The 288,358-nt window shown below is 44.1% G+C and overlaps 1 protein-coding gene, 1 non-coding gene and 1 pseudogene across 2 annotated transcripts; 1 reads left to right on the top strand and 2 right to left on the bottom strand.

Moving 5' to 3' along the window:
* Positions 1 to 59,062: 59,062 nt before the first annotated feature.
* EBF2 (EBF transcription factor 2) lies at positions 59,063 to 251,244 on the bottom strand. Its single transcript, XM_037167136.2, has 16 exons — positions 250,745 to 251,244; positions 248,173 to 248,329; positions 247,023 to 247,086; positions 246,683 to 246,738; positions 246,145 to 246,218; positions 239,920 to 239,988; positions 118,600 to 118,681; positions 104,726 to 104,843; positions 103,062 to 103,192; positions 101,796 to 101,922; positions 83,702 to 83,790; positions 76,601 to 76,666; positions 76,343 to 76,520; positions 74,396 to 74,581; positions 67,066 to 67,233; positions 59,063 to 61,901 (listed from the first exon to the last, which is right to left on the bottom strand). The coding sequence occupies exons 1-16, from the start codon at positions 250,873 to 250,875 to the stop codon at positions 61,870 to 61,872; spliced, it is 1,728 nt and encodes a 575-aa protein (XP_037023031.1). The 5' UTR covers positions 250,876 to 251,244; the 3' UTR covers positions 59,063 to 61,869.
* Positions 251,245 to 261,577: 10,333 nt separating this feature from the next.
* LOC119052099 (histone H3.3A-like) lies at positions 261,578 to 261,988 on the bottom strand (annotated as a pseudogene).
* Positions 261,989 to 262,723: 735 nt separating this feature from the next.
* Positions 262,724 to 262,830, top strand: LOC119065204 (U6 spliceosomal RNA). The gene has a single exon (XR_005085560.2). It is a non-coding gene; the product is annotated as a U6 spliceosomal RNA (small nuclear RNA).
* The last annotated feature ends 25,528 nt before the right edge of the window (positions 262,831 to 288,358 follow it).

The following is a 288,358-nucleotide window of genomic DNA, read 5'->3' as shown; positions in this document are numbered from 1 at the left end:
AGTGGTCTTGGGGGACTTGTCACATTCCTTTATGTGTTGTCAATAGCGAGTCTTCGTTCTGGCAGGTTGTGTTTGATTTGAGGGAAGAACCAAATGTCATGATGACTTCAATCTAGAATGGTAAGTGATTTGGCAGAGAATTATTATTTTTGATGAAAATAATTATAAAATCCCCTTTTCTCTCTCTAGCATCCTCTCTCTCACTGACATCATAGAGTCTAAGAATTTTAGTTTTGGAAGAATTAGAGGAACTAATGCTGGACATTCCAAAACAACTTTAGGCTGGACAGTAAACTCAGTTCTGAATTTGGAGTACCAATATCATATATTCAGGGACTATTAAAAGAGAATGGTATTTCAAGCCAATAAAATTAGTAATACTAACATTTGTGCAATGCTTTTATTGAACGTTTCAGAGGAGTTTTGGAACTCATATTCAGTGGTTACCCAGTTCCAATGAGGCAACACTTGATCGCAGTGGTTTTTAACTCCTTCAGGCACCGTTAAAGACAGGGCCTTACACTCATAGTTAAGATGCTTTTCTCGTTGCTTCAACTGGCTGAGAACTGGTAAACAACAACAACTCATGCTATTTTTATATATTATCATATTTTATGATAAAGTAGTTAAAAACTTGGACTTGGGAGCTAGCTGGCCTGTGTGCAAATGTTGTCTCCTTTGCTACTTAGCTCATTAGCCTCTTGGGACTTAAGTTTTCATATATGTAAAATGGAAATAAAAATAGTACCTACCTCATATGATTTTTTTGAGTATCAAATTAATTAAAGCATTCAATATGTAGTAAGTATTCAACGAATGTTAGTTGTAACTATTATTAGTGTTATTTTCCAAAGCACAGTATAAGATAGGGAAGGCAGCTATTCTGAATTGAAGTTTTATTTAATTGGCACAATAATTTTTTACAATAATATAACTATTTTATTAATCACGTGGATGTACTTATTTTCTACAAAACATGGTGGCACAGTAATTTTGATTGTGAGATATGGAAATGCCTAAAAGATGAAATGCAGGAGTGTGAAACTTTGTAAAATTCCCTGTACACCAGCTAGATTGTATCAATAATGTTTGTTTTTCTTTTCATTGATTTTCATAAACAGTAAGTGTATGCTTGGTTCTAGGGCACCATGATTGAATTGGAGTCTGCAGACTTCATTTATACTTGTTACTTTTCCCCTAGTAATAGCATTTGAAACAGTAGAAGGTTTACTACATATCAAATTAAAATTATCATAAAGGTAATGCAAAAAATTATATTACATGTACTTTCTCCTGCATGTTCATTTAAAACTGAAGCAGTCAGCTGTGAATTCCTTTCCCGAGAACATTGTAGAAAACTTTGTAGGATTTTTGATTATGCAGATAAGTGAAAATGTCTTCTTCTACTAGCGCTGTTATCTTGGGGTTTACATGAGAAAATGTTTAAGTATTTGCATATAAATGACTTCCTCTTTTCAGTCAAGGTATTATGATACTTAACATTTATGCCTTGTGATTTAATTTATCTGGATAATCTTTGGTCAAGTTATTCAATCACTCTAAATTTCAATTTCTTCATCAATAAAAAGGGGTTAGTCAAATACTTAACATTAGACCGGGAAAGAGGACAGCACTCCAAGGTTCTCCTACAGCTGGCGTCAGCTCCGCTGCAATGCCTCCCCGTGTGCCCAGATGCCCTGGGTGACCCTGCTCTGAGTCCTGCAGCGCCCCAAGCATTGCTTTGTCTCTGTAATGAGTCAACTAAATTCTCCCCGAGGAGAGACAAAATGGTCTTAATTTTTTTGCCACTGACTGCCCTCAAATGTTCTGTATTGAATGTTCATGCCCCTTCTCTCTGGGAACTGGGTCCTTTAATGGCATTTCATCTAAATCTCACAATAATATGAACACTTAATATGGTCCTATTTAAAACTTTAGCCTCACATATGGTACAAAGTTCTTCCTGTCCCCCCAGCCAAGAGTACTTGTGGCTTGGGGACTGAGGGTGGGAACAGGGTACACCCCTATATACTCCTCAAGGCATGTTCCCTCTGAAGTCAGGAGTAGGGAGGAGGATAGAGGGAGCAGGCCCTGGAAGCACCTATTCTTGGCTGTGGTGAAGACACGTTCCTTGCCTTGCCCTGATTTGGTCTATTCCTTTCTCCTGCTGTGGGCTTCTGCTAAAACTGTGGTCTTTGTATAGGTAGACCACAACATTTTTTTTTTCTGGGAGTGTTCACTCCAGCACCCTCCATTGCTGAGGACTTCCCTTGTGGGGCTCCCATGTTGACTCTTAGCCATGCTCACTTTGCACACCCCACCTTTTCTCTTAGCCATGCTCTCATTGCACACCCCACCAAATCAGGTGGGCATGATTCCTCTGGTTTGACCCGATAGAACCTGTCTCTTTGCTAAGTTCTAAGCTGTTTCACCTGGAGCCACAGCTACCATGAAGCCCTTTTCCTCACCCTTGGGACCCCAGGAGAACTGGGAGGAGGAAGAATTTGCTTCATGTCCTTCTTGGGCACATGATATCATGTTGTCTACAAGCCCCAGTGGCTCACACGACTGGAGGGGAGCTCCCACTTTCAGAATCTCAGCATGAGAAACAGGCAGCACTTTGTACATGTCCATATGCTGTAAGCCTTAGAGAGTCCAGATGCAGCCCTCTCTGTGCTCCACTCCTCAAGCAGCTCCAGGGAGGATCCATGGGCTCCTCCTCACAGCAAGCACCCATGCAAGAGGCAGGACTCCTTTGCTTGCAAGTGTACACACCTGATGCTCTTCAGGATTCTTCAGTTGCCTGGAGGAGGTCAAGCACCCTTTTCTGCCCTAAAGGGGAAGGAAGAACTTCTCTCCACAAACACCACACTCCTCACAAGGTTGACAACTGCTCTTCCCTCTCTCCAATAGGAAGCAGTGGGTGGCCCTGGGAGAGTGGTGTCTGGTGCCACCCACTGACATCTAATTATTCTTGTTCATATTTTTTATCTTCTTCTTCTTAAAGAAGACTCTTTCACATTTAATGTAATACCGGTTTGGTGGTGATGAAGTTCTTTATCTTTTTCTTCTCTGGGAAGATCTTTATCTGCCATTCCACTCTAAATTATATCTTTGCTGGGTAGAGTAATTGAGGTTGTAGATCCTTGCTTCTCATCACTTTGAATATTTCACACTAATCCCTTCTAGCCTGCAAAGCTTCTTTTGAGAAATCAGCTGACAGTCTTATGGGAGCTTCTTTGTGAGTAACTGACTGCTTTTCTCTTGTTGCTTTTCAGATTCTTTCTTTGTCTTTAACCTTTTGCATTTTAATTATGATGTATCTTGGTTCAGGCCTCTTTGGGTTCATCTGGTTTGAGACTCTCTGCACTTCCTGGACTTGTGTGTTTATTTCCTTCACCAAGTTAGGGAAGTTTTCTATCATTATTTTTTTCAAATAGGTTTTCAATTTCTTGCCCTCTCCCTTCTCTTTCCAGCACCCCCATGATGTGAATGTTGGTACACTTGAAGTTGTCCCAGAGGCTCCTTAACTGTCCTAATTTGAGGGGATTTTTTCCTTTTTGCAGTTCTGATGGGTGTTTTTGTTTGTTTGTTTGTTTGTTTGTTTCCTTATATTCTAAGTCACTGATTTGATTCTTGGCTTCATCTTCTGTACTGTTGATTACTGGTAAATTATTTTTTATTGCAGTTAGTGTATCCTTCATTTCTGACTGGATCTTTTTATGCTGTTGAGGTTCTCACTAATTTCCTTGAGCATCCTTATAACCAGTGTTTATAAGGGGAATAGTTCAACTTCACATCTAGTAGATTGCTTGTCTCCATTTTGTTTGGTTCTTTTTCTGGAGTTTTGTTCCGTTCCTTTATTCGTGACATGTTTCTTTGTCTCCTCATTTTGGCAGCCTCCCTGTGTTTGTTTCTAGGTATGAGGTAGAGCTACCACATTTCCCAGGTTTGGTAGAGTATTCTGATGTAGTAGGTGTCCTGTGGGGTTCAGTGGCACAGCCTCCTGATTAGCCAAACCTCTATGTTTTTTTCTTCTAGGAGTTTTAGTTTTGGGTTTCACACTGAGGTCTTTAATCTGTTTTGAGTTGATTTTGGTATATGGTGTAAAATAAACACCTGACTTCATTCATTTGCATGTGGATATCCTGTTTTGTCTGGCAGTGGCCTCCTTCCATCAGCTTTGACCGTGATTTCAGAGAGGCAACTCCATAATTCGAAGGGGTGTGCCTGATCCCCCCACCATGAACAGCCAAATTAAGCAGACTGTTGTTTTCAGATAAAGAACTGCCCCTCCAGTTGCTCAGCATGATTTCAGGTTTGTATTTTCAGCCTTTCCATTCCCACCTACCCCAACACCATGAAGAATCTTTCTTAACTGTTTGCATTAATCAACTTTTGTGCAGTCCCCACAATTAACACAGTGCCTGGCATTTAACAGGCGTTTCATAGCTGGTGGATTCTCTTTATTACTGTAGCCTTTCTAGTGCCCTAGTTAAGAGAAGATGGAGGAGAGATGTGTTCTCTGCAATGATGGTAGAGACCAGCAGGAAATTGTGCATCAATAAGTCTTTCCTCTGTTTCATTTTTCTTATTTTTATTCAACTACCCAGAGACTAGCATACTCATTTGAAGCCTTTTGAGAAGAAAGCAAACATAGCAGATGACAGGCAGCGCTAGCTAGCCTTTTTTTCCTTCAAACAGGTTAGCAGGTTCAAATAAAATACACTGAAGAGGAATTACATGAAACCCAAACAAACTGTGAAATGCAAGCTGATATTTTTAGAAGTTTGTATAATGACAGGTCAGATTCCTGAGGATTAGCCAAAGTGGCAAATCTAACACCACTTATTCAAAAAGGGAGTAAAAGATACAACAGGCAATTATAGCTTAGCAGAAGTTGTGGGAAGAAACCCACTCTTCTTGAACTTACTGAAAGAACAGCTGAAAGAAAAATATAAGTTGAATATTGATAGCCAATCAGAAGGGTTTCTACAGGAGGATGGTAGAAAGGGAAAAGGAGAGGAGGGTTGCCAGGACTTCATTATTTTCATATTTTAAAGCCCTGAATAGTTTGAAAGGATGATAGCCAGAGGGGACCAGGAAAATTAGTGGCTGTTTGATTCAGGATCAATTTTCAAATCTGCCCAGTTTATAATTGTGCAACTCTCGCTGTCATCACTCATGCGGTTCAGGCTCCAGATGTTCGGGGTTGCATGTCCCCAGGGCTCATCACCTCTCTGGTGTGCCTCCGAGCCTCTCTTCCTTCCCACACCAGTTTTTTTTTCTGGACTATTTATTGATATCCAAAGTTCCAGCATAAAAACGAAAAAGGTAGGGAAAAAACCACTTAGAACCCAGGGTTCAGGTAATATGTGCATCCCCTTTGGAAATAGATTCATGGCCCCTTTGTGTCTGAGTATGAATTTAATCCACACATTCATACTCAGACACAAAGGGGCCATGAATCTGCTCCTTTCCAAGAGCAAGTGTTTGTGAGGATGGAGTTCTGAGATTCCTGGAAATAAGGAAAACATGGACATGGTGGGGATTAGGGGAACACAAAACACAAATTTGAATAACCTGACAATTTTGATAAAAGCCCACCCCAGTTGTCTGTGTTTGGTATTTATCATGCCTGACTTTTAGAGTAATTGGGAAATTTCAGAGTTGAAAAGGATATTCAACATTATCTGGTCCTGCTTTACTCAAACTGGGTTAGCAGACTCCTGGGATCCACAGATATATTCTTAGTGTGTAAGTTCTTTATGAGCTTTTCAAATTTTGTTTTCTCATTTTAATGATGATATAAATATATTATCAGAACATTCAGGGCATCTGAATGCAGACCTGGAGCCATGTGATCCTAGGATTGTATTTATGGTTTTCTTTTTTTTTAATAGTTGTTTGTGGGGGCCACCCAAAGGGAACTTGCACTTGAGCTTGTTTGGCTGGGAGTAAGATGACAAGTCCTAAAGTCAGCTATCCACCAGGGTCCTCTCCGTACTCAGGCTAAATTCTTTACCAGTGATAAACAGAAGACTTATTTTCTAATAATACTTTACAATCAAAAGCCACTTTCATAGACTATGCTTTTTGTATCTAAAGTTTTTAAAATAATACTTTGATTTGACATCATGGAAATGACATATTATAATAGATAGCTAATGAAAAAGAACTGAATCAGGTTTGATAGATGAATTATGCATTTCATAAAGTTAAGATGAAATACTATTATGGCACACTGTATATATGAAAGTTTCTGTAATTTTAACAAAGAAAAATAATATAAGAATTTCACCACATAACATAGAAATATAGACATATGCACCTCCAAAGTAATGAGGGGTAGCCTTCAGCACTTAAATCATGTTGGAGATAGCAATGCAGTTGCAGCCAAGCAACACTACTTACTATTTTAAAGTAATGTTTTATTGCCTTTTGAGTTTTGTTTCTATTCATTTTATGAATATGACTTTATAGTTATTTAATATTTATAAAAAATTATACCTAATTTTATTTTTGTACAAAAGTCAACACTGCAGCTCTGCAAAAGTTTTTCTCATTACAGCTGGTCTGTTTATAACTGATTGACACTATTTTGTCTATTAGTTTCATTTAAAGAAATTATCTTTTATGGGAATGTCTCAGTGTTGGGACATCTACAATCTTTCCAAAGAAAACTACTTGACTTCTTTGTCCACCTATGTGTAGTTTATTCAATATTTTGCTCAGTGTAATCATACTTTCTCTATTTTTACCTTTGCTTTTTCCACCCCCCTACTTTCCTTGGTGTTCCTATAGTCAAGGAACCAACTCAGAATGGTCCTATACTGTTTAATGAGATACTGAGTTGCTGTTTAGAGACAACAGACCCAAACTGCAAGTCATGCAGGAGAAGCCAGCTCAGAAGAGAGAACTCTGGCCTCCAGCTGCACCTGGAACAAGTTTCACCTCTCACCCCCGATAAACACACAGAACCAAAGGACCAGAACAAAACTGGAACATGAATATAGGAACCCTTGCAGAGGCAAAGGGTTCATTGTCCAGGAATGTCTGGTGTTGACACCCCTTTACCATACATGGCCAAGCCCTAAGGTCCTCCAATGAAAACTTGCTCCACCAGTGTCTTTTTAAAAAATTACTTTATTGTTGTTCGATTAAAGTTGTATGCATTTTCTCCCCACCGCTCCACCCAACCCTAGCCCAACCCACCTCCCTTCCTTGCTCCCTCCCTCCCCCTTTGTTTTGTCCGTGTGTCCTTTATAGTAGTTCCTGAAAACCCTTCTCCCCACAGTCCCCTCCCCCTCCCCTCTGGCTATTGTTAGATTGTTCTTAACTTCAATATCTCTGGTTATATTTTGTTTGCTTTATTCTTTTGTTGATTAGGTTCCACTTAAAGGTGAGATCATATAGTATTTGTCCCTCACTACCTGGCTTATTTCACTTAGCACAATGCTCTCCAGTTCCATCCATGCTCTTGCAAAGGGTAGGAGCTCCTTCTTTCTCTCTGCTGCGTAGAATTCCATTGTGTAAATGTACCATAACTTTTTGATCCATTTATTTACTGATGGGCACTTAGGTTACTTCTAGCACTTGGCTATTGTAAATTGTGCTGCTATGAACATTGGTGTGCATAGGTTCTTTTGGATCGGTGTTTCAGGGTTCTCAGGATATAATTCCAGCAGTGGAATTGCTGCATCAAAAGGCAGTTTCACTTTTAGTTTTCTGAGGATCTACCAGTGCTTCTACATCACTCTTTCTCCCCTAACCCTTTAAAAACTATTAACCTAATCCAACGAACAAGATGGATTTGAGGAACCGTTAGGTCTCTCATCTTCAGTTGGCACCTTATGAATAAACCTCTCCCTACTCCAAACTCTGACACTTTGAGTTTTGGCCTTTCAAAGTGTTTCAAAGAACCTGGGTTTGGTAAGTTTCCTATATCGACCATAGCAAATTTCTGCTCCTGTTTCAATACCAGCTTTTTGAAGGTGCCTCTTCTGTGAAGCTCTGATGTGTGTTTCCCAGCAGCACCAAGCAATTCTCCAATTCTCGGTGGACACTAGCTGAGTGGCCCACAAATTTAACTCACTTCTGACGTTATCTAGCATCAGATCCCACAGATTAAGGGTTCAGTTCTATGAGACTTCTCTCACATCAGATGCTGATGGCAAGTCCAAGCTGTCACCTGTGCTTCTGATTGATAGGCTACAACTGAGGTTCCCATGGCTCTGAACCCACCTCAGTTTCAATTAATTTGCTATAGCGGCTCATAGAACTCCAGAAATCAGTTTACTTACTAGATTACTGATTTATTACAAAAGATATGAAAGGATGCTAATCAACACTCAGACTGGGAGATACATAAAGTGAAGTCTAAAGGAAACCCAACGCAGGAGCTTCTGTCCTTGTGAAGTTCGGGGTGCACCACCTTCCTGGGACATGGATGTCTTCTGGTTTTCCAGGTGGAAGCTCTCTGAACTTATACTTTTGTGTTGTTATGGGGATTTAATTAATAGGCATGACTGATTAAACCTTTGGCCAGTGGTGACTAAACTCAATCTGCAGTCCCTCTTTCTGCCTGAATTTCCCTGTGTGAAGATGAAAGTTCCAACTCTTTAATTGTGGTTTCCTTGGAAACCAACCTCCATTCTTTAGAAGCTTTCCAAAAGTTACCTCATTAACATAAACTCAAGCGTGGTTGAAAGGGGATTCTTATGACTAGCAAGACACTTTTTCCACCTTAATGGCTCTGGAACTATTTCAAGAACCAAGGACAAAAGACCAAACACTACAACCAAAAAATGCCCCTATTGCTCTTATCACTTAGTAAATTCCAAAGATTTGGGGAACTCTGAGGGGAAAAAAGGGACAAGACTAAACAGGTATTACATATTATGAATTACAATATTACAGAAATTTTCCTTCTCTCCCTGGTGCCCTGACATGGTGGGTAGCTCTCTTCTTTGCTTCCCACAGCCTGAAGTTTCTACATCTCATGCCATTCTCTTCATGGGACATTGAATATATCTATTTACTCTCCAAACTTCTGATTTGAGCTTCTGAAAGGCATGGACTCAGCCTTACTTATTCTTTATTCTAGTCTGTGGTTCATTGTCAATTCTTGATAAAAATTTATTAAGTTAAATCTCTCTATATCAAAATACATCCTAATAAAACCCAATCACCACACCATGATTTCTCAGACACAGCCTTTTATGTTATTCTTGCAAGAATTTCGAGAGACATTTATGAAGTTGTTAGAATTACTTTTACCAAATCAGAACATCAGAGGAATAAAACAAAAACAGCAGGAAAATTTGCCAGTAAGACATTATAAAAATCCTTGGAATTTATATGCAGAAGTGAGCAGGAGGCTGTCTCTTGAATTGGCTTTTGGCCTTTTCATTTATATATGAGAAAGAAGGATTGGAAGTTAATTCTCATTTGAATCTAGCCTTCTGATTGGTTGCAAATGGAAAGACTTCTCCTCTCTGCAGGAAATGATGCCATTATATTGAGAAGTTGTTTTTTGGACTGTCAAATGGAAAATGTTCTTAATGGAAACACAGAATAATCAGTCTGAGTGTGGGTGAGAACACTGGAGGAAAAAGGAGAAGGAATACATATTAAGTTGAAGTGCCTACCAGCATACTAATGAGGAGAGGGATTTAGAGGTTACTGTGGAAGAAAATACTGTTCAAGTTATTATCCAAATGCTTTTCTGTAGCTTAAAAAGTGAATTCATGGAATGTGTCACAAGTGGAAGGAAGATGCCAATCAATACGATAGAGATGTGGTGGTCTCTTTCTGGAGCTGGGAGAGAGTCCAATATTCTGGCCTGCCACCCACACCTCTACAATCACTTTTATTGGTCAGACTCTTTGTTTAAAGCTTTGCTTAGAAAATATGGTCACCAAGTTATTAGGCATATGTCACAATAACCATTGTGGCTCCCATTTTCTAAGCCCTGACATGTGTTCCAAGTACTTCATATATATTAACTCATTTAATCTTCCCTACAATATGAGGGGGACTAGTATTTCCCTCACTTTATTCAGGAAATGGAATCACTGAGCAGTTAAGAAATAAGGACAAGGCCGCATGCTTAGTGGGTCACACAAACCAACTCCAGGGCCCAGCCTCCTAGTCTATGCCCTCACAGTGGGGAAACAAGGGCTTTGGGAATCTGACCAATCCCCACGCAGATCATGACCACTGGCCCTTAGCACAAGACAAGTTATTTTAATGCTTATGAGCCTCCATTTTATCATCTGCAAAGTGGGAATAATAATATTTAAGTTACCAATTGTTTTGTGGGTTAAGTAAGATAATTGCATAAAGTTCTTGGTACAGCGCACAAAATAGGTAAACAATTCCTGCACACCTACATCATCTTTGCTTTAAGAATCTTTGTAAGCCAGAGACATAAGCATTTTGGAATAAGACAAGATGCATGAGGCTGGCTGTGTGGGCTAGTGTCACCAAGAATGTAGATTCCATCCTGTGGAGGTCCCAGTGAGATCATGGAGGGGTACATGGGATGCTCAGAGTCAGGGGCTGATGCAGACGTCTCTAGGAAGCAGGACCCTCTTGGTTCTTCTGGTATATTCTCTTCAAGGGGATTATGATATAGGAAAAAGAGACTTTAAATTAAATTGCTTCCATAAATCCTTTATACTTTCTGTAAACAATAGAACACTTTCATAACATGCACAAACGTCACTGTCATGGGATTGGTGAGTAGGTCGTGTCCTCTGCCCAAATCATAGTCTCAGTAGAGCTGCAGTTCTGACCTTCTTGGGGGAGAGGATAGAGGGACAGATGTGGAAGGGGGTAGGGAGACGAGGCAAAACTGGAAATGGTAAGTGACCTCATGTAGGAGGGGAGAGCGGGGGTGCTCACATCCTCAGCATTCTCCCAGCCCAAACTATCCATAGTGGATGATGAAACAGACTCTCACTAACAGGGGTTTTCTTGGAAATCCTTCCATTACCCTAGAAATTCCAGTCTTCAGACCCAGAACAGAAAGGATTCAAATTGCATAGCCAGACCCCAGAAATGCTTTCAGAATTTCAGTCTGGTCACAGGTGCAAAGTCCGCCTGGTCATTTTATGAACCTTGGTTTAATAAGAGACTACACTTTAAACAATTGATTTTTTTGGATGCCACTTACTGTGTTATTGTAGAGTTTCTAAAATCATGTACATTAAATATCTACTATTTGGGGACATATGAGTGTGCCAAGTGCTTGAGATTCAGAAACAAGAAATACAGTCCCCATTCCCTGAGAGCTCATGGTTCAGAGAAGGCAGTGAACTAAACAAGCAATTACAGCACAGTGTGACAAGTGCTGCCACGGCGGGAAGCAGGGAACATTTTGGACTACCAGAGAGACTTGGGGGAAACATGTGAACTATTTCCTGGGGGAAGAACAGGAGGATGGGAAGGGCATTTCAGGCAGAGGGAGCAGCTTGTCCATTGGCCTGGAAGACTCACAATTTATTCTTGCAAGCGAAGAGGAAGAATACAAGAATGAGATAGGAGACAAGACAAGGAACGGCTGAGTCATGAAGGACTCCAGATACCTCGATAAAAAGCTTGAACGTTGTGCTGTATATGGAATAATTCTTAACCTTTTCTGGGACACAGATTAAAATGGCATCTATGGTTCTTTCCTTTGGGGAAAAATGTACAGTGATTTATGGGCTCCCAGGTAACCCCACCCCCAACTAGGAGTAGTAGAGATCGGAGAAGGATTTCAGGTTGTGTACGGATGTGTCCATCAGATGGTTGGCCTGACGAGGAAGACAGGACTACAGTTAGAAGCCTGTCATAAAGGTTTAGATAAAACAATGATTTTGTTTAGCCTTCTCTATCTCCAAAACCTTCATTGGGTGACGGGCAGGATGCAAAAGCCACTCACTGGACTCCAAATATTTTCTTCCACACCCACTCCTTTCAGAGGAAGGTGCCCAAGGCCCTAAATCTAGCCATAAGAGAAAGAAAGAAGGGTGGGGGTGGGATAAGAAGAGAGTCTGTCATCTCCATGTAGGATTACTAGCTCTTCCAGGGAAGATTGTATAGGACCGCACCCTGGACCTTCATCTCTGAAAACATGTTCCCGGACCATGTCGTCTACTTCCAACAACCACAATGGTGTCTTACTAGATGAAGGGCACACCTCTAGGTAGCAGGACCCTCTTGGTTCCTCTCTGTACTGGGGTGGGGGGCAGGAGCATGAAGAGAGAAAAGAGCATTGGTGTGTCGGTGGAACAGGGGTTTAAGGATGTGAACTTAATCCAACTCTTCCCATAAGAGCCTGGGAAAGTGTCTCTGTTCTCCTCTTCCTTCATCTAAGAATTGGGGATAACAATGAAAATGCTGACATGCTCTAGAAGGAGCAATGCAGGGGAGATTACAGAGCATTTTGTGCACATGGCAGGAAGGTGATGAAGCAAGAATGGATGGCTGTGTGCCCTGAAAGAGGCAGCAGGATTACAGCCAGCACAGACTTTCAGGCCTACTTTTGATTTCTCCCCACAGACAGGGCTTTCCCAGAAACTGAGGTCCAGAGGGCTCTGCATCTCTTTCTCACTACCGTCCGCCATCATGTTCCATGGGGCAGCACTGCTGTGGAAATAGGAGACAGGAACGTGCCATGAAGCCAGAGCTGGCTAAATTGTAGCTGGTCTTCAAATGTTTGTGGTAAATTACATTTCATCAAAGCCAAAAGGGACTATGGCACTTGCTGTCCCCCATCAAGTGGGCACAAGCTACTCAGCTGGTTTTGGTTCCCAAAGTTACATTGTGGCTGATGGATACGCCCATCCATCCAATTCCACGCCTGCTGCTTTCACTCAGGGTCGTCCTTACACAAAAAGGACGTGGAAATGATGAGCCTTGCTGGAATCTAAACGAATCTGACATTTCCCTCTAGATCCCGTGTGCTTGCTCCACAGGCTGACCTTCGTTGGGCTGGGTTTTTTTTTTTCAAGAGTCGAGTTTCGGTACTATCTCTGTCAGTTGCACTGGAATCTAAGAGGAGGGTAGCGACAGGTAACAGATTATTTTTAATTATGCCTTGTTACTTGGAGCTGATTTCCCATATGTTGTTGTTGTTCAATTCCTTGCATGAATTTTCTCAAATATTTTTAACATATGTTGTATCTATGTGCAGATTTTAAATATGGATGCCTTCATCCAATCATTTTCGAAGGGGAAAAAAATCCGAGCCTGATACTCTGGAGCAGGACCCCAGTCTCCCGGGCATCAGATATCGTTCAGGTAGACACATCTGGTGAAATGCATCACATCAAATTAGTATCAGGGGCATTGAGACTCAGAGACTACAGGCAGACAACCCCTTCTAATGTACTGCTCTTTAGATTGTTGGGGAAACTCGAATCCCAATTCTCTGGTGAAATGAGTGATACTAACATGCCTGTTCAAATGCTCAAAGTGAAGATCAAAGCAGCAGTGTCCAAATTGCCTTTGCAAACAAAGCAGCCCCCTGCATCCCCCCGGGGATCCTGTGCTAATTTTATCAACTCTCCCTGGCTCTTCTGCTATTAAATAGCAATAAATAAATGTTTTTTTCCTGGGTTTGCCAGTGGCTTATTTGTCTGACAAACAAGCTCATTTCCTTTTAAGTGTGAAGTTTTAGTCCAACTAATAGAATTAATCTATTTTTAATGAAAATGCGAATGGCTTTTACTTAGAAATCTACCTTCCTCTCTCTCTCTCTCTCTCTCTCTCTCTCTCTCTGCACCTCCCTCCCCAGTGCCTTCTCTGAACACGTACATCCAGCCATGAATATTTCAATACATCTCAGGCTTTCAGATCAATATAGGCAACTCTCAAGCCCTATTGATTTTCAGAGGTTTGACTCACAAGGGTGATAAAATATTTCTCGACTTATGAAACCTGAGTTAAAGAGGCTTTGCTAGCCCTTCAACTTTGACCAGACATCTTTGTCTCCTTTTCCCTCCTCCCATATTTCTTCTGCTCGTTTTCTCTCCTTCCTTCCCTTAGCACGTCCCCCCTCCCCACTACTCCCAAAATCCACACAGCTCTGAGATGGAGATTTATGACTAAGCAATAAGTCTTGGAGAAGCAGGCATTATTCCCACTGGGTCCACTCCAGGTCAGAGGGAGATGAGGCAAGGGAGGAGTGCGGCATTGAGCACGACCGGCCCCCATCCATCTCTCCTGCAGAGACTCCGCCAGCTTTCCTCCTGTCTCTCTGATGCATTTATCAGCACAGCCGCCACCTCCTCCTGCACACCTCTGAAGATGTAGTCCCAGAAGGCAACCCTAGCAACATACGAGGAATTCCCCACTGAGGCACAGGAGTTGAGCTGCTCCATATGGGTAGGAAATAAACTAATTATATAGTCAGCCATGTCCAATGCCAGGAGGTGTCCTGTTATAAGATTATCCAGCCCAGTTATGAAGCAGTGAGCCTGGGATTCTTGGAACATTTTATGGACTCATTGGTAGCTGATCTGTTGTGATGGGCATTCGATCAGGACCTTGGGGACCGGTGTATGGATTTCCCTGGTTAGTCCTGGGATATTGGTTAAATCAAATCACTCTCCTTCTTGGACCTCTATTTCCTCATTTGTAAAATATGTGTATTTATGTATGTAGATAAGTATTTATGTAACAGTCTTTATTGAGTTCCTCCTATGTTCCAGAGACAGAGACTAGAATGGCAAACGACAGATAAAGGTCCCTGCTCTCCTGATACTTATGATCTAGTCAGGACTAGCCAGGGAACATACTAATATTTCATCTTCCTCTGGACCCCCATACTGCACACCTCTAGGTATTGCACTGCGTGTTGTATATAAACATGTCATTATGTTTATAATCTGATCCCCGGTGGAACTGTGTGCTACTTGTTGGTCAGGATTGTGCCTACAATGTCAGAGACACTTGTTCATTGGATATCAGTTGAATAAATTGACCCCTGATACTTTGTGTCCTGCTGACATCAAGTAGAACTGAGGCAGCAATCCTGGGTGTGGATCCTGCCCTGATGGTTTTTTACCCCAAGTCTTACAAAAGAAAAAACATGTAAAAGGATACACAGAAAGCAATAAATTGTCCACAAATTGTAGCTACCCTTGCAATAGAAAGTTTGAGATGAACAAAACGATCCCACGACCAAAGAGACAGATAAAAATCTCTCTTTTGGCCTGGCTGGTGTAGCTCAGTGGATTGAGCATGGGCCTGTGAAGCAAAGGGTCGCTGGTTCGATTCCCAGTCAGGGCACATGCCTGGGTTGCAGGCGAGGTTCCCCAGTAGGGGACACATGAGAGGCAACCACACATTGATGTTTCTCTCCCACTCTTTCTCCTTCCCTTCCCCTCTCTCTAAAAATAAATAAATTAAAAATATTTTTTAAATCTCTCTTTTGAAGGACAATCACATTTTCATTAAAGGTATGGCAGAATATGTAGGTGAGGATATAGCTTATTTCTTATGACAGTGTAATACATTACTACATTTAAACCTTTAAAAATTAAAAAAATATTTGACCCTGGCTGGTATAGCCCAGTGGATTGAGCACAGGCCTTCGAACCAAGGTGTCACTAGTTTGATTCCCAGTCAGGGCACATGCCTGGGTTTCAGGTCAGGTCCCCAGTAGGGAGCACTCGAGAGGCAACCATACATTGATGTTTCACTCCCCCTCTTTCATTCTCCCTTCTCCTCTCTCCGAAAACAATAAATGAAATATTTTTTAAAAATTAAAAAATATTTAAAGTATTAAAATTTTTCCAGCTTTGAGATATAATTGATTTAAATATTATATAAGTTTACAATGTAATGATTTGATATGCATATATATTGTGAAATTATTAGCACAATAGGTGTCTGTCAACAGATGAATGGATAAAGAAAAGGTGATAAAGAAAAGATATATACAAACTTCCGGCCAAGATGGAGGTATAGGTGGAAACACTACCTCCTCGCACAACCAAGTTTAAAGACAACAAAGTTTCAGTAACAAAAACGCAACCAAAACACAGAAAATTTAACTGTACAGAAGTCCAACAACAACGAACCATTCATCCAGACCGGTAAGAGGGGCGGAGTCAGTGGCTGGTGGAGAGGGGTCCTGGCAAGAAAAAGCAGTGGCTGTTGGACCGTCCCAGGCGCACAGGCAGCGGTTGGCAGATCCCAGGTGTGGGGTGGCAACAGGAGGACCTAGTGGGGGCGCAAGGTGGCTGGCTGACTGCAGCCACACATTCACACTCAGATAAACCAGGTGAAGGAGTGAGCAGTGAGACAGACCATGCAGGCTAGGGCCCCAGTAACAGGAATTAAAGCCTTAAAGCACCAATTGGAAAAAGTTTTGGGGTTGAGGTGCCAGGAGAAGATCCCAGGCTCACACTTTGTTGGAAAGACCCACAGGGTCCTGGAGGGTGCACAGGCCCACACACGTGGGAGCCAGCACCAGGGGGGCCCGGTTTGCTTGCGGGAAGCAGCAGAGGGGACTGAAATCCAAGAGAGAGTGAAACAAATGCCATTGCCCCTCTCTGACCCCGCCCCCACATACAGCTTCACAACTCAGTGACTGGGTCGCCCAGCCCTGGTGAACACCTAAGTCTCCACACCTCATATGTAACAGGTGAAAACAGACTAAAACATTATGGCTCAAGAAGAACAGCTCAAAGCCCAGACGCAATACTTTTAAGTGATCAAGAGATAGCCAACCTATCAGATGTACAATTCAAACACTGGTGATCAGGATGCTCACAGAACTAGTTGATTTTAGTCACAAATTAGATGAAAAAATGAAGGCTAAACTAATTGAAGGGAAATGAAGGGAAATGCACAGGAAACCAATAGTGATGGCAAGGAAACTGGGATTCAAATCAAGGGAGTGGACCAGAAGGAAGAAAAAAAATGACCAATTGGAAAAGAAGGAAGAAACAAGGATTCAAAAAAAATGAGGAGAGGCTTAGGAACCTCCAGGACATCTTTAAACACTCCAACATCCGAATTATAGGGGTACCAGAAGGGGAAGAGGAAGAGTAACAGGTGGAAACCTTATCTGAACAAATAATAAAGGAGAACTTCCCCAATCTGGCAAAGGAAATAGACTTCCAGGAAATCCAGGAAGCTCAGAGAATCCCAAGGAAGTTGGACCCAAGAAGGAACACACCAATGCACATCATAATTACATTAGCCAAGATACGAATGAAGGAGAGAATCCTAGAAGCAGCAAGAGATAAGGGGACTGTCACCTACAAAGGAGTTCCCACCTGACCGTCAGCTGATTTCTCAAAAGAGACCTTGCAGGCAAGAAGAGGCTGGAAAGAAATATTCCAAGTCATGAAATCCAAAGACCTACATAGAAGATTGCTCTATCCAGCAAAGCTTTCATTTAGAATGGAAGGGCAGATAAAGTACTTCTCAGATAAGGTCAATTTCAAGGAGTTCATCATCACCAAGCCCTCATTATATGAAATGTTAAAGGGACTTATCTAAGAAAAAGAAGATAAAAAAGATGAACAGTGAAAGGACAGCCAACTCACAGTTATTAACAACCACACCTAAAACAAAAGCAAACTAAGAGGACAGCTAGACCAGGAGCAGAACCATAGAAATGGAGATCACATGGAGGGTTAGCAACAGGGGAGTGGGAGGAGGAGAAGGGGGGAGAAGGTGCAGAAAATAAGTAGCATAGATGGTAGGTAGAAAATAGATAGGTGGAGGGCAAGAATAGTAGGGGAAATATAGAATCTAAAGAACTTGTGACACATGGACATAAACTAAAGGGGGGGAATGGTCGGGAAGGGGGTATGCAGGGTGGAGGGGAATGAAGGGGGTGAAATGGGAAAACTGTAATGGCATAATCAATAAAATATATTTTAAAAAAGAAACGATACATACACACATGTATATATGTGTATATATATATGTACACATATATATACACATATATTCCACTGTGTGTGTTTTGTGTGTGTATACACACACACATATACACACATAATGGAATATTATTCAGCCATAAAAAAGAGCTCTTGCTATTTGTGACAACATGAGCAAACCTAGAGGGCTAAGTATAATTAGAGAAAGACAAATACTGTATGATTTCACGTATATTGGGCTTTCAAACAGTAGAATTCATCAAAATGGAGAGCAGTTGGTAGTTACCAGGGGCAGGAGTGGTGGGGGGAGGGAAGTGGGTAGAAGTTGGTCAAAGGTTACAAATTTACATTTGAACCATTTAATGAAGTCAGGTGTGCTGCTATGTGACCTTGAGCAACACTCAGTCTAACTCAGTGGTGTGGGTTGGAAAATTCACAGAAGATTCTTTCTAGCATTGACCTTGTTTGATTCTACATGGCATTGTTTATCGCTTATGTGAGCTCAGAAACACATGTCCTCCTTTCCCTCTCTTGCTGCTCCATGAACCACACAGTGCGAACATCCCTGTCTCCAGGAAGCTGTCTCTGGGAGCTTTCTCCACTCAAGGTGGCCTGAAGTGTCTCTCCCATGCTTACCCCTGTTGCAATGATAAGTTTTCTAAATTGTTTCCTCTACTAAACTTGGAGCTCTTCAAGGGCAGAAATTATATGTTATTCTTTGTTATATTCCTAATACCTTGCTAGCACATCGCTGGCACAAAATAAGTACTAGTAAATGTTTACTTAAAATAAAATTCACATTGAATAAATCAATATTAATTGCAGGTCTGGACATGTATAGGACAGTAGGGGAATGGGGGGCGGGGGGAGCTGGTGTCATTCTGCTTGCTCTCAAGCCCTCAACCAGCATGCATGTAGGAAAAGCATCAGAACCATTTGCCTTCTATGTCCCTTTCACTGAACAGTGATGACTGTTGCAGTATCATAGAAAGATATTTGGTCTTTGTCCCAGGTCCTGTCATAGACTCCTGAAGCCTTGGAATTTTTTGAGTGATGGGGTGATGGGAGCCTCTTTTGTTCTAATGAGTCAACTCTTGGCAAGTCCATCAATAGCTTCAGAATGGGGGGCTGGTTGGCAGAAAGACCAGGCCTTGACTAGACACTTGAAACTTTCAGCTCACTTCTAACTTCTAAGGAAGGGAGAGGGGCTGGAGACTGAGTTATTAACCAATGGCCGGTGACTTCATCAATCATGCCTACATAACAAAACCTCCATAAAATCCCTGGAGTTTTCAGAACTCTGGATTCTGAAATGTTCCTGGGTTGGTGAACACACTGAGGGTCTGGGAAGGTGATTTATTTTGAAAGGACATGGAAGCTCCACACACTCTGCCCCAAGTACCTTGCCCTTTGACTCTCTCCCATACAACTGTTCCTGAGTTGGAGCCTTTATAATAAATTTGCAATAGTAAATAAAGTACTTTCCTGAGCTCTGAGTTGTTCTAGCAAATTATCAAACCTGAGTGGGGATTGTGGAAACTCCAAATTTGTCTTCAAGACAGACAAAAGGGTAAATGGCCCGGACACCCCATTTGAGACTGGTGTCTGAAGTGAGGGCAGTCTTGTGGGGTTGAACCCTTAAACCTGTGGAGTCTGATGCTAACCCTAAGTAGTTAGTGTGGGCATTGAATTATAGGATGGTTTCAGAATTGGTTGATGTCAGGAGGGAAGAAAAGCAACACATTCAGTGTCATAAGTGTGAGTGAAAACAGCTCAACCATGAAGATGGCCTTTTCCTGTTCACTTTGGAGATGAAGTCACCTCCCGCTGTGGGAGAAGATCCAGTCTACCACCGTGTCAATGTAAGTTTACAGGTGGGTACTTCCTCGTGGGACTCCTTGTGGGATTGTTCCCCAGGAGAGGGGGCAAACTGCTTTATTAACTTGCCAGTGTCATTTGTTCTCCAGCTAACACCTTCATGCTTCCCATCCAGGGGCATGCCCTCCATTGTTCCCCTGCTCCCCTGCCTCCAAACAAGGTGTGCTCTGGAAGTACAGTCAATCCAAAACAAACAAACCAAGTTGCTGTCTGACACTGTCCAAATACACCACCTGTAAAACTTTGGATGAATTTTTCACTAAATTTTGAGGGGCTATGTAGGGTGATCCACTTTGCAATATGGGGCATGTGAAGTTTGTAGAATTTACTTCGGGAGGGTCCCTCAGGAGGCACCTCAAATGGAGGAACAGTGTCCTCCAGAGCATCAAAAAGGAAGTTCACTTGAGACGTCTCTGTGACTTTTGAGCTATATATTACAACATCCAGGGGAAAAGAAAAGAATATTTCTAACATGAGTCTCAAAGGCAGAAATTTCAAAGGCAGATGCTCTGAACTGATTTCCTGTGGAGCTATTTTGTGCTTGGGCTGGGGCTTTATTTATATGATGGTTAATGAGACTTTGTGATTCTCCCAGCTGATGCTGGGAGGGGCCGGGGACAGCTGGTACCATTTCCATTTCCCCAGCAGAGCAGCCTCTCTTTTCCATCTGCCCCCTCTGCACTGAGCTGTTCTCTCACAAACAGTATTAGTTGACTCTCATTCCATCCCCCAAACAGAGCTAAACATCTACTCTGAGAGGCAATCTACTGCAGATTAGAATTTTAGGACTCAAAGGCACTTTAAACATCATCTTTTCAAAGCCTCCTACTTTGACAGTAAAGACACTGAGGCCCAGAGTTGTAAAGTGACTTCCTTGAGGTCATATAATTAGCTACTAGTAAAACCGAAAAAGGACAGATGTCTCCTGACTCCCAGCCGAGTGCTCTGTCTGTTGTTCCAAATATCATACTATTTTTTCCAGGCAACCATGATAGAATTAAAAAATATATAAAACAAAATTATTATGGTCTCTTCGGTCACTTTACCCTGAAAATGGGCAGCTCATGACTTATGATGCAAACCAAGAAGTTGAAAGTGATTACTTCCTATTGGGACATTGCTATTGAGCAAATATTCTGCCTCCTCTTCCCTGCTCCCCCCCCCCCACACACACACACAAAAGGAGTGGAGTCCTCACGCCATGCACAGGCTTGCTGTGTGACCTGTGTGGCCAGTACAATGTGAGTCAATGCAACAACACCATATCCAAGTAGAGGTGTGGTGTTGTGTGGTGGGTTCTCTGCTCCTCCCTGTACCACAAGGGGAACATGCTCCCACACTTCTGACTGCGCCTTCATCCAGGCTCCTCAAGTAGAAAGGCAGGAGACAGCCTACAACCAGCCTTGAGCAGAGCTGCTGATGTATTGACCCACACACCCAGGCCCAAGGACATAAGCTTGCTGTTGGGAACTATGGAGGTTTGGGAGGGGGATGTTTGTTACACAGTATATCCCAGCAGAAGCTGAGGCACTCAGCAGACATTTCCTTAGATACTTATATGTTACCCCCATTTTCCATACTGCAGTGCATAAGTTCAGATTGTCACCCTATTTTTCAAGTGAGAAAACTGCATCCCAGTTAAATGAAGTGTTTTTTATAAGGACGCACTGGCAAAACAGAGGGGCAGAACCTAAGTTAAAATCCACATTCCTTTCTGACTTGCAGAATTTGGTTTTCTATGGTATTTAAGCATAAGACTCTTATTATCATCACAGTTGGAAAAAAAAGAAGTAATTTCGTTTTGTCTATTTATTATCTACCTTTACCCATCTATGCAACCATGTATTTGTTTAAACTGGAAAAAGATAGTCTGAAAGTTCCATTCTGTTTACTGCTGTGCAGTTGACATTTTAGTGACTAAAAAAAAAAATCAGCCGAGTTGATAATGTCTAAGTTGATCTGCTTGCATCTGATTATGCTTGTTTCCAGATCCAAGCAGTTGTTAATGAAACAGTTGCTGTTTTGTTGACAGAACATTAATTACTTGATCTTAGGACTCAGTAATTGCACAAGCCCCCTCTGTATACATTACTAATTACATTAGCAATTATATGGCATTTTAAAGACAAAGAAATGACTGAGGCAATTGCAGTGTCACAGGTAACCTGCTGTTAGATTTCAATCACATTCCTAATGTGTCCATGATGTGCTGAAGCAAGTTCCAGTGCTTTTGTGACACCGACTTGAAGAAATGGCCTAAGACTTCTTTCCTACCACCCCACTGCCCATTGCTAAGCTCCCCGTGTAGGCAGAGATAATGTGGGTGGAGTTTCCTCACCTCTCCAAGCCTCATTTGCTTTCTCTACAAGAGAGAGAAAGGTTGGCTAAGAAAAGTTAATTTACCAACTCCACAAATATTTGTTATTTATTTATGACTATTGCTATGTCAGATGCTAAGTTAATAACCTAGTCCATGACTTTGTGAAGTTTATAATCTTGTGGAGGAGGCAAATGGTAAGCAAGAAACACTAAAATCTATAATAGGGTAAGGCTTATTAGCTGCTGTAACAAACAACCCCCAAAGTCTCAGGGACTTAATACAATAAAAGTATATTTGTCTCTCGCATCCTGGTCAGCTCTTTCCAAGTGGTGACTCAAGGGTCCAGCCTCTTCCGTGGTGTGGTCCCATCATTCTGGACTTCCTAGTTCTCAGCTGTGTGGGCAGAAGACAGAGTTGAGGACCTCGTGGGAGATTTTATAGAATGAGGCTGGAAGGGGCATACCATATGCTTCTTACATTCCACTGCCCAAAGCTGGTCACAGCTCTCCTTCCTCACTGAGAAGGAAGAAAGGAGAGCTTACCCAGTGTCTGTTGTTCTGCGCAATTACAAATGGCGACTAGGGTTGTGAAGGAAACGTATGTAGTGTAATCAAGCACATAATGGGAACATTCATCGGTTTTGCTTCCAACGTCCTTCTTTGCTTCCAGCTCCTCCTTCTTCTGCTAAGAGTGCCCTTATTTCCTAATAAGAGAACTACTCCACTATGTTTTGTCTTGTGCTCTATCGTTCAAGCTTCCCTTCTGTTGGACGCCCTCCCTATCACACTTGTGCACACAATAGGAGATAAGCCAATCAGATTCTCTCCCTGGAAGTTAACTCCAACTAGAGGGACACAAAGACAAGGAAAGGGAGGATCTGATTCCTTGACCTAAAAGCTCATGAGTAGAACAATTATCAGTCCTTGTCACTAGGATTTCTGGATTCCTGGCTCCTGTCCTTCCAGGAAGCCTATTGTTCAGCTTTCCCTTTGAATCTCTTCACGACCTCACATCATTCCAGTTAATTCCTTCTCTTCCATATTAGCCAGTTAGTTTCTATGCTTGCACCAAAGAACCCTAATTGATACAAGGAATGATTTAGATTGTGAGGTTTAGTGAAGGCCTCTCCAAGGAAGCAGCATTTTTGCTGATAAATGAAGTGCACTTTGGGGTTAACCAGAAGAAGGGTGGGGAAGATTATTTTTTTAGATGGAGGAAGCTGTGTGTGCAAAGGCCCTAAGGTATAAAAAGCTTATAGTGCTTGAGAATCATAAAGTAACCCTGTCTAGCTGGAGGTTGTGGAATGAGAAAGAGCAGGACATAAGGTGCAATTGGATGGAAAGATGGGGAAGGAACCGATTCCCAATGCTTTGGAAGCAATGGTAAGGGTTTTACCTTACGTGTAGTCACTGAAGTTTCTAAGAAGGAGGGAGATATACGAGCCAATTTACACTAAAAAAAAAAACACTAAAAAACACTACTCTCTGGGAGACAGATAGGAAGAAGTCAGAATCAAGAATTCCTAGGAGTAGATAGACAGGAGGGATAACTGTGGTTTGTCTTGGTGACTGACTGGCAAAGAAAATGAAGAGAGGAAGAAAGAGTCCAGATATGTGTTGGGATAAAACTGACACAGCTTGGTGATGAGTGGTTTTCTGGAGGCAGGGAAAGGAAGACATCAGAAATGACCTTTAGTTTCTGGAGATTATAACTACTGTGATTTAAAAAAGAAATTAGCCCTGGCTGCGATGGCTCAGTGGATTGAGCACTGGCCTGCAAACCAAAGGGTCACTCATTACATTACCAGTCAGGACACATGCCTGGGTTGCGGGCCAGCTCCCCAGTAGGGGACATACAGAGGCAACCATACATTGATGTTTCTCTCCTTCTCTCTCCTTTCCCCTCTGTCTAAAAAATAAATAAATAAAATCTTTAAAAAATAAAATAAAAATTACAGGAGAAGTAGGTGGGAGTGGAGAAACTAAGGGTTCCTTTTTGACATTTTAAGTTTGAATCGTCTTGGAGAGTTCAGGAGGTCACGTCACATGTTGTTGTGTAGGCCTGGCTTCCAGACATCCTGGTTAGAGACAGAAGTTTAGATTGCATAGACAGCCACAGCATTTGAAGCCCTGGAGAGGAGATAGGAGGTGGCCAAGGTCCTCCCAGCTCTGATAGCACCTACATCTGTCAACCTGGGAAACAGACACCAAAACCGCCCCATCTACCCACCCACCTCACCATGTTTGGACAATGCTGTGTGCATCCCTCCATGCTCTGTGCTTTGATGCGTGCCTGCCCATCCCACCCTACTCAGTTTGGGAAGCATTTGAGGGGCTCCTTCAATTCCCTAAACTTGGTCAAACCTCACTCCCAAATCATTTTCTGCCACCCTTCAAATTCCTTGCCAAGTTTCTGTGTAAGGCAGCCCCCTCTGCCTCCCAAACCTGAAGCAGAAGGCGTTCCTCTTGGCAGCTCCTGGCGTCTGCCCTCACAGGCTCGCACGAGGTCTGGTCTGCACTTACTTCTGTGTCCCTCCCTGATCCAGCCTGGCCTCACCCCTTCTTCAGTTCCAACCCTCAAGAAATACCCTCAGGCCTCTCCATGACCCCATGGCGTCCTGCCCGGGTAAAACAAAGAGAGAGCGGCAGAGGCTGGCTCCTGGGACACCAGCCTGGTGACCTGAAATGGGAGAAGCTCCCCAGCCATGGGAGGGGCACTGTCCTCCTGACCTCTCACCTCCCCATAGCCCTGGGTCATCTTCCTCTGTTTACTGAGAACATACATGTGAGAAAAGCAGGGCCCTGCTGGGCCAGCCAGTTGTGTGAGGAACTATGAATTTTATCGGCCCTGACATTTCTGTGTTGGTATGTGTGACTATTCTTACACATATGGATTGGATCAAATGAGACAATTTATGTGAAAGCACTTGAGATGTTTGGGGGGCTATCCAAAGTATCACTTGTTATTATTATTACCATTACACAGGAAAGTCTTTCCTCTTTAACGTCACTGAGCGTTCAATTAAAATTAGCTGGCAAATTGGCAAACCTGTAAAGGGCTTTCTTGTGTAGCCTGTTACTTATACCTATGGTTTCCAAGATGGCCCAGATTTCATGTAATTTTATTCTTCACAACTGAACTAATTTATTTAATACTTAACCGAGTGGCATTTCATTATGAAGATCTTTAAGACTTCTCTCAAAAATACATGTGTAAGTCAGAATATCAAAACTTCTGTCAGACCATGTGTATTAATTTTGGGAGGGTGCATGTGTTACATGATGTTGAGTCGGCTCTGACTCCTGAGGACCCTGTGAATGAGTGACGGGCACAGTGTCCTGCCCTCAGCAGCCCTGCTCGGCTCCCGCAGACTCAGGCCCACAGCTTGTTTTAGGAAATCATCCATCTCATACTTGGTCCCCGTCTTTCCTTGCTGCTTTCTCTTTTTCCAAGCATTCTTGTCTTTTCCAAAGAATCTACTTTCTCATGATGTGCCTGGCATAGAACAGCTTCAGTTTTGCCATTTTGCGTCCAGTGATGTTTCAGGCTTATGTTGCAACAAGGATCCACTGGTTCATCTTTCTGGAGGCCAACAGTCTCCGTAGCACTTTCCTGTAACACCATATTTCAAATTAATAATTTTTTTCCTATCAGCCTTTTCCACCGTCCAGCTTTCACATTTGTGCACAGTAATCAGGAATGAGAGGGTGCGGAAGGTCTTAGCTTTGGCCTCTAGTGACACATCTTTGTCCTTGGTGATCTTTCCCAATTTTCCCATCGCTGCCTTTCCAAGTCTCAGCCTTCCCTTGATTTCTTGGCTGCGGTCTCCATTTGCATTGACTGAAACAAGGTAAGCACATCTTTAACACTTTCAATATCTTCATTGTCTATGTTAAAGTTGTGAATTTCTTCTGCAGGCATGATTTTTGTCCTGATGTTCAAATGCAGTCCTGCTTTGGCACTTCCTTCCTTCACTTTCATCGGAAGTCGTTTCACATCACTGCTGTTTTTGCCAGTGGCATGGTGCCATCTGCATGTCTTAAATTACTAATATTTCTTCCACTGGTTCCCACTCCTCCTTCCTCTGAGTTTAGTCCAGTTTTCCATATATGTTCTGCATATAGATTAAGCAAGTAAGAGGATAAAATGCATCCCCCTGAGAAGGTACAGAAAATAAGTAGCATAGACAGTAGATAGAAAATAGATGGGGGGGCAAGAATAGTATGGGAAATATAGAATCTAAAGAACTTGAGACACATGGTCATAAACTAAAGGGGGGGAATGGTGGGGACGGGGGGTAGGGTGGAGGGGAATGAAGGGGGGAAATAGAACAACTGTAACAGCATAATCAATAAAAAATAAATAAAAAAAAAGAAAAAAATGCGTCCCCCTTTTTTGCAGGGTACATACCTCCATATTTATTATTGTTATCTATGTGGAATGGCCAGTACCCTGGGAACTCAGAGTGCCCCATTCCCTTGGGTGTCTCACCTGAAAGGGGCAGGACTGAGAGGATGATAAATTCTCCCCTTTTATGTGTGAGTAATGCAGGTTGGAGTAATCTGCACAGAGTTGTGTCCTTGCAGGGACAGCCCCATCCAGAGTCCAGTGAGACTTCAGTGGAAAAGAAGAAGAGGAATGGGACTGGCCACTGCACCTTTAGTCACTGCATCTCAGTGATAACCCACAGCAGTTGTCCCAAGAAATCCAGAAATAGCCTGGCATATCCGTCCAGAGCCAAAACCAATGCTAAATATATTTGTTCTGATAAAACAGAAAGGTTCTACTCCATTGTGAAAAACATTGGCACCGGAAGGGAACCAAGTACAATTTGAGGGCACAGTATTCTCAGACCTTAATATAGTTGGTCAGCAAATGAGACACAAGGCTGGAAGTATACATATAACACTATGTAATTATACATATGTATAATTACATAGTGTAATAACATCGAATAAACATCTTTCTACCTTAAAACTTAACTTTCTTTTGCAATCTCCTAAACTATGTTTTTAATGATTGTAGCTCAGGCCACAAAGAAAATATCAAAAAAACAAGACCCGTAATTAAAATGCCAAAGTTCAAAGAGAATGAGAGAATCTTAAAAGTGGCAAGGGAAAAGCAGAGTTACCTGCAAAGGAGTTCCCATAAGACTGTCAACTGGCCCTGGCTGGTGTAGCTCAGTGGATTGAGCGCGGGCCTGCGAACCAGACAATCACGGTTTGATTCCCAGTCAGGGCACATGCCTGGGTTGCAGACCAGTTCCCTGCAGGCCAGTTCCCAGCAGGGGATGCACAAAAGGCAACCATACATTGATGTTTCTCTCCCTCTCTCCTTCCCTTCCCCTCTAAAGATAAATAAATAAAATTTTTTTATTTTTATTTTTTATTTTTTTTAAATATTAAATTTTATTTAGTTACTTTTTAAGTACATTTTTTTAAAATTTTTTATTGATTATGCCATTACATTTGCTCTATTCCCCCCCTCCCCTCCCCTCCACCCTGCATACCCCTCCCCCACCATTTCCCCCTTTAGTTCATGAACATGTGTCTCAAATTCTTTAGATTCTGTATTTCCCCTACTATTCTTACCCTCCCCCCTATCTATTTTCTATCTACTGTCTGTACTACTTATTTTCTGTACCTTCTCCCCCCTTCCCCTCCTCCCACTCCCCTGTTGCTAACCCTCCATGTGATCTTCATTTCTATGGTTCTGCTCCTGATCTAGCTATCCTCTTAGTTTGCTTTTGTTTTAGGTGTGGTTGTTAATAACTGTGAGTTTGCTGTCCTTTCACTGTTCATCTTTTTTATCTTCTTTTTCTTAGGTAAGTCCCTTTAACATTTCATACAGTAAGGGCTTGGTGATGATGAACTCCTTGAATTTGGTCTTATCTGAGAAGCACTTTATCTGTCCTTCCATTCTAAATGAAAGTTTTGCTGGGTAGAGCAATCTTGGTTGTAGGTCTTTGGTTTTCATGACTTGGAATACCTCTGTCCAGCCCCTTCTTGCCTGTAAGGTCTCTTTTGAGAAATCAGCTGACAGTCTGATGGGAACTCCTTTGTAGGTGACTGTCCCCTTATCTCTTGCTGCTTCTAGGATTCTCTCCTTCATTTTAATCTTGGCTAATGTAATTATGATGTGCCTTGGTGTGTTCCTTCTTGGGTCCAACTTCTTTGGGACTCTCTGAGCTTCCTGGATTTCTCGGAAGTCTATTTCCTTTGCCATCTTGGGGAAATTCTCCTTTATTATTTGTTCAAATAATTTTTCAACTGGTGGTTGTGCCTTTCCCCCTTCTGGTACCCCTATAATTCGGATGTTGGAACGTTTAAAGATGTCCTGGAGGTTCCTAATCTTCTCCTCATTTTTCTGAATTCTTATTTCTTCATTCCTTTCTGTTTTATCATTTTTTTTCTTCTGTCTGGTCCTCTCCCTTGATGTGAGTCCCAATTTTCTTTCCAATACTATTGGTATCTTTTGTATCAGCATTCATTTCAATTAATTTAGCTTCCATATGTTTCTCTAATTTGTGACTAAAATCCACCAGTTCTGTAAGGATCTTTATAACCAGTGTTTTGAACTGCGCATCTGAAAGACTGGCTATTTCTTCATCACTTAGGTCTATCGGTTCTGGGGCTCTGAGTTGTTCTAGAGCCATTTTTGGTTTATTCGTGCTGTTAAGTGAGCGGAGCGAAGCCTTAGTTGTTTACCAGGACGGGGAGACCCAGGTCGCTGGTTTGTGACGCTGTGTGTGGGGGCGGGGTCAGAGAGGGAGCGATGGCGTTCCTCTCCGCTAGCCCAGAGCATCCAGTCACTCACACAAACGCCTCGGGCTTGCTTATCCGATCCTAATTTTGTGAGCCTGCTGCACCGCACGCGCGCGGGTTTCCCTTCTCACTGGTTTCTCCGCACGTAAATGCGTAAATGCGCGCGACCGACTGACCCACCGCGCCTCTTCCCTGTGCGCTCCGCAGCCAGCTCGCTGGCGATCAGCCCTCGGTTGCCTGCGCGCACCGCGCACCGCCCCGGGAATTTTTTCTTGCTAACCTGCTCCGCTTCTGGTCTCGCTCCTTGTACCGTTCCAGCCGAGTATCTAGTTGTCCTTTGGACTCCGTATTGTTGATTTTCCGTGTGGCTTGGTTGTGACTGCTGTTAAAAATAGTTGTTCTTAGATTTGGTTGTGCACAGAGGCGAGGTGGACCCTCCACCTACTTCTCCATCTTGGCGGAAGTCCTAAATAAAATATTTTTAAAAAAAGACTGTCAACTGATTTTTCAAAAGAAACTTTGCAGGCTCTAAGGGATTGGCAAGAAGTATTCAAAGCAATGAAAAGCAAGGACCTACAACCTAGATTACTCTACCCAGCAAAGCTGTCATTTAGAATGGAAGGGCAGATAAAGTATTTCCCAGACGAGGTAAAAGCTAAAGAAGTTCATCATCACCAAGCCATTATTATATAAAATGCTAAAGGAAACTATATAAGAAAAAGAAGATGGAAATGATGAATATCAAAATGGCAATACATTCACAAATATCAATAATTGAATCCAAATAACAAACTAAGCAAACAGGAACAGGAACAGCAAGCAGAACAGGAACAGAATCATAGATATGGAGATCATTTGGAGGATTATCCGTTGGGATGGGGGAGGGGAGGAGAATAGGGGAATATGTGCAGGGATTAAGAAGTACAAATTAGGTACAAAATAAACAAGGGACTGTAATAGAGAAGCAAAGAACTTACATGCATGACCCACGGACATGAACTAAGGGGGGATTGCTGGAGGGAAGGGGGTATCAGGTGGAGGAGGACAAAGGGAAAAATTGGGACAACTCTAATAGCACAATCAATAAAACATATTTTTTTCAAAAAGCACTCCAAATCAGAAACATTCTAAAGTAATACCAGGAAACTAGAAATGAATAACAAAATTATGAAGCAAAATTCCCCATCGTTCAGAAATTAGAAGTAGAATTAGAATTAGAAAGCATACTAAATAATACTTGGGTCAAAATGCAAAACCAAAATTAAGAATATTATATCAGTTCCATGGTTAAGCAACAAAAACTAATCACATTAAACAAAATAGAAAGATGTTTTGAAAGGATCCTGATGCAACACAGAATTGGAAGGCAAGATGAACAAATAAATCTCCACAAAGTTGTACCCAGTTTGCCAAGGATCCTCACACAGTGCGAGCTGACTGTGTCTTGCTAAGGTGAGTGGGAAGACTAGGAGAAGCAGGTTCAGTAAACAAACAAAAAAAGTGGTTATTTTGACTCCACAGATGAGGAAACTACAATTTAAAACCAGTGGGTTGGAGTCAAAACTGTTTTTCAGAGAGAAATGGAATAATATTAAATAATTTCACTTCCAATAAGTAAAAAGGTAAATAAACTTCATTTAACTTTAAAGAAACATCAGCCCTGGCCAGATGGCTCAGTTGGTTGGAGAGTCGTCCCATGTACCAAATTGTTGTGGGTTAAATTTCTAGTCAAGCACATACCTAGGTTGTGGGTTTGAGCCCTGCTCAGGGCACCGACTGGGAGGCAAACCAACTGATGTTTCCCTCTCTCGTCCTCTCACTCTAATGTCAGTAAATATATCTTCAGGTGAAGACTAAAAAAAATTAAAAATAAATAATAAATACATAAAAAGGAAACATCATCACCACATTATCCTCCAAAAGTAAAGAAATGCCCTGGGAGGGTGCGAATATGATTTTCTCTCTTCTTCCCTTCCTCTAGTAGTATATCTTTTAAAAGTAAGAAAAAGAAAAATGATTAAAAGTAAACTTTGAAATTTTAATAGAGAATTAGTAATAAAACCAAAATTTGGTTCTTTGAAAAAAATAATCAAGCATCAAAGCAGTAAGTCTAACAGCAAAAACTAGACCAAAATAAAAAAAGTAAGAATTGTGTGTAATTCTATGCCAATCAATTTGAAATTCTTAATGCAAACATCATTTACATTAAAAAAAAATTGAAGTAGTAAAATTGACACAAGATGAAATAAAAATCCTTAAGTAATTAATAATTATTTGTAAACCAGGAAAAGCTGTCAGAGAATTATCTCCAACGAAAGCTCAACACCCAAAAGTTTTTATGAGAAAGTTCTAAACTTTTTCAAGAATAATGATCTTCTGTTGTTATATAAGCTAGAAATAATGACAATATTTCAATTTACTTTATGACTTGACATATCCCTCAAGAACACATGCTTGGTATTTCTGAAATGAAAAATATAAACTAATCTTACTTTTGACTTAACTACAAATTAAATCAAGCAGCTTATTTAAATAAAAACACAACAAAATGAGAAATGCAAAAGTGGTTTGATGATAGATCAATTGATATAATTCATCATCTTTATAAATTAAAGGAGGAGTCACATGATTATCTCACTAGATGCCAAAACACATGTGATCATTTTTAGTATCATTCTTGATTTTTAACAAAATTTAAAAAAACATAATTTCTTAGCAACAAAGAATAAAAAACTTGCTTAATCAGACAAAAGAAACTTGGATCAAATTGGCCAATATCATGTTTAATGGGGAAAGCTGTCATTTAAAGTCAGACCAAAACAAGTGAGCTTGCTATCATCACCATTTTTTAAAATTTTCCTGGAACTCTGAGTCAACAGTCCATCAGCACAAAGAAAGATGAAGTATAAATATTGGAAAGGAGAGAAATATTATAATTTGCCTCAGAGATGACTAGAATAATATCATGATGGACTTGGGCTTTTGGGATCCAAATTCTCCTTATTTTCTGCTCTCTCATTTCTCTCCTGAGACCACTGGCACAGTGCTTCTATTTGCTTGACGTAGGGGCAAAGGACAAGGGAGATGTTGTGGGAAGGAAGAGAAGACAAACGGGAATATCTCAAAAATGCTACAGCACACACACAGAAAGCAAATGTGGAGAAAATGATGACATGGCTTATTCCTCAACAGCATAATTAACAATTGATTTTTTTCTTTATGCTTTTTTCAAAATTTTTCAAATTTTCTACAGTATACATTTATTACTCATGCAGTAGATGAAAGCATTATTTTTCCAAAGCAAAAGGCAAGTAAGGGGAGGAAAGACTTTTACACTGTAAGAGAGATGCAACTCGTGGGGAGGTGAGGAACAGACTGGAGGGGCCTAGGTCATTGGGATGTGCTGAAATACCATGTGTTTGCAACCAGACACCTGGATTCATTTCTTGTATTACTTACAAGCATGTTAACTCCAGGCAAATCACTAGGGGTGGGGAGCTCTTTGTGCCTCCTCATGTTCCCATGTGGAGGGACTTCCCTGGAGAAATAGGGCTTTTGTCTTGAATGAGATGGGGAAGCTCATGGCTCAAGTAACTATGCATCACATATTGCCTGGGACAATTCATGCTTTTTGCCTCATAGTATTAATTCATCTCTTCCTTCTTAACTCTCAAAAATAATAAATTTATGTGGTTACCACACTCTTGGTGGCTTTGTCCCTGGGAAATGGCTATTTTAATACAATTTAAAATAATTGTATTAAAAATTGTAATTTTTTTATCTTCACCCAAGGATATTTTTTCATTGCTTTTAGAGAGAGAGGCAAAGAGGCAGGGAGAGAAGCAGGGATTGGTTGCCTTCTTATACATCCTGACTGGAGATTGAACCCACAATCTGGATATGTGCCCCAACCAGGAATTGAATCTGCAGCCTTTTGGTCTAGGGCATGATGCTCCAACCAAGTGAGCCACATAGCCCAGAGATATGCAGTTTTAAATCAATGCAGACTTGAGCAAACTCTGGCTGCCAGAGTTTGAACAAGCAGGCTGCTGGGGGCTTAGGGAAGCCCACTTTCATGTGTGGTCTCTACAGCTTCACCTGGAACTAACCAGGCGTGGCCGGCATTGTCATGTGCTAGGCAGTGAGAGATACAACTGTGCTTATAGTTTTGGCTGTGGCTCTTAGGCAAGTCTGCCGGCCAAGCGTTGAAATGGCTGTAGTCAGCACATGACCTGCAGAGCACGGCAATGTCTGTGCCAGGCACAGGTAGAGCAGGGCTGGATCAGATGTCCCGATGCCATCTGTCTTTGCGTGGCTGTGGCTCTCGGCTGGAGCTGAGGTTGGGAACCACGGAGGGATTAAAAATCTAGTTGGATTCACATGGCTTGTTCACACATTCTAGAATTCCCCCCATTTTGGCTCGGAATTTGTTACATACATAAGCACTGACCAAGATTTTAGATTTTAGGACCCAGGTTGGCTTAACTCACAGATTTTCTCCTTTCCCCAAATATTACTGGGCCTCTGGCAACCTGAATACTACATTCTGAAAACTCACCCGGGGTCAGATAACTTCTCTGGTGGCTGGACGCTTCCTGCAGTTCTCCACTGTGTGCCGTATGGGCTGATACGATGATAATCTTCCATGTACTGTTAACTGTTTGAGCACTTTAACGAAGGGGGCTCCTGAGAGTTCAGGGAGCCACACCCGTTCCCATGGAAGACAGCCCAGTCCCAGCAGCTGGAGACGGAGCTGGACTGGAAACTGGGAGGGGAATTTTGGACCTGAATTTCTTCACATATCAAAGTCTTAGGAAAACTAAAAATTTGAATTGGACTTTAATGTCTTTGGACCTTAACCGCACAAGTTAAGGAAATTTAACTTTGGATTTTCATTCTTTTGGACTGAAATGTCTTTGGACATTCCTTCCAAGAGGATTATTTAATGTTTGGACTTGAATATCTCCCTTGGAATTTCTTAATGGGAGGGAGTTTATATTCAAATGTGGTCCCCTCTATGTTGCTGGCATTACAGAATGAAGTATCTTTATTTTGTTATTTAACCATATTTCAGAACCTCTGAAAAGCATTTTATTAGAGAATGTGGCTGAACAGTTTTGGGGAGAGGAAAACAGACTAGGGAGTGAGTTTGTACTTAGTTAAATTAGTATGTTCTTTGGATCTGCTCAGAGTCTTTTGGGGGTGAATTCTAAACTGCCCACCTGTGATCCCAGAAGACCTGTCAGAGGGAGCTGTGGATCGAGTTTCGGGGGACTGGCCTCATAGAGTGGGGGCAGCACTGCTGAGAGAAAAAAAATTCCCTCAGGAAAAATAGCCACGTCTGGGATGAGCTTGGTCACGATGGTGAAATGCAATGTGTTAGGGAGATAAAAGAGCTGGGACGCACTGGGAGAAACCACCTCCCCTCCTCTCCCACGTATCTGTGAGCCACACTGCTGGATGTCCTGCCCCTCACCCACGCATGCTCGCAAAAGGGAGAAAGGTACTTGGTCACACAATGGCAGCCTTGGGGAGATGCTGTCAGTCGGCGTTGGGGGCGGTGCTCACCTGTCCAAAATCTGTGAGCATGAGCAATGTGTACTCTCTCCTCTTGTTCTGGATGCTTGGCAAGTGAATCTGTTGTAGAGACTCAAGTTTGTCCTTGGATGGGCTGCTGCAGGCTCTGGACTGAGGTCTGCTGTGAGTGCCTGGTGGGGGGAGTGGGGGCGGACGCGAGGCTCAAGGCACATCTCAGCCTCCACGCCCAGTAACTCTGATCAGTGGGAACACCAACATTTTCTTCCTCACTTGTCTGGCTCCTGTACGTTCTGCACTCGGGAAGAACAGAGGTATTATTTGTTTATCCTATAGATCCCCCAAGCTAATCGTTCCATAACTTGGCCAAGGATCATTGCTACTTTTATTATTTCTAAGATAGCCATCACTTGTTTTCAGCAAATTCAGAAGGCCCCTGCTCACTTTTGTACTAGCAGAGTGCTTACCTACCACCACGGAGATGCCTGTTGTGTGTGTGTTGGGGGGCACACAAGGCTGTTTCCCACTCTGAGCACTTCTTGCTTTATTGGCATTACAACTTTCCTCAGAACGTGGGGAAAATACAAAGTTCCTGGGAGAATACAGCAACGTATGCCAACAGGAGGCCCTGGATGTCACTTCCTATAAATGCAGGAATGGAGTAACGCTGGTTATTGACGCTGCCGCATGCAGGAAGTGTTGTGAAGTGGCTGCCCCACAGCATCTTCTTCTTCAAGGTGAGAAGGGGGCACAGGTTACCCACTTCCTCGCTCCTAAGTTGATATCTTTGTGTGTCAACTTCCCATTAGCTCCTGTGTTGCCATCCCGTACAGCCCCAGTGGCCCGTGACCCCTATCCCCCAAGCAGAGATAATGAGACGGTGCTCCTAATACAACCTGGTCAGATTAGAGTCTCAGATCTTTGCACCTCAACAGCTGTGTGTTGTCACCGATGGAAATTTTTACCTCGTCTGCCAATTCCCTGGCCACCCGAATAAGTGGCTGAAAGAGTGGCTGCTGTTTCATCGTTTATTAGAATGGAATTTAGGTTTTGATGAACCCTAATGCTGAAAATTAGCTCTGAGGAAACTGCAGCTGTAGTTCTGGGTCTCTGGCTGATAGGAACAAGTGGAATTTATTCAGGTGGGTTTTTTTATCCTGTAGCCAGTTCAGCACACAAATTACTTCAGAGCTATTTTTAAAAACGTAATAGGACCAATACTTAGGAGAGCCAGATGCAGTGTGAGGAGGATCAGAAAGCATCTATTATGGGCCCGACATTCGCTCTCCCACAAAGCCTCAGATGATATTGAAAAATCTCTTCCTGGTCTTCCTGGTGGCTGAGCCACGTTGCTGGAATCCTCTGGGTGATGGCCAGACTTCCACGAGCAGAGAGGTTATTTTGACCAGTGGAGCATGTTGAAGTCAGCCTTTTGCTATGGGCGAAGTCAGGGGCGTCGCCGGATTTTCGGACAGTGACTTACAAGGAGCACTCACCGCCAGGGCCACAGGCCTGCCATCTCTCCCTTCCAAGCTTGGGCACTTAAACGTCTTTTTCTAGGTCTGCAAAGAAAGAGGCTCTGCATCCTTGGTGGTGAGTTCGAGTGCCTTGCACCTATTTCAGATGGAAAAAGACAGAAAATTATTTTCAAAGGCATTCCAGAACTTTCCTTCTTGTTCTGACATCATGGAACATAAACCCTCTTTTCATCACCACTCCCCTCGGACTCTATTCCACTCGGTTCTTGGAGGGTGTAATGAATTCCACTCCATCGGCTTTCCTTTTGCAGACTGAAACGATCAATAGATCAACCAGAACGTACTACGGTCCCAGCTGGGAATCTCAGAAGGAGAGGAGGAGGCAGCCGAGTAGAGCTATAAGATACTGCTCCCGGCCTCGTCGGAACTCACCAGCTAGCGAACAAATTCTTTAATTTTCCCCCGTCAGGGAACATTTCCTTGTTTACCTCCCAAGCTTTTGTTCCCTTTGGCTTGGTCTTTCCCAGACCCTTCCAACTTCTCCCAACTCTTTTTTCGTTTCCAAGGCCCAGTTTGAATCTCATACAGGAAAACAATAATCTTATTTTAAATGATTTTTCAATTCAGAAATATATAACATCTTGCTTATATTATTTTAAAATTCAAATGGGAAATCAGGGAAATTAGAGGCAGGGTGGATTCTGGCTGTGCCACTGCCTGGCTATGAGGCTGCTGGCCAGGCCCCTAGCTTTGCTCAGCCTTGTGAAGTCACCTTTAAAATGTGGACGCAACCATCGTCTACAGGCTTGGGGCAGGATTAGAGATGAGGTGTAGGAAGCATCTTCTTAAAGTAAACAGTTAAAAGTATCTGAGTCCTGCTGATTTTTATGGGTTAAAACAGGCCCATGAACTCGAAAGCAGACAGAAGCAGACCTGCCCGGCCATGGCCTGAGGGGCCCACCTCTCCCTCCTCCTTGCCCTCCTTGCAGGTCCCCTGGGAGCTGTGTGCCTGCCATCCTGACCCTTCCATGAGCACGAGACCCTCTGGGCCACATGGAGCATCTCGCCACCTGTGTCTCCCAGCTTATAAAGCCCTTCCCCTATGCTACCAGATTATCTTGTGTAACCCTTTCAACAATCCCATGAGCTAGTTACATGGGCTCATTCTACACGTGATTAAATGTACTCAGCAAAACCAAGTCATTTTCCTACAGTCAAAATGCTCATGTATGAAGTAGCTTAAATGTGAATCCCAGTATTTTGATGGTAAAATTTGTATCCTACATTTGTTTCTGTGGATTCTCTGTTCCAGGGCCTCGGTTTCCTGCTTTCAGGCTGTGCTTTCAACACACACACACACACACACACACACACACACACACACACACACACACACATGCTACCACTCTCCTCTCTGCCTGGAGGTTAGACCCAGCCCAGGCAGGCTGGAAGTTCAGGGAGTCCCTAGGTTTGGAACTCCAGAAGCGCTGCTCCAGCGGACAGCTCTTGCAGACAGGGGAATGCAGGCACAACTTGGACTGTCCCCAAGGCTCAGGCTGTCCCTGGGAGCTTGCCTAGCCTCCATGGTTGGCTGGCTCCGGGCCCCAGAAGCTTGCCTGGAATAGGTATGTTGTATCTACAAAAACAGCTCGAGTAGTTTTAAATTCCAGACACCATGTGGACAAGAAAGGTGGAGCCGAGAATGGCCAAGGCCATGCAGTCGAGCAGGCTCACAGTCAGTGAATGGTTGTAAATAGCTATGGTGGCTTTTGCTATAGTCCCGCTAAGGTCTACTGCCTTGTGACCAAAGTGCTAAGCAAGTGTGGACGGGGGATCTCTGCACTGATCCTGACCAGATTTCTTTCCCAGAGTTCTGATGTTCCCCTTTCTTCTCCCTGGTTGGTCCTGGAACACTGGGCACATTTCCAGGCCTCTGCCCACGTACTGGCTCAGGCGTCATTGGAAAGAAAGCTTGGCCTGCCCCACTTATGGGGCAAATGCTCACTGCTTTTTCCTCTTGGTGTGAGGGAAGCAGCTCTTTGTTTTCTTGACCTTGTGGTTTGGCCTCTTGGTTGATTCTGGAAGCTCTGTGTCCTCTGACCAGCTGTGCTTGTGCTGCAGCAAGGGATGGACGCTCTGCACTCCACTCCTTTGTGACCAAACATGGGCTCCAAGAGTGAGTCCCTTGAACAAAAACAAGGGCACTGGGATCCTTTTCCAACATCCGTTCTGATTACAGCCGACGGACCTTTTATAATTTTTCTATTTTATCTCTAGTCACAGGTAGGCTCACTGTGTCCGGGGGCTGACTCTGCTGGCTCCCTGAATTAAAAGACGAGTAGGTGCTTCTGGGGTACTGGACTGTGGGAGTCCGTTCCTTTATTCACCTGTGTTCTTTGTGCAGCCTAAGGACCCCAAGGCGGGGAGCATGATGAAGGGGGCAACATAGGCCCCAGCTACTCTGAGCTTAGGCATTTTTTCTCTTGGATTTATCATTTTGAGTCTATTTCTCTCTGTCTCTGTCTTTTTAGGTAAACCGCTTTACGAAGGTAGAATTGACATGCAATAAACTGCACACATGTGGAGTGTATTTTTTGATAAATCTTCACAGGTGTAAACACCCCATGAAACCACTGACACAGTCCAGTGGGTGAACACGGCCACCACCCTCCGGAGTTTCCTCGGGTACTTTTGGGGTCCTCCCCTTGGCTCTGGCAAAAACTGATGTGCTTTCTGTCACTGTAGGTTTAGTTTGCAGTTTCTAGAAATTTATAAAAATGAAACCAGACTGTATGTAGAGAGGAACAATTTATTGAGATATAATTTACTTACAATAACTTTACTTGTTTTAAGTATAAAATTCATCAGGGTTCTCCAGAGAAACTGAGCTCCATATTTAAATATGTGGAGAAAGAGAAAGAAAGATTTGGTGAAGGAGTTGGCTCATAAAAGGATGGGAACTGGCAGGTCTGAAAGCTGTAGGGCAGGCAGGCCAGCAGGCTGGCCCCTCAGGCAGAAGTTGATGTTCCAGTCCTGAGGCAAAATTTCTTTTGCTGGACACCTCAGCTTTTGCTCGTAGGCCTTCAGCTGATCCATATAGCCTGCCCACATTATCTATCAGAGGTAACTCCTTTTACTTCAAGCCAGGGACTGTAGATGTTAACCACATGTGCGAATTCCTTCACAGCAACACCTAGATTAGCATCTGATTAAACAAATGGGAGCTGTGGCCCAGCCAATGGAAATATAAAACAGACTGCCGTGGTGTATAATGCAACACTCTTAGTCTATGTGTTGACTAACATCCTGCCACCATCCCTCACCCTAACTGAGAACAGTCCCATCATCTGGCTCCGGGGCCTTATAGACATTCCTCCTGGCATTTGTCACTCCATGTCTCTTTTTGCCACCAGGTTTACCAGAGATAAAGGGACCATAGCTATCTCCAGTCTATTCGTCCAGATCCTCTAATCTAATGAAGTTTCACAAGGCTTTTCCAGAAGGCCAACTGGTTATCTATTACTTATCCATATATTAGAATTGAAAACAGTCACTGTCCAACATGGCTGTGTCCTTGGTTCACATTCGAGAGCACAGATTTCTGCTAATAAGCACGAGTTCAGCTCTGTGCCGGGTACGCTTGCAACAGTCATCCCATTTGGTTTTCATCACAACCCCACAAGCAAGTAGGAATTTTGAAGAACAGTGAATGAAGTCTCAGAGAGGCCAAGAACTGACACAGTCTATCAATAGACAAACTGACAGTTGAAAAAAGCACTTCTGATTCGAAAGCCTTCCACTGCAGCCCAGATGCCCACTTTACACATCACCTACTGTATGTTCTATCAAGACCCCAATCCAAAGGACTTCTACCAAGATGAAGGCATAGGTGGAAACACTGTGCCTTCTCACACAACCAAGTTTAAAAACAACAAAGTTTTAGTAAAAATAAGACGCAACCAAAACACAGAAAATTGAACTATACCGAAGTCCGACAATGAGCCCTTCAGCCAGACCAGTAAGAGTGGCAGAGCCAGCGGCTGGTGGAGCGGGGTTGCACAGGAAAACTCGGTCAGACTGACCCAGGTACAGGGTCAGTGGTTGGCGAATCCTTAGGTGTGGGGTTGTGATGGGCAGACCCAGTGAGGGTGAGGGGTGGCAGGCTGACTGGGGTCACACATTCATATGCAGATAAACCAGTGAAAGAGCGAGCATTGAGACAGACCGTGCAGGCCCCAGTGGCGGGAAGCAGCAGAGGGGACCACTATTGCCCCATTCAGACCCTGCCCCCACATAACAGCATCACAACCCATCGACCTGGGCGGCCCTGCCCTGGTGAACACCTAAGGCTCCGCTCCTCATACTTAATAGGCGTAAATAGACCAAACATGGCTCAAGAAGAACTCAATGTCCCAGAGCCCATAACTCTAAGCGACCAAGAGATAGCCAACCTATCAGAATGCAGAGTTCAAAACACTGGTGATCAGGATGCTCACAGGACTGGTTGATTTTAGTCACAAATTAGAGGAACATAGGAAGGGTAAACTAATGGAAATGAAGGGAAATGCACAGGAAACCAATAGTGATGGCAAGGAAACTGGGACTCAAATCAAGAGAGTGGACCAGAAGGAAGAAAAAAATGACCAAATGGAAAAGAAGGAAGTAACAAGAACTCAAAAAAATGAGGAGAGGCTTAGGAACCTCCAGGACATCTTTAAATACTCCAACATCTGAATTATAGGGGTACCAGGAGGGAAAGAGGAACAGCTATGAGTGGAAAACTTATTTGAACAAATAATAAAGGAGAACTTCCCCAATCTGGCAAAGGAAATAGAATTCCAGGAAATCCAGGAAGCTCAGAGAGTCCCAAAGAAGTTGGACCCAAGAAGGAACACACCAAGGTACATCATAATTACATTAGCCAAGATTCAAATGAAAGAGAGAATCCTAGAAGCAGCAAGAGATAAGGGGACAGTCACCTACAAAAGAGATCCCATCAGACCGTCAGCAGATTTCTCAAAAGAGACCTTACAGGCAAGAAGAGGCTGGAAAGAGATATTCCAAGTCATGAAATCCAAAGACCTACATAGAAGATCGCTCTATCCAGCAAAGTTTTCATTTAGAATGGAAGGGCAGATAAAGTGCTTCTCAGATAAGATCAAATTCAAGGAGTTCATCATCACCAAGCCCTCATTATATGAAATGTTAAAGGAACTTATCTAAGAAAAAGAAGATAAATAAGATGAACAGTGAAAGGACAGCCAACTCACAGTTATTAACAACCACACCTAAAACAAAAGCAAACTAAGAGGACAGCTAGATCAGGAGCAGAACCATAGAAATGAAGATCTCATGGAGAGTTAGCAACAGGGGAGTGGGAGAAGGAGAAGTGGGGAGAAGGTACAGAAAATAAGTAGCATAGACTGTAGGTAGAAAATAGATAGGTGGAGGCCAAGAATAGTATGGGAAATATGGAATCTAAAGAACTTGAGACATGTGGCCATAAACTAAAGGGGGGAATTGTGGGGGAGGGGGTACAGGGTGGAGGGGAATGAAGGAGAGGAAATAGAACAACTGTAATGGCATAATCAATAAAATTAATAAAAATAAAAAATAAAAAAAGACCCCAATCCAGCATCACAGGCCCAGGCTTGAGCCTTGCCAGGATGAAGCAATACCTTGTGAAGGTTGCAAATGCAGGAAACTTGGTTGGGGTGTCAGAACCAACAGGCATTTCCACGCACACTTGAGAAAGAACATCACAGAAGGGCACAGTGTATTTATGTATTGGGTTGGCCATAAAGTCTGTTTTGATTTTTTTCCCATAAAATAAAAGACATTTTTCATTTTCACCAATAACTTTATTAATTTGGATATTTTGACTATGTTGGCTATCTCCTGCTATTGGCTTCTAGAGGGTAGAGGCCAGGGGTGCTGCTGAACATCCTCCAATGCATAAGACAACCCCACAGTAAAGAAATATCTGACCAAAGTGTCAATAGTACCAAGAAATATCACAAACCTGTTTGGACATGTTTGATCAGTCACAGCAACTTATCCATGCACTGCAAAAATCTTTTTTTGCATTTCAGTTGTGTTCCACCTTTCTTGAAATAATAAAGCATAATATGCTGAAAATGTTGCATATTTTCTTCCATCTTCAATATTAGAATGGCTATACAAAAACTGACCAATTTTGATAAGTTTTTTTTTAATGTACAAAGATATGACAGCTGTCACAATACCATCTAACAAAAGTGTTTCAAAGGAAGTTAAAGACAACTAAGAACTATCAGAGCCATCTTACAAAAAACCTAAATGAACTTTTCAGCCAACTCAATAGTTTTCTTGGTTAAAACTGTCCAAGTCCTTGGTTTCTAGAAAACTAAGTTAGAACATGTTGGGGAAAGTATCCTTCCCACCTTTATACCCTCCTGGCTTTTATTGCTGACCCAGTCCCCTGCTTGCAGAAGGAGCCCAGTGCTAACTTGAGGAACCCTAAGTTTTTCGCCTAAGGCTGCGCGCCTCCTTTGCTGCTTCCCCTCCACTGGCTGCTGCCTTGCCACAGGCTCCTTCTCCTCTCCACACTGATGAATGTCAGGTGAGGTGCCACATTCTGCTGTCATTGCCCGGGAATGGATGCCATCAATCATACCTCCTGTGCTCTCACAGAGCTGCAGTCTCCTCTCCACTCCCCACACCTAAGTAAGTCCTGTAGGATAGAAGCTTGAGGTCACTTCCTAGACCTCCTTGGTGTCTCCCACCTATGTCTAAGGCCTCTGAGAATTTGCTTACCTACCTGAACTTTTCTTCTGCCTGGTACTTAGTTCCTTCCATGCCAATAGGCCACAGGTGGCAAACACAAGGCCCGCAGGCCAAATTTGGCCCTCCACCTTGTTTTATCCTGCTTAGCACCTTGTTTCTACCCAGCAGCATCAAGCTCTCACTTAACTGTTAAGGAGTCATTACATTTATACAGTGCTAAAATTACATTTGACCCTTTGAAGGCAGCCGTGAGGCTGTTGTGGCCCCCGATGAAAGTGAGTTTGACACCCCTGCAATAGGCATTGCCATGCTAAGAAAATTCTTCCGGTCTTTACTTTAAGGTCAAATGCATAGTGCATATTTGAAAGTTACTAAGAAAGTAGATCTTGAAAGATCATCACACAAAAAATGTTTGGTTACATGCATGCTGATAAATGTTACTAGCCTTATTTGTGGTGATCATTTTTGCGATATATGATACAAATAGCAAAATCATTACACCGTACACCCGAAACTAATGTAATTGTAAATGTAAATGTAATCTGTCAATTATACCTCAATTTAAAAAAAGACTAGATACATAACCTGTTCCTTCTTCATTTGATCTCTTCTACTCTCTGACATTCTCACTTAACAAAAAAATCAAAAGCAAAACAACAACAAGAAAGTCAAACAACCAAGAGGGAAAGAGAGGAATAACTAGAATAGAAACTATATATATGCCATGCAAATTCGCATCGGCTGACAAGCTGGGGCCTATGGCCAACATGATTCAACACAAAAGAACAATCCAGCCTGACGCTTGAGGAGGGCTCTGGCCCACCACGTTCTCTACCATCCATATGCTGACCCGCTAAACCTGAGGAAGGGCCAGTTTGGGGGAGGCTGGTTACACAGGAAGAGATTTCTTTTTGGTTTCCCTGAAAAGCCAGCTCTTCCCTATCCCTAAAGAGCTGCTTGGATTTCTGTTCTCATGTCTTGCACACTTAGTGAACTTGGGGAACTGATACATCTTGGGGGCCTCAGCCCACACCTACATAAGGACTGTGGAGACAAGAACCAGTTGCTTTAATTTCTCAAAGTTAGAAGATGGAGGAGTAGGTAGACACAGTGTGCCTTCTCGCACAACCAAAATAAGGACAACAATTTAGAAACAAAATAACAACCAGAACTGACAGAAAGTTGAACTGTATGGAAGTCTGACAACCAAGGAGTTAAAATAGACAAATTTATCCAGACTGATAGGCAGGGCAGAGTCGGGTGGAGAGAGGTCACAATACAAAAAGTGGTGGCACCTGGCGCACAAGGCAGCAGCTGACAAACCCCGGGGTATGAAAGATGGCAGCAGGCAGACCCTGGGTGAGCAGGCGGTGGCTGGGACACCTTGGGCATGGGGTGGCAATGGGCAGACCCAGCGAGGTGGGGAGTGGGAAGCGGTGCAGGACATGCAAGGCCACTGGCTGACCAGGCGGTCCTACATTTGCTCACAGATAAACCAGACGAAACTGGGGAGCAAGACAGACCAAACAACCCAGGGTCCCAGCACAGGGAAATAAAGCCGCAAAACAATGATTGAAAACACCTGTGGGGGTTGAGGTGCTGGGAAAGACTCCCAGCCTCATAGGAGAGTTCGTTGGAGAGACCCACAGGCTCCTATAACATACACGAGCCAACCAACCCAGGAATCAGCACCAGAAGGGCCCAGTTTGCTTGGGGCAAGGGCCTAAAATCCGACAGAGAGTGTAGCAAGCACTATTGTTCTCTCTCTGACCCCACCCCTACATACAGCATGACAACCTAGCGATCCACTGGGTTCACCAGGGTGGGTTGACCTGCCCTGGTAAACACCTAAGGCTATGCCCCTCACACTTAACCAGTGTACAAGACAAAAAAAATGGCCCAAACAGAAGAACACATCAAAGCTTCACAACAAATACAACTGAGTGAAAAAGAAATAGCCAACCTATCAGATGCGCAGTTCAAAGCACTGGTGATCAGGATGCTCACAGAATTGGTTGAATTTGCTTGCAAATTAGATGAAAAAAATGAAGGCTACGCTAAGTGAAATGAAGGAAAATGCACGGAGAAACAATAGTGATGGAAAGAAAACTGGGACTCAAATCAAGGGAGTGGACCAGAAGGAAGAAAGAAAGAAACAAACAGAAGAGAATGAAGAAACAAGAATACTAAAAATGAGGAGAGGCTTAGGAACCTCCAGGACATCTTTAAACACTCCAACATCTGAATTATAGGGGGTACCAGAAGGGGAAGAGGAACAGCAACAAGTGGAAAACTTATTTGAACAAATAATAAAGGAGAACTTCCCCAAGCTGGCAAAGGAAATAGAATTCCAGGAAGTCCAGGAAGCTCAGAGAGTCCCAAAGAAGTTGGACCCAAGGAGGAACACACCAAGGCACATCATCATTACATTAGCCAAGATTCAAATGAAAGAGAGAATCCTAGAAGCAGCAAGAGATAAGGAGACAGTAACCTACAAAGGGGTTCCCATCAGACTGTCAGCTGATTTCTCAGAAGAGACCTTACAGGCAAGAAGGGGCTGGAAAGAAATATTCCAAGTCATGAAATCCAAAGCCCTCCATCCAAGATTGCTCTATCCAGCAAAGCTTTCATTTAGAATGGAAGGGCAGATAAAGCGCTTCTCGGATAAGGTCAAGTTAAAAGAGTTCATCATCACTAAGCCCTTATTATAGGAAATGTTAGAGGGAGTTATCTAAGAAAAAGAAGATAAAAACCATGTACAATAAAATGACAGCAAATTCACAATTATTAACAACCACACCTAAAATAAAACCAAAAACAAACAAAGCAAACAACTAGAACAGGAATAGAACCACAGAAATGGAGATCACATGGAGGGTTAGCAACAGGGTTGTGGAAGGAGGAAAGTGGGGGAAAAGGTACAGAGAATAAGTAGCATAGATGTTAGGTAGACAACAGGCACGGGGAAGGCAAGAATCGTATGGGAAATGCAGAAGCTAAAGAACTTATGACACATGGACACGAACTAAAGTGGGGAATGTGGGTGGGAGAGGTGTGCAGGGTGGAGGGGAATGAAGGCGGAAAATCAATAAAATATATTTTAAAATATAAAAAAATAAAATAATGAGGCAAGCAGCACCCGCTGCTGTCTTTTTCTTTTTTAATGCTAAAAAAAAAAAAGAAATTCTCAAAGTTAAGAAAGTAAAGCCACCAGTGCATCACTTAGCAGGTGTTCTCTTTGGCTTGTGCCATAGAAATCTGCATGCCCTGGACTTTCCAGGAAAACCCCAGTCACAGATGTATTTATACTTGTCAAGTCACAGATTCTGATTTTTGGTTATAGCTGAGCCTGTACAATGTGAGGTCATTTTAGTAACTGATTCTTTTTGGATGGCATCAAAGATAGCTGTGAGTTCTACCAAACTGTATACTAAATGAGTCATATTATTGAGATGATACAGTGCCGTTTCCAGGTGGTTCTGCTAACAATTAGAGACACATTTCTATATTTCTTAGAATCAAGGGGAGGAAAACATCACCAGGAAAATGTTACATGTGGGGACAATTATTCAATAAGTTGTTGGCTGGAATTTGTGGATATGAACATAGTTCAGAGGCAAAAATGAAATTCTGGAATAATACATGGAGATTTCCTTTATTGCAGCTGAATCACTGACACAGGAATCTGTGCAGCCAGGCTGACTCCGTGGAGTGAAGTTTCAATCTGCAGGTTTCCAGGCCTCCTCCCTCTCTCATCGCCATACTCGAGTCCTTTCCAAATTTGAGTAATATATTTTGAAAAAAAAAACAAAAAACTTCAAAAGGCCACAGTGTCTTTTAAATTATTTATACTATACTTGTATTAAAAGTTGTACAGAACTAAAATGTAAAATTAAATTTTTAAGTTTTATATATGCATGTTTTAAATAAAAGTGATTCATGAAGTAAAAACAATCAAAATCACAAAATCAATCAATTGACCGCTAACATTAATTTACTGTGATAGGCGATACAGTTTTGCTGAAACAACATGGGGCAGTGCAATTTTTTAAAAAGTGTAATTTTGTTTTTAATGCTGTTAACATGAAAAATTAATCACAACTATCTTGTTTGGTTTTTAAATTTTGTATTTAAATTTATTGTGGTAACATTGGTTACCACACAACAACATAAGTTTCAGGTATTTCTTTCTTCTTTTTTTAAGATTTATCTAATTATTGTTCAAGTACAGCTTTCTGTCTTATACTCCCAACCCTACCCACCCCCCCAGTGCTCCCCACCTCCCTCCCATTTTCCCCACCCCAGCCCTAGTTTTTGTCCATGTGTCTTTTATACTTGTTCCTGTGAATCCTTCCCCTTTTCCCTTGTGATTCTCTCCCCTCTGGTCCCTGTCAGCCTGTTCTGTATTTCAGTGTCTTTGGTCATATTTTGTTTGCTTGTTTGTTTTGTTGTTTAGGTTCCTGTTAAAGGTGAGATCATATGGTATTTGTCTTTGACCACCTGGCTTATTTCACTCAGCATAATGCTTTCCAGTTCCATCCATGCTGTTGCAAAGGGTAGGAGCTCCTTCTTTCTTTCTGCTGCATAGAATTCCACTGTGTATATGTACCACAATTTTTTGACCCATTCATTTACTGATGGTCACCTAGGTTGTTTCCATCTCCTGGCTATTGTAAATTATGTTGCTATGAACATTGGTGTGCATAGGTTCTTTCAGATTGGTGTTTCAGGGTTCTTAGGATATAATCCCAGCAGTGGAATTGCTGGGTAAAAAGGCATGTTCATTTTTAGTTTTCTTAGAAAATTTCATACTGTTTTCCATAGTGGTCGTACCAGTCTGCAATCCCACCAACAGTGAACTAGTGTCCCCTTTTCCCCACAACCTCTTCAACATTTGTTGTTTGTTGCTTTGTTTATGATGGCCATTCTGACCAGTGTAAAGTGGTAGCTCATTGTGGTTTTAATTTGCATCTCTCTAATAGTAAGCCATATTGAGCATCTTTTCACGTGTCTCTGGATTCTCTGTATGTCCTCCTTGGAGAAGTGTCTGTTCGAGTTCTTTGCCCATTTTTTAATTGGGTTTCTTGTCTTCTTAGAGTGGAGTCATGTTAAGTTCTTTGTATATTTTGGAGATTAAACCTTTGTCTGAGGTATCATTGGCAAATATGTTTTCCCAAACAGTTGCTTCTCTTTTTATCCTAATATTGTTTTCTTTAGTTGTACAGAAGCTTTTAATTTTGATGAGATCCCATTTGTTTATTCTTTCCTTTATGTCCCTTGCTCTAGGGGACATATCAGTAAAAATGTTGCTGCGTGAAATAGCTGAGATTTTCCTGCCAATGTTCTCCTCTAGTACTTTAATGGTGTCACGGCTTACATTTAAGTCTTTTATCCACCTTGAATTTATTTTGGTGTATGGTGTAAGTTGGTGCTCAAGTTTCATTTTTTTGCATGTAGCTGTCCAGTTCTCCCAACACCATTTGTTGGAGAGGCTATTTTTACTCCACTTTATGTCAGTGCCCCCTTTGTTGAATATTAATTGCCCATAGAGACTTGGGTTTATTTCTGGGCTCTCTGTTCTGTTCCATTGGTCTATGTGCCTGTTTTTATGCCAGTACCAGGCTGTTTTGATTACAGTGGCCTTGTAACATAGTTTGGTATCGGGTATTGTGATCCCTCCTACCTTGTTCTTCTTTCTCAAAATTGCAGCTGCTATTCAGGGTCGTTTATGGTTTCATATAAATTTTTGAAGTGTTTGTTCTATGTCTGTGAAATATGCCATTGGTACTGTAATAGGTATTGCATTGAATCTGTACATTGCTTTGGGTAGTGTGGACATACTACCCAAATGTTTGATGATGTTAATTCTTCCAATCCATGAACATGGTATATGTTTCCATTTGTTTATGTCTTCCTTGATTTCTTTCTTCAATGTTGTGTAGTTTTCTGTATATAGATCTTTTACCTCCTTGGTTAGGTTTATTCCCAGATATTTTATTTTTCTTTTTGCTATACCAAATGGGATTTTTTTCTTGATTTCAGCTTCTGCTCTTTCATTGTTACTATACAAACATGCCTTTGATTTCTGGATATTGACTTTGTATCCCGCTGTTCTGCCAAATTCATTTATTACGTCGAGCAGTTTTTGGGTAGAGTCTATAGAATTTTCCATGTACACTATCATGTCATCTGCAAACAATGACAGTTTTGTTTTCTCCTTTCTGATTTGGAATCCTTCTATTTCCTTTTCTTGTCTGATTGCTGTGGCTATAACTTCCAATATTATATTGAATAGAAGTGGTGAAAGTGGAAAATCTTGTCTTGTTCCTGATCTTAGTGGAAAGGATTTTAGTTTTTGCCCATTGAGTATGATGTTGGCTGTAGGTCTCTCATATATGGCCTTTATTATATTGAGGAATGCCCCCTCTATTCACACTTTGCTGAGTGTTTTTATCATAAATGGGTGTTGTACCTTATCAAAAGCTTTTCCCACATCTATTGATATGATCATGTGATTTTTGTCTTTGCTTTTGTTTATGTGATGTATTACATTTACTGACTTGTGAATATTGAACCATCCTTGCGTCCCTGGGATGAATCCTGTTCGGTCATGGTGTATGATATTTTTAATGTATTGTTGGATGTGATTTGCCAATATTTTGTCAAGGATTTTAGCGTCCATGTCCATCAGTGATATTGGCCTGAAGTTTTCTTTCTTTGTTGTGTCTTTATCTGGTTTTGGTATTAAGATGATGCTGGCTTCATAAAAAGAGTTTGGGAGTATTCCATAATTTTGGATTTTTTTTGGAATACTCTGTGAAGGATAGGAGTTTCCATTTGCTTGGAAAATTTGTTTCCAGCCCTTCACTTTTAGTCTGTGATGGTCTTTTGTCCTGAGGTGAGTCTCTTGTAGGCTGCATATGTGTGGGTCATTCTTTCTTATTCATTCAGCTATTCTATGTCTTTTGATTGGAGCATTTAATCCATTTATGTTTAATGTTATTATTATTTTTAAATATATTTTATTGATTATGCCATTACAGTTGTTCTATTTCCCCCTTCATTCCCCTCCACCCTGTACACCCCTCCCCCACAATTCCTCCCCTTTAGTTTATGACCATGTGTCTCAAGTTCTTTGGATTCTATATTTCCCATACTATTCTTGCCCTCCCCCTATCTATTTTCTACCTATCGTCTGTCTATGTTACTTATTTTCTGTACCTTCTCCCCCCTTCTCCTCCTCCCACTTCCCTGTTGCTACACCTCCATGTGATCTTTATTTCTATGTTTCTGCTCCTGATCTAGCTGTCCTCTTAGTTTGCTTTTGTTTTTGGTGTGGTTGTTAATAACTGTGAGTTGGCTGTCCTTTCACTCTTCATATTTATCTTCTTTTTCTTAGGTAAGTCCCTTTAACATTTCATAAAGTAAGGGCTTGGTGGTGATGAACTCCTTGAATTTGATCTTATCTGAGGAGCACTTTATCTGCCCTTCCATTATTATTGATAGGTACTTATTCATTGCCATTTTTGTACCTGTGTTCCTCTCTGTCTCTCTCTTTTCCTTCCTTTCGTTAAAGCGGTCCTTTTAGTATTTCTTGTAGAACTGGTTTGGTGGAGGCATATTCTTTTAGACTTCTTTTGTCTTGGAAGCTCTTTATTTGGCCTTCTATCTTGATTGAGAGCCTTACTGGGTAAAGTAGCCTTGGTTGTAGGCCTCTGGTTTCCATTACTTGGAATATTTCTTGCCATTCTCTTCTTGCTTGGAGTGTTCCCATTGAGAAGTCAGTAGCTAACCTTATTGGGGCTCCCTTGTATGTTACTTCTTTTTTCTCCTTGCTGCCTTTAAGATTCTCTCTTTGTCTTGGAATTTTGCCATTTTAATGATGATGTGTCTTGACGTGGTCCTCTTTGGGTTGCTCTTGATTGGGACTCAGTGATTCCTGGATTTGTGTGATTTTTTTTTCTCATCAAATCAGGGAATTTTTCCATCATTACTTTTTCAAATAGGTTTTCTATTCCTTGTTCTTCTTCTGCTTCTGGTATCCCTATTATTTGGATATTATTATGTTTCAATATCTTGCATTTCTCTTAATCCCTCTTCATTTTTTCTGAGCCTCTTTTCCTTTTCTTGCTCTTTCTGGGAGTGTTTCCTACTTTGTCCTCCAACTCACTGATATGATCTTCTGCTTCATCAATCCTGCTTTTAATTCCTTCTACTGTGTTCTTCAGTTCAGAAATTGTATTCTTCTTTTCCTCTTGGCCTTTGCTGATAGTTTCTATTTCCTACTTCATGTTTATATAGTTTGCAGTGAATTCATTATAGCTCCCCTGTAGTTTCTGATAGCTCATTGTGACCTCTTTGAATTTCCTGATAACCAGTGCTTTGAATTCAATATCATCTAATAGTTGACTTGCCTCTATTTCATCTAACATTCTTTCTGAGGCTTCCTCCTTCTCTTTCATTTGGGTATTGTTTCTTTGTCTTCCCATTGTTTGTGAGATTATTCTTGTTTGCCTCAGCTTCTTAAATTGATCTGTTCCAACTCCCTGGGTATATGGTATGAACTTCTGTGGTAGAATACCTGTGAAATTCAGTGGTGCAGTCTCCTTCAGGTATCTTGATGTTCTCGGCTTCCATCTACTCGTGTGTGTGTGTGTGTGTGTGTGTGTGTGTGTGTGTGTGATCAGCTGTAGCTGTCTGGTCCATCCGTCACAATCTCTGGTCTCTTAGTTTCATAAATGCTGGGGAACTGTTGGCTGATTGTGCTGTTCCTCAGTAGATCTGCCTGGATTTTCTCCCCTGGGTACAGGAACTGGAATCGCTCCGTCCTACTCTGTCACCATCTTCTTTCCACAGTTTCAGGTATTTCTTTGTACTGTGACAGCTATACTCTTCTGTGTGCTCTGTACCCAAAGTCTAGTCTCTGTCCACATGACCAGAGCAGACCAGAACCAAATATCAGGGATCAGTGGGAGAGACACACCTCTCAGCTCCTTGCACAGAGCAGCATGCTTCTCCCCCAGGGATGTACAAGCCCCAGCTTGAAGAATACTGCTTTTATCCATACAGAATTGATTTTCTTTCCCCATTCCTGTATTCCAAGATCTGCTATGGCAAGGAGACCATGTGAAACAAAAATAGGTCAGATAGCCTCTTGTTGGTGAACACTGTCACCAAAGAGGCCTTGGGGTGATTTGTAAAAAAAATAAAAACACCTTTTGCCCTCCTCTCATTGGTTTCTCAGTGCCCTGTTTCTTTGAGGATTATCATTAATACGGCATTTCCAGAAACACCTGCCTGCTGTGCACAGCAGGCTCCAGCGTAGCAGACACGTGCCTTTTCCAGAATCCCACGTTGATCTCTGAATGACTGGAACACATCTATGGAGACTCCCAGACATTGTAAGTAGATCCACTTGAAGGAGCAGCCAGCTCATGTATTGTGATGTAAATGATGCTGCTCCACACCCGGCACTTTCATCTTTGCTGTGTGTTTCACAAACACGGACTAATTAATGACCCCCCTTTCAGTGCTGCAGGGGAGGAGTGGGGTGGCTTTCCAGATAAACACATCAATTTCTCCAAGGCTAAGGAGAAAGAAACAAAAATGTATAGAGCTGAACGCTTACTGGGTCTGCCACTTTTACAGCCATGATGTTATATTTAAACTTCACAACAATCTTGGCAGAAAAAGCATCTTTGCATAAAAGTCTATTATTATTTCTTTTTACAGAGAGGAAGGTTGCAGCTCTTAAAGATCATTTTCTGATAGTTATACGGGTACAGTAAAGGGTGGAGGTGGGATTTGAACTTGGGTCTTTTAATTTCCGGTGCTCACACTCTCTGTTACTCCACTGTGCATAGAATGAAAGTTTAGCATTTTCACTGTATTAGTCATCATTACTGTTGCTAATAATAATGTGTTATTAATATTTAATGGCTGTAGTATAATACATTTGGTAATATAATACATGTATGTAATAACAATCTTTGAGGCACAGAGTTCTATGTAACTTTTTTCTTGCTCAGAAATGGTTGGTCAATCATTAGATCTGATATTAGAAGTCATTCTGGTCTCATTCCTATCTTAAAAGCAATTTTCCATGGGTTCAAACTCTCAGACTTGTGAAAATCTGGAGTTGAAAACAATGCTTACTTTGTCCTCAAAAGTCATATTTGTGACACACCAGATGTTCTGGTCTATGATAAAAAAATTCTTCTTAACTTTTAAAGGAAGAAAACACAAACTGGTGATTAGACATGTCCTTTTTTCTTCTTTATTGTTCATTACAAGGAGCTGGGCTGGGGCTCTCTCAGGTGTGCTGGACAGCTGTTTCCCGGCCACGGACCCACTGTTCTCCCCTGAGTTTTACTACCACTGGTTCGAAGGGTATCCATGGCCCTGTAACGTTCCCATCGCTGCTCACTCCTTCATCCCCAACTGAACTGGAGTGAGCCTTGCTCTGACTGCTTCCCTTCTTACCATGTGTCTGAGAAGCAGCAGGACCGTGTGAGAGGACCCTGGCACTGACCACAAGGAAGGCCCCCGTGCTATAATTCTACTCTTTCAAAGATGATGAGCCAGGGAATTCTGAGTCTCAGTGCTTATTTTAGTCTTCTTCTGGCCAGTGGGAGAGCCAGGAGGCAAACCTGAGTCTGCGAGACTCGAAAGCCCATGCTGGAGCGGTTACTGCAGTTGAATTTCCTGAGCCTCTGTCACGTATAAGCACTGGATATACTCATTCAGTTGGTTTTGTATTGAGTGCTTGTGCTATACCTAGCACTATTCTAGGTGCTGAAAATAGAGCAGGGAAGTAAACAGACCCAAACCAAAAATTCAATACTCACAGAGCTGACATTCTTAAAATGTACATATGTTTTCATGTAATCATAACAATGATATATGTATATACATAAGTATGCGTATATCACTATGTGCATCCTTAATTATAGAATCTTGAATAAGCACAAAACAAGGACAACCACAACTATATATATGTATATATGATATACATGTGTATATGTGCATATACCTATATATATGTATAGTTATACTTGTTATGCATTTAAGAAGATTAAGACCTAATGCAGTAATTTATTAAACATTACATAACTAAGGATAATAGAATTTGAGTTACATTTAGATATCTGAATTCTAGCCATTTCCATTTCATTATACTGTTTTCTCTGGGTGTAACTATGGAAAGTAGAGTTTTACTGTTCAAAGTGAAATTGTCTTTAGGAGAATAACCAAAAACACTGATGGTATGACAATTAATATGACATATTTCCAAGGGTGGGGCCATGAATCCCTTTTGGGGTATTATTTATTATAACAAATTCCAGTTGGACAATCACTTTTAGTAGTAGTTTTGAAAATTACCTGTACCTTAGTGTTTGTATTTGGCAGGAGCCAATAGAGAAAGTGAAGGATGTAGCCCTTGGGCTGGGCCAAGAGCCAGTTATCAAGGGCGACCTGCTGGTAAAATGCAGATATCTGGGTTGTGAATGAAGGAGTTTGTGGCACCGCACAGCAGTCTCTTCTTGACTTACCATGTTATACAGCAGAGTATATGAAGACATAAGTTTAAAATGCTGTCATATGAACTTTTTAATGATTTTCCACCTGGAATCACTCTGAAGAAAATAGGGAAATGAAAAAAGGGAAGCATGAATTTCATCTCTGAGGAAACTAGAAAAATTGGTCAGCTCAAATCACAGTTTATAAGGAGAGGATGGCAAAGGCAGGGAAAGTCAAGCAGGATGTGTAGACCAAGAAAGGATGCTTCTGCTGCTAATATTACACAAAGCTGGTGTGATAAAGTGTGCCTCTCCAAAGGTTCAAAACCAAGTCTCTTGTTGAAACCATTGGAACGAACATACATTGTGATTATAGACACATCTCTGGACTGCATTTGGCATGGACATGAAACACAGTAGGCAAGACTGATGAGAGAATGAGCCAAACAAGCCATATATATAAGAACCAGTCATTTGGCAAGAAAGAGTAGTGTGCATTGTGAGAAGTTGCACCAATGCTGATTTAGTGTGCCCAAGAAGTCAAAGCTAAAAGACCTTTTCTCTCTCTCTCTCTCTCTCTCTCTCAGTTTCTTGTACACACACACACACACACACACACACACCTGAAATAAGAACTGCTAGCCTGGTACATGGTCCTTAACTTCCCCTCTCAAACATCTTGCTAATAGGAAAATCTCACTTCATCAAAGATGAGTATCAAAAAGTTATGGAAATATAATTTGTATCCATGTACCATGAGGGGGAAAAAAAGAACATTAAAGCAAATTATAGGCAAAGAACACTAGGAAAATAAGTTTTCATGGAGTGGATGGTAATTCTAATCAACCTCACAATAATAATATAATAAAATAATTTCTCTATAAAACAATAACTCATAGCAAAAGTGCAAGAGCTCAATGAAAATAAACAACACAATAGAAAGTGATGAGATATAACACAGCACAGCTTATGAAAGTGAAAGTGAAATTAATCCAGCCCTGGCAAGTGTGTCTCAGTTGGTTGGAGTGCTGTCCCATGGACCAAAAGTTGTGAGCTTGATTCTAAGTCAGGGCACATGCCCTGGTTGTGGATTCAATCCCTGGTCAGGGTGTATGAAAACGCAACCAATTGGTGTTTCCCTCTCACATCAATATTTCTTTCTTCCCCCACACCCTCTAAAAGCAATGAAAAAATGCCCTTGAATGAGGATAAAAAATCTAAAAGAAAAAAATAAGACATCTATGAAATGAAGGTCACATTAGAAAGAATATAAAGGACAAGAGTGAGAAGGCAAGCATACAAGTGCATTAAGTATCAAGAGTGGCTGGAGAAAATGTGACAGACATGAATGATGGACACTAGAGATCCAGTATATGATTAACTTGCATCCCTAGCAAAAAGAACCAAGATGAAGGAATAGAGAATGTATTTTAACATTGTAATTAAAGAAAGGCTCCAGAAATAAAAGAAGACTTGAATTTGTTCATTGAGAGAGAACACTGCATCCCAGCGGAAAAAATTACAGAGAGCCATCCACATGAAGCCAAATTTCTAGCCTTCAAATACAGAGAAAGACTCTAAAGCCAACAGACAGAAGTATCAAGGGTGACCAACTGCCAGTTTACATCTGTTTTCCAGACATAATTAGTTATTGTGCCCCCTTTTATTATCAAAAGTATGATGACTCAAACAACAAATTACAAGAATTCCTTGTTTACATATGAGGAATGACAGAGGGGAAGAAAAGAGGCATGACATCAGATACCAGCACCACGACCTGTAGCAGTAGAAACTAGCTAAAAGACAAAACCCTAAATCTTTCCATGAAGTCCTCAAGGAAAGAAAGTATAAGCCCAGAAATTTTATACCCAGCCAAACAGCCATTCAAATAAAATAGAGCAATCTTTTTTGATATACATGAACCAAAGAGTATAATTTTCTGAGTCTTTCTTGAATAAACTGCTGGGAACAGTCTTCAGCTAACCAAGAAAAACAGCTAACCAAAACACACACACACACACACACACACACACACACACACACACACGGAAAATAGCATTTGTGCCTCAGTTTAAAATGATTATATCCTTCCATTTGTTACAATATGGTCCCATCTTTGTTCCCTACTTTGAAGTTATCACAAAATTCAATTGTCCAACCTGCAAATCAGGAGTTACCTTAGTCACTTACCTCCCTCATTCCTCATCTTATCAGTCAATAGGTCCTGTCAAACTGCAAAGCTTTTTCTCAAATCTTTCCTCTACTTTTTCCCTCTAATGCCAATACTTAAAAAAAAAATTTTAACCTCACCCAAAGACATTTTTTCATTGCTTTGTAGAATAAGAGGAAGGGAGAGAGCAAGAGAAACATTGATGTGAGACAGATACATCAATTGGCTGCCTTCTGGTATGTGTCCCATTCAGAGATCTAATCCTCAACCCAGGTATGCGCTCTGACCAGGAATAAAACCTGCAACATTTCAGTCAATGGAACAACACTCCAACCATTTGAGCCACACTGGCCAGAACTCTACTGCCAATTCTTATTTCAGGTGCAAGTCACTCTTGCCTGGAGAATTGCAATGGTCTCCTCCTAATAGCAAGAGTAATTTTAAAATGTTTATCAACTGCCATGGCACAAGCACTGGCCAATGAGAAAGGGTCCCAGTCATAGACACAGCATACTGGTGCTTATCCTCCGTCTTTTACCCCTTGCCTAATTGGTCTCTTTGCCTCCAATATCCACTTGCTTTGTTCCATAAACCACACTGTAGCTACTGTGATTTTTGTGCAGCATAAAGGTGACTAGGTTTCTCCTTAAGTTCCTTTAGTAGTTTCCCATTACCTTCAGCATAGTCCTGTAGATGAAAGCAGCACTCTGGCATGGTGGATGGACAAGGTCCTTGAGGATCCAGTCCTCACCTAATTCTTAAAGTTTCACATCTCATCATTCTTTTGCATTCAGCACCCTACAGTCACTCTGAACTTCTTCCACTTTGGTAAATACACCATAAGCATTTTGAGATTGAAGCATGTGGCCAAAAAGTCAAGTGTCATCCTTGGAATAGGAATGGAATGGGCATTCCCTCAAAAGGTCCCAATTCTGGTTCTGGAATTACATCTGAGCATCATGAAAATCCACATGAGATAAATTCCAAGCCCAAGATGCAAAGCAACCTACCTTACAGGCCACCAGCCAGAGGTCTCTTCCTCCTCACTTCCTTCCCATTTTGAGTTTTTGTTTATTAAACAAAAAACCACTTTACACTACAGACACACTTCAACATTTTTTGACTAATTGACTAACAAGGTAGTCCCTAGGGAGTAGATCCTCAAAGCAATGCCATTTCCTATCATTTCTGACAGATCAGCTACCTCTCCATTATGACAAGGCAGAGCTCCCCTTAGGTGTCAGAATTTAGTTGCCTCTGTCGCTCATTCAACAAGTGTTTGTTGAGCACCTCAGTGCTCCACATACAGTATTGAGACTGAAAAGGTCCCTGTTCTTATGAGATGTTAGTCTAAGGGGACAACAAAAAATATAAATTATGACAAGGACACAAAAAGAGCTTGAGTAAAGAGAGTAGGTAGGAAACCTGCATGGTTGTCAGTCAGCAAAGGCCTCCCTGAGTAGATACTTCAGCTGAGGCCTGAAGGATGTGGAGGCACCAGCCATGCAAAGACCCAGGGGAAGTGCATCTAGGTAGACAGTGGTCCTCATAGAGAGAGGCGAAGCCACTATGGCGTTCTCACATGAGTGCCTAGGAACAGCATCTCACCTACTTATGCAAGAAACACAGTCTACGTGGTTTAAAGACACCTGTATCTTTGTAGAGAGAAATAAGATAATCCAATTGTAAGTACACTTGTCAACAGCCTGGTTGAATTCATGTTCACTAACATTTTCCTAAATGTGCTGTGTGACTTTCCCTTTGCACATCATTGTTCATGACGGCCTTCCCACCCGCAGTGCACACTACCAACATTTACTGTAAAATCTCTATCCTTTGAAGGCCTGGCCCAGCCCTGCCTTTCTCATGGAAGCTTCTCTGACCCCTCCAAACCTCTGGGATCACAGTCATCTCTGAGCTCCTACAGCCCTTCTATCTTTTTTTTTATCCTTACGCCAGGATATTTTTCTTCATTGCATTTAGAGAGGGAGAGAAAGAAATATTAGTGCAAAAGAGAAGCATCAATTGGTTGTTTCCTATATGCACCCGGACTGGGAATCCTATGCACCCCAACCAGGGATTGAACCTGTAACCCAGGTATGTGCCCTGACTGGGAATCAAACCCTCAACCTTTTGGTTGTGGGCAATGTTCCATCCAGCTGAGCCTCACTTGCCAGGGCAGCCCTTCTAAATTTTTGTGCAAGTTATTTTCTATGGATTATTTCCTTCCGGGAGCACGTGTCTTGCTCTCTTCCTATGATTTAAGAATAGGCATCAGGCTTTGTGGCCAGCTTCCAGTTCTTCACCCAGTGTCTGATGGATCAGTTATAACATTTGTTCAACAAACCCTTTCAAATATAAGTACACCACCCACCTACCTTAATAATTCCATATAATGGAAGCAGAACATAGAAAGTGGGACCATTTTAGTTTTTATGAAGCAATTTGACTGATGGATATATATAGATAAATACATAAGGAAAATGACCTAAAGGCATACATATTCTCTCCTCTATGTGAGCACCTCAGAACATCTGTCATGTAAGCAACAGCTGTAGCAAGATTTTCTCAGCCAGAGCTCAGGGGATAGCAGTTATAAGAAAATCTACAAACTTAAGAAAACTAATCCCAAAGTAAGTTTTTCCCACTTACAAAAAAAGGCAAACATCCAAACATTTTTACAGTACAAAAATTTTTATTTTTTGTTAGGATAATTTAAAGTTTAAAACTGAAGTAGGCATATTCATTTTACAAACAAGATATTCTTTCATAAGTAAGACCATTAAAAACAGTAAACAAAAAAGCTGTCTTTACAAAAGCTCTGTGCATAGCAACTTTATACTGTATATAACTGACAAAGCAAACAAGAAAAATGAAACTATACAGTTTGAAAATGAGATCTTACTGTACAAAAGATAGAGAAGTTAATGGTTTTTAAACCATGCATATTGAAATGTGCAAAGAAAAACTGGGAAAAAATACGATGCTATATCAAAAAAATGAGATAAATAATGAAGTAAATTGTCCCTTTAAATGAAAAATCTTACACAGTTTCTCTTACAAAGATAGGATAGAATTTGAAGTTACCTATGGAAATACTTGTCTTCCAAGTGGCACAAAAATAACCTGGGACCAGAATGATTCAACAGCAATGACTAAACAGGACAGAGTAGCTTTGTTTTAAATTTATTAGTACACTAAAAATAATCCTTACACACATTTGTACAGTTAAATAGATCTGCTGCTGCCAAGGTTCTAGCTGAATGGTCCAGGATGTCTGGTATTTAGGTACACACATGTTTTTCGGTGCAAGCTACCAACAAGTTCTACAATCATTTTGAAGACAGTACTGCACTCATCTTCATGCAAGAGCAAAATTCACAGATTCTAAAAGCAATGCTACTTAAAAAAATGTCCTTATGTTGAATTGGCTCAAATCCAGGTCTAGACATGCTTGACTTTGTTCTGCCTTCACTTTTGGATGGTAATGGGTGTGTCCACACACTTTTCCCCCTCCCATCAGATTTTTCACCAGGGAACTTTCTCTCATGTGTTTCCCTGTATTTTTGGTGCCTTAAGCCCTAACTATGAGGAACTGTCAGCAAGAGTTATAAGCATGCCAGGTTTCCAATACCTTGGATTCTCCTGTGCATGGAAGTAATATTTGGGTCACATTGGGTAATTCCAGAATAGATTAAAGCAAATAAGACCATTGGGGTTGGGAAGTTGTGGCCATGTATCACTGGCACAGAATTTACAAATTCATCTAAAATCAGCTTAGATGCACTAAAGGTGTTTTTCCATGAGAGCTGCATCAATTTCTAATGTTAGAACCCCAACCAAGAATCCCAAACTGGAGTCTGCATATAGACTATATTGTGGTGCCAGTGAGTCAACAAGGAAATCCCTGTCCTAGAAAAAAGTGACATCCTTATTGGCAACCCAAGTAAGTCTGGATACATCCCCAGGATCACACAGGCTTTTTCAAACTCAGCCACTGTTAAGAGGCTCCTACGTTTCTGCCCCTCAGAGCCACTCCCCGAACTATGGGGAGCCTGTGGCAGCAGTGGGTGACTGAGCTGCTTGGAACACAGATGTGCCCAATCTGTGACCCTGCTAAGAATCTGGGTTCCCCCCTCTTTGAACATCAGGAGAGGGGATAGCACTTTTAATATTCTTCTTCCATACCCCATCCCATTCTTGCCTGGAAACTGTGTCAAGTTGTATACATATTTTTTTTTCAAGAGAGTTTAATGCCATGAAAGGGGAAATCTACAGAGAAGAAAGGACTTGACATCCTAAGGGTCCAAGAAACACAGCCATTCTCTTCAAACCCTATTTCTGAAGTCCTGGAGGGCTTTCACCTTAGTGCTATACCAGGTAACCCAAGAGGAGGCAGTGTGTGGCTGTCAGGAATTCCAAAGGGGCAGCTGGCTTGAAAAAGTCATGGTGACTTTGGCTCTTCTGTAAGGTGAGACTCTTATTTCCCCGGGTGCAAAGCCAAAAATGCACAAAAATATGGGAATTCTCTGCACAGCTCAGGGGAGAATGTTGAAAGCTAGTATAAGGTTGTTTTTTTTTTTTTTAATTCACAAAAAGTGAATACCAAAAGGGACTTGTAGACTATTTAGAAAGCAGATGGGGATGGGAATGAATTGATGGGCTTGAGTATTTGTGTATTTGCAGGGACTTGAATCTTTGTCTCTGTGTGGGGTTATTCTGCAGGAATCTACATCAGGTACTTATTCTTGCTCATGGGTCAATAAAATGATGGAAAAAGAGGGGGATGCAAGATGGGGATAAGAGTCTAGTAAGTAACTGCAGGAATAGTCACACACCTTTAAACTTGTTACTACATGTTTGCATCAGTTTCATTTTACATTGGAAAGAGAACTTCCCCTCTCTTCCAAAAAGGTCTTAATTTCTACCTCTACTTACAATAAGTTACACATTATTTATTTAAATAATTGTAAAACATTTAAAATTTTTCCCTTTTTCTTAAAGAGATTAAACTATAAGCAAACACACATACAACAACATTTTGTCATTCAATTCAGGTTTCATTTTAAGAAAGTCTTCCATGCTGGTACCCTGTTTTGTTCGATTTTTTTTCTGCATAAACTAAATTGGTATCTGAAAGGCTTCATAGAAAATAGAAACTTTCAATTTTTTTTCCTACAAAGAAAAACAAATAGTATCCAAAATATTAAGCTTGAATTGTTTGCCAATTTTTTCTTAAATATTTTACAAACATAGGAAGGTGGTTCTTATAATGTTCATAACAAAGAATTGCATTTCTGCTTTTAGCACTGACTACGTCAATGACATCTTTTGTCCTTGTCCCCAAGGGGGTCAGTTTGTGTAGACACCATCAGAGCTACACAAGAAAGGTGAGACCAGGTAAGAAGCGGCTCCTTGTTGAGCCAAGTCTGTCCATCATGTCCATTTGGGGGGCACAACTCTCCCCAAAGAGCAGATAGTGCTTTCTTCATCACTGGTCCATCAGAGTGAGTAGTTTTGTGCTCTGAGAAAGCAGCTCTTCCTCTTCTTTACATTGGGGGCACGACGAGTCCGGTCATGGCTGTGAGGAGAGAGTGACACAGGAATGAGACTTGAAGGCTGTTTACAACAAGGCTCTAACACAGTGAGGGGGCAGGTGATGGCACTGGACGTCTGGTGCAGTCAAGGAAGGTGGTGCCTTCAGCTGACATGGGGACCCATTTTCTCCAGGTCTGGTTTATCTGAAAGCCTAGAGAGGTGCCAAAGCCTACAAATCGCTGCATAGAGCCAAAGCTTGCTGAAGATTTGCTCAGAAGGCCAACAGTCATGTTTTGTTTTGTTTTATATCAATGGGTTGTGTACACGACATAATGGACATGAACATGTAAACTAAACTGTACTATGTGTGCGATATATTTTTTCATTATTGGACTAAAATAATTTCTAGATTATACAGTTCCAAATCACTTAGCTGGAACAGGAAAGAATATTCCAGGTGCTGAGTCAATACTGAGGTACTTACTAGGCATCATTTATAACAAACAAACTTTCTATGCATCCTAGGTTCCTACCCATTCTAGCTAAGATTGATCAGCATTTTACTTTCTAACTAGCTCATCTTCCTTTGGTGCTCACTACTGCTGTGTGATACTCAGTCACCAATAAATGCTGATCCACTGGAAGAGAAGATTTAACTTAGTTCCTAATTTGGGAGTCACTCCAATCTCTTCTCTACAGCCCCTGTCCAGGTATAATGTCCAATGTCTCATCAAGAGGATGGGGACCATGCCAGTCAGGGTGGCATCAGGTCAAAGGCTGTCCCTTGATATGGGAAATAAAGCAGCATCAGCAGTATAAAAAATCACCCAAAAAATGCACCCCTCTGGTCTTGGCTTTCAGGAGAGAAACCCATAGAATTTTCACATTCTTGGAAGCCGGTTGAATAGTTTCTTGTATCAAAACTTCAAACCATATCTAGAATTGAATCCATTACTTGTACTGTCTATATTTCATCTTGGGCTTATTGATTAAAGAAGCATTTTGCTGTATGGTGCTTACTAAGCTTATAAACAAATGGCCAAAATTCTTCCTGCTTCACCCAACATGCCTCTCTCCTCTGTCTCCTCTCTCTCCTCCTCCCCATCTCTCTCTGCTTCTTATTCCCTCTCCTTCCACCCCTCCTCTCATGCCAGCTAGTCTTCTTGGGCAAAATTGTCAGCCATATATTTCCCTGCCCATACAGCTTTTATTGAATGTTTGTGAGATCTGGATTAAGGTCTTACACAGCTAGCGAAGCCTTAATTATTTTTGCCTGAATTACTATATATTGAATCGATGTAGCTTTTCAATAAACGCAGTTCAATTCTGGACACTCCCTGATGATTTGGAGATGTAGCAACCCTGGTAATTATCCTGGAGTGTAGGAGGTTTTCTTATTTTATTTTATTTTATTTTTCCTGGAGGGAGCTGGAAAATGAATCAGGTGCCTAGTGAATAATATTATCTCGACACTCTATACTCATCAACTGTAAATGCCTGAGAGATAAGGTGGCGAGTGGGACAATGACACTGCAAGTGTAGCTCTCTGGCAGGGGGACTCTGGCTCACATTTTCAACTTTAACTTGTCTATTGCATTTAAAACTCATCAGCCCCTTCCTTTTTCTGGGTCCTCAGAGAGTTACCTACAGAGCTTATTAAAAGGGCAGAGCCACTCAGAATCAGATCCACCGATGTCAGAAGAACAACACACTTTACATATTTTCCTTCCCTTCTTCTCGCACTGGGCACTGGGTGGTGGGGTCTCTGCTACAAGGTGGGCCTGACTTTTTGCTGGTGGAAACCAGGGCCAGCAGACAGAAAGCAAAAGCTAACTGGAGGAAAAATAAGCATTTGTCATGGAAGGGAAGGGAAAGGCTTAACTGCACTTGGTCCATTTTGTTTTGACCTTTGGCATTTCATGGCAAAGCAATAATCCCCCTTTGGTCCAGGTGGGAAGTATATATGGGTGAAAGGTGAGAGAGGAATTGCACTATTCTTGTCCCCAGAGAGACAGCAGACTGTCACAGCATAGGCTCTGGAGTCAAAATGTCTGAGGTCAAGTCATCAGTCACTTGCTGTGAGGCCTTGGGAAAGCTGCTTAACTAAAAATGGTGGTAACAACATGACCTTCCCCTTTGGGTCACATGGGAGACTTGAACAAGGTAATTCGTGTGCAGTGCTTGGTTCGGCACATTACATGTGCTGCTTGGAAACAGTTAGCAAGTGTTAGAGGGTATTGACTGCATTGGTCTTCTGCAGAGGAACACATACAACCTTCTCAACCCACAAGTCAGAGAAGAACCTTCCCACAAGCCCGTGATCACCAACCTCCCCCTCCCCTTGGACCCCATTTTCACTCTTGCACTGTCTATCTCTAAAGAGGAGGTGTGCACCTGCCACTCCAGGCTCCTTTGCTCGGAGACTGTAGGTTGTGCAGTCAAACGTCAGTGTGGGGTTTTCCCTGTCTACAGCAAAGGATGCCTTGCAATGCTGGGCCTTGAGTCTACTCACTGGGTCTGAAGTGAGGAAGAGTGGGAGTCAAGGTCTCTAACAGGCGTCCTTCATCAATTCCAGCCTCCTCTCTGCTGGTCTGCATGTAATGTCCTTTACTATTCCTGATGTTCACACAGATTACTTCACAACAACCTCTGCAGATATTTTACAGCTTTGCTACTTAACAGACCAGGAAAGTGAGGCTCTCAGAGGACAGTGACGTGTGCAGGTTCACCCAGCGTGGAAGGTAGATGAGCTAGAACTCCAACCCACATCTCAGGAAGTCCAGTCTAGTGTTCGCTCAAGGCCTGATGCCCTTTGAAGGTCTCCTCTGCATTCTCTTTTTGTTCTCCCCCATTACTTTCTATTTTCATAGTTGTTTGTAATTTTTTAGTCAACAATCCTAACTTAATTGCTTGCTTTCTCCTCCTTCTCCTTCTTCTAGGATTCAAATCACCAGAAAAATTTGGAGAAAATTGTAGGATCCAAAAGAGGCTCGGGACCTTGCAGTGATTCTACAGAAATGAAACAAGGCCCCAGAGTCTGTGCCTACATGTAAGTAGCTAAATCATAACTCCTACAGACACGACCAAGAATGCGCCACTTGTCCAATATACAGATGCTGTATTACAAAAGGGTACACTTGAAACCTATGTATGTTATTAACCAATGCCACTCCAATAAATCAACAAAAATATTGTTTAAAAACAGACTGTGCAGCCTAGCCATGCTCTTAGCCTAAGCACTCTGACCTTTGGTGACCTGAAGCTCACACAGGGCCTTCTGGCTGTTTTGCTGCTGTTGTCCCAGCAGGAAAAGCTCACTGGGACCGCACAGACCCTTCCAATCTCTCCGGGCCACTCAGCCCTGAGCAGGCAACGGCACAGTGGGGCTTGGGTGTACAACGACAGACAGGGCAGGAGTTCCAGGCCATAGGCACCAGAGAAAAACTCATCCGGGCTCCAGTGAGGGACAAGAGTCAAGCAGGCCACCCAGGTGGGTCTCCCTGGACAGGACAGACTAGAAGGGAGAGCTGTGACAGCCAGGACCATATCCCCAGCTCAGTGCTTTGTGAGAGAGGAGGGGGGCAGGGGTGGCAAGGGAAAGTCAGCTCGTAATTCTTTCCTCAAAGCGAAACTGAACATATGTGCAAGGGTGGCCTGGAAGGAGGGAAGGGCCATGTCCCTCCATCTGCCAGCACCTACAGTCCTCCTCAGCCTGCCTTGGGCTTCTCGCACTGTGTTTCCCCAGTGAGGCCTGTGCAGCTGCACCTGGCATAAGGGATGTGACTAAAACCAAAGAACTAGGGAAGGAGGTGCTCATGGGAAAGGAGACGATACAGTAAAGTTTCAGTAGTTGTTCCCGTGTCCCGATCTGGAGATGAAGCCATCACGGACCAAGTTCTGGGCATGTCCCCTAACAGTGAGATGGAAACCACAAGTTTGAAGGGAGACATGCAGGTGGAGACACTTAGCTACAGGCTGAGCCTGTTTCTCTATGAATTAGGCATCTGGATGAAAACCAAAGTACGTATGTGTATATAGTCCCTCCAAGTACACAGATGTTTCCAACTACTCACATGTCAGGTGGCATGTAGACCCAACAGCTTTATCTACTTAGAAGAAAAGGAATTTCCAGGGACTCTTCTGAGGGCTGGGTTTTCAGTTCTCATTTCACAGTTTCTCTGCAAGGTCACTAGATGTCGATGAGACACCACTGTCTCTGATGGTAGGATGGGACAGAAACCTCCCGGGACTCTGCTCGAACACGACTGGTGATGAACCCTCACTGGTGTCTCCAAAGGACCAGGAACCACCCCCCCCCCCCCGCTCTCAGAAAGCCACTAGGCAGATGCCATCCAGGGCATGACACAGCACCCCCAAAGCTCTGCTGACCTCAGAGGCTTAGACCCACAAGGGTTAACCGAACCTCTGCCGGTTGCAGCTTTATCCAGCACTGCTGGTGGTGAATGTTTCCATGTCGAGTCACAAGGAACAGCCTAGACATAATGTGGGTCGTCAGGACCCACAGCGTCCAGCAGTTTCCAATTTGCTCTTTTGCCGTCAGCTGCCTCCCATTCACACAGAGATGATTAGATTCTCATGTACTCATCACATTTGGGTTACGTCATGTCATATTATATTTTAAGACACTGCTCAAAAATGAATTTGATGGGTGATTAATTTCTGTTCTTAGACACAGTACGTCTTTTTTTCTTTCTTCCCTACCCCACCCAGACCAGGCACCTGCTATCAATTTGACTAGCACACAACCAGCATGCCCAGAACCTGCTGACGCCCCCAGCAGAGCCTGTGCATCTGCGCCATGGGAATGTGTATACACCGTGTGTGGCAAGCTGGCCAGGTGGGCATTCGATGTAGTGACCAGGCACCTGCTAGGGAACAGTGGCATGACCCTGTGGAAAGTAAATGTCCGGGAGGTCCAGACGCCCCTGGAGGATATGTGCGGCTCTGCCACAGTTAATCCTGTGATCCTGCAGAGCTATTCGACGTCTGCTTTCCCCCACCTTGCTCTGGGATGGAGCACCACCCCGGATGCACAAGCCACTCACGTACCAGGCTGGAAACACCAAATCATCTCTCTAGAAGCAAAGCCCCTAGAGCTGTAGGATGATGCCATGCTGTTTGCTCTTACTCTGCTGGCCCTGGAGCACATGTGTTATGCTTATACCCAAAGGAGAACCTTTGCTCACCTCTGAATCCATTTCCATTGCCACTGGAGCAGGCGGGCGAAGGGGAGCCTTGGGGCCTGATGACAGGGGCAAAGGCACTCTTCTGTTTGACAGCAGGAAACACTGAAGAGGAGAATGGGAGGATGGAAGACGAGCTGGAAGATCCAACAGTGGGACTGGAGGACATGACTGGAAAGCAAAGGCATAACCCTCTTTTAGAAAGGGACCCATCCAGAAGAGAAGTTCTTTCTTCAGGACATATAACCTGTACACAGCTATTGAGAAACTACTCATTTGTTCCAGGCATTGTTCTAGAGTCCAGGGACTTAAAAATGTTGAATGGGACAATGTCCCTGCCCGTCCACTGGGAGGCATGGACAAGGAAAACAACCGAGAGGGTCATCATTCAACTGGACAAATGTATACAAGGCTAAGCAGGTGCAGCAGGTAGATGCCCTCCTGCCCAGGAGAGTCAGGAAGACACAGGCGGGATGGGGTATCATGATAGGTCTTCACTCATGGGTAAAAGCTCGTCAAGAGAAGACCAGCATCTGAAGAATCATCTCATGTCCTTCCACCCTAAAAAGAAGCCCTGTCTGGGACTATGTACTTCCCTGGTGACTCTTGAAGCTCTGGTGTCCTGAGGGACAGGGTTAGCGTCTCCTCAGCGAGTGCCATCTCTACTGGCCATCTCCTCACTAAATGTGCACTTTTATTAACATTTAGGAGATTGTTCCCCACCCCTACTTTCTGAGCTCCTGGGAAATAAGGCTGCAAGCCAGCCTCCTCTGATGTAACGCAAAGAAAAAACACCAATGTTAATGTTAAAACTACTTAAAGGAAGCCAAAAGTTAAGTGTGGTCATTGCCAAGAAAAATAAAGGCAATTTACACAATGAAGTGCCCCACCTCTTAAAGTTGGAGACTCCAAGTTACATCACACAAAAAGATAATTTTATCTTCTGTGTTCAACTTGCTCAAGAAAGGGGTAAACCAAAGTTCATGAGGGTGAAATTGTTAGATACAGCATATTAGAGTCGAAGGTCAAGTTTCATGGGCTCACTTTAGCACCCTCTCCAGAATTCTGAACTGTCCGCATCACCTGATTTGGTAAAAGATGACCGGGGCCCATTGGCAAAGCCCACAATAAAGGCTGGCAGTGCTAACTAATGTCCGCTTCACAGCTTTGGTGGCCTAGCTTCCCCGCAATTAAATTTCAAAAGTGAGGACAGGAGTGTGACTTATGATTCAAAGACCAAGTCCAAGGTGAAGCGAAGGTCAAATGTTTTGATGTCCTGTGTATGATTCCATGCCAGTTTCCCCCTCTCATTATAGAGACACGCTTCAGGCTGTGTTCACATAATTGCATATATAACACAATCATAAAACATGTCTCCAATCAGATGTCTTTTACAAACACACTGCAAACCAAAGTCTTCACTAAAGGTACTTTATCTGAAAACTGCTTATCCTCAGGCAGTCCTGATTTAAAGAGCTATGCAGAAGGAAGGGTCCAACTACACCTCTGTCTTTCCTCAAACAATATGAATGAATCAAAAGAAAAACACTGGAAAGGAAGGTGAAGTCCTGGAAGAATCTCACGTCATATTTGAAGACGAGAGTGAAGAAGAGGATGGGCTCATTCACTGGCATTATATGCTAGGACGCAGGATTCAGCACTGGAATCGAACCTCAGTCGGAGTTCCAAGCAAAACCTCCTCTTCTCACCTTGGTTTTAACAACAATAAAATGTATGTGGGAGCAGGAAGGGAGGGGACTTCTCCTCTCTCTGTGAGGCACAGAATCAGAGGCCAGAGAAAAGCAGAGACTCATGAGGCCTGGTGCTGACCGAAGTCCAGTCTCTGCCATGGTGTCTGACCCATCCTTGCAGGCTCCAAATGGTGCCTTGGTTTTTGCGTGGGCAACAGCAGGCCCTCCCCGCAGGCACCGTGACAGAGGAGGGCATTCACAAGGTGAATCCGGCGCACACACCCACACACACAGTTACCTGTCTATTCAACACGGACTTGCTTTCACAAATACTTCTTTTCTCATAACAGAGACAACCTAAAGGGGGTTGATTAGATCAGATATGACTGCCTCTCAATGGAAGAGGGGTGACCTGAAGCTTTACTAAATGACGTAAAAAAACCGTTGAGTGTTAAATAAGTCTCAGGCTATAATGGGTCCATTTAAAAGATTTTCTTTTTACAAAATGCTCACCAAATGCCACATTTATACCCAAATTAATTTCAAATTCAATACAACTACAATAAAAATCTCAGAACGAATTTAAATTTGTGAACATCAACAAATATAATTTCTATGTTTATCTGTTTAAAGAAACAATAACACTAAAGGAAACAGAACATTTTGTTTTAAAAAGTTTAAGCAGTAAGGAGTCATTTATCTTTACATAATAAAACATAATAAATCTACATCAATGAAATCAGTGTTATACTAACATAAATGTAGGTAGATAGACAACTCCTTGGAGAAAATAGAGTCCAGAAACAGACCTGGGTGTATACAAGAATTAAAGTTTAATGAAGGCAACATTTTTAATTAGTGGGGAAATAAATGCACAGGAACAGTACACTGGCCACACAGAGACTAAATTTAGAGCGCTTCCTCGTGTTAAACACCAAAGTAAATCTAAGCGGATTAAAGGGTTATTTGTAAAAACAAAATTATAAAGGTGCTAGTAGAAAAACTAGGAAAGTTATATAATTTACATAACCCTTTCAGCCCTTGAACCTAAACAGAGCCTCATGAGATAGATTTGCCAAATGACAAAAACTATAACACACAGAGAAAAGGCAAAAGACAAACTGGGGAAAATATTTGTGATAATTATCAGCCCTGACTGGCGTGGAGCGATCTGTTGGGTGTTGTCCTGCACAACAAAATGCGGGGTGTGCCCCAGTCCGGGGCGTGCCTGGGCTGCAGGTCACGTGGGAGAGGCAGCCAATCGGCGTTCCTCTCTCACATCGAGGTTTCTCACCCTCTCTTCCTCCCTTCCTCTCTATCAAAAAAATTAGTAAATAAGCATTTTATAAAAATCTTTGTGATAGTTACCAGATGTGTACCTGTCCTCAATAGCTAATAAGTTTACATAAATTAACTAGAAAAAGGAAAACATCCCAATAAAAAATGGGCAAAAAAGTGCATGAAAAAGAAAAAATCACAAAAGGAAAATGACCAAAAGCCCTTTATAGGTCTATAAACGTTCAAATAATTAGTCATCGAATGCCAATTAAAACAGTACTGAGATGTTACTTTTCACTTACAAAATGGATAACGATGGGAAAAAGTTAACAGGCAGCGAAGCGGATACCTCTCCTAAGGGCTAGGGACCTCTCTGGTGAGGCAATAGCTACCAAGGGATTTGTGTTTTAAAATGTGCATGTTTTTTAACCCAGTAAAATAATTTCTTTGAAATTAATTCCAGGGAAATAATCATAAACACACCAAAAACAGATCCAAAGACAGAGACATGACTGGATCATCAACAAGATCAGCTACAGAAGTCCATCAAAGGGGCACCATGCAAACACTGAAACTGATGTCAGAGCAGGATACAGAGTGACCTCGGGTGATAGGCCAAGTGAACGATGCAGACTATGCAAAACCTACACTTAGGACCCACTTGCATTTTTTAAAAACATAAAAAGCAAAAGTCTAGAATGATGTGATTTATATCCAAACTCCGAGTCATATCGCTGACTGATGGGATTATGAATGTTCTTAAATTTATTCCTTCTGCTTGTCCAATATGGACAAATTTTCCATATTTCCAAATTTTCTACAATGAACATGTATTATTTTTGATGTAGCAGAAACCAGTAAAAGCGATTAAAATAGACAAATGGAAAAAATCTCTATTCCTCTGGTAAAAAATAATATAATCCTTAGCAATAGGCATAATCATTTTCTTGGATATTAATGTTTCTCTTCAATTCAAGCCTTTACCTCCTGTAAACTAGGTTTTCTGTTTACCTCTCTGTTAGAAAAAAGCAAGAGACTAATAATACATTTTAAATTCCTGGGGGGAAGCTTGTTGACTGTTGTTAACTTTGCAAAGCAAACATCACTCCTAATATCTGGCCTCCATGCCTAAGACATGGGCTGGCACCACCAACAGATTTTTCTGGAGCCTCTCTTCACACCTGAGACTTTGGTCATTTCACCACGTTTCTTCTACTCTCCCTTTCATTGGTCTTAAGACTGAATCCCTTCAGTTGTGCATCAGAACAGACATGGCAATTTTCAAAATGTGTCTGTGGTTGGAAGGCTATATGTCAAAAGTTAGCAGTTTTCTCTACATAGAAATAAAGGATGTCTTCTTTTTCCTTTTTACATATACATGCTTTCTAACTGTCTATAATGAACATGTTACTATTGTACTAGGATCATTTTTTCTTTCCTGAAGAAAAAGACAATAGAAATTTATCAAAATGTTAACAGGGATGTTTTTCATGGTGAGAGTAGGCTTTCTTTTTAAAACTATTTTCATGGGCTCTAAATTTTCTATAGTAATTATTCAGTAATCTACAATAGAAAAATGTCTTGATATTTATTTTTGAGAATATTAAAATACTGAGGCCTGGGGCACAGTTGAAGACTATGTGTGTGAAGCAGGAGTCTCTGAGGACAAGTTGGATTTCTATCTTGTGGACTTTGTTCCAAAACTTTTGGATTTGCTTGGTGGTTATTCTGCATTGGAAGAGGTGGTCCCTGGGTGTTGCGGGCTTGAATAGGCCATCTCTGGGAGCGCCAGGGTGCACCATTTGGGGAAAGTTAATCACACATACTCACATATGAGAATTTCCCTGGACATGGCTCTCCATGGATAAAGACCAAAATAAAGGCCAGCACATCTAGCCCAGACATCTCTGTGAACATGGGAGTTCAGGCAAAACCATTTCACTTCTTATAAGAATTGGTTGTCCGGCGTGGGCCCAGCTGGACCTCACCAGGTACACATCCTCCTTTGCATCGAGCCATTGCATTTGCTGGCACCCATGGGTCTGTCAGCATTTCATTATAACCCCCTATTGTCAGGGGTTCAGAATTCGGCCATAAAAACGTGCACTGAGCTGGAACTTGGCACACTGCTACCGCCAGGAAGTGAAGTTTGTATGTGAAATTGAAAAAACATCTGTTTGGCCATTTTTGAAGTGGTGTGAGAGCAAAAGCAGTAAAGACGCAGAATGATACTCTGCATTAGCCAGTATCTAACGCAAGTCAATTTGACAGAAAGGCTCAGCTATATTTAACGTTTCTGGCAAGTGACTGCTCCACTGCATGGCCTGGCCACATCTAACTTTTTAGTTCAAAAAAATAAAATGCAAAAAAAAAATCACAGAAGGGTGTTTTTAGGCAAAAGCAACTGAACAGATGAGATGAAATTCTTTCCTTGGGGCTGTTTTTTTTACTATTTGTCTTTTGTTTTGTTTTTGTATTTCCCAGAGAAGTTAAACTTAGCTGGTTAGAAATACAGGTCAGGTGCTACTGGCAAGAGCTCCACAGGGTATTCAGAACGTTGGCAGTAGAGGATTTTATTGTAACGAGTGCACTGTTTGGAATCCCACTGTGAGCGCACAGCTCCTTCAGAGCCTCCCTCAGAAAAGGAGGGTGCGAGGATCACACAAAGCCAGCAGGAGCTGAGAGGGGGCGCTCAGCAGGGTTTCCCTCCCCCTGTGCACATGGAGCTTTCCTCTTCCTATCCTGTGTCTGCTGTCTTGTTTGCTTTGAAGATTGGGGTGTTACTATGCTCCTGTGGCAGTGACATTGAGTGATCAAGATAGGGAGGTATCACTTGCTGGAGTGGGAAGGGTTCCTCCTATCTAATGAATTATTGGTAAGAAACATCAAGCAATTAATGCCCAGTGGGTATTTTCATTCATCAATTCATTGTCTGTCTGTCTGTCTACCATCTACCTATCCTCTCCCTTCTCCTCCCGTCCCCAGTATCTCCCCAGCATACTGGCTGCTCTCTCTCTTTTCCCTCTCTCCCTCCCCATCACCAAACAACACACTATATTAGTATATGACAACTTTTGATCTATAAAAATTCATATGGTTCAATCCCATATGTATATTTTATTCATAACTGTATGCTTAAGCATATGACATGACCATTTTGGAAATAAAAAATAGATCATTTTATGTTTCACTCTAATAATGTATTATAAACATACAAAATATTTCTTATATTATTGAATAATTTAAAAACATGGTATCTTGAATCTGATGGTGTGTTCTAGTTCCATTTTCACTATTTACTGGCTATGAATCCCTGAGTGATTTAATAGTAATTAATATCTTAGAGGGGAAATGATGATAATAATAATTACTATTATTATATCCACACATAGTCTCAGTGTGGTGATCACATTGTAAGGTATATAAATATTGTACACCTGAAACTAATAATATATCGTATGCCAACTACACTTAATTTTTTTTGAAAAAGGGGGTTTTGTCTCCATGTGTCACACTTTCACACACACTCCACAAGTTCCATCTCTCTTGTCCCGTGATTTGTACCTGGTGTGCCACAAGAATTTTTAACATGCAACCCCTGACTCATGCCCCTGACTCATCCTGAGTCACGGGCACAGGCCTCTTTCTCCTCAGACTGTCGAATTAAAAAAACGACAATAAGCCAACACAACAACAGCCATTTGGTGTGAATGAATCAAACTTATACCTATTTTTGTCAGATCAGCAAAAATATAATATGTTTTTGGTGTGCGACAGAACTGAGTAATTAGTTTATGTGTGCCGCAAGAGGGAAGGTTGAAAGCCGCTGCTTCAAGAGGAGGAGAGAACCACGTAGCAGAGTGAGTGGCGCCCAGAACAATGCGACCCTGCAAATTCTGGGTAGGAAGACTGCCCTGCTCTATTCTAGCTGTGTAGTCTCAGGTACGTCAGGGAACTGCCGTCGCCCTACAGCCGCGTGGTCATCATCCTGATCGCACAAAGTCCTTCTGTGGAGCGACTGGAACGTGAGGCATCTGACAGTGCCTGCTGAAGGGTATCAGTACTAAATTGGGATCTGCATTCCTCCCAGCTGCGCAAGCCACAATGGCCCTTTCTCTGTAAAAAATAGGGGGCGTTCCACCCCTTTCCTCTCCCCCCCGAAGGCTTGGAGGAGCCAGAGGCGCCCAAGTCCAACTAAGGAAGAAACAAAAGGCAGGAAGGACACCTCATCAGCAAATTGGGACCTTCCTGTGCGAGTCAATTACGATGTAGGAAGGCAACTCTCGCTGGGAAGGTCAAACAGGAAAACTCAGGGACTCAGGGACAGAGGGACAGGGAGAGGCGGGCACTGGCCGGGCACTTACTTCCGTATGGGGAGCCCGTGGGGGAGCCGTTGAGGAATCCCGGTGATCCCGGAACGCCCAGGTTAGCCATGGGGACGTTGCTGTAGCCATTCATACTGTTACTGGAGGTGCTGTAATTGGACTGCTGAGGGGTGGAGCTGGACGAGTAGCCCCGAGGAGAGATGCTGCTAGTGTTGCGGATGTATCCTGGACGACAGAGGAAACCGGGTATGTGAGCCTGCGCGCGCGCCCTGCGGAGCCAACGCCGCAGCACAAATCCGCACAGTGCCAGAGCGCAACGCACCACCAAGCCGTGCCTGGGTGAGGGGGGAAGTCTGCATTTTGCTTTTGTCCTTTTATACCTTCCCTTCCTTTTCTCCAGCCCATCCTACACAAGGCCTTGTCCTTCAGAGTCCCTCTTTCCTCTTGTTTTACATTTGCAGTCAACCTTGCTCATTTATGCGGAGGAATGAGTGAACAGTGACATCTCCCAAATCGTATTTCATAGGGCGCTAGAGCCCCATGAAAGATTAACAGGTATCACTGAGAAAAGCATCGTGCGGTCAGACTGTGGTGGATGTTGCATACTGCAACCATTCCTTGAAGATAGGCATATAAAAGGCCTAGAATAACTACGCCAGTTTAACTTTGCTAACCTAGTACTTCCCAAATGGAACACACCCTAGCATCTTTTCTGGAGCTGTGGGCAAAAGCCATTCCAGTAGCATCTCCAGGGCCACTGCTATTCTTCGGGTCACCGCTTGGGAAATGTCAATGACCACACCCTGGGTAGGGGCCAGGAACATCTTCATTCAGAAAGTGTTAAGTTCATTTAAGTGTGCTGTTCTTTGACCAGACTTGGAAGCATTAGTAATTGAGTTGGGGTGAGTCCAACCTGAAAGTCGGATGGGGAAAGGAACAATGAGTTCTCCCCATATTTCTGAACCTCCAGCACAGAGACATCTCCTAATGTATCCTGAAATAACGTTCTTTGGGTAAAATGTCTCTAAAACTATTTAGAATATAACTCCAAATTTATAAAAAGTAATATATCCCACCCACCCTTCTGTAAGAAACTGCCCTGGGCACTGTGGCCCACTGGATTGAGCACCAGGCTGCAAACGAAAAGGTCAGGGGCTGATTAGGAGTAAGGGCACATGCTTTTTTACAGGTCAGGTGCCCTGTTGGGGGTGTGTGAAAGGCAACCAATCGATGCATCTCTCCCTCTCTTTCTCCCTTCCCCTCTCTCTAAAAATAAATAAATAAATAACCATAAAAAAATTCACCCTGGGAATGAGAATGAGGAGTTTCTGTCCAATGGATGAATGAATTCAGAAATAAAACCATGTCAAGGTTAGGGACATCATTAAGAATATTTACTTCTAAAAATGATTTATGATAAATTTAGTACCTTAATATAATCAACCTCAATGACAAACATATTTATATGATATACTTTACATGTAAAAGCATAGTTAACTATATAAACTCGTTGCTATATGTTATATGTGGGGTAATACACAAAAAGAAGTTACCAAATAAAACCAAGCCATGCACCCTTGGCTATTAGGAAGAGAGAGGTGGGTATAATAAACAATAATGGCAATGGGTCAGCTTCTTTCCATTATTCAGTCTGATGATCACAACAGCAGAAGTATAAATTTTACTCAAATACTACCTGTAAATCTAGTTTCAGTATGCCTAACCCTTCTAAAATCAAAATACTCAGTCTGGTCCTTCCATATTTCTAGTTAAAGGTATTTTACCTGGTACCTTAACAACTCAAAATCCAATAACAATACACTGGCTATCATGTCGAGATAACCCAACGGTATGTGATCGCACTGCTGATCTGGGGACACACTCTTCTGATGGTGTATGAATTGAACTTTAACTCTTTCCACTCCAGCAGAGCCAACCTTTTCGATGTCTCAGCTGTTTGAGTTTTGACCCGGACAAATGTCATACCTTGATTATTTCCCTGGGTTGACTCTGAGATGCTGACCCCAAGCTGGCTACCATAAGAATTGATGCCCATCATGCCACTGTGAGCCGGAGAGCTGGAGAGAGCCGGGATCTGGCTGGGGTTCCTGGGGACACTGTAGAGGGCTTCAGCAATATCCGCGGCTCGCTTCAAAATGATGTCCTACAAAACGGCAGTGAAGTGAGCATCAGACCCAGCATGAAGAGTCAAATTCAATGGAGTCTGAGATGTGAGCACCTAACCTGGTTATTGTGTGGTGTGCCGTACAGGGCCTCCACCAGATCCGCGGCTCTTTTCAACAGCATTTCCTGGAAAAGAAAACAAAGAGCTGGGTATAAGCAAAAGTAAAGCCCCAGATGACAATCGGAAAGGAAAATTATATACAAAAATAAAATGTCCAGACATCCCCCTAAAATGTAAGTACTAGCCAAGAAGTCCTATACATGGCTCAAGAGGTAGAATATACTCATATGTATAAATCCCTTTACAAATATGTCTCCACATGGAATTCACCTAGATAAAATGGATCCATAAATGCTGATGCTGCAAAAAAAAAAAAGTAAATCAAGGGTGGAGCTGGTTAAAATGAATAATGCCGCGAGAGTTTTATTAAGACCTACTTTCAGATAATTCCATTGAATGATCTGGTACTCTAATCAACAGAGTATTGTTTTTTTTTCCTTTTAATCTTTATTGTATTTTTTAACATTACCTTTTAGTGACCTTATACTCCTCCCCTCAGCAATCACCACACTGCTGTCCATGTCTATGAGTCCTCTTTCCTTTTAGCTCAATCCCTCTACTCACTCACAACCCCCACCAAAGCTGCCATCCTGTTCTCCACTGATGAGTCTGTCCCCATTTTCCTTGTTAGTTCATTAGATTCCACAGATGAGTGAAATCATATAGTAATTTTCCTTCTCTGACTGGCTTATTTCACTTAGCATAGTGTTCTCCAGATCCATCCATCCAGTCACAAAGGGTAAAATTTCCTTTTTACGGCCAAGTAGTATTCCATTGTGTAAATGTCCCATAGTTGTTTTATCCACTCATCTGTTGATGGACACTTAGGCTGTTTCCATACCTTGCTGATTGTAAAAAATACTGCAATGAACATAGGGGTGATTATGTTCTTTCAAATTAGTGTTTTGGGTTCCTTTGAATATATTCCCAGAAGTGGGATTGCTGGGTCAAAATGCGGATCCATTTTCAATTTTTTGAGGTACTCCATACTGCTTTCCACAGTGAATGCACCAGTCTGCATTCCCACCAACAGTGAATGAGGGTTCCCTTTTCTCCACATCCTCACCAGTTCTTGTTGTCTATTGATTTATTGGTGATAGCCATTCTGACAGATGTGAGATGGTATCTCGTTGTGGTTTTTATTTACATTTCTCTGATAATTAGTGATGCTGAGCATCTTTCATGTCTGTTGGCCTTCTGTATGTCTTTTTTGGAGAAACATCTATTCAGGTCCTTTGCCCATTTTTTAATTGGGTTGTTTCTGGTGTTGAGTTTTGCAAGTACTTTGTAAATTTTGGATATTAACTCCTTATCAGATGTATCAACAAATATGTTCTCCCATTCTGTGGGTTGTCTTTTTATTTTGTTGATGGTTTCCTTTTCAGTACAAAAACTTTTTAGTGTTATATAGTCCCATGTGTTTATTTTTTCTTTTGTTTCCCTGGCATGGGCAGATATAGCTGACAAAAAATTTCTATAAGCAATGTCTGAGATATTGCTGCCTATGTTTTTTTCTAGGATTTTTATGGTTTCAGGTCTAATATGTAAGTCTTAGATCCATTTTGAATTTATTCTGGTGTGGGTGTAGGAAGGTAGTCTAATTTCATTTTCTGCATGTATCTGTCCAGTTTCCCCAACACCATTTATTGAATAAACTGCCTTTAGTTCATTGTATGTGTGCTTGCTTCCTCTGTCAAATATTAATTGACTATAAAGATGTGGGTTTATTTCTGGGCTCTATTCTGTTCTACTTTGTGTGTCTGTTTTTATGCCAGTACCATGCTGTTTTGATTGCTACCACCTAATAATATACTTTCATATTAGGTAGCTTGATTACTCCAACTTTATTCTTCTATCTCAGGATCACTGTTGCTATGTGTGGCCTGTTGTGGTTTTATATACATTTTTGAAATAGTTGTTCTAGTTCTGTGAAAGATGTCCTTGGAATCTTGATAGGAATTACATTGAAACTATAGATTGCTTTGGGTATGGACTTTTTAATGATGTTAATTCCTCCTATCCATGAACACATGTCTTCCACGTATTTGTATCTTCTTTAATTTCTTTCTTCAGTGTCTTATAATTTTCCTAATATAGATCTTTTACATCCTACTTAGATTTATTCCTAGGTATTTTATTCTTTTTGAAGCAATTGTGAATGGGATTGTTTTCTTGACTTCCCCTTCTGTTAGTTTCTTATTAGCATATAAAAATGCAACTGATTTCTGGATATTAATTTTGTATCCTGCTACTTTGCTGAATTCATTTATTAGTTTTAGTTGTTTCTTGGTAGAATCTTTGGGGTTATCTATGTACAGAATCATGTCATCTGTAAATAAAGACAGTTTTAATACTTCCTTTCCGATTTGGATGCCTTTTATTTCTTCTTATTGTCTGATTGCTGTAGCTAGGACTTCCAGTACTGTCGAATCAGAGAGGTGAAAGCGGACATCCCTGTCTTGTTTTCAATCTTAAGGGGAGCACTTATAGTTTTTGCATGTTGGGTATGATGCTGGCAGTGGGTTTGTCACATATGGCCTTTATTATGTTTAGATATGTTACCTTCATTCCCACTTTGCTGAAAGTTTTTATCATAAATAGGTGCTGGATTTTATCAAATGCTTTTTCTGCATCTATTGATATGATCATGTGGTCTTTATCCTTCATTTTGTTTATGTGGTGAATCACAAATAATGATTTGCAAATATTGTACCAAACTTGCATCCCCAGAATAAATCCCACTTGATCATGGTGTATGATCTTTTTGGTGCATTGCTGTACTCAGTTTGCTAATCTTTTGTTGAGGATTTTAGCATCTATGTTCATCAGAGATATTGGCTTATAATTTTCCTTTTTTTTGTAGTATCTTTATCTGGTTCTGGAATTAGGATACTGCTGGCCTCATAATGTGAGTTTGGGAGCCTCCCCTTCTCTTGAGTTTTACGAAATAAATTGAGAAGCAGAGGTGTTAGTTCTTCTCAGAATGTTTGGTAAAATTCCCCTGTGAAGCCATCAGGTCCAGGGCTTTTTTTCTTGGGAGTTTTTTGCTTACTACTTCAGTTTCACTAGGTGTATTCTGTTTATTCAGGTTCTTCCTGATTCTTCTTGATCTAGTTTTGGAAGATTGTATGTTTCTAGAAATTTACCTATTTCATCCAAGTTGTCCAGTTTCTTGGCATGTAGTTGCTCATAACATTTTCTTATAGTCCTTTGTACTTCTTTGGTGTCAGTTGTTATTTCTCTTCTTTCATTTTTGATTTCATTTATTTGGGTACTTTTCTTTCTTTCTTTTTTTTTTTTTGATAAGTCTGGTTGAAGGTTTGTCAATCTTGTTTATCTTTCTAAAGAACCAGCTCTTGGATTCATTGATCTTTTGTGTTGTTTTTTATACTCTATTTCATTTATTTCTGCTCTGACCTTTATTATTTCCTGTCTTCTACTTACTTTGGGCTTTGTTTGTTGTTCTTTTTTGAGTTCCTTTAGATGTTAAGATAAATTTTTTTATTTGAGCTTTTTCTTGGTTGGGTTTTTTTTTTGAGATAGGCCTGTAATGCTATGAATCTTCCTCTTAGGATTGCTTTCCCTGTGTCCCATAGATTTTGGATTGTTGTGTCCTCATTTTCATCTGTTTAAAGGTATCTTCCGAGTTCTTCCTTGATCTCACTGTTGACTCATTTATTGTTTCATAACATGTTATTTAGGTTCCATGTCTTTTGCATATTTTTCAGTGTTCTTCTCATTGATTCATAGTTTCATAGCATTGTGGTCAGAAAAGATGCTTGATATGATTTCAATCTTCTTAAATTTATTGAGATTTGTTTTGTGTCCTAACATGTGGTCTTTCCTAGAAAACATTCCATGTGCACTTGAAAAGTATGTATATTCTGCTGCTTTGGGGTGAAATGCTCTGAAGATATCAATTAAATCTATTTGATCTAGTCCGTTGTTTAAGGCCGTCTCCTTATTGATTTTCTGCCTGGAAGATCTATCCATTGAAGTTAATGGGGTGTTAAAATCCCCAACTATGACTGTATTTCTGTCACTCTTTCCCTGTATGTCCATCAAGATTTGTTTTACTTATTTGGGTGCTCCTATGTTGAATGCATAAATGTTTACTAGGGTTATATCCCCTTGTTAGATTTTTTCTTTATTACTATATAGTGTCTTTCTTTGTCTCTTACTATAGCTTTTGTTTTAAAGTCCATTTTGTCAGATATAACTGCTATTCCAGCTTTTTTTCTCATTTATATGAATCTTTTTCTATTCTTTTACTTTTAGCCTGTGTGTATCTTTCAATCCGAGATGGGTCTCTTGGAGGTGGCATATATGGATATTGTTTTCTTATCCATTCAGTTACCATCTGTCTTTTGGTTGGAGCATTTAAGCCATTTACATTTAAGGTGATTATTGATAGATACATATATACTGCCATTTTATTGTTAGACTGTTTTCTTCTGTTTTTTTTTCTTTCCCTTTTTCTTCTTATTCTTAAAGTAAGCCTTTAGCATTTGCTGCAGTATTAGTTTGGTGTTAACAAACTCCTTTAGCTTTTTCTTGTCTGGGAAGCTCCTTATTTCTCCTTCAGTTTTAAATAATAGCTTTGCTAGGTAAAGTAGCCTAGCAAGGCTAGGCTTTGCTTGGCTAGGTCCTTGCTATTTACCTACCACCTTGAGTATATCATGCCACTCTCATCCGGCCTTAAATGTTTTCATTGAGTAATCAGATGCCAGCCTAACTGGTGCTCCCTTGTAGGTAACTACCTGCTTTTCTCTTGAAGTGTTTAGGATTCTCTACTTGTCGTTAAGCCTTGTCATTTTAATTATGATGTATGGTGTCTCAGTGTAGGCCTTTTTGGGTCCAACTTATCTGGTATACTCTGAGCTTTCTGGAGTTGTATGTCTTTTTCCCTCACCAGATTAGGAAGGTTTCTGGTCATTATTTCTTCAAAAAGGTTCTCAATCCCTTGCTTTCACTCTTCTTCTGGTATTCCCATGATTTGGATTCTGCCTCATGTTGTCTAAAGTGTTTCTTAAGCTTTCCTAATTTTTAAAAATTCTTTCTTCTTTTTGCTGCTCTGACTGGGTGTTCTTTTTTCTACCTTGTTTTCCAAATCACTGATGCAATCCTCTGCATCATCCAACCTACAGTTTATTCTTTCCTGTGCATTATTTATTTCAGATATTGCATTCTTTATTTCTGACTGGTCCTTTTTGATGGTGTCTATGTCTTTTTTCATGCTTTTGAGTATCCTTACAATCATTACTTTAAACTCTCTATCTGATAAATTGCTTGCCTCCATTTCATCTAGTTTTTCTTCCTGAAAATTCTCTTGATCTTTCATTTGGGGTCTGTTTCTTTGTCTTCCCATTATGGCTGATTCTTTGTACTTTCTGCCTTAGTTAAACCAATCAGTTGTTAAACTAATCAGTCTGTAAGCAGCAGCCTGGCTTAAGTTCCATGGGGTGGGGCTGAGTAATTCCTGTGGGCATGGGTATTGTTTCCTGTCGGGCTGATGCCAGTTGGAGGGGAGTGCTCTGCTTTAGAAAGGTGGCTTCTGAGATATGGGGGATGGCTCAGCACAGGGATCCTGACAGCTGTTATTTCAGTTCTCTTCCCAGAGCCACCAGCCCCAGACTCTCCTCAAACTTCTTTAGTCTACTCTGCCCTCCCTCTGCTGGAGCACTGGATTAAGTGGCTGCAAAGGAACTTCTGTGCATTGGTCCTTTAAGAGGCTCTTTGCATCTCCAGGCACCTGTCCCTGGCAGAGAGAAACACTGCTGCTTCTCACAGCTGGATGTCTGGGTTCCTCTCTGGCTCTGGTGCTGTAGGCTAGGGAGCCTAGGTTGGGATTTAGAACCCACACTTCTCAGGGGGAAACCTCCGGCCACTGAAGTATCCCTCCAGAACTTCAGCTGCCACCCACGGGAGCCCAGCTAGCTCTTGTGTGCCTCCTCCGCACTCCCTACCAGTCACATTTGTGGTGAAGTGGTTTCTTCGGTCTCTTCATGGTTATAAGGCTTCTTTCCAGCTAGTGCTCAGCTGCTTATTCAGGATGCTTTCTCTACAATGTAGTTGCAATTCCAGATTGGTCCTGGGAGGAGGTTAGTGTAGCTTCCACTTACTACTACTTGGTTGGATCTCTCAACCAAGTATTCTTAAAATTGATTGATTGGCCTGTGTTTAGCCACTTGCCAAGGAGTTGTCCATAGTACTGAAATTAACTTGGCAATGACTTCTGCAAACTTTTATTCTCATAAAGATGAATTCTTTCAATAATATTTCCCTCTGTTCACTTTAACCAGAGAGAATTAGTATTTAGTAATCCCTTTCCTCTCATTTTGTCTTTTCCACCTCCTGTTTTTAACAGCCTTTTAAATTGCTATTAACCTACTTTCCAGATAGCATCTAATTTAATAGTGGGGCTGGGAGTTTTCCAAGTGGAAAATAAAGGTGTGATGGAGAAGCAACTGTGGTACTTAAATTTTACTCACAGTACAGAAAACAGAACATAGCTCATTATAATGTGTGTGCTTAACATGCAAATATCAATGTTAAAATTTATTAATTTCCCATTAATTGAATACCTAACAAATTGATATATTTTTTAAAAAGCTAAAATGTTAGATTTATGATATAATTTTCATAAGCAAGTTCATTTAAAAGTGATGCATTTCATAGAAATTATAGATGGAGGTGTTTTCCACTTCATTAAATGCCTGTATACATAGTAGGCCCTCAATGAATACTTGATTGTGGATTAATGTGTTCCTACAATTATGGGCAAATACAATTATATTTAAATACAAAGGAGTGAGAAATTACACTTTTAAGCAATTATACAGTTATTTATTTTCATCAACTTGGCAGTATTTTATAAGCTCATAGTGTATCTCTTTTACAGGCCTAAATTTTCAGGTTTCATAGATCCTCAAAGATTAATCATAGCATACTTCATAGTTAGTAAATATTTTATGTGCATCTTAAAGCTTAGCCAAATTTTAAGACCTAATTTAATTTTAGAGGGATTTAAGTTGCTAGATTTATCTAAATTTGCTGAAACCCTATAAGAAGGTTTCCACGTGTCAATTTAAGTGTTTTACCTTAGCTAATCTCTCAGGGTCTCCAGGATGCCTGGGGATGACTTTCTGCAGCCTCTGGAAGCCGTAGTCTATGGTGGGTTCATTTAATGCTGCAAAATAAAAGTCCTCTTTTTGAGCATGTATCCTGACCATAAAGCAAACTTCTAATTAAGTCCTCCCTAGGAAACAGGAAGGTCCTGCTATTACCCATCTAAGAACCAGTTAAAGATTTTTGCTCTTGACATTCGTTACTTCACACATAACTTTGGAGTTAATAATAATTTAATGTTTTTCCATTAGAATGATATTCCAAAATTTCAGAATTATTACGATTGTCTTTATCATTTCTGCCTTAAGTGCACACACTTGTAATTCTCTGCTCAGTCTAACATAATCAGAAATATTATACGATTAAACATTTCCCAGTTTCTCAAGACAACAAACTACCTTCACTTTATTTTTCCTCCCTCACCTCTTTTCTTTTGCAGGTAGGTATGCTTTTATCACCTACTCCTAAATATCTTCTTTTTCTTAATTATTCTCTTAAATATTTACATATATATGTGTACACACACACACACACACACACACACACACACACATAACCTCCATGGGTTAGTTCTCATTAAACCCCATTCTTATGCACAATACGCTTTCAGAATGTTCAGTTACATTTTGTTATATGCACATTTGTTTAATGTCAGGCTCCACCATGCACTGCCAATCCCATGGGATCAAATTCCATACTCGTTCCGCTTTGCCACTGCGTTCTCTCTGTTGCAGACCGTGCCTGGCCCACAGCAAGCACTTGGTGTCAGCGATGAGTGTGAGTGAATAAACAAGTGACACAGCTCAGCATTTCTGTTCTACTAAATAGAAACTTCTGGAGTGGATTTCTTTATCCTCTCTTGTTCTTCCTCTGTCCCTTTACTTTTTAAATTTGTCCTACAACAATATAATCCAACTTTCCCCGGGTCATTAAATCTTCTTTTATAATATTATTTAAAACCCCTGCATTTTTTTCCACTCTACAATCTATAATTTATTTAAATAGTTTTCTGATGTTTGGCATTTAACATGACCCCAATTTCTTGCTATTATAAATATCAGAGCAATAATTATTCTTCCCACACAATTCTAATTATTTCAATTGGAAAATTTCAAGAATTAGAATTACTTGACCAGAAACTATGATTATATTAAGGTCTTTCACACCCACTGTTAATTGCTCCTCAGAAGAATGTACAAATTTATACTCCCTTCAGCAAAGTTTGTCATCATTTTTTAAAAGATTTTACTTATTCTTAGAAGGGAAGGGAGGAAGAAAGAGAGTTAGAGAAACTCAATGGGTTACCTCTCCCACCCCCTACTGGGACCTGGCCCACAACCCAGGCATGTGCCCTGACCGGGAATCAAACCAGCAGGTTTTCAGTTGGTGGGAGGACGCCCAACCCACTAAGTCACAACAGTCAGCATGTATGTCATTATTTTAACTTACATTTATTTCTTTGTCAGTTAGGTTGAACATTTTAATTTCTTCTTTTATGAACCACCCATTAATAGTTTCTGCTCTCTTTTCTATTGGAAATTAGTCTTTTTCCCTTGTAAAAACACTTTTATATTATTTTTAACACTGCCATTATATCATATCCCAATTTGTCAGTAGGAACTACATGTAGAAAAACCATAGGCCATCCTGACTCCAAATCTGATCAGCACACATACAATATATACACATTCACACATATATGAATTCTTCTTTAGATCCACCAGTAAAATGCACTACTAATTGAATAGGTAATAAGTTTTTTTGTTGTTCATTTTTAACTTTTGTTATGTATTTCACTTTTTGTTGTTTTTATCGTGAATGTGATCACGCTCTCATCGCATTTTCTAAGTGGTTTTCTGGCCCCTAGAAATACTTTAGGTTTTTATGTGTCTGTGCAGACTGTGTGTGGCCATACATGGAATAGTCACTAAGAGAATCGGCTTTAGATCTTGGGTTTCAATTCCAGCTCCACCATAAATTTGAGAGCTCTTGTTTAAAATTCATCTCATGAGTTGGCCCTCAAAATTAAATGAAACAATTTCTATAATGCCTCAGCACAGTTCTTGGCACATAAAGATCTTAACCAATTGTAGCTACCTGCTATTTTGCAACCAAACCCCTGGCAGATGTCTCTATTTTGGGAGTCCATTCTTAAGCTTGTACATTAATAGCATCTACATGCAATAGCCATTTTGTCTCCTTCCAATGAGTATATTAATCCCATTTAACTCTCTTAATTCTACTCTTGTGTTGGCTACAACTCTCCCAACAGTGTCTAAAGTGAGAACGTTAGTGGATATTTTGCTTGCTGTTCTCTAAAAAACACTAACATTTCACCAACAGATATGGTGTTGGCTAGTTGAGACAGATATTAGTTATCAGGCTTTGTTAAGAAATTTTTATCAGAACTTGTCAGAATTTCAGAAAATTGTGATCATATGAATTTTCTCCTTTCACCAATTTATACTGTATTTTATAGTAGATTTCCCAATATTTCACAATTAAACTTGTATTTGTGGGTGTGGTATATAATTTACTTAGCATATTTCTGGATTCAGTTTGTTAATATTTTGTTAAGACTGCTGGTGTGAGGACTCAGTCCTCATTACATTCCCTAGAGTGGTACCCGGAACAGACTGTCAACAAGCGCCAGTCGCCGTCAGCTGTTGCTGGGAGCCTGTGTGTATCAATGACTGGGATGTGTGCATGGTGCTATCCTACTTCTGATTGATTTTCATTTTACACCAGCTTTGAAAAAATACATTGAAAAGCTTTCTATATTTTATCCTGCTCTCTATAAAACTTATATAACATGACTATTACCTCTTGACTGAAAGTTTGAAAGCACCCCTGTGACACTGAGCTTGCCAAGGTCACCAGTAACATTTTAGTCAAACCAAGAAGAACTTTTCCATTCTGATCTTAAACTCCAGTTAGCACTTGACACACTCTTGCTGGAAATGCAACAGCCAGTGGGCTGTCCTGAATACTCGCTGCCTGCCTCACCGAAGTTCTCCAGCCCTGCTCCTCCACCAGCCGGCAGCGTAGCACTTCCTCAAACTCCTCGCAGATGCTGAAGCTCTTCCGGTCATTGCCAAGACTGTCTTCTGTGTGGCTGTACCCTCCTGCAGCAAGCACGCCGGGGGGCCCCCTTGATTTCTGCATCAAGCCACATGCTGAAGGTCACAAACCTTGAGGTATGTGCCATACAGCTTGCCAGAGATTCAGCCTCATCTATTCCAACTATTGCCTGGAAACTCCCACCCTGATGGCCCTAGGCTCCTCCCACCCAAGATACCCCTAGCCCTGCCATTCTCGGTAAAATGTCCATCAGACTGCCAATCAAAAACCTTGGGGTCATTCTTTATATCTCAACACCACTTGTATTTTTCTGGGAAAATTGTGCATGTCCTCAAGATTTCAAATGTTTTAGCATCGAGTGTACATGATAATTTGTTTAAAATTGTCTTATTTATGGTTCTCCCCCACCTCTTTGTTCTAGCTTCCTGAATAGCCCATGTTTCTAAGTTTACCTTCCTTTTGTTTGCAAGAGAATATCCTAAAATTTCTAGATGGTTAGGTATTAAATTGTCCATTACTTATTCTAGTTAATTGCATTAGATTTTAAAACGTGGCTTGCAGAATATCTGCCTTTTGTAATTTATTAAGAATTTTGTGAATTAACACATATTTGTCTTGTCTTTGTTCCTGGGTAATGCTTTAAATGTATTATTTATCTTTTTGATCATATTATTTGACATATTTTATACATAGTTGCTACAATAAACTTATCCTTCCACATTATCCTTGTCTTTCCAATAGTTTTACATGTATATTTTCCCCTAGTGATTAGGAAGAGACTCATCTTATTTTAATTTAAAGCAATACGTTTAGAGTTCTTTAAAAATATTATATTTTTTCTAATTATTCGAGTCTGTTGAGCCCCTCCATCTATAAAAATTTTTGCTTACCTTTTGTTTCCTCATCCCATTCTCTCCACATTTACATTTTTGTTGCTGGTTTACCATCATCAGCTGATGCTACTGTTATTAAACTTTTAATGAGTGGTCTCTTTTAGGCATTAATTTTCCTATTTACATTAAGCGTCATCATCATATTAACAATAATTTAGAACTCTGTATTTAAGTGCTTTCTCTGCCACCCCAAAGTCCCGTCCATTCTTGCATACTTCATTGATTCACTTCTCCCACAGTCAGTTTATATCAGTAAAAATAAGAGTTGGAATCTGTCTGAGCCCTTGATGTAAGAGATTATCTGTCTTCCTTACACATAAATGACAACTTCTGTGAATAAGGATTGTTATGTAACCTGTTTTCCAGTGAAGATCCAATTCCTGCTTGTTCCTCCTGGTCTCACTCTGCGAGGTGGGGGCAGAGGAGCCCTGGAGGTTTTGCCAGGTCTCCTCTGTCTTTACCCGGCCCTGCTCTTGCTTTCCAGGAGGGGAAGGATGAGTCTGGTGTTCACACCCCTGCCAGCACACCTCTGTCTCGCACCCCAAACTGACCACACAAAATTCTTGGCATAGTGATGACAACAGCCAGGTTTCATATATGAATACTAGAATTCTCTTACTTTTATGTTTTCCTGGAAATATCCTCCTCTGTGTTCTGGCGGTGGGGCTTGCACTCACAGTACCATCTTACCCAGAAACTCGTGTAAGAAGACCTGGGTGTATAATCGGAATCATTCTATAAACTTGTTTTTCCCACTTAGTGTTATAATAGCAGTAATTTCTGAAGACTTCTTCCTTAAGAACAGGGTTTTTAGCAGCAGTAATATGCAATAATGAAAACCGTTATTATCATAGTTAGAATTTACCAAAGGCTCAGCCTGTTTGGGGCATTATGCTAAGTCTTTTACACACACCGGCTCATTTATCCTCGTGACAACCCCACAACGTGGGTTTTATCCCCATTGTAAATGCAGTTCCAGGCAGTGAAGGTGGACCCGGCTTCTCTAGTCCAAGGCCTGTGCTCTTAACTTTCCCTGCTGTGCAACTGGCCGTGTGGTCCCCAGCCCCAGACAGGAGTGCCAGCAGCCCCCAGGGCCAGAGACTACCCCACCTCAGTACTCAGCTACTGGCTGGGAGCTGGTGAAGAGCCAAGAAAGTGTTGAAAAGTGGTTGTGCCACCCTCTGCTTCCTGTCACCCACCCCCTGCATCCCCCACCTGTCCCAGGCTTCCTCTCCAGCCCTGCAGAGAAGCCCAGGCTGCCTGACTTCTGTGTCACTGTGGGACAAGGCCCCATTTGGTATCAATCAGCAAACACAAACAGCTGCCGGTGCTGCAGGGCAAACAGACGTGGTGACAAAATGCTCTAAATCAATCATTGCCTCGTCTTTGTTCAAATATGTACCATTTTGTTACCTGAGGTGCCAATTTTCCTATATGGAGAAAGCAGAAATTATGTTTATGGGTGCGCTCACAATGTGCTGGTAGTAAGGGACTATCCCACAGGGTAGGAAATCTAACCCCCACCAGGTCCCCTAGGCCCCCATGACTGCTCTGGCTCCTTCCTCCCCACCTGAGTGGCCGCTCCCAGGCTGGTTCCCACCCTGTCACTGGAGCTCAGGTGCCCACCACCCACAGCTCCACTCACCGCCTTCCTCATCAGTCCTTCCTCCCTGGTAGGCAAGTCCTCTAAAGCTGGGCTCAGGCCAGTGCACAGAGGTGGCATGGAGCTAAAGGGTTCCCTTTCAGAGCACTCGTCCCACATTTGTACCCACCGTTCTCTCCTATTAGATGGAGAGCCACCAGGACAAGGGGAATGTCAGGTTTATCTGCCCCTCCCCTCCCCCCACCCACCTAAGTCAGAAACGGAAAATGATCTTGGCCACACTGGGTCAGCAATTCATGTTTTAAACTGAATATGTAGTCATCTGAATATGTAGTCATCTGTTTCTTAGGTCGAGTGTTCAGTTTTGTTCGGTTTGGCTTGGTTTGATTTGATTTGGTTTGGTTTGGTTTGGTTTGGTTTGGTTTAGTTTGGTCTGGTTTGGCTTGATTTGGTTTAATTTGGTCTGGTCTGGTTTGGTTTGGTTTGGCTTGGTTTGGGTTTGGTTTTGGTCAGGTTTGTTTTGACTTGGCTTGCCTTGGTTGGTTTGGTTTTGGTTAGATTTGGTTTGGCTTGGTTTGGTTTGGCAGGCTCCAGCCAGACTTCACAGGCATCAGCTGTGGGATGGGTTATGTGAGCCCCTACTATGAGCAAGATGGCAGTAAACACAGTAAACACACTGTGATCTATATGAACAGGGACTAACCACACACATGTATACACATACACAATTTCATTTAATCAAGTGCACTTTTGAAGTAAAAATCACCAAGCCCAAACTGTTTAGTCAATACCAAACCATAAGAGGAAAACTGATTTAACCCTCCAACTTGAGGTGGGACTGAATGAATTTTACTTTGGTTCCAAACTGACTTCCCAAATGGCCAGTTGTTTTGTATCTTACTTGTAGTTTCAGCCTCATCTGGAACCCCAGCTCCTCCCCCTGCCTCCCCAGGTGTTCTATCTCTCCGGGCCTGGTAGCAGCCAAGTAAACCTCAGGTAGCGACTGAGGTGCCCAAGACCGGCACCAAGACTGTCTCTGAGGATCAACCAGGTCAGTAGCCTCCACCATCAGAGTGAATTTACAACTTCTCTACCCCACGGAGTGTCGGGGCTGAGGGGTCCTGCCAACCCCTTGGCTGACAGGGACACAGGGAAATGCTGGCAAGGCAAAAACAGAGTAAATTAAAAATACGCTTTGATCTATAGGCTCTATTTATCTATGTCTTTCTTTAGTAACATAACATTAAGGTAAAAGGTCATATCCCCACTGAAATATAATTTATATTTACCTTTTATTAAATAATTATGGCATGGCATGAAGTTAAATATTGCAGAAGATAATCAAAGGGGAATTCAATAGAGAGAACTCAGACATGAGAATTTCGTCTTTGCTATACATAGAATGTCTTAATCTTCCACTGGGAGTCATTCGGGTTTGCTTAAGGAGTTTAATAATACACATTTCAACTGCCACAGAATCTAAATCCCATTTGGATCTGCCTTGGAAACACTTTCATCAATACCTTGAGATTTCATAATATTTCTCTTGAGAGCCTGGATCTTATGTGTCATTTCTCATTTGATTGCAGGTATAAGATATGAGGTTACTTACCTATCTTGGACCTAACAAACAGATGTAAACTGGGGCCAATATGAGCAATGTGTGAAGGGTTTCTTTTATAAGTAAATAGTTTTTAACTAAAAATATCTACTGGGAACCACTTATTTAAAAATAAAAAGCTGGCTGGTACTCAATATTAATTTTCCCAAAGGGTTGGTGAGCTATATAAATTCTATATGATTTTTCTTCTTTCCTTAAAAGGAGGTACAGAGACCAGATAACGCTTACTGCAGCTTTTGTCTTCACTTCTGGTTCCCCAAACTACAGGGAACACTAGCTGACACAGAAAGGAGATTCTTTGTTAAGTTCTGATCCACCCTGATCCCAGCAGCACTGACACTGCAGGCAGAAGGTCATTCCTACCCTTGACCGATAGGAATGCTGACCATCAAGATGGCCACATGGAGGGCCAGTGGAGTTCCTTTGCAGGAGTTTAGGAGAAGACAATGAAGCTGATGGAGTGAGGGAAGATCTGAGTGCTCAACGGGTCTACCACCAGGGGTTCAGCTTTCCTCACTAGCAAGCCTTCAGCTGGAGCCTAGGACCATGGTGGGGTGTGTGGTGGCCATCAAGAGACCATAAAAGTGTAGGAAGTCTGAGCCCAGCTGTGTGTCTGCACATATGTGCACTTGCCTGCAGCAAAGGATCTTCATTTTCATCAGCAGCACACAGAGCTCACCGTCTACTAAAGCTCTGCCCACGGAACCAGAGGATCTCACCAGTCCCAACTCTAAATTAGTCTCACTAAGCACACGAAAGCAATGGGGGCTAAGCCTGCCTAAGAAAGCTAAAATCTCTGACTGCCAGACATGTGCCAAATCAGAAGATGGACTTAGACATGCAAGCAGAGGGGAGAGTGTTCATCAGGAGCACCTCTCCACGTGACACTGGTCAAAGATGGTCACTCTGTAGTCAGGGCAGGAAGGCTTAAAAATACAGCTTAACTTGGGGAGAAACTTAGAGTTCCACAGATTAGTTCCTGCCCTCATATCTCCTTAGGACTTTGCCACTCCATTTTTCCCACACGGTGTCTGTGTCTTCAAGGGACTTTGATTCTGCTTATTGATTCTGTGACATCTGCCCTCTTTGTGCTGAGTTGGTTCCTCTCTCTCTCACTCCACTTCCTCCTCCCATCTACCTTCTGCCCTATGCTTCATATGTTCAACATTCAAAGGCAACATTCAATGAACATTTTAATGTTCCCAAGTTAAATTATTTTTAATTCTCACCCAATGATATGTTTATTTTTTGAGAGAGAAGAAGGGAAAGAGAGAGAGCGGAGCATCGGTGCGATACAGCAACACTGATCAGTTGCCTCCCATATGTGCCCCCAGCAGGGATGGAACATGCAACCTGGGTATGTGCCCCAACTGGGGATCAAACCTGCAACCTTTTGGTGCTTGGCATGATGCTACGACCAACAGAGCTTCCCTGCCAGTACCCAAGTTAAATTTTTTCATAGAATTTGATGGTGTGATGGAAATAAAGCCAGCACAGCCTGGGCTCTGCCTCAGTTCCAGACCCCGACCAATGACGCCCCCTTGAAGGCCAGGGGGACTTTGGTCTATTTATTTGCAAAGACGAAAGGCTGGGCTAAGTGGCCTCTAACCTGTGTAAGCTCTTGCATTGTATGATTCTAAGACTATTATTTACTTGGTGCAGTGAAATCCTTCTTTGAGAAGTGAAGATGGGTGTAGGCTGCTGAATTAATCCTTTGATACATTAAAATCTCTCCCTACATCCATTCGTTCCCTTGTAGCAAAAATTCAGTGTCACCAATTAAAAAAATGAAAAGGAGAAAGATAATATGGGAACACATTATTAACAGGCGGTACCTGCCTTTGTGGATACAGGAATGAGAACATGAGGTGAGAACCAGCAGTGCACAAGTGAAAGATTAGACGGAAGCCTTTGATATTTAATTTTAAATGAAATATTAATTTAATATTTAATTACGCTTTGGTTTCAAGAAAAACTGCAGCAGCAAGACAGGTTGTTTGAGGAAGGGAGTAATATATATGGTTAAAGAGACAACTGTAAAAATTAAAGATAAATTTCAAGGGTAAATCTAAATGCCACAGTGGAGCAGTTATGAGTGTGCTCGTGCACGCTGTGATGTGTGTTCAGAATATTACAACTGAGAGCACCAGGCCTTTATGGGGCTGGGGAGTCGCTAGCAAACAGGACCCCCTATTCCGGGGCTGCCAGTGGAGACGTCCTTCCTCCGACTCGGCTGAAGGACAATCTGAATTTCAGACGGGGGTGGAGGCCGCGTCAGTACGACCACAGGCTGCCTACCAGGAGGGCTGTCAATGCCACCTGTATCCAGTGTGAACAGGGGCGACTACTTGGGCCAGTGTTTGATGTCTGAAATGGACATTTTTAACTTAAAATTAAATTCATATCTTAAATGGAATATTTTTTTCAGGATAATGCTGTAAGAAAAAAAAAAAAGAATGCCAAGTGGATGTGCTAGGAACATTCTGCATCCAGCTCACACATCTGTGCCGTGCGACTCCACACCGCACGCTGAGCCCTGCGGAGGAGGTGGCTCAGGGTATGGTTTGGGGGCTTGTGGAAAAACCTAGGCCTCCCATTTCTCCTCCCAGCTGCTGCCTGTTCTTGGCCATGTTCTCTTTGATGAACATTTTCCTCCAACGATGAAAAGCAGAGAGGTAATCAAATGCATTTGTTTGTGCTCAAGTAAAAGCTAAGAAGTGCTCTGGGGAGAATTACTTGACATGCACTCCTGGGCTTCTCAGTGTTTGGATCAGCCAGGGTTGTTTGCTGGCTTCTCCTCCGAGTGGCCACCCTCCTTGGGAGCAGGGCCTCCCATTTGCCCCTGGGCCAGCGGTGCCCAGCGGCCTCTTCTGCTTCCCTCCCCCCCATGAAAGCTTCCCCTCACCCTCCTGCAGACCCCACATCCTCAGGCTGCGCTGGCCTTCTCTGTCTCCCTGAAAACCCTGGTATCTAAACACAGCACAGGCAAGACAGTCAATAGTATTGTAATAACTATGTATGGTGTCAGGTGAGTACTGGATTTATTGGGGTATCACTTTCTAAGGTATAGAAAAGTCTAACCACTGTGTTGTACACCCCAAAATAATATGATTGTAAGTCAACTGTGATTTAAAAACAAATTCAAAACAAAACAAAAAACCTGTTTGCTAACATAGAGCCAGATATTAAGGGCACAACATGGCAGGGTTTTCAGAAAGAATTCACCTTTTACAGAAGAGAAGATGCAAAAAAATCCCTCCTCACTCAAATAGCAGTGTGGGGGAAGCCCCTCGGAATGCACCCCAAAACTGCGCCCCTCTGCCAAACGCTCTCACTGGCAAGGTCTGATTCTATTTTTATATTTCTAAACCTATACATTTGCATATCTGTGTAATTCCACTTTCCAGTAAAATAAATATTTTCCTATGTTTGAGGTTAGAAAACACAGGCAAAGAATGGCTAAGTGGTTTGCGGAATGCTGGGACTCAACTCCAGGTCGTTCAGGGGTGTCCCTCGCTGTCGTCTGCCCTGATGCTAAACCTCAAGGTCAATAGCAAAGTGGAGTTTGTGCTCTTCTGCCTCCTGTGACGACAGTTATTTGTGGAAAGGATATATGACTTCTAGGGAATTTAAAGCACTCCATAGGCTCTTGGCCCATCACAGCCACCGAAACACAAATCCTGCACTTTGTGCCCTCGGCCACCAGGGCCGGGGAAGCCCCCTCCGTGCACACTGGCCAGGTCCCCCTCCTTTGCATGGGCCTGTGCTAAGTAAAGCCATCAGACAAAGCCAAACACGCGGCCTCGGTGTGATTTCTTCTACTGGATGTACAGCAGTGGTAAGTAGCACAGGTTAGTGGTTAGGAGCGCAATTTTGGAACAAGACAGCTAGGATGGCACCCAGCTTGGTGACCTTAGGCAGTAAGCTTCTCATCTACAAAGTGGAGATATTGATAGAACCAATGTAATGGCAGTGATTACCTGAGCTTCTAAGACAGGGCCTGGCCCTATGCACTCACTACATGGCAGAGGTGATTACTGAATTATTAGCATAATTTTTTTCCTTGCTAGTTCTATCAGCAGTCAAATGTTTAGCCCAGATTCCACCAAGAGCCACAAGAACAATACTGAAAAACTGGGCCCATCGGCCCCCATACCCTCAGTGGCCTGTCACAGCCACGCCTCAGGACATCTCATGGGTTTCTGTGGCTGGTGCAGGTCTCACAGTTACAGGAGACAGTGATTCCACCCCCTGGTGACATGCTCAAGACATTCTCTGCCTGCACGCTCAAGACAGCCAAGAAGCCCCCGCACAGCCAATCACCATGATCCCCTTGGCTTTCTCTACCAGGGTCATTGTTCTGCGCCACCAGTTCCTCATGGATGAGCCTGGGAGAGGAGGAGAGACCCTCCCCGCTGAGCGTCCACTGGCTCAGCCTCTCAGTCTCAACCAGGGAGGGGCCACTGGGCCTCTCCCAGGGAGCCCTGCCCTCCTGCAGGCCTCTGGATTCCGCAGCAATAGGCTGCACTCTAGCAGATTGTGGTCAGAGGAAAAGAGACCTGCAAAGTCACAGGTGTGGAGACTGTTGTTTTTCAGAGCCCTGGTGTTGTTTGTTCCGTTCCTGGCAGCCCTGAGCACAGGGAGCTGATTGCTGCATTTTGGCTAATTGTACCAGGAAAAGTTGCATCTAATAGGCAGGGATTTATGGTGGTGGTTTGGTCCCTGGGTACAGGAACCATCATTTGCACCGAGGACCACAGGGTGTATGTGGCAGGGCCGAGGCTGAAGGAGAGGTTCTCAGGGGTTCCCTTCCCACTTTCTACTTTTTGAGTCTCCTTCTAGAATGTTCACCTAAGTAACACTGTTGTGTTCATGGTGCAGCGACTCAGTCGTACGAACTGCCCCATGTTGCCGAGTACTTTGCAAGCCGGGAATTCTCTGCACCAGCCTGATGAGCAGGATTCAGGTTTCCTAACCTCATTTCTGTGTTTAAAATACAGATTCGCGACCATCCCAGAAGAGTATGACTCGGTATACCTGGAACAGGGCCAGGCTTGATTCTCAGGCTGAGCTACATCAGGGAGACCCGCTCTGGGTAACAGTGTAATTAGTACCAGAGCTTTCCAGAGGAAGCAGAGGAGGCTGAGAAGGGTTGGTGACTTGATAAAAAAACCAAGTCGTCGATGACGTGGCTGGCATCTAAAAGCAGGTCTCCTGGCTGAGCCAGTGTCTCCTCTTAGACCTAGTGCTGCGTGCTCACTCTGTCCCCACTGTAGTTCTTCAGGTCTCAGGGATTTCTTTTCCTCAGGAACCAAGATCCTGTTTTCCACCTCCTCAGCGGAGCCAAGAGCTGTGTGCAAGCCCAGACTGGTCCCTGATGTACTGTCCTGCAGCCAAGCCCTGATGTGAGACAGTGGGCGTTCATCACCCACGACGCTCAGTGTGTGGCCCAGGAGGGCAGGCCAGCTAAACTTCAAGGGGCCTCTGTCCACCACCTTCCAGGAAGAAGGCTGGGCTCTCCAGACCACTGAGGCACAACAACCCGTCCAGTCCACTGGGGAGCTACCACCTTTCCAGCCACTGGAGCAAGGTTCCCAGCAGGCTGTAGGTTAGCTGTCCACGTCAGTGGCTGCTTATTGAGTGGGCAAGACCAGAGACCACCGATCCACTTCCTGTGGTGTCTGAAATGCTCAATGGGAAACATCAGCTACTTGCCTCCACCAACCTGAGTCGCATGTGACCCCAAAACCTCAAGGTGGAAGTTCATAGGCAGTGACAGCCCCCTGAGCCATCTAGGACTGTGTATTTGTTTACTTCTCTGATTGAAGGAGAACATCATGCTATGTCCCCACTGCCCCACCCCTAACTGCCCCCTCAGGTCCCTTCCTCTCAAAGCAGTCTTCCAGAACCCTCCCAGCTTCCCTGGCTGGGAACCCTTTCTTTGTACCCACAGAATCAAGTGTAACAGTATGTGCTATTTCATCATTTAAACATGGGTGACGTTAATTTTTGCATCATGTTTTCTTCATTTAACTTTTAATTAAAAATTAACTTATTAGAAAATAATAAATACAGTTGAGTCTTGAACCACACAGGTTTGAACTGCATGGGTCCCCTTACATGAAGATTTTTTTCAATAAATATACAGTCAGCCCTCCATATCCTTGGGTTTCGTATCTGCAGATTCAGACAACCATGGCTTGAAAACAGTATTTTCAGTCCCGGTTGGGAATCTGTGGATGAATGCAGAGGGCCAATTGTGCATGTTGTTCTATGTCAGTTTATTAAAAAGGGCTTGAGCGTCCTGGAATTGGAGTATCTGCTGGGCTCCTGGAACCTGCTCTCTGCAGATACTGGAGGCAACTGAAATTTTGGGGAGTCAAAAGTTGTATGCATATTTTTGACTGTGGGCCCCCAATGCCTCATATTGTTCAAGGATCAACTGTATATATAAGCAAAACAAAAAAATTAGGTAATAATGTCAATACCCAAAACCCACCACTCTTAACATCTTGGTATGCAGGCTTTCATACCTTTCTTGGGTTTTTTCAATGCAACTCTTTTTTCATATATATAAAAACCAGACCATACTATGCTTTTAAAAAAAACCTGTATCATAGACATCTATCATGTAACTAAATACCCACCCATGGCATTACTTTTAATGTCTAGAAAGTGTTTTGGTGTAAAGATGTTCTATTATTTATTTCATGAGTCCCCTCCTGAACGCTAGGATGTTTTCCATTTGTTACTACTGTAAACTGTGCTCCAAGAAACAGCCTTCAGGAGGACTCACTGATTTCCTCCATACGCATTCCTGAAAGCAGAATTGTTGGGTCCAAGGGCACAGACTTTTTAGGGCTCGCCCGTGTGCCATGAAGCTCCTCCGCCCGTAGCAATCCACTTTCCTGCTGCACTGTGAGAAAGTTTCCACTTCTAACTTTGCCAGCCTGGGTATTTTTATTTAAAAAAAAATCTTTGCCAACTTGATAGGGGAAAACTGATCATGGTGCTGCTTAATTTGCATTTATTTGATTATGAATGTGGTTGGGATTTATAAAAAAGTGTTATTGCTTAATTGTATTCCTTCCTGACATAAATCCTAAGGTTCCTTGCTAGTTTTTAATTTAGGCATTTTTCTTTTTCTCCTTTACTTGTAAGACAGCTAACATTCACCTCTTTATACACAATGCATACATAACATAGGGGTTGAAAAACAGAAGGCATAAAATAAACTTTTGCTGAACAAATGAATGAATTTTTTTATGCATAAGACCATACGTCATATATGACAAATATGTTCCTAGTTTGTCCTTTTCCTTTCGATTTAAAATTTTCTTGGCCTGGCTGGTGTGGCTCAGTGGATTGAGTGCTGGCCTGTGGACCAAAGGGTTGCTGGTTCTATTCCCAGTCCGGGACACATGCCTGGGTTGTGGGCCAGGTCCCCAGTAGGGGACGTGCTAGAGGCAACTACACATTGATGTTTTTCTCCCTCTATAACCCTCTCTAAAAATAAATATACAAATAAAATGTTTTTTTTAATTTCCTTTTATGTATTCACCTATTTGTGCTTGATGGTTTCTGTACAAGATTAGCAAGGCTCAAGTTTGTAACAATTTTTTGACCTGTTTACATTTTGAATTGAAATTATTTAATTCATCTAATATGAAATTAGATGCCTAACTTTTGTTTCAGTGCTTCCCCAGTTGGTCCAGCACCACTTGGTGAACACTCCGTCTCCCCCACGTGGACCCGAGGAGGTCCCACACCCACACGGACACTTACGTATTTACACTCTTCGTGAGCACACAAACTGTTTATTCTGAAGTGTTCTCGTCTGTTGTGTGACATTTCTGTACGTTCCTACAAGGCCCCATATTCTTTTAATTACTGAAACTTACAGTTGGTTTTCATGTCTGGTAGGGCAGGGCCCTGCCATTTTTCAAGCAGAGAGGTACTATCTTAGCACCTTAGTGAACTTTTTAAAGTTTCCCCAGTTTGTGGGTACTTTGATTGGCATCGTATTTAATGTATTCATTAATTGACATCTTTACAATATTAAATCTTCCCACCTCTCCGCCAGCTGGAAGGATTTTGTCCTTCCTCTGAACTCCCTTTAGCACTTTATACCTTTTTAAAAATCACTTTCTAAGCTACACCCACCCAATTTTTCAAACCTGAAACCTGAGAGTCTTTCCATCCCCTCCCTTCCCCAACCTTCACCCTATGCAATCAATCACCATGTCCCATCAGTGCTACCTCCTAAATCTCACCTCCTTCTGCCTGTCCCCACAACCGGCACTCTGGTCAGAGCTGCCATCATCTCTGGCCGGGACCACCTCACGGCCTCCAACTGACCCCCTGAATGCACCCTGGCTTTGAAGCCATTCTCTGCACTGCAGCCAGGATAACCTCTTAGAAGGCAAATCTGATCACAGAGTTTCCCAGCTTTAAAATACTCCAATGGCTCCCCATGTTTTCATAAGGTTGAAAGTATCCTTAGCATTCATTAGGAGGAGACCCAAGCAAGCAACTCCACCCTCTGCTTCCAGTCCGAACCCTACCTCTCTTTACCTCATTCTCTATGCCCTGTTCATAGTGGTCATAAAACACATCCCATGTTCTCCCCACCTCCAACCCCAGGACCTTTGCATGCACTGTTTTCTGTGTTTGGATTGGTCTTAGCCTTCTCTGTCATCTCAGCTTAAGAAGGTTAAATTTCCCTGGCATATATCCATAGCATCTTGTGAACAATAAGATCTAGTTGCTCTGTATCCCAAATGCTTTGCAATCAGAGGTGTTCTAAACCTGGTTTATGAGAGTAGGTTGTTAAATATTCAGAAGTTTTGTGAGCTGGTTGATGTCATATTGGTCTCAATCAGATTTGAGGAGAGTACTTGCACCATGGAAATCAGTAAATGCTACAAACCAATATTTCCCCTACCCTCAGCTCATGCCTGGAGAGCTGGTGGTTAAACCATTACCAGCACACCGCTCTTCCTAGGTATTGTATCATGTAGTTTTCACCATGACTCTGGGAGTAGGTAGCCCATTTGATAGACGGGCAACTAAGATGTTAAGTCTCCTATGCAAGATGTAAGAACTACTTAGAGGTGAGCTGAGCTGGGCATGCAGGCAGTGGGACCCCAGAGCTTGAGCCAGTTTGCCTTTTTGTCACCACACTGTAACGCTGAGGGAGCAAGAGCCCTGGGGACCTGGCTGGCCTGTGGTGCCCCAGAGCACAGCACTGGCACACTGAGCCTCGTGCCTGCACTCCAGCACTGTTTATTTCATGAGTCAGTCATTCATGGCTCATCAGGAAAAGAGAGCTCTTTGATGCCACTGCACTGCTAAAGAGGCTCAGAAGGCATGGCCTGAGACCTGAGTCTTATATCTGACTCCATGCTGAATGCCATGGACAACTGTGAGCAAGTCACTTCTCTCCAGCCTCACTTTTCTCACCTGCAAAAGGCAGAGTTAGACCAGATGATCTTCAATGTCTCCTCGTCTCTAAGATTCTTTGAGTTTACATGTAACATAACATCTATTGTCATTTTCGCAGTTACGTGGGCTCCTCTTTTGCCAGGTGCTCTGCTTCCACAAACTGTGGTCCCCAGCCTCTTCTAGTCTGGTATGTTCCTGCTTTGCTTTTGACACAAGTCACTTTCCCTTGCATGGGAACCCTCAGTTCACCTCGTATCTGGCCAATCCAAGTCCAAATGACCAATCAAAGCTTTTTCATTTTTAAAAAAATTATGGTACACATAATGACATTTACCATCTTAAACCATTTCTAAGTATATAGTTTCATAGCCTCGAGTACAATCACATTTTGCTGTGCAACCCCTCTGTGGAACTCTTCTCATCTTGCCACACTGGAACTCTGTCCCTATTAAAACACAACACCCATTCTCCCCACCTCCAACCCCGAAATACCACCATTCAACCTTCTGTCTCAATGAATTTGACAACTCCAGGCACCATACAGGGCTTTGAAGCTGTTATGTGGTTTCCTTGCTTCCCAGGCCTAGACCATCTAAGCTAAGTTCTGGTCTAAGTTCTACCCAAATACACTGCCACGGCCCGCTCTCCTCTGGTTCCCTACTCCTCACCCTCTGGGTCTCTGCATGTGTGTTTCCGTGGCCGAAACCTTCTTCCTTCCGTCTACCTAAATGCCCCCATCCTTAAATGTCCTCCTTGAAATCCTATCCTACTACTCTAGTCCACACTAAACTCTCTTCCTGGAACTCATATTCTGTTTATTAGAAATACCAGACATTTTGACTATTCTAATTCTCCAAGTGTTCTGTGCAATACACTGTTGCCTCCTCCCAAAGTTCTAAACTCCAAATAAGGACCATGTGTCACATGTCCCTGTACCGTATGCCTGGAAAAAGTTGTAACTACAAGGTAGATAGTCAGCAAATATTGAGACATATAGTAGATAATTTATACTTTCATAACATTTGAAAACAATTTGAATCATTCTGCAGCATCCATGGGCAACTTTCTTAAATCCTTTTCAAGAAGATTTACTTATACCCAGCAACTTTGTCTAATGTTTTTATCCTGTTGTTTGGATAAAGGTCTGTTCCAGCGAGGTTCCAGCAGAGTCCTTTAAATTTATAAGGATGTCCTCCGGAGATGAGTGGTCAGGACCCTCCCCCAGACTGTGCAGAAACTGCTTAAGTAAAATACAACTTTAGACTTGAGTCTGTACTTTCCTAGTCAATGTCTTTTACCCCATCCACTCTTCCCACACAAGTAGAAAGACCTAGAAAAGTTAGACGGATTAAAAAGCAGAGAGACTGGCACTTAGAGCAAAGTGGAATCAGGAGCTCGTGCCCCGGCCTGGTGTTCTCACTCACCTGTGTAAATGAACCTTCCTGGAGCTCCTTTGCAGAACTGTTTGGATTTATAAGATAAAGTCACTTCTACTACCCCCGGGATGTGCCGAGGCGGAGTCTGCACTCTGATGGCATGAGGAGTGATTAGCTGAGGAATGAACAGGCCGGGAAATAAAACACCTATTAGACAAGCTATCAGTGAACATACTGGGAACATGAGGATCTCCCACGACCACTCCCACCAGGGCACACTGGTGTACTCGTGACACCTCAATGCTCCGAACACCTTGTCCCTGTCTGTCATGTTTCTCTCTTACGCTGGAATTTCCTCTCACTCCAGCCTGTTCAGGTCCTTTCCTTCCTACCGTCCAGCTCAAGTCCCTCCCGCCTCCCGTGCCAACCCCACCCCCACCCCTCTAATTGCACCCTCCCCCCAATTCCTACACTGCTATCCTCTCATGTACTGATTTGGCAACTTTCACATCCGACTTCACATCACTAGTTATCTTTCTGCAACCTGTCTTGTGGCTTTTCTCATTATGAAAGTAGAACATATCGACTTCAGAAAATTTGGAAATTACAAAAAAAAAATAAGGAAACATATTAACATTGCCTAACCTGAGACAACCATTATTCATCTTTGGTGTGCTTCCAGTACTTTTCCATGAATGTTACATAATTCTTTTTTTTTAAGATTTTATTTATTTTTTTTTAGAGAGAAGGAAAGGGAGGGAGAAGTAGAGGGAGAGAAACATCAGTGTGTGGTTGCCTCTTGTGGGGCCCCCACCAGGGCCCTGGCCTGCAAGCCCAGGCATGTGCCCTGACTGGGAATCAAACCAGCAACCCTTTGGCTCACAGGTATGTGCTCAATCCACTGAGCTACACCAGCCAGGGCACGTAATTCTGTTTTACATCTTAAGACACTGTTGTGCTGATCTTTTTTCACTTAGCAATATAGCATAAATAAGCACCCTTCTCTTGGTCATTAAAATTTTTTCAAAACAAAATTTTTCAATGGTAGAATTGTTTATTTAACAATACCCAATATCTAGGCTACTCCTAATTTTTCACAATTATAAACAATACTGCAATGAGTATTTATCTTTTGAAGGTATCCATGCCTCCAATACATTGTGGTTCATATGTGGTTAACCTTCAGCGCTCTACTCATATAGGTACCCAATGATGTGCATTCATGCTGCTGATGGTATGGATATTACTAGTTTCTCCAGAGCAAAACAATCCTTAGGCCAAAGAAAATCAGGAAAGCATGTTGCCCCAGCCTACCTCGCTCCACACAAGCATGGTCCCAAACACCACTTGAAGTCCATCAAAGAAGTTGTCCCCAATGATGATAACCATGGCCCCTCCTGTGGTCCAGCCTTCACTTGGGCTGATGGCTTTGATGCAGGGGGTAGCTAAAAAGATAGAAAAGGAAAGTCAGATCTGCCCTTTGGTAGTTGAAGTTTGGAGCCTGGGCTACTGCCTGATCTTGAAAGCTGTTGGTCATTTCAAGAAGTTCAAGTTGAGCTTTGCTGACTTGCCATCATTTCTTAATTGGTTGTTGGTTTTCACCAGGTCATTAAAGCCTAATGAGTTGACCGCTATGTATGAAAACATGGAACACTTAGCTAATTGTGCAAAGGGTGTTTTTAGAACTCTGTTGTTTTTCCCAATATTTTTATAAGTTGACCACACTGGAAATGTGTAAATCCCTTTTCTCTCTCCACCTCCTCTGCACCAAGATGTTGAGATTTATAAGGCCTGCTAATGTGCTACAGAAAGAGGAAGCAAAATATAAGAGGTGAAGGGTTTTTTCAGCCCCATCAAGAGACAATTTCTAATCACTTTCCTAACTTTGTAGGAAGCATCTTCCACTCCCCTCCCCCTTTTTCCATATGTTCAAGGCCTCTGGACTTTACATCCCAACAGGAACCCAATATGGTTTTCAGGCCATAACTAAAGTCAATCCATCACTCCATTTCCAAAGCTGACAGGGTCAAAGGTGGAAGAGAACTTTGGCAGGACTCCAAAAACATGAGCCTCCTTTGAACAGCCAGTCAATCACATCCAATCAGTCAAGGGAAACTGGATGGGTTCCTAGTTCTGAACCCTGGGGTTTCCTTCTCCCCTTCAGTGCCCACTGTGGGAGAATTAACACCACTCCAAATTCTTTACTGATTCAATCATTTTCTTTCAGTCCATTAATTCCTGTATTAAATGATACAAGACACATTTTACAGGCTGAGTTGGGGTGGGAGCTTGTGGGCAGCATTTAGTGAAACATCACACTAACGTAGTACCCCAATTTAACTGTTTCTGCTGCAGTCCAAGACCTCCTACACCAGAGTGTTGGGGAGCGGGGGAAAGAAGAGAAGAACTCAGATGGACTTTACTTAGGTTTGTCAGTTATCTTCCTCAATATACTTTAATGTTTCGGACAAGCTGAAGCTTAACAGTTACTGGTATTTCTAATTACTTTAATGCACTTGGAAAACTACCCAGAACAGACTACGTTTTCTTCCAGTCCAAGCAAACAAAAATCAATTAGTGTCAGTTTCGTTCTGCACATTGTTTTGTTTTGCCCACAATCTGTTTAAGGGCACATCTGACACTTATTCATACATGTCTGGCACTGTAATGTTCCTGTTTAACTAAGATGTCATAGGCCTACATTTGCCTGAAATACCTGTCTAGCAAAAAGAAAGACACAGAACTGAATGGAATGGACTGAGAGGCACGGAGGCTTGAGCGTGGGGCAGGATGTGGGGGCATTGCGTTGGAACGCCTGGAGTCAGTGTTTACAACTTCACTTTTAAACTCACATGGTCTTGTGTACTTTCTCCACTCCTATTCAGAGACATTGATTTGAAATTTATGCAGAAGTCTGGGGAGAACTTCATCTGTGTGCCATCCCCCCTGGGTACACAGCAGCCCCACAGCAGCCCTACCTTCGGAGGGGTCCAGTCTCCTCGCTCTCCGCCCGTGCTTCGAGTTGTTGTGCACGAACATATTGTCAGAAACAGCCAGCACATGCCCGTCCACATTCACCGTTGTTGACAACACGACCTGCATATTTAAAGTTAAAAACAGGGGTGGAGTTATTTTCACATGAAGTAGTAAATGTACCAGAATTCTATTGGCCTTTTCCACATGGCTGAGGAGAGATGGGACAGAGCTTGGGGACAGGCCGTGCTCTGGGCATTTCCACTCCTCCTGTGATTATGGCCGAGATGCATGGGAAGAAAACGCCCTTCACCAGGTGCTGGCACATGTTTGCATTCAGACTAAGCCCAATGCTGAAATGGGGAAAGCGGCTATCTGCCTGCTGCTTCTAGAAATCCAGTTCTGTATCAGAGGGCCTGGGCAGCCATTTCCAGCTGACCCTCGAGCTGTCACTGATATGAGGAGCTGATTGTGTGTGATCAGGAAGCTGAGATCTGAATGCCAGCTGGGAGGTCATTTCTCTAAGCTCAGGAATGGGTTCCTGCACCCTGGGCATGTGCTCCTGTAATCCTGGCAGGGGGAAGCCACAAGGGAGAATGGTGGAGATGCTCAGACTTTTGGTGGGAAGGTTAGGTTGCTGGAATTCAGTGTTGAGGACATTCAGTGTATGAGCAGAGAAAAGGGACCAGATGGGTATGTATAGAGCAGTGGAAGAGCACGGATTTGGAGTCAGATAAAACTAAACCCAAATTGCACACCTGCTGCTTCCTAACTTGTGACCTTGGGCTAATTACCAACCTTTCCCAATCTCCGTTTTTCTTATCTGTAAAACATAAACAATACCTATGCCTCAAGGGCTAAAGGAGACAAAATAAGAATAAACACATGTAAAGCTTTTGGTGTAGGGCCTGGATGACTTCGCCTCACCTCTGCCTTGTCTGACCAGTCAGTAGGACAGACGATGTCACTCCTTGAGCCTCTCTGTAGCCTAAGTTCTGGGGGAGGCTCTGGAAAGTGGGACACTGGAGCTAGAGACCAAACGTTACAAGGTGCGACCTCTAAGATCAAAGAGCTTACTTGCAAGCTGGAGAAACATGGCTGACGCATAACAAGTAGCCCAAGAAACGAAGTTCAACTGAGTTTGGTGCACGAGCTGCTGATGAGGAGTGCGAAGGAAATTCAAAGAGGTAGAGATCAGCCAAGGCCAGAGCAGGAGGGAACGTGTAGCCAATCAAGTGGACTTGAATACACTGCCACTGACTTAGGAGTACTTGACCCAGGAAGATGAGCCACCCTAGATATGAGTCTGCTGGTCAGCTACTCATGGCAATGTTGTTTTTTTTTTGAGAAAAGCACACACTATACACACACACACATATATATATTCATGCATATGTATGAACTTTTTGAGGACAGGAATTGAATAGGCACATCATGAGGAGTTGTAGTTGAACTGGACTCTTCCTGATGTGCTATTTGTAATTTTTCTGCCACCCTTTAGTTTCTTATTAAGTGAAAGGCAAAGAAACCTTGACCCTGACTTGCCCCTAATAAGAAATAATGTTCATTAAACTGTACTTAAATTTTTTTACTATGAATAATTTCAAGCAAACAAACAGAATAATACAATGAATTCCCATTTTAGGTGAAATTTTATGTGCACTGAAATGCACAAATCCGAGCTGCATGATTTTGACCAATGGGTATATGCAGGGAACCCACACCGTATTACGATCTAGAATATTTCCACCTCCCCAGGAAGTTATCTTAGTAGGTCCTCCCCAAGGCAACATGCTTTCGATTTTTTTCTACCTTACATAGAGTTTTAGAATTATCTTTTAAATGGTTTAATACATATTTTAACCAACAGCTGGCAAACACAAGGCCCAGGGGCTGAATCCAGCCTTCCACATTATTTTATCCAGCCCAACACCTTGTTTCTGCCCAGCAGCAGTGCTGAGCTCTCGCTTAACTGTTAAGGAGTAGTTTACATTTATACAGTCCTAAGTTATATTCGGCCCTTTGGAAGCAACTGCGAGGCCGAATGGCCTAGTGGAAATGAGTTTGACACCCCTGTTTTAATGTAATGGGGAGTTGGGAAACCCTTACAGCCATAGGTTCACAAACGATTTCACCTGCCTGGCGCCACAGGCATGACAGTAGCAGCACATGGGAAATTACACCTGGGCACAGTGGGCTCCCATCGTTCAACTCCAAAGTTCAACCCCAAAGCACTCACTGAACTCCCACTGCGTGTAGGGTATTGTGTTGTGCCAGGTTCTGGGAATATAACCAATGATCTGACCACACCAAACTCAGGATAATATTTCTCCAGTTGTCATTCAGAAAATTATTATTGGTATAATTGTTCACAATTAAGGGATACAGCCTGTCTAGCTTGGGGTCTGTTTTCAATTGTACCCATGTTAATATGTTAAGAGTCTGAGGAAAGTCCTTCCAGGAAGTTCCTGTCATGGGGTGGCTACCATGAGACTGAGACGGAGACATCCTTTACTCTCGGTAAGTGCATGGAGGCACCAGTCCTTGTCAGGGCATCTCCGCAGAGCACAGAAGGCAGCACAGCTGCCCCTCACCAGAGTCTGAGGAGACCACTCACCCTCTACATGCAGAGAACAGGAGAAGGTAGAGCAAAAAGAGCGATCAAACCACTGTGGTAAATTGCATGTGAATGGATTTTCAAAGACACAGCAGTTGTCTCTGGGAAAAAACAAAACTAAGAGGGTGCCTCAGGCTTTGATGGCTAATAAGCCATACGTACTAGGTGCACCAAGGAAGCCTGGCCTGCCCTGGGATTGCGTGGATTGAGTGGATGCAAAGAGTGTTCTCTCTGAGACCACTTCGATTCATTCCACAGGCTCCTTGTCATATTTTATCCAATGCTCCTGGCGCATTCCTGCCACAAAATATGGGCTTTCTCCAGCCAGCTGATTTCATCATTGTCCACTTGGGTGGAGTAAGAGTCAGTTCCAAAGTGAACATTTCCCAAATGACATGCCCTGACGGTTCAGATGCACTTCATTATTTTCTATTAACAATGGAAATAAATTTTAATCTCTTGCTGGCTAGTGCAGGCCTCCCATGACAGCAAGGGAATTAACCTGAATTATTTCAGTGTCTGCAAAATTTATTACAAGATTTTAAATTATGTCCAAATGTATGTGCGTGTGTGTGTGTATATATATAGGTACAAGACAAGATCCCACTTAATATTGCAAATATCTTAGACTCTAAGGTATGTATAAGAGTCTGCCAATTAAAGTGAATTTGCAAAATGGAAAGGATTTAATTCACAAACTCCACCATGTGAAACCAGGCAAGTTTGGTTGCTGTTCTTCTCCATGGAGACACTCACAAATATGGACTTTTCACACACATTCACTGCACTTCTAGAAGAATGAACAACATTATGGAGGTAAAGATACATTTGGTACAGTCAAAGCTCCAAACTTAACTTCCTTCACTGTTTTCTGATGAACGATGACAACACTGATGTTATTCTCTTCGGAGAAGTTAAAGTTTCTGAACGTTTGAAGACTAAAGGAAGTGGAATGTGCATTCCAGCCTCGGCTCACTCCCAGACCTTCCCCTTCCACAAGCCAACTTCTTTCCCCTAGTGAGTATTTCCTGGGTCGTGAAGGCTGACCTTTTCCATCTGGAATCAATCAGTCAACCCCTGACAACTTCCTGAAACACCTCACTCCATTTCCTGTTCTCCCCCCTTCTCTCTTTCCCCCTGGTTTGCTTCACTCTTGAAAACTGCAGGCCACAGCAGCTTAATGTTAGAGGGTCAGACACAGTTAGACTCCAAAACACTACACAAGGACACCTTTGACCTTCAAAAATCTTTACATCTTAGCTAAACAAATCAAGGTCAACATTTCTTACCATTACCTTGTTAACTATTTGTAGGCATCTTTGCCAACGATCTTCTGATCATATAACCATCAATACCACTTGTTCTCCTAAGATCATAAACTGATCTGTTTTAGAAGTAGCCAGCAAATTTAGTATTGACAAGGGGTGCCATTTGGAGGCACCTGAAACTAAAAATCACCAGGACTATCACAAACAGATGGAGAGTCTTTTAAACAAAAGAACGTCCAAGCCTCATCGGTGTGTCCTACCACCTAACCAGATACCTAGCATTTTCTAAGGCTGTTGGACTCTTTTGTCACTGCCAGCCTGCTGGCAGAATCCAAAACGATGCCAATTAGGAATGCAGATGTCCATCACTGTGTGGGTGGACCCCCAGTTTTTGCTACTGACACTGGTGACAGCTTTCATTTGTTTCTCATAGTTGGTGTGCCTGTGGTTTAGCTCACAGCTCCGGTGGGAAAACCTGCGGACCTGAGAACTAAGCCATTGTATTTTACAGACCTTCTCAACTGATACATTTCAATTCAACACTAAAGCAGCAACCAATTATACTCATGCAAATGTTATTTATGATGTGGTACCTTTAAACCAAGGTTCCAAGAAAGAGAGTAAAGATCAATTGGAATTGCTTGTCCTATCTCTAATTTTTGGTGAGGACAGATCAATAAACATGAACCAACTGGAGAGTGACAGTATATGTTCCACGTTGAATCATGAAATGAAATGGCAGTGTTAGGTGATTAAACAGAAAGGGAAACATAAAAAGTTTGTATCTCCCCTTGAAAAAAAACAGAAAGTCTTAAGAACAGAATCTACGACTATGTTGGCAATTTGCTAAAAGTACTCAAGAAAAACTGATAGGCTTTCTCAAATTATATTTTTCTTCTCATTACCCCAAAGTGCTCCCTTGTCCCACACTCTAATAATTTATACAAAGCAGGAGCTGAGTTGTAAAGAGCTCTTTCCTGCCTCTAAAAGGCCTCGGTGGGAGTTATCCTTGAGGTGGACACATCCGTTAATCAGCCTGTACAACTAATTTTCCAATAGAGTAACTGTTTCTTTAGTATCAGAATGATGGCAGGTGGCACAGGGACTTTTACCAAAATGACTCATTTCCACCCTGGGGCCAATTTTATGCCCCACTCTGAAACATCTTTGGCTTTTTGGAACATCACACTTGTTTTTAATATCTATCCTTCTCAAAGCTGCACACTAGTTAAATGACATAGTTGAGACGGTGACCGGCATGGACCCTCCTGCCAGCCAGCTCTTCTCAGCTCATACTCGCTTAGGTGTTCCTACAAGAAGCCCAAGTCTAGAACAGGAGGGTGAAAGAAAAAGGGAAGTCAAAAGGAAAAAGGTGCAGGATAATAAAATGGTCTGCTTTTTTGAAACAGACCGAGAATCTCAGTGTCTGTGGTTGTTGGAGAATAATTACCTTGGTTAGAAACCTCACCATATGAATCCAAGTTCTTGCTTTGAAAGCACACAAAATTCTACAATCAGATGTATTTCCTCCATTTCAATGAGCGTTGTGCACCTCCTAGCTGAATGTGGGGTCCTTGGCAGTTTAATCTCAGTAAAGCTACAATGCATAGCATTTATAACACAGCCTGAAAGACTGATACCTACTTACAAACACACATACACCAATCTAAATAAAATGGTCTTGAAAATTCCTGTTATTTTGCCAAGTATGGAAAAAAATTCTTTATGGCATTTTACATCTGGAAATGGAATTAAATTCATGATGTGCTTTCCCCTTATAACTGTTCAGTTGCTATATATGTTATTTCAGCTTTCCCAAAGCACACCTATTATGTGGGGTTTTATTTTCCACCTGTGGAAGGAGGAAAGAGACACAGAGACCATTAAAAGGACAGAGAAAATCAAGACAGACTTCTGGCTGCGCTGGGCAACCAAGTTTGGAGTCCATGTCGTGAGAAGAAACGCTCCGTGGGTGTTTTTACACACTGACTAATTCTCACATTCAACAAGGGGAATCTGACGAAACGATTTGTCTAAGCTCCCACTAATTCAACCCAGGCTGACAACAAACGGCTTGGCTACCGCAATCGTTTCTTCTTACCACTTTACTCTTGGCACACGCCGTATTTCCAAACCAGATTTAAAGCCCAGATTCTTCTTGGTTACTGGACTCCAGAGTCTCCAGAATTACCTTTAAACACCTACCCCGCAAGTATGGATTTTGTCATTTTTTTTAAAAGGAATTCCCAGAATTCTTAGCCATCACTGTTGTTTCATAATCCCTAAGGCTAAATTTTCTGTTCAGTTAAGTATCGAGTACCAAATGAGAGAACACAAGGTTGCTTGCTGTTGAGACAGATGTGGGGCTTTCTGGGGTTGCTCACTCCAAGGGAGGGGGGCTGTGCCACGGATGTCACACGTAACTCCGGAGAAGATACTTCCTTAGGTAGGCAGACAGCGCTGTGTTTCAATCCGTCGGAGGTTCGGTTTGTCACAACCTCAGGGAGCTGCCTCGAAGCTGATGAAGCATGACAGACGCTACAGTAGTCAGAGAATAGCACCACACAGTGACATGTAACTGAGTACAGTACTGTGGGCTACTGAATGCTTCGGGAGTCCAAAGGGAGAAAACTAACCTGAGCTGAGGACAGCCACAAATGTTTTCAACAAGGAAATGAGATTTGAGATAGACCCGGAACAGCTGAAAAACTACGCAACCCGAGGTTACTGACATTATTGCTTGGGAGCTTAAAAGGAAATGTTGGTTGGCATAAATGAAGTGGTGTGCCAAACAGCATTTCCACTGGCATATTTTGGCAAATTTGCCTTAGGGTGGAATACCTTTTAGAGTTTGTCTTTTAATAATTAGGTGAATATGGCCCTGGCTGGTGTGGCTCAGTACATTCAGTACCGGCCTGTGAACCAAAGGGTCACCAGTTCTATTTCCAGACAGGGCACGTGCCTGGGTTGCGGGCCAGGTCCCCAGTAGGGGGCGTGGGAGAGACAACATTGATGTTTCTCCCCCTTCTTTGTCCCTCCCTTCCCCTCTCTAAAAATAAAGTAAAATAAAAATTAGGTGAATATGTATAGAAATCAAGTGGCATTTTTGTAACCAGACTTTTATGTCATCAGGGAGCCCAAATGTTAACCCGTTTACAACTAAATTTCCCTTCATCTCAAGTGGCCATGGACACTTGCTACTTCCAGCTGACCTCATTTTACTCCATTGAACTCACTGCTTTTCCCATCTATACTGTATGCCATGTAGGATAGGTTATGGTCAAGGGCAGTAATTTATTAGCAAACATTTTAGAGCCCCAGGGCAATCTTAACATATCTGATGCCATGTTGGTTTGGCTGGCCCACTCTGTCCCACCAAACTCTACCCCCAGGGACCTCATGATTCGCCTGTCATTCACCAAACACGGGGATCCCATAGGACCCATACCCAGCCTAAGAATCTGTGCCTTTTCGTTGCAAAGCGCGCTTTCAGGGAAGCTCTGCAGCTGATTGCTCTTGACTATGTTCCGGCTGTAGAGCCCTAATTGGAGTCTCCTAAAATGTCTGAGCATTGAGACTTTGTTTCCACCTCACTGAAATCTGACATGTCATTTCCCCCAAATTATATGGGTATTATACCCGCATTGCCTTCTCTCCCTTTTCTCCCACAAATAACTCAAAACACATTTCCTAGGTGAGTTGGACAAAAATCTGACCACCTGATTCCAGTACCCCTTTGAGACACCAGAAGTCAGGGAGCGGGGGTGGCAGACCGTTACACCGGCAAAGAGAAAACCCTGAAGTAAACTACAGAAAGCCTTGCGCAAGCTCAGAACATCAGCCTAAGTGAAAGCTCCTCGGACAATGTTTTTTTTTTTTTTTCCTGACCCCAAATAGATCATTACTATTTCTTAAGCTGGACTCTCCGGTTTGTTTTCCCGTCCGATAAGGCCTTCACCCGTTGGCCAGAGAGGCCAGGGCGCCCCTCTCGGTGGATGAGCTCACGACGCAGCTGGAGGAGCCTGGAACCCAGCGCTCTGAACTGAAGAAACCTGCAGGCAGCTGGAGCTATATTAAATTTTTACCATTTGGACTTAATTTAAACTCTCGTTTCCCTCTTCAGCGGGTGTGAGAGAAACATTCAACATTTTTTATTTCAGGAAAATAGATGGAGGTGCCATTAAAAAGTTTTATATAAGAGCTGGGGGCTTAACAAAATCGTAAGGGTTTGCTGGCTGGATCTTGGCCCCGTTCCAAGCCCTGAGTAGCCCTGCCCTTTGCTCTCTCAGCCTTTAGTCAAGCAGACCGACAGCTCAGGCCAGCTGTGGGGAAAGGGGGTCTTTGTCATCTACATTAATCTCCCCATCGTTCCTGTAGAGCTGTGGCGCCCCACAGCATGCACTAACAGGCTCCAGGCTGTCCCACTGTGCAACTGCCCGACGACATCCTCCTAGATGAAGGGTGCTTTCGTGCCCCCCATTCCCATCTCCCCACCACTGTGTGCTGCTTCTCTCCTCCTCCCGGTTCTAACAGGCCTGCGGGCTGTCTCCCCACAAAGCCCCAACCAGTCCCTCTCCAGTTGCTCTTCAAGGAGCCCATCCTGTGAGCACATCCCTACAAACAGGAATCAGCTCAGTATGGATGGCGTTTGCGCCATCCATGAAATGACTTTTCTTTTCCTAGAAATGTATGGGCCCCTCTATACATCTTGATCTCTTATGTCTCGAGGCAAAGGATGGCAAGACCTGTGTATAGGTCTCAGTGCTCTCTCTAGCTTAACCATGTGGGAAAAAAAGTGATTATTTTGGTGGACCTAATCTAAAAAGGGAGTAGGGCATAACTTAGGAGGTGAACTTGAGATACCCAAGAATCACTCAGCAAAGTTCAGTGAGTTGCAGTAAGAACCCTTATTCTAGTTATAGGAAAGCTGTAAGTGTGAATGAAGGAGTCCCCTTCAAATGATTCTAGGGCTGGCGATGTGTCAAGGTCCCTGCTGCCAACTCCAGAGTGACTGATGTACAGGTTGGTACTGCCCAATAGAAGACACTCCTGCCCTGGGCAGTGGTCATCTCTGTTTAAAATAGAATCCTTCTGAGATGGAAAGGACTTGAGCTTTCCAATCTCAAGTAAACCATCTGCTGACATGGGTGTCCTGCTTTAGCGGATGCTGTGGAAAACCTTGAAACTATTAGGAAGAGCATCCACACTTGCCATTATTGTAATGGTGGGTGTTCCTTAGCTCCCACATGACCCCTGCTTGACCACACCACTGAGTTTCAGAAGGCAACACTAGACAACTGGGACCATGATGGGCCCCCAGGCTTCTAGGCTGGTCACTTGAAGACCCCAGAGAGGCACAGCTAAGCTATGTAAATCACTTATCTTATTTCCCTTATCTCCCCACGAGGATGTAAGTCTCTCAAGGGAGAAGGATTTTATCTGTTTTGCTAATGCATGTCCAGCACCTAGGATAGTGCCCGGCACATAGAACTTCCCCAAGAACAGCGGCCAGGTGAATGCACAGATGAGTCAGTGCATCTCTGTTTTCACCAGGATTTGCAGCGGACCCAGCCGCCTAGCTCGGAGAGTGACTTGGCAACAACAGCCCTGATTGTTGTCAACTTCTACTGTGTCTTAGAATTTGAATGTGAGAAATGACAACATGACTAAATCTTCCTATTCTTGGCTTGATTTTCTTCTGGATTTTCCAACCGCCTGCTCTCCACCCACAACACAGAGAAATAAAGAATGGGGTTCCTTATGTCTTAACAGGCCCGTCAGCTTAAATCAGACATACATTTATTTTCCTTTCCTTCACCGAGCTGTTAATCTGGGTGTTTCACTTAATTGTTCCGTTTCAAGGAGGGCAGAAGTGATTTTCTGCACACGCAGTCCATGGTCCATGGATTCAGATACTTTGTAGGGAAAGTGGGGACATTTGTAATAGTATCAACAATAAAAAATAAAGTTAAAATATAAGATACTTTGAGAGCCCTGGAAATCTTTTCTTTTATTTTCCCCCTTCTTTCCTTCCTTCCATTTAAAAAACATTATCTGTTAAAATTTTAGTTCATTCAATAACAATTTATTGAGCCCCATAGAGTGGCTGGCACTATGCTAGGCATTAAGAGATATAAAAATAAATAAAAGACACTAATGACCCTGAAGCAGCACACAGTCTATCAGACAAACAACAATTGCATGACAATGTGATTGACTGTGTTGGAATAGGCTGGCACAGAACAAGGAATCGGAAGGTCTGCCGGGGAGTCAGAAAATGCCTCACGGAGCAGGCAGCACTCAGGTGCAGTGCTGAATCGCGAGTGGAAATGGCAAATGCAGGAGGGAGCGAAGTATTCTCTGGCAGAGGGCAGAGGGCACAGAAAGGTACCGTGCAGTAGACATCAGTGAGGGGTGCCTGCTGAGTGGGGACACACAGGAGCATCGGGCATGCATGCCTGGTAGAGAGACACTTATTGGCCACTTGACACTTTGTTAAAATGTAGCTTTTTGTGGGGACAGAAACTATGGCATTTACCAAATTCTCAAAGGGGTCTGGGCCAAAAAGGGTTAAAGTCCACTGCATTTCAATAAATAGTTTATATATGCCCATGATACTCAGGACTTGAACTGAATTAAAGAGAGTTTTGGTTCAGGATGGAAAATAAGTTTGATGGCATGATTTTGTTCTCATTTGATCACTTTTCGGAAAAGAATTCAAGTTCCACCAGTGTTTGGGGCACAAGAGAAAGAGAAGGAGTGAGAGAGGAGAGAGACATTGGTTGGATTCATGATTTGATTAGAAATATTTCATATATTTCTATTCTGTTCAGATCAAATCTTCACAAAAGAACAGTTCACATTAAAAGTATATTTACTCATATAACAAAGGTGGAGAATTGAAATAATCATCTATATGGCTTAAAATGATTACCTTTTCTTTCTGAATGAGATATCTATTCCAGGAATTCTTAAATCACCATCCCTGCTGACCCTCCTGCCCATCACCACGGATGCCTACTTGCTCTGGTTTTGTTTCATATTTTTAACTTGATCCAAGTTTCTCACTTGACCATTACACACATAGTTGAGCATTTCTCCATAATAGCCTTCTCTGTGTAAAAGAGCTTTCATAGAAGGTTATACACTTAATAGAATCAGACTACAGCATAAAATCTGCCAATTCTTTTGTTCATTAGAGGACACTTTCCATAAAGTGAAAAAACAATGATGGAATGAGAAAAAAATAATTATAAATCAATTACTTATCAAATAAGGGCCCAGTAGCCTGAATATATAAAGAACTCCAACAACTCAACAATAAAAAGACAAATAACACAATTTAAAAATGGGAAAAGGATCTGAATGGACATTTCTCCAAAGCAGATTCACAAATGGTCCGTAAGTACAAGAAAAGATGCTCAAAATCATTGGGGAAAGAAAATCAAAACCACAATAAGATACCACTTCACACTCAGAGGATGACTAGAATTAAGAAAACATTAAAACAGAAAAATAGCAAGCATTGGCAGATGCGGAGAAATTGGAGCCTCTGCATGTTACTGTTGGAAATTGTAAAATGGTGGAGCCACAGGGGAGACAGTTCTCAGGAAGTTACAGTTACCATAGAACCCAGAAATCCTGCTCTCAGATATGTACTCAAAAGAACTCAGACTAGGTGCTCACAAAAAAAAAAAACTTGTACACAAATGTTCACAATAGTATTATTTATAAAAGCCAAGAAGTAGAAACCCAAGTGTCCATCAAATGATATAAAGTTAAACAAAATGTGGCATGTCCTTATAATAGAATATTATTCAGCGATAAACAATAAAGAAGCGCTGAACCACAAGGGCGAACTTGAAAGAAATCAGACACCAAAGTCCACGTATTATACGACTCCATTTATATGAAAAGTCTACAGCAGACAAATCCACAGAGACAAAAAGTAGGTGAGCAGTTACCAGCAGGTGGGGAGAAAAGGGAACTGCGAAATATGGGGTTTCTTTTTGGGATGATGGAAATGTTCTGGAATTACATAGTGGTGATCATTGCACAACACTGTGGATACACTAAATGCCACAGAATTGTACGTTTTAAAATAGATAAAATGGTGAATGATAGATTATATGAATTTTATCTCAGTAAAAACTGCAACCCGCCCCCCCCCCCAAAAAAAAAAGAAAAACCCTGCCAATTGTCTTTAGCCCTACCCTGGATATAGATAATCACAGACTCTACAAATTTTTTAAATAGATTTTTCCTCTTGTCTTTGCAAAAGTGAAATTACTTTCACATTGAATAAAAATTCCTCATCCTTTTAGAGACTACAATATTTATTGTAACCCTGTTAAAAACTCAGGCACATTAAAAACCTCACTTAGTCAATGACTAAAGAAGTAGAGAAAGAAAATACCAGCATGCATTTGCTTAGTGAATACCTTTCCACAGTTTGGGACAAATCAAACACCAAGGCATTCTGTTAAAAGCCTCTTCCAATGTCATTATCAGAGTATTCTCAAAGTTAAAACTTTGGAAGTAAAGGGAGAGAATACAGACTAGGAATCCACATCCCAGCTTCTCTTCTTGCCTCTTTTCTTACAGAAGGGAAAGCTAAACTTTGGTCCTTGAGACACTTTGAATTCTTTTGAATGTCACGCTTTTTGGGGGCTGAAATTATTCACGTTCCCATTGCCTGCATTTCCGTAACAGCAAGTACCATCAACTTCCTCCCGCACAATGATCATACCACATCCCCAAGGCAGCTTCCTCTATTTCTCCATATAATGCAGCATGGAGAGGGGGCGCTTAATTTTTTTTTCTCTGAGAGACTAGCAACAGTGTTAAATAACTAACAAAAAAATGCCCCGGTCCCACTAAGATTGATAACCATGAGGTGATGAAAAAAGAATTCTTTTTTTCCAAGTAGTTCTGTTTGGCCTCTGTCTACATCCTCCTCTCTCTGCTAAACTCTTCCACGACTCGGTTCCTGAACCACAATTTGTGGGGTCTAGTGTAAAATATATATGCGCAGCCCCGTGTTCAGAAATTATTCACAATTTCAAGAAGGCAACAGCAGAGCCATACACCTAGTGGCTGCACCCCTCACAGCCGCAGGACGCTCCGGCCCCTTCCTGTGGTCAGAGAACAGTCACTCCCCTTCTCCACCTGGAACAGGAGGCTAATCGCCGTCCCCCCCCCCCCATCTTTCTCTTTCTGCCAGCATTATTTTTTAAAGTCTCAAGCCTGAACACTGTTGTTGAACACATTTTACATTTTTCTGTGGGGCAGGGAACACTGCGGATTTCCACTGGACGTGAGCGGCAGGAAAGCCATTTGGCGGATTAAGTGGGGGTCCTTCAAAGATTAAGGGAGGAGGGGCTGCTCTTCCACTCATCTCCGACCTGACACACTTTGCCTCGCTGTGTGTTTTTATTAGCCTGCATCCTCCGTGCGTCCGTGGCAAGGGTGATGAAACCGGTGGCAGATTTAACTGCCAGGCAGCTGGGTCACTGTCCCGTGGGTCTTGTTGTCATGCTGCGATCTTAAAGTGACCACGGCTGTCTGGGCGGCTGCTCTCCAAAAGGCTCCGAGAGAGACCACGGAATAGTTAATCGGTGGAAAAGAGGAGAAAGAGGCTGTTGCTTGCAGAAAGCACAGAGCCGCTGCTTTGAGAAATCCCAAGGTGGCTGAATATCAAGAACACGGTTCCTGCTGCGGGCAGCTGTGTGTGCCAAGGGCAGCCTGAGGGCTTAAAATCAAATCTCCAGCTCAGGCTGCTGCCCCCCTCCCCCCGGGCTTTGGCACTGAAGGCTGAGGCCGGAAGACTGTAAAATGAAGAAACCCTCCTCCATGCGCTCCATGTAAATGATGAGGGTTATCATTTACAGTTACCTTTTTCATTGTTAGCGATCTCAGTGAATCATGTGTTCAGAGAGAGAGAGAGAGAAAATAGGATGACTTACTTCCCAGGAAAGATCTGCAGGTCCCTTACCTGGAACCTCCTCATGTCCCGTGGGTTTCCTGCTGTTTTCAAACAATTTTGATTGCACTTGAGGAAAAATTTTAAAAAGAATCTGTGAAAAGAAAGCAATGTGTTACATTTTTTTCAGTAAATGTTTTTTAGGAGAGACTATCCCTGCATTCTATTAGGTTTGATTGGAAACTGATTGTATTTCAGGCCTGGGGAATTTCAGCAGGCCCTGCCCCTGCAGGAACATGGCTGACCCTCAGCAATTCGAAAATGTAGATGTTTTCCGTCGCCAGTCAGCTCCACTGTGAAGGATTGTGAAGTGATTCACAAGCTGGGTTCTGGTTTGCACGCCTACCCCCAAGTTACTAGGGCTCTCCCTGCCCTCCGCCCCCAAGTCTTTAAAAGCAGCAGCGACTCCTGCCGCGCAAAAATGTCTTGCTCCAGGGTGAAAAATTGCCTGGCTTAGCCCAGAATCCCAGGGTTCCTCATGTACGTGGCTTTCTGCTGGCCACACACGCCTTCCTGCTCCACACCTCACACATACACCCCCACACACAAAGGAGGCCTAGTATTTTCAACCAATGTGTATAAAAATCAGAAAATGTTCTGTTACCATCCAATCACGGAGTCAGTCTGTGCTGGATGTATTCTGGGCTTTTTATGATTAATAACAAGTGTGAATGTCCTTTCAGACCTTGTACAGAATATCCAGAAAATATAAAGGCACGGGATAATGGTCTGAGGTCATCATTCATAACAAATGTTTTTTGAGCCAATATTCTGCTAAATGAAGTATCTGAGCAATGTAAAGGCATCTTTAATTGGACAAGTACATCCACCAAGAAAAAGGGCAGAAGTGGCCTTTTCAGCCATTTACATATTTAATGTTTGGAATTTTGTTTCAAAAACACAATAAGTTTTTCATTTATTTTACTTGCAGAGTCCTTTTCCTTAAAAAAAAAATCCAGCTTTTGCAGTGCTAAAGTCCCAGGTGAGCTGGGCCTATTTCCCTTTCTGTTACTATGACAACGAAATTTTACCGCAGTCCCAAAGTCCCTTCAGAACTCTCACATCCATGCCTTGAATTAGAACTTTAAAGGAAAAGATATACATTTTCCCCAGGATTTACCAACAAAACTAAGTCAAAATCAACAATGCTTCCAAAAATCTATTTTAAAGCAATGGTCGTTGAAGTGCTCTCCTGCTGACCTTCTACTTATTTTTAATTTTTCAAAAATCACACACAAGAATCAGAGTGTTCCAACTGATGGTATTTCACACTTTAAAAAAACCTGATGGAAAGATAAAGAGTAAATGATAAAGGAGAGAAGGGGACCTGCACGCTTCGGAGCATTTTTTTTTTTCCTATTTGAGTCTCTTTTCCTCCAGATTTGCTAAGAATATTTAGCCAAGTGTTCCTGACCCCTATCTAATGAATAAGGTTGGGTGTGAATTTAGAAATAACAGTTAAGTATTTTTTCATTATTTTGCAACATCTGCTTTTCACATCTCTTTCACCCTTCTGTGGGGCAGGCGGGGTCCACGGGCCCACCGAGTGCCAGGGCAGGGGCCACCGGGCCACCAGCCCACCGCCTGTGCAGCAGCCCAAGTGCCGTGGACGTCTGCCCATGGCCACTGGAGCACGCTAGCACGGCAGCTGCTTTTACTTAAGAAAAGATGGATCAGAAGTCAAACATTTCATTTGTTTCTTTTTTTTAAAGGGGAAATGGCAGTCATCTACAGGTACCAGCCATGAGTAGAGATGCTCTCATGATAGACTTAAGATTTGCTTTTTTCCCTGGTGAGTCTGTCTCCAAACAATAGTCCCCACCCTCACACCACATTTGCTCCCCAACACTTCCATCAGTGATTTACCCTTCCCCTCCCATAGCACTGACCGCCGCCTCACTAAAATCCCTACTACGAACCCCGCTAAAATCAAATCCAATGATCTTCCTCACTAACTCCTTGATTTGGGGAAAGTTTTCCCACAACCGAGCTCCTTATAACTCAATTTCCTCTAGCCTACCCCACCCTTCCTCCAGAACGTATCTGGTGAAAACATTAATGTTGACGAAGGCATTAGTATAGGCTTGGTGTGGTGGGTGAAAAAGTGCAAAGGAGATAAATGTTTACATAAAATCAGAGTGATTTAAGGAAACAAGGGGCCTGCTGAAAGGCTTTATTCATTTTTAAATGAGGACCCTTAACAGTTCTTAGGACAGAAAACACTGCTTGCTGGCCTGGGGTCTCACAGCCCCGTTCACAAAGGCTAAGAGAGTGATTCTCTTTTAGCATATAGTACTTTCTAAGAAAGGCATAGCAATTGCTATTTCTAGATGTCCAGAAATTATGGCCTGATACCTTGTATGTAGACCTAAAATGATTCTAAAGGAATTCTGGGGCTTACAGACACCTCCAATTTTTTTTTTCTCTTTATGGATGTCTTCCACCTTCCCCCACCCCCACCCCGCACCCTTCTACACATCATGCTCAGGGCCCCTGCGCAGAACCCTTCCCTATCCCACCAGCCATTAACCCCAGGGTAACTTTCAGGGAAGAAAATCCCTTGTGTCCAGATCCCCGCGAAGCCAGAGCTGCCTGGAAAATGTCAGCTCTCCCTACTCAGAAATGGGAAACTGAAGTGAATTACAAGATTCAGACCAAATGTGCAGATTCTCATCGGGATGGAAGTTGTTATTTTCACTTTCTCCAAACAATGTTGACTACATAAATATTATCGTCACTTAGCGTGGTACACTTTGCAGGGCCTCTGATCTCATTCTTTAAGAGTAAACACTAACAGTGACATGTTTGTCCTCGTTTTATAGTTAAAGGGGAACAGAAAGGTGGAGTCCAAATGTGAACTCAAGTGAACTGTAATTGAAAAGTAAAATTTTTAAAAAGTAATAAAAAAAACTGAACTCAGATCTCAACTGAGGCAAGAGAATGTACCAAAGGGCATTCCTTCACTCCACAAATATTTATTAAATGCTGACGCTGGGCTAGCCTTGATCTGCTACCAACTAACTTTGTAATCAAGTTACCTCACTTCTCTGGGCCTTGGTTTTTTCAACTGTTAAGAAGGTTTAACTGGATTATCCCTAGGATTCCTTCCAACATTAATATTCTATGATTGCTAAGAAAAATACGTAGAGTTGAGAACCCTCCAGAAATGGCCACTTTGGGGGAAGAAACCACTGAAAACAAAAAGATCACGACTTACTGAAGCCCAAGTGGAGGTGGGTGCAGGGTTTTCTGAGGGAGAAGCCAAACCCACTGATCTGAGACTTACAGAAAAACAAGCAGGGCTGGCTGGTGGGTCGAAAATGCGGCATCTTGGCTGGGGGCTTGGCCAGAGCTGCAGTAGCGTGAGGCAAACGGGCAGGTGGTTGAGCAAGAGCACCTTTCCTGTAGCATCCTTTCCCCACGCTTCCAAGGCGGGAGGGTCACAGAGGTCACAGAGGGCAGGGTCACAGAGGGCAGGGGATGAAGGTTAGCCAATCACCACCTCTGTGCCATGCTCCCAGCTATGTTTCTGACATACATTGCCTCATTTATTTCTCACAACTTTATGAGTGACAGATCACCTCACAGCTAGAAAAGGCAAATCACCAAGAATTTATACATTTGCCCAAGGTCACACAGCTTGTAAGTGACAGAAACAAGAATTTAAACCTGGGCCTTTCTGGCAGCAAGTTCCATCCGGCGTTCTATGTTTCCTGCATCAACTAGAGTGTGGTGATGGTTGCAGAACTCTGTGACTGCACTAGAAACCAACTGTGCGCTTGGAATGGATGAACCCTATGGTATGTAAATAATATTTCAGTATAGCTGTTTAAAAAGCAACTTCAGGAAGCACGGTCTGAAAAAAGCAACAACAACAACAAAACCATAAAGGATTCTGGCTTCTTGGAGAGTAAGGGGACTCTGGCACCCCAGGTGGGAAACATTAGGTCAAAGACAGTGCCATAAAATTAAATGCCACTATTGAAAACCCTGGTGAGTTCATTCATTCATTTATTTATTGGATCAGTTATTAAGTGTGCAATATGTGCTACGAATTTTCGGTCATGATAGCCAACAAGATGGGAAAATCCTTGTCTTCATGGAGCACACAACCAAACTATCCAAAATGTGCTTCTTTGGATTCTGAGATGAGTCCGGAGATCTCTGAATATGGGTCTATGCACAAGCCCAGGGGCTCACCTGGTACCCAGGAAACCTCCTTCCTCCCGAATCTCTGGAATATGGGGACACTTGCACTATTTGAGAATAAAAGGAAAGCGCCTAGGTGGCTCAAGGCGTGTGCTGAGCCATCCCGACTAGAAACTGAGATGCACACTAGATGTACAAACAGGATGAAGAGTTAAGGTCTGGAGGTGGGGCAGTGAGGAGTCTCTAAATCACAGGAAGGGTAACTACTTAATATTCACACCAGATTCCAGGAATATAACCAATGATCTGACCAGTACAAAGCCCAGCATCGTATTTCTCCAGATGTGTGGAAGAATTTACCTCCAATTTGAAATCCAAAACCTAGTGCCTTCTCAAGAACTGTAATATGTAACACCTTTAAGAAGGCACTGTGGAAGGCACAAAAGCTTCTTTTAACGAAAAGATTAGGCCGGGATGTATATCAAAGGACTGAGAACTTGGCACTAGCAACAGCTACCATTATGCAGAGCCTTACTCTACACAAAATCATTTATAAAATGCCTTTCGTCTTCAAAAAAAATCTAATTCTGCCTACTCTGGAAACAACTTCTGCAGTGCTGTGGTCATATCCACACACCACGGGGATGAGAACATCCCCACTCTCTGAGGGCCATGCCTGAGTTTGCTGTCTCTGGTTCTCTCTCCACCACAGTGGCCACAGAAGTGGGCTGGACCACTAAAGGCTGAGCCACATACAGAACTGATACAGCCTCACAGATTACATAGGTGCTTAAAGTTCTATGCCCACTGATTTTCAAGGAAAACACAGTTTATGTGGATTAACTATGAAATATCCTTTTCCAGATTCCTATCTAAAATACAGTTGGCTTCCACTGTTTTGGAGTGCTTCTGAAAACAGCATTTCTGAGCACTACCAAATGCGGGGATGGACTACATCATAAAACCAGACTTGAAAGGAGTGGCTGGTTGCTTCTCTTCTCCCAGGACCCTCCGGAGCTTACCCCGCTGGGAAACCAGGCAGAGTGAGAGGGCCATATTGTCACTTAAACCAAATGTGCGTTTTTATAAGCTGATTTTTCTATGTAACCCATTTACTTATATAATCCCTTGAAAAGTAAACATAAATATATAAACAAAGAAGGTAAAAAAAAACAACTTCCATCTCCACAGACATTCCTAGGGAACATTACCATTAAAGCTTATTCACCTAGACTCTTTCAATAAACAACCATTTCAGATTCCAAACAATTTAAATTTACAGACATTTTTAAGCAATAAATTTTCTTACCTCCAACTATACTCAACCTCTCTAGTCACTTGGCTGAAGGACTGGTTACAATGATGATTATAATAATAAGTTTAAAAAGCCCAAATTCGTTCACTATATATTATTTGCCATGTATGTTTTCATTTAATGCCCCCAACTCTGAGATTAGAAGAATTAACGTCTCCCTTTTACAGGGAAGGTGAACGAGGCTCATAAAAGTCAGATGACTTGCTAGTAAGTGGAAGAGCCAAGAGCACAATTCTGGTTTGCTGACTCTCGGAAAAACGCTGCCCTGCCAGGGACTTGGCGAGGCTTCCTTTGAAGGGAGAGGGGACACACTGCCTGGCTGCTCTCTGTTTCGGAGACCGGTGCCTCATTGATCTACATGTATCTACATGTCTACATTGATCTACCTTGCATCCTCCACCTTACTCCCCAAATGAGGGTGGAGTCATTCTTTGTGCTATAAAACAAAACAAGCAAACAAGCAAAAAAATGTCTTTCATTTCTATCAGGGGCTGCACTCTCTAGAAATTCTGTGGCCATTGAGGAGTGTGCAGAGGAAAATGAGCAAGCCTATTAGATACTCAGAAAACCAAACGTCTCAAGACCCACTTGGCACAAAGGTGGCACAGACTCAGCAGCCCCCTGCACAAGAATGTAAAAAGCTGCTTGCACGCCTGAGGAAGATGCAAGGACACTTGCCCATCACAACTTTGGAGGGGAAAAAAGCCTGAAGTCGAATGTGTAACATCAGTTGAATTAAATCTTGGAAAACATTTTCTGAGGATCAAGTGAACAAAGCTAACTCTTAAAAGCATTACCCAAGAGACAGAGGAGACCCTCCTACACTGGAGATGTTTAAATAGACCATCAAGTTAATTCCTTTCGTAGCAGATGGGTTCAGTCTTTGGGGTGTCTTTACCAAGCCATTTCCACATGAGGTCAAGGCTTCTGTAATTTTATTATTTTTGCTTGCTTAATATTTATTGTCAAAATTAGGGACCTTCACTTTCTTCATTTGTAACATGACTTTCTAGGCCAGTAGTAAGGAATAGTTATCCATGCAAAATGTTTCGGTAAATGCCTGATACCTCGTCAACTGCCTCCTTCACCTTTCACCAGACAGGCTTATACCCGCTCCCCTGAACTGCCCTTTCTTCCTACCCCATTTTAAATGGCCCATTTTCCATACAAAGTTACCAGAGGGTGTTCCCGCAAATTTAAGTTCCTTAACTCTCCAATGTGTGTGTGTGTGTATATATATATATATATATCCCACTTGGACATCTTCTCTTAAGTTTTAGGGAGATTTTTTTTTAAAAAAAAGAACATGTAATCAATCTGTTACAACAGATTGCAGGAAATGAACAAAAACAACAAAAAGATGGTGGGTCTAAACCCTCACCACCGTTTTCGGTAAGCAATGGTCAGGCAGAATGAGTTCAGAGCTGCGCACGCTCCTCTAGTTCCAAACTGGCATCAGGCCCTTCTCTGTTCGCCATTCACGCCCATTACAAGCTCCTGGAAGTGGCATTTCAGTTTGGCAATCGCGCCTTCATTACCGAACGCAAGGCCTCCGGAGCAGGATCTGCTGTATTCATTTAGGCACCAGGAGGGAGAGAAGTCCCCACTGTGTAATCTGACTCCCTATCGACAGACTTCATTTCAAAGCCATTTCACGATTTCTTCTTAGAGGGAATGTCTCCCATCGCTCAAGTGGCGAGCAACTGACTGTGAACAGTCGCCGAGCTGCCAAAACAAGGAGACCACTTGGATTCTCCACTTATTTCTGACCAGCAACACGCTACCATTTCTGAGAACCTGGGATTATAGATTGGAATTTTTTTCCCTCTATGTTCAGATGCATCTTCACTCCCCTGAATTCCATCACTTGGCACCATGAGACTGGCAGGGAAAAACCTCTAAGGAAAAGTCCTTGTTTTTGCACTCGAATGGAAATCTGACACCATTAATGAAAATAATAATTGAACTCTTTGGGCCTGAATTGGAATGAAACACAACACTTAAGAGCATATTTGTAATTCCAATTGTTCTCATAAAATGTCTTTGGAGGGCTCTTTGCCATGTGCCCAATTCCATCTTTTTCTTTTTTTCAGACAGTATCTTTTTTTTTTTTTTTTGCTGTATCCTTTCCTTTTTCTTCTCAAGAAAAGGAAAAAAGACTGGGTGAGACTGAACATGTTACTGAATTCAGGAAACATCTTTCAGTGAGACTGCAGAATTAGAATACAAATCTATTTCCCATTCTAATGCCGTGACTACTCGGGTGAAGGAGAGAAATGAAGTTATTAGCCAGCCATCAGCTTAATGGGTCCTTACCGTCCTATTTCCTTAGTGCCCCTTTTCCCCTTCTGCCGCCTTCCCCTCCCCCTCTGCCACAGGCCCTCCCCCAGAAGCTCATGTATGCTAGGCTGAGCAGTGAACACCAATTACACCAAAAGCCCTTTGCTGCTGCCTGGTCTGCTGGTTTTACTGTTTTGCCAGATGGTTGAGGCCAATGTGTAAAACTCTCTACCCTACCATTAATTCATAACTCGGTAATAACTTTCCCACGGCTCCAGGAAATTGAAATGAAGTGCAAATGTGACTATTTGGAAAGGGAATCAAGGTTGGACAACTTTTTTGCACCTGCCAGAATAGATACCAGTCAGACACAAAGGAACCTGCCCCTCCTTACACAGGCGGGAATGCTACTTTCCCGAGACCCAGACCCACTGACTCCATGGGCAATACCAGATGAAGTGGTGAACAAAGTTCAGAGTTTGGGGTCCTCTTACTGCAGCTTTTTCTCTGCAGTTTTCAGCTTTCTGCCCATTGCACCTATGTGCCCCTTCACTAATAACCTTGAGTTTGAGCATCAGTGTAATATTATATTCTTATGACAGAGTTGTGGGTTAGCAGATAGGAGTGCATTCTCTTGCTAAGACAGGACACCATCCAATGTTTGTTAGCATCATTAAACTAAAACTGACTTTTCACCTGCTCCCATACCATATGCAGCTGCAAATTTTTAAATTAAACTATGAAGCCATGCATAAATTTACATATATTACAGACTAGCCTCTCCATTTAACATGCAAATGTACTCCAATGTTTCAGAACACCTTCTGTCGCTAATTAATTTGCTGAATTATAATTAGACTAATCCTGCATAATTAATAAGCACAGATTTTTTTTTAATTTGTAAGCAGCTTGAGGAGATCATTCACTTCCTTCTATAAACTGCTAAGTAAGTGTTAAAAAAAAATCTGGAAAGAACATGTGTGAAAGGTATGTTTGATGTCGCAGGCAAACTCAGACGAGCACGGGAGATACAGAAGTCAGTATTGATAAAGGCCCATGTTTGAAGCCAACACTCAAGCAATCAAAAAATCGCATTCAGAGGATGGGGCCTAATTCTCCCTTTGTCTCCTTGTATATAGTATTTTATTCTTCGCTTTCTATCTGTGGGATCTTCTAAGATCACAGAGGCGGGAGAGGATTAAAGTAACCGTACGTTGTATTAGGAGAGATAATGATATTAACACTCCACTGTATATCAAAACACTCTGAGCATGCTGGGTGCTTATAAACCCCTTTGATGGTATTTGGAATCATTTTCATTTTGGCTGCCAAAAACACCCAAGATGCATCTAGTGGAAACAATTAAGTTCCATTAGTACTGTATCCTTTCAGTAATGATTACAATGAAGAGTCCCCCTCTAAGAGCTGAAGAGTGGAGTCTCAAAGAAACATATGCATTGCTGTGCTGGAAACACAAGGCTCTATAATTTTGCCCCAAAATAAATTACATAGTTTTGACCCAAAAATTAAACCAGGATCAGGAGAGCTCAAAGTATAGGTAGATGACTTGCTAGAAAATTCTAAATATGGTGGGAGTCTGGAAGGCCAAAGTAAATTTAATAAATAGCCATGCAAGTAGAGAACAAATCTATAAAAGCTGGGAAATGCATGTTCTGGCAGGGAAAGTTCTTAAACCTTCAAAGAGAGGAGAAATAATTTTAGAGAGAGTATTGAGCTGCTTGGCCCATTCACTTAGCAAAATCACTCATATGCGTGGCCAGAAGACTGTTAGGCCAAAGGGAGAGAGCCACTCAAAATGTGCCTGGCTGCCTATCACTGCAATTTAGTTTTTATACAGAACGGAAACTTCTTTACCTGCTTCGTTACTATAGCAAAACACCTTCTCACTACGAGCCAGGCTATATCTCTGTATCTGTATCTGTATCTGTATCTGTATCTGTATCTGTATCTGTATCTGTATCTGTATCTGTATCTGTCCTATCTCTGTCTCTATCTCTATGTATATCTATGTCTTTACACAGACAAAGCTAGGACAGAAGGCAGCTGGAGACTTGAGAAGAAGGTTGAAAAGATCACTAGCACCGCACAGGCCTGTGGCCACAGCCAGAGCAGATGCCAGAGAGCCCAGTGGGATGGCTTCTACTTCTGTGTCTGTGCTGAGAGACAGTCACCCTGGATTCCTCCTCATCTTCTTGTCCAGAAGGAGAACCCGAAAAGCTGCCTCATGAGCCTATTGCAGTAACTATCCGGAGTGAGAAAAATATTTTAACAGCATGTGGAAAAAGCTGCAACCATCTTTCTGAGCTAAGCAATGTTATTACTTCAAGAGTTTAGAAACATAAGACATTTGGACAATTTTTCTGAGCCAAGCCATAACTTTTGCTTTAGTACCCATCTAAAAAGATTAAATAGTTAATCCTCTTCCAAAGATATGCTTTTTGATTTGAGAGAGAGAGAGAGAAACATTGATGTCAGAGAGAAACACCATTGGTTGCCTCCTATGTGAGCCCCTACCAGAATCAAACCCGACACCCAGGCATGTGCTCTGACCAGGATTGGACCTGCGACCTTTTGGTACATGGGACGATGTTCCAACCAACTGAACCACCTGGCCAGGGGAGGAAGACTTTTAAAAGGCAAGAAGAAACTGAGCCTTCTGTGCCTTTTGTAGTTCCTCAGAGGGAATATAACAACAGCTGGAATAATAATATTAATAAGAGGCTACAGTTATTCTCTTTCCAAAAATATGTGAATGGCCATGAAAATCTTAGATAATGTCTTCACTTCTTAGAAAAACTCATTCTGATGTTTTGTGCTTAGCTTTTGGACTCCCCGTATTCCATTTTGAATGGTAATAGTAGGAAACCTGGTTTCTCTGTAGTCAGGGAAACTGACTGTGTTCAGGTCTATTTTTCTAAATCACAGAAATGCTTAATGTTTAAACTCAGAATGGATGGGGGGGGTCACCCCCTGCCTCCCAAAAAGCACTGGGCTGAGCCCCCTGTACAGTATCTGGAACGGATATAAGGGTGGGAAGAGCCGGATAACTCACCCAGTCAAGTCCCACACGCGTTCGACAGGCAAGTGGTTTGGTTTAGGTTTGGATGTTGGGGGTTTTTTTTGGAGGGGTGTATTTTATTCAGCTTTGCCCAGCTTATTTCAAAATATGTGCCAGTGGGAGGGAGTAGAGAAGCCATGGTGATCCGTGTGGAGTGGGCTTTTGAGAAGTTCCTGACAAGTTATTAGGAAGGAAGAGAAATGACTTTGTGGAGTTTAAACACAACTGTGGGAAGCAGTCAGTTAACAAATCCGCATCCCTGCCTAATGGGCCCCCCTCAGCTGTGCACTCCAAAAAGTGTCATTTTATTTTTTTGGCAGGAGGATTTTCCTCCATGAACATTCTAGTTTATGCTTGTGATTCACACTCTCTCTCTCCTTCTCTCTCCCTCCAGTTTCCAAATTCAAGATGGTATGTTACCCTTTTTAAGGGCTCCATAGAGGTTGATGTGGGGAGGTAAGTTGGGAAGAAGGAGTGACTGAAGGAAAGAAACCAAGATGATAATTACATCAAAGCCCTATTTCTTCTAGAAAAGTATCACGGCCCGCCTCCACTCTGGCCATGAAGACCCATGTTCACCGCGAATGTAACCTTCATGCCAAAAAAGGGAAAAAGAAAGACCGTGTAACCTGACAGGTAGCAGGTGGTACATATGGCGTTATCATTGGCTATTAACACCAGGTCGGGTGTCATATTAGTCACTTGCAGACTGCATTTCCAAACCCACGTAAAAACTTAAAACCAGGTATTTCAATATTTTGTTGCTGCCTTAGCAAAATATATTTTATATTACAGTAGAGTCAGCTGGCTTTCATTAGAATTGTTTAAAATGTTTTTTTCTGAAAGGAAGAACTAAACCTAGTTGATATTAAAGAGAAACTGGGACAAAAATCAGGTCAAGAATTTGATATAAAAGGCATTCAGATAAGGCTAATAATATTCCAGGCTGTGGTCCACTCATCGTACTACGATTCCATTGGGCTAATCTGGGCCCAACCCCCGTATTCTGTGTGATGCTCTAGCAACCAGTCGTGACTGCTGATTGTTTTTTTTTTAAATTCAAACTTTGATTCTCAAGCCTCTACCATCTCTATATGAACTTTTTGAAGATTTCCAAATCTGAGACTCAAAAATAGATCCTTTCTTTTAATGCCATCAAGAGGTTTTGCTCTCCATCCCTTTCCTTCATTATCAAATGTCACTGCTTCCTGTACTCACTCCAGTCACCTCCCAGAGACCACTAACTAGTTAGTTGCCACCTATGGGTAGATAGCCAGAATCTCTTCTTTCATTGTCTCTTTTAAAAACTGAGGCTCCAACCAAAAAGTCTCCTGATGGAACCAGGACCCGTCTGAACCCAAGCACTCTTCACTGGAAGCAAACCCAGGCCCTGGCAGGTCTCCTGAGCCATTCCGTATTTCTAACCTTCCTTTTCCACACCACAGAATACTGGAGCTCAGAAATACTAGTACTCTGGCTTACTAAAATAAAGTGAAATCGAGCCACTTTATTTCAAAAATGAAGGCTGGGTATAAAACCTCCATCCCATTTGAGTTACTGGGATTTCTACCCCAGGTGCAAAGAAAGCTCAATGTGAATGGGGCAGAAACAAGGCCCTGATTTTATTCGAAAGTTTCAGAGTCTTTGGCTGAGTCTAGCTGAGCTCCAGCTTTCCAAATAACATCCAAATGGATGACTTTTTTTTTCTTTTTTTAGCCTAAGTTTTATGTTACACAGAGTTTTACAAGTTCAGAACATGTCTAAAGATGATTTTAGGTAATTATTCCTGCTCTTCATTAAACTATATCTATTCTTAAAGCCTGATGCAGAATATGTGTCTACACAGAACATTTGCTTAAGACCACAAAATCAGGATGACTCAAATTTTAAAAAAATGTTTTTTAATCTTTCTTGAGAAAAAGATTGTGGGAATATCCTTGTAGATACAAGGATCCTAAACTTTAAATATTTCAACCACTTATTTCCTTTGCCAGAACTGATACCATTATTGTGTCAACACATACACACAATGCAGAACAACACAAAAAAATATAAGTTGCCTTTAGTCCCCAAACTCATCTGAGACTTTTGGCACACTTGGCTGTCCCACCCTCCAAAATGCCTTTGAAAGAAATGCTGATAAGCCAAATGAACCATCACAAGTTTTTGTTGGAATGCGGCAGAGAATTAAATAAATGACTAAAATTTTAACATCATGAGAAAAAAGAAAGGCCCAGATCATCAACTTACTCAATATTGAATCATCTGCCTCTACTTGGCTTTGCCCAAGTGAGCCTTCCTCTGCCCCAGAGTGTAAAGTCAGGTCATGGTTTCTCTCTTTGCGGTGGCTGGTGGAACACAGCCCTTCAAGAAAAAAACCACTTCCCTCAGGGGGTCAGCAGATGACCTGGAAGTAAAACATCACCACCCTTCACTCTGAAGCCACAGAACTGCCTCCTCCAGGAGCTGCCAGGACCTAAATGAGCAGCAGGACTGGACCCAGGAGCATGGGAAAGCCATGGCCACAGCTCCCAGGGGGGCACCTAGAGGCCACGGCCACACCAGGGAAAGTCAAGCAGCTCTGGCCAGCCCGGCATTCTCTGCCAGCTCATACACGGGGGATGCCAGTCTCTCCCTGCCCATCCCAGGGACAGGATCGCCACCCCACAAAGGGCCCACAAATGCCTCTGGCCCAACACCGCCATGCGGTAGATTAGGTGTCCACACAACCTGTTCACTTGAGACCGTATAATTGAAATGACTCTATTAAATAAAGAAAACCTTTCTCGAGAAAGCAAGCCTACAAATACTCAATATCTACAAAGATCCTAAGGAAGTCATCTGCTCTCAGGCATGAATCACAACCTATGGGCTGCTCATTCATCTGAAACAAGCTCGGATTTCACTATTCTTCCTGGTAGAAGCCTGCCCAGCAAGTCCACAGACCCTGGAGAGCCAGGCCCTTTGTTTTCTGCCGTCCCTCAGCTTGCCAAGGTGAGTCCAGCGTATCTATACTTAACAAACAGCGAGGCGTCCATTTCATGTCCACAGTTTTTATTTTTTAGGAAAAAAAATAAAAGGAGATTTCACTCATCCCAGTAACATGACTGCTCTATGTTTTCTTTTGATAATACAGCCTCTAAGCCAATCAAACTGTGTCCCCATGTCCCCTATTTGGCACCCAAGGTCTTGAGTGGGGGTTGGGGGTATGTTTCTAGTTCAAGTTTCACATAAGCGGACTGAAAGACCCAGTGAAGTTTAGTTCATGAACTTTCACAGTTTGTTCCGGTGTTTAGTATTTTGTTAGGAATATATTCTATCTTGAGGATGGCCAAGATTATAATAACAACACCTTTTTTAAAAAAAATGAACAAAGCAAAGCAGATTGACATTTATATTACTGTATTTAAAAAAGTGATAAAGTAGTCTGTGAACTAATTTTGTTCTTAACTCAACTAGTTTAACCCAGGCTGAATGTCTACCCTTCTCCTAATGAGATGACTCATTGACAAGTGAAGATAAATGTCATCTCCATTTCCTGCAATCTATAAAATTCATCTCCCGTGCTCATATTAGTACCGATAATGTAATGTAGGAGGCAGTGTGACCCAGAGGATAAAACCCAAGAGTAAGGCAATCCTCTTCAATTACTGCCTATGTTCCTGACAATATTTTCACCTCCCTGTGTTTCACTCACCTTCGCCACCCTTCAGACATCCCCTCACACGTCGTCCCTGTAAAATTGGCTAATACCTCTGAGAGATACTGGCAGAATTACTTAGGTGCTTTGGGAAACAACTTAAAACACCTTTCATAACTTTCTTGTGAAATAGCAGGTATTGTTAATGTCTCTACCGTATCGTCAGCCTTCTGGTAAATAACCATGACACATTTAGCAAATTGTCTTTCTACTCAGTAAAGATGATCTCACTCAGGTGATTCTCCACCCAGTGGGGTCCGTGGATTTTCAGAGAATACATTACACAAAAGGAGGGTACCATGGAGAGTAATTAAGTCACCAAATTAAGAAAGGATCAATGTTTGCACTTTAGGGGTTAAACCAAGAGCCAATTACATCAGGAAGGAACTCACATCCTGGCTTCAGGTGTAAAATAACCCAGGACTTCTGTGTTTGGTGTCTGAAACATCTTGCAAAACACTAAATCAATTTAGTATCAATAATTGCCAGATAGATGCTAGATTAAATGAACCAACACAGACAGCTTTGTTCACAGAGAAAACAGGGCCAAATGGCTTTCACGAGCATGGCTAATCCTGAAGTTCTGCAGTTTGATCATCCGATGTATAAGCCTGAATCTTGACTCTTGTGATTATATATATATATATAATCACTCAGCCCTGGTGCTCAGCAATGTACCAGACACAAAGAAAACAAGAAACTTGCTCTCTAGTGTGGGACTGAAGCGGTCCCTTGACCTATTTCTGGGGTGCTCTGGAAACACCTGCTCTTGGCCTTGGGGGGACAATCTCCACAGGCCTGTTTCCGTCTGTCTCCAGTAGCCCTGTGACACTGCTCATTGTCTGACTGTTATTATTACAAAACCAAGTGGGGCCTGAAACTTGAAGTATTTTCACCTCAGCCCCTGAGAATATTTCCATTTTGGAGGACATTTTGACATCTTTTCTCCTTGTAACTCTCAATTTTGAAAAGTTATGAGAGATTTTATTCCTAAACAACCCTGTGCATTTCAGAATTTCTCTTGGTCTTTCTTAACTAGAAAAGAGCCAGCTTTCCAGAAAACCAAGGGTGTTCCAAGGGCTGAGGAAGACCATCAGAGTGATTGACGAGGGTGGAAACACACGGTATGTCAATGTCTGGGCTCCACCACGCACCTTAGGGCCCTCCTGCAGCACCTCGTGCGGATGTGGGGCAGGTACTGAAAGAATACTAGACCGTTCAGCTGGGGTCTGTGGACGGCATTATCTTTGGCCTCTGATTCTCTAATTCCCAAGTCCACCCCTTCACCTGGGCCCCTGCAACCCACCAATACATCATTTGAATCAATCCTTATGAATCCACTTCATCAGGTGCCTTCTGCTACGTGCATGTGTACTGCCGGTGTGTGCATGTGCATGCATGTATGTGTATCAAGTGCCAAAAACACAGAATAGCTCTTCAGGGCCCAGTCACTGGGTGGCCGAGCCTCTGGACAGTCTCCCTTGGAGGGCTGCACAGTCTCAGGTCACAGCAGCTGCCTCTGAGTCATGATGGGCTGTGGGGCCCCAAATCCCTCCATAGCTGATCTGGGGAAAGGAAGAAGGTATGCAAATTTTCATTTCTGTGATAGAAAAGAGGATTTTTTTTCTTTGCAAAGCCCATATAGCCCATGCAGGGAATGCAGGGAATGCATTTTAAGGTCAAGTGTGATGATCCCTGTCATTTAGTTTTGAAACCCACAGGGGCAGATTTAAGTGTTCCTGCAGGTACCAGCCAATTCATTTCAGGTTCTACACAACTTTGCTGTGTGTGTGTGTGTGTGTTGATTATAATTATAACAGTTCTCTTCATTTTGCAGTTTACATGATTGTAAACTATTCCTCAACCACCCCAAACCAACAGGTGTTCTAAGAAATCTTGACTCAAACACACAGTCAGCTCAGAGGAGTAGAGGGACTTGTCAGTCCTTCTACCTCAAGGCAGGACCACAAAGTGAGGGCTCCATGTCCCCAGGTACTGAGAGGCCACAGTGTAACATGTGTGGAGGACTTCTTCATCCTCCCCAGACGGTGGCCTGGTTGAGGGTTTCTGTGAATTATCTGGGACTGAATCAAAAGCAAGCTGGCTCAGCCACTGTCGATGCTAATGCCAAAGAAAGATAATTTAGGAAATACCACGCTGGTCTATGAAGTCTCTCCTCCCACCTCCACCTTTCCTGTCTTTCTAGTGTTCTTCCCAAGTCTTGCTAGGAAACAGTGCAGTATTGCTTGGATTAGATGGTGGTCAAGTCTAAGAGAAATAGCCCAGAGAGGTGGAAAGGACTCATGCCACAGTAAGTTGAACATCACTCTTTATACATCAACTATACGAAGGGAACACACCCCTACTTCTAGGCATCACCTTTTCTGATTCAGAGTGTGCTGTAATAAGGTCTTTCATTTAGTCAGAAAATCCGCACTGGTCCCACACTGCAGGATGTTGCCGATTCCTCCCACGTGTTCCACTTTGTGAAAGTTGAGGCATGAAGACTGATGGCCAACTCAGAGAGCCATGAATACTTCCCACATTCCCAGGCTATTCCCTAAGAGATTTTATCACCATGCAACTCAGGCAATAGTTTATTATTTCATAGCAAGACTTGGGATGTACACTAGAAAGTTCTATATATCACCTTTGGAGAAATCTCAGCTCACCAGACTCCATGAAAGTTCTGGGAAGAGCATCTCCAACAGATCAGATTATCTCCTGGGATCAAGAAGGAAGTCTGGATGATCTTTTCAGGCCCAGGGTTCAGAAAAACAGAGGAGAGTCGCAGGACCGTGAGGGTCAGTTTTGAGTGCCAGCTTGGCTGGGCTGTCGTGTGTGGATATTCAACTAAACACCAACCTAGGTGTTGCTGCAAAGGTCTTTGTAAATGTAGTTACATCACCTGACTTTCAGTAAAGGAAATTACCCTTGATTAGGTGAGTAGGCTTCACCCAATTAGTTGAAGGCCTTCAAGAGCAACATCTTATATTTCCCAGAGAAGAAATTCTGCCTCATGATTACAGCAGAAAAAAAAAATCACAGTGTTACCTCCTGCCCGAGTTTCCAGGCTGCCCGGCTGCCCTACAGGCTACGGACTCACCCACCCCCACCCAACAAGTGTGTGAGCCAATTCCTAAAGATGCCTTAAAATAAATAAATTACATACATAATATATACATAAACATTGTTATATATGATATATTTTACATACATAATATGTATATATAAATATAAATCTCCCATTGGTTTCTCTCTGGAGAGAACTTCTGTTATTATAGAAACTTGAAGACACAAAAGAACCTAACAGTTCCAAAGAGCAGGCACTTCTCTGCCTGGGTGGAGAACTCCTGGTGGGCTGTCTTGCTCTGGGTTCACGTTAACCCCCAGCCCCGGGGGCCTTCCTTCTGAGCATCAGGAGAGAGGACCGGGAGAGGAGAGGAAATAGCACTGTGCCCGTGCTGCTGTGGACTTCCAATGCTAACTTTTACAGACCAGGCTGAAAAGTACTCAACTGGAAATGGACTCTAAAACAGAGTGAGTTTACGGGGTATTAGTACCGCTGTGGCCCAGGTATAATTAAAGCGTGGCAAGTGTTACGGGGTTGTTTTTCTTCTCTGAGAAATCCCCTATTTTCCCAGAAGGGTTATATAGCTCTGATAAGAAAACCCTGTCAGGAATAAAACCCAGGAAAAAGCCCAGAATGCATCTGTTCTGTTCAATGGAAACAGAAACATAAGGAATTTTGCCCCAAAGGAACAAAGGCTCATTCCCTTTCTTCCACACAACTGCAGCCAAACCTCAAGACAGTGTCTGAAACAGGGTTCCCCTAATGAAATAGGAAACGAAGTGGGTTAGAATCTGGTTGGGGTGAGTAAAAACATACTTTAGGGCGAATTCAGACAGGAAAGTTTAGGGAGCACAGCTAGAGTGGATTCCTGAGACTGACGCCGCTTGCCTGGGGCTGTTCAGCATCTCAAATGGATATGTGGAATTTCCACGTGCTCAGGAAGAGGAGACCCTTTTAGAAACCTCGCCTTTGTAAGTTTACCTGTGAAAGGGAGCACGAGAACCCATCCAGTCCTTTCATTTGCTCCCCACCCCCACACACAGACCGCACCCTGGCGGTGGACAGTGGGAAGGAACTAGAGGACTGGTCTGGACCCTTCTCCACCAGGAAGTGAGGACTTCAAACAGGCCAAACAGCAAAGAGACCAGGAACGTTCCCTGCTTTGCAAGATGAACCTGCTACATGGGATCACGGGATGCCCTTCCACACACGGTACTTAGGAAGATGCCTCCCCATCAACACTCAATACATGACAGTTATTGGTGTAATTACTGTCAGTTCAAAACCAAACCATGCAGAGAGAATTCAACTGAAATCATACACCTGCCTAGTGCTTCTGGAGTGCTGTCCAGCAATCCATCTATTTGTATTAATTCATTGGCGTGCTCACAATCATCTCATAAGCTTTGGAGCATTAATACTCCCATTTTAAACAGAAGGGGAAATTGAAGTGTAGAGGTCTAGGCACTTGCACAAGGTCACACAGCTGCTGATGGTGGAGAAGGGACATGAGCCCGGGCATTCTGGCTCCAGAGCTGACTTAACTGCAGCACTAGTCCCACTCCCACAACAAGGACAAGTGATCGGTGAGATTTCTTCCTCTTCTCTGAAGAATTTTATCAGGGTCCACAGTGACTTAAAACACTTAACCCAATGCTTATTGAGAGCAAACCCTCGATAAAGCTATTTATTGGGTGCTTATTCTGTCTTAAAGACAGAGAAGTACTCTTTTAATATTTATTCACTTTGTTCCTTCATTTTCTTCTATCAGGGGATTTTCTTCTTTCCTGCTTTTGACACTAGGTAAGTCCCACCCACCGCTCCAGGGGCACAAGGTTGCCCCTGCGCAGCTTATCCGCTCCCGCCCAGAAAGGAGCGGATGCCGGCCCTCTGGGAACCTCCCTGGCCCTTCTCTCCACCGCCTGCCCCACCACTGAGCTCCCAGGCCTCACCTGCAGCCTCATAACCAGTGGGAGAAGGAGTGATGAAGGTGGAATTGTGTCCAAGAAGGGGCTGAGGTTTACAAGAGAGGGTGGAGGGGAAAAGAGCAAGGAAGAGAAAGAGAGTACAAGAGAGAGTTTAGAAGAACGGAGCATGAAGAGGGGCTCTAAAGACTTCCTGGTGGCTGGGGATGGGGGGAGTGATGAAGAAACAATAATGAGGCAAATTCTTATGAGTTGAATTTCTTTTAATTATTTTAATGTTCTTTGAATGATGCCTCAAAAAAACACCAATAAAAAAAACCCTAGAGCTGTTTTCAGTGACTTCTGGCCACTGAAATGTTGAAGAGTGTCACTGTGCTGAGAGAGTCACACACGTCCTTTTGGCCTATTGAGATCACATCTGCAACCTCATCCAAGATCAAGTATACTTCTTGACTGCGCCACTTATTGGGTCCTTAATCTTACAATCACTCACACTGTTTCAAACAGTGTAGAGAAAAAGAAGTTCAGGAAGACTTGGACTAAAGCCCCTTTCCTCATAGCTGTGTGACTTTAGGGAAATCACTGGCCTGCTCTGAGCCTCTCTAATAATATCTGCCCATTAGAAGCAAGTAAGAGAATATGAGTGGAAGTGGACTGGGAACCTAAAGGGCTACATAGTATTGCCATCGCTCAGTGCCTAGCAGGGACTCATTAAAATCTTGTTGATCGATTACCTGATTGATTAACTGTGGCCAGCTTCCTTAAAAGTTTCATTGTTTAGTTGAGAAGTGGGATAGCTCTGAAAGTCCAGCAGCATCCAGGAAAATCCGCTTGGGGCTTTACAGCAGTCTCATCCAAGAGAGTTTTAGGTTTACAAATGCACTTGCAAACAAGCCTCTTTCTGTTGTTCAATGAATTTCACTTTGGTGGGGATAATGAGATTTTTTTCAGAAAAAAACGAGAATGTCATTTTGGCTAAGTGCACATTTGAGGCTGGATGAACCTGCTGGCTTCCAAACCTCTAAGTTAGGAGGGTGTCAGAAATGCCCACCCTCTGGATGGGCTCTGGACACACAGTAGGCATTTCAAAAGCACTGGGACTCAGACTGAGTCTTGAATTCAACCATTTCTTTCTGAGTTCACAGAGTCCTGGTGAGGTTTTTGTGAAATAGCTCAGCACTTACATGACCTCATGAAAACAAAACGGACTTGAAATTGACTAGAGTTGGAGGGAATGAAACTTCAAACTAAATTTTTATTGAAATTCTCATTGTCAGCCGACATTTTCAATTTTCATTTCCCTGTCTCAGCCCATTTTGCCATAGAAACTTGGATGTTTTCATTGAACAGCAGCCAGTGAACATTGGACTAAAGGGGCACACTATAAATTTGGAAAAATAAATAAATGCTTCAGAACTTCCACTTGAAAACCACAGCTAAAAATGAAATCAAGTCTGACCCACCCCTTTTCTTTTAAATTGTGGGAACAGACTCAGCCTGCCTCAATTTTTAAGCCCACATTAAATTTTATACAAGCACCTTGGAGATCGATGCATGACCTGGGCTAAAGCCATCGTGGAACCTCCGACTCACGGTGCGGCGTGGAGAACCTGAACCAGGACACGGCATCGCTCCTACACTGCGCCCCTTAATAAACATGTGTGCTTAAAAACAAAAAGGGGAGAAAAATCGGTTTATGGGCAAAGGGAGAATAATTCGCTCCAAATTGCCCCTTTGATGAATGTGGACAAAAGAATAAAATTTGTCACCCAGCTAATATTACCATCAATATTTTGTCCAGCTACACTCCTTCCAATCTAAAAACAGTTCAATATCCCTTTTACCTTCAAGTAGCAGCACTTAATAAACAGTGATGGATGGTTTTTATTTTTGTTCGCATTTCAGTCTTCCCTGCTTCTGTTACAAGGGGACCGTTTTGCTGGGGGGGATGCAGATCTTCCGCCTCTCCTGCATTGACATGCGTCCCTCAAGGAAAGACGGCCATATTTAATTCATAACCCCCATCGGCTACACAAACATACAACTTCCCATCAATTAGGCAACACAGAGATGTTGTTAAAAATCAATGAGCTTATTATTAAATATATTTTTTTCATGTAGCAATAATAGTTATTGCCTCACTATTGTTATTACTGCAGTGTCAGCTGTTTAGGCAGCTTTCAGGGAGTTTGATTGGTTTTGATGTTGCTAGCAAGGCGTTCTGCGAGACGAGGGAGCAGGGTAAGGCTCTCCTGTTCCGTCTCCTGCCATATTTGGAAGCCATCAAGAGAAGGGAGAAAATGAATGCAGTCACTGCAGGAACCTCGGGTTGGAGGCAGAAGACCTGGGTTCTAGCCCCAGCTCTGCACATAAGCAGCAGTGTGACCTTGGGTAAGTCCCCTTCTCCATTTGGGGCTTTAATGTTCTCATTTCTAAAAATAAGAGGGTTAATCTACATAACCACTGAGGTCCTTCCATGCCAAAATTTAGACTCCTTAAATAATTCTTTTTACTAGCAAAGAAAACAGGAAGAGATTGGTTCAATTCAACAACTCTCGAATGTTCCTTTTCCAAAGACTCCTGAGTTTAAAAAAAAAAAAAAGAGGAGAGGGGGGTGGCAGGGTAGAGCGGAGGAAACACTACTGGATCTGGAACAGACGCTAAATTGATCCAAAATCCAAATATGCCCATATTTGTGTTTTCATCCTCGTTGTGTGTTTATGAAAAATAATTTTGATATTTTGACACATGCCACTACTGTGGGAGCCTCCTGCCTACAAACAGAGATGTTAAAACTGCGCCAGCACAGGCAAAGGTTAAAAACAACATTGCACAGATTTTGGCAATGGCACCATGTGCTGTCTGGCCGCAGCTGATCTGAACTGAGTCCCCCGTAATTACAGGAGAAGGTGGAACAGGTTTGCTGCTAATTGGAAAATTCTGCAAATGGCAGCACTGAAGTAAATTGACAGTCGTTAGAATATTAGCAAAATGAGAGTACTGATTAGTAAAAAGCTCAGATACAGACTTTTTTTTTTTTTACTGCCGGATTCCACTGGCAAATTGATAATAAAAGCTGAACTTAATAATAACAGCTGTTATTTGACCTGGTAATATTTTTTTTAATCTGTTGCTGTTCCCAGACCAATAACACATAAAGAAGGTCTGTATCCACTGTTGCAAAATTATTTTGAATCCCAAAAGGTATATTCAGACTCAGTGAAAGAAAACCGTGCTTAAAGGGGCAGCCCATCCACAGTCCGTTCTAACGAAAGAGCATTCCCTTGCAAAGCTGTGAGTCATCTTCTCAGCCTTCCAACAGGTCTTGTGAACATGCTGGGGTGTTTGTGTGTCCTTTGCAGAATGGGCCTGAATCCTACTTCCAGTTCATTTTAACCCTGTGACTGGTAGAAATGTCAAAGCTAACTTATTTTTCACTTTCTAGGGGCCTGGAAGGGAAGTCGGATGCTGGCAGACTCAGCGGCTTCTGTCACCATGTTGCTGTTTGTACTTCCTAGTTTTCAGCTATTTGCAGGCAGAGAAATGCAGATAAGAAGGGAGTCGGGCATGGACAGGTTAATTAGAAATGCTGCCACAAATCTACGGAAAAGGGCCTCCCCCCACACAGTTCCACGTTACGTGGACTTGTATTAGGGGGCTCTGACGCGCTACTGGTATGAGTGTAAACTTGGTACGGTCCTTCAGGTTGTGTGGCGCTATGGTTCGAAAATACTAAAAATGCGTATGGCTTTTGATCCAACGGTTCCATTTTAAATATATGTCCAAAACAAAGAACTGCACAACCTAAACCTTTACCTACAAAAAAGGTTCTTTGCAGCATTATTTACAACAAATACAATGGTAGAGACCATATTTGTCCTGAAGTGAATAACTGACCATGACACACAGAGGAACACTACATACCTATTTAAAATATATTGTAGAATAGTTAATGATTCTGAGAGGTGGTCTAGTAAGTTAAAAACAAACAGACTACAACAGACTAAACATAGGATAATCACTCTTTCTTAACTAAAGAGAGAGAGACAACTAGAAGAGGGCTAACCAAGGGACTTATGGTTATTCCTGATTTGTGGGTTAATGGGTATTTTTTATCTTATTCTCTTGCTTGTCCATGTTCCCTAAATATTTTAAATGATTATGCATTGTTTCAATGAGAAGAAAATATACAACTTATTTTTAGAAATAAAGGAAATCTCCAGAGGGGTCCGTTGTTGTTTGAAGTAGAAATCCAACCTGCTGCAGTGGGAACCGCAGCCCGCCGGCAGGGCAGGCCGGGCCTCTGATGGAACACTCTGCTGTGTGGCCGCCGCAGATACCTCGTCATAGGAAGGAAAAGGGCCGGCTGCGTGCAGATCGTAAAGCTCAGAACTGGACTGGCTGCTACAGTGAACTCTCATTCTCTCTCTCTCTCTCTCAGACACACATAGACACACATACACACCCCCCAACCTTTTTATATCTGTTCTCTGAAGAGACAGGTCAGGAACACTTGAGGGCCTCACAGAGGCAGAGTTCCCTTTATAACTTTGGAAATTTTGCCATTTTCTTTTGCCCTTATGATGATAACACAGGACCTCATTTATCCTGAATCAGTCAGGAGAGTCATCGCAGTTCTCCGAGTGTATCAGTCCACCAGCGGATGGAAAAGGGGTGGGGGTTTGGACCCCCACAGATCCAAACCTAGCCCACATTTTCACAACATGTACTCCGTCTGTGTATTGGAACAAGTAAAGTTCACTCCTAACGAGACGCGGTCACGCCGCACAGGGCGCTGGTGACGGATCCCTGCATAGTTCACCTCAGCAAGAAAATGTGAGCGGCTGCAGCTCTCACGACACTCGCTGTACTTGAATGTCAGCCAAGAAGTTGAGTGAGGCTGCAGCCTTTCAGAGCTGGCCTGAGAGCCCGTGTATGTGTGCTGGGGCAAAGATGAATGCACTGCATTTCTTAACAGGTCTGCTTTTTAAAAAAAAAATTCGTATTAACATCCTATCACACCACTGCCAAGAACATAAAATTCCAAAGGCAAATCCCCCAAGTTCAAGCACTGCCAGGACTAGTCCGACCAGGCTCTGCCCAGGGACTGTAAATTGCCACAGTTGCTTCTAGCAAGGAGCACAAAGCCCACCCCATGGGTTTCAGCCACAGGACCAAGCGACTTTCAAACTGTTTCTCGCCAGGAGTGTGGGTGGGCAGTGGGCAGAATCCCAATGCGACAAGTCCACTCAATGGACTGTAACCCAGACTATTTTTTAAGTGGCTTTTTTGGACGGTGGGACCCAGGCTCAGCATCCTTCATTCCTTCTAACAGTTATGTATCAGGAAGACAAAGCCATGGGGGAGGAGGGTGGCGTTGCTGCAGCCCGTGTGTGCCAAATACAGTTAAGGGTGGAGAGGGAGGCAGGATTGGAAAGGGGGTAAAAATCAAGTCACTTTCAATCAAGTGTCACACCTTTAAATAGTGGTTAAATCTTTGCATTATGCAGCTCATCCCTTTACAACATGGGGTTCCCTTAGAGAATTCCCTGTTTACACTGGGAATTCCTCCAGGGCCGCATCAATAAAGCTGAACAGATGTCAGGGTGGAATGCCAGCGGCGGTGGCTGTTGTCAGGGGTACTGGGGAGGGAGGCACAGAACAATGAGAGAGGCATCTGCCGCACAAAGCCCTCGCGCGTGGGTCAGGCTCTGCCAGTGTGTAGAGATTCCACCCTACCCTTTGTCTGGGCACATTGCTTTTCTTGTTTCTCGATGACGAGGGCTGACACATGTCAGCCGCCCTATCAGGAGTGTTATTTGTTTGCCACTTGCACAGGCACCGGCGCGCCCGACCTCCCCCGCATCTCTGCAGAACGCGGCGAGCGAGGCTCAAACTCTCCGGTGCTGCCCCACTCTACAATTTCATTATGCACTTTGAGTAGAAAGTGGGATGTAGATGTCCTTCTTTTTAATTAAAAACATGATTGATGAGACTTAACTGACAGTAGGAAATGCAATTTAAATATTCCTTAAAGAGGCACTAACCCTGTTTGTGTGGCCAGGGCGGTGTTGGACTCCAAAGTGGCAATCGGCAGGGAGAAAGGAAATTAAAATAAAAGCTCTCTGGAGTTGACAGCGGTGGGAGGGTGGTAACGCCAGACAGCATCTGCAGCCCTGTAACCAGAAACCTGTGCGCGTCAGGAGCTGCTGTGAGGTGTGACTCTGGGAGGGGTCCTGCTCACTGTGCCCACAGGTCGCGGACGAGTGGAGGAGACGACCATAGGGAATCAGGTCCAAACAAAAACCCGCTTGCACCAGATTTTCAAGGGACAACCAGCTTCTAAAAGACCATATACCAAAACTTCCTGTTTGCCTGCTCTAGAAAAGTAGTTTTGCCCCTCGCCGCTCAGTGGCTGAATTTCTCCATTTCTTCCTCCTCCTCTCCTCCCTCGGCTGCTTACCCTACTCGGTCCTTTTAAAAAAACGCATTATAAGAAAAGTCCTCAGTGCCTGGGACAGTTCATCTGCCTCCCGGACTCAGGCTGCAGTTCAAAGGCAAACAGGAAGGCGTTCACAATTTTGTTTGAAAGGCCTCCTCAGATTTATTCCCCCGGTGACCGCTGAATTGTTCGGGGAAAATTATGCAAACCACAGGATACAGTAATGTACAAATCATGGGAACCCCGAAACATAAGAGTCAGAGGCAGCAGTAAGTTTTCCCAATTCCGGGACCTTCTCATTGGTGTTTTCAATCTACAAATAATTGATGGAGCTGAATCGTGGTCTGTCCCCAAAATAGCATAACTTAAATACCAACAACAATAGCAGTTTGAAATTTATTTTCAAATTAAATCTCCCTTCTCTTTCTTGGTATCATTTACAAAAATATTTTTGTTATTGTTTCTAATTGTTTTGTTTTCCGTGGAAACAGTTATTTTTTTTTATTGACAGTAACTTTGAATTTAAAAAAGAATAATGCTCTCCTAAACATACCTATAAAGAAGAGCAGAATCTGCACTATGGAGACCTGCTAAGAGTGTGATCTTCGTATGTTTTTTATGCCTAAAGATTTTATTCTAGGTTTTTAAAATCCCCTAAAGAGCAGTAGATACCACACAGTATAGATCTTTTCCACTTAATTCCTAATTAAAGACTGATAAAAAAGAAAGCTTCTATTGAAATGCTTAGATTAGAGGAAAAGGGGTTACAATTGGAGTTGATTTCTGGTGAGTATTTAACTAGCAAAGGTTAATTAGAGTTGTAGCAATGCAATGTAAAATAACAGATTCTGATCAATTGATTAATGATGTGTCAGAAGGTACAAGAACTCACCTTTGGGAGAAACATATTAAAAATGAAATATATTTGCAAAGCCACAGTGTCTTCCCTCTTATTTTGTTTATTAACACTAGCAGCTGTAGATGTTTTTCCATCTATGACAATATACAGAAAATTACAGCCCCCACATCTACCAAAAGTAGCACCAAAATGTTAGCCAATTTCCCCAAACACTCAGAAAAGTTAAAGTCTGTAGGAAGAAGAGGCCAAAGTGGTCAGCATTCCTAACTTCTGTTCCTCTCTGTCCTCTCCCCGCTCCCATTCCCTCTACATTATTGATTCAGAGCAATTAAAAAAAATAAATGGTCTTGAAATTCTGAATTTGAAATTATTAAAACAGGGCATGTTATGCCCAGTCTGTATTTACCAATTCATTAGTGCCCTGTCAATTTCACTGTTGACTCCAGTGAGGGACGGGGAAAGGATCTCACTAACATTTTCCCATTCTCATTGGATGGTGCTGGTGACCAAACAGAGCTCCCTATTTGTGGCATAGATGTTCTTTGTCACAATAAACCACAGTATATTATGTTTATACGTGTCCTTCAGGCATGTCACAACAATTTGGCATTCTGAGCAGCTCTACCACTGTGTACATTAAATAGTCATGTAGTTACATTAAACAGTGGGGAGTTCACACTTCACAACCACTCAGTGTTTTAAAACAGATGTGAGCTGTCTGTTGTCAGATTCTAGTGGAAAAGCTCCGAAGGATCTTGGTGGGAAGACAATCTCCAAATGATTGAGGGCTCCCTGAATTTTTCACCCCACTTTCCTCATCCCCTCAAACTGGAGGGTGTGGGAGACAGAGATTTGGGGGGAAAGGAAAATATAAAAGAGGGGAAGTAACAATTTTTATGTCTTATAGTACAGAGACCTGAAAAAAAGAATTCTGAATTCGGAATAGTTTGTGGCACGGAATATTTTGAGTGGGGTGGGCCTGCTGGGGTGTCGTGGGATTTACTGACGGGAGAATTTTTGACAGTTGATGGACAGATGAATTCCGTCATGGAAGCGTTAGTCGAAAGCGGCAAGGCCAGATGGAAACTCACAGCTTGTCTTTAATATTAATTTTCTTTTTTTCCAGGAGATCAGAATTCCCTAATTCCCTAAAATGTTTCAATGCATCTTGAGGTATTATTTTTCAGATGCCTTTCTCCACCTACTCTTAGTAAGAGTGTTCCTTTGTGTTAATGTTATTTTTCCTCCCTTACTTAAAAAAAAAAAAAAGAGCTTAGTTCTAGCTTGCTTTCTTGTTTGCTCTAGTTGTACAGCTGTTAAAATTCTTCCTCCATTTCTAGCAAATACAGCAGACAATTATCTTGCCCTCTAAGATACTAAATCTAAATATAAGAAATGCATCTGAAGCAATTGTGACATTGAGCTATGGTAACTGAAGGCGTTACCAATGAGATTTTCTTTGTGGCTGGACGAAAGGCATAACTCGCATGCTTTCAGAAGGAAGGAAAGGACAGTTGTCTGCAGGGTGTCCATCTTCTGGACAGTGAAGATGAAGTCATCTACTCTGTTCCATGGTGTAGAGGGAGGGCACTGGGCCAAGACTCAGAGGCCCGGGCTCCAGCATTGGTCTACGTGTTTGCTCAGAGGAGTCACGGGCGTTAACACCATGGCCTGGGCCTGGTTTTCCTTACTCGTGAAATATATGGCTGGTATTGCGAAGGGGTAGTGCATCCTAAATGATCTCCATGTCTCCCTTTAGGATGATGCATTGAACTTCTAGGCACGAGCTGACTGCTGGTACCAGGAAGGCACAGACTGCTGCTTCCACCCCACTGCAGAGCTTCTCAGACACCTAGGCCCTCCTTCCACAGAAGCTAAGGAGCAGGAGAGTGCCCTGCCTATGCTCACCTTTTCCTGCACTTTTGCACCACACAGAACTCCTGTTCATTTTTCTGTTGTGTGACCTTACTCATAAGATCGATTAGTATCTAACAATTAAAACAAGAGTGACCAAGGGTGACATTTTGCGTTCTGACAAAACAGAGTTTAAAGACTCCTAACTCTTCTGTTCTGTGATCTTTTTTCCCCTAGTTTCTTGATTTTTACATCAATGGATTCATTTGGGTTGACAGTATCACTTTAAAACTCCCAGATATTTGTTCTTCATCTGCATTACCTGTTTTCCTAATACCGTTTCAAGTTCAACATAAACACATTAAGGTAGGACAGCTTTGCCCAGCATTTCCTGACCCTTCACGGAGGTTGTGTGTTGGTTCCCAGCGTGTGTGTGTCTGTGAGTGTTCGCACAAGTGTGTGAATGAGTCAGTCTCAGTCAGCCAGAAAAACCTTTCACAGTTGATGTAATGAAAATATTTAGCTAAACAAAGAAATCCAAAACAAAGCCATGGATTGTGGTTTGTTGGTAAAAGGAATCAGGGGCTTCTCTCCTGTCAGAAAGGCCCTTTCAATGTGGCTCAGATGAGGCACAGAGCGGTCACAGACCCCTCCTGCCGCACGTTCTCGTCAAACTCTGACAGGTCCTACTATGTAACCAGGACAAGCCGCTTCACTTTGTTCTTTCTCCTTGTCTATGAAGTAGAGAGAAGATTGTTAAGCTAGAGAAGAGAGGAGTTTGACACAGACCTAATACAAATAACCTGAAATTGTTCAGGGTTTCAGAGGATGGAGAGTAGGACCAGCGGGTAGGGTTTGCCAAGGAGCAGATCTAGCTCAACAGGAGAAAAACTTCCCCAGGTAGAACACTGCTCAGAATCAAAACTGGCTTCCTTGTCTGGCATGATTTCCCACCCTAACTAACCCACTGGGGCGAGGACGCCCCAAAGACAGCGGCTGCATAACTGAGCAGGTTGGACTGGATGACATCTAACCCCCTGCCCAATAAAAATATGTATATATTTGACAATTCTAAGACAAACAGGTAGCCAATAGGGTGTTTAACAAAAACAACCTTTCACTGGAAATAGCATCATGAAAGAACAGACTGCTAAAGCTAAAAGGAACCTGGGGGAAACTCAGGGCAGTGCCTACATTCCACGGAAGTTGGTGGCAGATTGGGGTTAGCGATGACTTACTCTGAAGACTACTTTACAACATAGTTTTTCATATTCCTCTTTTGAGCCTCACACCAACCTTCTGGGGTGGGACTTACTAGCCACACATTTTATTGATGTCAAAACCAAAGACAGAGAGGTTACGTGACCTAAGTCCAAGCAGTTAGCACGTGTTAGAGTCGGGGCTGGGACTCTGAGCAGGTTCCACCCCCAGCTGCACCCTTGCTGCCTCAGCATGTTTCTTCCAAGGATCTAGGAACATCCCCTTCTTAGTCCGATGGCTCCCTGCAGCATCCCAGAGATGGGCACCCAGTGTCGCCAGCCGCATGATGTTAATTACCAGAGATGGAAAGCAACCTCTGCAGTTATTTCGCTCCATTTTTCCCCTCTCACAAAGAAAGGGAACTGAGGCTTGGAGATGTCATCATTTAGCAAGTCATCTGAAAGGAAAACCTCAATTTCTGCCTGGTTCCTCAAAGGCCTTTAACTAGCCCACCCCCGCCCCCCGCCTTGACCAGGCAAGTAATGATTTAAATCAGGTGAGTGTAAGAATGATTTCATTCATTACGTTTTCTGTGTGCCTTTTGAGGGAAGGTATGTGGAATGAATATATATATATGTGTGTGTGTGTGTATATATATATGTATATATATGTATATATATAGGAGAAAGAGTGCCCCAATCACCATCCCCCCCCCATGTGGGAGACTAGTAAATGTTTGCTAGCTATTTGTAAGGCTAACAGTGGGGATTATTTTTCCCATGTGCCAAACACTTCATCCTAAAGGAAATATTTTACTCTGGCAGGATTTAATAACAATTATAATGATACTTTATATTTATACAGCAGCCTATCTCTAAAATATTTTTCCGAGCCTGATTCCATCGGTTAGTTGACAGGGTGTAACACCGATCCTCGAGGGGTAGAGAGTGCAGCGGCGATGACGACACGGTGAAGCCACTCCTCCTGCCCAGGGGGCCTCTCACCCCCACGCTGCCACTGCTCCTAAGCTGTGCAGTGGCTGGCATTCCCCAAATCACTGCCGTCCCTTCTCTTTTCTGCTCACCTTTCCCATCAGACATCTTGGGAGGGAATGGGACAACAGTACTGCAGGAAAAGATAGGAGTCTCAGAAAGGGAGGGGCGATAGAAACCATGGCTCCCCCTTCCTCTGAGCCCCTAGTCTGTGCCTCAGGCTCTGGAGGAGCCTTAAAGACACCGGGTTGGTCAGAAGGATCCCACTGCAGCCTGAGACCACTGGCTGCAGTCTGAGAGGCCAGCGCCACAGCCGCACTGCCCACTGGTCCTGTCCTCTTCCTGTCCTTTACAAAAAGCTCCACTGGCACCAAACCACTGGGAATAATACTCCAAATAACCCTGTTAAGAAGCAGTGGAATTGTCCAAAATGAGCCATTTTCACTCCTAAGGTGGCCTGAGGTTTCAGTCTTCTTCAGTCCACCCTGTGGGTAAATTATATATCACTTGTTCACTCATAAAAGTGCTTATTGAGCATCTATTATTTGCTAGGCACTGAGCTGGGAGCTGGAAATAGAAAGGCACACGCCAGCCCTCGAGGAACTCACGCGCCAGTAGAAGACGTGAAGACCAGAGAGAACGTTGTAAGATGATGTGCTCAGTGCCAAGGCAGAGCTGAGCCCGAGATGCATTGAATACACACAGGAAGAAAATGAACTTCATCAGGGAATGCAGAGTGGTCCTCAAGCACACCTGCCATTTGACAACTAGACTTTTAACGAACTATAGAAATGATCCCAAAAGTATAGTCTTACAACTAGACTTTTAAAACCCACCACTAGAACCTGTATGCAGGTTCTAGTGGTGGGTTTTAAAAGAAATCTTTTCCCAGCAGAGCTGGCTGTGTGTCTTAGAGGAAGGGGCCTGTTTAAATGGTAAGCTAAATTAGGCACCTTTTTTTTTGAAGAACGTACAGTTCAGTACTCCTTGGTATGATGTGGGTCCCTTCTCTGTCCTCAGTCTGGGCAGTAAATGAAGCCCACTGGAAAAGGTGTTTCTAGGAAGCTGGAAAAGAAGGACAAGGCACACACTCTGGCATGCTGTTAAGCACTGGGTTGTTTTAACCTTTTTTAGATGTTATATATTTGTGTTTGTTTTGTTCGTAGGATATTTGGGGGAGACATTCACAATTCGCAGTTTTAAAAACTAGTAACAAAAAGAATTTAATTTTGGAAAACAGGTAACTAAAAGGTCTTAGGCATGGGCCCCTGGGATGGTCACCAGGACCAGAACAGTTTAGGTTTGGGGCTTTGCACCTTTGCAGCCACGCTGGGCACTCCCTTGGGTGTATATACACCATGCAATTTGACTGTGAATGGCTTGCATTTCATGTTTGTTAATGCACATACACTCCAGTCTTGGGAAATGCTGAAGGATTCTTCTGAGGAACTTACTGTGTCCTAGGACTTGACATAAGAAAATATATCTATTTTTCCTATGTAACATATGTATCATATATAATAAATACTATTAAGATATACAACATATTAAACTCTCTAAATGTTTGTTGGATTGATAAATTTACTACTAGGTTAACTAACTGCAACAGCTCCCTTTTAACACCCCTGGACTGGGGTGGCAGTGCTGACAGAATAAAAGGATCTTGAAACTCTCTATGCCCTGCGTTGTCTTCTTTGGATTCTCATGCTCCCCCGAGCCCCTCTTCCGAACTCTTCTCCCTCTTCCAGGGCTGAGCTCTTTGCTATGTGGAAGTTTTTGGATCCCGAAATAGTCTGAAAACTGGTCCACCTAAGTGTGGTTCCAGATGGAGAGAAGCTGCAAATTCTCCCACTGAATGAGGGGAAAGTCTTCAGGGGGCATTGTCCTGGAAATACGCTGTTCTCCTTTTCCCTTTGCTGGAAGCCACATTCCTCCAGGACTTGGGGGTTTTTGAAGCCTTTTACAGTCATTAGTGAAGTGACACAGCATCTCTGTGAGGCTTGTGCCCCTTTTAGAGAGGCTCCGTGGAGATTAGCTGCTGTCTAAGGTCACCAGGGCAGAGGCTAACCCCTAGCCCCTTCCTCAGGCGCTGCAGAGATACATATATGGCAAAAATCCCTCCTGAAATGGAAACCAAGAGCCTTTCCTCACTTGACCTAAGCCTAAATTGGAGATTCTACACATAGCTCCTTTCCTTGGTAATTAAGTGAGGAGGCCGGGCTATGAGGCCAGAGCCACATTGAGAAAACTGAATTGCCCCTTTGGTCCTGCCCACACTGCCCCGTAGGGCCCAGCTGAGGGCTGGCCCCTGGGGTGTCACAGAACCTAACAACTGCTGTGTTGACTCCTGAACTGCTCACAGGTTGCCTGGCAGACTTCTGCATGGAATGGGTTGGAGGACGTCTTGTAGATGCTTGCGTGGTGTGTTGTACATGTTCTACCCCTGGGGAAGGGTACCTCTCTAGAGCACAGGAGTTCTCTCCATGAAACTAGTCTGAAAACCAGAGCTACCCTTCTGTAGGAACTGCACAGGGTTCTTTTCTGTCCACGCCTAAGTCCTCGGCCTCAGCTGTAAACGGGCTGAATTGGACTAGCAGCCAGATATTTATGTCTTCTGTGGAGTAAAATTGTTAAACTAAAAGAGACTTCAGGGGCCATCTGGTGGGGATGACTCGTTCAAAACTGAGGTTTTCCGACTCTTAGCCTGTGTCCTTTTCTTCCTACCATCCCACTCATACCGACTCCTTCTTGTGTATAAGTTTGACCTTCAGAAAAGTAGGTGGTGACTGCTTTGGTTCCCACTCCCAGTTCATGGGTTAGGTGACAGCTCTCCCCGCTTCAAACAGGAACCATTGGGTCTTGATGGGAAGCTGAGCAACCCCAGGAAATTCAGTTCTTCCCAGTTAAGTCCAACCAAAACACTGGAAGGCTATGAAAGAGGCCCATTTGGATCTGGAACATTTTTCTCCTCCTTCCCATTCTTTTTTGGAAACATAGCAGAGTAAGATCTCAGAGTATCCCCATGACCATGTTGACGTCTTGAGGGCTCACAGATGCTCTGATTGGCTTTTGGCCAGAGGAAAGGCCCGGAAGAGCAGAGGCCTCCAGTGGGCTCCAGACCTGCGGCCCCAGCCACACCCCAAACAGGCCCTTGTTCGTCTTTGGGAAATGTCTGTCTGAAGAGATGAGTTTAAAAAAGAGAACATCTCCATAAAAATATTCATCTCCTTAAAATTTGAGATTTGAGTTATGCTAAGCAATTGTTATTTTCTTGGCTCATATTGGGTGCTCTGTGGGGATAAGAGAAAAGTGTAAGACAGGGTTGCAGCTCTCCAAGGGGCCACAGGCTCATGTGAGGAAAGGCATAGATGACAGAGCCTTAGAAAGAGCCTTATGAACGACTTTGTCCCCTAGCATTCAGCTGAAGTAATCTTTCTAATCTCTAAACTCATAAGAACACCTACTGCCCATGTCGCTTTGGGCCTCTGGTCTATTGCTATGCTCGTTCATTGCTCACAGGTGTCAGTCTTCTCTCCCCTGATGAGACTAGAAGTGTTTGCAGGCAGAGGGCAAAGCTTGCTGTTTAAATCCCCCTTAGCATCTTGCACAGAGCGTTGCACATGGTTGGCCTTCAAAGGACAAATGGCGGCTCATTTACTAAGTCCAGCAGCAGATCCGGCCAAGGGGTCGGGGCCCTAGGGGTGTTCCGACATATGGCCACTGTCTGATAGGACAGGACATAGGTATTCGGGCCTACCTGTGAGGAAGTCATTTAACTCTGTGGGTTTCAGGTGTCTCAAATGCAAAATAAAACAATGAACTAGAGTTTGAGGTCAAAGGGCTTGCCACTTGTCCTTATATCGTGTGGTAACTGTTTAAGCGCATGAGGACAGCCAGGCTGCCCCTCACCTCTCGCCCCAGATGCCTCTGCCCCAAGCTACTCCAGGCCCTGACATCTGGACTGTGGGTCCTGTCACTTGGTTCCATGGCCTGCACGGTTCTAATTGTTCTCTTTGCCACAGGAGCAGTTTGTCAGTGTGCTTCTGCTATGACCCCCAAAGCTGAACCCCACAACTATGTCTTATTTCACAAGTTTCTTCTAGGCTGTCTCTCCCTTATGTAATATTTATGTGGTGGTTCGGGCCAGGGAATTTCTAATGTCCCTTCCCCTTTATAATTCTGTGGGTTGCTGACTCCTGGGGCAGCGGAGCCAAGGGAGCTCAGGTAAAGATGCCACTTTTCCTTGTACATTTCCTGTATTTTATTTTCACTTTATTCAAGAGTTTGGCCTGAATGAAGCTTCTTGCATCACCTTGTTAGAAAAGCAAAAAGAGTCTGCCTCGTCCGGCCCCACTGAGCACCCCTTATCTCTCAATCAAGATGTGGGAGGAATGGCATCACTGGTACAGAATCAACTATTTCTTTCTTTTCCTATTTTATGCATCTTTGCGTGCAAGCTGTGTTTGGCTTCAGGGGTGTGGTGAATGGCTGTGCAGTTTGTTTCTGGTAATGCAGTCCTCCAAGGCCTCCTGAATAATGGGTGTGTATCTGGGATTATGGGGGGAGATAGAGAGTTGGAGAGAAGGTGGTTCTGATTCCAGCTGTGTTAAATTTTTAATGCTGCTGCAGGGTAACTCAATTGATTGGGAGAAAGGGAATTTATGTTCCTGGGGCGATATAAGGATTCAGGGCTCCGAAACCTCCTAAAATGGTCTTTCTGTTACTCCAAAGGTGGGAGACTCTTTCACTATTAATGAAGAAATATGGTCTCAGAATAAGCAAGTGGCTGAAACCAGAAAGACGGTCCCAGGTGAAGGCAGAGCAGCCGGCCAGCTTAGTGGCGTGCCTGCCAGAGCACCAGGACGCCCTCAGAGACCAAAAGCTCCTCGCCACGGTCGGGCGTGGTGGAGAAACGCCACTGTTCGAGTGACTCATTTCTGATAAGGGATTTTCAACTTCCAGACTCTCCCATTAGAGTGTACCCACTTAGAATAGCCAAATCTCATAAACTTTTGTCGGCCAACCATGTATGTGGAATGAGGCAACAGTTAACTAAGAACACATTCCCTTTGGGAGTGTGAGCCCAGGATGGGGCAGGCCGAGGAGAGTGTCTATCACAGAGAGCAGCAGGAAAACACCTTGGGAATGGCCTGGACCTTATTCTTGACCACACCGCGCAGGTCTGGTGCGGCACCTCCTCCCATATGTGAACGTGCCTGCTGAGGGACAAGCAACCGAAAAGAACCCGGAGAAGAAGCAGAGACTCCCCAGCTTTCCCAACAGTCATCTGGGAATTGGTGGTGCCACTGACTCTGCAGCAATGGCACCCTTTTCACCCACCCCATCTCCATCTCCTGGACCAACAAGTGCCCCCAAGGGTGAACACCAGCACCCTCAACATCCAATCTGTCCACCAAGACCGAGACCTTGACAGCGGCCCACACTTCTCCCCCTGCCTTGTTTTTGCCTTCAGTCAAAGTTTGCTGATTCTACCTCCAAACAGCATTTGAGCTGGTCCCCCACTGCATGTACCTATGGCTATGCCTTCATTCAAGCCACCAGACTTTGATGCCTGAATTTGCCAGTGGTCCCCTAGTTGGCTGCCTGGCCTCCAGGCTCTCTCCTCAAGGCTCAGTTCTCACTCCACACTCTAGCTCTAGTCAAAGGCAAGTTCAGTCTGGCCACACCCCTCCTTAAAAACTTTTAACTCTTGCCCAACCACCCCCAACGTCACCACTAAGTTCAGACCGCAGGCCTACTTCTTTGCTTGGCCTTACAGCCCCCTGATGACTGGCACCAACTGGAGATTTTGTGATGTGGACACTTTCCCTTCTCTTTGGCACATGCTGTTGTTCCTGCTACCTGGGTGCTGTTCCCTCCCTCCCTGAAGAATGGACCCCTTTTCATTCTTCACCCAGTCTGGGCATCCCCCTCTCTGGGAAGTAATCCATGATTCTACTTGTGTCCTATGCAGAAGTAGGTCGGTCCCCTTCCTGTAAATGTGACACAGAGCTCAGAGAAACACTCAGAGGCTCTTCTGCCAGTTTTGGTTTCCTCGTCTGTTTTTCTAGCTGAACTGGAACCCTCTGGAGAACAGGGTCTCAACTCTATTCACAGCAGAGAATCTGCTACATGGAAAATGTGCAATGAATGTTCCTTAAGAGCATGAATAATGCAAGAAAGTTCTTCCCAAGCACTGCGCTGGCCAAGCAGGCAGGCATGCAAGTACGCATTCACAAAGTCATTCCACAAGCTTCCTGTACTTCAGCGGGAGCATCTGATTAGAGGTTAGTCCTAAGGGAACTTGTTTTCTCAGTGATTTGATTTCACCTTGGACTGTCTTGAAGAAACCAAAAATGACAATGTGCTGTGCCTCTCCTGACACATGTTCACCCAGCTCAGGGGTTCTGTGGATGAATGAAAACTCTAACCTGTTATTCTCTGGAGAGCAGAACCACCCAATTCTACGACTCTGAGCAAGCAGCCACGTAGAGCAGCTTAGGTGGCTGGCAAGAAGGCAGTCCTTTTCTGGTGCCCCTGTGATCCCGAGGAAGCCAACCAGCTCGTTGCCTCAGTTTCCCCTGTTACAACATCTTGGGAGGGACGGACCCAGAGTCCCACTCTAATTATACCCGTTTGCCTGGGAAGCAGCTCCTGATCACGTTCCTAAGTCTCAGACTGACAAGACATTTATAACTACATTAAAAAAGGAAATGCTCTTTTCTGTGTGCTTTTACTCGAGATAATTGTACGGGAATAACCCTGTGGAGGGGCCTGAGGCCCTTCCCAAAGTGACAGAACAGAACCATGACTCATAAAGTAAAGGAAATAGCAGTTCCCTCCTTGAGCCCTGAACATAAGGGAAATGAATGGAGCCTGAAGATGAACATAGCTCACAGAAACTCCTGGGCTTTGGAACCTGGGAGCCCTGAAGTCTAATCCTGCACCAGCACTGCCTGCCTCTGCCTTTCCTCATTTCTGCAAAAGGGCCTGGCCAGGGTACACCTTCCACCCAAACTCCAGCTATGGCTCAGACCCCTGGATCGCCGGGGTTAGTGCAAGTGATCTAATCGCACACAAAGAATCATGGCTAAATAAACAATAGGGCTTGTACCGACACACTCTTCTACTTTTCAAATGTTTTCAGTCATCATCCCCATCATCATCATTACCATCTCCATCATCACCATCATCATCATCACCATGGTTACTATTTATTAAGTGCTTACCACATGGCAAGCACTTTCCAAACACCATCGACACATTGACTGATTTAATCCTCACAAGTACACAATGAGGCACATTTCCATTACTGTTCCTATTTTACAGGTGAGAAAGCTGAGGTACAGGGAGGTCAGGTAACGTGCCCGTGGCTGCACAGCTACAAAGAAATGAAGTTCTAATTCAAGCCAGGCAATCTGGCCCAGCGTGCCTGAGCGCTACCACCATATATCACACTGCCACCTCCATTTCTCAGCTAACAGCTGTTAAAAGTAACCCCATAATCATGTTGGGAGTCTGGTGACTGTCTATATATATATTTTTTGTATTTAACAGGGACTCTCATGCAGTTTGGAACTACTTGCTGGGCTAAATAAAAATAAAAAGCTCAGGAGAGCTTCTCCCCAACAAACATTCCTCCTACCAATGCCTATAAGTCTGACACTAGAGATCCCTTCCCTGGGTTTAAAGGTGGCCCTCTTTGTGTCCTCATAAAATGAAAGTCTTACAACGGGTTATTATAAGAAGTCACTATTATCTTAGTAAGAGTGAGATTTCTGGATCATTCCTTCATTAGCAAGAAAGAAAAATCAAGGGCATTAGAAGGGTGGAGGAAGAGGGATGGGTTGGGGATGGGGGAAAACTAGGCATGGAAGATGGTCCTGTGAACGATGGAAGGCACCTGACTACGTGTGGAAGAAGTCAGGGAAGTCGAAAATAAACTTGGCCTACTTCACAGTTTTGCCTGGAGCTGGCCTAGGAGCATTCATCAGTACTGCACAGGATGACATTTTTGGTGAGATGTTTTAAATTAGGGTTAAATCATTATTTGTAGAAATATTAACCTGATCGCTCTTTGAAATAAAAACTGTACTGAAAAGCAAGAGGCCAACCAAATCTAGGGTCTTATTTGAGGAAGACAACAGGCCAGAGCTTGTCAGTCTAGAAATGTATTAATAAATGTGGTCTGAAGACCAGTTTTGATAAAGGGCAACTTCCTTAATCAGAGCACCTGAAATGAGCCCCCCGCTGGGCTAGCTGTTTTCCCTTTTTATCACTGACTGATAGAATACCCCCGTTCCTTTAATTTCATATGGCAGCCTCTCAAATCCTATAGTTTGCTAAAACAATATGGCTGCCATCACCAATGCCCACCCCATATCAGATTGACACACTTTTATTAAAAAGAATAATGGAAATGTACAATAAAGTTGGTCCTCTTTTAAAATTACAATAACAGGCCAGAAAGCACATTAACAGTTCTTGCATAAAGGCATCTGCAGTACACTGGTCCTCAGTATCTAAACATTCCGATTTTCCAGAAGGTTCTTGGCTGCTGATGCTGGTAGCCAAGCTGCCTATGGCCACTGCTCTGAACATCTGGTGTCTAGTTTGGTAAAAAAGGACAGAAGTAACCATCAGTGACACTTTGCCTAGGGCTGCCTACGAGTACTGATGCAGGAGTAAGACTTACAAATAAATAACAAGCGGACTGGGTATCTTTCAGGCAGGAATGGGTTAAAGTCGGTTCAATCATTGACTCAGGGTCAGAGGTCACCACAAGTGTCCACTATCCCCCTTAGGCACAGAACCAACCAGTCTCAAAGTTTGGACAACCTTCAGGCAATCTGTTAACACCTCAGTGCTCCTAGTCTACCAGACATGGGTAATTCACAGGCCAGTTAACAAAGGAAACCAAACCACTACAATCTAACACAAATTGATAGGAAGAAACCAGAATTAAAGTAAGTGCAGTTCAGGTATGAAATGAAACTGCAGGCTTTTTTGTCTCCCCTACCCTCACACCCACCCTGAGCTGATACCCCAGCCCAGGGCAATGTCATTTTTCTACATGCTTTTCAAAGAAAAAAAAGATCTCTGAGCACAACATATGTCTTTCTATCCAAATGAAACCAAAAATAGATGCTGCTTCTCTAATCTCTCTGATTTGGAAATTATTTGGCATTTTTAGAAATTAATTTTTCTAGGCAATTAAATTAGCCAGTAATTTGATATCACCACCTTATTTCATTATATAGAACACATGCTGAAATGACACACAGCCTCATTTCCATTTATTATTTTTGCAAATTTAGGACTCATAGAAAGGTGTTAGATCAACAGTGCCAGCAACCAGAGTCTTCCCTGGCGGCTGGGAGAGAGAAGGAGGAGTGGCTGCACGCACTGGAACCCAGGCCAGCCCAGCCAGGACTTCCAGCTGTGAGAGCAGCAGCCAGTCCCAAGGCGGAGCTCCCTTTATTCTCTGCTCCAGGATCTAAGTTGGCCCATCAACTGAACATGATAAATGGCACCACCACTGGATGAAATCCACCCCCTCACTTCCCAATGGCCACCTGGTATTTCTGTGATGCCTCTGTCCAAAGAATTTTTAAACACTTTCCAAGTCATCCAGTTCAGTTCTCCAACCCCTGCAGACAAAGACAGAGCTTTGAAAACCTGGAAATTCACTTGGGAGGAGAGAGGACACACATTTTGCTAGAGCAGGGAGGAGTGAGTTTTTACTTCCCGGAAGCTTCTAAGAGTGGACTGTTATGTTCTATCAGGGGGAGAATGAAGCTGAAGATTTGTTTTGGCTCCATAGGTCCCTAGGAAAAAAATGAAAGAGCCAAGTGCTGCGTGGGTATACAAATGAACAGAAAGGAGAAGCAATGGCTTGCAGCATCCCACCTACAACAAGAAGACAAGGTCAAATTAACGGTCAGGGCTGCCCTGATTGGGTGGCTCAGTTGGTTAGATTTTCATCTGTAATATGCCAAAGTTGTGGGTTCGATCCCCAGTCAGGGCACATACAAGAATTAACCAATGAATGCATAAGTAAGTAGAACATCAAATTGATCTCTCTCTCTTTCTCAAATCAATAAATTTTAAAAAACTAAAAAATTAACAGTCAGGGTTTATCACAAATAATACTTTGTTTAATCATTTTTTAATATTTTATCAATTATGCTATTACAGTTATCCCATTTTTCTCCTCTTTATTCCCCTCTGCCCTGTATGTCCACTCCCACCAGCATTCCCCCACCTTAGTTCATGTGCATGGGTCGTACATATAAGTTCTTTGATTTCCCCATTTCCCATACTATTCTTAGCTTCCCGCCATCTATTTTGTACCTACCATTTATGCTTCTTATTCTTGGTACCTTTCCCTCATTCTCCCCACTCTTTCTCCCTGCTGATAAACCTCCATGTGATCTCCATTTCTGTGATTCTGTTCCTGTTCTAGTTGTTTGCTTAGTTCATTTTTTTTTTAAGGTTTGGTTGTTGATAGTTGTGAGATTGTTGTCATTTTACTGTTTATATTTTTTATCTTCTTTTTCCTTTTTTTTTAACACAAGCAGGTCTTTTATTTCATTTTTTAATATTTATTTATTTAAAGATTTTATTCATTTATCTTTAGAGGAGAAGGGAAGGAGAGGGGGAGAGAAATATCAATGTATGGTTGCCTCTCATGTGTCCCCCACTGGGAACTGGCCTGCAACCCAGGCGTGTGCCCTGACTGGGAATCGAACCGCAATCCCTTAGTTTGCAGGCCTGCACTCAATCCACTGAGCTACACCAGCCAGGGCTAATCTTTTTTTTCTTAGATAAGTCCCTTTAACGTTTCATATAATAAGGCCTTGGTGATGATGAACTCCTTTAACTTGACCTTATCTGGGAAGCCCTTTATCTACCCTTCCATTCTACATGATTGCTTTGTTGGACAGAGCAATCTTGGATGTAGGTCCTTGCCTTTCATGACTTTAAATACTTCTTTCCAGCCCCTTCTTGCCCATAAGGTCTCTTTTGAGAAATCAGCTGATAGTCTTATGGGAACTCCTTTGTAGGTAACTGTCTCTTTTGCTCTTGCTGCTTTTAAGATTCTCTCCTTAGCTTTAATCTTAGGTAATGTAATTATGATGTGCCTTGGTGTGTTCACCTTGGGTCCATCTTCTTTGGGACTCTCTGAGCTTCCTGGACTTCCTGGAAGTCTATTTCCTTTGCCAGATTAGGGAAGTTCTCCTTCATTATTTGTTCAAATAAGTTTTCAGTTTCTTGATCTTCCCCTTCTCCTTCTGGCACCCGTATGATTCAGATGCTGGAACGTTTAAAGTTGTCCTGGAGGTTCCTAAGCATCTCCTTACTTTTTTTTTTAATTCTTCTTCCTTCATTCTGTTCTGGTTAAATGTTTATTTCTTCCTTCTGCTCCAAACTGTTGATTTGAGTCCCTGTTTCCTTCCCTTCACCTCTGGTTCCCTGTACATTTTCCTTTATTTCACTTTTCATAGCCTTCACATTTTCCCTCTATTTTGTGACCATACTCAACCATTTCTGTGAGCATCCTGATTACCAGTGTTATGAACTTTGTATCTGATAGGTTGGCTATGTCTTCATCGCTCAGTTGTCTTTTTTTCTGGAGCTTTGATCTGTTCTTTCATCCGGGCCATATTTTTTTGTTCGTTTCAGCATGCCTGTTACAGAGTAAGCGGTGGAACCTTAGGTATTTGCCAGGGCAAGGCAACCCACTGTGCTGTATTGTGGCACTGTATGTTGGGGAGGGGTCCAAGTGGGAACTATGCCACTTGCTCAGCTCTCAGTAGGCTTTCAGTCACTTTCCCCACTACCCACAAGCAAATTAGGTCCTTCTGGTACTGATTCCCGTGTGGGTGGGTTTGTATATGTTCTAGGACCCTGTGCGTCTCTCCAGTGAACTTTCCTGGGAGGCTGGGAGTTTCTCCTGCCACCACAACCCCCACAGGATTTTTTAGCCATAGGTTTTGAGTCTTTATTTCCCAGTTATGGAACCCTGGGTTGCATGGTCTGTCTCGCTCTCCAGCTATTCCTCCTGGTTTATCTGCACACAAATGTGGGACCACCCTGTCTGCCAGCTGCCCTCTTGCCCACCTGCTCCTCCAGCTGCTCCCTTGCTGCATGTCCTCTCTGCCCTTCTCAGCCCCTCCTTCCAGTCTGGATGAATGTTTCTTCTTTAACTCCTTGGTTGTCAGAGTTCCACACAGTTCAATTTTCTGTCAGTTCTAGTTATTTTTTGTTTTTAAATTTGTTTTTATCCTTCTTTTGGTTGTATGAGGAGGCAAAGTGTATCTACCTATGCCTCCATCTTGGTCAGAAGTGTGTTTAATCATGTTTAATATGAACATTTAAAGAATATGTTCATAGGCCGCTCTATTAATAATTACACCAGAAGACTGGTGTGGTTCCATCAGTTAGGTGTCATCCTGTAAACTGAAAGGTCGCTGATTTGATTCCCAGTCAGGGCACATGCCTGGGTTCTGGGTTTGGCGCTCATTGGGGTACATACATGAGGCAACCTATTGATGTTTCTCTTGCACATCAATGTTTCTGTCCCTCGCTTTCTCCCTCCCTTTCCCTCTCTGTAAAAATAAATAAATAAAATCCTAAAAAAAAAAAAAAAAAAAAACAAGGACCAGAGAAAAGCAGCTTTCCCTGAGAAGCACAGCCCTAACACAGCCTGGGGAAGCGTCCCCTACTCTGTGCCACATAGCACCTCACACACTCTCTAGCATGGCACACATGTCTATGGTATTCCCTCACCATCATGACTGGGCCATAATGACTTGTGTATTTAGCGGTCCTTCACCACACTGGAAAGCTCTGGAGGGCAGGAACTCTGCTGCATTATTATGTCCTCAACATATACACATACTATACATACATTAAATAGTAGTAGAATGAGTGACTGAAGGAATGAATGAACATATGGTTTTCCTTAAGGTAATAAATAATGCGGGCACATACTGAATTTCATCAAATTACTAAAATGTAGTCAGGAGAGAAGAGGTGTATTCTTCTCTTCCCTAGACAAGTCCCAGGATGATGACTGAGGTGGCCTGTTCTGTTGGCTTTCCAGGTTGCCTGGCAGATCCCAGCTCCAGCCCTATGCCATGGAGGCAGTCAGGCCCTGAACACAAAGTCAGAGTCTATGATCTGGGGGCTGCCCGTCACTGAGTCTGTGCACAAGCACCAACAAGGCTATGGCCTTTGGTCTTCAGGTGCCCCAGCAGAAACAGGGGAAGGCCAGCCCCACGGCCTGCGCAGACCCCTCCAGCCCCAGCACCCTTAGCCCCCAAGACCACTCACTGAACACCCCTCCAGATGCATGAGGGTCTCCGGGCAGGTGACAAAGGCTCCTTCTCCCCATGACTGGGAACTGACAGCCTAGCAGACAGTCTCAATTCTCTCTTCGGCTGCTTCCCAGTGGGGAAGGGGGACTCTCAGTAGCAAATCAGATTGCATATTCAACAGATGGGCTGCAGATCTGAGACCTCTTAAAGTTCGGGGTGACTCCTGTTTTTAATGTCAGCTACTGTCAAGGTGTGTTAGTATCTTTTATTTAAGCAGCCTCCTTAGTCTTGGCACACAGAGCTAGAACTAAAAAAAATGAGAATAAATAATCTATCATGCTAGCAACATAATTATGAGAACATATGTTAGCTCGAACTAGCTATATTCCAGTCATATTAAGGGTATGTGTGGGAGAGAGAAAGATAGCAGAGTCTCTCAAAATAGTTCAGGCGGAGGAAGAGTGATATGGGACTACCTGGGAGCCCAAACTGCTCTCCCGGAGCCCCATTTTGGCATCTATAGGGCCCTGGAGGCCTGCGGGGGAGGGCGCCTGTGGTTCACAGCTGCCTGGGTCTGGAGCACTGATGAACATCTCGCTGCTCTGTGCCACCCCCCCCCCCAGCCAGCCAAGAAGGGAGATGAGTGTCCCTGCTTCACCAGGTATCTGCCAGGTGCAGAGACAGCACGGGTGTGGGAGGTAGATCCCCAAGAGGCAAGGGCAACCAATGGGCCTTGGTTCTCACAAGTGCCTCACACTGAGGCGCTAAAAAAAAAGGTGCTTTGATGGTCTTTGGCAAGGGAATCAATGGAAAAAATATATATATCACACTGTTTCCACCGCCCTATCCTCACTGCTCACCTAGATATGACCACATTTTCAAGGCTGTACTCAAATCTCCTTCTCACCCCACCCACCTCCAGCCTTGCCCAGCCCCGCCCAGCCCCGCCCAGCCCCAAGGAGCACCTGCTTCTGCTCCAGGTCTTCTGCCCAGGTCCCTGCCCAAAGGAAGCCTTTCCTGCTCCCCAGGCAGACCTGAGTCCCCTGATTATTAGCTGCCATAGCACCCTGCAGGTCTGAATGATACTGATGATAACTGCACTTTTAATTATGCCCTGTCTGTCTTCCCAAACAATTGCTGCCTCTGCAAAGGTAGGAGCTGTGCCTAATTTGTTCACCACTGTGACAGCCACGCTGGCTCTGGGACCTGGGGGTATTCGCCCTGAGGGTGCAGACATAGGGTGCCAGCCTGAGAGACGGCTTTAACCAAGGTGCCCAGCGCTGGGAAGTCAGTCCACTGGGGGCCGCAGCAGGGGGAGGAACGGGGTGGACCACTGCAGGCAGTGGGAGCCAGGGCTCCATCTTAGCCTGGTGGAGTGGAGGCCAGGAACCAGCCAGCAGGCTTCCACCGAGGCACTAGGAGCGGCTGCCAGGTCCTTGGGCAGATGGCAAACACGTCGTCAGTTATCTCTAGGGCAGGAGAACAGGGACCGAGCTGGAAAGCCATTTGCCATGTTTGCTACACGGAGAGATAAGGGCCCAAATTAGAGGGAGGCCTCAGGAATGGGGAGGAAGGAGGAAATTCCAGAGACGTTGGGGGGTGGAGTTAATATGCATTTTATGAGACTCTAGGCATTTGGGGGGGTTTAAATGGTTAAGGAAATCCTAGAGATTTAATAAATATTAATATTTTACCAACATGTAAAATGTATATATATATTCATATACCCAAGAACACATAAAAATGAAAACCAATTTTTACAAATATATTTTTAGGTATTGCGATTTGAACACATTGCCTATATCTTTAGCTCATCTGTTGATATTTTCAAAGAAGAAGGAAAAGGGAAGGAGAAGGAGATGCGTGGGAGTGTCCACTGCTTATACTCTCAATACTCTCACCCACGGACCATGGGCAGGGGCACCGTCACCCAGCTGTCCCTCTGGGGCGGGAGTCCTTAAAAAGTTCTCATTTTGGCTACATTCTGGCTACACTCAAGTGCTACCTTCCATGTTTGCTGAGCACAGATAAGAAATGAAGGTAGTTAATGTACCTTTTCTCCCATAAAAAGCGGGCACCGGAAGGATGTGCGGGTGGGTCTGCGGACAGGAGGCGGGAAGGCCATTATTTCTGACCCAGGGAAGTCAGAGAAAGTGGGAAGGCAGGGGTGGCACCTCTGAGACAGGAGGTCTTCCTGGTCACCTGCCTCCAGCCCTCCCCTAACTCTCATTTTTACAGGCCAATGTGTAAACGGTATTCTTTCCCAAGATGACACATACTCAGAATTGAATGTAATCCAGACCGTTACATGAACAGCGTTGATACAGAACACGTGACATTTGTGTTTATCCCCAAGGCAGCACTGTGCACTGGGTGGAGGAGGGAGGCAGCCCAGGTCGACACAGCGCCCCCGCCCTGTGCCGGCCAGTGTCCACACAGACAAACAGAGGTATTCAGCAAGGACCACACTCATTATTCTGTCTTCCACTGCTCTTCAAGCACAGGACGAGGAGTCAGCACACGCACGGAAAGCACACACTCGTACCTTCTAGAGAAAGGTGGCAGTGGAACTGTGTGTGCAGACGGGCTTCCTGCCTCCTGATGCACACCTCTTTGCTAGAACTGCCATGTCACCTCCCGGAGCAAAGCTTTCTGCTTCACAGATGATGAGGATGGTGATAGTTTGTGTAAGATAACACAGGATATGCTGCAAAACCCTCTCGTACCTATTTCTGCCAAATAAAGGCTCTAAAATACATTGGGTAGTTATTGTGAGTCCCATTGGGAAAATGAGACACAGATGTCCAAGGACGGCAAAGGGGCTTTGTCCAGTGCGCCCCCTGCCCACCCCCTGTGGGCACTCCTTCCCCATGCCTCCCGTGTACTGCTTCTGCAACATTCGTGTTGGACTGGGTCCCCGGCATTATTATTATTTTTTTTGTCCTGACCTGAGGACATTTTTTCACTGCTTTTAGAGAGAAGGAAAAAGAGAGAGAGCAAAACATCTATGCAAAAGAGAAACATCAATTGACTGCTCTCGAACATATTCTGTACTTACCTAACTAGGGCACACTCCCCCCACTGTGGATTGAGCCTGCAACTGGGGCATGTGCCCTGCCTGGGAATCCAACCCACGACTCTTCAGTCCACAAGACGATGCTCCAACTGAGTCACATCAGCCAGGGCTCCCTTACATTGTTTACGGGCACCCAAGACTGGACAAGAAATAGGATGGACCAGGCTACAATCACAGAGACAAGCTGTGGGCTTCCTGTTAGTTAAGCCAAATAGGAAGGGATTTCCACGCGAGGACTGCCCTGTAACTCAGGGACAGCCTTCAGCCAAAGAGGAGTTCGATGCAGGTCTGCCAGATGGGGGTGGGAAAGGGGGGCGACCAAACGGGTCGGGGCCTCCGCCTCAGCCCACAGAGAGAATGACTGGGAGAGGGTCAGACTTCCTTGCTGCATGTCACTCCAGAAGCTCCCCAGACAGACAACTAACCTGCACACCAACTGGAGCTCTCCAGAGGCTGTCCAGTCACTTCAAACTAAAGAGGAACTGATGGATGCCATTCCTTCGCAGACCCCAAACAGAGACTCCCACATGGATCCCGCCTGCCCAGCACCGAGAGCACGTCCCAGCAGACAGCCGGGTCGGCCCAGAACAGGAAAAGGTAAAAGTAAATAAACGCCACCTTAATCTCTCTGTCGATTGGAACAATCTCAACCAACCTGTAATTTCATCCAGACACACAGGGAGAATAATTTTTAAAGCTTCGCTCCACATAAATGCCCCTCCACTCATTACGATTTCCCCAGCATTTTCCCCCTTCCTGCCCCTTCTCCATCTGCACTTTATTCAATGAACACATCTGCATTCCTTCTCTCTCTTTTTTTTGGCCAGAAACTCTATACAACCTTATCACTGACACCTCTCTGCAGTTTCAAATTCCAACTTTGTGCCAAATCCCCATTTCCTGCTGCTTAATTTCCATTCATTTACTCTTGTTTTTGCTTCTTCTGCCATTCCCAGCATGGACCAGCTCCAGCCCAGCTTCTTCTAATTTTTTAAGGAAGGCTCCCCATCGAGTGCTATTGGAATCTGAGCCCCTGCTCCATGCCAGGGACCGGCCATTGTTTATACTACCTTAACAACAGTTGCCAACAGGCCTGCCTCTCTCCCTTTCTTTGTTTCACCCCCTAAGTGTGTACACTAAGACCCAAGAGGACTTCTCACCACATATGGTGACCCAGTAGGTCTGGTTTTATTATGACTTCAGTAGAATCTGAAGTAGCCTCTCTCCACCTCTATTTTGAGAGGAAAAATAAAGTAAAATCCACTTTGGAAGCTTTGTCTGGCCTGCTCTTGGTGGCACGGTGAGCCCTAGCCCACGCTGAACTGCTGCGTGGACAGGGTCCTTGGGGGTGACGTCACATTAGGCTCAGTGGAAGAACAAAGAGAAAGGCGCTGGGGGAGGGTAAGCCATGGCAAGACTTCGTAGAGAGGTGAGGGAATGACCGCTCAGTATTTCTTGAGCTCGGCGATGTCTTAGATTGGTGGAGGTTGTTCTGCAAAGGCAGGAGCAACCTAGCACTGATTTTCTGGCTTCTAGAGGAACAACTCATGTTTAAAATATGCTCTCATAAGCAATTGAATCGTGATATGAAAAGGTAACCAACATTTTTCTTCTTACAGTGGGACTGATTCCACTCTGTTGTTCAGAAAGGTTTTCTTCTTTATTTCTTGTTCCTAAACTCACACTTCAGCTGCCAGCATGGTCCTTCACTCTAGAGCCGTTTCACCGTCACCACAAATATCTCAGTCCCAGGTCCCCACATCTTTCTATCCTCAAGCTTGGTCCCCTTTGCTTTCGCTCTGGTTTTCATTATCTAGAATTATATCTCTGTGGCCCCATCTAAACTGCGGCATTCGAAATTAGAAGGTGGAAGGTCAGGAAGGCGGATGTCTCAGAAGCAGATGTCATCAAGGCGCAAGAAAAGAAAATCGTCAATCGCCACAAAGGCTTAAGGGACACTGACACTTCTGATGGTCTCTCCTCCCATCTGTCTCTGCTGCAGACACAGAATGTAGAGAGGCCTCCCTGAAGTCCAGCCACACTGAGGTTTCTTTGTCCATCCAGTTTTCGGCCTCCTGATACCAAGTTTTCCTCTGCTTGGTCCCTGCTCTGAAGCTTCAGGGGGAGCCTTGAGCATCCAAGAGAAAATCCATCCCATGAAGTGTGAAGTACCCTCCTCCCTCCTCACCCCCAGCCTGCACAGTGGCAAGATTACTTCTCAGCAGAGCAAAGGGAAGGTGCCTTCTTATGCAGTTTTTTGGCACAGATGGGCCTCAAAAAACATCACTTTTTGTTGATTTACTTGATTTTCTTTACTCACATTTTAATAGAGAAGTCATTTTTCCCATAGAGCAGAGTTGGCTTATCTTCTTGACCAGATTCAGGCCAAGAGTCTCTCAAGTAGTATAATTCACAGTTGTATAATGGCAAAGACCAGAACGTTTTTCTCAGATTTTTAAAAATTGCGTGTGTGTGAGTGTGTGGGTATGTGCCCAATTCACTTCAAGAACAGGAACAATAATTAGGTAATAATGCTCCATTCTGCAGGCAAGAAACCAGCAGTTCCGGTTTGCATTCAAGAGCAAGTCCAAGGCAGAGTATACACAATGACCCAAATCCCAGCCGAGGTGTCTTTCCTGGTTTCTAGTATGGCTACCCTTGAAGCCCTCTATTATCCTGCAGCAATGACCTTCAGGCATCTAAAGTGGGAGGAGTAGGGAGAATGTCACTGGTGACTCAGGGCCTGTGACCACCTACCCTCACCCTGCTTCTCCAGCCCTGGGGTCTCCATGCCCTGACAGGCAGGCTCGCTTGCTCAGTGATGTGCAACCACACAATGCCATGGCCTCGTCTGAAGTCCTGAGTGAAGGAAAGCCTATCATTTAATGGACAGTCTATTTGCTAAGTAGATTCCAACTGGAAGAACCAATTCCACGCCTCAGGACCAGCTGTGGCTCTTGTCACACAGCCCAGCAAAGGGTCCCAAAAGCTGGTTTGTGACTGCAGTTGTTCTAACAATACAAGGCAAAGCAAAACAACCACTTCTGCAAACAAATTTCATGTGCAAATATAGTAGATGGCCAGGGTAAAGAGTCATCATATCTCACCAGTATAACAAATGAATGAGGGATTAAAACTGTGGGGGTGCCACTTGTCCCATCAGCAGTCAAGATGAACCCCACTAGAACAATTCACCGTGCTGTGATTTGGGGGGATACAGATAGATGACTCTCCCATGAGATAAATTGGTAAAAGAGGAAATGGTCCTCTGAAAAGATTTCACATGTTCAAGAGCCTTTACTCTCTGATGTTGTTTTTTCTCTAAGGCATCATCAAAAGGTCTCCCAAGAGCAGGAGGTATTTGTTGGGTTGGTCAGAATTCTTTCTGCCCATGAAGTCTCACTGTAGATTCTTCAGAAAGTCGGAATATAATATGTAATTCATTAAATCCACTTAACGGTATCTTCCCCACCTTATTCAATTCCCAGATTTTAGATGCTCAAAACTATGGGTGAGGATAATATCACTGGCAAACTCACCTATACATAACTGCAAGTATATATGTATATATCCACATGTTTTAAAAACACTTTGTGTGTAGTCGAAAATACCTATATCAATCAATATAAAAACACAACCCAGAGGCTCATTTCATTATATGCATGGGCCGTGGTAGGAGAGAGGTGTCTGTATGTCCTACTACATTATGTCATACATATGAAAAAGAAAAATGACAAAGAGTAACAATTAAAATTCAAGAAGAAAGTTAGGATATATATGAAACAAGATTAGGTGATGTGGTATGTAAAAAGATTCATTATATTATTCTCTCCACTTCTGTGTTTGAAATTTTCCATAAGAGAATGTTGAAGATTTAACCTTAAAAGACAGGAAATCAGTGAGATTTCCCTGGAGTTACTGAAATCAATTTTATAATTTGCTATTTATGGGACATTTGGAGGAATCACCAACATGGAAACTCTTCCTTGATGCTGGCTGTCCTGGACGGCTCTGAAACTGAACAGTAAAGCACAATGCGCTTTTCTGGTGCGGCCTTTACCCCAGGGGAGCATATAGTTGAAAAGTGGGGAGGGAAACCAAATGATGCTATATTCTCCCTAAGGTAGAAAATGCATTCACCATTATTCTTACCAAGTTCAAAGCTCATTTTTATTCCCTTTCTTTTGACGAGATCCCCTCCAAACTGTCCTTAGAAAAACTATATGCCAAACCCTATTTTTCATAATTCTAAAATGTCCCTCTACCCATTGCCCAACTGAGCTGGGCAAAAGAAATACAAATTTATTGGAGTAGCCAAATTTAAACACAAATAATGAAAGAGGGAGGGGTGTGCACTCTGAACACCAAATGGAAATCCTATTTGTTTCCTTTTCCATTCAAACATACAGGGTGCATTCACATGTTGCAATGTGTAAAGGGTAAAACAAACACACAAGAGGGTGGTCCAAATCATTATTCCAAATCCTATCCAAGACCCACTTTTTTGAAGATTGTGAGCAATATGAGCACAGGGTGTTGGTGGTGGCTGCTCTCTGATGCACCTGGCTTCCCCTGGATCTCAGTTGTGAAAGAGCCGTCTTGGATAACAAGTTAGTCCCAGGATAACAGGCCCCTCCAGAAGCAAGAAGTATTGGCCCTGATGTAAATATGCTGGGTCCCAAGAGACAGTAACTCCTTCGGGTCAGTGTCTAACTGTTATCCAGATATATCTGAATCTAGCCTCTGAACCTAAAGCCATCTATCTATCATGGGTAACACCACACAATTTCTTGGATCCACATACCCTGACTCTCCCTACCCCCCCCCAAAAATCCTGTGAGTTTATAACATCAACATGTTTTCCTCAGCTAACAAGCTTCTCTATTCACCAGCAGCCAAAAATTTTAAGTGGCTCTTAAACAAAGACAGCCCAACGAAGAATAATGATGTCAAACCCAAGCCATAGTTCCGTGGTGTGAACACAAAATCTACAGGACCCAAGTTCAAAATGATTTACAGACAGCTTGATCAGAGTCAGATGTACAATGGTGTCTTACTGGAGACAAGCCAGTGGCTGGCTATCAATCCGAATACCCTACAACAAGTGATGTCATTAGTCAGAATCAATACATTATGGAGACAATTTTCTCTTTTGTCTCTTGGCCCAGGAAACTTTCTGAGTTGACTTTCATCACTAGATTGCAAGCACTTGTATTACAAAGTGCCTGACAGGAATCGCAACCGGGACTCCCTCACATGGCTCTTCTGGAGGAGCAGGGGGGACATTTAAAGAATAAATCAAATTGGATGCGGGAGAATCAGAATAACAAGTCCAAGGCCTTTGTTGGCAGGTTGATTTTGAACTTGCCCAGCCCATTCCTGTTGTTTTCTATCCCTTTTAAGGTCTTTACTTTCAACTCTCAGGCAGAAGAACATGGGGAGGCTCTTAGTTGCAGGTCTACCCTTGGAAGGAACACTGATCGACTTGGCTTGGCCAAGACTCAGAGAAAACAGCACTCTGGGAAGGTCAAGTCTTCTAGCCTCTGGCCCCTCTACCCTCATTTTCTCCTCCCTAGCACAAGCTAGCCCCCATCTATCCATGAGACCTTCACATCCCTGCTGTCTTCTCTGAACCCTAAGAGATGGCCAGATGTGGTCATTTAATGTGAGTGTGGTACTCCAAGACTCTTAGCAAGAGTCAGTATGTGGACATCACTTTTCCGTCATTAACATTTTTAAGGATATTCTGCATCATGGCCTCGGTGTTCTTTTAGGATCTTCCAAAGCTTTCTAAGGAGTATGATGGAGAATAAGAATGAAAACATAGGAAAAATTTTTTAAATGAGACGTGTTTTTTTTTTTTTGCCTTCAAGCTCTTTGTAAAGAGAAATTCTCTATTCAGTCCCATGTGCAACTCTAACACAGGATATTTTTCCAGCTCACTGGTATTTCATAAACACCATTTGTTGTCATGTGGTTAAATTAAAGCTGAGGATATCAAACATCAAACAGTATGTTAATGTCAAGTATGCTTGAATAAATAGTAAGAGTTCAACTGACTGGAATATGTGGATTGCTAGCTAATTAAGCAAGAAGCAGGTGTGAAAAAAATCTAATTTAGGCAATTTTTTATAATTAATAATGTTTACTTGTAGTACCCTTCTAATGGGGCTCTAGTTTAGCCTCTTGTGAATTGCTAGGAGTTTATTCCAGTATTTTAAAATTATAATTAAGTGGAGAATTTTATGAGATATCAGGTTTCCTTGCTGATGATGAAGCTCTATCTTGTATATAGAAGGTTCCTGACAGTACTCTGTATCAGTAGGATCAATTAGCAACTCACCCCTAGCAATTAAAACACACATGGGCATACATACACGCCCAGAAGTTCTCCTGTAAGCCCCAGCACCAGTAGAGGTGGAAGTGAGCTTGCATGCACCGGTTTGAATGAGACCACCGTATTCGAACCAATCATTGACACAGATGATGAGGGCTTTGGTGGCTGTCTGCAAAGCGTGGTGACAAAGAGCATTTTGTTACAATTAGAGCTAAAAATTAAGATCATATCTTAACTGTCCGGGCAAGTTGCGTACCCCCAATCAATTAATCCAAGTATACATTTAAGGTTGGTTTTCTTTCCAAGAAGCCAAATGCAAGCAGAGGAGGAGAAAATGTCCACAGATGTGAAAACAGACCTGGAATATTTCATGGACGTGACATATCTCCTGCATTTAATTAAAAGAAGAATGTATGAGAACAATGTATCCTTCTCAATCCGGGTCGAGGGAACAAAACAGGACTGGATTAGATAGGACAACTGTAATCCCTCGAGACGGCCCCATGTTTAATGGGAGCGCCACATGTTTGACATGTAGGGAAGTAAGTGGGTGTCCTGGACCCCATCCACCATTCATCGTGATACCACAGCCCTGTTCATTCCCAGGGAAGAGACTTAAAACCATGAAACCATATGTAGAATATTAAAAATCATTTAACGTTAAAATGCACATTATGAAAGCATGCACTTCGGGCAAGGCTGTGGGCCAAGAGAACTCTGAGGAAGGTCCAGCTCAGTAGATAGTGAGTGTAAAGGTAAACTGAGCTGCACACACACGGGCTCTTGGAGAAACTCCGTCTTCCTCTTGGTAGCACTGTGTTTTGTCACTCTATTGTCCTCACTGATTTCTATAGTGGGGTCAGGATCAATAACTGAGGGGGTGATGATACCCAGAGCATCAGTACATTAACATATAATTACAGATGAGAAACACCAGCTCCTCTCCCACCGCCCATCATTTGGTATTAAATCACAAGTATATGTATAGCAGATATTAAATTGTTTCTCAGAGTCAATAACTTGACTATATTTTCATGGGCTTTTCATTGCCACTGAATTAATCACAGCCCTGCCCCTAACCACATGGAATTTTATTTCCCATTAGAGTGATGTTTACTTTGGTTTACTTTGTTGGAACTCAGAGTACTTATTCAGTCTATAAAGATTTAGTGTAACATATTTTGTCAAGCAACATTAAAAGCGCTCACTGACAGATCTTGTCTTATATTGCTTTGCTTATATGCAGATCCTGTGTGCTTTTGATCTCGTCTCATTCACCAACAAGGGCAAGGCTGAAGCCAGCTCCAGTGAGCCTGCAAAGGCTAACACCTTTGGAGATGGAGAGACCTATTCATTTTCAGTTGCCAAAAACAATATATGACGTGAGAGGCAAACACCGTGAACCTGAGTGTACGCCTAGAGAGAAATCCTATTTGTCAACTTTTAGCAGGAAATGACAGACAGCAGAGATGGTACCAAGTCAAACTGTCACTAGTTTGATTCTTACCACCCCAGCTAAAAACACAAGGGTGGACAACTGTGCTAAGGGCCACTGGAGAACGTTAGAATGTTAGAAGGGTCCCCCTGCCGAAGGGGACCCACCTTTCTCTGTCCCACCAGCACATTCATGGTAGGACCCTTAAGTTGCCTCTTCTGCCAGTATCTTGGTGTCCCCAGTGGGGAGGGTGGGAGGACATTAGCTACAATACTGAACATCAGATCTGATGGAGCAGAGCAGACAGAACCCCAGAGGGTCTGAGCCTGACCAAGGGCAGCATGGCGGTGACTCCTGCTGATGGGACCCTGCCAAGTGCTTCCTGCCCTCAGTTATAGAGACTGTAGTTGGCCAGTGCACTCTGTGGACATGGCATCACTCATTCAAGAATGCCCAAGTGTGGGACAGGCATGTCACCTCCCTAAATGACCAGCTGGGGAGAAGGCTGGAACAGCGCAAGGTGGGAGCAGCCAATAGGAAAATAAGGGTGAGGAACTTCTAGCAATGCAGACGTGGGCACCAATTCCCCCCTCCAGCTCAGGGTGGCTTCTATCCAAAGGGAAAGATGGGTTTTGCTCAAAGCCTGGGGCCCTGGGGACAGCAACATCTTTCCAACCAAGGAGGGAGCCACATTGGTTCTAGGGGTTTCAGTTGGTAGAACCAGTGTATTTGGTGGAAGTCACTCAAAAGTGACCCTGGCCCCAAGCAGATGGACAAAGGACAGTGTGGCCATATGATGTAGGGTATGCTGTCCCTCCACACTCTTCCCACCCCAACCCAAACCTGTCCTCAGAGGAAATCACTTCCTGGACCCCACCCTCGCTAGCACATCCACTAAACGATGGAACATCATTCCAGGCAGAAAGGGACAGTAGATGCAAGGAGGTAACTGCTGTGAGAATTTGCTGCAAACAGTGGGGAGCTGTAGGTCTTCCTACATGAGGGATGAGATGGGGTTTCTGAACCATCCTTATGAACAAGTGTGAGTTCTTTCTCGATGAAAAGTTGTCCTGCTCCAGCTCCTCCCTGAATTCCTGAGGAGAGACTGAGCTGACCCCTCTTCTTCCTGCTGTTTCAATCTTCCTACCACTTGGGTGATGAGAAAGTCAGTAAACCCAGGGAAGCCCAGTATGCATGCACAAGAAGACAAGGAGGACTTGTGTAGAACAAAACAGTGTAGCCACAGTGAGCCTCGGGGCCCTTTGTATAATAGGGCTGGCCAGAGATCTCTTTCTGTGGGCCATCACCAGATGTTATCCCTGAATATACATAATTTCTTAAGTCAATATCAACAATGGATGGGAGAGTAATGACTGACAAGCTGCAGTGGCGATAGCCACAACACATAAGGGGCTTCAACAGAAGCCCCTATAGCCATGGCAGCTAGGGGGCTAGTCGATACGTTCATCTTCAGTGATGATGCAGGAAAATGAAGCTGAGTCTATACATTTGGGAAAATAAATCTCCAACTGGTGGTGCACACGGCATATTGCTGGGCAGGAGCTGACACTGGGTAGAAGTTAGAAAGAGAAAGATATAGATGTTTATTAAATCGTTGCTAAGGACAGAAGCTAGAGGCCAGAGCTTGGGAATCTGTTGTTTTTTCTTGAAAGTAAAAAATAAAAATAGTGCTATTGGTTGAGCAGAGACCTGAGGTGTATGTGGATGGGTGTTGGGAGTGAGCAGTGCATTTAATAGCCAGGATCCTGACCTGCTTCCCACGAGAGGCAGCAAAGAGTCCAGGCTACAGGTCCACAGTCAGACTGCCTGGGTTCGAGCCCTGCTCCCTCGGTTACTAATGCAGGCAATGTCTCTTAATCTCTCTTAAGTCTGTATATGCTCTCATGTTAAATATGGGCAATATGAGAACCTGCCACAGAAGACTCTTACTGGGACTATCAAACAAGGCAGCCAGGTAAAATACCAATCACAGTGACTGGCACATACAGTGGGCACTCATAGTATGCAGCTTAAAGAATCAGGACAGGGGCCTTTCCTGAAAAGGTACACAGGCTGCAGGCGGTACGTCTCTGCGTACTGGTAGACTATTTAGCGAAAGATGGGACACCTGACAACTGCTTAAGAAACTCAGTGAATCACGTGATCAAAAGTCTTCTCTCAACTAGGGTCATTGGTGTTGGGAATCTCCCAGCATCAGAGCCCCCTTGGAAGACACCCCAACGTCAGAAATTGGAGAATAAGAAATTGCCTAAGAAGACTCAGGTTCGAGTCTGATGAACAGCAAAATTTGTCGCTGAACATTGGCAGCACCCTCTCTGTCCCATATGTGGGTTGCCTCTCTAGAGTCTACAGCGGGCTCTGTTCTTGGTGGGCAGCCAGGCAACCAGCAATAGGAGAACCAGTGGGTCAGGTGGTATGGATGGAGAGGAGGCTCTGAAATTAGTCACCTGTTTCAGCAAATGGGGGACAACAGAGACTCTTGTCTCGGGTGGTATGGCTGAGCTTCCGCGGCCAGGGAACGCAGCATCAGCATGTGTGGCGCCCCTCTCCTGGGAAGACCTTTCCTCAACTGAGACTGGAAAGAGGCAAAGGAAAGTTTAACCAAGAACGTGAGCTTACCCAGAGCACATCTCAGGACGTGGCAAATTTATGTTGCTGTTGCGTTACTTGGAAGCTCTTTCACACCCTTGAGTCTCATGTGAGGCAGGGCAGTTCAAAGTTCCGCTCTGGAAGTCGGACGCGCCTGGGTTGCTGAGTAACCATGGATGGGAATGTAATCGCTCCTGGAACTGCTTTCCCCTCTATAAAACGCGGATGAGGACATTCCCTGGGTCTGAGGGGCTGCGGTAAAAATTCAATGAGGTGATGTGTGAAGCTGGCTGAGTACGGAGCCTAATACATAGCAAATGCTCGACAAATGGGAATCATTACTGTCCATCCTCACAGCAGAACTTCGAAACGGGTTTTTTTATTTTCCCACTGTCAAGAAAGGAGTAGCCACACAGAGGTGAGGGACTTGGTTAAGGCGCCAGCCATGCACAGCACTCCCTCTTCTGGGCCCTTCCTTTCCTGTCTGCTTTCAAAGGAGGAGAGTCCCTCAGACCCACGGGCAGGCCAGGCCAGAGGCCCTGGAAGCCGCCTCCAGGTCGGTTCCTATCCTACCGGGGACCCCGAGTGTAAGTGAAATGCTGCACCCCGCTCCTCCAGTCACCCGACAGGAGCCTCCGTCTGCCGTGCCCTCTGGGACTGTGTGTTGGTCTCTCTCGGAGCCTGGTGCTGAAGCAGGTGCGGGCATATTTTAAGCTCCAGCAAATAACTTTAATTGAGCTCTCCTTAGACATATGAACCCACAGAGTGATTTTTTTTTCTCGCTTCTAATAAAAAAAAGGCCCACAACAAACCAGATGGGTCTCGGTCCCTCCCAACACCCTCTCCCCACTCTTCAGGCTCCCTAATAAATCTTTTAACTATAAAGAAATGATCTTTCCTGAAGTGGGTATTTTATTTGGTTGCATGTGTGGACCCTGGCTGCCTCTGTGGGCTGGACTGAGGGCCTCAGGCTGCGGGACTGAGGCCTGCTAGCTCAGGCCAGCTTGGTACTTGTCCTGTTGTTCATCCAAGGCCTTCCCATTGCCAATGGCTCCTCTCACTCCTGGCTCACTGACGGCCACGGTCGCTCCTCAAATTCGAAAACTTCACCTTCCCTCGCACTCACCTAAACTAAAGTCTCCACCTTGGTGTGGACCTTCCAATTCTGCCGGCTAACGCAGAAGGATCTGGATGAAACCGCCCCCACCGGAAGCCAGTGACACTCCTGGGCAATGTGTCCCGAGCAATGAAAAATGAAGCCTGGTACCCACTGTCACCAGAACAAGGTGGTGCTGGGCCTGGAGCTCAGTCCCATCTTGCTCATACCTAGGTGCTCCTTTTTGTGTCCCATATGTGTCCCATACAGAGGGGACAGCAGGAAAAAGAAGACAGTGCGATGCAAATGGATTCCAGATCCCCCAAGAAAAAAAAGACTCCAAGAATCACCCAGGGGCAAGAGAGAAGCAACACACTCAAGGCTCTGATTTATGAGCACTGAATTATTGGGAGGAGGGCCCAGAAGGGGTCGTTTACAACAGAAGTTATTGCAGGCAAATGTTGGCTGGTATTTTAAATCACTCACTAATATTGATAGGTTAATGCCTGTCACACTTGCTTCAGGGTCAGGGGGGTGGGGAACTTTATCTCCAACTGGTTACCAGCTAAGTATAATGATAGATGCACCTTTTGGGTCCTTTTTCTTTTCTTTTGAACAAAGTCTGCTATATTATTTATGGTTTTCTGTGTCACTGGCTGTAGTCTGAATCTGGATTTTAAAAGGTTGATTTGCAAAACAACAAAAACAGGGCACCCATCTAATGAGGATGGAGGGAAGGCAATCCCCGCTCCCAGAGACCCCTCTGAGGACCCGGGGCTGCTGTGTGGAGGCTGGGGCGCCTGCGGCTGCAGGGACAGATGGTGAGGGCACATTGTTCCCTTCTTGCCGATAGTCCTGCTGTGGCAAATAAAGTTAAATCAAAAGGTTAGCACTCTGCAAGAAGGTGGCAGAGCTGCAGCAGCTGACAAGGACCAAGGATGCTGATCAGGGGGACTGCCCCCTCCAAATGCAATGTGAAGGCCTCGACTGCACAGCCAGACAGCCAGCCATGGATTTCAGCATCCTTTCCTCCATGGGGCCTGAGGGGGAGCCGAGAAATATGCTCCAGACCAGGGTTGGAAGGTGGTACAGTCCCTAGCCATTGGCCTGAAGAGCTACCGCTGACTTCCCCTCCCAACAAACAGTGTTCCTTTGGGGGTGGTCTGGTGGCACTGGTCGCTATGGGGGTGCTGTGGGAGGGTCTGTTGGCCACCCCTGTCATGAGTGGCACAAAACTGTCAGCCCTGGGTGGGCAGAGCAGGATTATTTCTAACGGTCACAAAGTACATTCAGAATTCACAGATTAGCATAGAAGGGCAGACCTGCAAAGGATTTAAAAGTCTGTTGAAACTGCCTCCCACCTCCCAACCCACACCCCTCTCTACCCTCAACAATTGACAGCCAGGGAGGAAGTGATTTGCCCAAGGCCACACAAGGGGAAAGTGGAGCTGAGGCCGTGGGCCAGCCTGCAGCACACCGCCTGGGCAGCCTCACCAAAAGGGTGCCTGGCACGGGACCGGGCACAGTGTGCCGGGGACGTGCAGAATCCCGGGAGCTACACAGTGCGTGAGTTTTACACAACTGGGAAATGATGTTTTCCACAAAAATAAACAGAGACAATATGCAACAAAATGTAATATCGGCATTGTTTTTTAGGTCACCTTTTGGGTGAGTCACGTTTGAACCTGCCTTGCATTTCGAAAGCTGCTACAGCCCCCGCAACTCCAAGGTGGGAGCTTCCAGTTTCCTCCCGGCCACTGGGCTCTAAGGGAGGCAGGTCCTGATGCTCCTTTTTTGTAACGTTTCCAAAGCACACCATTTACCCATGAGGCTGTTTCCAGGGCACAGAACACAATTAGTGTCCGCAAGGCATTTGTTATTTACCTGTGAGACCCAGGCCATCCTTCCTTGCCAACTGGTCTCCCAGGTAAACATGAGCCTGGGCAGACTAAAAATAAATAAATAAAAGGTAAACATTAATACATGTATTTTAAGGGTTTTTAAAGGCTGACTGCAACCTTTTTAGTTAACTACCTTTCTTTCCCCTGCCTCACTGTGGCCCCCTAAACAGAATACTACTGATGCAATGTAAGTGCCTTTGACGCTCTTGTAATCCAGGCCGTAGCTACAGGCAGAACGTTGTTTTCGGCCACATTTGACTGGCTGAGTGCACAGTGGCCGCTGCTCTGGAAGCAGTATTGTGACTTCCCTTTGAAAACTTACTCAGGACGAGGTGGCACTTCCAAAGCTATGTAAAATCATTGATGAAACAAGTTTAACTTCTTTAAAAAGGGAGCTATATTTCCATTCGAGCAGATTTTTAAAAAACACTGTCAGATCATTACATTTCCATTCTCCAACCTGTCTGCTTGGTTAGATCGTTTTAGCCCTTGGAGCTAGTCAAAGTTGTTCACTGCCATGTACAGAGCTCCTGTCCAAAGAACAGGAGGCTGAGCGCCACGCTGTCTATGAGCATTCTGAATGGAAGCTACTGGAGAGATTTTATATTCCTGCTAAAGATCAGACCTTCGGAGATGGATGAGGCAAGTGAGATCATGTTGTCAAACTCCGATGTTACAGAGGAGCACCCTGACCCCCAGGGGAGCAGGCACAGGTCCCAGGTGGAGTAGACAGGACCCAGGCCAAGGCCAGGTCTCCCCCAGTCCTCACCTCGTGCTCCAGCCAGCACCTCCCACCGACTCCCAATTACCCCATTTGTGATCTGAGCAACCAGTGACTTCCTACTGCAGGCCGTAGTAGGAACTACGAGTAGTAGTTCCTACGTAGTAGGAACTGGGACTTGTGTCCCAATACACAAGAACAAACAAGAAATCTGGTCGGAGTCCAGGTCCCCTCTCCACATGCTATAAACTGAGGCTGGGCTGGAGCAACAGCCTTGATACCGACGTGAGCACCTCCCCCCACCTCCAGCAGTAGCTGTTTGGGGGAATCTCTGATTTGGGTATTAGCTAGTGGCTAAAGCCATAAACTCAGTAAAAGCTTAATTGGAACTATTAACGTTATGTGGGTTCTTCAAACAACTGAGTTGGAATGCTGGTATTCAACGAAGTATTTGTAAATACATATTTTAATAAACACTTTTAAAAATCTTCCTGACAATACACAAAATGTGAGCAGTAAATAGGACTTGAACTGCAAATTATTACAAGCCCCTGCTCCCCTTCCCTGTCCCTGCACTTCCGCCCCAGCCGAAACATACAGTTTCCAAGAACTGCATTTTTCTGACATCTTGTGCATTTCGAGCTCCAGGAAGGCTTCCCATTTTCCAACACTCAGCACTTTGAGGGCCATCGGGGTCAAGGCACCAGTATTCCCACGAGATCCTGGATAGTTCATCCAGAACACTCAGGCTACCGGCTGCCCTGCCCCTCTTGTTACTGGCTGACGTCAGTTTCCCAAGTAAGTGTTACCATTTTGTTTTGGTTGTTTTCTACCAGAAAGACACAGCAAAAACATGACAGAGAGACTACAAGGTGACAGCAGCAGTTCCAAACTCAGCTCTAAATCTCATCCCTTAAAACACCAGGTGCCCACATTTGAAACAATACATTGAAACTTTACATTCTGGTCTCAGAGGCTTCTGTTAACACAGGAACTACGGAGCTGAACGGAAAACCACATCTTCTGCTCGCCTCTGTGAGCAGGGACTACAGGGGGAAATGAAAGAAACGATACATGTTTCAAATTTTACAGCAGTTTACATCATGCAAAACTGAAAGGGCCTTAGAGGTTTCATTCTCGATGAAGTACAGTTGCTACAGAACCAGTGAGGTCTCAGAAAAACATGCCACAGACACCTCATGTCATGTAGGCAAAGTCTGAAAACAGTGCCAGATCCCTGGCCCAGCTCTTATGATAAAATTCAAATGTCAGTTTTTGCTGGTTAAATAACATGACGGTGAAATAGACATCCAAGTGTTCATAAGTTAAGTGACATGCTTTGCAGGTTATGATTCTGTGGGTCATATCCATTGCTTCATTAAACGAAATATCTGAAATACACAGTCTGCTTGTGATTTAATTTTTAAGCTGTGATATATATTGTTATGTAAACAAGATATGTATCTTTGTGTGTTGTGTATTTTTATACAAACAAGATTTTAAGATGCTTTCGTCTTTTTCTCACCTAACCCCAAATTGTAGGATTTTGTTAAATAAGTAGAGTTTTTTCCTATTTTCAAGAAACATTTTTTTAAGGAAGAATTTTCTTTTCCCTTCTATAGTAGCTCAAATTTATCCTGAGTTGTAAACACTGGCATTGTGTACACAGCCACTGAAAGGATTAATAGGCAGAAAATCAGCCCAGAATCTGAAAATTCTGCCTGAGCAGAGCTGGTAGTTTCAGGTCTGCGTTCGCACGGTTGCCACAGGAAACTTAAAAACTGCATCTAAAGGGTGAACATCTGGGGTTGAAATTATGCTGCAATACTACTTTTTATGAGCTTCTTCGATAGAATTCAAACAAATGCCAGAAATTTCCAAGAGATTCCTTCCACAGAATGAGGCAGAGTTACCCTACTTTTAGCTTTTGGTCTTCTTTAAAATAAAATGAGAATAAATTCAAGTACATTAAAACTCTCTTCAGATGAAAATTTAAAACTCAGTCCTGTTGCCTCATGCTTTTTATGAAGACAAATTAAAATGTCTTCGCTGCTTTTAAAGGATGTGGTTAAAATGATTAAATTATTATTGAATCTAGTTCTCAAAAACCACTTGCAGCTCTTTTCCATGTTCTTCCACGTGTTATAATGGAGATTCCCTAAAATCGTGCCAATTTGGCAACAGGTCCGATGGATGGTTACTACGCAGTACTTGACTGTTAAAGCTTTCTAAGTTCCATAATGTTTTGTAGCCCCTAAAGAGTGTAAGCGGCCATTCGCCATTGTTCAAATCACTCATAACATTCTGGGCAAAATCATAGGAAAATGACACAGAGTTAGCATTAGCTGCCAAGAAACAATATATTTCAACTGAAGACCAATAATATTTGGAAATGATTTCCTGTGTTTCTTCTCTATTTATTTGTTAATCTCATATAGTTTCCAGGGGTTGGAATGCTCAGGCCTTTTGTGTGCTAAAAAGAGATTAGGAGTTTCCTGACCCCCCCCCAAAAAAAAATCAACTGACTTTCTGTAGCCTGAGTCTCACTTAATGCTGAAGGTCTTTTAAACCTTCTAAGCAAACATAAATGTGCATACATTAGTGGTGCTTGCTTTGAAAAAAAAAAAAGAAAGAAAAAAAAGATTGGCCTTTCGCTGTAAATATGGACTCTTAAGCCTCTAAATGATTTGCCAAACTGAATCGGATAAGAAAGGGTTTAAACTTTGCCACTTTGGGGTTAATGTGAAAGGCTTGTCAACATCAGATTGTTTAGACATTAAAAGGAACGCGCTGTGCGCCTCCTTTTAAACCCCACGTTCGCTGGAGTCACAGCTCCCAGTGAATTTACCCAGCTGTAAGTGATTCCAGATGCGCCGCAGTGACAAGCTTCAGTCTCAGGGTACTTATTCATTTCACATTAAAATCTCATGTTCCCAGGTCTGAGCTGTTATCTGACTGAGATCTGATTAGGGAATAGAGCGAAGAGGCATTTCCAAACTCGGAGCCTGCCCTCGGTCCCCGCACGGGATCTCTGACCGCAGGGCACTTCCCTGGGAGGGAGAGGTGCTCAGAGGTGCACCAAGGAAGACCTGGGCTCAGATTCGTCATTTTCATACGCCTCGCATAGTCCTGGCACTTCCACCAGGCTACCTGCATAATCCTGGACGGAGCAGTAGATATCTCAGCCCAGCTAATTCCTCAGTCGAATCCAACACGAGCTTTCTCCCCCGAGTGGAAAGGGGAAGGACCTGTGAGTGAGTTCGCTCAGCGCACCGCTCTGCTTGCAGAGGGGCGCTCGGTCAATGCGTTATGTGTAGTGGTTGATCGGCGGGCCCCGCCAGCCCACAGTTCCCTCTGTCACCCCCAGCTATGTTCGGACCTTGGCACAAGGGACGCAGAGGGCAAGGGGAGGAGAAAGAAACCGAAAGGAGGTCAGCAGCCTGGGGAAAGCAGCTCCTTCCTTCCATCAAGCGAGCTGTGCCTTTGTCCCTGTGCATGGGCAGTGACTGTCCTTCCTCACCTCCACCAAGAACAGGGCAGACCTCCTGAGACAGGTTTACTTCTTTACTCCAAGTGCCGAAGCACAAACGCTATGGACGGACAGTTTCTTCCATGACACAGGTCAAAGACACGTTTTGGGACCAAAGAAATATAAGGTGAGTTGGGCACTGTGGACAAAGGCTAATGAAAATGGAGCACCTGTAGGGAGACAACTACCCCTTGGGTGCCCACAGAAGGAACGAAATTTAGAACTGTTATTATTGCATTTTTTTTATCTCCTAGCTGGGTTTTGGGGTTGGTTGGGGCCATCCTGCTTTGTGTGGTTCTGTTTGGCCCTAGCCTGTGTCACTCTGAAGAAGTAGAATGAAAGCACCAGAAACCCCCAGCTGACCGCCTGTGGTCACAGGCTGCTGGGCAGCCCAGCGCCCATCAGATGCTCCTGTCACTGGACTCTCGTCACACTGGAAGCCCTGGAAAACATGCACTGAATACCGTAACCTCGTCCCATGCGCTCGGTACCCCCAGGAGGAACCAAAGAGGATCGCCGAAACCCCAGGTTCGGAATGGAGGGCATTCAAATGTTGGGGAAGCCCCACACTGTACCGGGGGCTCCAGCGCAGTGGCAGGGAATAAGCCGGCCACGGGGAAGGAAGGGGAGCGGCAGCATTTGGCGTGGTGGTAGGCAGCTTTTCCTTTATGGCTGCTGACTGCCTGTTTTTCTCCCCGGGGCTGTCACAGTGCTGGTTCCCATCAGGATGGCTGTTAGCAGTGGGTCTCCATGTTGCTGCACATAAATCAAGAACGCTATTGGCAGCTGCCGTGGAGACTGGCCTGGGTGGCCTCCCTGGTCATTCCACGAGAGTGGTGGGGGCATCGCAGTGGTGGCCCGAGTTCTGCTGTACCCTGCAGCTAAAGAAAAGTGGGCAGTGGCCCCCCCCTGAGGCCCACACAGCAGAGGAAACAGTGCACTGCAGGTTTGGAACCAGAGGACACCTACGAACCTGAGCTTCCCCACGGCATGTGCTTTGCCCGAGGAAACATCACCAAGGCCCCTTCCTCCAGCACACAAAGTGGCATCAAATGCTGTCATTACAGTTCATTAGAAGCAACACAAAAGAGTGATTCAGTGCACAGTGGACACAATTTATGTAGTAATGAACACTTTAAAACACGATGCCGCAGATGCACGTTGGACACTGAGGGCAAATAACAGTTCTGGTGTTAGGGGAATTTCTTTGCCTCCACAACCTGCAGGGGCTTCCAACTGACGAGCAGGCCACCCAACCCTACAGCACCTCTGATCTTCCTATGGCATGGAGGGTTCTCCGAAGATCGGTACCTGCCTTCATGTGGGTGAACACACGCCCACACCAAGGAGCCACACAGAAAGCAAAGCCGTGGGGAGTATCACAAATCTCTCTGCTTCCTCTGTCACACATGAGGCCCACAAAACCACTGAAAGCAACTTGCCGTGTGTCCCACGGATGCAAAAAGCATTTCCTCCACGACAGTGTTTGGGGGGAAACAAGAGTAAATGGCTTGGGAAGGCTGCCAGGGGTACTGCAGGCCAGGTGGGCCATGTCCTCAGGGGCAAGCGCGTGCTGGGTTAAGTAGCAGTCCCGCCCCAGCCCGGCCCCATGTGCCAGCTGCAGACCTGAGCCCGGCCCCTGGCCCTCAAGCCACACTGTGTCATGCCACACAGCGTTTGGATCAGGAGGCGGCCGTGGCGTGCCGCGTAATGTTTTTAAAAGCCCATTTCCCTGTTCAAGGGGGAAGCAGGTGGAAAGCAGAGCCCCTGAAGGGCAGATACTTTGAAAGGCCCCACAGGCGATCCTTCAATAAAAGAGCGAGGGGAGCTGGCACACATCCCAAACTTTCAAATTGACCTTCTCTCTTGATCTGGGACTTAATGCCTCCAAACCAAACTAATTCCAAAAGTCACCTTCTCAACTTCTCTGCGCAATTTTTTTTTAAACAAATGAAAGCTCAGGTATAGGCCTTCCTCGCGGCCCTTCTGACGTCCTTAGTGGCTCAAATTAAATCTGAATGGTTCGTCTCTTTTTATTATACGATGGGCCATATGTCACCAAAATAAAACCCCAGCTGAAACCCCAGTACAGATAAAGGGCGTGAAAGGCTGTTCCAGCCACAAAATAGAAACCCTGTTTAAATCTTATTAAACAATAACCCCCACCCAACCATCCTCTGCACACCCCCCGGAAAAAATTCAGGAAGGAAATTGTGGTTAAATCATTTCATAGTTTGGCAAAAACTTCTACTTCTGAAAAATGAAAAGGAAAAAAAAACCCTTCGTTATGTGCTGGACTCACACTAGCTAATAAAAAGCAGGACTGTGTTGCTTTGCACTGTGGCTGTCAGATTCTCAGCAATGAAATACAGACCCCGACTCTCCCGCTCCCCTGAGTCCTACCCCCTCGGACCACCAAAAAAGGAACAGCGGGGGCAGGGGCACTGCGTATCCTCTCTCTTTCCCACTCCGGAGTGAATCTCCTTTGTTGCTTTGTTTTATTTTTAATTTTGGGGTTTAGGCCTGCATGGCTCTTTTCCTGAATAAAGTTCTCCCTGTTCTGACAAACGCAGTGTGATGGGTATGCAGGGGGTGTCTGGGGCTTTAGAGAGCTGTGATCCGGCTTCCTCCAAAAGGTATTTCACACTCGCACCCAAAGAAGTCTGGGCATTGCCACAACGGCATGTGTGTCTTCAAATTAAGAAAGAGAGAGAGAGAGATCAAAAAGAAAAAAACATTTCCATTTCACAAGGTCCCCCAGTGGCCTCAAATGCTCCTCCTCCACCATCAAAAATTCATAAAGGGGATCAGCATTCTTTACCAAATGGATCCCAGTGGCACCATAGACCCTGGTGGGGAGAGAGGCAATAAATATCGAATTATACACCTCATGGGAAGAAAGGACCGAGGACTAGGCTTCCAGCCCTCCCCTCGTCCCTAGGGGAGCTGAGTCCAGACTCAAGGTCCAGCACAGAAAGGAAATGGGTCAAGTGTGTCAATTTCTAGACTGATGACCTTTGACTTGCTTAATGACACTGGGAGGCCAACACACACACACACACACACGCAGATGCCAAATGCCTTGGAGGAAAGATATGGGGGGAGGGGTACTGTTTAGGGGCCACAAGAAAACTGCAGCTACAGTCCTGCTGTGGTGTACAATCCCAGGACTCCCTTGTTTACTGCGATTTGTCCTTGGTTAATCCTGACACACTGAGTGGTGGGAAGCCCATGAGTGGAGAACTTCACAGCCCCAGGAACAGCACATCTTCTGCCTGAAACTCCAAGTCTCTCGCTAGTTGCACCTCCAGACTTTGCCCATGCAGAGCCTGCCCCTTCCCTACTGCGCCCCCAAAGCCCTCGTCCTCACCCTGCTGATGGCCCTGCTCCCATGCCCACCTCTGGTCTCCATGCTTCCCCCACTTGCCCCATCCCTCTGCCTGCACAATTGTGCCACTTCTCTCCTTCTAACTCCCAGCCCGGAGCTCTCTGCCCTGCCCTCCATGGCACCCTGTGTCACTGATGCTGGGTCCAGATAGCATTATCTATGTCCACCATCACCAAGCGAAAGGAAGAAAGAGCCTGGGGCCCCAAATCAGATTCACGGGGCAGTGAAAGCAGGGGAAAGCACAAACCGATGTGTTCAGATAGCATGCCTCTGCATGCTCCGAGTGTAAAAATCTGGGCGGTTATTCATTCAAAAAGCAGGATATGAAATAGGTACCCAGCACTCCTTTCCTCACATTGGAGGATCTAGATTTAATGTTTCAAGATAATCTCACAGCCCAATGCAGAGCAGAGTGTCACAATTGGTTAATAAAAAAGAATACAATTTCCTATGGGCCAGAACACTGTCAGGCAGTAGAACAGAGCCCATGGGCTACGCTGCCCTGGCCCCAGAGGGAGTCCACAGCAGCAGCTCCCGCTCCTCAGGTTGTATATGAAGGTGACCCAGTTAGAGTCGGGATTTCGACCGGCATTTTTAGCTCCCACTCTCCCACGCCCAGGCCAAAGTTCTCTTCTATGCCTCTTCAAAAACACCTGAAGTTCCTCATACTCCATCTTTCTGAACTCTCCTGCCAATTCCGTGAGGGAGTCCTCCAGACCCTGCTCAGTGGTAAGTGGTGAGAAAACTGCCCAGAGCACCCACACTAAACTGTTCCTTCTCCCTGTTCCCTGAGGAGCTCCATCGGGGTGGGACCCAACTTCCGCTGGCCGGCAGCTCTCACCTCTGCAGGGATAGCTTTCCACCCCACCTCTAGAGGGCTTCCCTCCCCTCCTTGCCCCTTCCTTTGTGCCCCCCCACCCTCCACCAAAAAGTGGGTGTGGGAAGTGAAAAGTGACACCCTGCTCAGTGCAGGGGGGGGGGGTAGAGTTTCAGTGCCAGGCTCCATGGGGGTGGAGTCAGGAACTACAGGGCAAAAAGGAGGCGGGGATTGCCTGGGGACTTCACTGATCTGTGTTTACACTGCCCTCCTAGACCATACGTGGCTGCTGGGGCAGGGGTGGGGGGTCCTAAACTTTAGAGAGTGGTAACACACTGGCGCTGTGAGATTTTAGCACCACCTTTCCTCCCCCACCCCTCCACTGCCAGAGGGGAGAAGTATGCTATTCTTTTTACTAAGTTAAGACGGGTTTAAATTATTTCGGTTTTCAGAACATGGAATCAGTCATGAAACTGAACAGAAACACACAAGGGTCACATAGGCCCCAAACTTTTTGCATTTATATCATGTTATAATACATATAATGCTGTATGCAAATGTATAATTATAGTTTTACATATTATTAATATGTTGCATTTATATATTTCTAAAGTTTATATTTACAGATAAGATAGGTATAATAGTCTCGATTCCTGGCGGGGGGGGGAGGTGTGGAATGAGGGAGAAATAAGTGCAAACGTGAGCCTCAAAGCAATTCACCAGTGCTCTACAGTCATCTCGTGAGCGTGGAGCAGGACAGCGCCAGGGCCCACACCCTCACCTTCTTCACACACAGGAATAAGTATGACTCACTCTTAGAAGTAATGAAATTAGAACTTCCATGTAGAAAAATAACATTGACTAGTTCAGTCATGCCACATTCATTCACTAAAAGGAATAGTATTTACTCGTTAATAAAAGGATGAAGAATGTATAAGTATAGGATATGTTTATTGCTCAGTGTGGAAGTTAACATAACAGAATATAAAGCTATGCACACTCTAACGTGCATAAAAGTACACCTATTTTAAAAAAGATGGAAGGGAGTGCACTGACGTGAAAATAATTGGTTACATGCTGAGAGTTACAGGGATTTTTTTCCTTCTGTTTTCCAGACATCTGTTTCATTGTGTTATTTCATGCTACGCTGGAAAAGAAAACTTGAACACAAGTCTCCTGATCCCACCTCAGTGCTGCCTCCAAATGGAAGGTGCCTTTCACTTTCCCATCTTCTCCCCCAACCACCCACGGGTACCCAGCGTGGGGATCTGGCCCAGGAAGCTGGGACAGAGGAGAAGCCAGGCCCCTGAGTCGCAATCTCTGGCCTTCTCCCCCAGCCCCAGGCCCGGCCTCCTGAGCATGGACCCTGGCTCTTGCGTGCAGCCCCCGCTCATCAGGGGCCTGCATCTCAGCTTATGAATTATGAAAGCTCACTGGGTGTGCCCGCTGGTGCATATGGATCAGCTGAGACCCAAGGGCTGGAGACATAACAAAGGATCCCCTACCCAGCCCCACCCCCGCAGTATCAATGTCAATGTGAAAATCAAAAACTGCTTTGTGAACTTTATCCTCATGTGCGTGGGTTGGTGGGGCATTGTTTAAAAGATACCCCAAGGAAACTGATCAATAATTGCTTTAAAAAAAAAACAACTAAGCATTTCTTCAGTGGTGGCTGCATTCCTTCAACATCTGCCATGCTCCCACGTGCTGGGCTCTCTGTTCCAACAGTGCAGGGAGGTGGAGGGCCAGGCTCAAGGAGAATGAAGGGTAACCAAAGGTGGCTACCTTTGTGGGCTTTTCTATGTACTTGGATGTGAACTGCAATCTTAAAAAATTATTTCTGGAGTGTAAAATCTAGGAGGAGGGGGTCTCCAAATTTATGAAAACTGTAAGAACTAGAGCATTTCACGGAGCAGTGAAAAATACGGCTGTTTCACTGGAACAATCTTGGCTGAGCTTATTTGAGGGTCAGATTCACACACAGTCGCATTAACCATATAATTAAAAGCATCTGTAAATAGTCCCCCAAATACAGGTTGACTGACAGGTACCAGGAAACAAGGCAGGGAACCTGGGAAACGCCATGAGCTACATAGAGCCTGCTCACACCTCAGAAATTCCCCATTTCCAGACGATGAAATCTGCCTGACCTTTCTTGATGTCTGCATTTTGGGAACAGTCCAGGGTTCTTTCTTCAGGTAGAAGCCTTTAGAGTTTTAGACAATGACACCTGCAAAGCCCAGATCTGCAGATACCTGTCCTGGGTGTTCTCAAAGATTTTTATCCACCCACTCCCTGAAACTGAGAAAGTTCTCAAAAACTGCAACTTCTGCCAAACACACACACACACACACACACACACACACACACACACATCTCTACAATAAGCAAAGGACGTAAAAGGCATCTTTCTTCTGCCTCCAGATCTCATGGACAGTAAACTTCGCTCTTAAGAAGAAAAATTGCATTATATTTGGAAAGTGATGAAACAGAACTGGGCAAAGTGTTAGTTGCAATCAGCGGGAATGTCACCTAGATGGGGATGGACCAGTACCACTCAAGCCTCCAGTGAGTTCTCCAGGGGCCCTTCTCTGCCGACACCGTACAGGTCGTACCCTTTAAACCGGCTGGGAATTCAGCTGCTGTCTTCCCTGAAATACCCAGTGGCCGCAATATAAAATACATGGTGCCACAGCAGATTTCTTCTCACATGATCCCCACATAAAATTGCAGCCTACTGCATCAGTAAACCAATCTGGGAAGCCTTCAGAGAGCAAGGTAGGAGAAATGGTCCAGGGGACTGGGGAGGCTTCTGGGGCCCACTTGGCCATGATGAGGAAGTCAGGCACTCACTGGAGAAGCCAGACTTCTGAACAGAGAAAAATGCTACATTGCTGCCATTCACTAGCTGTGCGACCCTACCTAAGTCACTTAACTTCTTTGGGTTTGTTTCCTCCTCTGTAAAGGTACACACCATGGTCATTTTCAAGTCCCTGACATTGACTGCAAGGCTATTCTTGGTCCAGCCAGCAAAGGAGAAGCTACAGAAGATAGGGAGCAATGGGAATCTTGTTATTTAAAAGATGAGAAAAATGGAGACAGACTTATGGATGGAGAACAGAATGGTAGCTAGTGGCGGGAGTGAGGGGATGGGGTGATTGAGCAAAGAGAAAAAAGGACTTGTGGACATGGACAACAGTGCGGAGGGGGGAAAATGAAAAAAAATACAACAAAGATTAAATTAAAAAATTTAAAACAAAACAAAACAATGAGGTGAGGTGCTAAAAAAGTTTCTTGAGCTCCATGGCGGCATTACATGGACCTATGATGTGCATTCATTTGTGCACCTACTTGTTGAGGAACTACTGTGTGGTGGGCACATAGGCAGGAGTGCTAAACACCATGGCTTTTGCCCTCCTGAAGTTCACGGCTCTTAGTGGCTGTTGCCTCTTGGTCTAGCAGGCACCCTCTCAGATGCCTGCATACAGCAGGCTGGGGCCCTTCCTCTGTGCCCGCCCACAGCCTCCCCTGCAGTGCCCTCCACCAGTTTACCTTACCTGTCCTTCACCTCCCAGCTCCTCCGTGAAGCCTTCCTCTACTGTTCGCACAGCTGACTCTAACTTCTCTCTTCTCTGAACTGTAAGACTTACCAGAGCACTGTTGAAGATGAAATCTTGCCACTTGTGAGTTGCTGCCAAGTGCCCCAAATCATGACCCTAACTAGATTAGAAGCTCCCCAAAGATAGGGGCAGTGCCTCCATTTTCTCCAGGTCCCCAGGGCACAGACTTCCCAGTTTCTCAATTGTACACACCTTGATTGTTGCTCAACTGGGTAAAAATCTCAGTTAAGGGGGTTCTCTTCTGGTTGGCTGAGAGTTAATTTTTAAAACTATTTTTCTTTTGTTAGTAAGAATACATTACTTGGTTACTTATTTAATCTCCCTACATCCCTTCCCTCTGCCAACTCTCAGCTTGTTCTCTTTATCTATGGATCTATTTCAATTTTGTTTTGTTTATTCACTTTTCTTTTAGATTCCACTTATTGGTGAAATCATATGATATTTGTCTTTGTCTGACCTATTTCACTAAAAATAATACCCTTTAGGTCCATCTATGTTGTCAAAATTGGTACAAATTCATTCTTTTTCATGGCTGAGTAATATTCCACCGCATGTTTGTACCACATATTCTTTAACCACCCATCTCTTGATGAGCACTTAGCTTGCTTCCATATCTTGGCTATTGTAAGTAATGCTGCATTGAACATAGGGGTACATGTATATTTTTGAATTAATGTTTTTGTTTTCTTCAAATATATACCCAGAAGTGGAATTGCTGGGTTGTAGGTCAGCTGTATTTTTAATTTTTTTGAGGAAACTCTATACTGTTTTCCATAGTGGCTGCAACAATTTGCAATCCCACCACAAGGGCAAGAGGGTTTCCTTTTATAAGAGTTAATTTTTATTTCAACCTTTAGTTCTTAACCCTCTTAAATCTGACTACTAGTCCACTTTCGTAATGTGGCACATCAATAGAAAGCATTTTTGATGAAATCTTTTTGGTTTTGGGATGGCACCTCACTCCGTGGCCCTTCGGTCTTGCCGGCCCTCCCTGTGGACTGTGATGTACCAGGACAGTGTTCCTGAGAGGCTCAGTGAGCCTGTGTCAGTGTGAACCAATGGGTTTCCAACTTTTTAAAGCAGCGTCACTCTTTAATTGAACGTCAGTTCAATAAAATTACACAGAGAAACCCAGCGTCGGTAAAGGCTCTGCCAAAGCCAAAATGGGAAGCCCCGGCCCAGCCTGCCCTCCGGCCCCGCCACACCACGCAGATCGGCACCACATCTCTGGGCCCGGGGTTCCGCAATGCGTGATGCAGAACCCCCCCTCTAGACTCTGCCCTGGAGTTATTTTATAAATCCAGGATAATTTTCAACTTTCTCATTAAAATAGAAGAGGAGAATGAAACTATAGAGCTGGGGCAGGGTGGGGAGGACAAAGAGAGCAATATGTGGCAATCTGATTTACTAAAGGTTCATATTAATTAAATAATAATCTAAGTTATATATGATACGTATATGTGCATTATATATACAGGCATACCTGGTTTTATTGCGCCTCACTTTACTGAGCTTCACAGATGTTGTGTTTTTTACACATTGAAGGGAAGACTCTCCACCAGCAAAAAAAAATTACAACTCAATTTATATTGATATTTTATTGCAGTGGTCTGAAACCAAATCAACAATACCCCTGAGGTGTGCTTGTATGTATGTGTTTTTATATTAAAACATTGATGGAGACCTTCCCTGTGTATTTAAAGACCATTATTTTCTGCAGTTTACAGATGAAGAAACTGAGGCACAGGGGGCTTCATTAGCTCGCCCCAAAGTCACACCATTGGCCAGGAGCAGACCTGAGAGTTGACCCCCACCACAGCTGGCCCTGCAGTTTATTCAAGATGTCAAAAAGCAACATTCAGGACTTCCAGCTGAGATGGAGGCATATCTGGAAACACTGTACCTCCTCGCACAACCAAGTTTAAAGACAACAAAGTTTTAGTAACAACAATGCAACCAAAACACAGAAAATTGAACTGTATGGAAGTCCAACAACAACAAACCGTTCAGCCAGACCGGTAAGAGGGGCGGAGTCAGCAGCTGGCAGAGTGGGGTCACACAGGAAAAGGTGGCCTGCCGACCTAGGCGTGCAGGCTGCGGTTGGCAGATCCCAGATGTGGGGCGGCAACAGGCAGACCCAGTGAGGATACAAGGTGGCTGGCTGACCTCGGTCACACATTCACGTGCAGATAAACCAGGCGAAGGAGAGAGCAGTGAGACAGACCACGCAGGCTAGAGCCCCAGCGATGGGAATTAAAGCCTAACAGCACCGACTGAAAAAACTCTAGGGATCGAAGTGCCAGGGAGAAGCTCCCAGGCTCACAGAGAGTTTGTTGGAGAGACCCACAGGGTCCTGGAGGGTGTACAGGCCCACACACCCAGGAGCCGGCACCAGGGAGGCCTGGTTTGCTTGCAGGAAGGACCAAAATCCAAGAGAGTGGAACAAATACCATTGCCCCTCTCTGACCCCACCCCCACATACAGCATCACAACCCAGCAACCTAGGTGGCCCCACCCTGGTGAACACCTAAGGCTTCCCTCCTTATATGTAACAAGCTCGAACAGACCGAAAATATTATGGCTTAAGAAGTACAGCTCAAAGCCCAAGAGCCAATACTTCTAAGCGACCAAGAGATAGCCAACTTATCAGATGCACAATTCAAAACACTTGGTGTTCAGGATGCTCACAGAACTGGTTGATTTTAGTCACAAATTACAGGAACGAATGAAAGCTAAACTAATTGAAATGAAAGAAAATGCACAGGGAACCAATAGTGATGGAAAGGAAACTGGGACTCAAATCAAGGGAGTGGACCAGAAGAAAGAAAAAAATTACCAAACAGAAAAGAATGAAGAAACAAGAATTCAAAAAAATGAGGAGAGGCTTAGGAACCTCCAGGACATCTTTAAACACTCCAACATCTGAATTATAGGGGTACCAGAAGGGGAAGAGGAACAGCAACAAGTGGAAAACTTATTTGAACAAATAATAAAGGAGAACTTTCCCAATCTGGCAAAGGAAATAGACTTCCAGGAAGTCCAGGAAGCTTAGAGAATCCCAAAGAAGTTGGACCCAAGGAGGAACACACCAAGGCACATCATCATTACATTAGCCAAGATTCAAATGAAGGAGAGAATCCTAGAAGCAGCAAGAGATAAGGAGACAGTCACCTACAAAGGAGTTCCCATCAGACTGTCAGCAGATTTCTCAAAAGAGACCTTACAGGCAAGAAGGGACTGGAAAGAAGTATTCCAAGTCATGAAATCCAACCACCTACATCCAAGATTGATCTATCCAGCAAAGTTTTTATTTAGAATGGAGGGGCAGATAAAGTGCTTCTCAGATAAGGTCAAGTTCAGGGAGTTCATCATCACCAAGCCCTTATTCTATGAAATGTTAAAGGGACTTACCTAAGAAAAAGAAGATAAAAATATGAACAGTAAAAGCACAGCAAACTCACAGTTATGAACAACCACACCTAAAACAAAAGCAAACTAAGAGGACAGCTAGATCAGGAGCAGAGCCACAGAAATGGAGATCACATGGAGGGTTAGCAACAGGGGAGTGGGAGAAGGAGAAGGGGGGAGAAGGTACAGAGAATAAGTAGCGTAGACGATAGGTAGAAAATAGACAGGGAGGAAGGCAAGAATAGTAGGGGAAATATAGAATCTAAAGAACTTGTGACACAGGGATACAAACTAAAAGGGGGGAATGGTGGGGGAGGGGGTGTGCAGGGCAGAGGGGAATGAAGGGAGGAAATGGGACAACTGTAATGGCATAATCAATAAAATAAATTAAAAAGAAAAAACCAACAGTCATATCACCTTTTATTTGCTCTACACCTTAGAAATTTTTGAGAATTTTTACACATGGCATTCCACCTGAGCCATTGAACTATCATGTAAGAGGATTAGCTCCTCAGTTCTCCAGTTAAGCAAACCGACCCACACAAAGATTAAATTCTATCCAGAAGAACACGCCAAACCAAAACACACGTCTCCTGACCTCTAAGTTGAATGCTTTTATACCTATGACTCTTTGCTAAGCCAAACTTCTCAAGAATCCACTTCCACTTACTGCCCTCCCAGAAAGCTTCTGCTCAGCTCCCCAGAAGCCCCTCCTCCCTGGGGTGCCAAGCATTCACGGGGGCTCTAGGGAGAAGCTGGGTGTCTACAGAGATAGCACCAATACTCCAGTACACATGACACCAATGCCCCCAAAATCATCATTTTTGAAAATCTCTTGAGGAACTTTACCAAGTTGCTAGGTTTTTCTTTTCACCTTATAGGAAATCTTATAATTCCTTGACTTTTTTCACAGCACAGGTACATTCCAAGGACAGCTTCATGGCATCCAAAGGTTTGGCAAAAGACCTACTACTGCCTTGGGGCTGCCTGGCTCTTCTCTGGTGCAGATCCACTCATGTGCATTGGTGGGAAAACATGGAGTTGAGGCACCTGCTCCCACCCTGGAGCCCTGACCACAGCCAGCTCTGAGGGCCCTGGACATCAAAGAGCTGCCCACGGAGTGGCAACAACCAGAGACAAGCAGACAAGCTTTGATCTTGAAAAGGTCCATTAGCCCCTATACATCGGCCATTAGTGGCCCCTCACTAATGGTGAACCCCACACATATGTGCAGAAATAGTCTACATGATCACATGTGCACACATTTTAATAAATTTTACAAATCCACATGAACATTGACATGTATTAATTAAGAAACACTTTTCAGTTTCCCAAAAATTATCTTCAGGGTGTCATCATTTGAATAGAAACAGATTTTAAACTAGGGAAAAGAAACAAAGGAATGGGAAGGCATAATCTCAGCTTCCAATCAATCAATAAATCAATCAGTTTATATTTATTGAATACCTTCTATGCACCTACCTGGCATTAAGCTATGTTATGGAAACAGAAAAATGATGCAACATATCCTGAAGAGGAATGTGCAATCTAGATGGAGAAAGAATTATAACAATAACCTTTTTCATTTTGCATAATAGTTCCTGTTTTACAAAATGCTTTTATCTATCTGCATAGATAATGGGAAGCGGGGTGTAAGAGGCCCCCTTCCACAAGCACGGTTGACTTGGCTTGCTGGATACAAGGCTAGGTGAGCACCCTGTTCCTATACTTACCAGTAAGTCAAGGTGAGCACAGCAGCACCAGCAGCAGACACACCAGGAAGCCTTCCACTGAGGGTTAATGGTTTTCCTCTCTGCCAGCTCACTTGGCCTGGGGTCAGCTTCTAGAGCCTACACTGTTTTAGCGTTAGCATGGGAATTTAGCCCCTGGTGTATCTCTCCTGTCATCTCCTCTTCCTAGGCCAGGAGGTTGCAGATAGAAAAAGAAGCCTGAGATCAGAAAGTAAGAGCTGTGTTCATCTGCACACAGTAGGTGTACATCTTACTGAAAGCAGATTTCCACAGTAGCCAGTCATAGGGTGTAAGTCAGTGTTCTGCACACATGAATGAGTATGATGCAGTCCTCTGGGTGAACACACACACACACACACACACTAATCCACATAATCAATAGACCCATTTCCACAGCAGCCCATATTTTCTCCAAGTTTAAAATACCTTGCTTAAATATGCATTATGATATTAAATAATAATAGGTCTGCAAGTAGAAACTTTCTAAAATCATATATAATGTTTTTAACAGAAAGCACAAAAGGCACAATGTTGAAAATAATCTGAGAACCCTTCTCAATGTTAATCTGATGAGAAATATAACCAGATTTGGTTAGTTTGGGGCCAAGTACTCATATCAAGGATTTTGAAGACAGTACTATTAAAAAATAATAAGAAGAAGAGAAACAAGCCTTGTCCTTCTAATCCCCACAAAATCTACCATCTCCAGAATTGAATTCAAATCCTCTGCATTTTTTTCATCCTCACCCAAGGACATGCTTATTGATTTTAATGAAAGGGAAGGGAGACACACAGAGCACAAGAGAGGGGAAGGAAGGGAGCAAGAGAGGAGAGAAACATCAATATGAGAGGGAAATATCAATGGTTGCCTCTCCCACACACCCTGACCTGGGACCGAACTGCAACCCACGCAGGTGCCCTGACCCAGAGATCAAACCCACGACCCTTCGATTTATGGAATGATGCTCCAACCAACTGAGCCAGCTGGCAAGGGCTCCTCTGCATTTTTAGGTCAAGAAAAGGGAAAAGGGCTGTCCTTAGCACAGCAACAGACTAGCCTGGAAATATTAAATCGACTCAACCCATGTTTTATTAGACACAGCTTAACAACTTTGAGTTTACAAAACTCAGCCAAACAGCATCAGGCTTCAGCATAAACTTTTGCTAACTAGCCCACATAGTTCCCATATGCTCTGAGATGCAGTTTGAGCCAGCTCAGTACCTTATAATTATAAACACACGTCTTTCAGCTCTTCTGTGTACTCTTCCCAGGCAGAACGGAAATATGTCACTTAAATTAGCACTTGGAGTACAGAATGGGTGCCAAATTTGGGTTAGCACAAACAGGGTAAATAAAGCAACACCAAATTAAAATGGTAAAATAAACTTCTCTCTGCTCCAGTGGAAACTACGAAGCCTCAGCTGAATGGCAGCTAATGAATCTGGGAAAGGGACACCCTCAGACTGGAGCTCTTGGCTTTTGAATAAGGTTTTCTCATCCAAGGATCTCAAAGCAATTCCTTGCAAAACTCAAGTAGTGTGGGGAAAAAAACAGTTGTGATTACTTTTGCAAACTCTTTTGCCATCACTTTTCTTCATCATCCCCTTTCTGTAATACCAGGAAGGTTGATGTTTTTATACTTACGTAACTCATGAGGAAAGGGAAAGGTTGTAGAGGAAGAAAATGAAGGCAGATAAAAGAGACATAGCTTTGCAAAAGTCACACAGCTAGAAAATAATGCAGAAATCCAGCCCTAAAAAAGGCCTCCAACTAGAAGCCTTTGTGCCTCCTCTGTGTAACCATCACTGTGTGCCAACTGTGTGCCTACTGTGTGCTCACTGTGTGCCAGGGGCTGACCTGGGAGACTCTCGTACCTTATCTCACTACATCCCACCACAGCCCTGTGAGATAAGAATTATTTTCTCCATTCTACTCATGCATCCTTAGTGTACTCTGGGGTCAAAAGGGGGTAGGAGGGAGTACTGGGGCAGAAAATACAGGGCAGCAAAAGCAAAAGGGCAGGCTCATAGCAGCCTTATTCTTATAAGCAACATGTCCTGTCTCGAGGAGAATAACTAAATAAACTGTGAGACAGGCACACCTCATTTTATGGTGCTTTGCTTTATTGCACTTTGTAGATATTGCATTTCTTACAAATTGAAGGTAAGACCTTCCACCAGTGAAAAATTATGACTTGCCTAAGACTCAGGTGATGGTTAGGATTTTTAGCAGTAAAGTATTCTTAATTAGGGTATGTACATTGCTTTTTAGTCATAATATTATTGCACACTTAATAGTCTACAATAGCCCTGGCTGGTATAGCTCAGTGGATTGAGCGCAGGCCTGCAAACCAAAAGATCGCGGTTCCATTCCCAGTCAAGGCGCATGCCTGAGTTGCAGGCCAGTTCCCAGTGGGGGACACATGAGAGGCAACCATACATTGATATTTCTCTCCCTCTCTCTTTCCCTTCCCTTCTAAAGATAAATAAATTTAAAAAAATTTTAAATAGTCTACAATATAGTATAAACACAACTTTTACAGGCTCTGGGAAATGAAAAACTCATGTGACTTGCTTTATTGCAATATTTGCTTTGGTGCCATGGTCTAGAACCAACCTCGCCCTACCTCTGATGTCTACCTGTGTGTTCATACAATGGAATACTACTTAGCCATAAACAGGAACTGCTATTGATAGTTTGGGCAAATCTTAAAAACATTTTGCTGAGCGAAAGAAGCTTTCCACAAAGGAGTACAGTCTGTTTGGTTTAATTTATGAAGTTCTAGGACAGGTAAAAGAAATCCAAAGAGGGAAATTATCAGAGCAGTGGCTGTGTTTCCCAGGCTCACTGGTGACAGGGACCGACTGAGAAGGGCATGGAAGAGCTCTCTGATGGACTGGAAGATTCCCTGTCCTGGTGAGGCTTTAGATTACCCTGGTGTGTTTGTCTGTCAAAACTTAGCCAATGGTCCACTTAGGTCATGCAGTTTATTGCATAGACACTGCATCATAAAAGACAAATGGGAACTATGAATGGGGAATTCTCGTTGATGATATGTGTGCTGAAGTATGGAAGGGAGTACACCGCTGACCGAGACGTATAATTGACTTTGAGGTCATGTTTTGAAGATTTTATTTATTTATTTTGAGAGAGAGAGGAAGGGAGGGAGAAAGAGAGGGAGAAACATTGATATGCAAGAGATACATCAACCAGTTGCCTCTCACACAGTCCCAACTAAGGACCTGGCCTACAGCTAGGCATGTGCCCTGACTGGGAATCAAACTGGCGACCTTTTAGTTTGCAGGTTGGCACTCAATCCACTGAGCTGCACCAGCCAGGGCAGGATCATTAAAAAAAAAAATACAGATTGCTGGATAAATAGAGAGATAAATAGATGTGTGGTAAAGCAAGTTTTGTAAAATGTTAATGATAGAATCTGGTAGTGAGCAGTCAGTTATCTCTGTAAAATTCTTTCAACATTGTATGTATATGTGGACATTTTCATATAAAATGTTGGAAAATAGCAGAGGATAAGAGAAGAAGACAGATTATGAAAGAAACTGAAATAAATACAGGGGAAAAAAGGCAAGGGAAAGAAGATGATGAAAAGAAATCTGGAAAAGGAAACATATAAGCAAGGCAAAGTGGAGAATGACAGAAAAAATGGACAGAATCATGGGAGGAAATAAACTATAAAGAAAGGGAAGAGTATATATGTAGAAAAGAGGCAATATATGTAATCACAAAGAAGGAGACAAAGGGCAGGCAGGGGGGAGGAATAGGGCCAGAGAGGAGAAAGGCGGTCTGTAGACTGTGAGCAGTTGCAGCCCCGGTTGTCTCCAAACTGCCCAGCTCAGTGGAGCTGAGCTATGATGGGTACAACCTCCTCAGAGCTGCCATGCCACTTCCATTTGGTGGTACACTTGGTCAGAATCCAGAGGAAGACAGTAGAGATTCAAGCATCTTTTGTGTTGTAGCCCACGGACCCATCAAGCCCCAAACTAGAGGCAACATGGTATCCTGGAATGGTTTTCAAACTTTATTGTTTAGCAATAAAACTTTTTCAATGAAAAATTCTTAGCCCTTGCTGTTGTGGCTCAGTGGATTGAGTACCAGAATGCAAACTGAAAGGTCACTGTTTTGATTCCCAGTCAGGACACAGGCCTGGGCTGCGGACAGAGTCACCAGTACGGGGCATGTGAGAGGCAACTGATCGATGTACCTCTCACACATCACATCAATGTTTCTCCCTCCCTTCCCCCTCTCTAAAAATGAATAAAATATTTTAAATTTTTTAAAATTTATATATATAAATTACAAGAATTAACAGGTTAAGATGCACACTTACACCTGGAAAGAGGGCAGCGGCCTCACGAGGGATCCTGGGAAAGTAGTTGCTTTAATGGAGCCGGACTGGTACTTGCTATAGGCAACATTATGGGACTTCCACCAAGATGGAGGCGTAGGTGGAAACACTGTGCCTTCTCGCACAACCAAGTCTAAAAACAACAAAAGTTCTAGCAACAAAAAAACACAGCCAAACCACAGAAAATTGAACAATACGGCAGTCCAACAACAACGAACCACTCGGCCAGACCGGTAAGAGGGGCGGATCCAGCAGCTGAGCGGGTTGGGCAAAAAAGATTCCCTGACCCAGGCTCACAGGCAGCCAAGGGCAAATCCCAGGTGTGGGGTAGCAACAGGTGGACCCAGTGAAGGCGCAAGGGGGCAGGCTGACCGTCGTCACACATTCGTGCACAGATAAACCAGTGAAGGAGTGAGCAATGAGATAGACCGTGCAGGCCCCAACTGCAGGAAGCAGCAGAGGGGACCGCATTGTCCCTCTCTGACCCCGCCCCCACATACAGCTTCACAAACCAGCGACCTGGGTAGCCCTGCCCTGGTGAACACCTAAGGCTCCCCTCCTCATACGTAACAGGCTCAAACAGACCAAAACATGGCTCAAGAAGAACTCAAACCCCGGAGCCAATAACTCTAAGTGACCAAGAAATTGCCAACCTATCAGATGCACAGTTCAAAACACTGGTGATCAGGATGCTCACAAAACTGGTTGATTTTAGTCACAAATTACAGGAACAAATGAAGCTAAATTAATTGAAATAAAGGGAAATGTACAGGAAACCAATAGTGATGTGAAGGAAAGTGGGACTCAAATCAAGGGAGTGGACCAGAAGGAAGAAAAAAATGACCAAACAGAAAACAATGAAGAAACAAGAATTCAAAAAAAAAAAAGGAGAGACTTAGGAACCTTCAGGATGTCTTTAAATGCTCCAACATCTGAATTATAGGGGTACCAGAAGGGGAAGAGAAAGAGCAAGTGAAACACTTATTTGAACAAATAATAAAAGAGAACTTTCCCAATCTGGCAAAGGCAATAGACTTCCAGGAAGTCCAGGAAGCTCAGAGAGTCCCAAAGAAGTTGGACCCAAGAAGGAACATACCAAGGCACATCATCATTACATTAGCCAAGATTCAAATGAAGGAGACAATCCTAGAAGCAGCAAGAGATAAGGGGACAGTCACCTACAAAGGAGTTCCCATCAGACTGTCAGCAGATTTCTCAAAAGAGACCTTACAGGCAAGAAGGGGCTGGAAAGAAGTATTCTAAGTCATGAAATCCAAAGACCTACAACCAAGATTACTCTATCCAGCAAAACTTTCATTTCGAATGGAAGGACAGATAAAGTGCTTCTCAGATAAGGTCAAGTTCAGGGAGTTCATCATCACCAAGCCCTTATTCTATGAAATGTTAAAGGGACTTATCTAAGAAAAAGAAGATAAAAATATGAACAGTAAAAGGACAGCAAACTCACAGTTATGAACAACCACACCTAAAACAAAAGCAAACTAAGAGGACAGCTAGATCAGGAGCAGAGCCACAGAAATGGAGATCACATGGAGGGTTAGCAACAGGGGAGTGGGAGAAGGAGAAGGGGGGAGAAGGTACAGAGAATAAGTAGCGTAGATGATAGGTAGAAAATAGACAGGGAGGAGGGCAAGAATAGTAGGGAAAATATAGAATCTAAAGAACTTGCGACACATGGTCATAAACTAAAGGGGGGGCATGGTGGGGGAGGGGTGTGCAGGGTGGAGGGGAATGAAGGGGGGGAATAGAACAACTGTAATGGCATAATCAATAAAATATATTTTTTAAAAAAGAATTAACAGGTTAAAGGAATGATGCTCCAGGCAACATGTGGGGCATAGGGGCCAGGCCCCATGTACAAAATTGACTGGCCACCTCTCACTGACCCTCACTCCACTCCAGTGACAATCCCAATCTGCAGATCTCCAAGGCTTTAAATACCCTAGCTAAGTAGAAAGTCTGCTGCTCTGAAAAACAGAAAAAGTGAGGTTGTGATTCTGCTATGAACTGACTAGTGACTTCAGCCAAGTCATTGAACCTCCCAGCACTTTAGTTTTATTATCTCTATCTGCACTGTCAATCACCCCAGAGCACGAGGCTCAATTGAGTTATTATTGTATAAATTTTAAAGCACTTTGCAGATGTGCAACTATTAGGGCTCCTCTTCCCTATAAATTTGCCACACACACCCATCAATAATCTGTGAACAGACTGCTGGTTCAAAATGGCTCCTAGCTAATAGCTCCCCATGCCGTCTCTGCTACCTTTTTACTACAAGCTCAAGAGAAATGAAGAAGAAAGAGAAGGAGGCAGAGGAGAAGGAGAAGAAGAGGAAGAAGAAGGAGGAGGAAGAGGAAGAAAAGGAGACTCGCAGCAACATGGAAAATAACTTCTATAATGTATCTCTGCCACCCCCAAGGTCTGAGTCTGCAAGAGCTACCTGAGCTCTCCTGGCTGCCTCCGTCTCAAACCACCTTTCAATCTATTCTCTACACAGAAGCCAAAGAGAAAATTAAAATCACTGTGTGGACCACAAGCTTGAGATGCTTTTCCTGGAAATACAAAGGACAAAGAAATGCAATGGAAAGAACACAAAAAAAATGCAACCAAGAAATTTTTCTGAGTTGAAGAAATATATACAGATTTTAAAAGTTCATTATATTCCAGGAATAATCAATGAAAATCAAGGTATTTTCAGACTTTCCTATTTCAATATTAAATGCTAGAATACACTGGACAATATCTAAGTAGTTTTAAGTGCAAAAGGGTATGACCTAAGGATTTTGTAACCAATATTTTTTAAGTGAAGAACTCAGAAAAAGATTCTTAGGTATGCAAAGTGTCAGAAAATATAGCACCTAAGTGTCTTTCCCGACAAGATTATTGAGATGTAATCCAACTCCTGGAAAATGAAGCAAAATTAAGAGCTGAAAAGTATAGATATTATAATATTAAGGAGCTAGTGTAGACAATAAATCCAATTAAAATAGAAGTAAGTCTAATAATCTATACAAATATGACTGTAAAACTTAAATATAAATGCTAAAAGTAGTTGCTCAAAGGGAAGATACATAATTAAAAAGTTATGTAACTACATTAATCTGGTTATAAAAGCAAAATTAAAAGGCTTAAGAAATAGTGTAAGGAGCCCTGGCTGGTGCGGCTCAGTGGATTGAGTGCCAGCCTGCGAACCAAAGGGTCACCAGTTCGATTTCCAGGCAGGGTACATACTTGATTTGTGTGGGCCAGGTCCCCAGTAGGGGACATGTGAGAGGCAACCACACATTGATGTTCCCCTCTCTTCCTCATTCCCTTCCTCTCTAAAATAAATAAACAAAATCATAAAAAAGAAAAGAAATAGTGTAAAGAGAAAAGGGATAATGTAAAGACAAAATTGTGCTAAACTATCTGCACCAAATAGAGAAAAAGATGCATTTCTCTCATGGCTGTCAATAATAAAAATATAGCCTGAGAAATATTTTTTAATTCAACCAATAATAATAAAATTATTGGTTAAAAAAAGATATAGACATTCAAAAATACTTGAGATTCAAAGGAAAGAAAGTAGGTCAATATAAAAAAAGAGCAGACAAAGCAAACAGCAAGGAACTAAAAAATGAACAAGACAACAGATGTATGAACAAAAGTATCAGCTATAACAATAAATGTAAATAAGTTAAACTTCCCTATTAAAGAGGGTTGAATAAGATATTTGTACTGAATCAAAAATATATTCAACTCTATACTATTTACGAGAACACTCAGATGTTCTATGACTCTATTAATTTGTTAAAAAATCACAAATTATACACTGAAAATGGAAGAATTTTATGATATGTCAGCTCTACCTCAATAAAATTGTTTTAAATTTAAAAGAACACTAAAATCAAAGATTAGAAAGAAAAGGATATTCAATGGTTATGAAGCAAAAGTATAAAAAATAAAGGAGGGGGTCACAAAACTAGTAGCATACAATGTAAAATTAAAGGCAAAAAGCACTAAACTGGATAAAAAGGTAAGTTTATAAAAAAGAAGAATTAACATTTATATTGAAAACAATACATAGTAATTATGAAGATAAACACACTACATTGAAATGTACACATTTCTGTAATTATAGCTAGATATTTAACTTTGACAGATAAAAGAGACTAAAAAATTAACAAGATTGTAGAAGGTGTCAATAACATTAATAAAGCTGTTTTCCTGAGGGTCCTGAAAAGTAGGCATGGTCCAAACTACATTTCTAACCAAAATGCAATAATTCAAAGTGATCTTTTAATTTCAACAAAAATACTTTAATTACTTTGAAATCAAAACTGTAATTTGAGTACTTATAAGTAAATGACAATTAGAAAGAAAAACATAATAAAACTCATAAAAACTCAGAGCCAAAACCATCCACACAGGAAAATGCATGGCCCCGAATTCTTTCTTTGAGTTATAAAATAAAAATCATAAAAACTAAAAAATAAATAAACTAAAATTTCAATCATGGAAACTTGAAAGTAAAATAAAATAAACCCACAGAAAAGAGGGAGATGGAATTATCAAAGATGAAAGCAAATCATAATTAAGTAGAACTGACAAATACATTTAAATAAATAATTTAAGTGTAAATTAAGAAAAAATCTGCTGAAGACAATAAAGGAAGAGAGGAGGAAGGAGTGAGAGAGAAAAAAGACACAAATGCACCTAACTCATTAGGAATGAAGAACATTAGAGAGGTAATTGCACTGAAGAAGAGATTTTAAAAACTGTAGGGAACTGTGTTATAATGTGTTGGCTAAATGCACTACTTTTAGGAAAATACTCAAGTTCAGAATAATATTTCTTTGAGTAGAAGTGGAAAGGGTAAACTGATCAATAATTGTCATAAAATTGAAAATATTTTTAAAAGGCATCCTTTGAGCAAAGATTTTGTGTTTCCAGTGGTCAGAAACACTCTAGAGCCCTGGAGAGGGTCACCACAAAATCCTGGAGCTGGCACACCTGGAGCGGACTTTCCAGGTGCTGGTGTACAGACCCCTCTGCCCTGCCCATCCTCTCCTAAAATACAGTTTATGTATTATTCTATGCACGCATCTGTGTATACATGCTAGGTTTCACTTCTCTGAGGTCGGTAGGTCCTAGAGCTACATTCTCTGATTATCACCATCATTTATGCAATTAAAAATAAATCTCTTCTAATCCAACAGACCAGTTCTAACCATGTCCATGTGACATGAGGTACAGTAGAAAGAGCATTCAAACTGAAGCCCAAGTCCCAGTTCTGTTCTGTGACTACTGTATTTTGTTGTGTATAATGCATACCCACATTTTGGGCCCAAACTTTCAGGAAAAAAATCTTTCATTTTAGTTTTTTAATTCAATCCTTATTTATTTATATTTAGAAACAAAACTGATTATTGTATTCCAGGGTGCTATTTTGCATATAGATATCATTATTGCTTTCTAGAGTTGCACTTTTAACACATAAGCATAAGTAAAAGAATTAAAAACATTGATATAGATACAGAAGTAGTACTACCAATGTATAATGTGCATCCTTATTTTTCCCTCAAGAATCTGGGAAAAAAAGTGCACATTGTAAATGGTAAACTATGGCAACTCCGGTTTTTACATTATCTCAGAGATGGCAGCCCTCAGCTGATAATAAAAGGTTCAACTTAAATATGCTGTGATTTCATAGAGCTAGTCTTCAAACAAACCTGAGAAAAGAACACTAATGTTGGTTCCAAAAGTAGTTCCCTATACATACATGTATATATCTTCCCCACCCCACCCCTCCACCCTCCTCATCCTCCATCACCACCACTGGAAAGACAAGAGAGAACCTAGAAACTTCCATTTGGAAGATCATTGGACACCTGCTCTGCAAAGTAGAGCAAGACATAATCCTACTTGCAAGAAGAAGGAAAGGGAATTAAGTGAAAAAGAAAAAAGAATTAATGACCAAATAGGAAGCTCAGGCAAAAAGTGTATAAGCAGACAGATAAGGACATCAGCCCAAAAGGAAGTGAGTGAGTCTGGCTTCACAGTAGAAGCTAAACTTGAACTTCCTTGCAATATTTCAAGCAATACATGAAGAAGGCATGTCCAGGCTTCCAGGAGTCACAGGCAATATGAAGAAAGACTAAGAGAGTGCATTTTAAGTGGTTATGTTAAAGCACAATCACCATAATTTGAATAATCCCTGCATGATGAGTCTGAGGGATTCATTACCCCACATAAACTCCTCTTTGCCACATTCTGCTTTCTTCCCATTGATTTGTAGCACTTTCTGGGTTGTGTTTCAGAGTGTCATTTAATGTCATTTTATGACTCCCTGGTTGTAAGTGTCTGAGTATTACCAGGGTTTAGAGATTTACAGCCTATTTTAAACTCAGATAATGATGTTTAATTTGTTATTGGCTGTGTAAAGGTTAACAAAGAAATAACTCAAATTATCATCTCAGGGATAACACATTACAAGAGGGCAATTAAGCACAGTACCTGGCATTACACAAAAGATTGATATCTCGTTAGAAGAAAGCAGATGAGTTCTGATTTCACAATACAGGAAATACACTAGTCACCACCATCTCCCTTTGAATAAACAAATAGCAGGCCCCACTTATCAGCACCACTGAGTAACCAGTAAGGGAAGAAAACACTTTTCAAGAAAATGAAAGATTGACATGCAGCCAATTCCTTGCAGAAGAGCTGGAGAAGAAAGAAAAGAAACTCAGTCTCCTAAAGAAAATGAGGTTGATGTTACTCAAGTAAAAGATTAGGTTCCCTCATAGTGGTAAACAAACGGTACTGAAGAGTAAGCAAAAACAGACATGGATCCAACAGGCCCCTGAGCAGAGGAAACAAAATAAATAAAAGCATCAAAGCCAAATTGTTATTAAATTGTCTCTAAAATGGAAAATGAAAAACAATCTACTGCAACAATCACTTTCATTTCTTCTCTTCTTTCCCCAAAACACCTTTCCATCATGACTTAGTCTGCATCTCATGGGTTCAGGTGCCAATAAAAATACAAATGCATACTATTTTTTATTACTTTTTCTTTTTCAATCCTCACCCAAGGATACTTATATTGATTTGAGAGAGAAAGAGAGAGAAACATCGATCAGTTGCCTCCTATATGCGCCCTGAGTGGGGATGGAACCTGCAATCTTTCAGTGCACTTGACGACACTCCAACCAACTGAGCCACTGGGCCAGGGCAGCTAATATTTTTTAAAACATCGGATAAAGATACACAGGGTAGCATAAAAGTAGGTTTACAGTTGATCATGTGGAAAATAATACAATAGTTAATAAATAATAATAGAAGAATACACTTCTGCACACTCACAACTGAACCTCCTGTTGCCCCCCCGTGCCTGTATCTCTCCACCCCTCTTTCCCAAGTCAGCTAACAAATAAACATAGAATGTCTCAGAGAAAACTCTTTTATGTTCCTCGAAGAGGACTTTATATCTTTTTTCTATATTCATTTTCTACTTCTTTCCTTCCCTCTGTGGTCTTGGTCTCTCTACATCTGGGTTTTTAATTTCCTCCTTCATTTCCCCACATATCTTCTGCTTTCTTTCATGTTCTTCCCACTCCTTTCATTTTTTTTTTTTTGTCATTGTCTCTAATTCCCCAAATCTCCCCCACGGGCTTACATCTTCTCTTCCATGAGAGCTCGTCCTCTCTAGTCCTTCCTTTTGGCAATACTCCATCTTCCCACCCAGTTCATCTTTGTCTAGTTTTTCTACCACCCCATTCATCAGCAATTCTCAATTCTCTCACCTTTTTCTGCACTTCCCACCTCCCAACAAATTTCTCCAGTCCCAGCTATGTGGCTCCATTTGCACCAATATATACAGAACAGTCTACAAGATGTATGTGCCCCAGTTCACTTGACCCCAGAAATGACAGCACCAGCAATTCAAAAACAATGAGTCTGTCCACTGAGGACAAAGACTCCAAAGCAGCCAGAAATCCATAAACAGGTCAGGAAAACTGTAGAAGTCACCACACTACAGTCCTAGTGTATTTTTGGAGTCCTGGAACCTCCTGAATTATCATCAAGTGCAAGCCCAGCATTCTGTATCCTTTTCCCCAAATCACACAGCCCCTGGGGATCTGAGACAGGACCAGCCTCCCACCTGGCATTATGTCATCAGGGAAAAGAAACAAGGGGGGGTGGGCTATGTATGGTTTGCCACTAGGCATCACATTTGTGGCTTTGCCCGATTGACAAAGCAACGCAAATGCTAGCTATGCCACCTTTGCCAACACCGTCAGGCAGTACTGATGAAGCACCAACATCCTTTGAGTCTGGTGCCAAGCCTGGAGGAAGGTGGAGAGACCTGGTCCCCGAGGCCAGCACCCCCAGCAATGTTTATCCCCACAGAGGCCATATCATATGGGGAACATCAGACAGTCACATCCAACAACTAGCCTCTGCTGACACATAAATATATGCACTATTCATTTGCCCCTTTAATCAACTGGCCGTACCTTGGTTCTATAACCCCCAATAGAGGAAATTGTTAGTATTTCATCAGGGTATGTACATTCTAGTAGTCTTGAATGTCACGCCAGGGAGTCGAGCCCAGACAATACTGTCATATGGAAACGCCTGGGATCAAGGGAGAGCGCATTAGTTAAGCAAACTAACCTTGAGCTTTTGGAACTCAAATATCAACAAAAGGATAAAATAAATGTGCAAATTGTTCTTCCCTGTGGACATTAGCCAGGCGTTTGTTCTTTGGCCAAAAACAATCAACAGGTGCAATACCACCGTAAAAATGCCAGCCTGAGTCATTAATCCAATAAATAAAGGAAAATCCTTGTATTACGGAGAGGCTGCCCGTGGTCATGCTGTGGAAAGTGAACAGCGAATTTGAATAAGAGCAGGGAGGTTGAAGGGAAAGGCACACCCAACTCAGGGAGGGCCTGGCTGCTACCATAAATTTCAGATTTAACGCTTTCTTTCGCTTATGACTTCTAGCATGTAAAGCAACCATATGGCAGAGGGAGTACCAAAATAGTTACGATAAAAATAACTGAATGAGCACTGAGTGCTTAGGAAGTGCTGGGTACCGTGCCCGTCCACGGCTGGTTGGGCCCTCACAGGGCCAAGTCCTGCCAAGCCGCTGATCCGAGACTGGAAGGGGAGGGAAAGCGCAACGTGGGCCAGTGCCTTCTAAAACTGGCCGCCGCCTTTCAAAATCCTTACAGACACAGGCAGGAAAAGAAAGAGGAAGGAGGAAAGGGAAGAAGCAGAAGAGGCTGATGGAAAGCGATCTGACCAGGTATCTTGAAGGATAGTTACCAGTATTATTAGTGGTCTGTCCTAGACAGAGGGCTTTTTTTCTTACAGTCTGTATAATTTCAAATAATCTTTCTCCATTAAATATGAAACATATATAAAGAAGAGTTTATTTAAATGTTTATTTTATTTTATTTTATTTTATTTTAGATTTTATCGATTTGTTTTTAGAAAGAGGGGAAGGAAGGGAGAAAGAGAGGGAGAGAAACACTGATGTGCGAGATCAGTTGCCTCTGGTGCGCCCACAGCCAGGGACCTGCCCCGCAACCCAGGCATGTGCCCTGACCTGGAATCAAACCAACTACCTTTCAGTTCATGAGATAATACACAACCCACTGAGCCACACCAGCCAGGGCTATTCAAATTTTTTTAAAGAACAGCTCTGCCTGTCTTCCCTCCCTCGTGTCTGCTCCCCAATCAGCACCCACATCCTACTCACAGAGGCAGCAGAAAGAGGGACATAGGGACATAGTGAAAGTGGCCTGGCTGAAATGACTCCGAAAAACAAGAGAGTGTCCCTTCCTGAGGCACAACAGCCATAAGACACTCAGCACTCCCGTCAGCACAGATGTGGTGCGTGAATGCTCAGGAAATGCAGAACAGGAATTCAAGGTCCTCTGCCTGAAAGCTGCATTCAAGGTCCTGGGCAGTGCCATGAGCCCACTTCCGAGCCTGTGGTGTCCTTGCTGGGGCCACACGAAGACATCTGCTGGGTCCTAGGGGTGTAAGACCACATAGAAGGGCGGGCTGGATGGGAGATGGATTTTATTTTGTGATTCAGTTCTTGGATAGGGTGTTAGGGAAAAATTACTGATGAACTACTTTGTCATCATTAAGAGTATCGCTGACATGCTCTCAGCAGGCCCACTGCGAGGCCGACAGCGCCAATCTACCCAACACCTTTTGTAGCAGAGACATGTGCTGTGCGTTAGGCAAGGTGTGTAAATTCTCACAGCCCCAGTTCTGCAGCAGAGACCGGGTCTGAGCACTCCTCTGCCTCCATCGCCCCCTGTGTTCTATTTCCCCATGGCACTGGCCTCAAAGCGAGTGGCACTCCTCAGAGGGAACATTAACAGGCAGAGGCTCTGGCTTGGAGTAAATATTGTAGGACTGAAATGCAAAGGGAATTATACTCCTTCCCCTTGCAGACTTTGGAGTGCTGGGTGAGAAATAAATAATGAGGGTAATAATGGGCCCGATTTTTCCCGGCTGTGCCTCTCCCCCTGGGTGTGGAGTGTCTTTTGAAGTCTGAGTGTGGCTGCTTGTGGTTATGAATTCAACTTGAAGCCAATGGGACAGCCGGTCTCGGTCAAGAGAGCAAGTGTCTGAAAGAAGCCATGCCCCGGGACAGCTTCCAGAGAGTTTTCACCTGGGGAGAGTGTCCTCCCTGTTCCCAGACTCATTTTGCAGACAAGGAGCTCAGGGAACAAAGAAAATTTCTAATTGATTGAGGGGAAGGAATATGGCCCTAGTCCGTGCTCCAAGAGACAATTCTGAGTTCTCTCTTACTCTGGGAATCACTCAGCACTTGCAACAAAACGGAGCTGGGAGCATTTGAGTGCCATGTACAATGCTCCCATAAATGGTATAGCTTATCTACAGACACAGAGCCTGTGGGCACACCTGCTAAAAAGTGACCAGAAACTTCCTGGCCCCTTTAGAAAGACAGTGACTACCCCACCGCCTTTCCCACCCCCAATCACTGCTGCTCCATTATTCTCTGTGAGTGAGAATTTTTAGAGTTCTCTAATAGATCTCTTCCCCCTACTCCCAATCCCTTTCCCAAAAGAGGAAGAGGAACGTCATTTACAATTATTTATACGCAGTTAAAGCAGCAGATAGAGCTATCTCCTGCACCTGAACTTCTGCAATCAGGTCCAGCTCCTGGAAGACAAAGCCTGCAGCGCCATTTCTATGATGCATATGGGAGCGCAGGGGACCTTGCCCTGGGCCCCAGCGAGCTCAGGCAGCAGTCGGAAGCACTCCAGAAACAATTCCAGGAGGTGTGCAAGGCAGCTCTCACTGTCAGGAGCCCGCAGGTCGATAACGAGCAGGTCTTAGAACTCAGGGTCATCTATGCAGGTGGTTGAGCAACTCCCCCACCTCTTCCACTCAGGACCCTGTGGGACAAGTGCATTTCGCTTCCAGCCGTATGCTAAGAGGGCAAGCGTTGACCTTTCCCACCACCGAATTCTCGGATGCTGTGATCTGAACCCTTCCATCTTCTGAAAAATCGCCTCTCTGGCGAAGCACCAAGAGAACAATTAGGGATTAACCAAAGCATTCTCTCTTGCCAGGAAGAGTTGGGACTCTCAGGGGATCAGGAGCAGTTTGTCTACCAAAGCTCTTCGTGGCTGGAGCTTTCTCATCTTTGTTTTCTATCTCGTTAGGAGATTTTCCTTCCACCGAGCAGAAGACTCTCGATTCTAGGTATCATTTCACTGTTGAATTAGTACTTCTCCATGTCCCAGGAGGCCTTAGGACAATAGCAACAATGCTGAGGAAAAAGGGGTTTAAAACTTCTCCACATGAAGTCAACACATATATTGTTACTGTTGATTTTGATATTTATAAACCCTTTACACATTGGCTTCTCCTGGAATACAATTTTAACCCCACTGTCTCTAAACCAGCTACATCTGGTGAAATTATTGCAAGAAAAGTTAGCAAATTAGAATGTTTTCATGCTTTTTATTGATATTCAATTTCTATATTGTACTCCAATATTACTTCAATGATTGAGATAGGGCTAAAATTGAAGAGGTCCCTTATATAATACTGCCCATAGAAATTATTTCACCAAAGTAAACACATCATTTTTTAAGCAGAACAGTCCTCTACAGGGCTCCTAAACCCTTCAACATCCCAACTGGTAGCTTCATAGCCAGGGCCGAGAGGTCAGTATCCTGGTTCAGACTGAGCCCCACTTTACCCCATACTTATTCATGAAGAGTAAGGCAGAATTATCTTTGATCTCTTCATTTCTCTAGTACAACAGGATCATAATCAGCAGCCCCCTGAGGCTGTCGGTACTCCTTTGAGGTAGACAGGAGACACGAAGATGATGATCCAGGCACAGAACAGAGAGGAAGAACCGCCCACCCAGAAACACAAGTTTAGCAGCAAACACCAAGTGAAGGTCAGGATTTCAAGCAGGTCATGAGAAGCCTGTGCAGTGTTAGTAAGGTGGTGCTTGAATGTTAGAGAACCACTGGGCTACTTTTTTCTGAGAGGTGTTTTCGGTGTGGATGTCCATAGCACCAACTGTGCTATGAGACAGTGTATCGTGTGTGTGTGCGCGTGTTAATGGAAAAAACAGTGGCGCCAGAACATGAGTCTTTCCCAGAGTGGCCACCATTGAATCTGCCTCACGACACACATCTGCATCAACATCCTGGTTCCTCCTTAGCACGAGAAAGAACTCTCCCTCCTGCAGGATGAAAAGGCGTTTTTAAAAACGGCTGAGCATCCTCAGATGTGGATGAAGCCAGAGTGAGAATAAAAAGTTAGGACATCCTCTGGGTTGGGGCACCAAAAAACTGGTCCAGGTGATCCTTCTTAGGTTGTAATTACAGTAGGAAGAAAGAATCAAAGCAGAAAATAAAAAACAGATCCAGAGCCATAATCACATCCCCTGAACTACTGGCTGTTTTATTTTCCCTGCTTCCTGCACGCACGCATGCAGCACACTTCACTGAGCCGTGATCGGTGCACCTACAACCTACGCTCCACTTGCTCACCACACATTTTCCCTGTTGCATGGCAGCCTCCATGGTTCTTTTCAGTAGCTTTGAACTAGTTGTGTCCAGTCGCAGTGCCGTGATATTCCTAGTCACGCCCATCTTCAAGAAGCAGTTTGGGTTGCTCTGTCTTTTCTCTTCTACGTAATAAACAGCATGACGAACATCATTCTGGATGAAGGTTGTTTTCTGTTACATTATCTCCTGTGAGTCTGATTTTAAATAAACAGCCTACTTCCCGGTGAGAAAACCACATTGTCCACGTGGTTACCTTTTCTTGACACCCTCTCCTCGCCGGTGCCCAACAGGGGTTCTTCCAAAGCAAAAACTGGAAGCCATGAGCAAGGCTGGTGTTGGCTTTAGTGGGACATGGCATCCTGCCCAGGCCTTGGCCCTCTTATTTTAACTTCTAGTTCTGTCTCTTGAGGATCAGAGTGACTTCTTCTTCCCTTCAGAGGTCCTGGGACTCAGCTATAGGAGCACAGCCGGGCCCGCTCAGCACAGACTTTCAGTCCACAATCCGACGTGATCACCCTCAGAAAGCACGTCTCTGGCCATCTGCACACGGTCACCTTCAGGTGGCCCGAGGTGAAAGCAGAGTCTTCCTCCCGAGGAGGGATAAATAAGTCTTCCTGTCACCGAAGGCGCAGGCCTTTTCAAAAGGCCAGTGTAGCAAAGAAATTGAGTTAAAATAGAAGCCTTAAGAAATGTTCTCAATGAAAAATGAAGTATAACTTTTAGAGAACTGCGGCTTATCCTGGCTCTTCCGAGCCAGGCTTCTTCAGTGAAGGTCGCCTTTGTGATCTGGTCATTCCACATCGCCACGTTTCAAACAACTGAGCCAACCTGCAACCTGCCCTGCCTCCTGCAACCTGGACTGGCTCGTGACCTTGCAGGAAGGCTGCGAGGGCCTGAGCACTCCCTGTGGCCTCGGCATTCCCCATTCACAAAGTGTGAGTCACTTTGGTATTGGTTCCCATCAGGAAATCAGAGATGCGATTTTCTCCATCATGTTTTCCTGCCAATACTGTCATTTATTATTTGTGCTCTTTGAGTTGTGTTTTAAAAAAAATCATTTAATCCAGGGGTGATTTGTGAAAACAACAAAAAACAAGACAGATGTGTAAAGAAATGGATACTGAAAGCCTCATTTAGAAAACAAGCACACGCGGAGGCTGCTAGGCAGGATCACGCTGAGAGTATGGGGACACGTAGAAGATGCTAAGAGCTCCCACGGGCCCACGTGGTGGTCCCCGGCTTGAGCTCGGCCTCCAGCCCAGGAGCAGAGGGTGGGCTGCAGGACTGGCATGGTACTGGGTTCCTGGATCAGACTCAGATTCGGGCTCTCTGAAAGAATATCCCTTTCTCATACACTCACAATTTTTTGCACACAACATACACACACCACAGAAAAAGCAGCTCCCAATGGCACACCTAAGCCCAACCTGGTATAACTTGGAAAGCATGACACACAGGCTTCCCTAAAATATAACTTTACCACTATCTCAGCATTCTTCCCTGAAAAAAAAATGAGGATATCACTGCATAGTTTCCAAGTGAAATAGTTTTAAATGTCCTACATTTGGGCTGTTCACAGAGGCTAATATTTGAATCCACTTGGGACACTGTGTCCCCAATTCCGATGCAATCATCATGACCAGCAGGGCCTGGGAGATCTTTGAGGTCAATATTAAGTTTTCAAAAATCATGTACAAGATGGACTTAAGTGACACATGAGAGGGGGGTCTATTTTTACGAAGCAGTTTTCACAGTACATGGCAAGGGACAGGGCAGCCTTCCCGATGCCCACCTCTCCAGAAGTGTATGAAAGAATCACCACAGGCCCAGCGGCCACATTCACACATTTTCCCCCTCCACATACTGTGGTTCCCTTCACGCCCTTCCTGGTCTGCATTCGACCAGCAATCCTGCAAAGCATGGCCTGCCTTATCACCCAGAGGCGCCTCAGTTGGGAAGGACCTGGGAAGGCCCATTAGATTGATGCTTCAGCTACTGCTCAAGAGTAAAAGAGTCTGCTGGTGCCACAGAGAAGCAGATTGGGGAGGGTCTGAGATATTCAGTGGATCAACCTGCTCAGTTAACCACCAAAACACCCCCTGAGATGACTGTAATTAACAGAGGGAAACCTGTATTGAAAAGTTCAGTAAGTACCGTTAGTATAAGAATTATGGCTTCACTTTTTTTATCCTTTGCCTGAAATTCTAATGCTAATATTAAATGAGCAGCATTTTATCATCTTTGCTTTCCTATCGTAGCCATTTGTCTCCCCTTGGTAACAAAACAGGGAAAAAAACTGTATAGAAATACCTAATAGTTAACTGTCCATCTCCAGAATAAACAAACTACTCTTGGCCCTATTCATCAACCAATCAAAAAAAAATTAAAAGTAAAATAATAACAACACTGTATGTGTGTATAAAGTTGTAGACAAGATTGTAAAGCCAAAGCACTTGTGATATTTTATACAGCTAACTCACAAACTGAAAACAAAATTTTGATTGCTTATATATTCTGAAGTGTTTCCTGCCTACATATCCTCAGAAGTCCCAGGAGCTTTTCTGGACACATGGAAAATTTCAAGTTGAGCCATTTTTAAGTTATCCATGAGTGAAGGGGGAGGGGGGACAACAATAACAAAAAAAAAAAAACCCAGCACATTGAGTGGGAGTTTGAATTTTGTCATAAAAGATGAAAAAGTTATTTTGTTCTTCCTTTCCCTTTCTTTGAGTTGGTTGACAATGGTTAGACCTACTTTGCCAACTTTTTAAACTTTTTAACTCTAACATTTTCCCACTTTTTCAGAAAGGAGAGGATCAGCTTTGTGCTGAAGCCAGGCAGGACCCCATTCCACGTGCTCCACACGGGCGTGCCCCAGGGAACGCCAAGGCACATCTACGTGTAGCCATAAAACTACCATCACCAGACACAGATCAGGTCACACGTCCGAATGATAAATAACAGCAAGAATCGCAAAGCCAGCATGAACCTAATATCCATCACCTGAAAAAGAACTTGATTTCTAAAGTTATTTTACAGCATTTAACACAGAAATAGCCACGGAGGAGGTGACCATCATTTACTGAAATGCAAACAGCACAGCCCTGGCAACCGAGCCGACTGGGTTTCCCATCTCCCAGCTGTGACTGCCTAAGAAATACTGCCCCCAAATTAGAGGTTTCCGAGATTCCTTGCAAATGGACTCCATGTGGTATTGCACACAGTGTAGCGATGGTGTGCCAACAACAGTCAGGGCAGAGAAAAGGCACAGAAACTCTGGAAGGCTGAAAGGGGAAGAGTTGAACGAGTTCAGGAGGGGTAGGGGCCAACATGGTTTTGCAGGGAAGCACCCGACTCAGAAATTTAGTTACTGGCTCCGTTTCACGAACCTCACATAAATATCTGAGGCGATTGCCGGCATCCCAGAGCCAAGAGGAAAAACATGCATTGAAAGAACGAGCAAGAGAAGCCAGAACACGGAATAATCATTTCACCAGCTGCCCTCTGCTGCAGATACTGCTGGCTGTGATCCTGCTAAGAAGTAATGGAGAGAATGGATGGAGAGATACTGCCTAGCCAGGAGGGGAAGAAACTGCTCTTGTAAATAAACTTGTCACGGAGATAGGCCGCACATCAGAAAGCAGAGCCCGGGGCCGGCGGGCAGGGGTCCGAAAGGACTGGGGCCCTGAGGCCGTGCAGCCCTCCTTGTAGTCGGTCAGAAGAAAGCGGGGAAACCCAATACACACATTGTCTGGCCTGGGCGATATTTTTTTCCTTCTCATAATATAACTTTGTGAATATGTTTAAGAGAGTGTCTGCTGTTATTGGTCTAATGAGCTAACTCTGAAATCTGAGCTAAAGACAGCTCCCTAGTGGCTGCTTGCCGCTCCACAGACGGGAGGAAACTCCTTTCAGGGCCCGTCAGGGCGAAGCACTGCTGACAGCTTGGAACGGCCCGACACACAGATTTATTTCACAGACAGCCACAGACAGGAATTTAGCACCCTGTGCTGGCCTCCTGCTTAGTGGAGAAGGTGTTAAAATGCAACCATGCAGAGCTCTCCCTTGAACAAAACCCAGTAGCGACTAATCAAGCGGTCGTCCCCGTCCCCAGCAAGGCAGCAAGAAGCGGGCGCAGCTGAGCACCGCTCAGGAGCCACCCTGACAGCTGAGCTCCGCGCGGCTGCAGCTCCCGGGCGGGCTGCCTCTGAAACGCTCAATATTGTGTCTGACCTCGCAACTTCCCAATTAACTGATTTATAAACAACGGCAAATGTTATTTGTTTATTTATGACATCTTGGAAAGCCTCCCCCAGATTTGAGGGCACACGCTGCCGAGAATATTCCCCGAGGCCTGCAGAGGCAGCGGACCCGGAGGTGGCTCTTGCTGGTCTGCCCAAGACGCCTTCCATGAATGCGTCACTGAAAGGTGTGGACTCGGGTAGTCACTGAAGTGTAGACATTTTTTACCTGCCCACACTAAGCAAGTCCATAACACAGTGTCACATAAGCACATTAACTTTGTGTTATGGATATATGTGCATACACATGTGTGCATATATGTGCATGTGTTTATCTAAAACATGTATATGTACATATGTGTCTCTAAGGTAGCCTTCACATTCAGATTGGAGCAAAAGTGCCTAAGTCTCTCCCAGCTGCTGCAGACTTGAAACAAGTCCTCGATACTTGATCAGCTGAGTGGTTCAGAGATAAAGGCAAACTAGGAAGCAACTGAAACTGCACCCTGGTCACTGGGGGTGGTTCCCAAGGAAACTGCATATAGTCAGTACTATTGTTTATATTGATTGTTTCGCTAATCTGGCTCTCACACAAGCTCTGGTTTCTGATTTTTAGGTTGTGTTTTTGAAACAACCAACTTGTTCTGGTAAATGGAGAGAAAGAAACACACACACACATACACACACACACACACACACACACACACACACACAAAAGCAGGAGAGAGAGGAGGAACTGAGAAGAAACATTTTCCTTTTCTGTTTTCTGTTTAGGAAACGAGGCCCTGGTTCCCTCCTTTTAAATTCTGCTTCGAATTGCTCTGAATGCTGTCCCCACCTATTGTATTCCCAGTAAACGAATGTCGAATCACTTCTCTTTCTCTCCATCTCACCTCTTAAAGTTTGCCAGTCGTCGGGAAGAACGGCTGGACACAGTCTTGCACTGTAACCCTGCACAGAGCCAAAGGCGCACCCTGCCCAAGAGCCCAAAATGCGCCTTCACAGATACGGTCCATTTTCTTCCCTACTACTCTGTGGCACCCTCCTGGGTGTGATTCAGCAACCCATCAGCATTCTTAGGGGTGAATAACATTTATTTGAGCTTTTTTTTTTTTAACCAATGTGTTACCCAATTTCTGGCACGCTTGCACAGGCAGAAAGGGTACGATATTAATGCGAACTGATGCCTAGGCCAGCGCCCCCTGCAGGAGCTTCTCCCCCAGAGCCTTTTTTAAGTTTTTCCATACATACTCCACCACCACCCTGGGGACTTGACAAAGGAAGCCTTGAGAGAACCTAAGCTCAGAAAGCTGAAGCTGGGTGAGAAACCTCCTCACCTCAAGGAAGGTAAATTTGCCTGCTCTTTCCCCAAGACAGAAAAGAAAAGATTATGCCCTGTTTTTTTTTTCTATTTCTCCCACTTCTTTGCAAGTATATCACTTCCTAGAGTCCTGGTGTCCAGATAGATCTTGGTTAAAAGAACGAGATTTTATTTTTGTCCTTAAAGTCAAAAGGTGTGTGTGTCGGATAAGGGGATGGAGGAGGAGAGAAAACCGTAGGTAAATGTGCTGGAGGGACTTTCTGTGGAAGGCTGCACCTTGTTCATAGGTGTGTGTGTGTGTGTGTGTGTGTGTGTGTGTGTGTGTACAGCTCATATCATACTACTGGTATAGAGAATATTAGGACAGGTGTATTTTCATTTATATAAAAATAGCGGTTTGGAGGAGTACAATACAAAGAAAAATGCAATAAAGAATAATTAACTTATAAGAGAAAAATTTGCTTTAACCCCAAACTGAAAGCCATGCAGGTGTCTCCTGCTGCACACTAGGCCTGTCTTCCTCCCTCTCACCGGACAGCGGGTATCTAATGTTCTAACCAGGCCCTTCACGGCCACGTTGCGTTTGTGTGCCAAGGTGAAATCTCCTAAGACAAGGACAAGGTGTGAGCCAAGGTGGGCAGAGAGGGTTCTTAACTCTTCCGCTAATGGACATAGTTAGAGTTTTTATTCTGGACTTGCATATATATGTTCTAATTCTGAGACATTGATTTCCCTGTCTGTGGTGTTTGCCAGATTTCAAACAGCTGCTACTAGTGAAAAATGCCCCCGTCCCCTTGCTTGGATCGTGCTGAGGACACTCCGAGCATCCCCGACATTTCTGGCCTTCTCTAAGAAACACTGAACCAAAAGTCTTCCACAACGTAGGTCTGTGGTAGTCATTCATCAAACAAAATTCACTGGTAGCTACTGTGTTTTAGGCATGTTCCTAGAAGCTGGGGATGAACTACCAAACAGAAAGACAAAAACCTCCACCAGAAGGGCAATAAGGACAACAAGTAAATGAGTAAAACCCAGAGCATGTCGATTGGTGCAAAGTGTGATAAAAAAGTGAGTGGGGAAGGGGCTCAGGAACTGTAGGATCAGGGAGGAGGGGCTTCACTGAGGTGACAGTTAAGCAAAGATCCAAAGGACATCTGAGCAAACACTTCGCACTGAAACAAACAGTCCCAGTTAAAGAGGAGATCTGATTTAACTGATAATAAAGATTTCCCCATTAATTTTTATCATTCCAGTCACAGCCAGTGGTAAAACAACTGTATTCCTCCCCATTTTTCTTCCAGAGCCTAGACTGTACTTTCCCACACTTGTTCCTTCTTTTCCTGCTAAACTTGCACCAGTTGGTGCCTGCTGACTAACCACTAAGTTCCATCATCCCTCTAAGTAATACTAGCCAAGCACCTATTGCATGTCAACATTTTGAGGAAGAAATATCAAGATGGTATAGGAGCAGCATCCACAATATCACGACTCTTTCCCCAACTCTAATTGCCTCATCCTACTTATTCTCCTTTTCTTTTCTCTTTTTTAGATTTTTAAAAAAGACTTTATTTCTTTTTAGAGAGAGGAAAGGGAGAATGAATGAGAAAGAGAGAAATATTAGTGTGTGATTGCCTCTCACATGCCCCCTACTGGGGACCTGGCCTACAACCCAGGCATGTGTCCTAACCAGGAATCGAATCAGCAACCCTTTGGTTTATAGGCTGGCGCTCAATCCACTGAGCCACACCAGCTGGGGCTCCTTTTCTCTTTAACACAGAAACATTCAGAGACCCCAGTACAGTGCTTGGGATTTTTAATTCCAGACACTCCCAAATAGTACATAGATGTGCTCCAGTTATGACTAGTCCAGTTCCCTGGTTTCCTGATGCGCTCCACCTACAACTACAGTTCTCCTCACTGTTAAAAAAGCAAGGCAAGCCACAACAAGATGTCTCCATGCAATTCTGCATCACAGGTAAAAGAAAACCTTGTCGATATGAAATCAGACAGTGTAAAATTCTCTCCCAGAGGAATCTGGCATTATTACCTCCCCCATCAATCATGGTATTGTTTCTCCAACAATTGCATCAGACACACCGTCCAGATATTGCTCTGTCATTCTCCCAATTCTCCCAATTCAGCGGGAAGTCAGATACCATTATGAACAGTTCCTGGCCCCCCAAAATCTAAACTCTTCCTGGAGATGTCAAAGTCCTCATTTGTTTCCAACTATTATCAGCATTCTAAATTCCAGGACATTAGTATTGGGCATCATAGAATTTGACCCAAACATTAATGTATGACCTATATACATATACATTTATGAGAATACTCTGTGAATTTGACCTAGGCATATATGAAGAAACACTATGTACACATTATAAGATAATCATATATTGTATAATAATATAACATTATGGGTGGCATCTACTTTCAATCTTAAGTTATCAAGGATTAGTTCCTATTCTGGACACTGCATTCAGCGGCAGGCAGCAATTCCCTCTGCTGTGGATCCTCTGTCTGGGCACTGTTCCAAGTCTCCAGGACATTACAGATAAACACACGAATGCATCGAGAGAAGCCTGTGCCTTCTAAATTTACTTCTTTTTTGGGGGGGTAGAGATTTTTGGGTTTTCTTTCATCAGATCTTCCCAATGGGGGAAAATGATAAAACCAGTCTTAAGCGTAAGAATAGCTACTGGCTTGATTTTGAAATTGCCTTTTCTTGTCCCCCTCATCCATTAGAAAACACTGCCCCTTCCCCTCTCTGTCACACACAGGCATGTGCTAAAAAGTTGCCTTGGGAGGTTTCAATTTCTCTTAAGGTTTCCCTTTGTCCCTGCCACCGAGAATCCCACGCAAGTGGCTGCGGGCCCTGAGCAGAAATGCCTGCAGCGCACCCACCCTCTTGAACCTTATTTATAATCCTCTGTAAATTTGCCCAAAAGTCATGAACTACATAATACTAATTCTTAGAGGTTGACATATTTCCCTGATCTTTCATGAGCCACATGGGGAAACAGTTTTCTCCTGATCTGAATGAAGAAGAAAAACAGTGATCCTAATCAACCATTTGCCCTTAGTGGCTTCCCTAAACAAATCTGGGAAAGCGCTTAAAGGCTTGGGAATAACCATGACCCTGCTTGATGCACTGTAATAACCCTACCTAATTATACTGATATAAAAACTAATTGGAAAGATAGCAAATGTCAGGGTAAGATGCAAATCGTAGGGTGTTAATTGCTGAACAGGTGCTGGAATAGAATTAAATGAGCATTCTGATTAAAAGAGTGGAGGAAACAAATGTGGACCCCCGATACAAACTTGGCCATGTGACTTCTTCAGCAGTCCATTCCACCCGGAAAAGGTCATGGTGCTACGACCTCTGTTTTATGATAGGTGGACCAAGAAAACAATAGTGACCACAGAAGAAAAAACAATCTAGCAACAGTATCAACATGTCTTTGAGAACGGATAGCTTAGTTTGAGACTCAGAGATACACGATGTGTTTTAAAAGTTCTTAGATACAGAGACAAGCCCAGATATAGAATCACAAATGTGTAACTGCTCCCCTCTGCCCAGCCACAAGTCCGTGCCCTTCCACCTTGAACCAAGAGCCCTGTTAACCCCCTGGAGCAGGGCCCCAGTGCTGAGTGCTCTAGGTATGCATTACACAGTTGTGAGCTGACCAAGTGCTTGATGAAGTGAATCAGTGACATTGCTTGCCTTCGATAAATTGAGGTAATGTGAGAGTTTATGGCATTGGGGTGGGACAGCAGGCCATAGAGAATACAGCAGAAGTTCCCATGGCTATAAGGTAGTCATTCTTATTGCAAATGGCATTTACTGATACTCTAGCAATCCAAACTATAAACAACATCTATAAGGGCGATTTTCACCCTAGCCCCCTATACCAATGAAATACTCCACAAACTCTGGGTGCCTTGCTCAAGCTCTTAGCCAACCATCATTAAATTTCCTGACACAAGGCAGACCCTGGACCAATGGCCCCTTCATGATAAGTCCTTCAAGAGAGAAGGATCCTGAGAGTAGCAGGTGTATGGACATCAGGTAACACTGGGTAGCAGTTGTATATAACCCCTTCCCAAAACCACAACACCCTCCACCACCTGAAGCCCCTCTAGGCACCCTCACCAGAAAGAATGCTCTATGTCAAGTCCCTAATATTCTTCCCTACACACTACCACTAATAACGCAGAAGGAATTACCCCATTTCCAGGTTGGATGCCATGGCTTAAATGTTCTTTTCTCCCAATAGTTCACAGTTCTTTGAGATATATAATGCCCAAAACCTAAACATGCGGGGACGGTGAGACAGCGCAGTGCTGCCCTAGTCTTCTAGAATTTCTCACTCCTCCCTGCCCCCAGGTAGGAGAGCAATTCATTTAGCGTGCCCTTTCCCCAGTGTCTGCAAATTGCACACCATTCTGCCTACCTGTATTTTGTTTTGGTGACACAGACTAGAAGCAGCAGGAGACAGATCGCAGCAAAGTTAAGTCTTCTGACTCCTGCCTATGTCTACTAAACTTAGAATGGAGAGCTGATCAACCGGTTTGTCTCTTTTTATTTAATTTTTCTGTGTCCTTAATTGATTTGACCTCTACTTATATGGGGCAAAAAGTAGCAATTTGATGGTTCCATTAGACAATGCTTCAACTCAGCAACCCAGTTTCCAAGTGCAAACAGGAGCTCCCAAATGCTCCAAGAGGCAAATATGGCTACAGGAGGCACAGGTGAGATTTCACCTTGTTTGCTGATGCTTTTATAAGGACACTGAGAATAATAATAAAACAGGATGGGGAAGAGAGAACTGTTGCTCCAGTCTAGAGAACGGTGAGTATAACCTCACTCTTTCCTTTCCTTTGATCTGAAGAAGAGCTCACTTTCTCTTGTTCACTCTCTCTTTAAGGAACAAAAATAAACTCTCTCCTGAGTAATAAAGTCAAGACACTTGCCAGTAAAAATTGGTTAAGGTCATCACTTCTGAAGGTCAAATGAGTCTCAGACAAGATGTCACGTGGGATCACCATTCAGGACATTTAGTTAAATGGTTAAAAATGATAAAAATAATGACAGTAGTGAAGTTATTTGAAAAAAAAGAAAGCAGAGAAGTTGGAGAGAAAATGAGAGAACCAGATGTCTTGAAGGAATGCTGGGAAATGCTGAAGAGAAAGATTTCTCCCACCCCAAACAAGAGCTTCCCCAAGGATCTTTTTGAGACTCGTAATCAGTATCTGATATCTATGCACATCTTTTTTTGCTGTGGGGTTTTCTTATTTATTTTATTTTAAGAAAGAAGACACACTGGGGAAGACTTTTGTAAAAGGATGGCAATCCAGGTTGAGCCCAAAGCGAGTGTTTCTCTAGGCCCCTGTGCATCTGCCCTCTGAAAAGACCCCAAGGGTGCCACCAGTCATGCTGCTCCCGCACCAGATCAGAACAGAAGGAGGCCGGCCTCACACTCAGCCTTTCTGAACACGATGCCATCAGTTTAAGTGAGGGGAAGATACCACAGTCTATCCAGGTTCCAAAGGACAAACCTCTGCTTTCCACAAAGATGGTCTGACCAGGTCAGAGCGGAGAGACCGTCATGAGATGCAAATGAGCTCTCAGGGAAGGCGTCCAGGGCTCTGAAAACAAACTCGGATCCACAATGACAGGGCAGCCAGCCCCTGGTTCCAGTCACGTCACACACAGCCTTTCACCAGGCCAAGTGGGCAGCCAGGACTGGTGATTTTCACGTTCGGTTTGCTTTTGACAGGGCACAGCTCACCCACAGAACTGAAAAAGTCTCTTGTGCCAAGGGATGTTTGAAAACTCCAGTGAGGCCACTGCAAGACTCAGGTTCCAAGTATTGCTCATTGCCAGTGACAATTAGAACAATCTGAGAATGTTCCTTCCAGGAAAATACACCTTTTTTGTTGTAACAGGGTGTAAACGCCAGCCAATCTCTTTTGGCACCCAGTGCTATAAGAAGTGCTTTCACTGTGCCACCTCCCTACAAAAACACCCTCAATGAGCGTCCTCCAAGGACCGGCTTTGAAAAGGGGTTTCGCGTATCAGGTTAATGCATGCACTTGGCACGGCCCAACTTTTGCACCAAGGCTCTGGGGTATGGGGTGATAAGAGCCAGGTTCTGTTTGTTAACGATAAGGCAATTATTTCTTTGGTACTTCATAGGAAAAAAAAATCTTACAGCAAAGATTCAAACAAGGATCCCTAGGGAGACAACGGAACTCATAGGTTGGACAAGTTTTTTTTTTTTTTTTTCCTTCACAGGAGCAAACAAATGAGCCATTGAGAGCAACGGAACAGCTAAGACAAAGTTACCACAAACACACTGGCAATCAGCTCCCACACAAGTCCTCGGTCACTTAGGGAGGGGAAGACAGGCATGGAGGGGAAGGGGAGGCAGCAAAAAAGAAAGACCTACAATTAGAGGAAAGGAAAAGGGAAACGAGGGAGGAACAAGAGACTAAGAGCAGGTGGAAGTAAAGAGGCAGGAAAGAGAATAAAGGGATGGTGACCGGATAAAAGATAGGAAAGGGAATGTGTGTCATTGGGGGCACTTCCGGTATTTGGAAATGGAAGAGGTCCGTGAGCTTGGATGACTGAGTATTAGATCTTTATTTTCACTGACCCTTAACAGATACTGAGCATTTCCTTCCATTTTAGATATAGACAAGCCCCGATGGTATTACTGACCATAGGGTTCCCTGGGCTGCTAAGCGGCTCCACAGTAAAAAACAAAAGGGGATAAGAACTCCAAAACCCTGGGAAAGTATGAGGCACCCCCTCCCTTGGCAAGGGGAATATTTCAAAGGACAGGGAGGCATGGTTTTCAGTTTGGACAGGAGGGCCTTCCATTCAGTCCTCGGGCTGGGCTTTCTGCCTTCAGGCCAAGGTTTCTTGGCCTTCCCTGGAACTCCCTAATGTGCACTGAGTCTAGGCTTCAGAAACCAGGGAGCTTTCCAGAAGTATTTCTCAAGGTCAGCCCATCTGAAAACAGCGGAGAGTTCGTTCCTCATCTCCGCAGGTCAGGCCCAGCATGACAGTTTTGTTCCTACCCATTTTGCCCAGCTGGTCCCCACTAAACTCTGTAAAACTCAGAAAAGGGAAGGCCATGACCTCCCGAAGAAGAAGCATGGCATCCAGGCCTCCGGTTTCATTTCCTGCTAGAGAACCAAGATGTCCTACAGATGAAACAGGTCTCAAAACAACTGGCTTTATGCTCATTCCTCCTTGTCCTCAGAACTGCTTCACAGAATTCCAGTTCCACGGAAATAAAAATGCTGGTGGCAATGTGGGCTAGCATCCAGAAGTCAGTGGACCATTGGCCCAGAACCTATTGGGCAATCTCCTAGTCATGGCCCTTTACAGAGAGGAGCCGTGCCCTTGGAAATTCCCACCCCCGTGTTCCAGCATCACCGGTGGGCCCAACTGATAGAAATCATGCAAACTCACTGAACTGCTCTTTCTGCTTTGGATCCAGGTACTTAAGTTTAGTGCAGAACCTGAGCCTGTTCAAGAAGTTGCTAGGCCAGAGCCAGAAACAAGGAGACCTGATACCTTGACTTGAGGCTTCCATTGTGCTGAACTAGACTGGAGATCTTCCAAATGCATATCATACTCACAATCACCTGCCTGACCAGCGGCTAAGGACAAGAAAGCATGCCAAAGGCGAGGCCAATGTTGAAAAGCTTCAAGCACGTCTCTCATTGAAAGATGGGAGTGTTTTAAAGGACAGTGAAGGGCTTCTCAAAGAGAATCCCCAGCCCCACCTCCTCTTTGAATAAGGAATTGATCTACTGACAGAAAGAGTTCAGGGAGCTTCCAAATGTGCAGGCAGGTGTGGGCCATCAGGGTGGCCAAGGTCAGGACCAGGATGGAGAAAATGCTAAACAAGGTAAGTCCCACCCAAAACCACACCTAGGTTTCCCTTACTGTCTGGTTAATTTGGATTCTAGTCTCAGTGATGGGAATTAGACAATTGCTTTAAAAACTCAGAAGCCACAGTAAAAATAGAAAATTATTGCTTCCTGTCATGACCAAATATTAAACACAGTGCACACCTAATGACTCCATCCCTCCCCTGGGAAAAAGCTTTATGAACAATAAAGTCCCAGCAGACTCCAGTGTTTGGGTTTGGAGGTCTCATTATGGGCTCACTGATCCAATACAATTTACAAGCTCAATGGACTCCACTCAAAGTGAAAACCGCCAACCCGGAGTTATAAACAGAACACCTACAGCGAAACCAGCATTTCATCCCTCATCAGGGAAGGAAACAAAGAAGGGGGAGAGGGGAGAAAGGCATTAGGGTTCAAGCTGCCCATGGAAATGTTTCTGACTGCCTGCGTGGAATCAAGCGTAGATATCCCACTAGAAATGCAAGGCAAGTGGGGAGAAAGCAAGGGACCCTAAAATCAAAGCAGGAGGTAGAAAGAAAGGTGAACAAAGGAAAAAAGGGGAGATGGGGACAATGTTGGTGTGTGAAGGAAGCAAGGGAAGGAAACGAGAACTTTAAAATCTGCCATCTTTTTTTTTTTCTACATGGATTGACTGGACATGACACCGAACTTTCAAAGTTAGAATTTTTTTGAGGTTCACTAAATTACCCGGATATGTGTCTCAGTGTGGTTATCCTTCATCTCATGACTCAACATCTGGATGATAAAATGCATGAGCCACTCTACATGTACTTGGGCAAGCATCAAGTGGACTGTTAGCGTTAAATCGAAGCAAAGTCTGGCTCTTGTTCAAACGTCAGCCAAAACCAAGCGGGGAGAGGGGAGCTTCCCCTTACCTCTAACTCCGTGCAATTTATCACTCAGGCCTAAACAATCCCACATGTTGGAAGCGCTGAGGAAGGAGACTTTGGGAACCTGAACAAAGGCTTTTGGGGTAGTCAGAATGAAAGTGGACAGGAGACAGACGGTGGACACTACGCACAAGCAACATAGGGGAGGCGACAAGTCCATAAAACAGGGTCTAGACAGAGCACAACCAAGGCACTGAGAGGTGACAAAAAAGAGAGAGAGAGAGAGAGAGAGAAAAAGAAAAGAGACAGAATGCTGAGAAGGGGGGTCTCAGCAGAACAACTGGCAAAGATGAGGGGTCAAAACAATGCCTGTATTTCCCAATAATGCTTTCCACTCGGCTAGCAGCCTCCCAAATGAATCTCCTAAGTATGAACCAACTTCCACATAGAGCAGATGATGATGATTTCCACCACATAAAGGTAGAAGAAAAAAACACTAAAGGGAGAAAAGGAGCACATGCCAACTGGCTCTGGGGCCAACCAAGCTGGTGGGCCCTCCCCACCCAGGGCAGGGTGGTGGCCCTTACTGCCCTATTTTTACACAAGAAACCATGATTCTGGAAGGGTTTCCAGAAAAAATACAGGATGGCCCATAAATTTTGAATGTCAGACTAACGACAAATTAACTTTTCAGTGTAACTATATCCCAAATATTGTGTGGGAAAGTGTTATCCTGAGAATGTATTTATTGTTTATCAGAAATTTAAATTTAACTGAGACACACTTATACTAAAAAGAACTATTGCTGTTTATCTGATATTTAAATTTACCTGGGCACCTTATCTTTGCATTTGCTAAATCCAGCCACTCCAGGTCCAGTGAGAATGAATGAAGGTGAATGCATGCGTGGCCCAGGAGTAGTTAAACCCAGATCTAAAGCCAGATTTTACTACGCTCATTATTGCACTACAGGAATAACAGCCACTTCAAGGACTCAACCCACATGTCATAAATCTGTGTCCGATGTGCCACCTTACTTCTTCTGAAGTAAGACAAAGTCTTTGCACAGGAGAAGCTGGCTGTGTACAGAATTACATGAAGTGAAATGCTGTCAGTGTGACCTGTGGCACGGTGCTGGGGAGGTGACAAACCCCTCAGAGCTTCAGTCCAGTCAGAAGCTGTGGTTCAGCCACAACATATTTGACATGAATGCCACCACCATTTCTCTGGTCCTTTACTTTGCATAGATCATCTCAGTTTTGTCCTGGGGACATGAGATCTTGTCTCTAATCCCATTTGAGTCTTTGACCTGCTTGTTACACAACCTCTCTTCAGCCGAGTTTTCTCAGCTGACATGTGGAATGGCAGCCCCACTCCACAGCTAAAATGAGTCATGTGCATAGCTTTAAATTGGTCAGGAAAATGTCTTGTGCTGTTGTACAGATTTGGATCCCAAAAAACAAAAAAGCTCACCCTTTGTCTCCACAGGGACCTGCCTCAAGTCTTCATCGGAGGGACTATGTGTGAGTAACAACATTCAGAGGAGCAGTGACCCTGAACATACTGTCCTTTTGTGGGTTCTCTTTTTTAAAAGTCCTGGCACACTATGGGCCATAAAACATGGAGGTGTTAACCTCAAAGAGCTGGCCCACACCCACTGGTTCCATCCCTGCAAAGGCTGCCATTCCTGCCAACCTATCAGCACGATTAGGACTTTCCCCTATATTTCCTTCTTAAAAGCTCCTGTTCTGTGGGTGCATTCACAGCCTTTCTCACCAGGCCTGGCTCCTTGGCGGTCTTGACGGGACTGGGAGTTTTCCTTCCTTCCCTGGACACTGAGTTTAGTGCCCACCTTCCTGGGGGACACTCATTTCATTAGTCACTGGTCAAGACTAAGGAAATGCTGACTCCTCGCCAAGTCGGGTCTGACCCATCTGACACGATTGGAGCCTCTTTGCCACCCAACCACTTCCTTTCTAGCCCAGTGCTCCCTTCAGCTGCGGTTCTAGGCCAGTGTGAAGAACAAAGCAACAAAGGATGATCTTACAAGATTTCAAATTAAGAAATAATCTAGTGAAGTTTTAGTGGGTAGAACCCTCATCTGTGAATTATCTCTGCAAAGCTTCCTTTTCGTTTCCTTGGGATATGTGTCCTAATTTCCCAACCATCTGTCTTTTAGCCTCTTGGCCGGGTCAAAAGTAGACCCAGAAGAACTTACCCAGCCCCATTTGCACAAAGATAAAAAGAAAGAAAGAAATTGTTCTAGATGGTTCTCTGTGGGTGAACATGTAGTCTTATCAATCTTTCCCAAGCTCTGGTTCTTTAGTTCCCCAGCCAGCCAGCCAGATAATTCTGGAAAGAGATACCTTTCCCAGAAACAAATATTTATTTCTTATTTCCAACACAGCACAATTTCAGAGCACTGTTCTTAGACTCCCTTGACTCATCTACTTCCTGGCAAATCTGCTCTTGAATCACATCACACAGTTTTACAAGAAAGAAGCCGGAAATGGAAGCATACCATTATCTGTTCTGAATAACACCACGGATCTCATCGGTCCTCTGACCTTCACTGGGAATCGACCCAGAGGAATCTACACAAGCATTGTGAATGAGAAAATACTGGTAAAAGTGAACTGGTTTTGGTCTTTTTCCCTCTTTTCTAAGGAACTACTTGTAAATGGTTTGTATCCTGGCCTCTGAGTTTCTGCTTTCTCACAAACATCCAGGCTACTAAAAAATTCACAGATTGCCAGATGGTACAACAGCAGTTCTTTGCAAGGGATCTGAGCTTTCCAGTGAACAAAGGATGCGTACTCATGGGGACAAGTGGCAACATCAGCAAAAGCTTTAGAGTGGTGGGTGCATTTGGGGAAGGGAAGTGGGGTACAAAGAGGGGAGAAAATGGCCCTTTCACCTCCAGCGACCTGCTACTTGGCAGGGGAAACCTCCCAGCCACTGCTGGTGGTGGAAGAGGGCAGGTTCAGAAGAACTTAAAAAAAACTAATTCGGGAACTGGGATATTTTTATAGGAAGTCTAAAAATTTGAAGTCTATGCCTATCTCCCTAGTTCCTGGTAGCATAGAGTGATGGAAATAATGTCCAAGCTTTGTCAGGTAAACTGATAAATTCCCAAAAATATCCCCAAGAGGAAAACATTCATGAACTAGTGTAACACCTTCCTGATAGATTCCCCTACTTTTGTTCTCCATATTCCAATCCATCCTTAAATTTCTCTCTCTAAAATATTGACCTGACTGTGAGATTTTGCGATATAAAATCCTTTGGTGTCTCCTGATAACCATCAAAATAATGTCAAAATATTTTGGTATAGGCCTGGAATGCCTTCCAAATAAGAATTCAGATAATCTTTCCATTTTCTCTTATTATCCCCCTTCACACATATCCACACCCTTCTAACACCACAAGCAGATTCAGAAAATTCTTTCCTTTCTACATGCCTTTTCCTGCACATTTTCCTATTCCTAGAATGCCCTTTGACCTCAACTCTGCATGTCCAAGTTACACCCATCACCTCACACACCTCTTCCTAGACAAAAATCATCTTCCCACTTTGGATCTTCCAGAGTTTTTCTCTCTACCTCTTTCATGACACTCTTTACATTCTACATGGCATCACTCTTATTTCTGCACACCCTTTGTTTTTCCACCTGAACTCTAAGTTCCTGATGGGAAAGCGTTGTGTCTATTCAATCTTCTCATCCCTAAGAGCACCCTGCAAAGTCCATGATATAATGCGCCCTCGAAAAATATTGACTGATTAAATAAGGATTCATTCTGCCTTGCAACCAGAAGTATCTATTCTCGGCATTATTTTATACCTAACAGCCACAGGCAAGTAAGATGCTAAGCAGTTGTCAAACACAAGTAGTTACAGAAAAGATCCTATATGAACTGGCAAAGGACTTTATCATCCAAACTCTTTGATGCTTGGCAGTCCAAATTAATCTGCCAACTGATATTTACTGAGTGCCTGTAATACCTAAGCCACTGTATCAACACTATGGGAGATACAGGATAATAACTGCCATGATATTTTAAGCATCTATGACATCATGTACTATGTGGGCACCTCACATACACTAATGTATTACCATAACAACTCAACATATCACATAGCTAATAAATATTAGAGTCAACACTTAAACGACATATGGTGCCAAACACTCAAGAATTACAGTATAGTTGGGGAATGTAAGGTAAGCCCAAATAAGTAAAAACAAATAAATAAAAAACCAATACCCACACATCCTAACCAGAGCAAGCACATGTGACAAGTGTCAAGTGAAAAAACTTTGACTACAAGAATGAATATCTTTGAGGAGGCAGAATATGAACTAGGTCTTACAAAAGAGAGAGGATTTATACTAGCAGAGATTTGGGGGGTAGGTATTCTGGATAGAAAAGGTGTGAGCAAAGAGAAAGAAGATGAAATATTCAAGATCTGTTGATGGAACAAACATTTTGATTCCATTTGGATTTACAAAGAACTAGAAAGCTGGAATCTATCTACCATCCACTTACCTAGTGTTCAGAACACTTTTCACAGTTTCTATTTATTTGTATGATTATTTAAGTTGTCAACTCCATGAGAATAGGAATGATGCCTGTTGCATTCCCTAGAAATCTGTCAGTAGCAGGAGTAAGAAATATTTGCTTAATAACTGAACAACAGAAATCAATGAATGATGGTGTGAACCAATGTATAGATGATTAAGCTAGTTTGTGTCAAATCCGAAAGCTCTGTAAGTCTAGGAAGACTGGTCAGTCAAATAGAGTAACTATAATTCTTGAAAACTAACCCAACCAGAGGAGTGAACATCATAACTTTTCAGTGCCATCTCTTTAATCAGAAAAAGGAGAGTCATTTTCTCAAGGGAAGCTTCATTTCTTCGTTACCACTGGCTCAGGCCATCATCTGGTGAAGTGCTTCAACCTAACGGGACATATTTTTCCTTCACCAACAAGTGAACAAGAGTCCTTTCTCCTATACCTGTGTTTCCCTTAAATGACTAAGAAATTAGCGAAGGTTTTTCCAAGAATAAAGGAAGGAAAACATGAAAGAATGATACATTCACCTTGGGTAGATAATGTGTTTTTAGTGAAAAAAATCTAAACCCTCCCTGAGGGAATGGAATTTTCACTAAAAAAAAGCATTGCCCGGGGCCAGGCTTTTGTAGACTTCACAGCACTGGTCTCCCCTTCCCTGGAGATGGGGCATCTGGGCAGAGGAGGCAAATATTAATAGGTCTCATAAATTATTGATGAGCAAGGATGATGACTTAGCATGTCTGACACCCCGACCTGGGCCCTCAGCTAGAATCAGGGCATTTAGAGCTGGAAGGTAATGTTAAGATCACCCATGAATCCAGAGCACTTCATTTTATACCCAGGGAGACCAAGGCTCCATGAGGCAGCCTGTGGCCTCTGTAACATTAGGCAGCTGGTTAGCGAATGATCTGAGGCCAGAAGCAAGTGCCCTGGCCCTAGTATAAGGCTATTTCTACTATACCATCATGCCTCTCTGTCATACAGTTGATATTTCAACCTGTCACACAGTTGAATATGACGTGTATAGTCTCAGAGTTAAATGACACTTCAGGGACAAATGACACTCACCAATTCCCAGAGAACAGATCTCCTCTCCAATGTTCCTACCGGGAGTTCTTCCAGACCATGCTCACCAGGTGTTCCCACTCTTCAACAGCTCTGAATTCTGGGAAGTCTTTACTTCTGTTATACCAAAGTATTCTCTGCAACTTCCACCCACTGACGACAGTCCAACTTCACCACTGAAACTAGCTATGTGACTTTGGCCAAATTATCTAACTCCGTAAGTCTTATTTTTTCCTCTGTAAAATTGAGAATTTTCTCAACAACTGAAGATTAATTAAGACAATTATTTAATACAAATTCTTTACCACAATGCCCAGCATACACAAGTGCCAATTAAATATCAGATAAATGTTGAACATTGCTCTTGTCCATCCTCTCAGAGACAGAATTCTCATTCAGGAGGTCTCACTACTGATAGATCTGACTCGTCCATTCCAGGGAGAGGGAATGAATGGGGTTACAAACTAGCCTGAGTATCCCAGGATGTCAGGAACCTGCTAGACTTTGTGGACATGAATCTCACCAAGAGGTGAACTCTCACTACTTCCCAAATACTGATTCTATGCTGAATGACACAGTGGGCTTACAAGCAGAATTTACACCACAAATCAAGAATGGATTACTATCAATTTTGTTTAATAAATTAACAAAAAGAAAAACTCCAGGGTTCAGGATTAATGCCATGCCCTCTAGCATGCAAGAAGATCAATAAGGGCTTTACTCTCCACAGTGTTTGTCCAAACTTTCCTATCCCACAAATACCTCTTTCCTGGAGTTAAGCGATACACTGGAGAGAGGAATGACCCAGAGGAAAGCAGATTCAAGCACCTGTAACAAGGCAGTTGGAGGGCCAGAGACAGGCAAGAAGAAGATGTGTTAGATGGCCAGGGAACGTGAACAAGAAGCCTGGACCAGAGGAGAAAGCATCGGCTTATGATGCCTACAGAGATGATGGCAGAAGAAAACTTCATTTAAAAGAAAAAAGGCATTAGGAGGGCAACTCTCAAACAAAAAACAAAAATCTTAAAACAAGAAAATAGCAAGTAATGTGGAGAGGTAGGGAAGTTAGAACCTGCACTGTTGGTGCAAATGGGAAATGGTGCAGCCACAGTGGAGCTACATAGCCGTTCCTTGAACTATGCTACAGTCCAGCAACCCCATTTCTGGGCAGACACCAAAAACAACCTGAAAGCAGAGACTCAAAGAGACATTTGTCCACCATACTCATAGCAGCCTTATTCATAAGAGTCAAATTCCGACACCTGCTACAACATGAAGGAACCTGGAGGACATTATGCTGAGTGAAATAAAGGACAAAAGCTGTATATATAGTTCCATGTGTATTTAGATCCTTGGAGTAAGTGGTCAAATTCATAGAGACAGAAAGTAGGTGGTGGGAGGCCAAAACCTGGGAAGAAGGGGGACTGAGGAGCTGTTGTTTAGTGGGGCAGAGCCTCAGTTTTGCAACATGAAGAGAGTTGTCTAGATGGGTGGCTTTGGTGGTTGCACACCGGTGTGAATGGATGTGATAACTCTGAACTGGAGACTGGGTTAAGACAGCCAATTTTATATCGTGTATATTTTGCCACAATTAACTTTTTAAAAAGAGTAAAATAGTATGAGGAAAATCCCTCATGGGCAACTGAACACCAAATATTTCTGAGGAAACCTTTTGAATGAGAGTCATTCTGTTGTTTGTTTGGCTTCTAGAAAAAGAAAATGAACACAAACACATCAGCTCTTAAAATGGTCAGAAATAGAGGAGACCCATGTCCCAAGACAAAAGATTAGGGTATTTAGCAAATGAGAAATAGGTTGGAAATGCCCTTTTAATTGAAAATATCACTCTGGTTGGTGTGGCTCAGTGGACTGAGCACTGGCCTGTGAACCAAAGGGTTGCCAGTTCGATTCCCTGTCAGGTCACATGCCTGGGTTGCAGGCCAGGGTCCCAGTAGGGGGTGGGTCCGTGAGAGGCAACCACACGTTGATGTCTATCTCCCTCTCTTTCTCCCTCCATTCCCCTCTCTCTAAAAACAAATAAATAAAATTTCTTTTTAAAAGAGAAAGGAAGAAAGGAAGGAAGGAGAGAGAGGAAGGAAGGAGGGAGAAAGGAGGGAGGGAGGGAGGGAGGGAGGAAGGAAGGAAGGAAGGAAGGAAGGAAGGAAGGAAGGAAGGAAGGAAGGAAGGAAGGAAGGAAGGAAAAGAAAGAACCCTACCAGCAAACACATGGGCAGAGGCAGCCTTCAGAGATTCGAAGAGAAATCTTGTCCTCTCCACCCATCTGACTTTTAATAGGGCTGCAACTAACAGAACGCTTTTTTTTCTTCTCTCACATTGGTGACATTTTCCCTAAAATCCTCCTCCCATGAACTACCAGATGACCTTGGGCCCTAAAGTTTCAGTACATCTACAAAAGCTTCCAGAGAGAGAGAGAGCTGAGCCCATGAAGAACTATGTTGAATTAGAGCTTCTCTCTGAAACCACAGAGTGCAAACCAGTTCTTTATTTTATTTTATTTTATTTTATTTTATTTTATTTTATTTTATTTTATTTTATTTTATTTTTTACCCCACACAGCTCTTCAGAGACAAGATTGAGGTGGACCAGCACGGTCAGGGTGTTGTTTTCATTGTTGTTTTTGTTTTGTTCTGTTCTGTTGGGTTTTTCCAAAGAGGGACTTTGAACTTTTACACTAAAGCCCAACAAGCCCTCCTCCGCTCTCTGCACACACACATCTGACACGGAAGGAAGGCCCTGCTGGGTGGCACTGGGTCTCACAGGAGGCTCCGCGGGGCTGCACATTGGCCTGGCTTTTTGGAGTGGGGTGTGGAGCCCAAGAATGCATGAAAGCATGCTGGAAAGACAACTGAAAATAAAAATTAAATTTACATTTCTAGAGAGATCAGGCAGGAGTCATTTAAAAGGGAAAAAGAGTTCCCGATCTGGAGCTAAGTCTTAGGAAATGGAGAACTATGTCTCTACAGGGGCCTCCCTGTTGCAAAATCCAACGATATCCAACTAAGGAGCCATAAAGTAGCAAAAGCTATTTTTTTAATATTTCAAGCAGCCTGTTTCTAACTGAATATCTGCCCAGGATGCAGTCACATGGGCTAAGTGAAAGGTCAAGTTGTTTTCTGGTTGAGCTGGAAGTTGATCGTGTCAGCAGGGTAACATGAGAGAGCATGTCTCATCGGGGTCAAAAACTCTGATTGGCCACTGATGAGATCAAGGGCATTTCTGGGATGAGCTTCTTCCTTGCTATTCTGTTATATGTCTTTGACTAATAAAAATGGAATGACAGCTGAATTAGTCTTGTCAAGTGCACTTTGGCAGGCACAATTTTGCCAAACCCTGGTTTCACAGAGAGAAAAAACAAAGGAGTCTCGGGTGGTGAGAAGTTTGGGACCCGCTCTGGGGCCTCCTCTTCCCCTCCCCTGAGCACACACAATTCCCCGGGAATGAACAGGGTTCCCTGGGGCCACAGTGGAGCGCGCCTGTTGTGTGAGAAAACTCCGAGAGAGACAGTGTAAATTAACTGCCTCTGGTTAGACTGAGCCAGGAGGAGGAGATAATTAGTTGGCATTGTAGGAACGAGGGCAAAGAAGAGAGTTCTATATTTACTCAGAGGAAATCCAAAATAGACTACTTTGCACCCGTTTGGTGTTCACGGGTGATCTGGACATCTCCTAGTCTGTCAGCAGGCATTGAACCCAGAGACCAGATGCACTGCGCCACCAAACCTGTGATGATGCCACCCACCCAGCCCACCTCCAACAGACAAGGGGAGAAGGCTAAGGGAAGCCGGAAAGACACTCAGCAGCAGTAAAACAAGACTCTGGTTTTCCTTCAAACAAAAGCCCTACAATGAAAAAAACAAATAAATGCATCTCTTTATAATAAAATGGGTTGTCTAAAAACCTGATATTGATCAATTCATAGTGCCATTTGGTGGGTATGTGTAGATGGGAAACATTTTGGAAGTAACACATATTTCAAGTGATGCAGAGGCATCATGGGGCTGTTTTACTGTGCAGAGGATGGGAAAATAAATGCCTTGCTCCCATAAGCACTGTAATATGCTGCCAAGATAGAGTTTCCACCTTCTTGGGGGAATTCAAGGCATCCTAGCACCAACAACAAAGGCATCATATGTGAAAATCTTTTCTCCCATAGGTGCAAAAAGACTACTTCCTTTTGTACGTGTAACATGTGTATGGCATGGAAGCACATGGAAGCATACTCAGCTGTATCTGTGGGTGCAGGTCTATGTAGTTTCTTGCATTAAGAGCTCCTGCTCAGTGTGGAGTCGTTGGGATATGAGCTCATGAGATTTAAGTTGCAGGTGAGTGCTTACAGGTTCACAAATGTTTCTGAAGCTGCTTTATGGGGTGTTTATAACAAGAAAAAATGTAACAATGATGAGTTACATTGGGTGCCTGCTGGAAAGGACAGCTGAAAAAGACCAGATGAAGATTAGAAAGTTTGGGATGCATGCTGGAAAGGACCAGCTCTGTGTCTGGGCTGCTCTCATGTCCTTCTGATTCCCCCAGAGGTTCCCAAGGGTGGCCTGGAAGGAACGCCCCATGCAATCAGCACGCCCAGCTCACAGAAGTCAGGACAGAGAGTGCTGGGGGAAGGTGACTGTGGCGGTGAGTGGGGCACAGGCCAGGAGTAAGGACACTGTTTTTCAGTGCCAGCCCTGCTCCACCCAGCTGTACATACATGGGCAAGCCATGTCACCATCCACAGGTTCAGTCTCTTCATCTGTCAAATGAGGAGGATGCTAACCCCAGTGAGGGCTTGCAGTTCTTTAATACTAAGCTTCTATGCACTTTCAGGAAAATCAAAGAAATGCCATATGGTTCCCTAATACAGGTCTCATGTGGACCTCCTGAGATGGCGGAGTCACCAAGCGCACAAGACAAACATTTTACACTTGGCTCTCATCCTCTCCCGAGCATTTCAGAGAACGCTGAGGGACTGTCATGCTGTTTCTGTCACCTCCTGAAACCTACGGACGCGGGCAGTGCCCTCTAGCCTTTCCCTCCATGACACCACTGAAGAGCAGAGGTGCTGAGTGTTCTGTCCAAGGTCAGCGGCTAGGACAGAGTCAGAATTCCAGCCTCCTCGTTCCTAAGGCTATGCTATACTTTCCACGAAGAAACCAAGCCGGCTTTCTGGGAAGAATGCCAGAGGTTCCATTCTCCCAGCTGAGAATTCATTGGGATGTTGGAATAACAACATTGGAGACTGTGGTCTCTCCAATCCATTTCAGGACCTGGCTAGAAACATGAAAACCCAAAGAAAGAAGCAAGAGGGAATTATTCCGTTTTTTAATGAAAGAGAAAAAATTAGGGGTGGGAATATGGGATTTCTTAAAAATTACATGATTGCTAGAAGTTAATTTGGTATTTCTTCGTTGGTTTGTAAGTTCTGTTTCCAATCACAAAAACAGACAGCCGAGGATGCTGAAATCACATTTCAATGAATTAGCATCTTGTCCCAAAGAATCTTACCCACTCTGAATATCACATAGAACCCAGAATGCAATCCCTGTAGTAGAAAGGAATCTCCCTCAATGCAGTGGGGAGCTTGTCACAATCCCCTAAACCGTCATCTAAATTGGAAGTCTTCAAGCCCAACAGCAATCACTGAGAATGATAAAGGGGCTGCCACTCACTGGAGGCACACGACTGAGGCCCTGCCCTGACAGATGGGAGAGGTGGCATCCTCTCCCGTCCCTTACCATGCACATACTTCCTGTTGGGCTGAAGCCAGGGCCCCCAGAAAAGAATCGCATCACAGATGTAAAGACACAAGTTCAAAATGGAAGGTTCTGACTTCTTCCAAGAAAGGCCAACCAAAACAAGAAAATACATGTTGAACCCATGTCATGCCTTGAAGATAACATGAAATGAGCCTTATGGCAAAGCCCATGTGATCAGTACTCAGAGCTGAGATTCACAAAGGAAAGAAAGCAGAAACGATTTTCAAATACTTTTCCCCCTACCTGTCGATGATGACAGGGTCTGAAGGAGTCTCGTTTCGATTTCCACAACTTTTCTTTTCACAGCATCGACTGTAAATTGGGAAGGAACCAAAAGAGTAAAAGAAATTGGTTAAAATCAAGAAAATACAATGAGCATAGAGTGTAAGAACATTCACAAAAATGAATATGTCCTGGGTAGCATCTTCATGATCAACTGCTTGAGAGCAGAATTTTCAGCCATGTTTAAAAACAACAGTGAACTTGAAATCCAAGGACATTCACTTAAATTCTCACTCTGTGACTTAAAAACTGGGTAATTCTTAGCAAATGACAACTTTCCCAAGAGCCGTATTTATAATCAGAATCATGGACACCTAGATTTAAAAATCTATACAGTTATTTCCAGCTCAGCATTGAATAATTTTATAACTGTATATTTTAGATCTTTGTGTATTAATGTATATTTGAAGAAAGATGGAAAAGGAAAATGTATAAAATAGACCCCGAGCAGCTAACCTGATTGTTGTCAACCTTATTGCTCCAAAAAAACTCAGTGTACTTTATAAACATGCATGCATTCATTTACTTCCATCATTTTCTAAATATGAAGAGCAGAACTATGTTGTATACTTTAGACTAGGAAGAAAACTGTAACACGATAGCCCCAGTCACTGTCACCAAGTACGGAACAGAAACGGCGATGCATGTAGAAGTCCATCTTGAAAACGCTGCCTCCCTACACTTGCACCTAAGAAGTGCTGGCTGCCTGGTGGATACTGCAAAATGCAAGAGAGAAGGGAGAAGTCCTGGAACAATTACAAAGATAGGAAGGACTCTGGAGGACCTGGGCAGAGAGCAAAACACTCTGCATAGGAGATCCAGGCAATCATAAAAGGGCAACGGAAGCTTGGTGTGGAGAAGCAATGGAACGTGACCTCCCTGTGTAGTCCCATTGCTCCTGTCAGGACCACAGACCGCTGAGACCCTCTCAGCTCATGCAAGTACAGAGGCTTATGCAAAAAGCATGATCATCCACCCTAAATGCAGAATATGCCCAATAACCCTTAGCAACAACAACACTGCCCTCCCCACGATAGCTTATCTATAGCTGAAGACTGACTGATGCAGCCCAACGGGAAAACTGTTAAAGCAGGAATCAGACCTCGGAGCCTAACCCAACTCTGTCCCAAACTGCCTGCATGAATTTAGTCTCATCTCTTTAACTCCGCTGGGGTTTGCCTCCCTATATATAAAATTAAAATGTTGGACTAGGTTGTCTCCAGTGTCTCTTCTAGGTTTCAGAAGTCCACGAGACTATGAGGTTCGCTGGGCACCCTCCAAACACACCCACGGGGTGAGGAAGAGGCGGAGGCTGTGTGGCAGCAGGGGACCCAAAGGCCTAATGGCCCAGCGTCATAGATTTGCCCTCTGGTTCTCTGCACTGCTGTTACCATCTCAGACCCTCCACAGAATAATAAACAAACAAACAAACTAACTAACAAATATTTTACAACTTTTAAAATCTATCTCTCTCATGCCAGGACATATGGATGATTTAGTAAATAATTTACCATTCTCAAAAAAATAGACTATACTTCAGAGAGCTGCTTAAAATGTTCTGCTGAATGGGCACAATGAGGTTTTATGAGATTTACTCAAATTAGTAGGAAGTAAAAGAAAAATTGTCTCAACTTTCTTAAATACCAGAGCTTACCCCTGGGACTTTCTGAAATAATATTTTGCTTTTGAAATTATATCAGGCCTTAAGTTTTAATATTTCAATCCATCCCAAGATTAATACCAATAAAAATGCTGGCCAGCTGCTCTGTGCCCTGCATCCAAAGCCCTTGTGTCTCTTCCTAACTCCTATTCCCATCCATTTCTGTCTCCACCTCTCCTTTCTCTGTGGCTTATGTCAACAGAACCTCTGCAGCTCAGGCAAACCTTTGTTCTTAGCAATGCAATTTCAAAAGCCCCACACCTGCTAGTTACCTGAAGCCTTCTACCTAGGCTCCCCATTGACACCATCAGCAAGTCAATCTAACTCAAATCTGTTGGATGCCGGGTACAATTTAATTCCAACAGCACACACTATCAATCTGTTTAGTTTGAGAAGGAATGATTCTTGGGAAGCTAAGTTTGCAAAATTGCTCAGCTGAATTCAACTGCTTTCCATAGAAAGTTTCTCATGAGGAAAAGAAAAACAGATAAAAATGTGAGCCTGGTGCCAGTGTAGCACCATGTGGGGAGTCGGCTCAGGGAAGGAAATGATATTTAAAGAAAATGCAGAGAAGTTTCAGGGCCCGGTCTTCTATTTTTCCAACAGTGCCATATTTAATTATAATCTCTAATCTCTAATGAAAAGATTTAGAAGACACTTGACCATTGCACTGTAAGAATAAAGGGGTAAGAACAACAGGACTGGGCTGTATTTGCCCCGTTTGAGACCTTCTTAAAATTTCTCTGGGTTAGCCAGAGCTAATTCTTGTTTTCTTTCTTTTTTTAAAAGAAAAGTTCTCATCAACATGTCCTAGTTATTCCTTATTTGGTTTCCTAAATGACATTCAGTCATCATGCCAGAATGCTAAGAGAAGCAACGGGAAGTGGAAAGTGAAAGATGTTCATGAACTACCTTCCCCAAACAATCACTCTGGGATCAGGTATGTGGATAGTTGAGAGAGGGAACTGAGTCCCTGAACTACAAAGATAACAAACTCACTTCTCCCTTCCCTTTGACATATAGTCAAAGCCTGAGCGACCAAGTTCGGGTTCAGTTACTTTCATTAAAAAGGCTTTTTAGGGTCATTTCCTAACAAGCTAGTCTGTAAGTCTGAAGTTCTTCTTTAGGGAAAAATAAATAAATAAATGGAAGGAAGGAAGGAAGGAAGGAAGGAAGGAAGGAAGGAAGGAAGGAAGGAAGGAAGGAAGGAAGGAAGGAAGGAGAAAAGAAAGAGGGAGGGAGGAATGAAGGAAGAAGGGAGGGAAGGAGGGAGAGAGAGTGGAAGGGAGGGAGGGAGGGAGGATGGAGAAGGAAAGAAAGAAGAGAGGAAGGAAGGAAAGAATGAAGGATGGAAGGAAGGAGGAAAGAGAGGAAGGAAGGAGAAAGAAGGAGGGAGGGAGGGAGGAATTAGACAAAGAGAAGAGGAAACTGAACTTGACACTAGGGAAAGACTGTGTTCCCAAACTACCACAGTGAGGCTCAGAAGTGCCCTTTTCCCCTAATGAATGAAAATGAAAGCTCTTCCCTTACTCCTCCTGGGCTTAGCTTGCTTTGGTTTATTTTATTCTAGTGCTTGTTTGGAGAACCTTTTACCTGAAATACTCTCCATTTGCTAATAGGCCTCTTTCATCCTCCTATCTCTTCATGGGGTCTTGACAGGGAAAGGGAAAAAACACAAGTTGGGGGGGGGGGGGGGGAATGATCCTGAATCTTACCTGGATTTTTCAGAAAGCATAAAAAAGGTGGGAGAGGGATGGCTGGAGAGGAAAAAAAGCCCTGGCCATGGACACAGAGTGTCCAGTCAGCCAAACTCCTGCTCAGGAGGAGCCAGTATGCCCTTTCCCCTCCAAAATCGTTTTTTAAAATTCAACCCTCAACTTTCAAAAATCTGTCTCTAATTTCAAACTCAAATAAGCGCACAGCATGGTGGCTTTTGTTTTGTTTTCTTCTCCCCAACTCCTCCCTGCGATTGCATAACAAAAGTGTCTAAATTCACACCATCTGGCCCATAAAGACACTGGCCCCACTGCCCGGCTGGCCCATCTGATTAGGGCCCTGTCTAGCCTGCGCCTGGTGGGGAGAAGTCACAGCTGTGGGCTTTGCTCTGCTCAATACAACTCTGTTATTAGCCAGCTGTAGGCCTTGAGACGACTTCTGTTCAAATTATAATATCTTTTAACCCTCTGAGCATTTGAGGGCACGGGGTGGCTGGCAGCAACATAACCACTAGATTTCTCCTTGCTAATAATTGGCAAAATGAACTAAAGCAGAGAAGAGGGAAGTGTAGACAGTTGGAGAAGGAAGAAAAAGTTATTCCTGAAGAGATTTATATTGTTTCCCTCCTCAAAACTAAATGCTAATTTATGAACTTTTGACTAGAGATTACAGAACATAAAACCATGCCGGGAAATTTCCAGGTATGCCCAAGAACACCCACCAGACCAACGAGACCCAGCATTGCACGAGCCGGTGAGGAAACGGCCTCCAACTGCCCCTCCATCCCTGACTGCTGTCACTGGCTCCTCAGACGTGGAGAAGGAACTTTTCCCCCCAACGGAAGACCCAACCAGCTCAGACGGACACATGAAATGAGAACTTGCCTTTCATATGCATCCAGCATTTGACACTACCCCAGCTCATCTCCCAACACATATGAACACACACTACAGAGACAGTGCCCACCCATGGACCGTTTGTTTACTCATAATTAATGCTTGTTTTAAAGTCTAGTTTGGGAAGAAAATAGCGGAGCATCTCTTCCCAGGTCTCAAATGCAGGGAAGTTACAGTACATTAAATTTTTATATTGTGTTACTAATGCAGCCTAAACTAGAAGCTTTAAAAATTGATGCTTCTACTTAAACAGCATCAAATGAGGAGGATTTGATTGAGCTTAAAAAATAAAAATGTCAGCCTTAAATACAGCTGGGTGGGGCATGTAAGTATTACTTAAAATAATCGGTATAATTCATCAGACAATGGGACAGTTTGGGGCTTCCTTTCTTTTTAAGAAGATAATCTTTCCAAACAAAGACATTTAAAAGTATGAAGAGAAATTTTTAAAGAGCACCCTGCCATTAACCAACAGAATCTAAGTGTTCTGACTATTTAACCTAGGTATTATTGCACACAAGTTCATCTCCGAATTGTTTTCTTTCTAAAAGGATCTGTCAAGGGGCCCTGGGATAATGAAGCAGCTCTTTGCTTATTCCATCGGCCAGTACCTCACCCCGCTACTCAGGCAAGGAAGCCCCACTCCCTTAGCTGTGGCAGAGTTGAACTTTGCATTTGGCAAGGTTTGTTTTTCTAATACTTGGTCAAAACCAAAACAAGCATGTCTGATTGTCATGCTTCTCCCTGACTGGGCTGGGAGGGAGACGGGACTGCCAGGAGCTGACCATAAAAACAGTCTAAACTACAACAGCCACGACCCGCAATTACCCAAAAGTAGCAAGTCTGGAGTTGGGAGACACTTACTAAAGCAACAGTGGAGTGAGGGACTATCGAGGCTTTCTCTCTAACCAGAGATTTTGGAGGAAGAAAAATATGTATGGAATAAAATATTTACATTTTTATACTAAAATCACCACCGCTTCCCAGAGATCCCTTTTTATTGAAAAATCTCTCTCCTTTGCTGGGGGATCCCCGATACCTGGTGAAACGAGGCACTCAATAAACACTCACTGAAAAAAAGTGAATGAATTTCTTCTAATTTTTTTTTTGTTTTACTTCCTTCTAGTCAAGTAGAAGAAAGACTCGAAATGGAATGGATTGGTCTCTGCAAAGAAGACGGGCAAAAGTGCAGAGATTCTGGGAGACCGCGCCTCGCACAACCCAGCCATCAGAATCCAGCTGTTCCTCCAGACCTCCCTCCCTCCCTCCCTGGTGGGGAGCCCCACGATCTTTCCCCCTGGTGCCTCCTGACTTAAGAAACCCCTCTGACAGGAGAAATCACTGCAGGAGCAGCATCCCGGGGGAAGGAAATGCTTCCGCGTCCAGGCAAGCGCCTCAGCTGGGGGCAGGGGCGCCTTGGAAATGGGCTGCTGGACCCTCTGGTGCTCCCTTGCCCAGACTGTGAGTCTCCAGTGCTCTGACTCGGCAACGCCACTAGCGGCCCTTCCCTGGAAAACTACCCCGAGCTTGCCACACTGGCAGAAAGTACCTTGTTGAGCCTCAAGTACCTCGCTGGAGCAGAGACGGCTCAGGGACAGTGTCCCTCCCAAACTTGCCTGGGGAGAGCCCTGTCGTGCCTCCCCTTGCTGCCACCAACTGCTGGACAGCAGAGACTGTCCAGGTGGGAGAAAACTCCAGAGACACCTGGGGATGAAATCCCACGTGATTCTGGGTTTCCTTTTGGAGATGCCCTAAGAAGCTGGCCTTTAGTATGGGAGGTGCGTTGTAGTGACCGGCTGAGCGCCATCACTCCCGCATGTCCCGATAGGGACGCCCACCCACCCGCCTGCAAGCCAGAGGCCCGCTCCCCTGCCCAGCTTGCTAACAAGCCTCTCGGTACAAAGTAGCTCTTACCTGCACATGACCTCGTGTGTCAGAAGAACGCGGCACATTTCTGGATTCTTGTTTTGCCCCTCGTAAGCTATGGGCTGTGAAGGAGGCAAGGGCAGAGAGGGAAGTTGTGAGGGGAGTGGGGAAACAAAGAAAATGGGGCTTCAGAGCAAGCCCAGAACTGGCTTTCCTCTCTCTGCCCACTTCTTCATTAGGAGTGCCCGCTGGCAGCACAGAGCCCAAGCTGACTCAAGCGTGCCCCATCAGAACATATTTCTTGCAAAAGGCAATGTCTGGGGAAACTGAATCTCCCAATAATTGCTCATTCCCTTCACCTGTTTGCTTACCACCCCTCATGCCAAGCACCTCCCCACCCAGAAAGAAACAGAACGACTAGGAAGAGAGAAAAAAATTTTTTTTCCAGAGTGGACAAGGTGTGAGTTGATGTGTACAATCTAGTCTGACCCAGGAATTCACGGAGGGTGCGGGGAGGTCAGGAAAAGGCAGAGGAGGGGGAGACAAGGTCCTGGAGAGGAGCAGCCAAGTGGACCTCGGGGCTCACCTGCTTGGTGACTGAGTCAATGAGCCTGACGTACAAGTCCTGCTCCGTGCGGACGCCTGTGAGGGAGGGGATGGGCACAAGGTAAGGACCTCCAGCCCCACTCTGGAAACCCTCAACCTGTCCCCACCTGGGGCCAGGCCCAAGAAGCTGCCCAGCACTGTGGGTGGACCAGGTCCTGAGGGCAAAGACCACCCAAACAGCTCCCTGACCCTGACTGAGCCTCTCAAAACCTTTTCTCCCTGGGTCCCAACCACCCGCAAGCTACAGCACAAGGTCAACTCAGCTTTCCTTGAAAGGGAAATGTGCAGGCACCTGGACCCAGAGGGTGAGGGGCGCTCACCGTTGCTGTAGAGGAGCTGTAACTTGTAGTGGGTGCCGTTGTTGGTCTTCTCATTGCCTTGTTCCTAGAGAGACAGCAGTGTTGGAATTCCTTGCTCTTGAGGCCCCCAAATGAGGGAACAAGGAAAGAGTGCGTCCCTACACCCTCCTGCAGCCTTTCACCCCTACCCCCCAGCCTTTAACGACCCCTGCCCAGCCCTGGGTCAGATGCTGGAGCTTCTGCCACAGAACCACCTCCAAGACTTGCCAAGGTTCTTGGCCATTTGACTCTCTCCAATCCTCTGTCCCTCTCCCTTAAAAATGTCCTCAGATTGCAACCCCACCAGTTGCAACAAACCAACACCACACAGCATTGCCTTTAACAGTCCCCACCCAACCCACCCGGCTCTGTCTATCCTTAGCAAGTCAAAAGGCTTCTCTTGGCAGAGAGGGGAAGAGACCTGTTATATGGAAGGGCTGCATTAGTCCCTGTCTGGACAGGACCAGCACCTCCAGGGCCACAGAAAGCAGGGACCGAGGCACAGGGTCAGGAGGGATCTGTGGAGCACCCGCTCTAAGGCTCACGTTATACAGCAGAGACTGAGACCCAGGGAGGTCAAGAGATTTCCCTTCCATCACACACCGGCTTCCTTTGGTATCAAATGCAGTTCCAAACCCAGTCTGGGTTGGGAGCCAGAGGTTGGGGAGCAAGAGTAGGAGTCTCAGTGAGTAAGGGGAGGGGGGGGGGAAGGCCCAAGGCTGGGCTCTGGATTTCCACCTGGTAGCTACCCCACTCCTCGGGAGCAAGCAGGTGCAAAATAACCAATATAACACAGAGAAGGGCAGCGCAGTCTTGGGTATACTTTTAAACCACCCTCTAGTGGGAAGGCATTTGCACAGGTCAGTCCATGACCAGGTTCTGCTAATGACCCAGAGACTGGGTGCCAGAGCCACCAGTGCCCCTGCAGCAAGTGGTGGGTGCACCAGCACTGGAGTGGGGGCGGGAGGAGGTACACAAAAATCGACTGATTTAGAGGCCGAGAGTGAGAGGCCTCAATTTATCATCCCTGAGATGTGAACGGGAGAGTGTTACAAGTGACAGATGGAATCTTTAGTGCTTTGCAAGGAGGTAGTTTTTAGGCCACCAGAGGAAGAAGGGGACTCCCACTTACTTTGTCGTTCTCCACAAAGTCTACGAAGGCTGTGCGCTCAATCTCCACGGGCTGCCCCTGCCTGTCATAGAGCGCCAGGACGAAGTGAAAGAAGTTAGATTTCCTCAAGTTGGAGGGAGGCTGCTTCTCAAAGTGGGCCCGGGACAGGGCAACTCCGCTGTGCAGGAAGAAACAGGGGGACACCGGGCCCGGGAAAAGAGAAAAAGACACATTACCAGCAGGCCCATGCAACCCCGAAGAGGGTCCAGGGTCCATATTCCAGGTCAAGAATCCTGGACCCCGGGAATCTTTTTTTCAATATAGATTTAGAGGAGGATCCTTAGAAGAGTCTCTGTGGCCACAGGGGTCAGGTGGCAGGGCTGACCCTTCTAGCCTCTGCTCATCCCAGCATCTGGCAGCTTACCCGGCAGGCCTTTAGTAGAGACCAAAAGATCCCGGCTGCACAGCAAGGCCCCGACCGGTCCTCCAGGCAGGAGCCCCTTATCTGTCCTATCAGGTGTCCACCGAATAGGTCAGGAACTGGAGCTGGGCCCCCGGGGCTTGGGAAATAAGTGCCTTGTTACTTCTGAAGACGAGACGGTTTTCCTTCATGTTCACTTGAGTTGGCTGTTCCCGTGCTACTGCCCATAATGCCCCTGACCATGGTATCGGGGGAAAGGCGGTGGGTGAGAACTCGGGGTGGGGCAGGAAGCCCAGAGCCCAAGCCTCAGTCCTACTGGGAGAGACCTCACCTCCTGTCTCCCTCGCTCTTCCGAAAAGTTGCGCCCAGGGCAGTGGCAGGGTGGAATCCCCGAAACCAGTCCTAGGGATCGAGGGCCACTGGGAATGACCTGATACTGGGCACCCCCCTTCCCCAGAACTGCTGAGCTTGGAGAAGCCGAAATGTTAAGAGGCAGAGAAAGTCGTCGCCTGGGACCGAGAGGAGCCTAGCTCCTGTCACATCTACCCCGGGCGCCAGCCAAACTCACTGACCGCGAAATCCAAGTAGGAGGACCCGAGAGGTGCCCTCGAGCTTCCTGAGCGTGTATACACACCTCCCTGCCGACTTGTCGAGGCCTCGGGCGAACTGGCCGCCAGAGAACATTTAAGTGGAGACCCCGGGCCCAGGCGAGCGCGCAGATGGCTGGAGCTGCCCCGCGGTGCTGGGATCTCTGGACCTCATACCCCAGGGCGAGAGCACTTTTCACTCTTTAGAAGAGTGTAAAATTTTGCTAGAATACCCGACTCGAGCTGCCTGTTCCGATTTCCTAAGTATTTGGTGCAGGGAAAGAATGAAAGCAGGGTTGGTGTCTTTACGCAGCTCAGCGAAGCAAATGCGCCGCGGAGCCGGCTCTGTGGGACTGCCTGATTTCCCTCTGCCTGCAGACCTACGAGCTCCAGACAGCTACGAAAAGCCGCTGCCACCGCAGCGAGTGGTGTGCCCGAGCGATCCGGGCGCGTCCCCGGCTTAGGCAGGAGGGATGGAGCCGCCGCTCTCCCCGGGGCGATTCGAGTGCTGTTTCCTGTCCTCCGAGGGTGGCAGCTGGTTCGCTCTACCCGGGATACCTGGAGACCACGGCCCGCTAGGAAAGGAGGAATTTCTCGGCGTGATGTCGTGATGTCGGGACTAGGAGAGGAACGACCAGGAGAGCGGATGGAGAGGCTGGAGTGGTGGGAAGAAGTTCGTGGGCTCCTTGCGGTAAGGGCACTTTCTCTTGCAGACAAGGACGCGGGGACCAAAAACACCAGCTCAGCAGAGATGATGAGGAAGGGAGAACGGAATGTCGTCGCCGGGTGGCCCTCGGGGCCAGGCGTTTAGCATGTCAGCACGAGGACGCTGAGCAACACTCAACTTCAGGGACTAGCGGCTGGTGATTCCCTGCGTTTGCGGCCAGCTCCTCACTTCGCCTTTCTTCTGCAGTTTCTTCAACTCTGACTCCTCCGCCTTTTCTCTTTAATTTCTTCTTTCCCCTCACCCCTTCAAGGTGCTTCTGGCCCACCGCTTTATCTCTGCGCCTGGACCCTCCAGCCTGCCCCCTCCCCGAGTTCCCAGCCTCTTCGCCTTCCCAGGAAGCCGCTCCTGCCTCCCGGGCGCCTCTCGCCACCGCCGCCATCTGCCCCGCTGGGCTCCCGGCCTCCAGGAATCGCCCGACAATAACAGGCAGAAGAGGCTCTCGCAAACGGCTTGCCGGAGCCCGGCAGTTGCGGGAAAGCCGGCTCCGGTCCTCACGCTGCACTCCCGGCCAGGCCCTCCTCCCCGGGCAAAGGGCTGGGCGGCGAGGCGTTGGATGCTACTGTTATTTTTCCTCCCATAGAGTGGTCTGTGGGGAGGGAGTGAGGGAGAAACACAACGACCCAGGCAGTTCAGAAACTCGAGTGTGAGCCGCAGGGTAAGCGTTCCCCTCACGGCGCCGACCCGCCTGCCGGAGGGCGAGCCCCAGCGCGCGGGGCCCGGGCAAAAGATGCGGGGGAGAGAGAAAGAGAAGGAGCGAGCGAGCCAGGGGAGGGGGGACAGAGAGAGACCGAGACAGTGGGAGAGAGCAAACGAGCTAGAGACTTTGAGAGCATAATAATCGTGCGACAGTCTGGTTACCTCTGCGCCGCAACATTGGCGTCCACCACGCCGACATTCCGGACCCAGGACCTGACCGAATCCATCTCGGCGCCCAGCGATTTCTCTTTCAGAGCTGGTCCTCTTCCTAAAGTATCTTGAATCCCAAACATTTAAAAAGTCTGATCTGTCTCTTTAAAAATAAGAGTTACAACAGTGTCCTTACTGTTCCCAGCGTTGTCACCAAACTGTTTCCTCCAAAGCAATCCCCCCAAAAAAGGGATCAAGTGCTGAAGTTTGAGTCCCTCTTGGAAAAAAAAAAAAAAAAAAGATAACCCGTCCTTTGCTTCCTGCGTGAGATGCGGATTGGTGTAGTTAAAGTTTGGGTTTTTAATCCTCCACAAGTTCAGATCTGCCACCTCAGGCCCTCTGTCCTAGGTCGCTCGCATCCTTTCTGCGGCAACGCTGCCTTCAGAAAGTGATCACAATTTAGAAGCATCACCTGTTCTGGAAGAAACAGGAGGAGATTGATGGCTGCCTAATCTCTCCCCCTTCCTCCTGGTCCCCCACCCTCCCTGCTCCTCCCCACCGCTCCAATTTAGAAAAAAAATCCCCAACAGGATCAGTTGTAAAAGGAAGGGGAAGACCCAGAGCCGAGAGGAGGCGGTGGCTGCGAGCACTTCGGAGCAGAGCTGCAGCGGCGCACGGACCCCATGAATGGGTTACTACCGCGCTGTCCACGGGAGGCGGAGCCGCGGCCGGATAAGGAGCCTCATTTGCATGGACGCTCGGGATTGGGCGACGCCGGGCAGGCCGGCCGACGTCCTCTGGCGGCGCGCGCCACGCTCGGAGGTGAAAGGGGACAGAAAGCTGTGGACGCTGGCTGCGTTCTTGGTGTGCGTGCGTGGGATGGGGGCCCCAAATCCAGCTCTGTAGCGCGCTGGCCTGTGACGCGCCCGCTCAGTCTGGACGCGGGAGCGGGGAGCCTCTGTGGATCCCGCCTGTAGATGCAGATTTTTGTAGCCTGAGGGAACGCATAGTCATTCCCTGGGCTTGGGTCTTGTGCGTGTTTGTAAGGAAGCGGAGAGTGTGACCACATGTACTTAGGTTTTGTGCAAACGTCCCCCAGAGCAACCCACTTCCCCGAACGGCTTTCCCGAGTCTCCTGGAGTTACATGGTGCCACTCAGGTTCTGTGTGCGGTTTACAAGTTGTTGAGAGAGAAGGGTGTATGAACGACAGCGGGCGGGTGGGGGGGCGGCTGGGGCGCGCGGGGGTAGTACGAACAAGGCTCAATTTCTATTCAAATAAATAAATAAATAGCGCGTCGGGGGAAACGGCCAAGGAGCTAAGGAAAATACCCCCAGGCAGACGCGAGTGAGAGTCGCACTCGTGCGGATGAGAGGTTGCTGACAGGCCGTGGCAGGCTTGGTGCGAGAGCCGCTCCGCACCGTCTCGGGAGCCCCTCCGCCTTCCCCGCCCAGGCCCGGGAGCCCCGGGGAGCCAGCAGAGGAACCGCGGGGAGGCCGTGGGGGAGTCACGGAAACTTCGCCCGCGGCGCGCGGTCGCCCCGGCGCTGGCCGCGGGCTGGCTGGTGGCCGGGAGGCGGCGGCAGCTCCCCTAAACAGCTGAAACCCTAGACGGCTTTTCACTGCGCCGCGCAGCTCGCGGTGCCTATTAAAAATCCTCCTGGCTGGGTGTTATTTTCTTGCTTCTCCTTTTGTATTCTGATCTGTGCATAGATCTGCTGCTGAAATCTAGAACACCAGCGCGAAAACAGATTTGAAGACAATGAATGCAAATCTGTGCTCAAAGACCATCTGCCGTGGAGGAGACAAATCAGCTGTTCCTCAGTTCGAGCGGCTGTGCCGGAGCCTCCCAGCCTCATTATGGAGAGGCCCTGGCGCAACCGAGGTTACATTCGGGGGACTTTCCCCGACCCGGGACTCCAATCTGAGCGCGAATTCACTTCCGACCACATCACTTAGGTGTCGGTGAGCGCTCACAAATGAACTGTGAGAGTGTGCCGCTAGAGGACACAACGCTTTTGCAACTCATTTGCCTGGGTGGACAGGAAGCTCGAACCTTCAGAAAATGCCGCTTTCCGGAGAAAGGGGCCCTTCTGCGATTCCACTCTTCCCCAGGGCAAACGGCGACCCCAGACTTTGCCGGGGGATCGCGCTAAGGAAGCGCAAGTCTGTGCTGCGGAGATTCACTGGAAAAACGATGGGCATGGGGAGGGAGCGTGCGCACCCTCCCTCTACAAACCCAGGGTCCAGGGACTGGGTGACTTTAATGAAGGAGGTCGGGAACGTGAGCCGCCCCTCCTCTGGATAGTGCCCGCTGTGGCACCACGACCCCGGGGCTCTGGCTTGGTCCCCCTTGTTGGATAACAAAAGCAGGGGAGCCATAAAAGGTGACTAGGCACCAGAATATGCACCACCGCGATTGTAAAAGCCCGGTGAGATGGGAGTTGTCCAAAGAAAGGAGACAGGGTTCGAAATTTGTGGATGGTGAAACTAACTGCCGTGTTTCAACCATGCAATTCTCTATTACATGCAGGCTTTGTAGACATTTTCTGTCCCTGGAAAAACTAGGTACCCGAGTCTTTTACCCCGATTTACTCGCTTTATTTTTAAATCTATGAACCTCAAGTCACCACCCACCCCCATTCTCGTCCGTGGACTGTGCCCAGTAAAGGCAATGCCTCGGATTCCCTGGCGGAGAGTGTGGAACAGCCCGTGAGCCCCTCAAGATGTGTGGATGAGCCCCGAGATTTTTTCAAAGGGCCTCTGAACTGCGGCACCGCGAAGTTACCAAGAGAGGAACCGTGCACAACCCTAGGGGCCGCAGAGTGGCGGTGGGTCCCGGGGTGGCCCGGACCGTCTGCCCTTCAGGCTGGGTTGGCTGGGGTTAAAGGGCACAGCCAGGGTTGAGGACGCTGGCTCTTCTTGCCCGCAACAGCTGCCATCTAAATTATGCCCCTCAGGAAGTGAATGAATTGGTCCTTTCTCCCGGCTCCCTGCTGCCCTCCCTAAACCAAACAGCCGCGCGCCGTGGACGCCCCCACCCACAGCTACCAAAGACAAGTTCAGTGGTCAAGTGCCCTGCCTGCCGGAGGTAGTTTTGGAAAGCTGTAGCCCCGGAGCTTAAACCTGGGCTTGGGGGAAGCCGCACCGCTCCTCGCCGGTGGCGTTGGAGGCAGCCTCTCGCGGCCCCGCAGGGTAATCAGAGCAAACCGTGGCCACCCTGCTGTGGGCCCAGTGGGCTTCGAGCCACCGGCGACCAAGTTCGCCCTTGGCTAAGATGAAGTTTCTCGCTAGCGGCATGAAGAGGGCGGAGGGACAGGGAGACGGGGGAACGGCCTTGGGCCCAGCAAGGCGGCGCTTCAGCCTTCTGGGAGCAGAGTGCGTCTCTGCCAACCCAGTTGGGTTTAATTAGGTTTGTGTAGGCTTTGGGGGGCGGGGGGTGGGCGCAGAGTCGGCCACCCGCGCCGAAGGAGCATCGGTTAGTGCTGGAGTGAGCGGCGGCGGCAGCGCCTGGAGGGTCGATCCGTTCTCCAGCGCCTCCGGCTACCCTTGAACAAGCCTTTTCGAACGCTCCACACAAAACCCGCCCGGAGCCGCGCGGAGCCGGAGCCGGCGCAGCTGCGTCCCGGGGAAGCCCGGCCCCGCGGGGGTGCGGAGCCAGCGTGTGCCTCCCGGGCTCCTGGCCCTGGAGCTTCGCTTCGGCCCTCGAACTTCGTTCTGCCTCTTGCCGGGGTCGAGAAAAATACAAGATGAACATTATTAAAATTTTTCACGACAATCTATTTGCACAAAACCGGGGTAGGGTGGTGGCATTTATTATTTACCCTGTCCCCTCCTTTGTTCACTCTTCCCAGTGAACCCTCGGTTTTTTTCTCGCATTTATGTTTTACATCTGAACCTCAGTGTTCAATTTCTTCCCGATAGGTATTTTAAGGCCCTTTCCCCAATGTCGTTCGGCCCAGTCTCCTGGGCGCCGCGTCTCTCCTTTAGGTCAGAGGTTCGGAAATTTTCCTTAGAAAATTGCTCTCAGGGCCTCATTCACGTCCAGCAGGGCCCTGGTGAAATCAGGTGTGAAAACACCTCTGCCCCTTACAGCCTGACCTTCACCCCCACAACCAGTCACACACACTGCGGCGCCTGGGTTTGTGCAACCCGACGGACAGAGCCTGGCTCCTACTCAGGGAGTTCGATCCCCAGGGACATCCAGTCTGGGTTTTGTAAATAAGTAAGTGGCAGGTCCCCGGTAAACCCCTCTTCGAGCATGAGTCTTCCAATTTGTTTGTTTTTAGCTGAGAACTTTGCTTTTTATTCATCCGAGGAGAAATAAATAGATTTGCTCGCCTTCTCAGAACCCTGCTGAATATTTATCTCACAATGTATCATGAGATGTTTTTTTACATATCCAACACCACTACTACCTACTCCAAATTTCAACTTATGAAACCCACTTTTCTAATGAAACTGGACTTGTATACTCCATAACAGAGTTCCCAAAGAGGGAGGGGAAAAAGAAACTATTCTCAAATGCTTGGCAAATACATCAGGAAGACTCCGCCATCCATACTGAAGAGTGTCACCTTTTAGGACAATTCTGTAAGAAGTTAGATTCGGCTATTGATAGATCTTGCTTGCTTGCTTGCTTGCTTGCTTGCTTTTGTCTTTTTCATAGTGAAGGGAACTCCAGCGGGAGCGGCTGTGGAAAGCTGAGGCGCAGGAGGACACTGTAAAATCATGGAGTTACACACAGGACAGTCTGGCCACTGCAATGAGTTTACCCAAAATGGACTGAAGAAGCCAGAGTTAGCTCTATTCTAGCGCTTAGTGACTCCAGACAGTCTTTTTCTCAACTCTCTTCTTTTTCTTCTCTCGCCTCAGTATCCCCCCTGAAAAACAATATCCTTCCTCCTCGTTCCTTTATTCTGAGTGCGGAGCTAGCGAGAGAGCCTTAGACGAGGCAGAGAAGCGAAAGGTCAAGAGAGCACACTTTCGAAGGAACAACCTCATTTATGAGGACTTCTGGAGCGCGGATGTCAGAGATGGGCCCGCGGCGACACGCGAACGGTGGTCCAGGAGGCAAGCGCCTCGGGGGCCGGTGATTAATGGAGAGAGAAGTGCCTGGTCCGCCCTCCACGCAAACCTGGGGACCTGATTTCCTGGGCGTACGGGCGGGGTGCGAGTGAAGCCCGGGCTTGGGCTGTGCAGGGACAAACCGGCCGGTTGCAGCTGCCTCCAGCTCCTGCGGGTACCTGGGGAGGAAGAGAGTGCCCATTTCCGTCACCACACTACTTAAGGCGCAGCAACCCAAAGGCAAATTGACCCACATTTTGAGAAGCAATCGACTGGGTCTCCATTCAAGATAAAAGACAAACGAATGCAGGCAAGACGTTCGCCCAGCATTTCCTGGGTGCCAGCCACTTCCACACACTTTCTCACCCTTAAACTTGACAGCCACACTTTAGATGGGATTTATCTGCCCCCGCTTTACAGCTGTACAAAATGAGGATGACAGATGACAAGTGGCATCTCAGCTGATAAGTAGGACACAAAGCCTTATGCCCGTGCTGCGCTTCCAATACATCACAGTGGCGTGCAGTCTAAGGCCTCTAACAGGGAAAAAGTTCACTGACTTTTCCTCGTCTCCTTTCTGAGTTTCTCAGCTCACTTGCGAAAGAGAACCGAAGAGCTCCTCTGAAATATCCCCCTCTTTTCCTAGTGGTGCTGCCTCCGCCAGCCGGCAAGGGAAAGCCCTCGGGACCCCTCAGCTCCCCGCTTGCTTGCTTGCTTGCTTGCGGCGGAGGTGTGAGCGATGTGTTGATTATTCATCTTTCTGCCGAGCGTACACTGCGCTGCGGCCGGCGCCGCCGCATTTCACAGGTACACTCACGTACACACATGTACACGCGCTCTCGCGGGCGAGCGCTCACTCGGGGCTCTGCGGGGAGGGGTGGGGCGGGGGCGGGGTTTGCGCTTCCCTACTCAAGGGGCCATCCATCTCCGATAAGGTTCCCACTCACCCCTCTGTAGATCTTCTCTCCCTCCAAGTCCCCAGAAACACACCCTTGGCTTCCAGATCCAACTTTCGTCTCCACAATACACTTGTTTTCCCGACTCCCTGCTCCTGGTGTGTGTGTGTGTGTGTGTGTGTGTGTGTGTGTGTGTGTGTGTTACAAATATGTCACCAGGTAGAATTTCATTCCATTTGGCACTGGGCGATCTCATCCTCCAACATAACACACACAACCGTCACCTCCACCCCCACCACACAACTCAGATCGCAGGGCAGAAAATCGGGAAAAGGCACATGAGTAAAATGCATGCTTTCCGGGGTCTTTAAGATGTAAACTGGACTTCTAACTGTGGGATCTCTTCACACATTGCCTGAGACCTGTAAATTCCACTTCTGGCTTATGGAAACGCCCCCCTCCACACCTCCAGGGAGAGGGACGCGAATTGGCGGCGGGCGGGTGGGTGCAGGTCGCATGGACGTAGCGCCCAGGGAAACCTCACGAGCAGCTGGGCAAACAGAGCTAGCTCGCTGGGCTGAGCAGCTCCGTCCCACCCTCCAAGGGGAGACATAAGTTCCACTTACTTTGGTTCCCCGAAAGAGAGCAGATAGTGGCACGGGACTTGAGGGTCAGGTCACCGGCGGAGGAACAATTTGTCCAGGAACCCGTGGCCCTTGGAGCAGTGTTTCGGGCAATGCTGGCCACGTCACACGGGGGACACTGGACCAAGGGCCTGGAAACTTCCTCCAGCACTTTCCGCAGCTCTGACCCGGGACAAGTGCCCGCGCTCCAATTCATTCCGCACCGTGGGACACTGTGACCAAGGAGAAACTTTGCCAGCTTTGGCGTCCACAGGCCCAGATTAAAGCCTCGCATTTACTGGTGAGGTCGAGGGCATTTGATCTGACTCCTCAGAGCCTCAGTTTCCTAACCAGTAAAATGGGGTTGTTATTCCTCTGAACCTGTTTCCTTGTTGGTAAAATGAGGATGGATATTTGTTCCCCCAGAGCTGCACTTGCCTTCCAGATCGGAAGACAGCATGAGTGAAAATATCCGATGCGCAGTAGGTGTTCAATAAATGCTTAGGTGTTGCCCTAAAATGAGCGTGTTATTGGGTTATTAGGCCTCGCTGGGCCCCGCGAATCTCCTACCGGGATGGTTTTCTCACACCCCACCCCACCTCTTCCGTGACCTCCCAGAGGCAGGAATTCTGACTTTCTCGTCTTTGGGCTCCTGCGCCTGGCATGGAGCTGGCTCCCGCAGTGGACGCTCGGTGATTTTCTTTTTTTTTTTCAAACATGGATTTACGTCTAGGAAAGAGCTTTGGAATTTGTTTGGTGACGGCCAGGGAGCTAATGAGAGTTCCTAAAGGCCAACGAGGCCTTTTTCTGCCGCAGTTGACAAGTCGCACCCAAAACGCTAGTGCAGTTAGTTGTGGGACCGCTGCAGGCAGGCGCACAGGAAGCGCGGAAATCACCAGAGAGCTGAAGGAAATCTCGAGTTCTGGAAAGACCGGTGACAAACACCAGTTGAGCGATGGTTTACAGAAAAGCAAAGAGGGAGCCCTTACAGCCCCTCGAGGCCCTGTGCCCTCTGCAGGAGAGGCGGGTCTCGGACTCCCGGCTTTTGCAGAGCTGACCTGAGCCCGAGTTAAACGAAACTGGGGGACGGGGAAAGCAAAAAGTCGAAAGAATGGGGACTGAGATGGCAGACAGGGGGATGGGGAACCAGGGAAAGAGAGAGGTTCCAAAATTTTGTATTCCATAGGACTAAAGCCGCTTAGAAGCCCCTTTTTAATGGAAACTTTTATGCAAAGGCAATGCATGTTTATTGCAGAAAATTTATATAAAGAAAATCATCAACAAAAGAAATCCACATCCAGCCCTAATCTCATTAATATAAAAAAAAACACTGTTAATAATTGGGTGAATTTTCTGCCAACTTTTCTTTTGTTCGTATTTTTATATACTGATTTGTAACACTTTGGCTCACTTAATATAGTATTTTTTTCCATACCATTAAAGATTTTCCTCCAGTAACATTTCATATGGGCATAGTATTTTATTATCCAGAAAAGATATACTCTAAGTTGTCTAACTAATTGGCTATTGTTGAACATTTAAGTTGTTTCTAATTCCTCACTGTTATAAACAATACTGTGATGAACATCTTCATAGCTGTAGCTTTCCACATCCTATGATTCTTTTCTTGAGATAAAGTCCTAGAAATGAAATTGCAAAATCAAGGCTATGCATGTTTTTAAACTTGATATAAATCAGCAAATTCTCCTCTCGAAAGGCTCAATTTACAATCCCTTTTATCCCATCCTAACCTTCCTTAATCCTTGAATGACTTTCTTATTTTAAAAATTGGTCAATTTGATGCATTAGATTTTTTTGATGTTTTTATTTGTATTTCATTTTTATTTCACAAATCTCTACTAAGAGAAATTGTTTTTATTCATTCTTTTGGCCACCATACATCCTTGGGGAGATGCAAGTTCTTACTTTATTAAAGATATTGCATTTTATGGATAAAAGACAAATATAAGTTTAGCATTAAAATCCTGGATGAAAACACAGGCAGTAAAATTTCAGACATCCCATGTAGCAATATTTTTGCCAATGTATCTCCTGGGGCAAGGAAAACAAAGGAAAAAATAAACAAATGTGACTACATCAAACTAAAAAGCTTCTGCACAGCCCTGGCAAGCTTGGTTCAGTTGGTCAGGCCTCATCCTGCAAAATTAAAGCTCACTGTTTTGATTTCCCCTGGGGGCACATGCCTGGGTTGCAGGCCTGGTCCCAGATTGGGGTGTGAGAGAGGCAACTGATCAAGGTTTCTGTCTCACATCGATATTTCCCTCCCTCTCATTCTCCTTCCCTTTCCCTCTGTCTAAAATAAATAAAACCTTTTTTAAAAAGAGCTTCTGCACAGCTAAAGAAACCACCATCAAAATGAAAAGGGAACCCACTGTATGGGAGAACATATTTGCCAATGATACATCAGATAAGAATTTAACTTTCAAAATATATAAAAAACATATATGACTATACACCAGGAATGCAAACAACCCACTTTAAAAAAATGGGCAAAGGACCTGTATGGACACTTCTCCAAAGAGAGGCATACAGATGGCCAATAGACATACAAAAAAATGCCCAACGTCACTAGCCATCAGATAGGTGAAAATTAAAACCACAATGAGATATCATCACACACTTGTTAGAATGGCTATTATTAATAAATCAACAAACAAAAAGTGCTGGTGAGGATGTGGAAAAAAGGAACCCCTAGTACGCTGTTGGTAGAAATGCAGACTGGTACAGCCACTGTGGGAAACAGTATGGAGTTTCCTCAAAAAATTAAAAATGGATCTGCCTTTTGACCCAGCAATTCCACATCAGGGAATATACCCAAAGAATCCTGAAACACCAATTCAAAAGAATATTGCATCTGTATGTTCATAGCAGCATTATTTACAATAGCCAACATTTGGAAACAGCTCAAGTACCCATCAGTAGATGAGTGGATAAAAAAAGCTGTGGTCCATTTACACATGGAATCCTACTCAGCTCTAAAAACAAGGGCTATCTTACCTTTTGAGATGGCATGGATGGACCTGGAGATTAATATGCTAAGTGAAAGAAGCCAGTCAGTGAAAGACAAACACCATATGATTTCACTCATGTGTGGAAGCTAATGAACAAAATAAACTAATGGGGCATAGAAACATGGAACAGATAATAGCTGTAAGATGGGAGGGTGGAGGTGGGGACCGGCAGAAAGAAGATGAAAGGATGAGCCAAAGAACATATATGCATGGCCCATGGATATGGACATGGACATGGACAACAGTGTGGGGATTGCCTGAGGGAGTGGTAGATGGTAGTAGTAGCATAAGCAATAAAATATTTTTTAAAAAGACACTGCATTTTGCCATGGCTGGTATGACTCAGTAGATTGAGTGCTGGCCTGTGAATCAAAGGGTTACCAATTCAATTCCCAGTCAGGGCACATGCCTGGGTTGCTGGCCAGGTCCCCAGCAAAGGGTGCATGAGAGACAACCATACATTGATGTTTCTCTCCCTCTCTCCCTCCCTTTCCTTCTCTCCAAAGATAAATAAATAAAACCCTTTTTTAAAAAAGATATTGCATTTTAATTTATTATATATGTTGGAAATATTTTCTCCAATCTTTGCCTTTAATATTGTTTACAGTAATTTTTTGGTGGCAGATACAGATTTATTTCATTAAGAATGTTTTCGTGTGCAAGTAACAAAATAAGTGACTGACAGTGGCTGGCTTAGCAATAAAGATATTTTATTTTATTTTTTTATAGTTTAATGTATTTTAATAGCAAAGTTACAGGAACAGCACAGAAGACAGACAACATTAAAAACATGCTTGCATGTAGGGTAACTCAAAAAAGTATCATATGAAATCTACCATATGATAAAATGCTGCAAATACCATTTAGTTGCCATCAATAAGAAATTTACTGTTTTAAAAAATCCAAATGCTGGCATTGTCCAGAAAACTTTAACAGGTTTATTTATGTTGTTATAAAGTTGAACTTCTTGAAACTTGTTCACTGAAACACTTTGACTTGCATTAATGCTTTATGTCCCTGCATTTATATTTTAAAAATTCACACACAAATGAAAATGAAAAAACTGCCAATACCTAATTTCTGTCCCCTATTTTTCACTTGCAACATATACTTAGGTACCTTTCTGACTCCGACTCCATGGGGGGGAAAAATCTAACATTCAGAACTATCAATAACAGGAAGAAGAGATTTTTTTTAAAGAATAAAATGTTTCCCATCATGGTGGATTCTTAAGCACATTCTCCACGCATGCGGCATGCTAGCTGGATGTCGTTTGGCATAATTGTTACACGTTTCACATGGATAGCACACAGATTGGTGTCTTCAAAAAGGCTAACCAGATAGGCTTCACTTGCCTCCTGCAAAGCACCAATAGCTGCACTCTGGAAGTGCAGATCTGTTTTGAAGTCCTGAGCAATTTCTCACACCAGGTGCTGGAAGGCAAGTTTGTGAATCAGAAGGTCAGTGGATTTCTGATGATGTCTAATTTCAAGAAGTGCCACAGTACCAGGACTGTAACAATAAGGTTTCTTTACCCCTCCAGTAGAGGGCGCACTCTTGCAAGCCACTTTGGTAGCCAGTTGCTTCCTTGGTGCTTTACCACTCGTCAGTTTGCAGGCTGTCTGCTTTATGTGAGCCATAGTATAGAGATCTCTTTATTTGCCACCCCTTCTCCTTCAGCTGGAGCTCAACGAGTGGGAGGAGGTGCTGGCATTAGAGAGTGACATCGTTGCGAACGCTAAAGATATTTTATTTTATTTTATAACTTGACATAACAAGAAGTCTGGGGGTAGATGGCCCCAGGTTAGGTGCAGTCTTCACTAATATCAGAAACTACTCGGATTCTTTTGCTCTTCATCCCACCTAACCTTTGCATGCTGCATTTCCAGTCCTAAGCTTGCTGCTTTCTGATGGTAACCTGATTGATAAAATAGCAGACACCAGAGTACACATTCAAGACAGGAAGCAAGAGGAATGGAGGTACTAGAAGATTCTGCCCCTTTGTAGAGCAAAGTAAAAGCTTCCCCAGAAACAACCCATAGGCCTCCTTTGTTATAAGGAAGTCAAATGGGCAATCTGTAGTCAGGTGGGTGACTGAAAAAGTGGGTACCCACTTTTCCATCCTCTGAGTGATAGGCCTCAGAAGTGGCCTTAGAGAATGGCAGTTGGATTAGGCAATCAATCAAGCCCATGCCCCCCCCAGCAAAAAGTGTCTTTAATTGTATGTGGTTAAATCTGACTGTCTTGTCTTTTATAATGCTCTCCTTTTATGCCATTCTCAGATAGGCTTTACTCATTCCAAAATAATTTACATATTGACCTGTATTTTCATACTATTTTTTCCACTAAATTTTTCCCATCAATAAATAGATTTGGTGCTCGCTTCGGCAGCACGTATACTAAAATTGGAACGATACAGAGAAGATTAGCATGGCCCCTGCGCAAGGATGACACGCAAATTTGTGAAGCGTTCCATATTTTTAGTTAAGGGGAAAAAGGGGCAGGGATTTGGAGGAACAAATAGGAAGGACACAGGGACGAGAACTAAGGGGGGTGGAAATGGGAGGGAGGTGGGGAGCAAGGGGCAGGGGAGGCTGGGATGGGAGAAATAGACAAAAAAACTGTACTTGAAAAATAACTAAAAAAAATTTTTTTAAATAAATAAAATAAATAGATTTGTTTCTTGTGGTCTTGGTTCCACTTTCAACAATAAATACCAAAATTTTAGAAGACTAATCTAAATATAAGTTGAGTCATAGATATATTTAACTATTTAATTCATTTATTCTTTTATTCAAAACATATTTGCTGTTTACATATCAACTCAGTTGTTATATATCAACTCAAATGCAATAGCATTTATCAAATATCCCATACTTTTCTCCAAATGTGAAATGTCACTATATAAATATATACACATATATATCTTAAATAAAAATTGAGATTTTCAAATACTAATTGGAAATTTATGATATATTCACAAATTAAGAAAAACATATGTTTCTCAATTTCTTCATTTTCCTTTATGTCCTAGAATAAAATTTTACAGTACTCTTCATAACAGTATAGCAAAAATTTTCTTTAAATTATTCTTGGGTAGTTTGTGAATATTTTTTTCTATTATACTTCCTAACTAATTATTATTGAAATAATATTGAAATACAAGGAGGCTGTTTGTTTATTATGCAGTCATCTCACTTTTAGTTACTAGTTATTGCAGATTTTAATGATTCGGTTACTCATTTCAAATAAACAATTATATCACCTACTTAATTACAATTTTGTCTCTTTCTTTACAATAAATATACCCAATTTATTTTACCTATTCTATCTCATTGACAAGCACCTTCAATACAATGGCAAATAGAAGTATCAGAGACAAACTTTGTCTTATACCTGAATACTATAAATATTTTTGTAATGTACCATTATTGAATTAACTGTTGTGTCAGATAACATTAAATAAGTATTTCTCTTAGGACACTAAAGAATGTTGATCACAAATAAATGTTGAATTGCATCAAATACACTTTTAGTACTTCTTTGAATGAGTATAGGACTTTTCTCCTCTTTTAATTATTGTGATTAATTATATTAATACACTTACTAATGTTGGCCCATCCTTGCATTTCTATAATAAACCAAACAGGGTCAATCATTCTTTCATCCATTACAAATTCATGAAACACTCACCTCACGGAGACACAAGGGCAAAAGGTGCCGAGTCCAGGCCCTGCACAATTTATATTCCAGTGGGGAAGATAGAAGTCGAAGAACAGTTTCCTCTGGTTAACTCTGTCTTTCTCTTCCAAGAGGAAGGTTTTTTTAAATGACTAGCTCAGGATGTTCTTTCCTTACAGAAAGTTTGAAATAAATCTTTGACAGGGACTTGTTGTCATCTTTCTCAGATAAGATGCTTCAACAACAGCATATGCAGCTGTCAGCCTTTCACTTACATGCATTTCTCAGTTGACCAAAGTAGCTCTTTGAGTAATTTTTGGGGAAATGATAAGTGGATATTACCATTTTTCGCAACAATATCACAATTCTTTTTGGTAATAATCCCCAAGAATTGTTCAGAATCCTTTCACAAAATGTTGACACTGTGTAAGCTCCTAGTGAGTTCTCTGTTCTCATCGTGATGACAGTTTTTTTAAAGTGTTATTTTCCCACGATTCTGCACTGGCTCATCAGTGCTTTCTTGCATGCTCTCTCTTTCTCTCTCTCCCCCTCCCTCCCTTCCTCCTACAAATTCTCTTTAAATGTCTAAAGATTCTGCTCTTCCTACAGAGGGGATACATTTGTGTATCCTGGGGATGCTGCTCAACATTTCTGTGCTTCGGTTCCTTCATCTATAAAATGTGATAATGATACATTTTAGCTATTTTCATTCTGTTTCCAGGTAATGGGAGCTGAGGTGGAGTCTTTATGGATTTCACTCCACTCCTCCAGGACTCAGTAAAGAAAGAAAAGAAACAGAATCATTGAACATTTTACTTCTCTAGATTTAAGCTTCAGTGCTCTATGGAGAATAGGAAGGCAGCTATACTGAAGAGCGTCACCCTCATGTCTGAGAGTTCTATTTTCATGTTTCTTATGACAGCCCAGTGTCAACAGGGGCGGTGACCTATTTAGGGGCTCCCCTCCCCTCAGTAAGGCCAGCCTCTGCAGTGCCCACCCCATGTTGTGGAGACCTCCCCAAGAAGATGACGAATATGAGTGTGGGAGCAGTCTCCTCACCCTGGGAACCTCATGTGCCAACTACTTGGCTCTAGGGCACAGGTGGAATTGATTGCTCCCCCCACATCATCCATAGTCCTGGCTACTTTGCCTTAGGGCTGGTGGGATGACTGCCACTGTTCCCTAGTTAGTTTTCCATCTGAATAAAAATGCATGAACTGAATGCAAATGAAACACCTGTCTGGTCAGACCCTCCCCTCAACCCAGTCTTAGAGAAATTCCTTACAGTTTATTGAATGAGAATGGCACCTTTCTGTGGTTCCCAGCAATAATGTCTTTTTATTATAATATTCTGTTGGCAATTTCAATAGGAATTTGGAGCATGGGCTCAGAGGACTGGAATCTCTTACTCAGTTCTATATTCCCAGCACCTAGTAAAATATATGTGTAAAGAATGTATGTGATGAAGAAGGGATGAACTTGATGAATTATGATCACATCATATGTAGTCTAAATCAGGATCCTTTTGAGAATTAAAGAGGATACTGGCCAGATGGGCCACCCGATTAGCAAGAGTAAAATAGGACTGTCCACAGCATACTGGGATATATGATCACCCTAGGCATAGGGGAAATGGGGAAGAAAGAGGAAAATAGTAGGGTAAAATAATAAGAGAGAAAAATAGTGTGCGTGGATTCCCTGGGAAACCAACTCTGAGATGGAGACTGGGAGACAGGAAGTTGATTGAGGAATGCTCTTGTCAACAGCAAAGGAGGGGGCGTGAGAGAAGTGAGACTGGGCGGAGGGAAACATCAACTTCCATGGACCAGCTCCAGGGAGCTCTGGAGCTGGGATGGCCCTTCAGAGATAATGCCAAGCAATGCGAGGAGTCCATGTCTTTGTACACCACCATCAACTGGTCTTGGGATCTGCACTGACCTTGCACATGTGGTATAATCTGGCGTGAGGAGGCTTCCTTGTATGGGGGCCAATTTGCTCAGAGGGATGCAGCTGTGACCTTCACCAGCCAGCATGTCCAGAAACTAGGAGGTACCTAGGGCCTGAAGGACCTGGATGCTCAGTACAATCTCCACTGCTGTCTACCTTTCCTGCTGCTCAACCACCTCCTTCAAAAGGTGGGTTTACCCACATCTGGGAGAGGTCCTAAAGGATTCAAGGGGACAAATAATAGCTGCTGCAGCTGCAGCTGGACTCAAGGCCACAGCTGACAGTCATCCTCTTCCTCCACAACCCACTCTAGAGACCCCTCACTCTCAAATAGCACTTCTGTTGGTCAGGGTGGCATGGACCATTATGCCTGAAAAGTATGAATCTCTGGTGACCACATGCCCAACCTACGGTGGCTGGATTTTTCCATTGGCCATCAGAATTGGGTAGGAGAGCACCAAGACATTCCCCAATGGGTTACTCAGGAGCCAAATGCATCCCTCCTCACTCCCTTTTCCCAATGTAACAGCAACATACTGTGAGATGGAAGTGGACATCTGAGTGGGAATGTGCAGGTCCAGAGGGCATCAGAAAGCTGCAGATATTGATGATCCAAACCTCCAAACCTCCACTGAACCCACAACTGTTTTGGTCTTTTGTTCTGTTTTGTTTTGTTTTAGTTTTTACTTATTGATTTTGGAGAGGAAAAGGGGGAGAGAGAGAGATGGAAACATTGATTTGTTGTTCCACTTACTCATCCATTCATTGGTTAATTCTTGGATGTGCCCTGACAGGGAACTAGCAACCTTGGTGCATTGGGATGATGCTTTAACCAACTGAGCTACCCCACCAGAGCCCCCACTGTTTTTGTAGCAGTGCCTCTCCCTGTTTTAGACCTCTGGCTTCATGGAGTTGTTTGGATCCTTAGGACCAGATGATGGAAGGAGTATTCTTCTGTCTTGTCCCTCCAAATACCTACAGCGAGTTCTGAAATTTTAGATTTGCTGCAAGACAAAGATAGGGCCATGTGAGGGAAATAGCTTTACTTTGGGCTCTGCTTTGACAGAATTGTAGCCAAGGAGAGACTTCTGGCCAAGATAGAGGTGTAGGTGAAAACACTGTACCTCCTTGCACAACCAAGTTTAAAGACAACAAGGTTTTAGTAACAAAAACACAACCAAATCACAGAAAATTGAACTATATGGAAGCCCAACAACAATGAATCATTCAGCCAGCCCGATAAGAGGGGTGGAGCCAGTGGCTGGTGGAGCGGGATTGTGCAGGAAAACTCGGCCAGACCAACCAAGGCACATGGGTGGCAGTTGGTCAGTTGGTGTATCCCAGGTGTGGGGTTGCAACGGGCAGACCCAGTGAGGGTGCAAGGCAGCAGGCTGACCACAGTCACACATTGGTGGGCAGATAAACCAGGCGAAGGAGCGAGTAGTGAGATGGAACACGCAGACACCAGCTGCGGGAAGCAGCAGAGGGGACCACTATTGCCCCTCTTTGACCGCTCCCCCGCATACAGCATCACAACCCAGCAACCTGGGTTGCCCCACCCTGGTGAACACCTAGGGCTCCGCTCCTCATACGTAACAGGTGCACATAGTCCAAAACATTATGGCTCAAGAAGAACTCAAAGCCCCAGAGCCAATAACTCTAAGCGACCAAGAGATAGCCAACCTATCAGAATGCACAGTTCAAAACACTGGTGATCAGAATGCTCACAGAACTGGTTGATTTTAGTCACAAATTAGAAGAACAAATGAAGGCTAAACTAATTGAAATGAAGGGAAATTCACAGGGAACCAATAGTGATGGAAAGGAAAGTGGGACTCAAATCAAAGGAGTGGACCAGAAGGAAGAAAAAAATGACCAAACAGGAAAATATGAAGAAACAAGAATTCAAAAATATGAGAAGAGGCTTAGGAACCTCCAGGATATCTTTAAACATTCCAACATCCAAATTATAGGGGTACCAGAAGGGGAAGAGGAACAGCAACAAGTGGAAAACTTATTTGAACAAATAATAAAGGAGAATTTCCCCAATCTGGAAAGGAAATAGACTTCCAGGAAATCCAGGAAGCTCAGAGAGTCCCAAAGAAGGTGGACCCAAGGAGGAACACACCAAGGCACATCATAATTACATTAGCCAAGATTCAAATGAAGGAGAGAATCCTAGAAGCAGCAAGAGATAAGGGGACAGTCACCTACAAACGATTTCCCATCAGACTGTCAGCTGATTTCTCAAAAGAGATGTTGCAGGCAAGAAGGGACTGGAAAGAAGTATTCCAAATCATGAAAGGCAAGGACCTACATCCAAGATTGCTCTATCTAGCAAAGCTTTCATTTAGAATGGAAGGACAAATAAAGTGCTTCTCAGATAAGGTCAAGTTCAAAAAGTTCATCATCACCAAGCCCTTATTATATGAAATGTTAAAGGGACTTATCTAAGAAAAAGAAGATAAAAAAGATGAACAGTGAAAGGACAGCAAACTCACAGTTATGAACAACCACACCTAAAACAAAAGCAAATTAAGCAGACAGCAAGATCAGGAGTGGAACCATAGAAATGGAGATCACATGGAGGGTTAGCAACAGGAGAGTGGGAGAAGGAGAAGGGGGGAGAAGGTACAGAGAATAAGTAGCATAGATGGTGGGTAGAAAATAGATAGGGGGAGGGCAAGAATAGTGTGGGAAATATAGAATCTAAAGAACTTGAGACACGTGGTCATGAACTAAAGGGGGAGGAATGGTAGGGGAGGGGTGTGCAGGGTGGAGGGGAATGAAGGGGGGGAATAGGACAACTGTAATGGCATAATCAATAAAATATATTTTTTAAATGGAAAAAATAAAAGAATTGTAGCCAAGGAGAAGTACTTCACATCAGGAGACCCTCCAGAGACAAGGGAAAACCACCCAGAGGGATGGTTTGGAGTATTTTATAACCCTAAGGGTTATCTTGTCTATGGCTAGCAGATGTTTGGTACACCAAGCAAGGATATGCCAAGAAAACAGTCTATCGTTGGCTAAAAATCTACCTGGATTATATTTAAATAGCTATATTTGGACTTCCGGTCAAGATGGTGGCATAAATAAACATGGCTCATCTCCTTGCACAACCGCATCAAGAATTAAATTAAATTAAATCAATTAAATTATAGAACAACCATCACTCAGAACTGTCAGAAATCAAGCTGAATGGAAGTCGCACAGCTACAGAATTGAAGAAACCACATCCATCAAAGCTGATAGGAGGGATGCAGACACAGGCAGGCTGGTCCCACATCCACATACGGTGGATAAAATTTCAGGAGAAATATCTTGGGACTGAGGAGTCCCAGCACCACACCAGGCTCCCCAGCCCAGGGTTCCAGTGCCAGGAAGTGAAGTCCCCATAACTTCTGGCTGCAAAACCCAGCAGGGATTGGGTCAGTGGAAGAAACTGTTGGAATCCCAAGAAGTTCCTCTTAAAGAACACACATACAACCTTACTCAGACTCACTCCCTCTGAGCTCCAGCACCATGGTAGCAGCTTGAAAGACACCAGTGGTATATGGGGAGGAACTGAAGTATTGGAGAGCTGGGGGACAGCTTTATCCCAGACAGAAATGTAGGCAGAGCCACAGAGCCTTCAGGTGAGTGTCATATCTGAGACTCCATCAGCATGGCTCACACACTGTTTGCCAGGCCCTGGAGATCCCCCGAGTCCCCCTCTCATGCAACTTACAGCTGTGAACAGTGGCTCTTCCATATGAATGGCTGGTCTTGGCTCATGCTTCACAACTTTCTAAATCCTTTCAAACAAGCAACACCTGTGCCCAGTGAGGCCCCAGCCCCCATACTTCTTGCTAAGGGGTCTCAACCCCAGCACTAGCAGCAGCCAGCCAAAATTCACAGCTTGGCTTCGCCTGGAAATCTCCAAACCCAGAACAAGTAGCAGCCATCTCAGATTGCTTTATAACTCAGGTAACCTGGCCCTGGGCAAAACATAAGTGGGAGCTGACCTTGGCCCGCACTACCCAGGAAACCCCAGAGCCTGAGCACCCAGTGGACAGCTACAGACCACATCAGAGAACCACCACCCTGACCCCGCACAGCTGATCATCCGTGGTGGGTAGAGATCGGTGGCCAGTGGTCATAGCCAGTCCTTGCAACTGTTCTGGGTTCATCTCTCCCATTGACCTGCCACCAGCAACCACAGCTCAACTACAAGAGGAGAGTATAATCAGTCCACATGAAGCGTGCACCTTGAGCACCCAGCTTGGGTGATAGGGGAGGCTGTGCCACTGGGTCCTACAGGACACCTACTACATTAGGCCATGATACGGAGACAGGGAGTCGTAGCAGCTCTGCCTAATACATAGAAATACAGAGAAGCTGCCAAAATGGTGAGACAAAGGAACATGGCCCAAATGAAAAAACAGATCAAAACTCCAGAAAAAGAACTAAACAAAATGGAGATAAGCAATCTGTCAGATGCAGAGCTCAAACACTGCTTATAAGGATACTCAAGGAACTTAGTGAGGACCTCAACAGCATAAAAAAGATCCAGTCAGAAATGAAGGGTACACAAATTGAAATAAAGAACAATTTACCAAGAAGCAACAATAGAGTGAATAAAGAATCAAATCAATGATTTGGAACATAAGGAAGCAAAAAACAATCAATCAGAAAAACAACAACAACAAAAAGAATTAAAAAATGAGGATAGTGTAAACAATCTCTGGGACAATTTCAAGCCTTTCAACATTCACATCATAGGGGTGCCAGAAGGAGAAGAGACAGAGCAAGAAATTGGAAATCTATCTGAAAGAATAATGAAAGAAAACTTCTCTAATTTGGTGAAGGAAATAGACATGTAAGTCCAGGAAGCATAGAGTTCCAAACAAGATGGACCCAACAAGGCCCACTTCCAGGTACATCACAGTAAAATGCTAAAGATTAAAGATAAAGATGGAATCTTAAAAGAAGCAAGAGAAAAGCAGTTAGTTACCTAAGGGAGTTCCCACAAGACTGTTAGCTGATTTCTCAAAATAAACTTCACAGGCTAGAAGGGAATGGCATGAAGTATTCAAAATCATGAAAAGCAGGGACTTACAGCTGAAATTGGTCGACCCAGCAAAGCTATTATTTAGAATTGAAGGGCAGATAAAGATCTTCCCAGACAACAAATATCTAAAGGAGTTCGTCATTGCCAAGCCATTATTACATGAAATGTTAAAGGGACTTATTTAAGAAAAAGAAGATGGAAGCAGGGTGAGGGTGAATGAGTGAGGAGGTGAGGCGATTAAGAAGTACAAAAAGATAGTTACAGAAATGTCTTGGGGATATAAAGCACAGTACAGGAGATGAAGTAGCTAAAGAACTATATGCATGATCCATGGACATAAACAAAGGGGTAGGGATTGCCTGAGAGAGTAGGGGGTGCTGGGGGGAGAGGAGCAAAGGGGGAAAAATTGGGACAAGTGTAACAGCATGATCAATAAAATATAATTAAAAATATATATCTCTATTTAAAGCTACTGGATTCTTTATTATTATTATTGTTATTATTATTATTATTATTATTATTATTATTTTAATCCTCACCTGATGACATATTGTCATTGCTTTTAGAGAGAAAAGGAGGGAGAGAGAGAAACATCAATGTGAGAGAGAAGCATCAAGTGGTTGCCTTCCATAGGCACCTGAACGGAGGACTGCACTGGCCTGGACAATGGATCAAACCCACGACCTAGGCATGTGCCCTGACTAGAATCGAACCCGCAACCTTTCAGTTACAGGATGATGCTCCAACCATCTGAGCCACCCCAGCCAGGCCCCTTCTCGCGCTGTCTTATGTAAGCTTCCCCAAATCATCCTAAGTGTGTTAGCAATGTCTCCTGGGATCCCAGAGTCCCGGGGTCCAGGGTCCTTGACAAGTGTTTGTTACTGCAGGCTGCCCACATGGCCACAGGCTCTCCTTCTCCCAGCTCTGTGCAGTGCCCTCAGGGTGCATCTTCCTACAAAGTCTGCTGGCCACCACCAGGACGTGGAGCCTGGATCCTGCAGCCAGCTCCTTCAGGGCCTGGCCCTCTTCATTTCGGCAGGCCCAGCCTCTCCCTGGCTAGGCTATGTTGAGACCTGGCCTTATTCCTGACATGCTGACCAGGACAGGAGGTGGGGCTGGGTCCTGAGAGGGGTGTGTGCTGCCGTGAAGGGCTGAGGCCTTTGCATTGCCTTCTAGTGAATGGAAAAGTCCAGCTCTTAACAGGCAGGGTGGCCCTTTCTCCAGGCCCGGGATATTTGAGAGGCTCTGGGACTTTGATGTGTTGGAGTGTGGCTACCACCCTCTAGTCTTGCAAGGCACCATTCTCCCTGTTGCCACGGTGCCTTTATAAGCCAGTCCCAGACGGACCCTCAGGGGCTTTGAGCTTTAGGAGGTGAGGGTCTCCTTCCCCTAGGCCAAGGAAGCCTCTGATGCCACGCTGAGACTTTGGCCAGTGGCCACTCTCCTCAACCTTTCCCTGTGTCATCTAAGGCATCAATTCCTTTCAGCGGCTGGGACCCACCTGCCCTGGATGCTATTGAACTGAAAGTCTGTGTCCCCCCTTCTAAATACATGTGTTGATGCCTTAACCTAGTACATCAGAATGTGGCCTTATTTGGAAACATAATCTTTGTAGATGTAATTAGTTAAAACGAGATCATTAAAGTAGTCCTTAATCCAATGTGACTGGTGTCCTCGTAAAAAGGGAAGAGCAATCTGGACATAGAGACACACACAGGGAGAGCGCACGTGAAGGCAAAGGCAGAGATCGGAGTGAGGCCTGTCCAAGTGGAGGAGCCCCCAGGAGCTGGGAGGGGCCCGGAGCTGATTCCCTCTCACAGGCTGCAGCAGGAGAACCAACCCCAGCCACACCTTCATCTCAGCTGGCCAGCCTCCAGGTCCTGAGACAATACACCTGTTGTTTAAGCCACTAGGTTGTGGTGCTTTGTTACTCAGTCCTAAAAAACTAATACAGCAAATTTGCAGCAAACAAACAAAGTCAGTTTAAAAAGTAAGGGGTTTGGCATATTTGGTGTCCCCCTGGCAAGTAGCCTCTCAAAACTGAAGTCCAGGGGGAAACAGCACAACTCCCCAGTTTCACTGGTCTGGTCCAGAATGCGGAGCCAAGTTCCCTTAACTGTGCCCAGAGTGTGTTTGGTCAGATGTGTTTTGCTCAGGATACCTCTGCTGGCCCTGAAGAGTTCCTGAGGGCTCACTCTTGGACGCTCAAGTGCTCCTTTTGAGTGCCATGTGAGAAATGGGACACCCCTAGCAGGGCTGCAAGAGGTAGGGAGGGGGAAGGAGGGAGGGAAAGAAAAAGACAGACCTTCACACTCATGTTTCCAATTTCTTCTGGCCAAGACACCTGTCGCTGCCCTAGACACACGGCCCTGCAGATGGAGTTTGCATGCATGCCAGACCCTTCTGCTCTCCCCACAGGAACTGGTAGAGGGAGTGATGTTTGAGGATAATGGTTCTATGAAGCTGAGAGCCAGTAGGAGCTCTTCGTCTATAAGAATGAGGAAGGCACCTGTACTGCCTCAGCTACTTCCCCTCCCACCCTCTCCCAGTTTTTCCAGAGAGACTGCATAGCCCTGTGCACGTAGAGGAAAGAACTACTTCTTGACTTTCTGTTTGTTAAGTAACCAAGCCAAATGGGTGATTGTATAAAGCACTGAAAATGGAGAACAGGTTTAAGCTACATTTGTGTGGTACGTTTCAATGTTTTCCGAGAAATTTCTCGTCTGTCATCCCATATTTGACTTTATAACATCCTTGGAAAGTGTAGAAAGAAGGATTATTCCCATTTAGCAGATGAAAAGCTGGGTCATAAAGAAGTTAAATGGGTATATCAAAGCGAAGCACCTAGCAGAACTAGGCTTAAAAAGTTTGACTATTTTTTTTAGATCAGTAATTCTATAGGCCAACAGTAGGTCAGAAAGGTGTAATGAAACAAGGCCTACCAGGATTTGTGTCAAACCGGGTGTGCTTCCTCGAGAAGGCCAGGCAGGAAGATGAAAGGACAGTCGGTCCTTTTCTAAACCTATTATTTATAAAGGTGTGTTTGGTGCTTGGAAAATATGCCCAAGCCAGGTTTTATTTCTAAACATGTATAAGCCTTTAGAAAGCCTTATGTGTAAAATTTTGGTCATAACAAACATTGCTAACACCATGATTTTAAAAAGGCAATAAGAGAAATTTTACTTATGTAGTTAAAGGCACTGTATCAGTTCTGTCCTCGCAATTTCTATCAGTAACAAGGAAATGTGGTCAGTGGAGCTCACAGAGTATATGAATCTATTTTGACTCTTTCCCAAAGGTAATAGAGAAAGCCAAAGTTGCCTCACACTTTCCCAGATGATTTGACTGAATGATAACCAACTGCCAAAAGAAATACAATTTTGTTCCAGAATGGTCCAAGGAGAAGATTCTTCTCATAGCAACCGTGCAAATCAACCCTGGCCCACGGCTGTACATCCTAGATGAAATTGAGAAGGGATCTACTTCAACTGAGGTAGAAATACTGTGCAGTACTAGTCCTGTATTTCTTCACCAGGATGTCCTCAACAACAGCGATGACTCGGCAGCCTCCTGAACTTCACTGGTTAGCCACAGTGTGTTCAGAACCTTCAGCAAAACCATTCTCACTTGCAGCTGGGGTATTCGATGCGCAGTGATGGGTGGAAGAGAGTGAATGGCTGTGGTCATCGTTTCGGACTGCCTCCCCCGGGGTGTTCTTTAACTCATAGGAAAGAAGCAAATGGCCCATGGGAGGGACTTAAATAAAAGCCCAGTGATTATCTTTGGTGATGATCAAGATGGAGTTGGCTTATCGGGGTGTCGAGAACACCAGGCCCCCATGAACCCACGTGGACTTAACCCTTGTCGCACTTGTTAGCTTCCTTTCCCTTCATTATTGCTTATAGCACACAGCCCTTCCAGCCCCCTGGAAATGCCGGGGTCTGGGCCTGGGGCTGCAGGGAGGGCCGGGCAAGCTCATCAAGGCCTGTTTCCTGCCAGGAACACCACCTGCCCTTGCCAAGAGAAACAGCTCAGCCTCTTAAGTATTTCATGCCTATTGTGGATTAAGACTCCAGAAAACAAGTGAGATCTTCCCGGACTGATCCACAAGTGAGGTGGGAAGCAGAAGAGGGAGGGTGGACACTTTACAGAAGCAGCGAGGCGGTGGGTCCAGCACAGTAGCTCGGCCACATGTGGCTTTGGGTGCTGGCAGTGTGGCTGGGGAGACTGAGAAACTGAATTTTCAATTTTATTTCATTTTAATTAATTTAAGTTTAAATCACCACATGTGGTGGGACAGCACTAAGCTGCAGAAAAAGAAATCACCAGCAACATAGTTGTTCTCATTTGAGTCCCATAACATTGCACGTTGGGCCGGTGGAGTGGGTAATACGCGCATTTCAGGCAGATATAATAAAGATAAACAGACTCATTTACAGTCATTAGGTGGTTTACAATGGAAGTGTGCCTCTGACTCACAATTTATGATGAGTAGTTCAGATATCTGCATATTAATGACAACAATAATACATTAACGACATAACTAATATTATGCACTGCTCGATATGTGCCAGGAAGCTCTTTGCAGGCGGTGCTCAGTGCTCCCCAGCAGTTACACATTGTGGCACTCACAGAAAACGGTGCTTCTGATACGGCACACGGGTGGGGCGAGCCAACTGGGTTAAACTGCAGCCCTCCAGTGTGCCGTCTGATACAATCCATTACACTCGATTTACATCTATAATGAAGACAAAAATAAAATGCAAAGGGGAAGGGTAGATAGTCAATGTTGATTTTGTATAAAACTTCCAAATGTTTCATGAAAAACTCAAGCTTGCATCCTTGATCACGTCAAGTTTTATGCTTGAAATGGCCATGCATAAATTCCACCTTTTAAAGGTGGTCCCCTTCAGTGGGGAATGAGCTCACCATGGGAGAGAAATTTTGTTCACACGAATAGGTCACAAAAAATTTTAGACATTTTTATAACCGCTCAAAATGTACGAGAGTTGAAATTATATTTAAAGAATCTATAAGGTCTTTAACAGAAAAATATCATGGTGACATTTCTCATAATAATGTCAGTATTTTGGATCCAATCAAACCTCTTCAACAACAAATATCTCCACATGATGATATTTACATTTCTAGAGTGTGTGTGCATTTCAAGAGCAATCTCTCTGCAACTAACTTAAATGACACCCACGAAGGGCACATTGACCACAGAGACAGAAGCCTCTCACCGTGGTGAAGACAGAGACGTTGACCCTCACCTGACACGAGGCACACCAGGAGCTCTCTCTGCATCTCTGCCAGCTCGTCTGACACCTGGGGCCTCTTGCCGGTGGCGGGCATTCTAAGCCTTAATTTTCTCATCTGTAAAATGGGGGTGCTGCCCTGGCTGCGTCTGGAACATTTGATGGCTGGCTGCTGTCACCCATTTTGATGTGAAGGGCTCAGACTGTGTGACCATCTTCAGAGCAGTGCAGAAGTGCCAATGTCACTCCTCACGTTCAAAATCGCCCCTCGTGCTGGACACCTGCAGGTGGGGAGGCGTGGCTGCTCTGCAGACATATAGCCAGTGAAGCTGCAGAGGGCCGTACCCTCAGAAGGACCCCACACCTGGTTTAATGCTCCGTGTCACTGTCTTCAAATTCCTAATAATTGTTTAACAAGAGACCTTTTGTTTTCTCCACCTACTGAAACCCACCATTGTGTTTCCGACCCCCTGGGTACCACTCATGGCCTGAGGCTGACGGCTGGGGCCTCATAGGAGTCTGCTCCCTAGACAGGCTTCAGTATCTCATAGCACACTGGCATACAGGTTGGGAGGCTCGGCAATATCTCACTGAATCCTTGCAGCAATCTTATGAGGTCCTTACTATTAGCAACCCTATTTTATTATTATTTTTTAAGGCAAACATTTTTAATCCTCACCTGAGAATATTTTTTTCCTTAGAGAGAAAGGAAGGGGGACAGACAGAGAGAAAAAAAGATACAAAGAAACATCCATGTGATAAACATCAATTGGTTGCCTCCTGTACACACCCAAACCAGGATCAAACCTGCAACCTTTTGGCGTACAGAACAACACTCCAACCAACTGAGTCACCCAGCCAGGGCAGCATCTCCATTTTACAGATGAGAAAATTAAGGCTCAGAATGGCCAAGTAATCCCAATGGCCAAACAGCTCTAGGGAGCTGCTAGATTCCCACACAACTGTCTGGCTCAGAGACTGAGCCCCTAAGTCTACCACCGTTTAGTTCTGGTCTTAGTCCACTGAATCTCAATTATTAATATGAGAAAAAGGAGCAAGGAAGACAACATAAAAGAAGATTCAGAGGGCTGTTCCAATGCATATCTTTAAAAAACACGCCTTGATGAAATGACACTCAAAAGACTTTCTATATGTCATAAACACAAAATACAAACTAAAATTTGTTCTGGTACATTCACAGCATTTCTCAGATTTTAGGCATAAGAAACTGGCTGGCTTGTGCAACTTTTGGCTTGCGAGAGCAGAAAGGTAGGCCCAGTAACCTGCCAGGGAAACAACCACAGGGCTCTGACCCGCTGTGGCAGCCCCTCTTTCATCCTCCCCAGAGGGAACACGTGGCCACGCACTGCCCGCCCTCAGTGTCAGTGACGTTTGCTGAGTGAGAGTGAGGTGACCTGTTTGACCCGGACACAACCCCATGAGGCCTGAGATACAGCACGTAGACATTCGCGCCCCTCCAGCCAACCTAATATCCTAGCAATTTCCAACATTTTTATCTCGTAGCACACACATAAATTAATTACTAAAATTCTGCGGCACACCAAAAAATACGTTATATATTTTTTGCTTATCTGACAGAAAATAGGTATAATTTTGACTCGATCACAAACACAGCTATTGTTATGTTGGCTGTTGTCAAGTTTTTACTTGACAATGTAAAGAAAAAGAGGTCAGTGCCCCTGACTAAACAGTTAGGTATTGCATGTTTTAAAAATTCTTGCAGCAGAGACTTCTGGTCAACATAGAGACATAGGTACACATGGCTTGCCTCCTCAAACAACCACAGCAAAAATTACAACTAGTCTACAAAATAAATATCACCCAGAATCGTCCAACAACCAAGGAATTAAAGAGGTCACATTCATCTAGACAAGTAGGAGGGGCAGAGATGTGGAATGGGTGGTCCTACACCCATGTGCGGTAGATAAAAATCAAGAGGCATACCTTGGGAGCAAGGGATCCCAGCCCCACACTAGACCACCCAGGCCAGGTTTCCACTGCCTGGAAGATAAGTCCCTGTAACTTCTGGCTGTAAAAACCAGTGGGGGTTGGGGTAGCGGAAGAAACTGGGAGATTCTCAGGGGTCTCCTCTTAAAGGACCCACAATGGACTTAGGACTTATGCAGACTCTCTCCCTCTGGACTTCAGCACCAGGGCTGCAGCTGGAAGGGCACCAGTGGCATTCAGGGAGACACTGAAGTGCCTGGCATCAGAGTGAATGCTGGGAGACAACTTCCTACCAGACAAAACTCTAGAGGCCAGTCAGCAGCATTGTCCTCTTTCTGAGCCCTCCCCCATACAGAGCCACAGAGAAGTGACACCATATCTAAGAGTCCGTCAATCTGGTGCACATGGGTTGCCCAGCCCTGGTGATTACCTAAAGTTCTGCCCCACCTACCAATGCACTTTTCTACAATAGGCCACACTACTAAGACAGAGAGTCAAACCAGCTCTACCTAATACACAGAAACGAACACAGGGAGGCTGCCAAAATGAGGAGACAAAGAGATACGGCTCAAATGAAAAAACAACAAAATTCCAGAAAAAGAACTAAACAAAATGGAGATAAGCAATCTATAAGATGCAAAGTTCAAAACACTGGTTATCAGGATGCTTCGGGAACTCATTTGGGTACTTCAACAGCATAAAAAAAAGACCCAGGCAGCAATGAAGTTTACATTAAGTGAAATAAAGAAAAATGTACAGGGAACCAACAGTGGAGTGAATGAAGCTGAGAATCAAATGATTTGGAACATAAGGGAGAAAAAAATATTCAGTCAGGATGGCAAGAAGAAAAAAAATCCAAAAACAGAGGATAGGTTAAGGAGCCTCTGGGACATCTTCAAATGTACCAATATTCTAATTATAGGGGTGCCAGAAGGAGAAGAGAAGGTGCAAGAAATTGAAAACTTACTAGAAAAAATAATTTCAAAATGCCCTAATTTGGTGAAGGAAATAGACATGCAAGTCAGGGGTGCACGGAGAGTCCCAAATAAGATAGACCCAAAGAGGACCACACCAAGATCCATCATAACTAAAAGCCAAAGGTTAAAGGTAAAGAGAGAATTCTAGAAGCAGCCAGAGAAAAGCAGATAATTAGCTACAAAGGAGTACCCTTAAGACTGTCAGCTGATTTCTCAAAAGAAACTTTACAGGCTAGAAAGGACTGGCAAGAGTATTCAAAGTGATGAAAAGCAAGGACCTACAACCTAGATTACTCCATCCAGCAAAGCTATAATTTATCATTGAAAGGCAGATAAAGTGCTTCCCAGATAAGGTAAAGCTAAAGTTCATCATCACCAAGCCATTATCATATGAAAGGTGAAAGATACTTGTTTAAAAAAAGAAGTGGATCAAAACAATGAACTTTAAAATGGCAATAAATTCTCAACCATCAAAAATTGAATCTAAAATCAAGCTAAGCAAATAAGCAGAACAGAAACAAAATCATAGATGTCGAGATTATTTGGAGGGTTATATGTTGGAATGGGGAAGTGGGAGATTGGGAGAAAAGGTGCAGGGATTAAGAAGCACAAATTGGTAAGTACAGAATAGACAAGGAGATGTAAAGAACAGTATAGAAAATGGAGAAGCCAAAGAATTTATATACATGACCCATGGACATGAACAATGGTGTGGGGATTGCCGGAGGGAGTGAGGGTGTTTGGGAGAGGGGGACAAAGAGGAAAAAATTGGGACAACTGTAATAGCATAATCAATAAAATATATGGCATTTTTAAAGTAAATAAATAAAAATAAAATGTTTGTAGCACACAGGTTGAAAATTGCTGTCATAGACACATGCATCAATACATATTCAGGTGCACATGCACACGTATGCGCACTTAGTAGTTTGCACATGTGTGCACACATTGTGCATGCACTTGCACAATGTATGCACATGCACCCACCTGTGTATACAGTCACACATACGTTCACACACAACACATGCCTGTACACACATGCACAATGCATGTGCTCGTATCTATGTATGTGTGCATAGTTGTAAAAACACACAGATATAAAAACATATCCATGTACATGCACACACATATGCATGTCTACACACAGGTACTCAATACCCCCACATGCATACATGCACACAGGTACACACACTCAAACACATATACACACAATGCATACCTCTATGTGCACATATGTGATACACATGTGCTCATATCCACATTTGCAGGTGCCCGCACACATCTCTGTGTGTGGTTGCACACGTATGCATATCCGTGTGCATGCACACACATCTACACGTACACATGCGCCCTATATGCCCACACACATACATACAGAGAGACAAATGTACACTCACAAATCTACACACATACGTATACACACAGCTTTGGGGTAGGCCAGCCCTCCACAGGGAGCTGAGTCAGGTCAGACTGAACCCCGTGGAACGCAGCACTCTTTCTCTGACCATTGTTCTCTGCACAAAAACAAACTGCCAGCCAAGTTTGGGCTTTCTTTCATGATATGCATGCAACTTCCATCTAAGTGCTGCTGGAAAGACCCTTGGACTTGACAGACAGAAACTGAAAGAAGCTGATATCACTCCTGTGAGTTGTTACAGATGTCCGAGTAGGTCAATGGCAAGGGCCGGATGTCAGACATCAGAGCTGCCCAGCCCTTCACGTGGGTCCTCTGCGAGGCCTTGGCACAGCCTGCTGGCACTGCTGTCAGACCCTGCTCTCTGCTGTGCTGCTCAGAACGCCAGCCTCCCTCCCCAGGCAGCCCCACCGTCCCAGGCTGCAGCCACAGCCTCCATACCCTCTCTTTCCCAGACCCTAGAGCCTCAGAGGAACAAAACCTTTTATGACAAGTTTCATTAGGGATGCCTCCCGTGCTCACTCCCTGGTATAGGTCAGTGCTGTTAATCCCATGTCACAGAGAGGGAACAGACCCAGAGAGGTCAGATGCTTCACTCAAGATCACACAGCATTGTGAGGCAAAGGTAAGACAATTAGCCCCAGCCTATCTGTTGGGACATGACACCAAGACTTGTGATGCAGGACTCTAGGGAGGTCACTCTGAAGGTCCTGGGACCCAGACTTCAGGAGGCCAGATATAAGCATGGGGTCAGCATCCAAAATTTTTATTTCTGAGTGGCCCTTCAGCAACCTGCTTCGACCACCTCCTATTACCAGCTCTCACCTTCCTTTTACCCACACCCAGCGAGGATTCCAGTTGCCCACACGTAACAAGGTTGCCACACAGAAAACCGCAGCACCGATAGGCCGTCTTGGTGTCACCAGGCAGAGTCCAACAGCAGAGCAGAAAAAAGTTAGATTCTGTTCTGTCTCAATCTTCCCACTCACCGATGCTGAAACACACAGGCCTCCCACTTGACCCACTGGCCCCTCACAGCAAGGAGTGGGGGTGTTGCACTGCTTGCTCCACGCCCCTCTTCTTCAGTCCCCCAGCTCCTCGCACGTGGCTGAGTGTAAACAAGCGGTGGTGTCTACTTATAAAAAGGAAATAAAAGAAGGCAAGGCAAAAATGACAGCCTGGCAAATGGGGAAAACGCAAAAACCAAAGGCCACAAACCTCAGCTCAGGAAGTGGGTCCCCTCAGCCAAAGCAGCATTGACACCTGGCTCTCCCAGGGGACTTTACAACCAGCGAGGCCGCAGGCTGGTGATGGGCGTATCCTGGGAAGGCGCCCAGACCCGCGGGGGTGCACCACTGAGCTTGTGAATTTCAGCTGCCAGGGGAACGTGCGTTTGCCAAATACAGCTGGGCCTTGCCAGATTCGGAGGTTCCCACGAACACACAGACACAGGACTCCTAGGCCCCTCCATGTGGATTAGAGGTGCATATAGGGCGTGTCATCCACAGGGGTCCTCGAAAGTGTTCCTATTTAATACAGCATCCTTCCTCATCCTCCTGGTCTTTCTTCCCAAAGATTGCCCTTCAGCAAATCTTTACCCACTCTTATGAGCACAAGTCAACAACACCAGGCGAATTGGGGTAAGACCTATTTGAGCTCCCTGATACCCATCCCTTTCCTCCCCCTGGCCAGGCACCTCCCCTCTGTATTAGTCAGTTTGGGCTGCCATAAAGAATAGCACAGACAGGGGGCACGCGGTGTGAAACTACAGACATGTATTGTCCCACAGTTCCGGAGGCTGGAAGTCCAAGATCCAGGTGTCTGCAGGTTTGGGCTCTCCAAGGCCTGTCTCCTTGGCGTGTATGCGCGCGCACACACACACACACACACACACACATACCCTGTGATGGCAGATGTGCAGGTGGCTGCATTCTTGCTGAGTCCTCACATGGTCTTTCTGCGGGCACGCATACCTGTGTCTCTGTGTGTGTGTCCACATTTCCTCTTGTTGATCAGGATGCCAGTCCAATCGGATTGGGCCCATCCTAATGTCCTCACTGGAACTTAATCCCCCCTTTAAGGCCCCATCTCCAAATGCAATCATGCTCTAAAGTACAGTGGCAAGTTGGTACTCTTCTTGATTTGTTCCAGAACTTGTGACAAGTACCAAATGATGAAGCATTTTGCCTTGTGGGGTGGTGTCGTGACTCCTACAAGTTCTAGCAAGCATGACAAATCCCAAACAAGCAGCGAGTGCTGATAGAGTACAGGGTTTGGTGAGGTCTGACGTGATGCGTACCGAGGTACGACTGTTCTGGGGTCAGGGCTTCAACACAGGCATTGAGGGCAGGGGCACACAGTTCAGCCCATACCACCTTCTTGGACGTCTGAATAGGAAACAGAGTCTAATTTCCACAATGGAAGCTGCAGATGTCCTGCTCCCTCCTTTCCTGGCCTCCCATGCGGCTGGGCTGGACGTGGGCTCACATTCTGCCAGGGGACAGGGCATTCTCTCCCTTTGGCACTGTGGGCAGTGTGGCAGGAGCAGCCAGACCATGTTCCTGACACAGGAGAGGCGTGTGGCTGGGCACTCTCTCCCTCTGGTGCTGTGGGCGGCATGGCAGGGAAGGCCATTTCAGTAAGTCTGTAGTCCTGGCATAGAGTTTAGCATACAGCAGTGTCTGGTGCTTAGTTCAGCTGCAGAGAGTTCCAGTTTTCCGCAGCATGGCCCTGGGCATGGATCCTGGCTGCTGAGCCTCAAACACTGGTTCTCTGGGCCTCCTTGTAATTCTGTAAGTTGGCTGACATGCTTTCTAGTAAGTTCCTTTACTCCTTACAGCAGTGAGAGCCAGATTCTGCGGCTTGCAAGTGCATATCTTAGCTCATATAGGAAAGGGAACTTTTTACTTTATAGTCAGATCTCCCTCTGACTTTGAAGAAAATAAAGAAGAGAATAAAGTCAATGTTTATTGTTAGCCAGGAGCAAAAAAAAGACCTTTGACATAACTATTACTTGAATGGCATAACAGAAATAAATAAAACTTGTACCTCTAGACCAATCTTTATAAAACACTCCCCTTCAGGAACTATGATGGCTCTCTGTTGTCCATAGTTTCGAGTTGAAGCCCCTCTGTCTGGATTTTAAAAATGTCCATGGTATAATTGCAGCCTGTCTAGCCCATCTCACAACCCACTGCCAAGGCCGTCTGTGGTTCAAAGGGCGTCCTGCTTGGCGAAGTGCACAGACTCACACATCAGATTGCGGGTGTTTGAACCCAGCCCTGCTGCCTTCTGGCAGCCACCTTTGATGCCTGCACCCTCTCAGTTTCCTCAGGTGAACAAAAGGGGTGATGTTGGTCTGGGGAAGGCATTTATACTGACCTCCCCCCATCTGTGCCGTCCCAGGAGGTGAGCCTGACCAACAGGCAGCACGAGTAGTCGCAGGGTCACCAGCAGCATCACCTGGGAACTTACTAGAAAGGCCAAATCTCAAGCCCATCCCAGCCCTGCAGCGGCAGACACTCCGGGGCTGGAGCCCCGGGACCCTGACATGGCCTGATGGGGGCCACCAGGCAAGGCTGATGCTGGGTTCATCACCATTGCTAGTGACTGGTTGAAGAATAGTCAAAACCAATGCCGAGAAGACTCGAGGCAAAGGTTGCTGTAGCCTCTGGAAGAGGAGCTTCTTGGTTCTCAGGAAAGAGTCGTGGAACACCACCTAGCTCGTCCTGCATGCTGTTGGGAGGGAAGACAAAGCTGTGCTTGGGAAGAGCAGGATGAGGAAGTGCTGAGAAGTGAGAAACAGAGCCAGACAGATGACGAAGCTCTGCCTGCTACCCACCCTACATCCAGAAATCCAGGCACAGGAGCCAAGAAAATGCCTTATCTTTCGGCTGAGTTGAGTCAGGTTTCTGTGACTTGCAGCCAAAAGAATTCCGATGATTTATCTCCTTGGATTGCTATGAGGTGACATGATACACTAGAGCGCTTAGCACAGTATCTGACGCCCTGCAAACGCGCATTATGTGTCTATCATCGTCATCATTCGTATCATGTTCATTATTATTATTAAATACATTCCAGATGCCTGACAGCTAACTGCATCTTGACCTATTCTCTCCAGCCATGAACACACACAGTCCCATGCTTTAGCCTTTGAAATCCCACCTCCCTATTCCCAGACCCACCTCAAAAGGGACCTTTCTGATGACCCTCGGGAATTACTGATGCTGATCCAAACTCCCTCATCCTCTGTGCCTTAGTTTTACCAAGTTTGGCCTGTGTCACCCAGCATGATTACACAGTGCATCTCTGCCTTGTGGGAGTAGGCCTGTATATAAGCCTTGGCTTTCTCCCCACAGCTAGAACTTGAGCTCCTTGGAAACAGAACCCATTTGTTATGTCTCTGCAAAACCTAGTGTGATGCTGAGTGCCCAGGGATAAGGGGGCAGGCAGCTGAGGGCCCACCAGGCACCATGTGAGTGCTTTACCTGAATTGTCCAATTTGACTTTTACACAGTTCTATGAGGTAACTATTATGTTCTGTATTCTTCCAGCCATACCAGCACAGCAGTAAAACAGTCACAAAGACTGAAAGAAATGACTGAGAGAGAGAGAGAGAGGAAGGAGGGAAGGAAGGAAGGAAGGAAGGAAGGGAGGGAGGGAGGGAGGGAGGGAGGGAGGGAGGGAGGAAGGGAGGGAGGAAGGAAGGAAGAAAACCACTTCATTCTATTGAAAGAAAACCACTTCATTGATCCATAAACAGCAACATCACAGAAGCTGGTTTAGGGAGGCTACACAAACATTTGCCCAGCCCCGAACTCATCATCATCTTAATGAACTTCTATGCAGTAAGAACACCCTCTTCACTGCAAGGGTTAACTGGTAGCTTCATGCTCTCACTACCAATTATATTTTTATACTAACTAAATTAAGCTGGTCATAAGAGACAATTTTTCATGTCTTCAAGTTGAACTTCCTGATTAGGTTAATGTATTTGCAAATCTGCGCTATTTCAGCACCAACTGAAACCCTTGCACAGCCTCAGGTCCCCCCGGTCTGGGCATGCTCCAAACATGGTCCCATTGCCTGTGACATGGGCTGAGCTGCTGCTGCTGCTGCTGCTGCTGCTGCTGCTGCTGTTGCTGTGGTGAAGGCTGAGCTCCAGGGTCTCCTGGGAAGTGAGGTCAGGCCTGAGGGCTCAGTGTTGATTACTCCCTGGACTCCCCAGCAATGGCATCACCTAGTGTGTAGCCAGCAGCCAAGGGCACAGTGGTTGCCCTCCGGGCCCTCAGACCTGACTGCCAGGTGCAGCAGGTGGTGCCAGCCTGGGCTCAGCTCTGGTCTGAGGTGCCCAAGGGCCTGAGGGGCCATGTGGGAGGTGTGGCTTTGGCGTCCACGTGGCATCACAACTGCTTGGTGGCTCAGCATCTCCAAGTGCGAAATTCAGAGAACCCATAACAGGAATCTTAAAAGACTATATATTCCCTGGCTTCAACCTTATTGGGAACCCCAGAGCACCTTGGATCCCCAAATTGTCCTCAGAGCCCCAAAGTGTGGCCCATCCTCGTGGCTCCCCCAGGCATCTTCCATCTTCATCCTGTCATCCTCCCCAAACCCCACCTCCATGCCACGTTGTTCCTGCTGCCACCACAGGCCCAGAGTCCTGTGGCACCAGGGGTGGAGAGCAGCCCCATGTCTCTACTGAAGCCTCAGATCCATGTGCCACAGGTGGCCCACTGTAGTCACCGACTTCCTGCTTCCTCACCTTGAACATGCTCTCTTCCACCTCGTGGCTTCTAATCACTGACCTTGTGAACTTGCTCACCTGCTCCTCTTTGATGACGCCCACCCAGGGAAGCCTAGCCACTGACTTCATCTCCTTCTTCCCTGATGCAAAGCCAGTGAAGAGAAGCCACAAACTCATGGTCTGCGCCCGTTCCCACGGGCACTGGATAATTCCTTCATTCATTCTCTGCTAGTAAACTCCTCCAGGTCTTGTCCATTGTCTGAAGACTCCTGGCATCTCTGCTTCTGACTCTGAAAAAATTTCATCTCCAGTTCTTCTGAGGTCACTGAACCTCGTTTTCCTGCCTCAACCTGCCCTCTCTCTGAGCCCTCACCACCCTTTTTTCTAATGCCGCACACTCTGTGAAGGTGGTGCTGTCCTTCTGCCAAAGCCAACCTCTCATCTGGCACCTCTCACCTGTGCTGGGCCTGCTGGACCACTCTGCCTTCCCTCTTTGGTGTCTTCTCCCCCAGTTCCATCTCCTTTCCATGTTTACTTTCTACTAAAAGCAAACCAAAGCCCTTTCCCTTCACACTCTCTTCCCACAAGCCCGTGCTCTCAGCTCTTAACCACCCAACTTCTGAAAACCACAGTCACCCTTGACAACCCCTCCCTTACTCTCTTCACCTTCTCTATCACTCTCTCCCCACCTGCTCTCTGGAACTGCCTTCTCAAAGGTGAGCAATGACCCTCAGGATGCAATCCACTCACCTGTTGGCTCTTGGTGCACCAGAATAACAGCTCCTTTTCCCTCTTCTTTCATGGCCTTATGCTGCTTGGTCCCCCTCCCACCCCTGACTTCCCAAGAACACCTCCTGCTTCTGCCCTCAGCCCTCTTCCCTCTCTTCCATACTCTCTTCCTCGGAGAACTCACTCATGCCCACAATACCAACAATCACTCCTCCTAGCAAGACAAAGCCCCCTCCTTCCCTCTTCCTGGACGTCCTTCCCAAGGCCCCAACATGCAGAACAGCTCCCTCCAGGACTGACCCCACTGGTTCTCTCTGCCTGAAGCTGAGTTTAATCATGTCACCCCCTTGGCCATCTCCATTTATCCAAAGAATGGAGAGGGACCAGAGTCATGGAACCTTCAGTCGGAAGGAGACTTTAGGGTTATCACCTAGTCCAAACTCTGGTCCAATGCAGGAACACCTAGCATAGCATTTTGGGGCAGATTGTCATTGGTCTTTGCTTAAATGTTTGTCTCAGTATTTCATGAGACACCTCGTTCCATTTAAAAATAGTTACTTAACAGCTACTGATTCACCTACCTACTGATCCTACAAAGCAGCCTTCCTGGTATCATAAGCTGTTCTTTGCCTTCCCTTCCCCAACCCCATCCCCTAAATACTTTCTAGACTTCAGCCAAATTGGATCACTATCTGTCACCCGAATTCGTCCCTCCCTCCTGCCTCTGCACTCCCCTTATGTTGACTTTCGTCAGACGTGCCTTGGCCCGTCAGTTCAGCCTTTCCATCCTGTGAGGTGGTGCAGGATCCTACCCCACCAGGAACGTTTCCGAGTCTCACCAACTCAATGCCCTTTCTCCCTTCCCAAACCCCTAAGAACACTTTGCTTACACTTCGTATCCACTTATCTCGCATTAGGTTCATTCATGTATTCATTCCACAACACTCCTTGAATGCATGGCGGCCCAGGCTCTGTCCTGGGCACCTGAGACCGGCAGGGAACATGGCACCTGGGCGCCCAGGGCAGGAAGGCAGTCGGCGCTGGTCACCATGAAGATGTAATGACTGTTGGAAAAGGAGACTTCAGTATGCTACGGGAGGGCGTGGCGGGAGGGCGTGGCGGGAGGCCCTGACCTGGTCCAGGTTGCGTAGTCATCGCTAAAGAAGCATGGTTCAAAAGAACAGGAGGACGCATGCGCAGCAGTTGGCCAGGATGGCGTTAACCACAGGTGAAC

Source organism: Artibeus jamaicensis, unplaced genomic scaffold, assembly GCF_021234435.1.
Source record: "Artibeus jamaicensis isolate MK-2021 breed Jamaican fruit bat unplaced genomic scaffold, CSHL_Jam_final contig_477, whole genome shotgun sequence".
Taxonomy (NCBI): Eukaryota; Metazoa; Chordata; class Mammalia; order Chiroptera; family Phyllostomidae; genus Artibeus; species Artibeus jamaicensis.
Note: the sequence above shows the minus strand (reverse complement) of the source record. Positions and strands in the feature narration are given on the sequence as shown.

Bases quoted from the DNA above. Each gene is read 5' to 3' on its own strand.
- EBF2 (XM_037167136.2), bottom strand. From the start codon at position 250,875: ATGTTTGGGATTCAAGATACTTTAGGAAGAGGACCAGCTCTGAAAGAG. The intron at 247,087-248,172 runs GTAAGTGGGAGT...CTGTCTCTCTAG, and splicing joins ACTTTGTGGAGAACGACAAA to GAACAAGGCAATGAGAAGAC. The intron at 83,791-101,795 runs GTGAGTGAGAAC...TTTATTTTGCAG, and splicing joins AGGAAGGTTCATTTACACAG to CATTAAATGAACCCACCATA.